The following is a 288,358-nucleotide window of genomic DNA, read 5'->3' as shown; positions in this document are numbered from 1 at the left end:
TTAAAAAATTTACATAGTTTCTAATGAAATTAGAAACTATGTAAATTAAAAAAAACTTTAGACTTTAGACTTTTTTAGACTTCTTTAGACTTCTTTTTCTTTTCATACAAACGGGTATTTGCACAGTTACAATTTTCAGCGATATCATGTGATCCTTGATGTTGTATATCAATTTATCCACACAGCACTTCTGTGTTTCAAGAGACTGAAAACAGTCCAGTGTTCTAAGTGTCACAGCTAACTGGCTAACTGTTTAGTTTTATAAGCTCTCCAGTTAATGCTAATGCTGGCAAAAGATTGAGAATCTTTTTTGCTTATGTTGTTGTTCCAGAGACCAAACTTTGAAAAACACTATCCCAGAGAAACAATACCTGGAATACAGTAAGTTATTAATAAATGCTTATTGAATAGTTGAAAAAAATGGGTGGTGTTAATGAATGAAATTTGCTCATGCTGCTGTTTAGAATTGCTAGTGATTTTGTCGTAGTCTCTCCAAATAAGAGTTTTTCAAAGATGATGGGAAGATGGGTCATTTTATTGAATCTTATGTAATGTCACAGTTAAAAATGTTTTATACATCCTAAATGTTAAACAACTCCAAAATGGTACTAGAAGATACTCCTGCATCCTGTTGTCCTGTAGTGATGATTCTCAATGTGTGATCCCCAAAGGAACAGCAGCAGCAGTGCCTGTCTACCTATTAGGAATTCACATGGTAGCCAAGTGTGGTGGTGCACACCTGAAATCTCAGTGTGGCTCAGGAGGCTAAGGCAGGAGGATTGTGAATTCAAAGTCAGCCTCAGCAACTTAGAGAGGCCCTAAGCAACTTATTAAGACCCTTTTTCAAAATAAAAAAAAATATAAAGTAAAAGGGGCTGGGCTGTGGCTCACTAGTTAAGCACCCTTGGGTTCAATCCCTGGTGGAGAGAGAGAGAGAGAGAGAGAGAGAGAGAGAGAGAGAGAGAGAGAGAGAGAGAGAGAGAGAGAGAATGAATATGAAATAAATAAATAAAGTAATTCACATGGTATACTCACCTAAGCTCACTTAATCAGAAAGTTTACAGACATTCGTGGGATTCTGAAGCACACAAAAGTATAATAAACTTTGTTCTAATTGAAGGCTTAATAAACTGTCAATTAATCATAAGAAAATTAGTTAAAGGTGATATATCACTGTCCATCAAGTTTCAAGAGACTGGAAATTTCTGACTTTTCAAAGTGATATGAGCAAAGTTCAAAGGGAACGCTTTAAACTAGTTCGACAAATCTTGGAACACCAAGACTTCCTATGACAGTACCCTAATACATGAATTTTGTGATTAATGTTCACAGTATAACTATTACCGATGAGATAATGATCATTCTGGATGAGTGGCTTTGTGGTTAGCTTGCAATAAACCTGAATTACAAAAATTGGTTAGTAAAAAAACTATATAGGTCTTTCTCTTAGACCAGAGATGAGTCATGTGGGAGAATAACATCCAACCTTAGGTCATTTGGAGTCTAGTTTAGTTGTATCATGAAAATATTTTAGAAGCAAGAATTTCAGATCCTAGCAACAAAAATTAAGTTCCAATGCTGGATGGATATGTAGGAATTGCTGAAGTCAGGGCAAGCCACTCCCCACAACAGGATACCAGAAGAGCCCAGGAAAGAAATTTCAGAGTCTCTGACAATATCCAAAGAAAATAGATCAGTTTCTAATGGTTGCCAAACTCAGAGAATAGAAAACCGTCTTTTGGAATTACCCTTAAAATAAAAGGTTACAGGGATGAGATGTGGCTTGGTGGTAGATTCCTTGTCTAGCATGTACCAAAGCCCTGGCTTTCATCCCCAGCACTGCAAAAATAAATAAGATCACATTTTTCTCTTCCACTCCATCCTCACTTTTGTTTAACTTTGAAATCAGAAAGTACCTGGCAAGGTAGGATGGGAAAAGTGAATGCACATAGTAATGAAACAGAAGTCTACCATGCTCCTCTTTTCCACCACAGGCTTTCAAGAAAGGTGGCTTCTACAGGCTGGGGAGATGAGAGCATTTTAACCCTAAATCACAGCCAGCCTAGGCACTAATGTCTTGAACTGGACATTTCTCACTTCTGAATGGGGACTTCTTTGTTACTTAAAGTGATTCGGGGTATCTTATTACCAAAGGAAGGAGGAAAGATGTCAGGGACCTGAAGTTTTTCCTTTAGGGCAGAAAAACATTATCAGAACTGAACACATTTGAAAAAGATGGTGAGAGACAAAAATAAACTTGTGTTTTGATTATGTCAGAAGTCGTGCTTGCTCAACATAATGCTTACACACATATTGAGCCTCCAACAACTTGGTTCAAGTCCAAAAATTCTATAAACCAGAGCTGAGCCAGATTTGTGCATGTGAAGCCCATCATACTGTAAGTCCACAGTTGGACACACACCCAGATGCCCAGAGAAACATGGAGGGTGAATTCTATATTTAAAATAATTTGTAAAGGCATGGAAAAATTTTGCAGAGGCAAAGATCTGTAATAAATATAAAAGTTTTCATTTTTTTTGTTTGTGTTCCTTTTTGAAGATTTCATTTTGTCACCCACTGGAACGTGATCTAGAGTAAGACATATTCCTAAGGCTTCTGTTTCCTTCTGTGTCATGAAGGACTGGGCTCGTAATTTCAAATGTTAGTAGTTATGATTCTGTAACATCACTATAAAAGTATATTCATCTTTGGGATCTTTATTTCATTCAGATTCTTTCCCTTAAGTTGAAGTGTGATATTTAGCAAGTTTCCTAATTTTCTATGTTATAGGTGCCTGATCCATAATGCCTGCCTGGTATTCCTGCAGGGTGGCTACAGAGCTCAAAGTTTTAATGATAGTCAGAATGATGGTTCCCAAACTTGTCCATGTCCTAATTCCTAGAAATTGTGAACATATTCTCTTTCATGGGAAAGAAGACCTTGTTTGTGCACGTAATTGAGGACCTAGAGAGGAGCAGATAGTCCTGTATATCCAGGTGACCCTACAATGACCGTTTCTTAAAATAAAGCAACTATTCCTAGGGTAGGGAGAGGGAACCTATAGAACAATTGTCAGAAAGAAGAAAAGTTTCAGTTATAGGAGAAAAGGAGCCACAATCAGTGAATGGGGATGCCTTCCAGGGCTAAAAATGGCCAGGGAAACAATGTTTCCTAGCGCACAGAGAGGGGAGCACAGTTCTGCTGTTGTGAAGTAACAATTTTTGAAGCTTCAGTTTTTGAAACCTACCATTTCTGAAGCATGGTTAAGACCTAATCAGACTTTGACCTCCACATAATAAATCTGCACTGCTTAAATCACAAAATGTGTGGTAATTTATTATGTTAGCCACAGGAAATGAATAACAGTATTCACATTATAGAAAGTTCAAAACCCTGCACAAATGAAGGCACTTTTGGTGGTAAAGGTAGATATTCTAAAATGATATGAAAAGAACATTGATTCTTAAGAAACATGCCAGAATGCAACCAAGAATGGAAAAATACTAAAGACTGCACAGAGCCAGCTCCTTCCTCCAAGGCTCACTCTTCTTATCCAGATGGTATATTCTTCTCTTAAATATCCATGCACAGAAATACAGCAAATACTCTTAGTCACTGATTTCAGAATACCACAATTTTTATTACAGAAAAATTCATTACATTTTAATTAAGACAGATTTTTAAAAAGTGCATAATTACTTTATTCTTAGTAGTGTTACCATGAAGAAAAATGTTCTCTACTCATGGCGAGCAACTATTCCCACATTAAATACTTTCAAGCTTGGAGTCCCAAAGAATATTCCTTTATCTTTGTTTTTAGGTGACACCAACAAATCTTTTTGGATATTCGGATTATTTAGATTACTTAATTTGTGAAGAGGATCTAGGCATTGCCTCTCTTTTCAGAAACCACTCTTCTCATTCAATTATGGTTAGAAGTAAGAAGTTCTTACTAAGCTATAGTTTGATAGGAGTAAGACTTCTGGTGCACCATTGCACGGTAGGGTAATGATAGGTAACAGCAGCATACTGTACATTTAAAAAAAAAAAAGTTGGAAGAAAATACTTTGAATATTCTCACCATACAAAAATAAAAAAATGTTGAAGACACATATGTTAAAATAGGTTGAAGCATCATACAACATATCCATGTATTGGAAGATCACATGAGGCCCCATCAATAGGTATAATTTTTTGTGTTTTTACATACCAGTTAAAATAAACTGAATTTAAATTTAAGAGGAGTCAAAAACCAAACTAAACAAAAACACCCTTCTGTACTCTGCTCTGTAGTTGCTGAGTTTGAAGCTGTGCAAATTTCATTTTTCTTTTGCAGGTCAGCTTGCTGGTGGTTTCAATCAACAAAGATGGCGGGACGTGAGAATGACAACAAGCCTGCTGTTTACCGTGTGCAGCAGCATGGTGTCTGTTCTTCCTCCCGCCCATGTGGCTATCTTCTGCACCAGTGGGAAATTCCAGTCTGCTGTTTTGAATTCTATAGAACTAATCCCTCGGTGCCCCTCAGAGATATCATCCAATCTTCCTTAGTGGTTTGAGCTCCACCTTGCTGGGTGGCTCCTCTAAGACAGAGGCACCAACCCACTGGCAGCCCACCTCAGAGGGTTGTTTCTACTCTGAGGGACCCTTTTCTTCATTCTTTTGTTCTCCTAGTACTTGGGTTGCAGCTGCCTGCTGAGGTTACTGTCTGGCTGATTCCACTTTTGTTCACTCATCTCGTAATAATATCAGTCTAACAGCTGGAAAAACATGCTACATTAAATTTGCTTTGTTAAAATTTTGATAACTTGTTCTGTGTCTTGACTGGAACCTGGATGATATAGGAATTGGAAACAAGAATTCTTCCAGGAAACAAACCCTCAATGATAGGCATTTGGGAATTGGTTTCTCTATGTCTTTGGGCTCACAGTGTTGTGCTTCTTGGTATAGGAATGAAATGCTAAATCCATAGTAGTTACTGACATGATAATTAATTAAACTATATCCCATGTTTGTGATTAAGTGACCTCTGAGGCAAGGCCTTTGGGATATGAAATGCTTGTTTCATTCAACTCTGATGGCAGGAAAGTTGATAACACAAGGACTTTGCTGTGAAATAACTGCTTCTGAGTGTTGTAAAGTGCTTAAAGAAATAAATCACCAACTGAGATCACAGTTAAGGAAGCAAAGGACATCAATGGTGGCCCTAAAAAAGAATGTCTTATAGCTACAGAGTTAGACATGAATTGTGAAAATTTCAGAATTGCAATTTACATTTGAGTCACAGTTTTGCAAATATCCCAGGTGAAAGTTAAGACATTTATGGAGAGCCACAAACGCCCGTTAGTTTGGATCTCCTTCCCCAGAGAAAACAATCTAACTCCCTGGTGTCTGAGAAGTCTAGATATCCCTTACTTGGAAAACTTTATATTAAAAAAAGAGATCTTATAATAACTGCATTTGGAAGGTTGTCTTACACACTGACACATGTTCTTATTATGTTCCCTGTTTTTTACCTGTCCTTACTGAAAGGACGAACAAGCCTTGTTATTGGAGTAAATGCCTGTTTATTGAGGAACAGCTCTGCATATTTATAGAGCCAGGGGTGGTTTGACAGTTGGCATGTGGTTCTTTTTGATTAGAGGGTAAGGATCAGGTGAGCCATCAGGACTGGTCTGATTGGTAGGTAGGATCAGGTGAGCCATCAGGACTAGTCTGATTGGTGGGTAAGGATCATGTGAGTCAGCAGGGCTCTGATTGGTGGGCAAGGATCATGTGAGTCAGCAGGGCTCTGATTGGTGGGCAAGGATCATGTGAGCCAGCAGGGCTCTGATTGGTGGGTAAGGATCACGTGAGCCAGCAGGGCTCACCACTGGATGGCTCTTCTTGGGGGATGGGGAAGTTAGTCTTTGGAGCCCAGGCGACTCCCAACATTCCCCCCTCTTTGTTATTAAATGAGAATGGGCATCATAAACTCATTCTGGCTGCTTCCTGCTGAAATGGGTTGGTGTGGGAGAAAGAGGAGGAAGTAAGGAGCCTCCACAGGAGGGCAGAGAAGACTGATGTCAACGAAGGTTCCTTGCCACCACAGATCCATGATGACGTCAGTCCATTCAGCATAGGTCTCCACTGGAGGTATCATCATTAGCCAGGGGTTGGTAATTCCTGAGGAGAAGCTGGTTAAAAACTTGATTAGAAATTTTACCCACCTGAGTCTGAATGAACTTTATGATAGGGGGAAGGAACAGGCACAGGGAGTTTTTATAGCCCAAATCTAATGGGGTCTCTGGGTCTGCAAGCTGCCTTGTTGGCCCAATGGGGGTTAAGTGTTCAACCCTGAGCAGGGGGTTGAGTGTTCAGCCTTTAGCGGGGGCTTGGGCATTTGGGCTTGAAGCAAACAGGTGATATAGAACCAGACAGAGGGTTTGAGAGGTCAGGTCATTCTGCAGCTAACTTTCTTTGGCATACCCTGCAGGCCCTACAGACTAGCCTGTCCTGCACTTAACACCCTCAATTCCATTCTTCATTCCTAGTTCAATCTAGCTCCCTCCCCTCTCTATTAAGGCTACTCTTCAAATTTTCTCCTACCTGGGTGTACCAGCTACCATATTTCCCTTTGAGAGAAATCAGATCTCTCCAGGTTTTATGTGAAACACCTCAACTTTAAATACTGATACTTGGAATTCTTATGAAACTGGGAGGCCCTCTGGAGCCCTGTGTAAACTTGAAGGTGGACGCACTAAGTGCATGCTATCACACTTGGCATAGATGCTCCAGCTAACCACTGGTCTGAGCATCAAGTCTCAGTGGTACTTACGTACACTCCAGCTGCCGTCAGAAGATGGTGACTTCTTCCCCTGGGAACTTAAAACTGAACTCTGACATGCATACACATACACATAGGAAAAGCAGAAACTCTATCAAAGCCTGTAACTAGCTCATGACACCAAAGCTTCTCGCTTTTCTATTGGCAAACGGGCAGGACCCAAAGAAGCACCTTGGTTTTTCAGAAGCAGGGAATGTGGATCACCCTATAACAGGGCAACCTCCACACAGGATGGAGAAATTGAGGAAAGGAAGGATTTAGAGAGCACTTCAGACAGGGGAAACCAGAGTGACGATAGAGCAGGTGGGCTGGACCAGAGTACACCCAACGCCTCACCCAAGGAAAGCTCAGGTTGCCTCCCAGGACAGTCATGGACTCACTGAAGGTAACTGGGTAGGGGTAGATGTAAGCAACAGGAAGAAACAACTTCATCAGGAACCCAGGCATGGGTACGCTGTTGGAGGGTGGTGATGGGAACACCAGCGTGTGCACATGCCCAAACTGTGCACGCCAACTATGTGAAGGGTCCTGCACACCAGTTACACTTACAGCCATAGGATCATAACTTATAATCCCAGGGGTACAACTTAGAATCCTCGGGGATAAAAAGTACAAATTCTGACCCAGAAGAAAATAGCTAATGGTCTAAATAATTTTTAAGATTTAGCTAGCTGACACCAGCAGAAATCTAGGGAATATATATGAAAATGAGTTTTAATAGCTTTACTGGTAGCCCCTTAAAGATAAAGCACAGTAGCGTACACTGTGGACTGAATATTTGTGCTCCTTCCTTTCATATGCTGAAATTCTAATCCTATGTGATAGTATTTGGAGATGGGCATTTGGGAGGTAATTAGGTCATGTCAGTGGGGACCCCATGATTGATCAGTGCCTTAATAGGAAGAGATAGAGAAAGCTGGCTTTCTCTCCCTCTCTAGATCATGAGAAGATACACTGAAAAGGAGGAAGCAGGGCTTCACCAAATATCTGATCTTGGACTTAAGAGAGAAATGGCTATCTTTTTGAGCAAATCAGCCTATGGCATTTTTGTTCCAGTAATCCAAGCTGACTAATGGAGAATATAATCTTTTGTTAGGCTAAATATTCTGATGTGGGTACATATTCAGAAATTCTGGATTTCACCTTCACTATTCTAGAAGAGTTCATAGCAGTTTTGTTGGTTGACTGTAACTTGAATATAATATTTCCTTCATTAAAGTCAGAGATATGGAACTTCCCTGGAATAATGTAAAGGAAAAAAAAACATCCAAAGTTTCTAGGAGATGGAAATATGGGTTGAAGCTAGTATTCAATACTTTGTGTTCATCTCTCCCCCATTTCATCCCCTAGGAGTGCTCAAAAGACAATCATCTCACTAAGGTGCTGAGATCTACATTGGTATTGTCACCACTAGCATCCTTGGTGAGCTGGTGGTAGGTTTTATTTCTGGGCTGGTTGTGAAGATGGAAGATAATTCCCTGATGTGAGAAGGAATGACAGGATCCCAGAGGAACAAAAGTCTATTGCAAGCACATAGCTGACCTAGACAAGGAGAGGACATTTACCATAATTATAAGCAAGTGTATACTGGAATTTATACCATTTCTAGGGGAACTTCTGAGGTTGCTTATTGATTATGATGCTCCTAGGAATAAACAAGATGGCTTGTTTAATAAATGCTACTTGATTAACATAAAACAAACAAATACTGTTAGTTCTGGTTTAATTTTTATCATAGAGAATCCCAGAGAAAATAGCTTTCATATTATAGTCAATTCACAGGCTTATAGACACTTATTTAAGGGCAAGTCTCTCCCTCTCCCTCTCTCTCTCTCTCTCTCTCTCTCTCTCTCTCTCTCTCTCTCTCTCTCTCTCTCTCTCCTCCCTCCCTCCCTCCCTCCCTCCCTCTCTCTCTCTCTCTCTCTCTCTCTCTCTCTCTCTCTCTCTCTCTCTCTCTCTTTCTCTCCCTTTTTCTCTCTCTCCAGGTGGGCCCTGCCACATTGCCACAAGTATGTATGAAAACATTTACCCAAGCCTTTCCCAAAGAGCATAGAGTACTTTTATAATGAGGGAAAATCAAAATACTTGGCCTTTATCAAGGTCAATATCAGATTATATTTGATCTGACAATAATTTCTGGGGATCCATAATGTGGCACTGTTCTGTAAATTAACTATACCCCAATGAAGTTTTTTAAAAATAATTTTTTGTTTCACATGGACGCAGTATCTTTATTTTGTTTATTTACTTTTATGTGGTGCTGAGGATTGAACCTACTACCTCACACATGGGAGGCAAGCACTCTACTGCTGAGCCATGCCCCAGTGGCCCCCAATGGAATTTAAATAATAAAAATGGGATACTAGCTGAAGTTTGAATGACAGTATGCCCAGTAGTTTTATCAATACACTCTGCATATTTCCCTAGTTTCCAAGGGAGTAATTGTAGTAGACAAATTTGAAAACCACCACAACCCACATGTGGTCTCTTGAATCCATAGATTGGACACTTTATTTTCAAAGGACAGGTCAGATGGAAGTCATTAGAACTTTCCTTCACTTAGCAGAATAATAAAACAACTATGCATCATTCCTATGAAAATTGCAAAAGTTAGTGTGAACTAACTTGAAATATTTGTTAGTACTGATACATATCATACCCTAATAATACTAAATATTCTCCTATTTAGCCTCTGAAAAAAGGACACGGACCTTCAAGAACAATTGTGATTACCCAAAAACATAATTACATGGTGGCTATAATTGTAGTTGCTGTTCCAGATATGATAAGGTAAGTTTAGAAGTAAATCAACTTATCTCTAGGCACTTAGAATCTGGTTCTTTAGTCAGAAAACATTGTTTGTTACCCTATTCAAGTTTGCAAGATCCAGCTATTGATGGCACTTTGATATCACCCTTCAACTCTTCTTCACAAACTTGCCTCATGGCAACAATACATCTTTTGCCATCGCTCACAATATAGTCTGCAGAAATCATGACTATCTTAATAATGTCCACTCTGTGCTGCTCACATTGTGCCTTTTGGACCATAAGATAGGATTAGAAAATGTCAATTATATCAGTTGCTTTAGATAGATCCTTGCATGCTAGATGGTATGAACTTGATAAAAATACAGTGGTGTACCATCATTGTGAAAACTTTCAGGATTTAGTGGTCTGAAGTACGTTGCGCTGTCCTTTCTAAAGGGAAGAACGAGTTGCTTTATCATGCATTATTACTATTAAACGGGAGGCATAGTGCTTAGTGAGCCTTTTTGGTATATTATTGGCAGTGTATACTTATTTAAGTGTGTTACTCTGACCCTTTTACTGAGAAACCCAGGAGGCTAGGGTAACATGAGCTGTGCACTATGTTCTCCTTTGTACTTGAATTTCAGCTCCTTAGTACTTGAACTTCCTTGCTCCTTAGCTACCACTATTGTAGCCCAGCAAATTCTCATCTGTGGTCCCAGGCTTGGCTCTTCAAGAGTTCCTCTGAGTTTCTGAGCCAGGAGACAGGTCCTTCTCAAAGACCTGAGTTTCACCTCTCTGTAGCTACTTCTCCCAACCAGTGCTTTCAGGAATCCCAGCTCCTTCTTCGTGTTCAATCCATTCCTAGGGAGAGTAATCACAAATGCAATTGTCTACTCTGTTATTTTCTTTGTGACACTTCAAATTCATCATTTTATTTTTGTTTTCCATTCTCTAATACCTGGATAACAATGCATTCTATTAAATTCTCTTCATTAAAATGATGTTGTTCTGTCTTCTGGTTGGAACCTGACTGGCACTTAAATGGAAATATGTTTGCAAAGGATTTTACGGCCTTTCCCTACTTTACAGACTGGAATAGAGAAATATTTCCAAAGATCAGGATGGGATGATTTGCTAGTTACATTGTTAAAAGAAACAAATACCTACTAATGATATTACATTTATCAAATTCTCTAACATCTTAGGTTATGTATATATAATCATCTCTAAATAAAAGTGGCTTAGCTAATTCATTTACATTGTATATGATGTTATGTTTTACTATAAAATCTCCTGCATTTCTAAATTTTGAAAATCTGAAGTATTCTCCAAAATATTGACACAGCAGTGTCTCCTTTGTCCCCTTGAAATCTGTGACTTCAAAAACTTTTAGCCACAAAACCAATATTTTTATCAACAAGGTACTCCTGTAACTTCTAGGCTAGAAAACTAAAATGTGGCAGCAAATGCTTTTATTTTTATGCCTTAGATTTTCTCTTGGAAGGTCTTTGATTAAGTCAATCTCAGGATTTTCTGATCTCAGGGATTGATGATGGTGACTGGAAGTTGTTAATTTTTTAAAGAATATAATTAGTTCTGAAGGCCTTTGGATATTTCTATGATATCATGTTAGAATTACATTTGTTCAGTGCTCTCAATACTTTGACTTATAAAATATGTGAATATTCCTGTTTTCTTACTATTTCTTTCTTTCAGAAAGATCTATTTTGGCTCATGGTCTGGGAGGCTTCAGTCCATGGGTGGCCAGCTCCACTGCTTTGGGCGCAGGGTGAGTCAGAACATCCCAGTGGAAGAGCCTAGCAGAGGAATGCTGCTCAGCCCCTGGCAGTCAGAAAGCAGAGCGTGAGAGCCAGGGAAAGACAGCGGCTGAGACAAGAAATACCTTCCCAGGGCATGCCCCCAGCAACCCACTTCCTTCATCCAGTTTCTACCTTCTACATGTTCCATGGCTTCCTGGTGAAAGGAGGATTAATCCACTGAGAGCTGATCAGTAATCCACTTAACCATCAATTGATTTATCCACTGATGAGGCTAGATGCCTGATGATTCAATCCCTTCCTATAAGCTCCACCTCTTAATATTGTTGCCCTGGGGACCAAGCCTTCAGAACATGAGTCTCTGGGGATCATTTCTTGTCCAAATGATAACACCTGGTTCTCAAGATAAGAAGATGCTGCTGACCACCTCAGAGTGTAAAATTGACAGAAAGGTAACGTTTCTCAAGATTTTTTTGCAGACTTGAGCCTCTGTCTGTACTAAGAAGTCAGTTGTGCTCACTTTTCTTTTTCTCTAGCACTGGAAGTATTTGGGAGTTATTCCTGGGACAGCTACCAGAGTACTCAGGGAGTGTGGATTAGCACACTGGGGACCACTGCTTCATGGAGTCACTGTTTAAAGGAGGAGGATATATAATGATATATATAATATACAACAGTTTCCTAAAAACAAGATCAAATTCTCAGAAATGCTTTCCCTTCCTACCAGTATTGCCTTACAGGACAATGTGTATAATAAAGCATATGAACATTATTTTTTATGGGAGAATTACAGAGGAATGTAGGCAGAGACAAATAATAAGTAGTCTAGAAGAATCATTTTATGTACTGTTCACACAATTTATGTTTTCATTTGGTTTCTTGAAAGCCTGTCAATGACTGTGAAATTCTTACTATTTTTACACAGTAAAGAAGGGGAAAAGGAATTTGAAGTTGAGTTGGAGTTATTTAATTAAGGGACTGTGCACCTTCTTTGACAGAAGGCACAGTACACAGAGTGAGCAATGGTAGGAAATGTTCTTCATGTCACACGATTTAGGAAAACACAGTCTGGTGGTTCAGAGATCGACTTTTGAGTCACAGAGATTAAAATCAGAATTTCAGCACAAATTATTAATAAGTTGTCCCTGTTTACCATTTTTTTCTAAGCCATATTTTTTTCTGATGATTTTTAAGGCCTTGCTAACAAGATACTAGAGCAATCCCAAACTAGTAAATTCCTCTTACATAAAAACTTGCATTTATTCCAAGACCAATAACACTAATATGTTTTGCACTGACAAAAATGACCAACTCCACCTTTTGCTTTTGAGATAAAAAAAAACCTCTCTTATAATTCTGTTTTATTTAACTGACAAGTGGAGATTACAGTAGTACTTATAAGATTTATGTGAGAATTAGCAGAATCATTCCTTCTAGTTCATGATGAACAAGGTTCATCATGCCTAACTCATAGTAACAGCTCAGTAGACATCAACTATCACTATTACCACTTTTAGGGAAAAATAGGCCCCCTTTGGGGGCCTTGCTGCCTGGGGAAAGACCACTCCTCTCTGGTCTAGCTAATTTCTGGAGTCAGTAAATTACTGGTCAGTGAGCTCATTTTTCATATGCAAACCCAACAGTAAGGAGTCCTCCTCCCAATCACTTCTTTTGTCTATCTCACATAGGAAGTCAATTATTTCCCCTTCCCTAACTCAAACTCATGACCAGGTTTCAGATAACTAGGGACAGACCCTATGTCCTAAGACCTACTGGAGTTATTCAAACTAACCAACTCTTATTGTTTAGATACAAGATTCTCCAAAAACCTCATTTATGAGACCATGCAAGAAAGTAATAAAGCTCAAAGGTGAGATGATTAGTTTATGTTTGCCTTAAAATAATTAGGACATTAATCTACTTGAATGGATTAGCTGGCTGGTAACTGTAGGCAGGTAGGGTGCAACTAGAGGAGGTAGGTCACTGGCAGTGTGCCTTTGGGACTTATATTTTATCCTTTTTGAGAGGAGTTCTCTATTTCCCGGTGCCATGTCCTTAGCTGTTTGTCTGTACCATTCTCTTCTGCCATAATGTTCTGCCTCACCTCAATCCTAGAGCAATGGAGCCAGCTGTCTATGGACTGAGACCTCTAGAACCATGAACCCCAGAAAAAACTTTTCTTCTTCTAAAATTGTTTTTGTCAGGTCTTTAATCACAACAGTGAAAAAACTGACTAAAACACCAACCCTAAAACATTGACCCTTCTCTGCCTTGTCTTTCCCAAAGAAATTCCAATTAAGGCTGAGCCTACTCCTCCCCTCACTCTTTTCTGCCTCTCGAATGACACTGGTGGTTCTCCCTGTGGCCTGAGAGGCATTTGGAGCTTTTCGTTTCTGGAGGAATGATGAGTAACAGTGAATTTCTTTGAATTATACTGACCTTTCTAGGTCATCACTCAGTCACCTCTTAAACCACAATCCAGTGGGTATATTTTGAGACACCCACCTATGTCATTGAGAATTTCTAGAGTCTATTTACTCAGGGTTGGATATATAGCCTACTTTGGGCATGGGGCCATCAGCAAGCAAGGTTTGACAAGGACACATTGTGCTTTTCCTGTTATGTTGCTCTAGACCAGCATGATAAATGGAAGCTGGTCTATTCTACTGGACAATGAGAGGCTTTGTGGAACAGAACCGAGGCATCCTTGCCACCAGGGAACACAGTGATGGATGGGGGAATGAGGTCATTTTAGACCTCATAATCTTTCAAGTGCTACCTGACTTCATTGCATATGTGAGCCCCATGGAGATCCTCAGAAATACTGCCCAGTCAAACCACAAGAATGGGAAACAACAATAAATAATTAAAGAAGTAAATCATTGCTATTTTAGATAACTCAATTATCAGATGGTTTATTATGCACTGAAGAGTAACTGAAGTCAGGCAGAAAGTGAAAGGGTACTGGAGGGAATAGACCTTTGGGTGCCAGGGGGAAGGGAACTGCGCTGGATCATAGTTGTGTTTACATATTGACACCCTTTATATTGTGGGACATGATTTAGGAGACATAAAATTGAAGTTTAAAATACAACCATAGTGACTTGGAGAACCAGAGACTGGAGGAAACTCAAGGGGATAGTATGGCACGCTCATTAATGCCCCTACCATGAGGTCTATACCTAATCCCTGGAACCTGTAAATGTGACGTAAATGACAAAGAAGGGACTTTAAACTATTTAGGATCTTGAGTCATAGAGATTATTCTGTATTATCAGGGTGAACCTTAAATGCAAGTAAAGGTATCTGTATAAGACAAAAATAGAAAGATATTTGATGTCGACATAGAGGAAAAGGTGAAATGAAGATAGTACAGAAAGAGACTTGAAGATGGTGAACTTGAAGTCTAGGCTGATGCAGCCATAAGCCCAGGATTTCTGGCTGTCAGCAAAAATTGGAAGAGGCAAGAAATGCATTCAGTAACATCACTCTGCCAATCGCTTGCCCTTATCACCATGAAACTGATTTTGGATTTATAAGTTCTAGAATTGTGGGGAAAATAAATTTCTGTTGTTTAAAGACACTGTGACATGGTAGGGTGTCACAGCACACAGAAGAAACAAATACAGATTTCATTTAGCACAAATGAAATTAAAAATCTAGCAAAGAGCCACACATTTGCTGGTAAATGGATGGAGCTGGAGAATATCATGCCAAAGGAAATGAGCCCCTCCCCCAAACCCAAAGGCTGAATGTTTTCTCTGATATGTGGATGCTAATTCACAATGGTTGTTGGGGGCATGCTAGGGAAGAACAGAGGTATTTTGGATTTGGCAGAGAAGGGGGATGGATGGGAAGGGTATGGGGGTAGGAAGGATAGTTGAATACTCTATGTGCATATATGACCACATGACAAGTGTGATTCTACACCAAGTACAACCAGAAGAATGAGAAATTATGCTCCATTTATGTATGATTTGTCAAAATGCAATTTACTGTCATGTATAAATAATTATAAAAACAAACAAACAAATAAACAAACTAAACTAAAAAAAAAAAAAAACCCAAGGCAGGCATTGGGGTGCATGCCTGTAATAAGGCAGATCTGGATGCTGAGGCAGGAGGATCGAGTTCAAAACCAGCCTCAGCAAAAGCAAGGCAGTCCTGTCTCTAAATAAAATACAAAATAGAGTTGGGGATGTGGATCAGTGTCTGAGTGCCCTGAGTTCAATCCTCAGTACCCAAAACAAAAAACAACAACTAAACAAACAAAATATATCATACCTGAAAAATACATGAGGTTATACAGATGTTAATGACCGAATTTAGCCACTTTACAATTTATACATATTTTAAAACATCATGTATGTCATAAATCTGTACAATTTAATTGTGGCATTTGCCAATAAATAGCTGGAGTTGGAGAATATCATGCTAAGCGAAATAAGCCAATCCCACAAAACCAAAGACCAAATGTTTTCTCTAATATGTGGATGCTAATTCACAATGAGGCAGGAGCACTAGGGAAAAATAGCATTACCTTAGATGAGGTAGAGGGAAGGGAAGGGGATGTGGGGATAGGAAAGATAGTAGAAGGAAACAGACATTATTACTGTATGTATATATGTGACTACATGACTACTATGATTCTGCAACATGTACACTCAGAAAAATGAGAAATTATATCCCATCTATGTATGAAATATCAAAGTGCCTAAATGCATTCTACTGTCCTGTATAACTAATTAAATTAAAAAAAATCACTTCAATATAAAAAGAAGAAAGCCACAAATGGGTAAACCTTGGATACATATAAAGTTTTCTCAAGTTCTTAGCTAATCTCTGAGTTAATCAGGAGAACAACTTCAACTTCACGGAATATAGCAAAAAGTGTCAGTTTGAAATTACTAAACAGGGAAAAATTTGCTACCCTCTAGAGGCTAGGTAGAAAAACAATATTCACAGGAAACTAATAGACCCACATTTTTAAATAATTCATTAGGAATGCAAAGAAACAGGATAACTGTACAAATAGTCAAGAGAGAAATAGTTAATAGAAAACAATCCCAAGATCATTAATATCTTGTCAATAGCAGAAAGAATCTCAAGAAAGCAACAAACATAAATATATTTATAGAAAAATATGATAATGATAAATAAATACATGGAGATTAGCATCAGATGAATGAAAACAATTAATAACCAAATGGAAACTGGGTTGAAGTGGCACATGATTTTAATTGTAATATCACCTCCTTAGGGAAGGAAGATTGCAAGTTCAAGATCAGCTTAGACAACTTAGTGATACCCTGACTCAAAAAAAAAAAAAATGTCTGGGGATGAAGCATAGTGGTAGAGTGTCCTTGGGTTTAATCCTCATTTAAAAAACAATCAAAGACAGCTCATTTGTTATCCAAAAGAATAAGGCCATAAAATTATGGAATGAAACTAATGGAATGATTTTAAGTGAGAAAAAAACTCCAAATCCCTGCAATTTATAGTCATCAAAATTTCCTGCAAAAATTAACATCGGAATAAGATTCTTTGCATAAAATACTTGAAGCATAATCACATGAGAGAAAAGGAATCATGCACTGGACATCATTATAGAGTCTATTAAGAAAACAATTAGATGATTCAGACCCTGAAAAATTAAGCAAATTACTTATATTGATAATATTTTAAAAATGTCTACAGATCAACAATAAGAAGGCAAACAACCCAAATAAAACATGTAGAAAATTTTAATAATGTTTCACAAAAGTAGATGTCCATATTAGTCAACTTTGTCTTCCATAACAAAGTACCACAGAATGGGTGGCCCACACGCAGTGGCCACAGACCTGCAGGCTCCCAGTTGGCCTCCCATCCAGGCCAGCTCTCTAGACGATGGTCTATTGCTTGATCAGCCATTTCAGACCAGCTTCAGCTTGGCTAAATCATGACCTTGCCTGCTCCTTGGGGAGCTGAGACACACCTTTCCTAGGAGCTCTGAACTCCTCCCAAGTTGTGCTTCCTTGGGTACCACATGATATTTCCAAGTATCTTATAGCTGTACTTTCATTCTAGTTAATAATTCTTTATATTAAACCTCTTCTGCTTAATCTCCAGATATTTTGTGTCTCAAGTGAGAACAAATGTGTTCTGGAGAAAGATGTGAGGATAAACACATGCACATAGAGCAAGGAGCACATGTGACAATGTGTTAAAAATTGAAGCATTCGCTTTTATCATATATGTATGTAATAAATAAAAGTTAAATAAGAATAAAACAGTGAGCCTAGGTCTGTTGGCAGTGATGACAGCATATATGGGCTCCCCTACTCACCCTGGACAGTCTCCTCTGCCCTCAGCCTTTACATGGTCATCTCTTAACTAGCCACAAAACTCGGCCCTGCTCCTGCCTTTCCTGAACCCCTATATCTTGCTTGCTTTCTCTCCCTGCTATAAAATTCTCTTTCCCTCTGATGGTCTAATCCTTATTTTCAAAACCACATTCAAGTCCATATTATTGATACCTGTCAAGGGGCCTCCCCATTCCATAGGTCATGCTGATTTCCCACCCCTAATTTTTTTTTTTACATTCTCTCTTTCATGCCTTGAAATGATAATTCTAAAATATATCACAAGTAATTTTGTCTCCTTTATTCTGGAAGATCTGATACTTTGCAATGTCATGTAGCAGAATCCTCAGGTATGTGAGATTTCATGGCTCACTTCACAATTAATTGTCTTTATGGCCATCTGGGAGTTGCCTGGCCTACCTGTACCTTGGTTTGTTCTACAAAAATGGGAACAATAATTGACTTGGACTCGAAGTGATATTAGAATATTAAAAAGTTTGAGTTTCCGGGCGATGTACATAAAGGGCTTAGAAATGACCCTTTACATAGTAAGTGCTGTGGAAATAATTGCATTTTTAAAACTGATCACAGGGCTTGGTACAGGAAAGAGTTGTCCATTATATCCTTGTTAATGGATGGATTAATTTAAGATTAATCCACGTTTATTACATCCTTGTTGATTGGTTGATGAAAACAATTTTTATTTTCCTCCATACGGTAAAATGTGAAAGTCCACATTACAACCCTTATATTAGCTCTTTGTAACAACTATATTACAAGGGAGTTAAAGATTTCCTTAAGAAAATAATGAAATACACTAACCAATAAAAAATCAACTAAAGCAAGCACTCCTTCTTTCCTAATGGGGCTCTCTCGAAAACACTGACAGCTGGAAAAGAAAGAAGAGATGAAAAAAGAAATCCCTCATACACCGTAACTGATACATTGTATTTTTGTCTATTTTCATACATTTTAACATGTGGAATTGATATCCTTTCAGCTAAAATCTTCCCTCCGTGAAGAGGCTTGAGTTCAGGTTTATAATCGGCTTGGTGGCAAAGAGACCAAGAAGTATGTTATCTCAGAGTCAAGGCCATGTGGGAGGATCTTGCCTCAAATTTAAGGATCTTGTGAGATTTGTCAACTCCATTGTAGTAGGCATGTAGGACAGGCTGCACTAAGTACATTGTGGAGCCAAAATCTTTGCCTTTGTGTAACTTCACACCTAATATGTGTGGGTGAAGGTCACAGAGGACAATGCGTGGCATGATTCATAAGAAAGAAACAGAAGGATGTGAGGATTCAGAGGAGACAGCCCTCACAACCACCTGACAAGCAACATTCAGCAAAGACTCAACAAATGTGGTACTGAGGGAAGCTGACCTTGAAGGTTGGGTAGAATTTTTAACTGAAGGAAAGGGTGAGGAAAAAACTAATGAGCTATTTGGATTTATGAATATGTTAGAGCTGGCAAACAATGAGACCCCATTCTCAGGAGACAGTGTGTTCAGTTTAATTAGGAAGACAGAAATTAAGAGTAATAGGCTCAAATATTTAATTAGAAAGCCGTGGGTACATAGAGAGTACTCATAACTAAATAATAATCCAAACATCCATCTCATAAACTCTGAGAAGGTAATTAAAAATCACAAGTAGGTAAGAGTCTTATTTATCAATGATATAATAGATAGTTCTGTCTCATGAACTAGACGTTTAGAGCTGCATTGAGGATCTTTGGCAGTATTGCCCCAGATAGGGAGCAAATGGGCAATTCTTCCTTTGCAAAAGTAATGCTATTGTATTCTGTTCAACAAATCACATGCTCAGAGATTCTGTAGAGTTGGTAGCTTTCGGCCAGCTGTCCTCTGATGACAATGACCCACATTCAATAATGGTCATCATAGTAGGAGTCTGGAGCACAGAAACAATGTAAAGCTAGTCTAGCCCATGAGGCCACCAAGCTGCCTACCAGATGGCCTCTGAGCTCCAAGTCCCCAGCTGTAGCTCAATGAAACAAGTAATGACCACTGATGTGAGCAGCATCTTTTCAAAAGACTAGCAACAATGATGACTTTTTCTTCATTATTTTTTTTCTTTGTTATTTTTTTCTGAAGATCAAAAGGCCAGTACAAGAGGTTGATCCGGCAAGAATAAATGTGGGATAAACTTGAAATGAACTCTTCTTTTAGGATTAGATATGACAGTTTATCATGATGGTTGGCACACAGAGAAAAATAAAGAAGCCAGGTGCAGTGGCACACACCTGTAACCAGTGGCTAGAGAGGCTAAGGCAGGAGGATCATGAGTTCAAAGCTAGCCTCTGCAAAAGCAAGGTGCTAGGCAACTCAATGATACCTGTCTCTAAACAAAATACAAAATAGGGCTGGGGATATAGCTCCGTGATTGAGTGCTTCTGAGTTCAATCCCTGGTACCTCCCCCCCCCCAAAAAAGAGACTGTATTCATATTAATATCCTTTATTAATATTTTCTTTGGGGCTGGGGTTGTGGCTCAGTGGTAGAACACTTGCCTAGCATGTCTAAGGCACTGGGTTCAATCCTCAGCACCACATAAAAATAAATAAAAATAAAACAAAGTTATTGTATATTTCTACAACTATAAAAACAAAAAATTAAAAAAAATATTTCCTTCTTCTGACTATGCAATTATGCAATGTATGTGTGTGTGTGTATATATATTATATATATGTGTAGTATTCCATTATATTATATATTATTATATTATAATAGATAATATATATATATAATATATATTACATATATAATTAATTAGGAAGAAAAAGGAGGAAATCCTATCATTTGTGAACATGAATGGAACTAGAATATATTATGTTAAGTGAAATGAGCCAGACATAGAAAGACAAATATTTTCTCACTCGTTTTTGAAACAAACAAAGTTGACCCCATGAAAGCAGAGAGTAGAAGAGAAGTCACTAGAGGCTAGTAAGGGAAAGGAAGAGAGAGAGAGCAGTGAGAAGATGAACGATGGTTCCACAACATGGTTGGGAACCAACCGTATAGCACAATGAGACTACTGTAGTCTTCAACAATTAATTATAGATTTCAAAATAACTAGAGGAAAAAATTTGAAGGTTCTCATAACATAGAAATGATACTATTTCTCTAATAAAAATTGAAAAAAGGAAATGACAGTATTTGAGGAAATAAAAATGTGAATTACCTTTTTTTTGGTTTTCACACGTTTTATAATGCATATAAATGCCATATTGTGTGTGTGTGTGTGTGTGTGTGTGTGTGTGTATCAAAAAAAGACAAAGGAGGAGGAGAAGGAGGAAGGAAAGAGGAAACAAGAAAACTACTTCCACATTGGCTTCGACATCTGAGACATTCATTTTGAAATCTAAACGAACCATGTCACCCCACTGCTTTTCTTGTATGACTCATTTTGACTCATTTTTTTACCTTTTCTGGTATGATTTTCATGTGTTTGTGCTTATTTTCATAATTTTCTGTCTTCCCAGAGACTATATAGTAATCATGTAACTAGAACTACTTTTGATAAAGCAAAACAGTAGTAAAGAGTCATTTATACCTATGGGAAAATCATATTAAGAAAAATAATTTTTATATTTCTTCAAGATAATTAAATATATAATATAACTGCATCTAGTAAAGGACAGCTGATCACCTAGTCTGTATAGAAATGATACAATCAAAAGACCAAATGTTCTGAAAGAAATTTTTATAGGCGAGGATTATTTATGTCATTTTAGAAGAGTCCGGAAAGCAGCATGTTTTAGAATGAAAAAATAAAATTTTTCAAACAAAAAACTAACTTTTAAGGAAAGGTTTGTTTTCCCTAGCATGCTTAAAAGCATCAATTTGAGTGTTTGTATCCATAATTTACTGAACTGTGGAACAAATATGCTATATGACATCTGCCTGAGGCATTGGCTGATAAATATTTCACAGCTTCATAAATGTACCATGATTAAGTATATTTTAGTAGCCAACTGAATAAGGTTTTACTGCATCAAAATGAAAACGGTTTCTTTCTTTGGCTTTATCTGGGCACTTTAAAAATGCATCTTAACTTCATTTTATTTCTTATATATCAGATCCAAAACAAAAGTTATTTTAGTGATACAAAAGAGACAGGGAAAACTATCTCAAATCCCAATACACAACTTTCTCCTTTTCACAAAGAAAAATTATGATCTTTTTCTATGTAAAAGATATGAATACATATCCTCATCTAGGGCACAGCATTTTATTTTCTGATATTCAACACATACAGAATAACAGCCCACAAGGAGACTTACATCCCAATCCCTAGACCCGTGAAAGTATGTTACTTACATAGGGGAGAGTTTGCACATATGATTCAATTAAGGATTTTGTAACGGGATGTGAAGATGGAAACCTGGATCAAAATCAGAGAGAGTTTGGAAGATAATATGCTGCTGGCTTGAAATGGAAGAAGAATAGGGGGTCCGTGGATCATAGCTCCATGGTATACCCTTGCCTATCCTCTGCAAGGCCCTGAGTTCCATGACTACCTCCCACTCCTCTTCCACCTCTACCACCCCTCACCCCAGAAAAAAAATAAATAAGTAAATAGAGCAAAAACAGAGGAAGACACCACATGCTAATCAATGCCAGTAATTTTCACAAGCTGGGAAAGGCAATGAATGAATGAATGGGATTCTCTGGAGACTCCAGGAGATCCATCGCCCTGATAATACCTTGATTTTAGTTGAGTGAAACCCATTTCATACAGTGAAATAGACCATAGACCTCCAGAACTATACATAAGTTTTCTTTTTTTTAAGCCACTAATTTTATGACAATTAGTGGCAGCATTAATAATAAACTAATAAGAGTATCTAATGACATATAGTTGGTACTCTGTTAATTAAACACATTAATAAGGAGTGAAAGAATTTTAATGCAAAAGCAACCTCAAACATCAATCAACCAAATATAAAACTCAACAAATGTTTCCAAGCACTTATTATAATCTTACTGTGTTTTCAGTAGTTAAACACACACACACATTTAATCAGCATGTCACTTGGGATTCTGGGAACTTGGAAATATAGATGTTTGTCTTGTACCTCTAACACCTATGTCCCATGGAAGTCTTCCAAGTTCTAGGAAGAAATACAGCATTTAATAAGCATTAAAGCAAGTTCAGGAATTATTGTAAGACAGAAGAGAAATAATAAGGCCACAGAAGTTTAGAGTGGGAGAAGGAGAGAGAAATATCCCGTCTAGTTGGTATAAACCAGGAATTGGTTGTTAGAAAGAAAGCAATTTTAGACATGTAAAGGTGGACAAAGGAAATAGTCTGAGTAAATAAATATACGATATTAGGAATCCATGAGATCATGAGGCTGGATGGGATCTACAAAACCCAGGATGACCTAAAAACACCAGTGTTGGAGATGGCAATGCCTTCAACTCAGCTGTGTTCAAGAAGGACCTGGAAATGTGTGTTTGGTGGACATTCAGCAGGCCATGGCACAGGAAATAAGATATTAGTAACCATTTCCAACCCCCATGGCTGCAGCTTCCTTGTGTAGCAGTGGACAAAAGGAGGCCTTGGCTTAAATAATCTCTTAGTGCGAGTCCTGAAACAGATACTTTCATATTTCTGCAACTATCTGCATAAAGGCTCATGATTAGATTGTGGAACCTAGAATGTTCATTATTCTATGGTCAGTTACACACCATTGACCTAGGCTAGCTTCAGTTTATTCCATTTTAAAATGGGAAAATAATAATCAACTTTTCATTTTTCCCACACTGTGAATGGTCAACCGGTATGGTCAGGTTTTGCCACAAGTATTAAGGATTGCTGATAGAAACCTATAAGTTTTGGGAGGGTTTTAGAAATTATTTTTTTTAGTGTTATTATTTTACACATCAGAAAAAAACAGAACCAAAAAGTCTCTGAAGCCCACGGACTTGAGTGAGTTGTCCAAGGTCACCTGAATCTTAGAAATTGGGTCAGATCCTCCAGACCTCTTGATTTTGGACCTGGATATTTTCAATTAATTTCCCCCAAGCCCATATTCTGAGTGTTAATGTAAACCTTTGCTCTTTCTCCTCTTACTAGGAAACAACTAACAGCAAAAACTGTACCTTGGAGTTATTCACTGAGTCACTCAGTTCAGATTTACCTCAAAGGCTGGCTGCTTTATGACTTCTGCATTCCATTCTCCAGGCACTGAAGGGAAGCCAGTCCTTCTCAGCCCCAGTGGTTCAAATCGCTGAAAGCACTCTTATTTGTATTCCTGTCAATGTCACTTTGAACGCATTGTAGCCTACATTTAGGATAATAACCAGTCTGAAGTTTATGAAACAAAAGATTGATATCAGCTTCATAAAACTCTGGAGAAAGCAATATCTTTTCTATATCTTGCTATGCCTTTAATTCTAGGAAACCTCATACTCAATGGCTATTGGAAAATCTAATTAGTAATAGTCAGGGCAAAAACACAAATAACAACTGGAAATATCCTCCAAGAGCCATATTTTCTATTAATGTTCTTAGCTTCTCTACTGATTTAATGGCAATGAAGGATCACTTAAACTTTTTCTAGGTCACAAGGATATTTTCTCTTTTTTAAAGAGAGGAAACACTTCCAAGTATATGGCTTACATGTTAGCACGTTGTTTAAAAGTCACCTGGCTTGTTCATGCATCGGACCCTTGGAGAGCTAAAATGGACAGCCACACCTAACTCATTCCTCAAAACCAGGGGTTATGAGAAAAATGTAATTTTTATGAAATATGATCTTCTGGAAAGTAAGTCAGTCCCCAAACTTACTAAGATTCTGCCCTACTTCATCTATTTATTTTTGCTCAGGAAGCATGGAGATTTGGTATTTAAAGACAAACCACCTTCCCTGTGACTTAGTACCACAATCAAATTGGGCTGCTTCTCTCAATTCTCTATTTAATAAACACAATATGTTAATCAAGATGAACAGGTCCTCAATTTTCACACTCACTTCCTATTTAAGAAAAAAAAATATTGAGAACCTATTGTATGTGAAGTCCAAGTTTAGGCTTTTGAATTGGGAAAAGATACCATTTCATTTATCTTGGTTAAATTATGGTCCAGATCAACAAAAAGGTAATTGATGGCCTAGTGTCACCCAGATGATCCAGGCCATGCAACAATGAAGGAGTATATAATTCCTGGCCTGTGCCCTTGCAGTACTCACATATAGCTGGTTAAGGATTTGACAAGGTCAATGTTGTGATGGCCACATGCAGAGATGGGTTATAAGGTAGACTAACAAGAGATGGTTTTATGGAGGAAATAGTCATTAACTGACTCTTTAAAAAGGTAGGATTGAAATATCTATAAAAGACACACATACACATGTGGAGAGAGATAGAGAGAATGAACAGAGATGGAAACTTGAACATCATGGAGGGGTGGAGAAGAGAGTTTGGTGGTGCCTGATGGAGGGCAAAACTTCACTCACAGACCAACTCTTCTCTCAAGTGTCTTCCAGCCTTCAATCCTGATTTCCCCATATGCTATTCCTTACCCTCTAATGTTTATTAAAATACTTGATTAAAATATTACCTACTCCAAGAAACATTTTCTGATGTTCAAAGTAAAAACTTAGTAATCTTTCTGTTGTGAATTAAATGTCTCTAACTAGACTGGAGTGACTTTGAATTGTACCCACATCAATGTCTAATGCTTCTACTATATTTAATAATTTGCACACATCCATCAAGCCTTTCAATATCAATTTTTATTTTATTCCTTCAAACTCAAGTACCATTTCACTAGGTTTGGGTTAGCCTCACAAACTTTTCTCCAAATTTATTAGGTTGCCAAAATATCTATTTAATTCCTATCCTTATCACTGACCACTTTCAGTTTAAACAATATTTTTCCTTTAATCACATTCTAATTCTTATTATTTTGTATCCAGCAAACCTAGACCTGACAAATAGCTTTAAAAGCATCTAGATCATTAATTCTCAGCCTTAGTCATGTGTTTAAGTATGAAATGAGCCACTGAAATGCAGTGTGAAAACAGTAGTCTATATAAATAAGTGCTGTTTTGATTAGATCCTCATGTTAGAAAAGGAAGGAACTTTGACCCTTTCCTCATACCATGTATCAAACTTTGACAGATGATAAGACCCAAATATGAAAGATAAATTTTCAAACATCTGGAAGAAATCATAGAGAAATAAAAATCATAGTGAAGTAGGCAAAATTTCTTAACTACAACACAAAAAGCACCAACCATAAAAGAGAAATGATTTTACACATTGGACTGGACATAAAAATGTGACACTTGGAGAACCCTTTCAAGAAAGGACTTTTTACCTCAGCTGCTGAGAGGGCTGCAACAAATCAGTCATCCTCTGGATTTAGGGATAGCCTTGGATGCAGAGTCGCTTTGCCCAAGGCCTTACTCTTCCAGGGACTGCTGCAACCATTACCTAGTAACATGCTGCCATTTTGGTCCAGTGTAGAGCAACTGTGAGAGGATATATATGCTCTAGAGCTTGCCAGAGTTATTGAGATGAGGCCTGCATCGCTGCCTGACTTTTCTTTTAGTTCTCTTTCTTTCCATGGCTTTGAACCAAAGAGTAATCTCTGAAAACATCAGGTATGATAGCCCCTCACAGAGTCTGCTGTCTGCAGAACCCAAACTGTGATAGAAGCCATTCAAATTAAAAAGTTGTTCATGGGGGCTGAGTTTGTGACTCAGTGGTAGAGCACTTGCCTCGCACTGAGTTCAATCCTCAGCACCACATAAAAATAAATAAACAAAATAAAGGTATTATGTCATCTACAACTAAAATTTAAAAAAACCAAACTTGTTAATTAATAGATTAAGATTGTGAAAGAGCAAATTACTGCTTCAGAGAAGCTATTTGTAACATATATACCTGGAAACTGTCTTACATCTAGAATAGATGAAGAAAATCTACAAATCTGCAAGAAGATGACACTTGTATTTAAAAGGGAGAGAGAACTTTCAGTAATTCAGAGGCAGGATAGTCATGTGCACATAGGCAGGATAAAGGTGCTGAATCCTCCACTTATCAACAAGATTCCCAAATAAGTAAATAACAGAAAAACCAATGTAATACCATTCTCCATTTGCTAGAAGGTCTAAAAAATCATGGTTGGCAATAATAAATGTTGATAAAGATAGTGAGCAACTGGATAATTCACACACTGCTGGTAGGAGAGGAATTCATTCAACTACTTGGAAATATGTTTTGGTACTATCTACTAAGGTGAATATACAGTTTATCCTATGCTTGACAATATTACTATTAGGTATATGCCCAACAGAAGACTGTCTTTTATCTTCCAAATGACCTGTGCAAGAATATTTACAGTAGTACTGTTTCAATTTTGGGGACAAACACAATTCATATCTACCATAAAAGGAATTTTTAAACATGGTATCTTCAGGTAAGGGAATAACGTGCATCAATTATAATTGAATGACCCACATAAAATATTATTAGTGCTGGGGATGTGGCTCAAGCGGTAGTGCGCTCGCTTGGCATGCGTGCGGCCAGGGTTCGATCCTCAGCACCACATACAAACAAAATTGTGTCCGCCGAAAACTAAAAAATAAATATTAAAATTCTCTCTCTCTCTCCCTCTCTCTCACTCTCTAAAAAGAAATATTATGATTAAATTGTACATGCAATTACTTAATATGGAGTGAAACAAATCAGATATTTATACACACACGAGTGATATAAAAAGATAGATGTTTATACACACACATATATGAGATATATAAGCAATGCATGCATAAATATATTTTCTCATACTCCACCCTGTAGAGAGTGATTTCACTGATCTGCTTTGATCCCTGATGCCACCTTACTTTGGAAAGTATCCATAGTGATTCCTGTGTTAAGAAACACACTGGAAACTGAGTGTAGTGGCCCATACCTATAATCTCAGTTACTCATGAGGCTGAGGCAGGAGGATTCCAAGTTTGAAATCAGTGTCAGAAACAGAAGCCATGTTTCAAAAGAAGAACGAAGAACGAAAAAAGGTTGGGGATGTAGCTTGGCAATAGAAGCAGTAGAGTGACCCTGGGTAGTTCAATCCTCAGTGCTGTGGGGCGGCAGGGAACTACAGATAGTGCTTTTTTGTTGTGGTGGTTTGGTTGGTTGGTTTTCACATTATCGAGAAAGTCAGCCCTGAGAGTAGAATTACTTACCCAAGGGGCAACAACAAATGTGATGAGTGCTTAGGCTGGTTCTGTAATCACGCCTCATGGTTTGTCCTGCACTTTGAACCATGACTTTCTTATACTGCCTCTTTCCTCCTGTCACCAAGACATCATCATTCATTGATTTCTGGACCCTTCTCTAATCCCCACTTCACATGAGAGCAAAGTATATCTTCCTGAGTCCCCTGCCTTGGTTTCCACCAAGTTCATCCTGATGTGTTTAGGTTTGTTAAGGGACAGAGTTTGTTTTTAAGCAGAATTAAACCACATTTTACAACAGAAATGCTTTCACTTGTCTGGATTCGATAATCAGCTGGCTGTGATCCCAGAAACATCCACACTGGAAAATCTCCTCACAAGGACAGATCCCTGTTGGATTGTCTCCCTGTTGGGGCTTTGTGAGGAAGGAAGAAAGTCAAACATAAAGCTTTTTAACACAGTGTGTGTTCAATGAATAGTAAGAATCGTGATAAGGACAATTATAATTCAAATGTGATTTTAACATGACCACAATACAGTTATCAGTTTCAGTAAATTTAATGTGCCATATTTTTTATCCCATACTGTTTGTATTCCAATTTTGTCATTTAAACCAAAGAGTCTGCTGTAGGTCATTTCCCCCCTGCAAACAGTCATGTATTGCATTTAGTTGTCAGCACTTTTTAGCATCTTCTCCTCTGGAACATTCCACAGCCAGTGTTAGTGGTTGTTTATAACATTAAGGCTTTGAAGAAATAGAGTTGACCTCTCCCCTTGTTAATCAATTGTTACTCATTTTGTGTTTTTCTAATGCAGGCTCATCATTCAATTAGGATATGCATTCTGTGCCAGAATACTGTGTAGGCAGAGTTATGCTTCTCTCAAGGGATCCCATCTAAGGGCTTATGATGTCTATATTACTTTTACTGATAATACAACTTTTTATTATTGAGTTTCAAAACTATCTTATGTTTGTACTGTATAATTAATTATTTCCCGTCCATCACAAGTAATAAATACTTGGTAGAGGTCCCTTTAAGATGATGCAAATATCCTAGTTCTCAGTCAAAATTCCATCCTGGGTTTAGTATCCACTGATAATTCTTGCCTAATCTAAACTTTACTATAAGGGTTGCAAAATGAAGGCTTCCAAACTCAAATACTACTTCTACAATTAGTCCTTGGCATTTGGCATTAATAAGCAAGAGCTTTCCTTTCTCCGCCCTCTATTAATCTAATTTTTACCTGTACTAATACACAAGCTCCTATTCTACCAGTGGTTTATAATCCATGTATTTATTTTAGTGATCACACTTCAAACTGTCACCTTGGTCATTCTCATACCCTCAAATATTTTTTTCTTAGTGCTTTCTTATAGTACTATCTTTTCCCAGCCCAAGAGTCAAGTATTTCTTTGAGGAGCTATTTGACCTTTTAGAGGACACCATTTAGAAGTATCATTGATCTTGTGAAGTCAATAACCACAAGAGGCAGGAATCATGGTCATCCACAAAAATAAATATTTCTGTAGCACTTGCCAGATGTGTCCAAGGCTCACAGCATGACCCCTCTGTGTGAATCACGTTGTTCCCTTGGCATTTCACATGTATTAAGTCTGATCTTGTTCTCTGGATAGATCATGCTGTTCTAACCACCTGTGATACCCTCTTCAGAGAGGAAGAAATCATAGCTAAGTATTCCTTGCTCCTTTATGCCATAAGTCCTAACAAAGTTCTCTCTTCCCTTGTGAAACCATATCTGAGTGTTGCAGAAGGCTGTGGAGACGTCTGACTGCTTATTCTGAACCACAGCATTTAGCACTATGTTTTCTCTGTACTTTTTTGGGGTAAAAATTTCAGATACTTAGACTAGCTTAGCAAACGAGGGTGACTACTAGATATCTCCAAGCATATAAGGACTGATCTTTCATCTGGACCTAAGGAACAATATCAGCTGGAATTTTGAAGCCTCAAGAACCTGATCTACTATTCTGTCTTCTTTCTCCGCTTCTCCATTTTCCTATGCACACTTCCTTTGTTTCATATTTATGGACAGGTCTTTTGAGCATGTATCACATTCAGGACCCTCTTATTTCTTACATGTTCTTCCCATTCAAGGGCTTAAGGAAAACTTTTGGAAATCAGTTTTGAGAGAGATTTTTATTGGCTCAGTTTCATTCAGCTATCTATTTTTTACCCAAAGTGACCCAAATGTGATATCGGACCACAATTACCTCAATGTGATATTCGTGGGTGGTATTGCAGATATTTTAGGCCTTGGGGGTGGGGTGGAGTGGGTAGCATGGGCTGTGTCCTCAATCCTTAAACTAGCCTATTTTAGAATTGGATAGAATGCTGCTTGAATCAGTTTCAAATTTTGTCAAGTATAGTAAGTAATGTTGATTGACCATGAAATTCTAAACTCTACCATGACAGAAACGTTCTCTTTTATTCCTATTATTCCTCTCACAATAGTCAAATTCCTAAGGTTGATCAATTTTTGGACAGATTAGCTGCAGGATCAGGGAAAATGTCAATATGAGACATGCGTACGTCTTAGTAAATGAAAGTGTATGTGGCCAGGTCTGCAAACTTTTCCTATGTCACCAATAAAGGGAAAATCTTTGCATGAAGAGAGTGACCCTGTTTAACCAGAACAGCATGGGACCCAGTGAGCAGGAGGTAGACTAAACTGTTAACCTTGACTAAGTGGAGAAACTTCAGTGGAGGTCCTGCAGTCAGGAGTAAAGTATAATAAAGTTTTCAAAAAGCTATTCAGGTCAGATTCAGCTAGCAATGTGCACATCAGCACCTCCACAAGGCTTTTTTCATAGGAGATTGAATTGGTGGGTGAGACCTTCATCAGAAGATTTTCTTTCTAGGGAACTTCTACTTTCCCAGTGAAGCCTTAGTGCTTCTCAGAGGAGAATATTACCACTGGCATATTAAACACACCCTGGGAAAATAGTTCTGCATGTTAGTATTTATGAGGGCCACCAGAATGCTGGATCCAAATGTATTTTTGTCTCTTAAAATTTGTTTGTATATTAGAAACCCTTATTTCACTTAGATCTGAAATTCATTTAATAAACCCTTTTCTTCTACAGCTGAAAAACTACTTGTGCAAGGTCAGGCACAAGGCTTCATTTTAAGATAATTCTAGGTGGAGTCAAATCTTCAGTCTCTACAAGCTGTAATTTCAAAGAAAACCCTTATAAGGAAGGGATCTGATGTTGAAATGTATGACAGAGACCTAAGGGTAAATGCAATTGAAAATCTTGTATGGTTGAATTTCACTGAATGCAATCATTCTGCATAATGGACCAATTCCTTTGTCTTGGTCAATTTTGTTGCAAAACTGGATACTACAGACCAGCCAATCTACATATATTAAAGGTTTATTTAACTTAAGGTTCTGGAGGCTCAAGATCAAGGGACCACATCTAGTTAGGGACTTCTTACTGGTTGGAAATCTAATCAAAGTCCTGAAATAACACAAGACATCACATGGAGAAAGTGGCACAGGGAAGGGACAGAGCAAACTCACCTTTTACAATAGACCCACTCTTAAGATAACCCATTGACCCATGAAGGGCTTAATCCACCCATGAATTCAGACCTCTTCTGACCTAATCATCTCTTAAAGATGCCACCTCATTCTACATCTTAACATCTCACAATGGAGATTAAACTTCCACAAGCATTTTGGTGGGGACAAACCATAGCATCCCTCTTGGTAGAAGATAGTGTGGCCTCATCAGTTTTTAGAAAGATACTATGAAAAGCTGGGCTTGTTTCCCTCAATATCTGTTCCTAATTCTCCTCTAGACCAGGCTACTTCATCAAGGCTGATTAGCACGCTGCTTACGGAAAGCCAGATGGTCAGCTTCCAAAGTAAACCCTGAGCACTGGATGCGAGACTCTCTCTCAAGGATATCAAATAACTACTTGAAGTCTGGCTCCTTATGTGTGTCCTCTTCCACCTTAGAAAGAGCATCTGTTTATTCTAAACAGGATTCACATATTCTTGGTTGTAGTGTCTTGAGGTATCAGGCAAATGTTCATGCACTGTTTGAATCAACAACATTATTATGTACTGGATAGCATCACTTCATAAAGCGGTCACTTTATGGCATGCAAAGTCTATCTGTAGGCACTGACCATGGGGTCCATTGCTTCTACTATACACTGCAACATGCCTTATTTCCCTATGTATTTCCTGAGGATGTTGCAACAGTGCACACTTTATTTTGTTTATACAGGAAATAAACAGCATTTTCATTTTGTTTCACCTTCATAAATTGTAACTGCAACTCGATATCAAATTTATGGCATACTTTCTTCCAGTATTTTTCTTTAAAAAAGCAAATAATGTACCGGTTGTAATACTGTCTTTCTTCATCCCATTATAATCTGCATTAGAAGTGTGTCTACATCTTAGCTGTAAAAGTGTGTCATACTGATTTTTTAAAACTTGAAAACTAATTTAATTATATCCTGACAAAAATAAGAATTTCAATTTAATTACCAATTATGATTCACATAGGTGTCTTTGTAATTTATGCTATCTGCATAAAATATTCAAATAAGAACATTGAAATGCATTTATCAGTGCATAGAAAAAAAAATCCGTCCAGTTAAATTAGTCTGTTGATATTGCCTAGATTGGTAATGTTCATGTGTAATACTAGAAAACACACATACTCACCTTCAATGAGCACTGAAGCACAGAAAAAATAAGTAAAATAAAAACTCTTTCAATATTAAAGTGAAATGCAACCGGCCCCAAACAATGGGATTGTGTTTAACTACAACAAAAATAAGTAAAATTGTTTTTTTCTACTTTTGAAATTTAATTTTTAATTTAACTCTAAATAGAAATTCTGCCTTTTGGTCACACTTATCCCATTTCAAGTGCTCAGAAGCCACATGTGGCTAGGGGCTACCATATTGGACAGTACAAGAGAGGTCCGAATCCGTGACTAAGGGGTACGTAACACCAGGAGACACATTATGTGTTTCATCTTATTTAGAAGCCTATCTTGCTAAAATATCCTCTTGAAATTTTCTCTCAGAATTTGTACTCAATCATAGTCTTGAAAATGTATCATAGGATACAGACAATCTGATGTGAAAAGTGAGTGGATTTTAGCAAAGCTAGTGGTAATATCCATCTGTACTGGTGGTTCTTTCTCCTGCTCCCTCAGTGCCAGGCTATCTGAGTCCCTGAACTCAAATTGAGTGTTTTGCTTCACAGTGACTCACCTATGGCCTTCTCCAGAGGATGGACATTGAACTACTGGGGTCTCTTCACCTGAAGGCTCAGAGCTAGAAAGCATTTATGTAACTAGGAGTCCTTAGCCACTGGCAGGTGTATGAAATTGTTTTTGAAATTGTAAATTTATATTGCAGTATATCCATGGATCAAGATGATGTTATGATTCTCGCTGTTTTTTTTTTAATTTCAAATAATTGCAAATTTTTCCCAGCTTTCAACTCTTCCCTGTCTTGGTATTATTCACTTTCTCTTATGCTGATTTCTCTTGAGATTATATTCTTGATAAATCATATGCACCCAAATCTTTACTTCAGGGACTATTTCAGGAACTCAGTATAAGACACAAATACAGATGCACAATCTCTATTTTCAATTTTTTATTTACCTCTTTAATCAATACTACCAGTATGATGTGTATGTCATATGTTTTAAAAACCCAATTTAGTTTAACCAAAATCCTAAAGACGGTTCATCCTTTGGAGTTGTCTTTTCAGTACTCATTTTAAATAGACCACAAGTAGGGAACTAGTACAGATAAAAAGATTGGGATTAATTTATTTCTTTCCAAAGAAATGTCGAGTCAAAATCATGTGTTTATATGTGTGCATGTGAATGTATGTGTGTATGCATACAGAAAGAAAAGGGGGCAAAAAAGGGAGAGAGAGAATGTGAGCACATCAATCAGAAAGGGACATGCTTACTACATTTGTTATTTTGATGCCTTTTGACACATATTTGTTGACCCTCAACATGTGTGTGGGGAAATGATAAATGAGTCACTCAATACATTCTGAAAGGTTATGATCTAAAGGAGAACACATAGAAAACATGTGCTAATTCTAATCCAGAGTACTATGTCAAAAGTGCTCCAATCAAGGAGAAAGTTCCATTGCGCCTGCAACAAGGGAGAAATAGTGGTCAGTGAGTACTCTCTAGGAATCGCTGGGAATATGGAATTTAATATGGACCTTGAATCTCAAGGCATGCTTATTTTTTTTAAACCAGAACAGCTGCAAAAGTCCTCAAAAGCTATGGTTTTACACTTATCACATGTCACATAAAAATTTTTATTGGATTCTGATATTTAGTACTTGGTGCAGAGTTATATTAAGTTTTTTGAGTCATTTCCCAAGTTTGTAATGTGACTATAAAATGACATTGACTTATTTAAAAATATAGGCCATGATTTCTGTAAAAATTGGATATTTCCTGTGCATAAAAATTCTTAATCCCTGGTATTGTTCAAGCCTCCTCTGAAAATGGGGGCTATAATACCTGTCTTACAAATATTAGAGCTTTGCTTTACTTGAAGTCCCTAGCTCAGTCTCTGCATTAAAAAGGCACTCAGTAAATTTTTATTGTGGTTTCATTATTATGTGCACTATTTCCAAGGTTAATGAACATTTAGTTATATTTTAAGAAATTATTATCTACCAAAAACAGTTCTACATCAGGATTGTGTCAAGCCACATTAGAGCCTGAAGCAGAAGGCAATTACAGTGATATTGATCCTGTCTTTGTTTAAAATTTTGATATATTGTTCACCATAGATTGTTTTTGCACTAATGCTGATTTTTAAAATGGATTCAGTCATTATTTTTCTCCTGAGATGAATGCCTCCCTCACCTCATGTCAGTCCCAGTGTTGAACATTTGTGACTTCTTCCCATATTGGATGTTGGCCTGGGTGTCTTAGCCCTCCTGGTTAAGTCTATAGCATCCATTCTCTCAGAGGCTGAGAGATGACAGCAGTTTGTTCCTGAGTTCTCCTCCAGAGATCACCCTTGACTAACAATATCTGTGGTGTCTACATCATATTGCCCTTTCCAGCTATACCCACAATTGCAATGACTGGTAGATGTGGGGTAAAAAGTTCTAGTCCACTTGCTCTAATTTGAAAAGATTCTTAAGGGTCATCAGAGTCCCCTGGATCATTGTCCAAAGCCTTCATTGTGTCTGATTCACAGCCCAACTTCTCTCTCTTCCCAGGTTTACCTCCTTCACTCTCTCTTAGGAGCTGATTCCAAGAAAATTTCCCAATCCACTTCCTGGACCTAATTTCCATTAAAGATTCTGACTTCCAGAGGAAAAAAGCTATGACTATTGTGTTCATGAGTGGTTTGAGTGCCAAATTTAAGACGTGGTTTTGGAGCTGAAGCTTACAGACAATGAGGACTCCACCACTGGTGTTATATGAAGCATGGAGATAACATTATAGCTTTAACATTTTTATTGGTGTTGAATTCAGATGGTATACCTCTAAAAGAAAGTGCACTAGCAGGTACAACATATGAGGCATTTGAGAAATCCTGGGAAATATTAGGAATTGAAAGAACATCACTTCTGGACACAATAGATGCTTTGAAGATGATAATTTAAAGTTAGGGTCCTTTTATTAATCTTCAATTAAAATCTGAGAGTGAAAGCCAAAGGACCTGCTTGTCAACATTTAAAGAAATTCAATTCTCTTGAAGGTAGAGAATAAGAAAAGATGACAACTCACAAGTCTTATCACGAGACTAAGAATTTTAAAGAGTGTAATATTCTCAGACTTGTTGGTCAACAAAGCCAATGTCAAGACTCTATTTGGGAAGGAATAGGATTCTCAGACTTATTTAAGCTCATGAACAACCAAAAACAAAAAAGAGTTGATTCCCTTAAATTCTCTGTGCCTAAGAAGCATACACCTTCACATTGGCACTTTATCTGCAATCTCCTACTTGAAGACTATGCAGAAACATAAACAGCATCTCCATATTTTCACTAGATCAGTAGTTGGGATTCACAGCATGACTTACCCTGGAAATTATTAGATAACATTCTGAACTTGTTGGGGCCGAAAGAAAATGTGTTCTAAATGAAATGAAAAACCTAGCAAACATGAGAGTTGAAAGAGTATATATAGAAGTAGATTAACAGGGTGCTGGATAAAGGGCAAAAGAATATAGAGTTGAGTTTGGGACAGTTTACTGATACAGGTATATTCTTCCTGGAATTAGAGAAAGCAATGAGTCCTGATTTAGTGAATAAGAATGCCCGAATTTATGTAGAAGAATGTATATGAATAAATGAAGATCCAGAGAAGTGGGTGTATTAGAGTTTTATACCATATAAATTTTGAAAATCCATCAGTGAGTATTTTTCTATGGGAAGACTTGAAAGACCATCCATCAATCAAAGTGATAAGAAGCAAGATGGTAAGCAGGAAACTTTCCTCACAGAGAATTCAGAGGTCACTACCCTGTTCTTCCCTGTGTAATTATATAGTCTGAACAGACCCAGACTTTTGGACATCGCACAGAATATTGTAGTCATGAATTTGTTGATGACATCATGGCAATAAAGCCAGATAAGAAAGAAGTGACAAGTTCACTAGAGGCCTTTGTAAAAGAAATACACTTCAGAGTCTGGGAGATAAAATCCATGAATATTCAGAAACTTTCTACATCAGTGAATTATTTAGAGATCCAATGAGGCGTGCCAGGGCATCAACTCCAATGTAAAGGACACTATTGCCTCTCACCATGTCTATCATGAAGAAGGAAGCACACTGCCCATTGAGACCTCTTTGGCATATACTACCCTTGGGAATACTGCACTGACATGCATATTGGTCTCATGAAAAGTATTATTAAAGGGAGCTGAAGCCAAACCAAGTGAGAATGTAAACAGTTCTGTATATTAGGGGTGATTTTAGTAAGAAAATATTCAGGAGGAATTTCTTGTAAGCCAAAGAATGAGATTCACAGCATGGCAATGTAAGGAGATGGAGAAAATCTATGCAATCTGCAGTAATGTATTAACATTTAAAAATAATCTTAGAGAGACTACTGGACACCCAGAGATGGGGGGCGTCTAATGATGGGACATTAAAGTCATGCAGGCTGGAGTGTTTCTCATGAACTGGGTTCAGCTAGATGTTCCAAGTCATAAAAGCAGTAAGGCCTAGTAATCATGCATTCTAAGATGGACATAGTCTACACAGGATTGGGCATAAGCAGGATTAAAGTGTGAAAGTAAGCTGTAAAACAGGTGATGGAGACTCTTGTATGATCTGCTCTTTCACCAGTGTCTCTTACCAGTCCCCACCTGAGGCTTCATGATGTTCCACCATGATTAGCAGATAACAGAAGCTTGAAATTCAAGCTTCTTATGTTGGCATGTTGTGTGGTTGCAAACTGAAAATCGATTGTAGTTTCATTACAACTTAATGAAAGAGGCTACCCGAATCCTTCTGGCATGTTTAGGAAGCAAATAAATCTGAACGATTCATGGGGAAAACTCTTGGATGCTGTACGGCCCCTCTGATCATCCCACTGTAGGACCAACACCCTTACTGCTCTAGTGCTGATGGTTTTGGAAACAACGAGTTTGTTGCTGAGTATCCTCCAGATCTTGCCATTGTCTGAATAGAAACATCTTGCCCCAAATGACACCCTCTTTCCTGGGTGACATGTGGAGATATAAAGGGTCCAGTGCACTGTCATCTCAATTTAGAACAATTCTGTAAGTTCCTTCCAGACTCAGAGCTCCCTATAAGGTTAGCTGAGTCCTTGGTTGTGAGTGCATCTGAACCTAGTTTTTCCCTGATATTTCTGCATCCTTCACTTCTTCCATAGATATTACTCCTTAGTTTCCTCCTTCAAAAATGTACTGAGTCTACTTCCTGCATGCCCTCCTGAGTTGAGCTATTATTTTTGACAGCTCTCCTCTCTGAACTACACAATCATCATCTTTAAATCCATTCTACTGCTATCCTCCTACTTGTGTACAGATTGACTTACCTGAAATTCCTGGTTTTATCATTACCTCTTCACTATGTGGAGGCTAGTTTTCTACCTGTGGTGCCGGTCCTGCTTTCTCAGTTCAGTATACTTGCCCCCTGCAATTAATTCCAAGGTTGCAGTTCCTGTGTCCAAGTGAAAACATGGTATGTATTATTTGCCTATTCCAATAATGTCAGCCCTCTTGTACCTGATGAGTATGACCGATTCTAAATTGAGAAGCATCTGAGTGAAGAAGACCTGAGCCTGGTAAATGTATTGTTACTGCTGAGCCATCATGTCCAAAGACTGAGGATACACAGACGGCATACTGACTGAGAGAGATGAACATGAAGAGGCATTTGGAATTGTGTTTTAAGCACTGATATGTAAATAAGCCCAGTTCAGCCTACATGGGGGAGATCCAGGAAAAAGAGGCAAAATATAGACTCAAGTCCTCCCTGAGAAAATTCTATGTAAAATTTTGAAAATATTAAAAAATGAGTGTTAATGCTCTGCAGCATAGTCTATTACTGTCATCTAGAACAGGACTACCAGTCATTGTGGCTGACATCTTTTCTCTTATACTATTTAGCAAAATTAAACTGTCAGTCTTCATTTCTCCTGATGACTTTAGAACAGTACCCTTTTCTAAGAGATTGTTTTTTTTCTCTTTCATTAATTTTAAAGAAGGGCTTGCGGATTCAAAGTCCTATTTTCAGATTGACATCTTGAGATGAGACCCAGGATATTTGGAGGCAGAGACATCAGGACAAATGAAGCCTGGCAGCTTTAAAGGAAGAAGAGAGCATTTTTCCTCTTTACTGATTTGAAATTCTCTAAGCAGAAATCTTGGGAGTGTTCCAAGGTCCAGAGATGGCCTTGCTGTTTTGTAGTGGTGTGTGGATACTTGAAGGGGACAGACTTGTGAACTGTGACCCACAATAGTTTCAAATACACTAGGGATGCGGAGAGCTCTTCCTACCAGAGAAGCAGGGCTGATGGTAAGATGAATACTCACTCACTCAGGTGGTTGTCTCCAACCTTCTCTACCAGGTTTGGATTCACCCACCCTGCTCATTTTTATTGCCTGAGCTAGATTAGCATGTACTTCACAAATTCAGATCCTGACACAGCCCTCTAATCATCTGGACTTTCCAAATACAACAAGAAAGTAGAAATTTCTCAAACTGCCCATGCACTCATTTTCTCACTCCAAATTACCCATCTAGTTCTATTAAATCACCTAATGGGTAATTTCCTCCAAATTTGCTATGGAGGACTTTCTGATCCATTTCTTGGTCTTCTCTTACCCTCGATTTTATCATTTACACAAACTTGCAGAATACTCATCCTGCCTTCCACAAACCTAGCCAAGACCCACAATCTGTTCTACTAATATTGTGATTCTTAATCATTTTCCTTCAATTCCCTAACAGCCAAACTTATATTCCCTAAGTATGTTCAGAAAGTGCGGTATCTATCAGTCAGATACACCTCAACAGAAATCAGTTTATTTAGCTATAAGTTAGAGAAAAATCATACAAAGAGATTCAGCTGGAGGAAGCAATGAACTTTCATCACTTATGGAATGTTAACTTTTTAAAGAAAGTACCTACTAACCCAAGATCAAGCTCCCCAAAGACATACCTGTGTGTCTGATTTGTAGTTGTGCATCCCTTGGAATTTACCACAGGGACTTGAGTAAGTGGGGGGGGGGGGTAAAAACATGTTGGATTAGCTCCAATCGAATGAAATTAAAGTTATTGAACAGGTCTCTGTGGGACATACTTCATCTAGCTGCTTAGCTTTGTAGTTTAAATCATAAACTTTTGGGTCAAAAAGACTCAGTCTCTGGTTTTGGCCATTACATAATTTCAGGAGTGTGTGTTTTGGCAAGTTGTATAACATTGTTTAAACTTCAATTTCCTTGTTAAGTCGACGTAATAAAAATACCTATCTTGTAGACAATGTAGAGCCCCTTACATGTATCTTACGTAATTCCCCTAATAATCCTTTGTGTTAAGAATAAGAATAGCACTAAAATAAATAATCCTTTTCTATCTCCTATGACATTGGATTTAGGGTACTTTAGTGTATTAGTTCTCAAATATATATTTGATTCCTTTGACCTGCAAGAACAATAGAATTTCTAATATTTAAACTCCCCTTATTGTTATATTTCTATCAATAATGTAAAGATTTGAGATCATTGTGCCTGAAGGTTATTAGAATAGAGCAAGAGTTGGAAAACTTTTTTTATAGAGGACTATATAGTACATGTTTTGGGTTTTGATGACAGCAGATGACCTATGTCATAACCATTAACTCTGTCACTGAGTAATAATTGAATGGCTATGACTTAATTCCAATAAATGTTTGTTTAAAAACAGGAAGTGAATCAAAGGAATCAAAACTCGAGGAAAGCACCAAGTTGGTGAAAGTAACCACTGAGTTCATTTGTATGCCTTTCAAATATTTATGTTCTATCTAGCATCCATGATATGCCACCCTATCCTTATAATAAACCATACACATATGATTAGTAGACAAATAGTACATGCACCCACACACACAGAGGTGGCTGGAAAAATTTGTTCCTTGGGCTATTTTGCATAGAGAGAATGGTCACCATGAAACAAGTGAATTAACATAGGTTCACTATTTCCATGAAGAATTGACCTACTAAGCTCTAGAGAAGCCCATGCCTGCCCCAGTCAGTGGTGACTTAGTTATATCAAGAAATATATGCTTAGTACACAGGTTAGCTAGTAAGTTATAAATTGATAAAGCATCCTAGGACATGTAGCCAAGGCAAATGAATTCAATAACTAACTTCAGCTCCTCAATCTAGTTTCAGATTGTTTCTTTGTCAAGAACACGGTTGGTTAGAAAATCAGTTACTGGGGCAGTTTTCCAGTTTCAGTCCATTGGATCTTAAATGGAAATGAGAGAAAAGACTTGTTCTTTTCTCTATGCATATAAACGAATGAGAAGTCAGGGAGAGAAATGTTAAGTCTTCATTTTCTGCCATGAGCTTTGGTGCATCCAGAGTGTCTTCCCTCCTTGGGTTATTTTACAGCATGTGTCCACCACTGACTTCCTTATGACACTCTGCCAGCCATCGGGAGGGTCTCACTCCATTCACAATGAAAGAGTAGAAAACCTGGGCTCCACTCAACGCCGGTACTGCAACCAGAATGGAACCATAAACAATGCACACAATTCTCTAATCTTTGATCAGCCTCAGAAAAGTGACAAAGGATCAAGATGTTAAACAAATTGCTTCTCAAGGGTTATTTATACATAAATTTACATTAGTTCATTGAATCTGATGCTGCTAATAGATTGAATATAATTATCGACTGCCTTTTATTGCCCTAGCTGTAGCTTGTATATAACCGGATGAGAGGATGTGGATTGATTCTATTTTTAAAATTTGAGGTTGTGGTTGGGAACACAAATTGCCGGGCAAAGCCAAATTGCAGACGCTAGTCTATCACAGCTTTCAGAAAAATCATATAGGACATTAAACTTGAATGAACATTACAAGAGCTAAAATCCAGTATGAATTGATGCACTTTCATTTCAATTGTATTTGATTATTCTTGTTATGTCATTACTGTATTCATAACAGTTGCAATTTGTTAGTGCAGGCTGATTTCTCCCTAAAACTAACATGGCTAAAAAAATCAAGAATTCCAACAATGGTTTGCTCTGAGCACTCATTTTAGAAGCAATTCATCAGATAATATTTCATTCAGGAAACTCAAAGCAGTTAACTTTGAACATTGCTAGGACTTTGCACATAGTCTCCCCTCTGTTGAAAATGCCTTCCTTGCCTCCAAGGTCTTCCTGGTGTATTCTTCCTCTTCCTCTAAGCTTTGCCTTTAATTTACCTCCTCTCTGATTCTCCCATGTAATGTCATTTGTAAAAAAGCTTACAAATAATAACAATAATTTATAAGATTTACTATTCCCATGCAAGTAAAATTGTTTGGTGCTATTAGGGTTCCTATAATATGAAGGATTTTAATTTTATGTTTATGGACCTACCTTCTGTAAAAAAAAACTATAAAAATTTTAAGGGGGGAAATGTTCTTGCTCAACTTTGTATTTGCACTATTTGGAACAGTGACAACACAGAACAGAAACAATAAATATTAATTAAGTTTCTGCCTCTATAGAATGAGGATAATGGTATCTGTGCTTTGGAACAATTAGAAAGCACAAGTGTTGTCGGGATCAAGTGAAATACTGTCTTTGAAAAATTAAAATGTACTCTTCACATATTAAAAATTATGATGATCTCCCAAATAGAGAAGTGTAATCTATATGGGAAATTATGAAGGTGCCAATTAATACAATTTAGATAAGGTGTGTTAAGGATTCAGGATCCAGGCTCGCTCTTTCTAAGCTGCTCATCTAGAACAGAAAGTCTAACTTAGGCTACATTAAAAGAAGGAAGAAGCGTGCATACGTGGTTTTTAATAAGATATAGGTTATTAAATAAGATCAATAAATGAAGATGTGAGTGAATAAATGCACTTAAAATGATCCAGGCAAAGAGGAAAAGACATGACATTTTAAAAATATTTTTAAATGGACGCTAGTAATATACATATTTATATGGTACAGTGTGATAATTCAATTCATGTATACAATGCATAATAATCAGATTAGGGTAACTAGCATTCCATCTCCCTATTTCTTTATATTTGGAATCTCTATCTCCTCTCTTGTGCTTACTCATAAAATATGCAAAAGGCTATTGTAAAATAAGGTCACTGACTGCTGTAGAAAGCCAGGACTAGTTCCTCCTATCTAACTGTAGTTGGTACCCATTATCTTGACTCTTTTCAGATGGAGAGTGTTGCAATAGGGTTGAGACAGGATAGAAGACATTAGGACTGGCTTGTAAAGGACTACTCAGCACCATTCACTCAGGAGCTGCTTTCAACCAGAAAGAACATCAGGAGAAACTTTCTTTAATTTAATTTGTTCTAATTAGTTATACATGATAGCAGAATGCATTTCAATTCATTGTACACAAATGGAGCACACTTTTCATTTCTCTGGTTGTGCACAACGTAGAGTCACACCATTCATAAAATCATACATGTACTTAGGGTAATTATGTCTGTCTTATTCCACCATCTTTCCTATCCCCAAGCTTTTCCCCTTTCCTCCCTCCCCTTTGCCCAATCCAAAGTTCCTCCATTCTTCCCATGCCCTACTCCCATTATGGATCAGCATCTACCTATCAGAGACAGTATTTTGTTTTATGGGATTGGCTTACTTCACTTAACATGATATTCTCTAGCTCTATCTGTTTACCTGCAAATGCCATAATTTTATTCTCTTTTAATACTGAGTAATATTCCCTTGTGTATTATACCACAGTTTCTTTATTCATTCATATATTGCAGGGCATCTAGTTTGGTTCCATAGTTTAGCTATTGTGAATTGATCATATATAAACATTGATGTAGCTGTGTTGTTACAGTATGCTGATTTTAAGTCCTTTAGATATAGACCTAGCAGTGAGATAGCTGGTGGCTCTATTCCAATTTTTCTAAGGAATCTCCATACTGCATTCCATAGGAGTTGCACCAATTTGCAGTCCCATCAGCAATAATATTCCCCACTTTGTTGACAACACTTACTGTTGCTTGTGTTCTTTGTAACTGCAATTCTGACTGGAGTGAGATAAAGTCTTAGAGTAACTTTGATTTGCATTTCTCTAATTACTGGAGATGTTAAACATGTTTTCATATATTTGTTTATCAATTGTATATCTTCTAAGAAGTATCTGTTCAGTTCCTTAGCACATTTATTGATTGGCTTATTTATGAAACTCATTTAGAAAATTAAGAGACCTAGAATAGCCAAAACAATCCTTAGCAAGAAGAGAGAAGCAGGAGGCATCACAATACTAGACTAGTAATCTCATACTAGACAAAGGCACCAAAAACAAACATTAGAAAAAATATAGCCTCTGGGAAAACTGGGAATCCATATGCAGCAAAATGAAATTAAATCCCTTCCTCTAACCATGCACAAAACTCAAAGTGGACCAAGGACCTAAGAATTAGACCAGAGACCCCATGCCTAACAGAAGAAAAAGTAGGCCTAAATCTTCATCATGTCTGAGTAGGTCCTGACTTCCTTAACAACACTCCTAAAGCGCAAGAAATAAAATCAAGAATTAAAAAATGGGATGGATTCAAACTACAAAGCTTCTTCTCAGCAATGGAGAATCTTTCTTTACCCCAAGTTCCAGGTGAGAGCAAGTAGGATCAGGCACTCTGCTACATGGATCTGCCCAGTAACTGCTGGTACAGTCCCCTTACCTCGGAGTGAATCCATGTGTGTGTTGGTGGGGAGGGTCCTGGAGAAAGAGAAAGAAGGTCCAACTCTAATAAATTCCTTGCAATACTGACTTTCATTTTTCAAAGTGGTTCAAATTGCTCATTCATATTTATAGCACACACACACACACACACACACACGTTTTTATAATGTCCAATGTTCCCTGGAATCATCATCACATATTCTTTGGTAGTTGCTGAACTCAGCTTCTGATGATCTTCAAAGGAGATGAATTCCTCAAGTTGAAGAAGACCAATATCCCTTTCTCACCAAAACAAACACCAAAAATCAAACAGACTAGAAATTAGATCTCTTCTAATTCATGAAATTCTAGCCTGAAAATTGTTCTTTAATTAGTAATGAATGAGCTAGTCAACTTAAATAGGCTTCACCATAATATCTTTGAGTTCAATAAGTTTCCTTATTGATTAAATGCATGCCTTTACAGCTATTCTACATCCAAAAATCTGTGATCAATTCAGTAGCCATCATCTAATGAAAAGTTTCTCCAGTTTCTAAAAAATAATGCTCTGAACATTCATTAGTGTTTATGACAGTCCAATTGCTTTCTGACAATAAGCTGTTGAAAAACTTCATTTAGATTTTTTATTCGTTATTTTCATGTTTTTTCTCTCGGTAATTAGATTTATAATTGCAAGACTTGCTCCAGCAGTGGTAAACAACTGTGTTTTCCATTTAAGAAGTATGTTGTGTCTCTAAGGATTAATAGATGATGACAAGTGCCAGGATTAAGTACAAAATAATATATTGTAGTTTAAAGTTGCTGGGGATGCTTTGGCAACTTTCTTCCTCCTGCTGTCTCACACTCAGCAAAAGCCTACTAGAGGCAAAAGAAAAATTCTTCCAAGGTTACAACCCTTGGGAGAACATTTCCTAATGAGAATAAAGAAATTACAGAAAGCTTAGCTCAGGTGGCTATCTCTACCCCTGCAGACAGGAAGGGAGAAGCCTCCATTCCAAGGAGGTGAGTCTGCTCATATTAATTAGTAATAAGGACACAACCCTCAGTGTGAAGAACCATCTCAGGGGCACATCTCTCAGACATCACAGGTGACAACTGCATGCCACAGAAAGAAATTTTTCAGCTTTAGAATGACGCATCATCAGTATGTTGTCTTTGGATACAAATAATGCCACATGAGAAATGGGAATTAATCTAAAGGGGAAAAATGCATTCCTGATTTCGCAGGTGACTATATTTACAATTGACAGTATGTGCCAAAATTATACATATTGAAACAAACAGATCCCTAAAGCCAGTTTGTTTCCCATGAAGCAGTAATCCATATTCATGAATCATCGCTGACCCAGTACTTCCAATTACATGGGTCAAATCTCCATTTTTTAATTAGTATAATATACTGTTTGCTTGAGCTGAAGGAAAGTAACTAAAAATATGACAAGTATCAATTATCCCTGACTAAAACATTAGAGCGCCATATCTAAAAATGAATGGAGGGAGTCTGGTGACAACTTCTTGGCTATATTGCTTTTGCAGAGATAAATAACTTTAATTTCATTTATGAATTTGCACCAGAAGTTAATTATTTTATAATAAATAAATTTGAAGGTTATTTGTAAGATGGAAGTTGTTTGTCTCTAACTATAATCAGGATCTTATATAAATACACACGTATTATACATAATATATACATAAAATATGAATGTATGTGTACATATGAATGTGTGTGTATCTATATCTGTACTTAAATGTTACCGGTGAACAAAAAGAAGGAAAAAAATATACAATATTATCTGATAAAGTTGGTGATGGTGACTACCAAAGAGGAGTGGAAGAAAAGAGGAGAGAGGGAGAAAGCAAGAGAGATAATGAGCAAATGAAACAACAAATCACTTGTTTTTGAATCAGTAAAAGTAGTATCTCCATCATCTGCAGGTAGATGCACTCAAAAGGTGTGGATATAATACATATATATGAGAGACATGAGATAAAATGTGTATGATATAATATCATAGTATTACATACTTTCCATGACAACATGTATGATATACTGATATTTAGCATCTACACAGTTATTTAGAGTTAATATACACATATGCATGCATGCATGTATATATACATATGTATGTATGTATGTATGTATACATATATATGTATATAAAAATGCAGGAGAATTATCTGGGTGATATTGTGATTTCCCCCATTCATTTGCAGGTAGTTCATGAGAATGGTTGTAGAATGTGTTGGGAATAAGTATTCTGAGGTAAGTAGAAACTGATTAAATCAGCCTGGGCTCTGATCCTGTTCTCTCTAGAAACAGGATATTTTGGATGATTTAGCCTAGAGATCATGTGATCTGGAGTGTAAAACTCAGGGTGAGCTGATTGTCAGGGGCAAGTAGGGCACAAGCAGATGTGACTTTATCTACCCCAGTAGCTTTCCTGAGCTTTCGGGAACTGGCTTGTGACTAATCCTAGGCTTCTGTTGTTTTTGCTGCCTATCTGTAATTCATGAGCCCACTTCACATAAGTTGTGATTGTCATGGGTGTTCTGTGTCATCAGAACTGGACAAGTTTTAATCAGTGTAGAGGGAGGCTGACTATCATTCAGGAAAGTTTGTATACATCTAAAGTATACAACTTAGAACCCAGATCAAAGGCCAGATCATTACTCACACTGCATAACCTAAGCTAACCTTATTCATGTTTTGTTTTTGTTTTCACTTTCTTATATTAGAGCTTTATTGTTGTACATACTAGTTTGGTTCATCCCCGGAAGTTCAAACTTGCACAGAATTTGGTGTCAGTTCAAGATTCCACTGCTTTCCCCTGCCCCCTTTCCCTCCTATACTTCCTCCCCTCCCCCAATCTCTTTCCTCTACTCTGCTGGATTACTTTCAGTTATTTATTTATTGATATTTGATTTGTTCTCTTCATTGATAAATGTGAAACTTCCTGTGTTATATTTATGTATGCACATAACATGATTTTTTTAGGAATTCATTCCCTTTTCCATCCCTCCACCCTGCAGACAGAGAGGTCCCTTCTTCTACACTGCTGATCTTCTCTACACCTATATGATATTCTTAATATCTTATTCTTCCCTCCTCTTTTACTTTGTTTTACTCTAGCTTCCACATATGAGAGAAAACATCCAACATTTGAGTTTTTGAGTCTGGCTTATTTCACTTAGCATGATGCTCTCCATTTCCATCCACTTACCAGAAAATGCTATAATTTCAACCCTCTTTTGACAGGAAGCTGGGCTGATTCCATAACTTAGCTGTTGTGAATTGTGCTGCTATGAACATTGAGGTGGCTGTATTGCTATAGTATGCTGATTTTAGTTCTTTGGGGAAAATGCTAAGGAATGAGATACCTGAGTCATTTGGTGATTCTACCCCTAGTTTTTTTTGTTGTTGTTTGTTTGTTTATTTTTTTAGGAACCCTCCATATTGCCTTCCAGAACGTTTGCACTTATCTACAGCTTCACCAGAAATGTACAACATACCTTTTCTCCCAAATCCTCACCAGAATTTATCATCTGTCTTCTTGATCATTGCCATTCTGACTGGAGGAAAATGAAATCTTAGTGTAGTTTTGATTTGCATTTACCAGTGTTCGAGATGTTGAATACTTTTTCATATATTTATTGGTCATTTGTCTTTCCTCTTTTGAGAAATTTGTTTAGATTGTTGTTTTGTTTTTTAGTTTTTTCCCGTTTATTTGATTGGGTGATTTAAGGTTTTTTTTTGGGGGGGGGATGGGAAGTGTGTGTTTTGTATTACTTATAAATCAGAGGAGTAGTTGATACATTTTTTTTCCCATTCTGTAGGCTCTCTCTTCATACCCTTGTTTCTTTTGCTGTGCAGAAGCTTTTGAGTTTGATGGTATCCCACTTGTTGATTCTTGGTTTTATTTCTTACACTTTGGGGGTCTTGCTAAGGAAGTTGGTGCTAGAACCTATATGATAAGAGTATTGACCCTTTGTTTTCTTCTAGCAGTTGTAAAATTTCTGATCTAATTCCTAAATCTTTGATCCAATTCAATTTGACTTTAGTGCAGCGTGAGAGATAAGAATTTGATTTAATTTTTCTACATGTAGCTTTGCAGTTTTCCCAGCATCATTATTAAAAACACTCTTTTCTCCAAAATATATTTTTGGCATCTTTGTCAAGTGTCAGATGGATGCAAATATTTGGTTTTGCTTCTGTATCTTCTATTCTGTTCCATTGGTCTTCATGTCTATTTTGATGCCAATACCATGCTGTTTTTGCTACTATAGCTCTGTAGCATAATTTGAGGTTGGGTATTGTAATGCCTCCTTTATCACTTTTCTTGCTCAGAATTGCTTTGGCTATTCTGGGTCTCTTATTTTTACAAATAAATTTTAGGACTGTTTTTTGCTAGTTCTGTGAAGAAGGTATATTTTGATAAGAAGTGCATTAAATCTGTGTATTGCTTTTGGTAGTACGGCCATTTTAACTCTATTCTGCCTATCCAAGAACAAGCTTGGCTTTTGTTTTGGGGATATTTTCTTCCCATTTCTATGAGCTGAAGCTATTTTTAGGCTCAGGTAGGGTTATATCTTATGTTGGGTGAAATTCACTGTTGTTTTGCTAGGTTGTTAAGAAATTCTCAGCAGCAGGGTATCTACCGTAATCTTGAATTGCCCCAATCCAGCCCCTCTTAGAGGGAGAGGGGAGGTTTTCCCTCTCTGGATGGGCAGCAGGCAGATCTCAGATATAACCCTGGTGGCCTTTCGCAGGGCGAGCTTGGAGCGCTGCTTCCTTTCCCCTTCCTATGCACGTTTTCTGTGCTTTTCCACTTGGGGAGGCACTAATTGTGAATTTGCTTACACCAAGCTGCTTCCCCTCTTGACTGTGTCCATTAAAATCGATTACACAGGTTTCCCCAAGCCAACTTTTCTTTCTTTCTGTTTTTATCTGCTAGCGGCAGTCTCCTTGGCCTGCCTGCACGGTCCTTCCCTTCCCTGGCCCCTGCGCTCACCTTTCTAATTTATTCTTTCTTACATTCAAGTTTCTGACCTTGTGCATCTCTATATTTTGATTTTTTTTTAAACAATTCAGTATTAAGTTTCATTGCATTCCCTTTGGCTACTCCTCTCGCAGGGAGTTCATGCTCTTGCTTCGCAGAGTGCATGGAGGCGGGGCAGGCTGTGAGTGAGGTGCTTCTTTCCTCTGATGAGCCATCTTCCTCTCTCCAGGCCTGTCCAAAGTCTGCAGACCCTACTCTGCTCAGCGGGCGCACAGAGCTGGTAGGTCTCATGTTCAAATTAACAACTTTTTGTAGCTCAATGATTTTTTTTTTTTTTTTTTTGCTAACAGCCCAGTATTGTGTTATTGTGTTTTGTGAGGTTCTTGTTACCTCACTAAGGAGCATTCCTCCTGGGGTAAGAGTCTGGTGCTGATGGACTGCTGGGCTATGCTACCTTCTTCTACTCCACCATCTTGTCCCTTCTCATCCTTATTCTTTCTTTCATGAGCATAGATTAAGTTTGCCTCTTTTGGAATTTACATGGATGAATTATAGAGTAACTACTGTCTTGTAACTATCCTTTTTTCCTTCAACATTATGTTTATGGAATTCAGCCACACTAACGCATGAAGTTGTAGTTTAATTGTATATAATATCCATTTTGTAAATATACTGAAATGCATTTTTCTGTGATTGATTGGCATTTGAGTAGTTTACACACATTCATTTTAAATAGTGTCTGAATAAACTTTTATATCTATGGTGTTAAAATGCATATTATGTGAGACACACACAAAAAAACAGTATGTCAAACCATAATTTGAGGGAAAGAACTAATATGTGTCAAAGAAAAATTGCGCCAGACAGAATTAAACAGTCAAGGAAGACTTCAATTAGAATTATTGCAATAAGCAAAGGAGATGGAACTTAACTTCACTGGAGCAGTAGGCAGGTGACATTTTAAGCCTTTGAATGAGCTAGTGAAAAAGTACTAGAAGACATTGAGGGGAGGCTGGTTAATGTGATGAGGCTATCACATAATGGCTAATAGCTTTTATTGAAGTTAGGCTCTGCCTTTCCCTTGGAGTAGGGATATAGATAGAGACCTTATCTTCCTTTCTTTCTGGTTACATTACAAAGATAAATTTCTCAGCTCCTTAACAAACATCCTGACTACAAAGCTGGCAAGAGTCTAGGAGAAGATGTGCAAAAGGGAGGTGAAAGAACTTATAATTGCAAGCTTTCTAAATAAAGGAAAAAAGAAGGCAAAGACCAAAAGTCTGGAAGAAACCTGTGTAACATTTAGTCAAGCTGAAGGGAACATAGAGGTCACCTTGGTCATAGGAGACATTGAAATATAGCCTGATAACACTATTGTTGTTTGATTTTTTTCATTGTCTTTATTTTATTCTCTGGTTATATTCTGTTCTTGAAATCTTCCTATCTGCAGATGTCAGCAAATAACTTGAATGTTTTTAAAGCACTGTATAGGTCTAACAAAATTACCTGCCAACTAGTTTCAACCCACAAGCTGCCAATTTACAACCTTTAAATAACATGCATCTGCCACTTAGTGATATCTTTTTTATAACACTCTATTATGATGACATTTAAATCACACATTTTATTATGTAATCTTTTATGTGCATAAATAAAACAATATTAATTCTTTTATTGAGCATTGCTTATCAGGAAATGTGTTGAGCACTCAAATCCATAATATTTCATATAACCTTTATTCTCAGAAACTATACACGGTTATCACCAATTTTCAGACCACCAAATAGAAGCCCTAAAATAGGTAAATAAGCATGCCCAAGGTTGAAAAATTAGCAAGTGGGAGAGGTAGGATTCAAGGTGTGCTTAAGGTTGAGCTGGATCCTACACCACTAATGCTAGTATAACAACCCCTCTCTTCTATGAGTTTGAGTATGCAAAATGCATGCTCAATTAATTCTCCTTGCTTTATAAGGTTAGAATATGAACTTATTGATGACAGGCACTATGCTCCATATAGTTTTCCTAAATAACTTAAAATTTTCTTACACAAATAATATTTTAGCAAATATTTATTCAATTTTTGATGTTTGAATATGAATTCTTTTTTCTTTCTCTACAATAGGAAAGAATACATAGATCTGAGCATATTATTGGCTCTCCATAACTAAATCAACTATATTTGAAAAGTAATATATAGTGGTGGGTAATGCACTGGTTTTCCTGTCAATATCCTTGAATTTGATGTAATTTTATCCTAACAAGCTGCTATAGATTCTAGTCTTTTCATTTCTAAATTAACACATTGGATTCAAAACTCCTAATTACAGTTCTTTTATGATTAATTTATTTTGTCTGGAGATGAAGCCTGAAAATTAGCTTTTGGTCCAAGTTCTAATGGTACTTCATCACTTCACACATTTTCTATTGCAAAGATTCCAGTGTGAATCCTGGCTTGGCAGCCCAGTTCTGGTAATTTAGCACTCAACCTTGGAGTCTGGACTAGGGCATGCCCATTTCAAACTACAAGTTTAGCTCAGGTAAAAGGTGATTCTGTACATGAATTGGGGCAATTCTTTATCAGAATCTAATGTGACACACTAATTATTTTTTCTCCTCACAACATCATACATGTATTCTGTATGTATGATGGGTCTCCTTCCATCTTCCTTGCAAATCCCCTTCTCCCTCCTTTTCCCTCCCACCTCTCTTCCCTATTTAATGGTAATCTTCTTCCTATGCTCTTCTTCCCTATCCCATTTTGAGTCGCCCCCCTTATATCAGAGAAGACATTCAGCATTTGTTTTTTAGAGATTGGCTAACTTCACTTAGCATAATCTGCTCTGATGCCATCCATTTCCCTGCAAATGCCATGATCTTGTTATTTATTTTTACAAATAACTGACATGCTCTCCTGAAGAAAAATGCAACCTTAGTTTCATGATAATGCAAATTAGGATTTTTACTGCAAGCTTCAAAGGCTGGAGTCATTCTATGGCGATAAAGCATGTCGGAGCAATATAAAGTATCTATAAAATAAACAATCTGAACCTTAAAACCATAATCAGTACATGATGGCATCTTCCAGAAAATAAGGACTCTAGCCAAGGCCCATGATTAAGGGTCTCAGAAATTCTGAAATGCTCTTGGTTTTGAGGAACTACTTTGTTATTTGTTATCCGTTCAGTGCCATAGCAGGTGTTGTCTATGTGAAATAAGTAACTTCACACCTGAAAAGTTAAATGTATCTGTATCTGAAACCCCACCCAGGTTTGGACCCCTAGGCATTTTCACTTGTGGCTTCTCTGATGTTCCTATGCAAAGATCTATCCTCTTTATCATGTCCTCTAGGAAGACTTTTAGAGATCTAATAATGAATGATATATAATGTGAACTCATACCTATGTTATGGCAGACAATGCTCCAGTTCCTCATAGTAAATGATTTCACTACAGTTGTATGAGTTGAGTGGCATCCTAATTCACTTCCAAAAGTAAAAAGCCTAACACAGGGAGAAGTTAAGTAATTGGTTTTGATTTTATATGCCTACCAAGTCAGAAAGTTAGGATTGGAAATCGGGACATTTAATTATACCAAGCTTTACATGTTAACCTATCCAGAAATCTAATTTCCACATGTATAATCAGTGTATAAAGTTGAGAACTTTATGTAGAAGTGGCTTATTCATCGTAGAGTTCCTTGGACAAGCTCCAGTAGTCAATACATACTAGGTACATGTTAAAGAATGGTTGGGTGAAAAACATGGGCAGGTGGGTGGTGAGAATACTTTTGGTTGTGGAAGGATGTTTGGACCCCCTACTATTTTAACTCATACTCAAATCTGACAGCTCATGATTGATGGCTTATGGATCAACACCAGGGAATTACAAATACCCACATTCCTCTGATGACATGGGAATACCAGATAATTTCCTTTTATTTGTGCTCAGGGCAAGAGAATAATAAATAACTTTTCAAACTATATAATAGCTATTTGTTTTCTGTTTCATCTATGGACTCTTATTCGACCTCATTGCTAAATTTGTGCTTAAAAGAAAGTATATAGTTTTAGATACTTATGTTAGACAAAAAGAAGCACCTAAAAAATCAACAACTGAGGCATTCAATTGTAAAAATGGAAAGAAAGGAACAAATTAAATCTACAATAACTAACAAGAAGTTATCAGCATAATGTGAAAATCCAAGAAATAGGAAAAAGTAATAAGTAGAGTAAATTCAATGACATCAGTATCAGGATTTTTGAAATAATACTAATAATCTTGTAGCTAGAATGATGAAATGAAAAGAAAAATTACACAAATTACCAATACCACAATGAAAAGGCAGTATTGCTAAAGTCCCTATAGTCATTAATAGGGATAACAGCTGGAATTTTTCCACTTCTATAATAATTATGTGAGGAGAACTATATACCTTCTCCCCAGTGAAAGAAACAAAATATGAGAATATAATCATGAAACAACAACAATGATTAAAATTCTCTGGAAATTAATCTATGGTCATTTAACAAAAAAGAAACATTTACTCATGAAAGTCTGCTACATCTTAGTAAGAGCACTAAACATGTGACATTAGATTCATAATCTGTTCCATGCCTCTGCCTTCCCTGGTTCAGCATGGTGCACCACTCTGGATGGATTTACTAAAGAAGACGATATTGCCTTTTCCCTCACTTCTCAAAGGATATGGTGTTTTAATTCGTTTATCAGGCCTGCATAACTTTATACCATTCCTCAACTGCAAATGTCAGAACTAAGTGCCTGGAAAGTATGAGTGAGAGGTCAGGGTAACCATTCCTTCCCTTAAGTCCCAACTATAAGTTTGGGTTGTGTCTTAGGTGCAAGCCGTTGAGAATACTTGGATTTTTGTTGATTTTACATCAGCTTACTTGAAAATTAGAGGTTGATTTGGAAAGCAAGTCAAGAAGATCAAAAGCTACTAGTCTTGCACAGTTCCCGGCTCTTAAAGCAGGAGTATTATTTTGAAAGAAGCAGACCATTGTCATTATTAGGCCACAGCATTAGAAATTTGACTCAATTTTTTTTTCCCAAGGAGAGAAGCAGTAGGAAAGAATGGAGAAGTCTAAATCTCCCTCAAAGTGACTGACTTTATTTGAAAAAGTGTGGGGAAGTTGAAGCCTAATCTTCTCTTGAAGATTATAGAAATTTTGATGATAAGTACCAAAAGTTAGTCTTATGGAAGAAATCATTCCCAATCTTGAAGATAGATCAATAGAGATTATGCAAGAACATAAGAAGAACAGAAAGAAAAATGGATGAATAAAAACAGAAAGAAAAAGAAACATGGAATACCACTAAGGGTACCAACATACACATGGTGAGAATACATGAAGAGAGATAAAGAAGAAACAAATAATTATTCAAAGAAATCATTTATGAAATTTTCTGATTTTGTTAAAGAATTAATCTAATCCAATAAGCTCAATGAGCTCCAAGTAAAATGAATACAGACATCCAGACCAATATTCTTCAACATGGTAAAAATGTTGAAAGCAAAAGAGAAAGAGAAAAATCCTGAAAGCAGCAAGAACAAAAATGACTGGTCACACACAACAAATCAGTATAATATGAATAGCTGACTTCTCCCCAGAAACAATGGGAGCCAGAAGAAAGTGGGATGAACTGTTCAAAATGCATAAAGAACAATGTCAAAACCAAATCTTATCTACAACAAAATTAGCATTATAAAAAGTTAAGATAAAGCATTCCAGATAAACAATAACTGAGAGAATAAATAGCTCAGTCTTTCTTTATAAGAAATAAGAAGTTCTTCACATTGAAATGATAGTACACACTAGAAAGTAAATCAAACCTACCTGGAAAACAAACATAAATAAAAAATAAAAATGAAAAAAAGCAAAAGAACATCAGTGAGTTACCAATGTCATTACAACACAGAGTAGAAGTGCATGCTTATTCTCATATCTTAAATGATTTAAAAATCAAAATGTTTTGTTGGGCCAACAACAGGTTGAAATATAATATACTTGACAATAATAGCACAAAGGAAGTAAGAAAAATTAAAGTGTACTGAGTAAGAAAATGACATCATTTAGTAACTTAAATCAAAATATTTAAAGGAGAACAAAAACTGTAAGTAAAAAGGTTGGTATAACAAACTCTATAAACATGATTGCTCTTCTTCCTTTCATTAGTTTATTTAGTTGACATGAAATTATAACAATGTACTTTGGGGTTTGTAACATTTATAATGTAATTTGTATTACAAAAATAGCACACAAGTGAAAAAAATGGAATAGAGCTATACAGGAGTAATATTTCTGAGTATCATTGTAGTTGATTAATTATAAAGCCGAAATAGTTGTTGATAAGTTAAAATATATATGGTAAGCCCTAGAACAAATATTAAGAAAACAATTAAAAATGAGAACAAAAGGTAGCATTATCAGAATCCTAGCTGACTTCAAGAGACTTAGAAAAGCAAAAAGGATCCTGATGAAAAAGAAAAAGTATGGAGAACTCACTTGAATTTCAAATCCTACTACAAAGCTGCAGTAACCAAGATAATTTGGTTCTTACTTTAGGATTGACATGTAGATTTAGGTAATGCAATTGACAGTTCAGAAATAACGTATATATGTGATCATACTTGTGTTTAGTCATGGATTTTTTCAGGAAGAATGCTAAAACCATTCAATTGGAAAAAGAATTGTCTCTCCAATAAATGGTACCAAAATACTTGGATTTTTTAATGAAAATGGATGATCTGGATCTCTGTTATATAAAAAATTAATTCAGAATGAATCGAAGACCCAAAGTTAAGACCTAATATACAAGATGTCTTAGAAGGAAACATAAGCATATATCTTTTATGACTTGGATCAAGCAATGGTTTCTTAGTTGTGGCAACAAAAGTATAAGCAATGATGACAAACAGACAAATTTGACTTCATCAGAGTTAAAATCTTCTGTGCTTCATAGGATATCAGAAAATGTTAGCAGACGATCTACCTAATGGGATATAGTATTTGAAAATTATATACTTGTTAAGGATAGGTATATATAAGAAGTCATCATGAATCAAAAATAAAAAGACACATAATTCAAAAGAAATGAGCAAAGTATTTGAATATGCAAATCTACAAAGAAAACACATAGTCATCCAGAAAGCAAATTAAAAATTTTACAATATCATTAACTACAATGAGTTATCACTTTATACCTACTATGATGGCTAAAATGAAATTTAAGATAACAAGTATAAGATGTGGAGAAATTGGAACCCTCATACACTGCTGGTAGAAAATAAAAATTATTCAGTCACTTGGTAAAAATGTTTCCTCAAAAGATTAAATACAGAGCTAAAATATGATTCAGAAATTCCATTTCCAGGTTTATAGCCAAGAAAATTCAAAATATAAGTCAATACTAAATTGTGCTCAAGGTTGTTAATGGCATTCGTAATAGCCAAAATATATACAGCCCAAATGTCAATCAACTGAATACTGGATAAGTAAAAATCATATATTTATAGAATGGAACATAGTTCAGCAATTTTAAAAAAGAAGTTTTTGAACATGGTATAATGTAGATAAATCTTGAAAACATTATGCCAAGTAAAAGAAGAAGGTCACAAGAGACCACATATTTCATGACTTCATTATATGAAATATTCAGAGTAGAAAAATAACACAGAAAATACATTAGTGGTTGCCTAGAGTATGGGTTGGTAGGGAGACAGGAGGAATATCTCATGATGGGTATTGTTTTTAAATGGGGAGAAGCTGATGAAAGATGTCCTAAAACTTAATATGACCCTGAATGAAAAGATCCTAATATAATTTTTAAAAAGCAAATCTTGAATTATGCATTTCATAGGGATGAATTTTAACTTTAACGGCATGTGAAATGTACCTCAATAAAACTTTAATTTAAACAGAAGAATATGTGAATGTTGTTAAAAAACAAGCCAGTAGATTCCGCAAGTTAATTTAAATGTAGTGATTCATAAAGACACAAATGAGGAAAACTAGGACAAAAAGAAAACCAAACCCAAATAGCCCAAAATACAGTAAATGCAATAAATTAATAATTCATTCACTTAAAAAAAACTATAGGTGAAGTTAGCTTTACTGGTCAATCCTGTCAAAAATATAAGGGAAAAATATTCAGGAAATATAAGGGAAAAATAGTGTGGCATTCGCTACACTAACTCATTCAGAGCGCAGAGGAGAAATAAACATTCTCCACCACATTTTATGAGGTAAAATTTATCTGGAGAGTAAACTAACTATAAGGAATAAAAGTTACCAACTATTTTCCTCATGAATATAGTCAAAACTCCTTTAAGATGGTATTAGAAAATCGAATATGAAATGTGTAAAGTGTGTAATATAATGACTGATTGGGATTTATACCAAGAACCTGAGTTGGTTTCAACATTTGAGCAATAATCAATTTTATTTGCCACACCAACAAAATGAGAGAGAAAACAAATGATTATTAAAATAAATGCTGAAATAGCATTTGACAAAAGTCAACATACATTCATTATACAAACCAAATAAGGAAAATAACTTCCACAAATTGATTTTTATGCCATTTTTTAAAAACTCAGAGCTAAAATAATATTTAAAAGTGAAATAATGAATACTGTCTGCCTAAGATGGAGCTAATATAAGGTTATGTACTCTTCCTATCTACTATTGTAATAAAGGTCCTAGTCTTTTAATGATGGAAGAATAAATTGAAGGCATACAGATTAGAAAAGAAGAAAGAAAAATGCCTTAATTCACAGATGGTGTGCAAAGGAATATTAAAAACTACTGGACTAAGAAATTAATGTAGCAAGGTCACATGTTATGAATTTTGAAATATCCAACAAATTTTATATCAATCTCTGAATAATAAGAAATTACAAATAAAATTACAAAAGCAATAGCATTTATAATAACATTAAAACATAACATATATTTAGAAGTAGGGTGAATAGAGCAAGTTATTGCATTGTCTGTAGATTGAAAACTATTAACTAAAACTAAGTGTGAGACATTTAGAAAGACATAAGTAAATGGAGCTATATGCCATAGGCATGAATTGGAAGACTTAGTACTGCTAAAATGTCAGTTCTGTCAAAATGTATCTATTGATTCAACACAATCCTTGTCAAAAGTCTGAGCAGCTTAAAAAAAATCCGATACTAACATTTTATAAAAGCACAAAGGATTTAAGATATATAAAATAATTTTGAAAAGAACAAGGTGGAGGAACAGCACTACCTGATTTCCATATTCTCTAACTATACAGTAGTCAAGGTGCTATCATATTTGCATTTAAATAGATATATAAAGCAATTGAATAGAACAAAGAGGGCAGAGATCAGAGATATGTGGGTGTGTGCATATGGGATTTTTAGTAAAAGTGTCAAGGTAATTAAATGCATAAAAAATCTTTTCCCAAAACAGAGCTGAAACAACTGGACATATACATTGGGGAGAAAAATGATATTTGATACTTACACTATGTGCAAAAATTTACCCATAATGGATTGGAGAACTTATAATGTTCAGTTTGAAGAAAGAATAGGAACAAATCTTCTTTATTGTTGGGAATCACATATTTGGTGGATTAGACATAAAAAACCAAGAATCTCAAGAGAAAAAAAAACATGGATTTATGAGATTTCAGAACAGTTATGTTTTATAAAATATTTAAAAAGCAGCACAGACCATCCTTGTGGAAGGAGGTAGTAGCTACACTGCAGGGGGTTGTGACTGATTCTTTGCTCCCTGTGGCTCTACAATGCTTCAACAAAGGTGAACACATTTGGGCTCCCATTGTCCAATTATTTCCAATGCATCTATGATAATGATAAATTTAAACATTAAAAGCCCATTTATTTTCCTATATTTAGGAGGGCCAGGTGTTTAGAACTCAGTGTTTTCACAATCCTATTTATGAGGGATGATTAGTGCAGGGGAACAGAGGGACATTCAAACATTCCTCCTTATCTTTGTAAACATGGGTATTAGTTTAGTTCATATAATTACAATTCATAATTAATTAATTAATTTCAATTTGTGTAATTGCAATATGGTTGTGTTCAAACTGAAGAAGGGTATCAAGTTACACTGAAAATCTAATATTCTTAGACACTGTGAAAGAGAATTTATACATATAATTTCATGTAGTATTTATGGAAAACCTTTGAGGTAGGTAATAGTCTTTAAAGATATTGAAGCTGAAGTTTGACTAGAGCCATTTACCTGTTACATGTCTCACACTATATTTGATCCAGTGTTGCCCGTTTCAATACTTTTTTTTTTTCAATATATCATGATTGTGAAATTAGCTGACTAAATTTACTCAATTTCATTCATGAATCAATAATTAAAATCTGACTCAGTGAGCAATCACATGACAAAAGTCACACAATGAACCGGAACTATCTCATTCTCAGAAAGTTTCAAGGTTAGATAAAAGATCTTTCTCTTTGAAACTTCTTAGGCAAATTAAAATCCCAGAAATATCTTTGATCATAGAGTCATAAAATTAGTTAGCTGGAAGGGAAATTGAAAACATTTTAATTCAGTTCCTCCCTGCTAGAGATGAGGGACTCGATGTTCTGAAGTACAAAATACCTGCGGTCATTTTGGAAGACTAGAGAATTAATGTTACCAAGTTCCAAATTCTGTCCTTCTGCGGTTATCTCAACTGTCTCTAATAATAGGCTCTATACAAAGTTCAGGGGGGAGGGGAAGGCACCGTGATTCCAAGGACAGCAGGCAATCCTGGTGGCTCTCCTCATCATGGACCAAGGACAGCAGCAAAGAGGTAATGAGAATCAACAGCACGTTTGCAGGAGTCCGCAGGGAAGAGGAGGTGGGCAAACCAGAAGGCAAATGTCATTAGCATCAGATATTAGAGGGACAGCTTATTAATTTTCTTTTAACTTCAGTCACGAGGAACATTGGTAAATAGCAGATCATGTCTTGGGAGCCAAGCTGGAACTTGGCAACGTCAGGAAGAAGCAAAGCCTTGAAAGAAAGCAGACATCTCACATCCCTTGGTCTCTCATGTGTAGCTGCTCAGAGGAGAGAAGGTAACTTATTCTGGGATTCTATCAATTACTGCAAATACTGTAGCTTCCTGTCTGTAGTTGTATGGTTCTTTCTAATGGTCATAGTTGGATTTAGAGGAATGAGAAAGCTTTTTTTTTTTTCTTTTCTGAATAGGAAGGAACCTGGGGATTATGTGGCAGATGGAGATATAGGATGCTTCCAGTCCCTACCATGACATCAACCCCACAAAGCCCAGTGCCTACTGAGAGAAGCCAATTTTCTGGGTGCTCTAAGTTCAGAGGTCTTAACTTGTAGGCAGCAAGTGTGCTACTAAATTGCTAACTATTATTTTCACCCCAACATTTCAAGCATCTCAAGCCACCAGGCAAGGAAAGGTGTCATAGGCTATGATCACCTGGAAAAATATGGCTCCTGTGATAAATGGTGCAGGAGAGCATATTTTTGGCTCCTAAATGACTTACATGGGAATCTCCTGAACAAATTGGTCACAAATGAAGAAACCCAGCAACCTCATCTAGAGAAAGGCCTAATAACCAAGAAGAGGGTTTGTATCATCATCGCCACCCCCTGGAAACGCACCTGTAACATAGGAGTCCCTGGGAAGAAGGCCATGTAAATCAATGGCAGATAAAGATGATGATCACAATCAATTTAGGGTAGAAATCAACTGCAGTCCTAAGGGTTCCAAAAATAGCATAAATCTCCTTACAACAACCCTTATCCAGGGTGAAAAAAAAAAGCCCACCAGAATACTAAAGAAGCTTCTCCCAGAACTGATATAAGTAGATCCAAGTGCCCAAAGGGTAGATTGCAGGAGACCAATGGTGCACTTCCCAGATCTAACCCCTTTGGGGTTGGGATACTCTCTCAGCTGCTGGTAGTAACTGCTGCCAATAATTCAACAACCCAGAGCTTGGTTTCCCTTGTGGCATTTGCCCTGGCTGGAGAGACCCATCTGGACTTCACCCACTTCTTGGGCAGGCCTCATCCAGTGAGTGGAAGACATGAGGGTCTAAAGTCTGTTGCTACTCTCCACCAGCCTGATTTCTTCCTATGGCTGATCCTGCCTCATTGACTCCCCAAAATGTGTGGATTCTGAAAGCGCTCCCAGTGTTCTTCCTGACCACTTGCTGGGAAAGCTCACCTGACAATGTTATATTTCCCTTCCCTATGCCCTTTGTTCTCTGGTGTAGTTCCTTACTGTAGGTGGGATGATTGTTCCTCAGCCTTTAGTATATATTTTAGAAAAATATGTGGGCAATAGACTTTCCAGATTAGTGAACGCATCAATGCCTATAAATTGTTGTGAACTATGGGACATATCCTCTCTAGAACTGAATTTTTAGGATGACAGATTGCCAGCCTCCAAACCTGAGCACTTCAAATACATTATTTAATTGGCTTCTGTTTTGCCCCCTCCACACCTCTGGTCACTTATAAATGATCATTTTCTTTGGTATTTAATTGTCTGTATATGTTGTGTCTAGATGGAGTTATCTTTGCATTTTTCCTCCTTGGGGTTTTTAGATCTTATTGAATTTTGTCTGTTAAAAAAAATGGCTAGTATTTATTATATTGTTTTTCTCCTGAGATGTCTGACTCCATATTTTGTGGTATCTTTTAAACATATTTCATGTATTTCTAATATTTCTTTTTTTCTATCCAAATCTTAGTTTTAGTGATTTTTCACCTCTAAGAATATAGGGTTGCATAAATCTATATTTTCATGTATTAAGCCTTTGCTTAAAATTTCCCTCCTTTCCTCTGATTTCTTGAATATATACATTATAATTATTTTGAAGTTCTGTCTAGAAAGTCTAATTTATTTTAGTGTTTTCATCTTTCTTTTATTCATTGATATGTTTCTTCGTTATCAATTTTGTCATACTCTATTGACTGGAAGCTGAATTTTTGAATGAAAAAAAAATCAGGAATCCTGATGACGTTTCCTTCTTGCACAGATGCTTGAATTTTCTTGTCAGGCAAGTATTGTTGCAGCAAATAAGCTTTATCCTTTCAAAATTGGTTTTTGGCTCCGTTGATCTATTTCATTTTTGTGTTTAGTCCTTGGGAATGGTCCTTATTCCTAACGCCAGACCCTTCTGAGGTATCAACAGAAATCCCCAGGTGCTTTATTAAGGCCCCTCTTGGCAATATTTGAACTCCAACTACCATCTCCCCAGCACTGAGCAGCTGCTGATATCACTTGCTTGGGTTATTCACTTCCTGGCTAGATTCCACAGAGTTTTCTCAGTGCATAAAAAATTTGGTGACTATTCAATGACTTGAGAATTTGCTATGTAGATTTTTGGACTTGTTTTTCTGTGATTCTCTCTCCCCAAGAATTTTTCCCTAATTCTTTTCCTGTCCCGTGATCCTGAACTTTGATGGGTTTCTGACTATTTTTTAAGTCTACCCAAACTGGCACTTTCTGCATAGGAATCTTTTCCTTGCACTGTAAAGCCTGAAAAAATGCCCTCAAAAGCTTGGAGTGGTGGCGCATGCCTGTAATGCCAGTGGCTTGGGAGGCTGAGACAGGAGAATCTCGAATTCAAAGTCAGCCTCAGCAACTGTGAGGTGCTGAGAAACTCAGTGAGAACCTGTCTCTAAATAAGATACAAAATAAGTCTGAGGTTGTGGCTCAGTGGTTGAGTACCCTTGAATTCAATGCACAGTACCAAAAAAAAAAAAAAAAAAGCCAGGACTAATGTGTCACTCACCTTACATATTTTCCCTAGTCCATGTATTGTGTCCTCTCAGGTATTGTTTGGGTTGCTCTTAAATGCAAACATGTAAACATGTAAAATCTTATATGTATGTATGTGCATATGTGTGTATTTACAATTACTTTCTGTGAAAGTGTTAATCTAATCCACATTTGTAACTGGATCTCTGCCTCTCCTGCTAGCTCTATTCTTTTATCTTCCACTTCAATGCTGCCTACATTTCAGTGTCCTGAAATATTTATTATTCTCTAACACTGCTCTTTCTTATGCCCCTATTTTCACATATGATATTCGCTCACTTCTCATTTCTTTCCTGCCTTATCCACTTCATAAAGGTCTACTTGTCCTTCAAATTAGTACTCAGTCATCTTTACCTGTCTCTTTCCCCCACCACTTGGATAAATTGATTGATTTCCCAATATAATATCTCAAAAGTCTATCATTGACTATCTCCATTCCATTTTCATGCTCTATTATAATCAAATGTTTATTTATTTGTCTTCCTCTCTAGATTATGTTTTCTGCCTTTTTTTTAAAAAAACTTTCTTTTGTTTTTTGATTGTTTTTAGTTGCAGATGGACACAATATCTTTATTTTGTTTATTTCTTTTTTTCTTTATTTTATATTTTGTTTTTGTTGTAGTTGGACATAATACCTTTATTTTATTTTTATGCGGTGCTGAGGATTGAACCCAGCGCCCCTCACGTGCTAGACGAGTGCTCTACCGTTGAGCCACAACCCCAGCCCCTATTTCTTTTTTTAAGTGGTGCTGAGGATCAAATCCAGTGCGTCACACATGCTAGGCAAGCGCTCTACCACTGAGCCACAACCCAACCTCTGTTTTCTGCTTTCTAATTAGGAGGATCCCTGTTTTGTACAATCTAGTAACCTCAGAGACTACTTGGGGGTGCCTGACACATAGTATGAGCTAGGTCATTTCTTGATACACTTATCAATGAACGCTTTTGATCCATCACTATAGACAACATCTTCAGTGAGATTGGAAGTGAACTTTAGCCTTTTCACACACCAAGAGAAAGACTTGGTGAGATTGGAATTTTCTTTGACACTATCATTCAGCCAATTTCCCACAAGGTAGCAGGCACTAAGCCCAGGGCTTTGTTGCTTGAATTACTTGGATACACAAATTATTATTAGATTACTTGTTCCTATTACCACCGGTCTTCTTTAATTCCCATTTCTACTCCTTCCCTTGTTACTTACATCCTCATAAAAAACAACACACTCATTTCACCTTAACTAACTCCAGTTAACCTTCCATATTTCTTTCCCCAATACTTCAGCAAATTCGAGGCCCAGGCCATCCCTTTACCATATCACGAAACACTCCTAACTACTTCATGCCTCATCATATGCTCGTGTCTCAGAATATGTCATCCCATCTTCTCAGATTCACACTCTCTTGAGTTTTACCAATTTTCTTTTATGTGTTTTCTCTTTTCCTCACTACAGATATGTTTTGAGGACAGGTAGTTGGCATTTTATCTTTTTCATGTTTTGCCAAGAATAAAGAAACCAGCACGTTCATGAGCTTAAAGGGAATCGTGAGAAATATTGTTCAATTAAAAGTTTAGCGATCTGAATTTCTTGGTTGGGAATGTTGCAATTATATTACTTACTAAAGGATTTTCCTTGCTTTAAGCAATATTATCCTAAGAGCTCAATATTTTTTTTTACCTTATTCAACTTGCCATATCTTTATTACTTATTTTATTTACTTGTTGACATTGCTTTAATCCATATTAAATTCTTTCATCTCTCCATCCATCTATCCATCCAGTTATCTATCACCTATCTGTCCCTATCTACCCATCTATCATCTGTCCATCATCAATCATCTCTATCTTGTATCTGCCTATCCATGCTTAGTCTCATCCTGAACATGAAGTGGTTAAACATATAACTTAAAGCTTATTTTTCCTTGAAAAAGACTTTGTTTATGTCCATGAAAATAACAATTTTAAAGAATCTCTTTCTCTATATCACCCAAGTTTTCCTGCATGGCACCAGGGCTGCACTGTCCCTAGTAGATAGAAACAGTCTCACTTCCATTCCATTCTTAAGTCCTATAAACACTTGTTCACTCTAAGTAGACATCATTGCTGGTGCCCAGTCAGCTTGAGGAACTTATCCAGATACTTAGATTTTTTTTTCCCAACCTCGGCTCTTACTGGTTGGGCTAATTTTTATATTAGTAGCTTCAAAACCAGATTTTTATACTATTAGCTTTGAATCCAGAATCTTCCTCTTTGTCCAAAACCGTTATACTGATAACTCAGCTTTGCTATCTACCTGGCCTTTTGATTGGGCTTCTCCATTTTGTCCATGAATCTCCATCCACTTTCCAATAGCCCAGTCCTTATGCATCACCGCAGTGGTGATCAGGTGGGATGGAATCAGATATGGATAACTCAAAGAAGTCACCAGCAATGAAAGGCAGTCACGCGTCCTAACTCTTCCCAGCAGCAGTAGAAAAACACTTGATTATGAATCAGATTCAGCTCTCTGTGCATCTGTTCCTGAGATGCATAGTTAATTTCTAAAAAGTTCAATGTTCTTATCTGAAAATAAGAGAATGTTAATGTTGAATGTTGGGGTTTATAAGATGACTAAGTAAGACTATGAATTAAATGTTTTTATGACCCTTACCAATGGATACATTGCAATAAATATGTACAGTTATTTTATTTTTGCTATTTCAATGTTACTATTATACTTATTTCTATCACTGGACCACCATTCACAGTAGATCCAAGTAACTGGAGCAACTTCCAAAACTTCACTTCTTGGCAACACCGGAGAATCCAAGGACTGCTGCCTGATGCCTCCCTTCGCTTCTTGCATCTGGCCTTCAGCTCTATTGGCTGTCTGTGCAGAAAGCTTTTTCCTCTGAAGAGAAGTCTTTTTTCAGGGAACCAAAAAAAAAAAACCAAAAATTGAGAGGAGAAATTATTTTTGTTAATTTTTTGAATAAATATTTTCTAAGAATCAGAAGGCAGGACACAATGATATGGGGATTATTTAAATGGAAAAAAGATATAGATTCTGTATTTCAGACACAGATGCTATGCAGGCAGATGATGAGAATCCTTCCTTTGGGGGATAAAAGAGGATTGAATGTGGAGTAGTTCATTGTTTAAGGGTGACTGAGTAGAGGTCTGGGTAACTATTTTAATAGGTGCATTTTCCTCCTAAGCACTACTCATGATGTTCAGAATATTCATTACAGTTTTCATCCTTTAGAACAGAGTTTGAGGTTTTGCTGATTATTTCCAATTGGTAAAAGGGACCACTTAGCTGCAGGAGACAGCAAGCTCTTGCTCTGAACAGTAGGACAATAAACATTGTTAGGACTTTTTGTTAATTTTAAGTTTTTGCTATACCCAGATGCTACCTTCACAAAGCCCATGGAAAGGTCTGTAAATGCCCTGGTCTAGCTGGTGGAGGCTGAGCTGTAAAAAGGCCAGGGAACACAGAGTCCTGCATAGAGATCATAGTGATGACTAGGTTCAGGGTTTATTTCTTCATCTCAGGAGCATATATCCAAAGTAATTTCCCTGAGAGAGAGTTTTCTTGTGCATGCAAATGATCAGAAAAATAGACAAGAAGCTGTTGTGTCTGGGGTCGTAATTGAAACATGATTATATTGTGTGGCTATCTGGCCAGGTATCTTAGTCCATTCTGGGTGGCTTCTCAAGAATAGAAATGTACTACTTACAGTTCTGGGGGCTGGGAAGTCCAAAGTCAAGGTCCTTGCAGATTTATTGCCTGGAGAGGATCTACCTCCTGATTCTTAGATGTTCATTTTCTGGTAGTGTCCTTATATGGCAGAATCCTTATATGGCAGAATAGAAGCGAATTCTCTGGGGTCCCTTTTATAAGAGCGATGAATTCATTCAAGAGGGCTCTAGTCTCATGGCCTAATTATCTCCCAAAGGCCCTCTCTCCATATATCACCACATGGGGGACTGGGTTTTAACATGTGAATTGGAGGATGGATATGAATAATTATTCAGTCTGCAACCTCAGGCATATGTAGAATACTAGGGTGAGAAACACTGGGTATTTAGCAAACACACTCATTGGAATTTTGTGAAACCTGAGGTCTCAAAAAGACTTGAAAAGGCCAGATGATGTCACAGGAACAATACAAGGCTCTGAGGCCCATTTATATTGGAGTTCTAGCTCTGCTTCTTATGAGCTGAAGAACATCAACAAATTATTCACCCTTTCTGAGCTTCAAGTAAAATGGACAATCTAAAGTTCAGAAAGGGGAAATAATTTTTCAATAATAATAAAATATCAATCTCATGAAGCTTTTTGGAGGATCCAATGGAAAGACACATGAAAACATTGTTACATTAGCAAGGCTGCTGCAAACACCACAAATGTGTTGGCTTAACACATCAATGTATGGTCTACGTCATTGTCGGTAAACATCTCACTCCTGTCGGCGGGCTGAAATCCTGAAGGTAGAGTAGCCTCCTCCTTTCTGAAGCTCTAGAGCTGGGTCTCTGTTCTTGCCCTTCCCAGTTCCTGGAGGCCCTCAGCATTCCTTGGGTCCCCTCCTTCTAACTTCAAAACTGAATAATTGGTTCCATCCTTCTTCAAAATACACTGAGTCCCTCCTCTTCTTCTTCCTTCTTCCATTTTTCAAGAACCCTGTGATTACATTAGGCCTACCTCAGTCATTCAGGAGAAACTCCCACCTTCAGGTCGTTAATCATATTGGGGAGGTTCAAGAGTTAGACTGTAGGCATTTTTAGGAGGAGATTGTTCTATCCCAGGGTCTCGTGAGGCCACAGGTATGGCCATGGTCCTGTTGCATTATTGGAACACAGTGGCTTTTAACTGAAAACCCAAGAAGTGTGAGGGCTATGTGTATCTCACTTTCACTTTTGTCACAGAAAGCCACATCACTTCTCCTTGGGCCCAGAGGACAAAGTGATAGGGCAGTCGATTCATCTCCATGCCTTGACATGTTTAGTTAAAATTCTTTGGGTTAAAAAATTTTCCTATAACATGATGCAAAGTGGGTGTCAAGTTGCTGCGTGCGGGGAGAGTGACACAAACTGAGTCAGCAATCAAGTCTGGCTTCTGACTGGGATAAGCAAGAAGTGAAAGCAAATGCTGCTACTCCCCTCTTTCCCCAAATGGCAGAGTCTAGCATGAGATGAGAAACGGAGGAGCCCTGAAGGAAAGGCTTCTGCCTCTGTGTAGACCCAGGGAGTGGGAAAGAGATGGGAATGGGAGATATGTTGTTTTATTTTTAATTGACAAATAATGATTTAAATGTTTATGGTATATAATGTGATGGTTTAATGAATATATAATCATGGAGTATTCAAATAAGACTATTCAACTTTTCCATCACATTAAATACTTATATCATTGTGCTGAGAGTTATCATTTAATAATTAAATAACTATTATTATTAATGATTGTCATGATGTGCAATGAATCACCAGAAGTTTATTTCTACTATATAACTGCAACTTTGTACCCTTTACTTAACATTTCCTCTTACCTGTCCGGCCCTCATACCTACTCCACTGGTAACCTCCAGCTACTCTCCACTTTTAAAATTTCCACATATAGATAAGATCATATGATGTTTTCGCTCTGTGCCTTGCTAGTTTAAGTTAGTCAAATATCCTATAAATTCCTCCACGTTGTTGAAAATGACAGAAGTTGCTGCTTTGTGATGGTAGAATAGTATTTCATTATGTATACATCCCACATTTAAAAAACCCATTCCATCTTTCATGGGTGCTTTAGTTGATCCCATGTCTTGAATATTGTAAATAATGCTGCATTGTATATGGAGATGCAGATATCTCTTCCACACACTGATTTCAATTCCTTTAATTTCTGAATCATACTGTCATTTCATCTTTAGTTTTCTGAGGAACCTCCATACTCTTTTCCAAAAGAACTGCACTAATTTATCATGTTACCAAAGTGTAGAGGGGTTCATTTTTCTCCAAAAGAATCGGGAAAATATCAAGTCAGAGTGAAGAAAATTGCCTCAGTAAAGCCCTGGCTCAGGAGGTCTTGGCAGAAGCATCTGGGAAGTTCTTAGAGTGGAGTAGCCAGGGCCAGAGTTCCCGACTGCCTGAAGGGCACAGACTTCACCAAGTATAGCTCAGGGAGGACAGGTTTTCTTCCTGATGTTTGTCAGGCAAAGGCTTGATTTTGCCTATGGTCAGGCCTGAAGGACCATATGTATGATTTTGTCTTGGGGTGAGAGTCCTATGCTGATATGTATTTAAAAATGAATAAACAAATATATATATATATATATATATATATATATATATATATATTTAGAGTAGTTACAATACTATTTTACAGTCAGAAAATAGGTACTTTCTTGTGGGAAGAAAGAATTACTCATTTGTGGATAGACATGACCTTGGAATTACAAGAAGTGATGTATTAGGAAAGGCATTTTCATGAAATGTTACATGCTGACCTCTTCCCCTATAATTTGGTTGGAATTGCTGTAGAATCAGGAACAGGCCTGGAAATAGAACTTGTGTCCTAGAATCCAGCTACAGGTTTTTGCCTGTAAGTCCAGTCTGATTCTTGATAATTGAAAGAGAAATCCTTTTCTTCTATGATGCAGCTGATTTCAGCAGAAACCAGAGATTTCAGCCTAGAGACAAATTGAGCTGAGGACGGAAAATACGTCCTTTAGGTTTATTTTCTTCTTTCCTTTTTGGCTCAAATTGTCACATTCCTGATAGCACGTCCTCCATGGCTTTGTCCATTTGGGTTTTAAATAATTCAGATGATTGCCCTCATACTACTTCTCCTGGGATTCCATTCCACATATAGTGGAGCTGACTGTTAAGGAGTTTGGGATACCATATTAATGTGTTCAATTCTGGGGAAATTTTCCTTTACTCAGTTTTATGTCTCTTGATCAATAAGACTTGAAGACAAAGTATAGGATCTTTTTTGTTTGTTTTTTTTTGTTTTTGTTTTTGATTTTGTTTCTTTCCTAAAGCAAGAAAGAAAATGAAATTGACAGGAGAAAAGGAGTGGGATTTTATTTGTCTGTTTTTTGTTTTGCTTTGTTTCATTTGGGCTGCAGGGGAGGGCCCCAAGGAAGCAGATTGTGCCAGGAATACTAAAAGGATGAGTGAGGAAAATAAAACCAAGGCATGTCTCTCCGAAAGTACCTTAGGAGACAGTAGTAGTCAAGAATCAACAGCAAATTTTCTGTCTGATTTCTTGTACTTTCTGTGTGTAATGAACCCCAAGGTGTTGATTTTAGTAAATTCCATGGATCTGGTTAAGTTTCAGGTTGTTAACTTCAATTTGATATTTAACTATTTAAAAAATGTTAGGCATTTTGATTATAATGTATATTTGAGTAAATATGTTGTTATTTTTTTATATTTGGAGTTGTATATGTCTCCTGTTAATTTCCATTTCATTTTTCAGGTTTGAAAATTTTCCTGATATTATTACATTGAAAAGATTGTGCATTCCTTTAGTTTCTGTCTTAGAGACTTCCTCTATTCCAAATGAATCTTAAGTTTCTTGGCTTTTAATATTATCCCAGATTTCTTGAATATTCTTTTCATGATTCCTTAAGCTCTTTTCTCTGTGGTCAATGTTATTTTCAAGATTGTATACTTTGTCTTCAAGGTCTGAAAAATCTGTCCTCAAAGTGATCTAATCTAGTGGTGATACTTTTCATTTAATTTTTAATTTGATTTATTGATTCCTTCATGTTGAAGATTTCCATTAGATTCTTTTGTAGAATCTCTATCTCTTTATGATAAGATGAGATGGACATCATTACTCTAGGTACATGTATGACTGCATGTATGGTATGATGCTACATCGTGTACAATCACTGAAATGAAAAGTTGTGCTGTAATTATGTACAATGAATCAAAATGCATTCTGCTGTCATATATACCAATTAAAATAAATAAATTAATTTTAAAAAGAAAAACAAAAATAAAAAAAATAAAAAATCTACTTCTATGTAGGTTAACTTGCATGGCAAATTTGAACATTAGTGCTGGAAGGATTGGAGAACCTGGGTGAGGGAGATAATGTCGTTCCAATCTCTTCCAAAACGTCAAATTATATTTATGGCTTTTCCCACTGTTAAACACATCACTCCTCATCCCCACCCCAGCAGACATCCCCTTGTCCATCAGTTTGGGAGCTCTGAGTTCTTCAAATATTGAATATCTGCAACTGATAAGAGGCTGGCAGGTAGCACTCCAGAAGGTTCTATCACCCACAGAGATAATAAAGCACCAGATTTGTCTCTACCCAACCTGTCAGGGCAGTTGAGAGCAGTTTCCAGATTGGTACTGCACAGATAAAAACATCTGAATAATTCTTAGAGATTAAACATACACACACACACACACACACACAAACACACACACACACACACACACACATACACACAAGAAAAAAAAAGAAAAAACCTAGGAATAGGAAAGATGTTCAAAGAAAACTTTCTCTCTCTCTCTCTCTCTCTCTCTCTCTCTCTCTCTCTCTCTCTCTCTCTATCTCTCTTAATTCCTTTCTTTCTTTTCCTTCCTTCTTTCCTCCCCCTTTTCCTCCCTCCCTTCCTCTCCCTCCTTTCTTCTCTCTCTGTCCCTCTCTTTCTTTCTTTCTCTTTTTTTGTACCAGAGATTTATCCCAGGGGCACTTTATCACCGAGACTCATTCTCAACCCTTTTGTTTCTTAATTTGAGACAGGGTCTCACTAAGTTGCTCTGGGCCATGCTGAGTTGCCAGGGCAGGTCTTTAACTTATGGTCCTCCTGTCTCAGCCTCCCGAACCACTGCAATTACAGGTGTGCTCTACTGCACCTGGCAGGAATATTTTTTTAGAACAGCCAAAAGCAGGAAAGTGTAAGTGGATTCCAGACCTCCTCCATCTCAGACACATTTAATGTCATCATTTTGAGTCCTTTACAATATTAATCTCCTATGAAATCTCCCCTCCAACCCCCAGTCTAATGACTACCTTAGTACTTGAAATAAAATTCAAAATCCTGAACACCACTCACCACACCCTATCTGATCTGGCGCTGCAAATCTCCTCAGCCTCACCTTTGGCCATCTTCCCTGTGGCCTGTCCACACTGGCCATCTGAGCTACTGAGGTGTGCCACACACTTTAATGCTGCAGAGCCCTCCACATGGAATAGCTTGGCTTTTACTGCACAGGCCTACCCCAGCCTCTTTCCTAACTACACCCCATCACTTTTTGTAGTATTTCTTCAGAGTAAAGGTCTCCCATCACCTCACTCCCATACCAGACCAGCTTTCCTATCACAAGTGCTCACAGTGACCTTCACGTTCCCTCTGTAGGTATGCATGCAGGGGCATCTTGTTCCTCTTGAGGGCAGGCTACCCAAGGGCAGGACCTAGTCCTTTTCCCTCTATTGTACACTGGTCTTTATCTCAGTGTGGGTGCAGAGTATGTAGCAAGTAGCTTTTCAATGAAGAAAGAACTGTTACTAACTGTAATACAATGGAAATATTCCTGTGGAGGTGCAGACTGGATGAGAAAAGGAAGGAGACTCCCTATGAGAGATAAGCCAAGATCCTTAACTCTCTGAAGCTGAGTCTCTGAAAGAGATGAATAAATGGGAATTCGTAAATTTAAAATCCAGTGTTTGCAGGTGTCCGTGTAAAAAAGGAACAATGTAAATAATTTTGAGAAATCGATTTCAGAGTTATTGCTGGGGTGGAAGGACATGGATACTTGTAAAACTATGAAGGAATAAATAGTATTTGATGGTATTTTTTAGTAAGACTTTGAAGTTTGAAATTATGTCAACAGAGACATAAAAGTAGCCATTGTACTAAGTCTGGATTGGTAATATCCTTTCACATACAGTGGTACAGTTGGCTGAAAATACAACCTGAGAAATGAAGCCTTATGGTCACAATTGTCGGAAAACTTTGGACTTTGCATTAAGATTTTAGAAAAGCATGATACCACAACAACTGTGACTGGACAATCCAGAACAGGACCCAATGACCTAATGAAAGATGGCCAAAGAGGAAGTGCAGAGCCCAGCTTGGCTTTGCGGAGCCTGGGTGAATGGACATCACCCCACTGCCTGTGTGAAACCCTCCTTTGCCCCTGAACCCCATGACCTCTTCTCTCTACTGTACTCGTTGGCCTTCTGCTCACAAGGCACTATGGTTTTGATGTTTCTGATGGTCATTGCCATCAAACCATATCACGTTCAGCCATTCTCTGGGCTACCCTATGCATGGCAGAAAACATTGTTCTAAAGATGCCTCAAGTTTGAAAACAGCCTCTCTGTGCCTCTAAGCCATGTTTCTCCACCTGTGTGCTCCTAGCCACCAGGCACATTCTACCAACTGTCTTTTGTATTTTGGTCCTAATGCTGAACTCCTACCTGCATTAGGACTTAGCAGGCCTTGCTACTTCAAGCAGCCTGTCATGGAACCCTGGGGGCTAACTAAAGCCATGGGGTTTCTTTTCCTCTTTCTTTTTTCTTTCATGCAGTTTTTGAACAAACACCAGGTCTCCTTGATGCAGGTGGTCTGCTTTGTTCACTGCTGTGTGTTTTATTCAAGTGTGTTTCTAGGTCATACTGTTGGTTCCCTGCTGAGTGTTCCTGGATCCTAAGCTTCACGGGTGTTCTGGTAGAACCCTTATTGGACCCTGCAGTGAACTCTTCAAAGAAACCTATTGATCTGGGGAGATGTGTAAACTAAACATAGTGTAAACTAAACTCTATGCAACAGTTTAGTTTACACTATTTTCTGAAATTGTGTAAAGTAACCTACAGTTACTTGTGCTTCTGAAACTTCAGACTTAGTGTATACATACTTAATCTGGAGCTAAGAATATGTGGGAAAAATAGATCTTATTCTATTTCATTATTAATATAATTTATTTCTGTTGTGGTTGTGTCTAAAACATTCATAGGAAGTTAACCATAGAAACTTATGACTTTATTTTCAGACATTAGGTTGGAAGAGATGGAATAGTCTCATATCAGGATCACCATGACAGAGCAGATTAATCTATCACCTCATCTTCTTAGGAGTCTGTTTCTTCATCTGTACAATGAATAAGTCTAAGTTTTCTTCTGGTTCTAATAGTCTCTGAAGACATAGCACAGAAGCCAGGAATCCCTGGAGAAGGGGACAACGGCTATAGTCCAGTTAACACTTGGTCAAGACAGAAACAACTATCAAAATATATTTAAGTGTTGAGAGATAATTCCTTTATTTTCTCCTAAAAACGTCTATTGTACATAGCATATTCATGCAATTTTACTGCAACAAGGCATGATCAGAGAAAATAGCAAGAGAGATAAAAGCAAATCTTACTATTTCTCAGACAAAGGACAGAGCACTCTGTACCTTTCATCTTCTTATAATACACCAGCTATGTATGATAGGCATTATTATCTCTACCATGCACATAAGTGTTCATGAGGTTAACTGGCTTAATGTCAGGTCACTGGTTAAAAAAAATTGTGTAGACTTATTTCAACCAAAATCTTCCTGAAGTTACTAACACTGACAACTTAAAAGTGCTATCCCATATTTTTTCAAATGATTAGATTTAATATCTGGATGCATTCTGGGAAACTCCATAGTCAAACTGTGGAGACTATAGAAATCTGGAGCTGGGTGTGGGGGTGTGGTTATACCTATAACTCCAGAGACATGGGAGGCTGAGGCAGGAAGATTGTGAATCCAAAGTCAGCCTCAGTAACTTAGTGAGACCCTGTCTAACTTAGCCTAAGCAACTTAATGAGACCCTGTCTCTGAATAAAACAAAAAGAGCTAGGGATGTGGCTCAGTGGTTAAGTGCTCCTGGATTCATTCCTTGATACCAAAAAAGAAAAGAAAAGAAAGAAAGAAAGAAAGAAAGAAAGAAAGAAAGAAAGAAAGAAAGAAAGAAAGAAAGAAAGAAAGAAAGAAAGAAAGAAAGAAAGAAAGAGGAAGAAAAGAAAGAAAAGAAAAAAAATCTGGAACATGCATATTTTTGTCACCAGTGTAGCTCTGACTAAGAGCCATTGTTTGTCCCTTTGCAGGAGGTAGCTGCTGTACCATGTCTACCAGTACTAGCTCCAAGGACACGACCATCCAACTTGTCAACCAGTTAAACCATCCTATGCCCATAGATAAAAGTAATTTCACCCCAAACAGTACTGTACATACATATGGCCATTTCTATCTGCAAAGATTTCCATCTATAAAGCCAACTTGTTTAACTTTTATTTTTTCCATATATCCATTTTAAAAGGCAATAATTAAGTAGTTAAAGTGCTTTCCCTGGGGCCAGAAAGAAGACACTCAATGGATGCTTTGACAGTCCTTATACTGTTACAGGAGAGTATATACACATTGCATTGTTTGTGAAACATTGGAGTATTCTGAGTTATCTACCAATTTGGGGATGATCTCCACTGACCTTGGCAGCACTTACTAATGTGATGAACAAATAAATCTGTTTTGAAGGCCACATCTCCCAAGGAAACCTCTTCTAGAACTTCCAAGCCCCCTTCCTTAGGGACAGTCTAGCCATTTCACACTGGCTAGGACTGGGGTACATCCAGTGGTGATCTAATACAGGATTTTGATCTCAGTAACATCCTTCTGTAGTCATTGGTAAAATTTAGTTTAAATTATATGAAAAACTCTTGAGCTAAGTTTAGAATAAATATATTTAAAGGATAAGAGGATTCTAAAAGAGGCAGAAGACAGCTCATAAGTCTCAAGAAAGAACTGAGAGTTAAAAAGGGAAAGTATTAGGAATCTAGAAGACCCCCTGTGCATCTCACATTTCTGCAGTATGGGTTTATTCTGCTTTATTTTTCTCTTTCTGTAGACTAACTCTTCTCCTCTCCCTACACTCAGTTCAAGAATGATCTATTCTCTGGTTGGTATCAGGAGTAGCTGTTCAATGTTTGTTATTGGTCCTGTATGTGTTGGATGCTGGGATAGATTAAATCAATGCCTCTAATTTGTTATTTTTCTCCCTGAAGAAGAATAGTAATATTAACACTCTTGTATGGCTTTAGGGTGGGTACATACTTTTTTGGGCTTTAGCAACGGTTTGAACTGGTCAGGCATGATGGCACATGCCAATAATCCCAGCAACTTGAGAGAATCTCAAGTTTGAGACCAGCCTTAGCTACTTATCAAGACCCTAGGCAACTTATTAAGAACCTGTCTCCCCCCCCCACACACACACACACAAGCAATGGCTGGGGATTTAGTTCAGCTGTAAAGTGCCCCTGGGTTCAATCCCCAGTGAGTGCAAAACCAAAACAAAAGAAAAGTTAATAAATACATAAAAATAGAAGTTTGTTCTTTTATGTGCCAGTGATCTGCCATTAACAGATCATATCATGGGTAGCTGCTGTTCCTTTAGCTTGGACCTTGGTGTAAATATACATGAGTCATATCTGCAGCCTGGAGCTGAACCAATTTAGATAACCCAAACTTCAGCTAATATGAAAAATAAGAATAAGTCCTTCTTATAAACTGGAAATTTTGAGATATTGCATCATATGGTAGTACTCTAGAATAATTGACTGATAGAAAAATGGGTACTAAAAGGGGAGTACTACCTAAGAGGTGTCTAAAATCTGGTCAATGGGACTGAGGACAGATAGGGGAGAAGGCACTTAGAGGAAGTTAGAAAAGTGGCAACTCATAATATGTAGTGGCCAAATATTTGGTAAGTCTGGCACTTATCAGGGTTAATGTGAAAGATAGAAAATATTCTTAATAAACTTGAACATTCAGCTGGGTATTTGTAGAAATAAAGTAGAAAATGTAAGCTGATAGCTATTAGGTGAATTGTCAAGTTATTATTAGAAAAAATGAGCTCAGGAGAAAGATTTGCAAATCTATAAGGAATATATATACAGCCAGTACATTCCAAAATTTACAAAATTAAAAAATAAATATTTTTAATCATTTAAATATGTAGTCACAGGCTAGGGTTGTGGCTCAGTGGCAGAGTGCTTGCCTGGCACATGTGAGGCACTGGGTTCAGTCCTCAGCCCCACATAAAAATAAATAAAGGTACTGTGTCTATCTACAACTAAAAATTTTATAAAAAATATGTAGTCACTAAAGCAAAGTTTTTGAATGAAGCCCAAATTCTGAACATTGCCAATAAGATGTAGCTTCAGGGCAAAGGAAGTCCATGATATGCTTGTCACAGCCTTTGTTAATAACCTCTGGAAGGATTAAGGTGATGCAACTCTTTTTGTCTGGACGAAAGATCCTCAGAAGTATTAAGTGTATATTTATAGCCTTACAACCCTGAATGTACCCAGTTTCCTCTGATCTCAGAAGCTAAGTGGAGTCGGGCGTGGCTAGTACTTGGAAGAGGTATTAAGGGCATGACTCCAAGGAAACCTGATGCTCCTAATGTTTCTTTAATCGAGTCTAGATCCTAGAGGCAGAGCAAGAGGTGTCAGGAAAGGATTGTGGTGGTGGCTTCCGTACTCCCTGTACTCTGGAACTCAGTTGTGGGTGTTCACATGGTCATTGTTGATTTAAAAATTTTGCTATGGAAATAGAAAATGAGCATCTCAAAATTGCAATGGGCCAAAGGATTTCAGGTGACATCTAGTTTTCTTTCTGCCACTTTTTCCGTCAAGTTTATTCTGGGTTTTTCTAACCCAGAGACCCAGCAGATAGAGCCAGGATTTTGGGACTGGGGTATGGCTGAGTGGTTAAGTGCCCCTGGGATCAATCCCTGGTACCAAAAAAAAAAAAAATTATATTCTGCTGAAGCTGAAGGCGATTTTGATCCCTCTGCCACCAGTGGCAACACTGGGAACTGTCTGCTGTGCCCCTTCATTTCTTCTTTCTCCATTCATTACCTTTCACCATCCCTCTCAGCCACACATTTTCTTCTTTGACATTATGAATTGGCCCGATGATTATGTGTGTTCACTTCAGATTTTACTTGGTGTACTACCATCTGGCCAAGCATACCCTAAGAAGATTTTTAGTGAATACATGTTCCTCGTTGCTTTACATTAAAGTCTGCCTTCTAGGACTTTCATGAAGAAGACCCAAGGGCTGAAGACTGTGCTGAATCCATATCAAAACAAAACCTCCAGATTTCTTATCCTAATAAGTAATTCCTTTTGTATCTTTTTGTAAGTGGTACTTTTGGATTCTTTCTCTTAAAAGAAGTCACAAAATTTTGTCAGCCGAGGCTCCAAATATCCTGACGTCAACTCTGCCCTCCTGCTGTATATAGCGTTTCCCATAAGCCAACAAGAAATGTGAAAACGTGATCAGTGGGAACATCCTCTTGCTGTCTTCTCGCTGCTGCCAAACTGCCTGAATCAAAGGAAAAGGAAACTATCAAGGAGAACTATCAAGGGTGAGCATCCCGGAGTCTCACAGTTGGACTGCGTCTTTGCCCATTGGATATGAGAGATGGATAGAGGTGCAGAAGTTGGAATCGAGGCCAAGAGGGGATTATTTTTGAACTAGTAGGAAATCAAATAGAAACATTAGACCTTAAATATAAGCCAGGAGTTGGTAAAAGCACTTAATAGAGAAATATTAAAATCTATAGAAAAGAAAACCAATAATTTACTATGTATGGGTACTGTGTAGAGTCACTATGGATATTTTAAAGGGTCATTAAAGAAGAACATATTGTGCAATATGAGGTCACCAGCTCTGTCCTCAGCCAGACACCATGGAACAGGGGTGCAAGTAAAGGCCCAGACCCTCTCTTTGATGAGCTTTTCCAATCCTAGCTGGGACTGAGAGACCAACTCTGTTTACTGGGCAAGGCAAACACTGCAGGCGTCATCTGCCATATTGAATAGTTTCAGACTTCCTTGCAAACAAAATGAAGTGTATGTTCTTAGTTGGGTTACGGGGGAAAAAAAAAGCCAAATTTATTAGAAAAGCTGTCTTGCCTCAGTGTGGAATGAGGATGTTCACAAACTTCTTTCCAATTTCTTTCATGGACATATCTGTGTTCCAATGATGACACATTAGTAACTGCCCCCCCCCCGCTTTGTAGGAGTAGCCTTCTTGCCCCCAACACCAGCAACTCTTGTGCCCTAAATTCTGTTCCCAACCCTGAGCCAATTGCTGGCAAATGCCAGTCACTTATCAGAGTCCCAGATAGGGGACGAGCTGCTTGAAACTGCTTCCTTCATTACTTTTCTAAGTGTCACAAACAAAACTTTCACACATCCATCTGCTGACAGTTACGAGATACACAACTCCTACATGGACCCTGACCTTTTTGGAGAAGTTCCCTTCCTCAAGAGGGTGTATGTTTAGGCTTCCTGTTAGAATCATACAGACAGAACCTTGTTGAAAATGCAGATTCCTGGGCTCCATATAGGAACTACCGAGTGAGTAGCACGAAGGCCAGGAATCTGCATTTTTCAACAAGTAACACAAAATATCTGCCTTGCGAGGGTTTTCTTATGCAACATCCCCACTCTGCACTGGAAAGCTGTGTTGTCTGAGGAAAGTTGTTTGTTATTTATCAGCCTCAATGTCACAGAACTAAAAGAATAGAGCAATTATCACTGTCTTGAAGGGGCATGTTGATTGCTCAGATGAGGTGGGTCCTGACCCAGAGACAACACTCATTAAGTATTATTTATTCCTGTTAGTGGATGTAACGGAATTCATTTCAAGGATTTGAAGGAAATCCAGGGGGAAAAGGTGTTCTTTCACTTGTAGGAGGGGCTGGTCTTTAAAATACAATCTCAGTGCTCTTTCCCAGCCTCCCTGCTTGTCTCCATTCTTTTCAGAATCCAAACTCTGCAAACCTTTTATCCTCCTGGCATCCCCCTTAGAAGATTCAAATTCAGGGACTTCCAAAAACTCCCTCTGAATGGAGTCAAAAGAAGATGCACTGTCCCAGGGAACAATAAGCAAAGTCCTCTGTTTGCAAAGTGATCCAAAATGAGTCATTTCATTTGGGGAAAATGAATACATCTTATCTTGCCAATTTTTCACCCCAGGAAAAAGTAGCATTCATGAATGCGAATGCAGGCTTCTTCTGGGGGAAAAAAAATGAGTTCCCAGCTACAGATGGAGGCTAAGAAAGCCAACCAGAGAGATGCTAGTTCACATCATTGGAGTCTCAAGAAAAATAACCTCACTGAGCAGGGAGTAGAGCAGTGGTCCTGTGAGGGTCACATAGGATTTGTGATCTTCACATTGAGCAAAGAAGATGAGCTCTCAGTGTTTTTTAGTAACTTCCTTTGGCTGATGTTAGCTAGAAAGTTCCTGCAGAATTGCACTGCAGTCTGACTGCTAGTTTTAGTGAGGGTTTTTTTTTTTTTTTTTAAATGTATGGGTCTCCACTGAATGGCAGGAGGGAGAACTTTCCTCTTATCCTTTCAGTTTATGACCTGAGGACATTGATGAATGAGTCCTAAATCCAATGAAACACATGGTACCTGTGCTGTCCAGGGAGCCCATGTACCAAGAGGAGGATAATCCAAGAATGCTGCCTCAGAGCCTGCACAGTGCCTGGTGGATGCTGAAACCCTTGGCTATGACCCAGGACCCTCATCCTGGTCCTGGGCACCTTACTCTTTCCTGGATGACAAGTTGGGTTTTCAAGCCACTAGAATACAAAGCAGAAGGAACTGGGACATCAAAAGCATGCACAAAATGCTATCGGCATAGTCTGGCACTCTATATGGCCACAGAGAAGCCGCCACACTGGGGACTCTGAGAAAGCTGCGGACATGCAGGGTGGAGGACGGAGTTTGATTCAGGGATAAGAATCCTGCTGAGTCACAGACACTGGCCAGGAAGAGGGCTGTAATCACTGGATGCATTTGGAAGGGCATGTGTCACTGTTTGGAAAGAGCATGAGGTGCTGCAGGACAGAGGTGGAAACCCTGCTGCACAGCTGGTGGTGTCAGGAGTATCACAGGTACAGCATGGCAGGTGATAGGGAGTCCCTGATGCTCTGAGACCTTTCTCCTTTTGACATGATAAAGGAGACTGAGAATTCCCATGATCCTCCTGGAGGAGGCTCAGGGAAGCAGGTGATATCCTCGAAGTCCAACTCCAAAGGCTGGGAGAGAAAGGCAAGGCCAGAGTTATAAGCTCTGCAGGCCTCCGATCCCAGTGTGAAAATACAATGATGCCCTCCCCACCCTGCAGGTGTGAATTTAGAACTTCTATTTCCTACACGGCCTTTTGAAGTGGAATTTAGTTAAATAAACTTTTATGATCATCTATGAGTTATTGCATTGCTTATTTATAGTATCTTCATAATGATAAGAATTTTTCAGGTATTTTTGTGCTGTCTTACTAACAGATGATTATTTTAATAAAAATATATTAAATGTCAGGTACTTTGAGAGATGCAGAGCTGATTAGGACCCAGTCAATGCTGTCATAGAGGTTTTAGATAAAGGAACATCATGCAAGAAAAAAAAAGATTCATAACATATGTCAAGTTATTTATTTTGTTTGAAGCTGCTTACAGTGGCCAAGTTTGCACACACAAATCTGAGAACCCAATAATAGTAAATACAGCATCTTCACCATCTTTGTAATCTCCTTCGTCAAGAGCAGTGCGCCTCAGAATGTGATTTGGGGAACTTTAAGGGAGCTGCTTCTACATCCACGCCTGAGATGCTGGTATCAGGGTGGTGCTGGCATCATAAAATGAATTTGGAAGTCTTCCCTGAATTTCTATTATTTGGAAGATTTTGTAAAGAAAATGATACTAATTCTTCTTTAAGTGTTTGGTAGGATTCAGCTGTGAAGCCATATGGTCCTGGAAGATTTTATTTTTATTACCACTTTAATCTCTTTATTTTTATTGGTCTGTCCAGGCTTTCTATTTCTTCTTGATCCATTCTTAGAAGGTATATGCTTCTAGAAATTTATCCTTCTATGAGTTATTGCACATTCTTCCAGAATATTCAATTTTTTTTGGCATAATAGAATTATCCTTTGTGAACCTTTTTTATTTATAAGATGTTCTCTATAAGATCTCTTCTTTACTTCCTTATTTTATCACCTGAGTATTCACCTTTTTTTACTTTGTTAATCTAGTTAAGCTTTTATCAATATTATCAATATTATTTGTTTATTCAAATAACCAAATTTTAGTTTAGTTTTTTTTCCCCCCTATATGTTTTCTATTTGATTAACTTCTGTTCTTGTCTTTATTACCTGCTTCCTTCTGTTAACTTTGGGTTAGGGTTTTTTTTTTTTTCTCCCTTTCTTATTTTTCTAGTTCCTAGAGGTAAGAAGTTGGTTGTTTATTTAAGAGATCTTTATTCTTGTAATATAGATGTTTATTGCTATAAACTTTCCTTCTGTTATTGCTTTTTCCTCTTCTCATAAAAGTTTTGCATATTAATTTTTGTTTATCTCTAGTTAATTTTTTAAAAAATTCTCTTTGGTTTCCTCTTTGATCTAGAGGTTGGTCAAGAGTGTGTTGTTCAATTTTTACGTACTTAAAATTTTCCCATGATCTTGCTGATACCTCGTTTTGTTCCACTGATTAAAGACCTCAACATAAGATGTGAAACTAAAAATTCCATAAGAATGCATAACAGAAGCTTCCCTCATTCCCTTGGTAGTTATTTTTTAGATACAAACAAACAAAACCCCTCAGGCTATAAAAGTAAAAAAATGAACCTGTGAGAGTATATCAAACTAAAAAGCTTATGAACAGCAAAGAAAATAGTCAACAAAATAAAAAAGGAGCCTTTGGAATGGGAGTAAATATTTGCAAAGCCATGTAGGGTTAATATCCAAACTATGTAAGAAATTTCTAAAACTCATTGGTAAAAAAGAAAACAAAAAAAATTAAACTTATTTTTTAAAAGTGGGCAAAGAAGTTGGACATGATTTCCTAAAACAAATATACAGATGTCCACGAGGTATATGAAAAGGTAACAACATTAAACCAGGAAAATGAGAATGAAAACCACAATAAGATATTACCTTATACCTGTTAGGAGAGTGATTATGAAAAAGATAAAGAGTTGAACATTGGCCAGGATGTGGAAAAATGGGAACATTTGAGCAGCTGATATGGAAAATAGTTTGGAAGTTCTTAAAAAAAATTAAAAATAGAACACCATATGACCTGCAACTTCTCTGTTTAGTGTATATTATCATCTATGAGTCTTGGGTTTGTTATTTCCATTCAGCAAAGAATTGAAGAACAGGACACAGAGATAGCAAGCAAACAGCAGGTTTATTGCACAAGCGACCGTAACAGATTTCTCAGAAGAAAAGGGGGGAGTTGTGAGTCTGGTGGGGAAGTTTTGGCTTGTTCTTTTTATGGTCTCTGGAATCTCCTTTCTTATCTTCTCTTTCCGTGTTCTCCTCACTATTGTTCATTGGTGTCCCCTGTGTCTACTCATCTATTTTAATTTTTCTACTGGATTTCCTGCTTAGGAGCACTAGTACAGAAGTGTCTGTCTAATTGGGTCCCCCTTTTGTGTCCACAGCACTTTCCTTAATCCAGAGTTGACCTCATTGGAAGACTCTCTCCAGACTCCTTTAATCCGGACCTGCCCTGAACTTCCTCACTCACCATCTTGCCCTGGCTACCTATGCCTTTGTACACGCCCTTCACATACATCCAAAGGAAGTGAAATTAGTTTTTCTGTGGTGATATCTGTATTCCTGTTTTCATTGTAGAATTATTCTCAAGATATGAACACATCCTAAGTTTCCATCAAGGAAAGAATGGATAATTGTTTCATATACATGTATGCAATAGAATATAATTCAGCCCTGAAAAAGAAGATATTACCATTTGAAACACCCTGGATAAACCCGGAGGACTTCAACTAAGTGAGATAAGCCAGACACAAAAAAGACAAATTCTCTATTATCTTTCTCATACCTGCATTTCTTAAAAAAAGAAAAACCAAATAAAAAGAAACAGATTTGAACAGTGGTTGTTTTGGAGCAGGAAGAGGAAGGAAAGGGTGAAAAATAAATCAAAGAGTACAAATTTTCATTAAGACAGAAGGAATAAGTCTAGAGATTTAGTGTGCAGCATGAGAACAATAGTTAATAATACTGCATTGTTTACCAAAAACTTACTAAAGAAGTAGATTTTAGGTATTCTTACCATAAGTAAAAGGTTAACTGCAAAAGATTATAAATATGTTTATTTGTTTGACTATCCTTATAGTTTTACTATTTTTACATAAAACATCATGCTGTATTTCTTAATATACATAATAAAGATACATTTTGAAAAGCTGCACAAGTCAGAGTCATTTAATTCATTGGAGGTGGTGAGATGACTCATAATACAGAACAATGTAAGACTTTTAAATAAATAGGTCTTTAAAAATACTGCTGAGTAATAGCCTGGACAGTAATCTTGTCTTTTAATCTGCATGACATTACCTGGTGTTTTTATGCAAATTCTAGTCAATCATACCAAATGTGGAAGAAGCAGGCAAAGTTTAAAGAGAAAGGTAAGACTTCTATTTACACCACAGGGTTGATGGACATGAAGTGCACTCTCAATTTACAGATTTTAAAATTTATATTTTAATGATGCTGTATGCTTAGTTGCTTTTTTTAAAATAGAGCTACCTGCATTTTAACATCTTTACAGATGTGAAGGCATATAAAAATAATATGTGAGACACAGGCATTTTCCTTTACACTTGTTTTCCCTGATGCATTTGCTTTGTTGAATAAGACCGGGGAAAATACCAAAAGTTACAGTGTTCTAAGAGACATCACAAAACCAACTCTTAAAGTCTCCAGGGCTGTATTAAAAGATAGCTGATATAAAAAGCAAAGAAATGGAGTCATTATTGCCACAATATCTTCACCTGTGTATATTATGGACCTTTTGAAGCAGGATTCTAAAAACTATAAAAGATAATATGGCTTTCTAAAAAATGTGCTTTCCAGTTTCAAACTAAAGTAGCACTTTTGACATCCATACCCACTCTTCCCAGAAGCAATAAGTCATTCTTCTTATTTCTTCATTAGGGGCTGGCCTCTCCTAGGTTTACTCTCCAGCCTCACCTTCTGTATTCTCTATTCATTGCGCACCACTTGGATTCCAGCTATGGTTAAGATTCAACTGATCCTTTGCATTCTCTTGATATGTCCTATTCTCCATGCTCTTGCCCTTGGACTTAGTGTCAGTGAATGATTCAGAGCCCAAGACTGTAAGACCTAATTTACACTTCTGAGCTCTCCTGATCTTTTTTTTTTTTTTTTTTTTTTTTTGTGCACACCTTACAATACTTTGATGCCCTCTCATAGAAGCCAAAGTCTTGCCTGTGTTTTACAGTGTTCTTTCACAGATCCCTGTTGACCCTTCTTCTCTCAGTTCATGGTTTTCTCTTAATTTGGAGGTCCCTGGACACACTGATCTTCCTTCATTTTCTCATGAGCTAAGCATCAGGGCTTATGTAGGTTCCATTTTTTCAACATGGAACTAGCACAGACTGTATTCCTATTCTCCACTTCTTCATTTTTCTATTTATCCTTGGGTTGTCAGCTTTAAGTACACTTAAAAGCAGCTGATGAAAATATTCAGTAATTCATACTCTTGAAAAAAATTGACAATTTTATAACTGAACTCTTACTAGAGGTTTGACCTTAAAATACTGCCTAATCCCTAAGGCCCAACCTTCTCTTCCACAAAATGAGACTGATAATGTGAAGTAGCTAGAAGAGTGAAGAATAATCGATAACTCAAGGATTTTCTCAAAAATGGAAATAAAAGTATAATTTGAAAATCTTTCTCATGCCCTGTCTAAGCAGCAAGAAAGACATGAACAATATAATTACACCAGAAAATATTTGTATTCACACTGTTTAATATCATTAAATACATAGACCACAAAATACAGGAATGTGAGGACAAGCTTTCACCAGCCACAATACCCATGGTGCTGTGAAATCTGCAGGGTGATGCCATGGGAAATGACTAGATAGCTAATGGTCAGGATAATTGCTTAAGCAAAACAGAGGGACACCGGCTCACTGGAAACCTCAGAAAGCCAACTTAAAACTGCAGGCTGACTTTGGAAAGGACCTGCAAGCTCTAAAAGTGAGTGAATGCAGAGAGTCGGTACAAGCCCTAAAGAGAATGAAAAATTTGAGACACATAACTAGGACACCAAAGTGTTCTTTCAGAAAAATCCTCACACCAGGGCGCTGTGCATTACAGATAAAACAAGAAGAAATCCTGGAGGAAAGGGAAGGAGAGAAACAGGAGCCATCCAAAAAAAAGGAAACATATTTTGAATATCACACTGAAACAATAGAAGTGGGTATTCTAGAAATACAAAATGGAAAGAAACAACAAAAATCCCCTAATTTCTTATATAATGAATAACAGAAATATTAAGATAGAATTTTATATCTTCTTATAAGAAAAATATGTGACAGAATATACTTCTCCATCAAAGGAAACATGCCAGAAAAAAAGATGACCACAAAAAGATGAGAACTATAACATATTTCAAAGAAAGAGAAACTACATAAAGATAACAATGCTAGATATTAACTATGACAAGTCATAATTGGATATGTGTTAGATCTCAATATACCATTATAAATAAAATTCAAAAATAATTTCAGAAATTAAAATTAAGTATGAAGAAACAGAAGAGTGAATAAAACAGCCAAAAAGAGATGAAAAACATAAAAATGATTTGGGAGGAAGTTGTAAATTTAAAGATATGCAAGGAGATTTAGCATGATATAATAAGTGTCTCAAAATAAGAACAAAACTATAGAAGTATAGTGAATAGTAAATTCTAAGTATTTTTCCTGAAGAAAAGAGGTTAAAATTACATGTTTTAAAATAGTTTATTACTTAAGAAAAATTGTTCCACATGGACCAATATTTAGACATATTTAATGAAATTTGTAGACTTCAAAGAAAAAAAGACACAATCAAACATTTCAGTACAGTTACCACACTGTTCTTAAGTGAAAAAGGTCAATTAATCATCAATATTTTCTTTAGTTTTGCAGATAAAAATGTGGTGATACTTTCAATATCCCCTAGAAAAGAAAACAGAATCCAAGGATTTTATATCCATCCAGATGGACTTCTAAGTGTAAAAATGGAAAATATATTGGTATTTATAACTCATAACTAAGGGCATATTGTTCCCATGAGTTCTTCTAGAGACTTCTACTACAAACAAGCTTTAGATCATCAAAGCAAATATATAAAAATACATTAGTATAAAGACATGGATATAGAAAAATAATTTTGTTTATTTTTATAAACAATGTTCACTACTGTGTGTGTGTATGTGTGTGTGTAACTATGTTAATTCTTCAGTAGTTGGGGAGAACTTTAGGCACTTCCTTAGTGTGAGCACTTCCTTAGTGTGTGCCTTTTGTCAAAGGCAAAGGTGAATTTCGGGAGACACTGGCAGGAGCAGAGTCTGTGGGTACTAGGGATGGCACCAAGTTTGAAGGGAAAATAACAGACAAATAGAGTAATCAGAATAGCCACGAAGAACCATATTTTCAAGTGTTAGGAGAAGACAGGGGGCCATAGGGTCAATCAGAGATTTCCTGTAGGAGACCCAAAGGCCTACTTTCCCCATTTGGGTGCCCTGTCAGTCATTTGTTGAGATCCCAGGGCTTACTGGAGTAGAGAATCCAAAATATAGGCAGGAAGCCAAATGGATAGTGGAACAAAGAATATGCAGCAGAGTTTAGGAACTAGGCAAACCAGAAGAGATCTAGTAAGAGTTTCATAAGCAGGTTTGAAGGGTTCTTGATACCCCTTTCCTTTGTGTAAGTACACAAAGTGTGCAGAATACCAAACTGCTTTGCATGTTTCAGAATTAGCTCCAAAATTCTGGATTGATTGGTGTCTAAAAAGAATTGAAGGCATCTGTATTGGCACAGGGTTCTTTAGAGAATCAGAACCAATAGATTTTGTATATATGGAGGGAGGTTTATTTTAAAGAATTGGCTCGTGCATTCGTGGAGGCTGGCCAGTTCTAAATCTGCAGAGCAGGCCATGAGCCTAGAGACCCAGAGGAAAGCTGCCATCTGGGTCTGAAGGCAGTCAGCTGGCAGTGCACAGTCCTGTGAGGGAGGTCCTGTCTGTTTCCATTAGGACTTTCAAATGATTGGATGAATCCACTCCACGCTATAGAGTGTGATCTGCTTTTTTCAAAGTCCACTGATTTAAATGTTAATCTTATCCTTCCCTGTCTCCCTCCTAATTCCCTATCTCCTGCTGCCTCCTGCTGCTTTTCCCTGTTGTTCACTGTGGGTGGGTCCTTGTGTTAGCTGCAGTGTACCACACTTGTACCTGGGATAGCTTTTCTTTATATCGGGAGGATTTTCCTTCTAGACGTTAAGTTGGAACTTGGACAATAACAAACATCAATCAATCCATCATACCAACTTCAAACTTCCATCCTCAAATAACTGATCAAATGATGTCAGTAATAAACAAATGGTCAATGCCATAGGGGAGTGGCACATGGTTCTGGGAGCACCCAGTGTAGGGAGACCTGACCTAGTTTAAGGTGTCAGGGAAGATATCAGGAAGGACTTTGAATGACACCTGAGCTGAAGATGTCCAACTGAGCTGGGTCAACTATGAAAAGAGCAGCAGAAGAGTCTCAAATGGAGCATGCGCACTGATGAGGTGGTGGTGTTAGTAGTGTCCCAAGTAGTAAAGCCAAAGTCAGGGGCCTGAGTTCCGCAGAGGGCCCCATAAGAAACGGAGCACTAGCTGTTCACTGCGCTACCTGGAACCTCGGGTCCCAGGCCAGGGTCGCCTCTGCCTGGCAGAGCTGGAGCCTTCTGCGGCTGCGCACTGGCTTTGCTGGGCCTCAAAGCACCAGGAACCTCTCCCAGTCCGGCCCTGACCTCATATCAGGTGATGTTGGCCTGCCTGAGCCGGGACCCCAGGGGGTGCAGGGTAGCCAGAGCCCACCCTGTACTGCGAGGCAAGTCCCCGCCAACTACCAAGGAAAGCGCCCCTGTGTGGCAGCAGGCGCTGAGTGGCGTGGCGTGGTAAGAAGCATTGGCGGCTAAAGCCAGAGAGCCTGCGAGGGCAGCTCAGACACCAGGTGGGACAATGGAGCCCTGCAGGTGCGCAGCTCTGGGTCATAGGGTGACAGCTCCATGCCAGTTGGGTGAGACCTCACCTTGTCCTGATAACATAGAACAGAGGCCTTAAGGGGCCCACAAGGTGAGCAAAACCCTGTTGACAATGGGCGGACGGTTTGCGACCTTCGGGCCAGTGGTCTTGATGCCATGAAGGAGAGAAAAGAGTGATTCGTGCCACATTTGGCCAAATGACGATGACCGCCACCCTAGAGGAGGCACTTACTGGCCATTTATAGAAGGTCTGTGTCCTGAGCAAGCTATGCCATTAACGAAGTCCTTTGTGCCGACTTTCCACACTGTCAGAATTTCCTGAATAACAATCAGTTCACAAGCTACACCATTTCAGGAGATGCAATTCACTGAATACTGGTGGGTCACTGGGCAATCTCAAATTCTTTTATTCCATTTCAATCATAATTTCTGATATCTGTAACATTCAAATTACACATTGTACTTCACACACACATGTGTGTGTGTATGTGTGTATTTTATATATATATAAAACACATATATATATGTATTTTATATATATATATAAAATCTCTACTCAAACCATATATATATATATATATATATATATATATATATATCATAGACAGATTAAGGAAGTGTTAAGGGATCCACAGAATGCTGTACCAAAAGCACAGGCAGCTGGCAGATATGAATGCAGAGACGATGTAGGTGGTCAGATAGGGTTTTAATGAACCAGTTCTCCTGAGTTGTCAAGACAGAGGATCTGGACTGAAGGGAATTTCAGAAGATCAGCTTAAAGGGTCAGCTTGATGTGCAGGCTTGGAGTGAGTCATGAATCTTCTTTACAGGCAGGAGAAGCCTCACTGTGCTGAACCCTGCAGGGACAGAACCAAAAGATCATTGCTGACACGTTTTTTCTTTCCTTGAGCAAGACTCAGGAGGGGCAACCAGGTGACAGGGTCAGGGAGCCCTCATGTCCAGTTCTGGGGACTTCCTTCTTTCATGAGTCTCAGGTGAGTGGGTTGTATCCAGTGAGGTTGATAAGCTCCTGTGTTTTAGTTCCTGATGTGATTTGGGATGTCCATGTAGCCAGGTGCGCCTGATTTAGTTTGATAAATTGGCATGAATAAGTTGTTCATCAGTTTGTACCTTGTGATTTGCAGGGCAGATGGTGGTTGTTTACTTGAACAAACAAGGTGTGGAGTTATCCTTCTTTGGCACTTGGATTCAAAGTGGAGTAACTCAGGGCAAAATACTGAGTTTACAAAAATGGAATAAAGCAGGGTTAGGCACAGCCTGAAAACTCCTGTTCTATACATCCTGGAGTAACTCAGAGCTCTGCTCTCCATAGCCAATGTATATAACATGTAAAAGCTGTTTTTAACTTCACTTCCCACCTTTTAAGAGAAAACTTCCTATCTGGACATTGCAGATGTAAAGAGTTTGCCTATGTATGATAGAAGTGACACTAGCAGTGTTACTGGTCCATATTGGTTGACTGGATCAGAGGACATGGGTTAGAAGCCCCAGAAAAGAATGAAAAAACTGTCCTGTGCCAAACTGGCCATATGTAAAAGATGTTTTTCATATTAAAATCATTGTTTGTATGGGTGTGTGTGTATGTGTGCATTTTATTCCTCATTACTGAATTTATAGTTGACAATGCTAAGTACTCTTTTGGAAATATCAAGCCTTCCTAGATACTCTGAAGTGCCTGATCTTCATGTTGAAAGTAGAAGTTGTAAATATATAACACATTTTATAAATTTCCTTTTGTTAAAATCCATTTAAAATGTTGTTTCAAGGGTGCATACACATTGTGCACTGGTTCTTTGAAGAAGAGGAAATGCAGAGTGCTATGCCAGTGTGCTTATGAGAAAAGAGTAACCGTTGTTCCTGATGTCTGTGCATTTTGTTTTATTTTGCTTTGTATATAATGTACACAAGGGACAAATGAGTACTAATCTATGCTATGTACTTTCTCTAGATGTTAATGAGATTGCCAGTGTATGGCAAGTGATAGTTAACTAGTAAAGTTTTACATTTTGTATTAAAATTCCTAGAAAAGATTGTTTTCTGAAAATGTGAGTATGAAAGCCCACTGGGTTGGTGAAGGGTGGGAATGTTCATAGGTAGACCCTTTAAAATTAAAAGTATTATTACATGTGTACAGTTTATTCAAGATTGTTGTGTGCACATTGGACCAATTTGAGTTCTTGCTTGAAATACCTGGTCTTTCTAGATGTTTAGAAGTGCCTGATGTACGTTAAACTTGAAGGTAGTAAAATGTCACCTTTAAAATATATTTTTTTCTAAAAATTATATGAAATATTATCTTTTTTGGAATGGAATTATTAAACCACTGTTGTGAGCAGTATTGTACCATCTGTACTTGTTTAGTATTTTGAAGAAGGTTGGAGGAAAGCCATTGCAAAAGGTTTTATGCTAGTGTGTTCATTTTCAGACACCATTTTTTCTGTATGTTTTACACATTTTGTTTTGTTGTGATATAATGGAGAAATGAGTCCCAAATTTGCAACAAGTAGTTTACATATTTAAGAGGTTGCTAGTATTTGACAAAGTAGTAAAATTAGAACTTTTTTTTTTTACATTTCTTGTTGAAATTCACAAGAAAGCTTGTCCTTGTAGACCACTTTTAGATATGAATTTGTTCAGCCACCTCTAAGCATCACATATGTCCACTAGACTGGAGGTGGAGAGAAGGAAGTAAGGAGGGAATGATTCAAGGTCAAAATGTTCAGATTAGAAGATAACTCGTATTGCAACCATTAATATGCGTGCTGTATGCATAGCAGACAAGTTCTTATTTGAAGTATCAAGTCCTTCTAGATATTTAGAAGTGCTTGATATATTTAAAAGTAGAAGCAGTATAAGAAAATTTTTTGTAAATAGCTTTAAAAACTGGAGTCACTAAATCCACTACGTAAAAGAGTATACTATCTATGCTTGTTCTTTAGGGGCCACTTCTCACTTTAGTCTCCACAGAGTGCTTGCAAGAGAGAAGAAAGGCAAAATGTCTCCCAATTGCTCCTATTTTCCAAAAGTCTCCCAATTGCTCCTATTTCCCAGTCTTTCTCCAGTCTGAAGGGCAAAGAACTCACCGGTCAGACCTGCAGGTCAGGAGGCAGCATATAATCACCTCAGACCTGCCTTGATGTGGTCAGGAGAAAAAGCAGAGTTTCAGGCCAGTGTGTCAGGGAATGTCTGCAGAGGCCTGCTGTTCACAAACTACTGGATATAGAAAACAGCTGTTGCTTACAGTTCCACAATATGTGAAAATAAAAATGATAGTAGATTTGACTCAAATTAACCAGACTACAATATTATTTTATGATTCTAGATTTAACTTCCTCTAACTCTTGGGTTCTGTTTTAGTCAGCTCTTTTGCTGCTGCAACTAAAAGACCCAACAAGAACAATTGCAGAGGAGGTAAAGGTTGGGGATTCACAATTTCAGAGGCCTCAAGGCAGGGACAGTAGGCTCCATCCCTCTAGGCTCAAGGTGAGGCCGAACATCATGGCAGAAGGTTGTCGCAGAGGGAGGCAGCTCACATGATGATCAGAAAGCAAAGAGAGACTCTGCTTGCCATATACAAATATGTACCCTAAAGCCAGGCCCCAGTGACCCACCTCCTTCAGCCACACTGCACCTGCTTCCAGTTCCCACCTAATTAATCCCATCAAGTGGATTAATTGTATTAGAATTCTGATTGGATTAGAATTCTCACAGCCTGATTGTTTCTCCTCTGAATCCTTTTGCATTTTCTTACATGTGAGCTTTTAGGGGATACCTCACATCTAAACCATGACAAGTTCCTTGGTTGGAAGTACAACATTTTAATTTTTTTCTTCAATTCCTCCTGTCCTCCTTCTTACCCTTCTGTTTCCTCCAGTCTGCCTTCTGACTTTTTCCCATATTCTGAAAAGAAAATGGATAGGTACTTGATGCTCACTGTGCATTTTACCGTCCCTGAATTGACCATCGACATCATGTTTCCAAATCCTTTTTATTAAAGTCATTCTTCTTTATTCTTTGTAAATTAATTTTGTTTATTTTTATAAGGTGCTATAGATCAAATACAGTGCCTCACATGTGTTAGGGAAGGACTGTACCACGGAGCCATAACCCCAGCCCACGTTTCCAAATTTTATAGACTATCATTATCCACACCTATAAGGGTCACTTATGTGCTCAGGAATGGCTAGAAGATTCTTTACTCCAGTTATTCCTAGGAAATATAAACCTCCTTTTACTTCATTTAATCACATCAGACACTTTTCCAAAACCGTGCTCCTTTGGGCTTTAGGATCATTGGTGCAATGACAAAACTTATAATTGTGCTCTGAAAGCCAATGGCAGAGAGAAACCATCCCACGCCCTTGGTACAGACCCTCTCGTTCAACTGGATGGGCTGGAAGGAGGCCAAGGGCTCACTTTAATGGGTAGGATGTATCTTCTGGTGATTGATCACCTCCTCTGTAAATTAAGAAGATGACCAATGACTTATTGAAAAGTTTTTCAAGCAGTAAATCCTCTCATTCACCATTCTCTTGGGCAATAATGGTATTTCTTAAGTCACAGAGAAATACAGCTGAGGTTACACATTCCTAAGAAGCAAAACTTGACCTGCAAAAGGCACAACTGGTAGGATTTGGGGCAATGTCAGCAATGCTGATCAGCAGCCATGCCTTCCTCAGTTCTCATTTAGCAGGGCATCCTGGGGGACCTGGAATGGAATCCAGAGTAAGCCTGTTTGGAAAGCTAAGCTACGGAGAAAGGACTCCTTAAGACACCCTGTTATAGTAATTGAAATGTGCAAGGTTGGTCTTGTTAGGTTTTAATTTGTGTAGAAGAATATTTGGTTGTTGATCTATATAGGAGGGATGGAGAAAAAAAAAGGAGGGGCAGACAGAAATGAGGTTTGCATACCCGGTTCAGTTCTCCAGAAGACCAAGATTATGGGAGACCTAAATCTTTTAGGTCTAATTTAATAGAGACTTTGTGAGTCTGGGGCTTAAGGAGTGCCATTTATAGTCCAGAAGACAAATGGCTCTGTGGAACCAGGAAAAGACTATTTTCCCAGTGCTTCAGGAAACTTCCAGTCCCCTGGGTGAACTTTGGGACCATTGGTATTCTCTCAAGAACTAATTGGACAGGAGAGGAGAGAGAGAGAGAGAGAGAGAGAGAGAGAGAGAGAGAGAGAGAGAGAGAGAGAGAGAGAGAAGCAGTATGAAAAAAAGATTAGACTGGACATATGGCTAATAATGGGGCCGTCCCACAGACTCCTATAGATGCTTGTGAGGGCTCTGTTGATTTATTTTATCTACTTTATTCTCCTATAACTCAGCCTTGAAGCCTTGGGTGATATTAACCAAAGTTTAGGGCCCTTGAATAGAAAGAGCATAGGCCAAGAGACCAAAGTTCTGATTTCAGGTCCGGCTTGTACTATTAACAAGATGTGAATTTTTTGAATAAATATTTCTCTCTGTAGATTGAATTATTTTTCTTTATCCAAAAATAAAAAGGGGGGGATTAAAGATTTATTAGCCCTTTTTAGCACCAGGTGTAAATATTTTTGCCTTCTCAGCCAAAGGACTTTGTGAAAATATTAAGAGCATTCAGGTCAAGTTGTACCCATGCTTAAAACTGTTTGCTCACTTTCTGTTGCCTATGGATGGAACCCATGCCTTGCTCATGGTCTTCAGGTTGTCCTGACCTGGTCTTTGCCTCCTTTGATTTCCACTCCTACCATTTGTCCCGAGGGTCTCCATGCTCCATCTACACTGCCCTTCCTCTGCTCATTCGGTTTTGAAGTTCATTCTCACCCCAAAGCCTTTGACCTTGCACTCCGCTCTGTCTAGAAGACTCTTTCCACAAAGTGTCACAGAGCTGGGTTCTTCTCATCATTTAAAATAGTTCAGATTTTTATCAGAGGGATTCAGAAATAAAATGGTCACCCCCACCCAACATTGTAGCTCACATTTTCCTGTTTCATTTTATTCCCAGCATTCTTGATATCCTGTAATTATCTTGCTTGTTCTCTTGTTTATTCTGACTCTTCATTAGAATTTAAATCCTTTGAGAACAGGAAGCTTGGTTGCTTTACTCAGCACTTAGAATAGTGGTTAACCCATAATAAGTATCAAAAATCCTTTACTTCATGCATCAAATAAATGAATAATAAATAACTCAGCGTCCTGCTTATTGACTGGGCACCAGAGCTAGAGTCTATGAAGGCTTGAAAGGGTACCTTTTTGACACCAGCTCAGACTGGGGGATATTGTTTCCTTTTTCTATGTTTAGAGACTGATGTGTAAAAGAAGTGATTTATTCACCAGATTTTAGCCAGAGTGAAGTTTGAAATCACACAAATAAAATTACCATTTATAGATGGCTATTCTGAGCCTAGTTCTGCATAAAGCACATCATTAATGTCATCTCCTTTAATTACCACAACGAACTTATCATATAGTTATTTTCATCTCCACTTTTGAGGTGAGGAAACTGGAACTCAGAAGCAGGAGGTCACCTGTCCAAGCCTCATGAATATTAATTAGCAGGCTAGGAAACCCACTCTGTGCCTCTCTACCAGATGGCCTCCCACATGCTTTATAATATTACTGCTACCCCTGAAACAAATTAGTCTTGTGACATTTTAAGTCCATGTAATTGCTGAACCTAAATCTTGAGGAGCCTGATTTGCCTTCTACTTCTGGCAGGCAAGTAGGAGAAAGGAGGTGTTGTCATTTAGAGGACATATAAAATCAAGGACTTTGCCACTAATAGTCAATAAAATCTTCACGATGCGTTTTCCATAGCTGTTCTGGATAAATTCCAGTTGGAACAATTAGCTTTAAGGCCCTTAAATGTCCCCAACACTTTAAGTTGCTTCATGTACTTCAAGTGTCCACCTAATTTGTAGGACATTAGTGACCATGGACTGTGAATGTCAACTTTCCCCAAACTTGAGACCCAGGAGGAAAAACTAATGTAATCAATATACTGATTAAGCAGGAAGGACAGAAACTCATGAGTAGGGTGAAGGTAGAAGGAAAGAAGGAGGAGAAAAAGGAAGATACAACACAATGGTAGAAGAACTAAAGAAAGTATAAAATACAACCATTGAAATTGTAACCACAATCATAGTAACACACATTTATCGAATTTCTAATGCTTGTTATGTTCTAGGTCCTATTCTATGAACTTTCAAATATTATTTCTTTCATTTTTCAAGGCAGTCCTATCATATTAATGATAATATTTGCATTTTGCAGAGTGAAACTGAAGCATAGAAAATATAAGTAACTTGCCCAGAGTCACAGGCCTATTAGATATGTAAACAAGAATCAGAAGTCACATGCACTGGATTTAGAATCTACATTTTTAAGCAAAATGACATATAACATGATCACAGGAACAAAATTAGTAGGTACCATTGTATAGAGACACTGGGAGGTGGTTGTTTGTTGTGTCTATGATGCATTAAACAAGTCCCCTAGACTCAAATATATTTCATACTGGGCAATGATGAATTAAATCTTAAGAGATATATTTCATTTTGATAAATAAGGTATAACATACTATTTCAATGCAATCATTGTATAGATTTCTGACCTCATTGAGTAGTTGTGAGTATCTCTTGGGTTAAAAAAAATCAATGAGAAATAGGGAGAGGCATTATTAGTAGCTCGGAAATGTAGAACCTGGCTTAGACCAGAAGACTAAAGAAGGCTTTTATTTTTGAGATGAGGTCTCGGACTGGCCTCAAACTCCTGGATTCAAACCATTCTTCTGCCTTAAGCTTCCTGAGTTATGGGACCATATGCATGAGCCACTATGCCTGGTTTTTCTGAGAAAAGCTTTTTCTTTCTTTTCCTACTGAAATATACAGCACTCTGAGCTAATGGCAAGATGAGAATATGGGAGATGGTGGGTGAACTTGCTGAAACAGATCTATCCTGGTGCACTCGCTGAATGGGAGACACAGCCAAAGAAGATTCCCAAGTCTTGCTTCTCCAGTATAGGCAATAAATGAAAGGCCAGAAAACCCGGCTTACCAAGTCACATCAGGCATTCCTCTTATAGAAAGAGTGAATAGTAGAGATGAGAGCAATGAATGAACATAGAACTAAAAGAAGAATGTTGACATTAGTGAGGAGGAACTAGAGATATTCTGTACATGGAATAGGACTGGTCTGAACATAGATCATGGATCCCTCTTTTTTTTTTTTAACTTATTTACTTTTATGTGGTGCTGAGGATTGAACCCAGTGCCTCACACATGATAGGCAAGTGCTCTGCCACAGAGCTACAACTGCAATCCTCAGAGATTTTTCTTTTAGGAATTTATATACCTTTATTATTTTGAAATTATTCATTTAATTAAGGCCACTTGTGCCTTTTTCATATTGAAATTATCATACATTTCCTTAAAAAATCAATATGTACACCTTGATGAACTCCTTTGACAGTAAATATAATTCCAGATAACAATAAATGAATGGGCTGCTGTGGTCACTCCATAAACTTATGGTAATGTATTATGGTAAGTATAAGCTCACAAATGTTAACAGATACCTGTTGGCTTTTCTTTGTGTTTTCCTTGCTTTATGTGAACAACATGAATTAATCTATACTTGAGTATGTGTGTTCCAGGTGATGGATTAAATGGAAAAGATGGAATGGAACGTTTTTGTTTACTCAATATGTAACTTCTAAATGTTCATGTCATAAAAAAGCAATGGTATGATTAAAATCATTTTATTTTACACATTTTTTTTCATTGTGAAATTTGACTCTTTTTTTTTTTGCTCATGTATGACTTTTGACACAGAGAAATTAGACAGTTGGTAATTTAGGAAATTTTGAGATAGCTGTTTTTCATGCTGCAAAACACTCTAAGTGTCCCACCATTGTACAGTAAGTTAGAGGCAGAGTAGAAGCTAGGACTCATTTCCCTGAATTCCAAGGTATTCCCATTACATTGTCTTTTTGGATTTATTTACCAAACTTAAAATAGGTGAACATGCCTCATTTATATGACTAATTCTGTAATGTGATAGGAACTGCACTAAGACACTGGGATACAGTTGTGAACATGGTAGACACATCCCTGACCTTGCAGAAAGAGGTAAGACATTGAAATTCTTATAATAAATGCAATAGGATCTGAAGCAAAATTGGACAAGTCAGAATTATATATTAATAGACTTCTGCTACCTTCAGTGTTCGTAATTGAATGGATTGACAAAAAGTGTAGTTATAGAGGGTAGGAAAAAATTAATCAGAGTTTTGCTTTTTTTTGTATAAAGCTTGAAACCAGTGGTGTTTTACCACTGAGTTACATCCCCAACTCCACCTTGTTAAAAACAAAAACAAAAACCAATTTAGGACTATGAAATCCTAAACTAATATGTAGTTGGGAATGGGGAATGAATAAAGAGAGAAGTCAAAGGTAGCTTCTCACTTTTCTGAATTGGGCAGCTTTGTTAATGTTGATAATATGCATTGTTGAGAAAATTATGTATCCAATATTGGTGACATACTTGGAGAGGCATTGCGTTAGTGGGATGTTAAAATTTTTGTCATAGAAGGTAGATTTATTGGATTGTGGTGGTTAATGGAGTCCAAATAGTGGGAATACTCCCATTGAGTAGAGTGTGGGATGCAGAGCAAAGGAGCAAAACACTACTCTCAGAGCACAAACAAGGGATGTGAAAAGGAAGAAAAAAGGGAGAAAATACCACAAGGAGACTGGGTACAGGTTAGGGACTAAGAGGGAAAATCTACAGGAGTAGTTCATGAAAGAGGTAATAGTCAACATTGTGAAATAATACAGAGGATAAGAAAGATAAAGCCTGAAAGGAGTCCACTCAGATTTAGCAGAAAATATTACTTTTGACCAAGGAGTAAGAAGTTTCTGTGACATTATGGGAGAAAAGAGCTAGATTACAGAAAGTTTGGTGCATAAACTAATACTTTAGAACTTCTTTTTTGAAGGATAATGGAGAAATAGGAGTTCAGAGGGGCTTAGATTAAAATTCCAGGAAGGCATTATACATATTTAGAGGAGAAGGTGAAGATGAAGAGTGGAGAGATAAACAAGAAAATTAAGGTCTAGAAAGGGCAGGTGGAGAAGATTTTAAAAACATATGTGGAATAATTAGTTTTGGAGAAAGAATGAACACATTTCTTTCTTTCTTTTTCTTTTTTTAATATTGTTTAGTTGTCAATGGACCTTTATTTTATTTATTTATATAAGGTGCTGAGAATCCAGTCCAGTGTCTCACACATGCTAGGCAAGTACTCTACCACTGAGCTGTAGCTCCAGCCCCTTACTGAAACAAGGAACAGAAGATGTATACTTTTGGGGAATGTAGTGTGGCAGTATGTTTATGCTTTACTAAGGACTTCTATTTTCTTTTGGGTTCTAGGCTAGCAGGAGCTTTGAGAATGGGACCTATATTTACAGGGAAATTCTTGTGAAAGGAAATTACATTTGTAACATATCTCAGTTCTATGTGTATGTAGTTTCTCACATCAAGCAAAACCAATTTTGTCAAAACCAACCTGGAAGAGAGATGTCACAACCAACAATAAATGCTACACCTACCGTTAAGGAAACTTTCTTTGATAATGTAGTCATTAGAAATCTTTATAAAGATATCTGTGTGTGTGTGTGTATACATGATTTTATCCTCCTTGATATAGTTTTATGCTTGAGATGATGCTGAAGGTGGGCCATCTACTTAGTAACTTTTTGTGCTCTTCACTTAAATTTTCTGATTCAGAGTTCTTACCAACAAAATGAAACTAATACATGCAGTACAGAGATATTATGATCATCAAATTAGAAATGGAAAATTTTAGTTGGCATATTTCAGTTGTAAGAAAATAAACCTGAGATCAGTCTTAAATAAGAAAGGGAAATTGTAACTAGGGAGTGAGGCTGTCTCATGGAATTCAAGGACAGGAAATCTGCTAGGTTTTAGGAACAGCTGGAACTAGGAACTTCAGCACCACCAGAATTCCCTCCATGTTCTTTGAGCCTAATTGCCTTTCCATGGGCACTGCATTCATTTCCCCCCTTTTATGCAAAAATGTTCCTTCTATTTCTCTGGTACATGTACAGAAAACATGATAATTAATGTATACAGATTTTTATTATATCTCCCTTGGATATTGGAGCCCTAAGGATTTTTTTTTTTCAGTCTAAAAAGTAGGAGCAAAGGAATCTGGTTTGATTTTTGTGCAAACCTCTATCAACCAACTATGAGCAGGGATCAGACCAATGCTGCAAACTTGTGCTTTTCCTATGGTTGCTATGAGGCTGACTGATGGGGGGAATAAGGAGGACGAGGATTATTTCTCAACAAAGCACAGATTTGTGCAGATGAAACAAAATATGACTAGATAGACAAAGATGGACCATATCAATGGACGATATTGATGTGATCATAATGAAAATGATTGCTTATTGTAACAGTGGACAATATAATCTTTATCTTCTAGGCCCTGAACTTTCCTGGATTGTTTTCTTTTTCATCTCAAAGTAAATGAATCTCCCCAAAGCTTTCTCTGTTTCTATTTTATGTTTCATTGTGGAGTTTCAAAACTGACATTCCCTGCTATTGAACTGACTGCTCCCACAATTCCTCTGTCTCTCTCACACACACACACATTCCCCCAAAACACACATGTGTACCCTCATGCCAATGTCTCGGCTTGGCACTGAATCACGAGTCACCACACACCTTGTAGATACAAACAGCAATCCTTTATTCTCGAACTCACACCGGCCTCTACACAAACATGTTCTGGGGAAATCCAAGTTCTGCCGCCAATTCACCTACTCCATGAGGCTTTTTCCCAATCCCATTTGAATCTCACGAGAACTCAACGGGAACAAGCGGCAGGAACACCCTAATCCCAGCAGCAATAATCTTCAACCTCCAACTCCCCTAAAACCCCTATTGTCTTAAACCAGGAATGCCCTAAACTTGTCTTAAACCGGGACGCCTTAAACTCAAGGAGCGGGAAATTTCCTCAAACCTGATCAACTCTAAACCTGGATCCGCCCTGGTCTTTGAGCAAGGTCGCCTTTCTCAAACACACATGCAAGGTCACAGCGGATTTCCAAGGCAAGTCCATTTAACATGGGGTACGCTGGCAAGGATTTCAATGCATCATTCCTACTTGGCAATGGCCCTCAGCACCCCCAGACACTTTTCTGTATTCTCTTCTGATGAAAAGGCTCCTTTTCAAAAATGTCGACCACTGGCTAGGGATGCCCTTGGAGCTCCTTGCTAAGAAATGCCAAATTATCCATAAGTGTAATAAGATTATGCTGCCTCACTGGCCAGCAGGGGATCCCAAGAATTTTGCTGCTTGCTTTCTTAATTAAAAATTTAAATAAATTGTAGATATTAAGTGTAATTCTGAAGAAATAAGAATAAATTCAAGGGATTTTTTTCATAGAAGGTCTTAATTAAACCTATCATTTCTTAAGTATACAAAGCTCATTCCCTCCTGTAAGCCCTTGGAATCTGTGTGGATTTCAACTGGCATACTCTCCCCTGAAGTTGAGCACAGCTCCCTCCCTCAGGCTTTCAGGTGTTTGCTCCACTCTTACTCCTCAGAGACAGTTCTTGGTTAGGGAGCACTTCTTGCCCATCCTGTTGGTTTTTCTTTATGGGACTCCCCCCATAGAATATAAATTCGAGGGCTGGGGATGTGGCTCAAGCGGTAGCGCGCTCGCCTGGCATGCGTGTGGCCCGGGTTCGATCCTCAGCACCACATACCAACAAAGATGTTGTGTCCGCCGAGAACTAAAATAAATAAATAAATAAATATTTAAAATCTCTCTCTCTCTCTCTCTCTCTCTCTCTCTCTCTCTCTCTCTCTCTCTCTCCTCTCTCACTCTCTCTTTAAAAAAAAAAAAAGAATATAAATTCGATCGGGGCCATGTTGTCAATGTATCCCCAGCACTTAGGACAAGTCTAGACACATAGGAGCATTCAAAACATTTTATTAATGTAAAAATAAATGAATAAATAAATTTGAGTTTTTCAGAAACAATGTAAAAAATCCTGATGATATAGACAAATGACTTGATCTCAAACAGGTTTTGCAATAGGTGTCAAGCCATATTTAAGGACTGAAAGAGAACAAACACTGATAATGCACCATTTTCCTTTGACACAGCATGTGCAATAAAAGCTAGCTTAATGAAGCCTCACTGGGACTCTCTAGTAAGTGTGCATAGGAATTGGACTGGTATGTGGACCTTTGACTCACAGAAATCTGTGTCCCAAGCGGAGGCCCCATCAAGAGCAGGACCATGACCAGTTACCTAACTTATCTATTGATTTCCTGAAATGGGAGTTGATTTCCTGATATAATATCTATATCAGAGATGAGTTTCAAGGCCTAAGTAAACTGGAAGATGTAAAGTGGTTAACCCAGAAAATGGTCTAAGGAAGAAGGACTTACTGTTACTCCAATCCCAGGGATGGACGAGAGACCCAAGACTGCTTGCTTTCTCAATGAGTTCTAAGATGGATCTGATAGGCCTCAGAAAAAAGTAGAGGCCAAGTCACTCATATCTTTTGCTTGGCAAGAAAATAGGAGAGGAGATAAAAAGTTCCTTCTAACCTAGTCATGACCAGGAAAGTACAATGGGATAAAACATTTATCATGTTATCTCAAAGGCCAAGATGAACATGTCTCCTATTTTGGATTGTTTACAGTTTGCCTATACAGGGACTTTGTGCAAATTAGAAAAGGTTAGCTTCTCTAGGAAAGTAATTAGAAAAATCTTATCCTACAGTGGGACCACTTTAAGGAACAGGGAGCAAAGCCTCATAGCTTGACAAGCAGAATCTAAATTTTAGCCCAGGGATGCCTTGTGTGATGTGCTAATTCTGGAGCCTTGCTAAGAGCTGGCATTGACTGCCCCGTGGGCCCAGCCTATAAGATACAGTGCCATATTCCAGAAAGCCATCTACTTCGGTGCTTCTGAAAGGTTAGGGTATGACAGGGAAATATAGAAACAAAAATTGTGAGGTTATTCCTCTGCCGATAGTGTCTTCAACAGTTTCCTCTTCGATGGAGGCTCCAGAATTTGTTATGGAGAGAAGCTGCACTTTGTTTCAACAGATAGCTTTTTTTCCCCAAACCTGCAGAGAACAAAGCCTTTCTTTCCTCTCAGATTATGCAGACCTATATTTATTCTGCATTATTTCTTCTTCCATACAAGATGGGAGGCCTTGGTTGGGATATGGTGTTTACCTTCTGGATGCTTTTTGATTTTCTTGTAATCATTTCTACCTTCCCTAGGTCTGCACCTGTAGGTTAAGGGAGTGATTTAGGAGCACAGAAATTTGAGTTCCACTTTAGCTATTCAGCCAGGAAATTGTAACTAAATTGGGATAAGAAGAGCTTCTGCTTCTGCATATCTACTACCACTTTTTGATGTCTTTGGGGAATCTGGCAAAGATCTTGTCTAATTTTCTGCAACTTAGGTTTGTCATGATGTGTGATGTTTCTGCTTCTGCTCAGCAAACTTTATGCATGCAGTTGTCAACTATACCCAGCGTTCACTATCTGGCTGAAGGTCTAGGTTCTCCTTTGTTTGTTTTTCCTACCCAGTCCACCACTTTTTTCTCTCTTCTTCAGGTAACTCTTTCTAGGCAGTCTAGTCTATTCATTGCCAAATTCTTTGGCATATTATTTATTTTCTTCTTTTTTTGTAAAAAAATACAAAAAAAAATAAACAAATATTAGATGTGGGCAAGATCTAAAAGATTAGAGAACCTGTGTGGTTGAGACAGGCTGATTGCTAACCAAACTGTTTTTATCTTCATAGCTCACTTCCTTGCATCTAATTCACTCTACATGAAGCATCTTACAGGCAGTGGTATTGAGGAGTGGGTGTTTCCTCCATTTCTTTTTTCTTCTCCCATCTTCCTGCTATAGGATGAAAAAGTTGTTTCCAAATCATGTGGGGAACATGGTGGAATCACAACTGTGGTTTGCCTTGATTGCTAGAGTCTCCAGCTGGTTGAGAAGAGCTTCTCAAGAGAGCTAAACCATCATGGTCAACAACATTAGACATTCCATGTAGGATGTAGGAAAAATTAATTTTTTTTTCGTAAGACTCTGAGACTTGGGAACAATGGCTACAAAAATAGCCTATTTTACATATTGCAAGTAATTTCAAGGTTAAGAAGGTGAAGCCATGCTGTATCTTAGGCTTTTATCTTTAATTTATGGAGAAAAATGTAATCCTGACCCATAGAATTGATGAAAAATATCAGTAAAAAGTGATTAATATAGAATAATGCAGGTGCTCTCAAACTCATCTGAGCACTAGTATTTCATAGGTAACTTCAAAAAATAAGGACACCTATATCCCTCCACAGATCCATTAAATTAGATTTATAGGTTAAGATTTGTCATATAGACCTATGTGTAAGCATTAAAAAATAAATGAATTCCTAAATGAGTCTACTGTGCATCTGGGATTGACCACTGCATTTGATGGTCTTCAAAATCAATGCACAGATGCCTCTGGAGTGAAGCAGGTGTACAGAGGGACTTTGCCTCTTACCTCTTACCTACCACACCCACACCAGTACTCCTGTGTCAACAACATTCCATGGAGTCTCACTAATGCTCCTTATTGGGAGAAAAACATGCTTAATATAAGTTTCACCCTTTATTTTTGGCTTAAGAGAATTACAACCTGGTGACAAAGATAACAAACCATCAGTGTCTGACAAAGGTTGAGACTTCAGGGTGACACACTGAAATGTGAAACTGATGTAATTTCCGAGGGCACCTGTTGTCAAGGTAACACATGTGTGGAGAAGGAAGAAAGAAAAAAAGAAAGAAAGTAATCATGAAAGTAAGAACAATCAGACCTAAAAGAAAAACATATCCTCATGGACAGAAGGAAATTCTTCACAACTTCTCCGTTTCTTATTACTCCCTAAAAATACTTAATTTCCTGGTGACTCAGGTGGCTAAAGTGAGAGGATCACAAGTTTAAGGCCCACAACTTAAAATGAAAAATAAAAAGAGCTCAGGATGTTACTTATCAGTAAAGTGTCCCTGTGTTCAATTCCCAGAATAAAAAAATAATAATAATGACTTAATAAAACAAGAATTGAAAAACAAGAAAAAAAGACAGAGAAGGATATAGAAACAACCTTATAAACATTGCAGATCTGGGTGGTAAGTTCAATACAAGACCAAAAATAACAAGTGAGTGTAAACAATAAGGGCCCGAATCTATGCACTGAATGAATAACAAAAAGCAAAGATTTAAGCTCATCAGAAAATAAGTATGTAAAAGAGAAAAAAATGGATTGATAAATAGACTCCAATGTAGGGATAATTGGAGCATTTGAATAAGTACAAAATATTTTTTTCAAATATAGAATAAAACATCCTAAAATTTTAAAAAAACTTCATACAAATTTTGAAAAATTATTAAATCCTCCATGAAATTTTGAGATCCAACATTAAAACAAACTATCCATACTCCTGAAGGGATAGAATTCCTCCAAATTCTGTGAAATCAGTGTCACCTGATACCAAAATCAGATAAGGACACATAAAGAAAACTATACAATATCCCTGATGAACTTTGATGTAGAAATACTTAATAAAATATTAGCAAATCATATTATGCAACATAAAATAAATAAAATAAATATTCAACAACACAAATAAAATGTTAGCAACATCATAGTAAGAAGATTGTACACCATGACCAAGTTGTTTTATTCCAGAGATGCAAGGATGGTTGAGTATATGGGAAACAATTAATGTAATTCATCACATAAGTAGATTTAAGGACAAAAATCATTTAGTCATCTCAATACATGCAGAGAAGGCCTTTGACAAAATTCAGCACCCATGATAAAAATACTGACGAAACTAAGGATGGAAGAAATCTACCTCAACATTGTGTAGGCTATATATGAAAAATGCAAAACCAACTTCATAGTAAATTGGAAACTGAAAGCATTTCCTTTAAAAGCCGGGACAAGACAAGGATGTCTACTCTCACTATTCCTGTTTACTATTGTGCTAGAAATTCTAGCCAGAGCCATTAGGCAAGAGAATAAGGGATTTAAACAGGAAAGGAAGAAATCAAATTATCACTGTTTGCAGATGATATGATCCTATACCTGCAATATCCAATGAAATCCACCAAAAGACTGTTAGGACAAATAAACAAATTTGGCAAAGTCACAGGTTACCAAATCAGCGTACACAAAATCAATATCTTTCCTATATACCAAAAATGAACCTTCTGAGAAATAAATCAGGAAAACAATTCCATTCACAACAACCTCAAGAAAAAAAAAATAAAACAACAACAAAAAAAAAACCTAGGAATAAATCTAACCAAGAAAGTGAAAGATCTTTAATGAAAACTACAGAAAATTAAAGAAAGAAATTGAAGAAAACCTCAGAAGATGGCAAGACTTGCCATGTTCATGGATAGGTAGAATTAATATTGTTAAAATGGCCATACTACCAGCAGCAACATACAGATTCAATGCTATCTTTAACAACTACCAAAGATGTTCTTCACAAAACTAGAAAAAATAGTCCTAACATCCATTTGGAAGACTAAAAGACTCAGAATGGTCAAAGCAATTCTAAGCCAAAAAAGCAACGTAGGAGGTATTGCAATTCCTAAATTCAAATTTTACTACAGAGCTATAGTAACAAAAACTGTATGGCACTGACATAAAAACAGATACATAGACCAATGGTAAAGAATAGAAGATAGAGACAAATCCATATATGTACAGTCATCTGATCCTTGACAAAAGTGCCAAAAACATATTTTGGAGAAAAGACATTAATAAATGTTGCTGGGAAAACTAGATATCCATATGTAGAAGAATTAAACTAGCCTCTTACCTCTCACCCTGCACAAAAATATTAACTAAAAATGCAGCAGGGGACCTAGAAATTAGACTAGAAACTATATAACTCCTATGAGAAAATATAGGATCAACATTTCAGCTTTTATTTTGTTATTTTATTTTTTAACCATTTCCGCTTTTGGATACAGGTTAACTGCTTTCTCAATAGGGCCCTCAATTTTAGGAAATAATACCAAGAGTTAATAAATGCATGGCATCAAATTTAAAAGCTTCTGTACAGCAAAGGAAACATTAGGAACATGAAGAGGGAACCTACAGAATGAGAGAAAAATCTTTACAAGCTATTCTTCGGACAGGATTCATATTTAGAATATATAAAGAACTCAAACAAACTTTACACCAAACAATCAAATAACCAAATTAATAAATGGACAAATAAATTAAATATACCTCTTAAAGGAAGAAATACAATGGCCAACAAATATATGAAGAAGTATTCAACATCATTAGCAATTAGGGAAATGCAAATTAAAATTATAACAAAATTTCATCTCACACCAGTCAGAATGACAGTCATCAAGAATACAAATCATAATAAATTCTGGAGAGGCTATGGAGAAAAAGGAATGCTTTTACACTGTTGACGGAACTGTAAACTAGTACAGACACTCTGACAATCAGTATGGAGGTTGCTCAAAAGGTTAAGCTTGGAACCACCATGTGACCTAGCTATACCACTCCTCAGTATTCATCCTGAAGAATCAAAGTCATCATAGTCATTATACTACAGTGATACATGCATACCCATGTTTACAGCAGCACAATTCACATTAGACAAACTCTGGAAGCAGCCTAGATGTCTATCAGTGGATCAAGTAAATGTGGTGTATATACCCAATGGAGTTTTATTCAGCCATAAAAAAAAAAATGAAATCATGTCATTTTCAGGAAAATGAATAAAACCAGAGATAATGATGTTCAGTGAAATAGGTCCAACTCAGAAGGTTAAGGATCATATGTTTTCTCTCATATGTGGAAGCTAGAGAGGAAAAAGGAAAAGGGAGACGAGAGATCTCATGAAAATCAAAGGGAGCACAGAAAAGGAAAGGGATGAGAGGTGGGAGGGAGGGGGCAGAGCTGGGAACAGATATTGGCCAAATTATGTTTTTATATTGTGTATTGTGTGCATGTACAAATATTTACCAGCAAATCTCATCAGTATGTACAACTATAATGCACCAATAAAAAATGTGGAGGGAAAAAAAAAAACTATCCATTTGGTCACTTAGCATCAAGAACAAAGAAAATATTTCAATCATCCAAAAAATAAAATAAAAAAATTTAAAAGTCATTACAAGGTGAAAAAAAATCAGATGGCTCTCAGATTTTTTAATAGCAACTCTGTTCTAGAGAAAAAAAAATATGTGTGATTCAAGGAGATTATAACCACTGAAGCCTTAATCCAAAATTAAAGGTAATAGGTAGGCAGTGGAAAACATAACTATCACAGGAAAGAATGTATCCATGAGTCCTTGTGATTAATGAAATCTTGTGATTTAAGTTACTAAGAAAAACACTAAGAATTGAATCCCTCAGGAACTGATAAACTATGCAGAAATGGAGTATGTAATGAGCTTTCATATATAACTACATTAACATTTGGTTACGGTACAGACTATTTTTTTTTTAAAGTTGATGTTGTTAAATAACCATTCAACTTAAAGCCTCATAAGGTGAGGTGTACAGAGGGGGAACAAAACCTTGCTCCCAGTGACCACCTCCTCCAGCTACACTCCACATGCCTATAGTAATCACCTACTTAATCTGTTCAAGTGGATTAATGCACTGATTATATTAAAGCTGTCATAATCATTTCACCTCTAAACTTTCTTGTATTTTCTCTCACATGAGCTTTTGGGAGATACCTCATATATAAACTATAACAGTCATTTTTATAAATAATACATTAAAAGCAAAACAAAGTAATTGATGATGGTTGATGAATTATCTGTATGTATGCTTATTATTTTCTTCCTGTTTCTATATATTTAATTCTCTTTCTCTCCTTCTCTCTCCTCACCCCAAATTTCCTTTGATGACATTTAAAATCTTATTCCCCTTCCAGAGGCATCTGTTATCACCAGTTTGTCATATTTTCTCCAAGACTCTTTTTCTATGAATGTTCTAACATACCTACGAAGAGATTTTCATTTTCACTTGTGTTTATGTAATATTTTCATACTGCATATTTTGTTCCGTTTTCTGTTTTAAATTGCTAAGTTATAAATATCTTTACATGGAAACTAAAAATCTTTCAACTCTAAACTACTTCATAATATAGATGTGTCAAAATTTATTTAGCTATTCATCCATTCCTTTTATTTAGTTTACTTCCAAATCTTTGCAATTTGAATAAATGTGAGACTAAGCATCACTGTGAATGTTGTCAAAAGAGTATCTCTCTCAGGTAGATACTGAATAGTAAAAATGATAGATATTAGGAACATAGTTTTTCTTTCCTTTTTTGTCATCTTCAATTGGTTATACAAAGTTTCTTTACAAATTTACATTTCCTTCAGAAAGAGTGTATACTTCTAAGTAAGTGTTTCTCGTCTTCAGTGCTAGCCCATATACTTCAACTTGTGTCTAAAATATATGATATTAAGAGTGAAATGATGATCCAGTAAATTAATATTAAGAGTTAACTTCTCTCTTTCTTCCCATCTCTCCCCACTCCACTTCTTTGTCTATGTGTCTCCTGGTGTCATGGGGGATAGAGAAATATTAATAAATAATTGAGCCATTATGTGATGAATGTTTTATGGATAAGCAGAGAGGAAAAAATGTAGGGAACAATCAACTCGAATTTTAGAGTGTGTCAAAAGGATGTTTGAGTCATCGTAAAAGGCAAGAAATTGTTCTCTGAGTGCAGTACAAAGATGGGCCTTCCTGGAAAATATACCAAAAAATATTTTAAAACCAGTGTTTATGATCTCAAACTCTTCTTAGAGACCAGGCAGGTAATATAAGCAGGATAAGTTCTTCAAGGGTAAGAAAAATAGCATAAGAGAGAAGAGAGTGTTCTGGCCTCACTAGGTAGATAATAGGGAAAGTGGAGTGGTGGCAATCCAGGGGGCTCAGGCCCTATCCACAAAGGTCAATGTCTATGATTCAATACTCACAGCTCTGAAGCTTTGAAGAGCCATTGTTGCTAGGTATGAAGTTTTTTTTTTTTCAAGAGAAATTTAAATCCTGAATAACTGCATTATTTCTTAATTTTTAAATGTGGCATTTTGATTCAAAAATATATTTTTTAAAAAAATACCGTGTAATTTAAAGAAAAATTCAAGAGTGAAAAACTCCTGATGATTTGCCTGGGACTACCTCCGTTTTAAAATGAAAAGTCCTGTCTCCTTGGAAAACTGAAAGTATAGGTCACCATCACTAACAAAATCCTTCTGTGGCCCACATCTGGCCCAGGGGCTGCCATTTGGTAACTCCAGAAAAATAAAGCTCTTTGTTTTAAGGAAGGGTAAGAGATCCCATCTCCATTATGAAGTGTTAGGAGAAAGAATTGCAGACTGGGGTTGGAGACACTGATAGGACCATCTGTACTTTGTCACATAAAGAAAGTAGAACAACGCTTATGAAGAATTAGCCAGCCTAAAATTTTACTGCAGCTTTAAACCTTCCTGGTATCTTCGAGAAGTCAAATTCCACCGCCTAGCTAATTGGTTCATTGCTGAAATAAGGTCAAGAGGTGCATTCTCTGGAGTCCCAGTCAATTACTAGCGTTTTGTATGGTTTTATTTTCCAGTTATTAAGGGCTGCTACCTTGGAATCCTCTATCCTTCTAGTCCCCCTATTGCGGAGGATTCCAGCACATGTCAGATTCTCAAGTACCCTCAACAGCCAGCACTTACGTTTCTCCATAACCCACAAGTTGCAGCAGGAACAATGAGTATTATCTTTGACAAGAACAAAATTCAGCACTCCTATCTAAGGATTTGAGTGGTGCTGATCACCATAGTAACCAGATGAAAATATAATTTATATAATACATTTAAAAATGATGTGGTGCAAAGGCCATGCCTGTGAAGAATAAGGGAAAGAGGGAGGAAGCGGAAAAAACATAAAATTTCAGTATTTTTATGGAATAATGCAAATAATTACACTCTAGCATACCAGTGTTGAATTCCTGAGTTTGTTCTGGGGCAGAAGAACATGAGATACAGAGAGGTTATGTCACTTTTTCATTGTCACTCAGTAGCTATAGCTGGGGATTTAGACCCTGTCTCTTTAATTCTATACTTTAAAAAATAAGTGTGTGGAGGCTGAGGCAGGAGGATTACAAGTTTAAGTTTGAAGCCAGCCTCAGCAATTTGCGAGGTCTGAAGCAACTTAGCAAGATGCAGACCCTGTCTCAAAATAAGAAAACAGCCGGACAGGGTGGTGCACGCCTGTTATCTCAATGGCTCAGGAGGCTGAGACAGGAGGACCGTGAGTTCAAAGCCAGCCTCAGCAAAATGCGAGGTGTTAAGCAACTCAGTGGGGTCCTGTCTCTAAATAAAATAAAAAATAGGGCTGAGGTTGTGGCTCAGTGGTTGAGTGCCCCTGAGGTCCATCCCAGGTACTCCCCCAAAATAAAAAGGGCTGGAGATGTAGCTCAGGGGTAAAGCCTCGTGGGGTTCAATCCCCAGGATCCAAAAGAAAAAAAAATAAAATGTTTGCTGTATAAGATAAGAGAATTTAATTTAATAACATATAGCCTTTTCTCATTCTCAAAAATATAAAGACCAGTGTAGTGTATTGTACTCTGTTTAGTACTCTGCATATTCTATGCTCTGTGTATTTCCTCCCCTAACCAGCTTTTTCACAGCAATTTTATTTGGAGGTGACCCTAAGACATGCTGGCAATGAAGTGGTGAAAAGTATAGGTGAGCATGCATTGTCAAGCAATGTCACACTGAATGCACATGGCTCAACCCTTTCAGAGAACTTTAAGCACTTTGTTTTTAATTGGTGCATTATAATTATACACAGTAGTGGGATTCATTCTGCCCAACCCTCTAGAGAGCTCTTGAAGTCAGCATCACACAGGTATGCCTGAGTTATTTCATGTGAGAAATATGGAACGTGTATTTGCATGCTCCTACTCATTATTCCTTGGTTGAAAGTTGCTCCCAGGTGGTACTAACCCTTTCGGAGGATGCCCAGCATACTTCACATGTAAGCAGAGGAAGCATAGATGACCAGAGAACACGTTAGGCAAAGAGAGGCATGCACAAATAGTTGGAAGACTTTACCATGCTTCTCAGCACTGAGTTAAATTTACCTCATCTTATCATTGACGGGCAGAGGGCAAGAAGAGCTGCTGTAGCTGTTGCTGAGACATGGACTGCCCTGTAAGATCTCCCTCCTCTATAAACCCTGGCAAAACCCTTTCCAATTTTACAATGCTTTGGCCAGTCCAAACTGATAATCCCAAGGCATAAGCCAGGCCTATGTCTACTTACTACCTCCTCATCAGGCTCAGGCTGTTGTAATGACACATTCCTGGTTATTACTGAGAAATACAAAAGCATATTCCAATGATACCCTAACTACAGTCATACCTCTTCTTTCCCATTTTGTAGCGGCCATCATGATAATTGGGTAGATCACCACTCTCAGAATAGCAACTACTTTCTTTTTCTGCCTTTATAATGACATAAGAGATGAACAATCAATGTTGTCTATTTTTTAGGTTTTTTTATTTTGAATTTTTGGAATTTTTTTTTTTTGTCTCACCTTGGAAAATTGGACTTCTAATACAGCAGAGAGCTGCTGTGTTAGTCTCCAATGCATCATTGCCAGTGATAGGTGGGTTGATTCCCAATTCTACTTTCTGTTCTCCGCACCTACATGTTTTACCGAGTAGGGAAATTATATAATGGCTTTTTTTCTGAAGGTATGAACCAAATTTTAAATAAAACCACCTTAACCATTCAGAGAGTCATCAAGATCTGGTGCCTTAGATGTGTTTTTATGAGATAATTTCAACAATGTACTAACTGATAACATCTAAGAAATATGGTATACTGTAGGATGGGTGGATTCCATGGTCATTTACATTTCTCATATCTCCTTCCTGGGAGATGAATGTCCTGATACTCAGCACATAATGGGCAGATCCATTCGTGAATTCACTTGATAAGCTGTGGTTAGGTATTTAATATATACAAGATTAGGTAGCATAGAAGAAGCTGTTTCATTTACTCAATCCATTAATTTGTATATTCCTACTTCCTTTATTCATTCATCTGATTAAGTGTAATTTGCACCACAAACTACTCCTATGTAGATAGCTTCGTATGTGCTCACCTGGGTAAACCACAAAACATTAAGATACAGACTGCTTCCAGAACTCCAGAAAGTCTCCCATGTTCATTTAAAGTCCATATGTCCATAGAGGTAATATTCTTGAGATAAACATACCTTATTTTAACCTGCCTTCTTGAGAATCATGTAGGCAAAAATGATGTATGGGATTCTATACATCAGAAATTCTATACATCAAATTGATGTATAGGATTCTATACTATTGGATTATTTCTGGTTTCTTTGGATAAATATAAAATTTTGTGAATTTTGTTCATGTTAGATGCATATCACTAATTTGTTATTTTTATGAATATATTATAATTATCCTCCTAATGTGGATGAGCTTTTGTAATATTTTTTGATTTGTGGCCACTACGCATAAAGGTAAATTTTATTTTATTTATTTCCTCATTTCTCTTGGGTATGTTCTCAGGAGTGAAAATGCTGGGTTATGGCATAGGTCTATATTTACCTTTAATGAATTCTCCACAATAGTTTGCACAATGAGTGAAGTAATTGACACTCCCAGCAGTGCTTGAAGGTTCTAGTTTCTCCCATTTCTGCCAGCAATGGCATTCAAGTCTCTGTTTTATTCACCTGCCATAGGCCATTATGCTAACATAGGGCATTTCTAGGATAAGTAGTGATGTTGAGCAATTTTGAAATGCTCATTAGCTATTTGGTTACCTTCCTTTATGAAAAAAAGTTGTCAAAATGCTTCCCAAGTTTTAATTAGATTGGGAGGTTTTATTACTAGCATTTGAATTATTTATGTATTCTGAATATAGGTGTTACCAAGATATGTTGTGTGATCAAACATGTTCTGTAAATCTGTAGTATGCCTCTTCACTTTCTTAAAGATGTACTTTGATAAATGTTCTTTTGTTTTATAAAATGTCTATATTTATTTATTTATTTATTTTTAAGTGGTGCTGAGGATTGAACCCAGGGCCTCACACATGCAAAGCAAGCGCTCCACCACTGAGCCATGGCTCCAGCCTTTGATAAATGTTCTTAATAGATTCTATTAAATTTAAGAATGATTATTTATCAAAATACATTCTTAAGACTGAAAAAGCAAACCATAGACACTGTAGACTATTTGAATGTTTTATTTCCCCATTTCTCTGCTACATTTCAATGAATTATATTCTCCCAGCCCTTTCTCCTCTCTTTTCCTCCTTCCCTAGTTCTTCTTTTAAAGATTTTATAGGGTTGCATTATTGCCTTTGTCCTTTCAAAAAATGAACTTGATTTTGTTGATTTATCTAAGGAATCTTTTTTTTAAAGGTAGGGGATAGTGCATTCCATTGTGCCTTTAATTTGTAGCTTTCTAATGACTAATATTGTTGACCACATTGTAATGTGCTTATTGGCTATTTTATATCTTATTTTGTGAAGTTGTTTGGTTATTTTTCCCCATAATAATTATTTTATAGATTGATTTTAATGTAAAATTGGGTTGCTCTTATTTTAAGAATATTCTAAGAGTATACACATCTTGGATATGTATCCTTTGTCATATTTTCTATGCAAATATTTTTGCCAAGTATGAGTTTGCTATATACATTTTCTTCAGAGTGTATTTTCATGAAAAAAATATTTTAACTGCATATTGCTTGTAATTTTACTTTTATGATTATTTCTTTTTCCTGTCTTTTATAGTTTGGATGTGAGGTGTCCTTCAAAAGTTAATGTGTGAGGGAGTGCAAAAAGTTTCAGAGAAGTGATTGGGTTGTGAGAATCTCAACCTAATCAATGAATTGATCCCCTGATGGGATTAACTGAGCAGTGACTGAAGGCTGATGGGGTGTGGCTGGAGGAGGTGGGGTGTGGCTGGAGGAGGTGGGGCATTAGGGCATGGCCTTGGGGTATATATTTGTATCTAGCAGTGGAGTCTCTCTCTGCTTCCTGATCATGGCTGCTTCCCTCTGCCACACTCACCCATGAGGTTCAGCCCCATCTCCAGCCCCTAGGAATGGAGCCTGCTGTTTGTGGATTAAGACAGCTCTTAAACTGTGATTTAAGACAGGATGAAGCGCTCTGAAACTGTGAGCTCCCAAGTAAACTTTTCCTCCTCTGCAGTTGTTCTGGTAGGGTCCTTTAGCCACAGTGGTGGGAAAGCTTTGATTAAAACACTGTTTAAAAATACCTAAGGTAAACCCCAAACCATAAATATGTCCTTTGGTTGTTGATAATGTTTAAAATGCTCTATGGTGTTACACAGTTACATCTATTGATTTCTTAAAGTCTGATACAAAACATGGTTTGAGTTTTTATGTTTTTCCCAGGTAAACATAATGCACCATTTCTGAAAAGGCTCTCCCTTCTACTTCCACTTAGCATATTTGTAAAATATCAAGATACTCTGTTAAGTGTACGATCATTTCTAAACAACATTCTGTTCTGTTTATTTACTATCAGTTTCTACTTCAGTGTCGGCATATATCACTTATAATAGCTCTTTATTCAGTACTGAAACCTTTTAACTTTGACATTTCCTCAGGATTGCTCTACATATTCTGGGCCCTATGTATTTCCTTCTACATTTTTTAGTAAATTGTCCAAATTCTGCAAAATTTTCTGCTGAGATTTTGATTTTGATTTTGTTTATAGATCAGTTTAGGGACAATTAGATACTAAAATAATGAGTATTGGGCTGGGGTAGAGCACTTATCTTGTACTTATGTGTGCAAGACCCTAGGTTTTATTGTTAAGATCACAAAAAAAAAAATGAGTCTTTGAATTTATGAGCCCAGTCTACATCTCCACTTATTTAGGCTTTTTAAATTTTAAATTTTCAATCAGTAGCATTTTATAGTTTTTATTTCTAGAAGTCTAGTCAAATTTGGTAAATTTATTCTTTAGCAGAGCACAATAGTAAACACCTATAATCCCAAGGTGTTCAGGAGGCTTTTGAAAGAGGATTGCAAGTCTGAGTCCAGCCTATACCACTTAGCAAGACCCTGCCTTGAAGTTAAAAACAACAACAACAACAAAAACCACATATATAACTATATGAATAAAATATTTATATATATATACACATATATGTGTGTGTGTGTGCATGTATATATATATATATATATATATATATATATATATATATATATATATATATATGTTTTTCCCATTTCTTGCCTTATTCTAGGACAATACTGAATAGAAGTGATGGGAGAGGTCACCCTTGCCATATTCATGATATTATCAAGGAAATATTCAGTCTGTATTATAAAGTAGCAAGTAAGCTCTAGGTTTTTGTTAACATTTTTATAACTTTATGTAAATGTAATTATAAATCATGTACTCTTTTTTGTCTGCTTTTCCCCCAGAGTATCATACATTGAGATTTATCTATGCTGTTGTGTGTTTAGTTAGTTCATTTCTTTATATTTTCAATGTATTTAATTTATTGCTCATTTTGTTTTATGGCTTTGTATATATGTATATATATATATATATATGTGTGTGTGTGTGTGTGTGTATGTATGTGTTGATTTATTATATACAACTTGATGTTTTGATGTACACATGCATTGCAGAATAGTTACATCCAGCTAATTAGGAAATGCATTGTTATCTCATATAGTTATCATGTCTCAAGAACAGTTAATATTCATTCCTTTTTCATTTTCAAGAATATGATATGTTGTCATTAACTATATCCATGCTAGCTCATAGATCACTTGAACTTATTCCCTCTACCTAATTATCTATGCTTTGACCAGCATCTCCCCAGAATTCTCTTCCTCCTAACCACTCTAGCCTCTGGTAGCCACAATTCTATTCTTAACTTCTATAGGATCAACTATTTAAAATCCCATATGTAAGTGAGATCATGTGATTTTTGTCTTTATATGCCTGGCTTGTTTCACTTGGCATAATGTCCTCCAGTTTCACCCATATTGTCAAAAAAGCCTGGATTTTCATCTTTTTTGTGGATGAACAATATGCATGTGTCTATTTTTTTGGTCCATTCATCAGTTGATAGGCATTTAGGTTGATTCTAGATATTGGATATTGACAAAAATGCTACAGTAAACATGGGAGTGTAGTATGACAGTATGTCTCTTTGACATACTCATTTTATTTTCTTTAGCTGTCATAAGTGTTAGAATTATGATTTTAACTTGCAACTCATTAATGGCTATTGAAGGTTTGGATTGTTTTCTTGTGCTTATTTGCTGTTTATATAGCATATTTGGTGAGGGATCTTTTCAATTTTTATGCTTTTCATTTGTTTCTCTTATTGAGTTCTTATGTTCCAATTACAAGTCATTTATTTTATATAAAAGTGTGTATATGTGTTCACACACTTTTCAAATATTTTCTCACAGCCTGTGGGTATATGTTTTCTTAATAGAATTTTTGGTGGAGTTTACATTTTTATTAAGTCATCTATATATATGCATGCATATTATTATGTGCATTTGAATTTATAATCACAATATTGTCTTGTAAAATGATCTTTTTCCTCATGAATGTTCCTTTTCTTTGTATTTTCCTATACATTCTAAAAACATATAATTTGCCTAATATTAATATAATCAGACCATATTTCTTTTAAGGTTCTTTATTGGCATATAAATTTTCCTATCCTTTTAAACTTTAATCTGCTCTTTTAAGATTTAAATGCTCACTTATGCAATGATAGATGTATGGTCTGGTCTGATAACCTTGTTTTTCATTTGTAAACCTTATTTAGTTTACATTTAAGGTAAATAATGACATATTTGGTATTATTATGGTCATCTTTAAATTTTAAAAAATTATTTATTTTTTCATTTATTACTTTCTTTTGCTTGATCACCTATTTAAAATTTTTATTTAAGTACTGGTCTCATTGCATGTTACCTGAAAATATTTATTAAAATCCATCTTTCACTTTTATAGTCTATCTTTGGTTAGTACTTTTACCATGTCTCAAGCAATTTGAAAATTATACGAAGTTAGAAATACATTTTACTCTCTTGTACCTTTTTTTGTAATTATATTATACATTTTAGTTTGTTATACGACTCTCAAGATTTTGCAATTTTCAAGGCTGCAGATATTCAATACTTTTATATTTACATTTTTATTTCCTATTATGTTTATTCTTTATTGCTTTACCATTCTTTCAGAATGAAAAGAAGGGAACATTACTACAAATTGCACAGGAATAAAAGAAAAAAACTTTTGTCATGAAAAAGTATGCCAATGTACCTAACATGTTGATTGAGGCAAAGTGAATAATCAAAAACATAAAACTGTGTAAATCTTACAGCAAATAAAAAGAACATAGAAGATTCTTGCATTTGTTAATGAAATTAAAGGTGCTATTTAAAAAAATACACTTTCACAAAAGAAACCCCAAACCCACATGAATTTGCTGGTGAAATTTTCTAACAAATATTTAAGAAAAGAATATCACTAATCTTAAATAAACATTTCCATAGCATTAAAAAAGAAAGACAAATTCCTAACTTTTCTCTGAGGCCAGCCTAATTATGATTCCAAAATTTGACAAGGACATTGCAGAAAAGGAAATTGCAAAGCTGGACTGGACATTCTGATGCAAGTCCTAAGACAAACAAATGAAGGAGAAGGCATATCATTGGTATAGAGGAAATAAAACTGTCATTATTATCAAATGATTTGAGTTTCATGCCAAGAAAATCTAAAAACAAATCTTAAAAAATATTAAATGTAATAAGAGAATTAAATGAGATCCCTGGATTCAATGTCACTGTAAAAGCATACAACTTATTCAACAGCAAAAATAAGAAAAAGAATAAAAAGGCTCAAATTCATTTTTAAGTAAAATTTTATTTTATAAGTTTTAGAATTACAAAAATAGTAAAAAATATTCCTCTATACAACTTCCCTCTGTTATTATTAATATTGGTGTGATATATTTTGTTACAATTAATTAGACAACATTACAACAGTTAGATTCATTAAAGTCTACCTCTTACTCAGATTTCCTTACTTGTTGATGGACCTTTATGTTATTAATTCTTATGTGGTGCTGAGGTTCGAACATAGTGCCTCACACGTGCCAGACAAGCCCTCTACCACTGAACTATGGCCCCAACAGATTTCCTTGCTTTTTAAAACTACTTTATTTTTTTTGGTTTTGTTTTAGATTCCTATCCAGTGTAACATATTACCTTTACATATATTTGTCATTTCTCCTTAGGCTTCTTTGGGCAGCAAACATTTTCTGGACTTTCTTTGTATAAAGTCTATTGATTTGGAGATGTTTGATGCTTTTATCATGATTAGACTGAGGTTATGAGTTTTGAGGAAGGCAAAACACATAGATATAAAGTGATAGTCTCATCATGCTATATGTAAGAGGAATATTATTGACATGACTTTGATGTTGATGTATGATCATCTGGCTGAGGTAGTGCTGGTCAGGTTTACAATTGTAAAGTTGCTCACATTTTTCTCCTCCCCTCTTCCCATACTATACTCTTTGGAAGAAGGTCACTATGTGTGGATCACATTTGAAGAGTGGGGAGTTCTGTTCAACCTCTTTGAAGACAGTGAATATGTATAAATTATTTGGACTTTTTTCTGCAGACTAGGTTTCTCTCTTCTCTCCCATTTATTTATTCATTCATTTTTGTACCTCACTATGGAACCATGGCTATTTATTTTATCCTTTAGGTTATTCTTCAATAGTATTTTATTTTATTGCTCATATTGTTATAGCTTTGATCATTGGACCTCTTTTCAATTGGCTTCTGTTTTCTGTTTTCACATTCATTACCATTGCTATGTTTGGGTTATTTTTTTCTTGTAGTTTAGAATACTAAAAGGTGCTCTAGGTTCATCTTTATATTTCTATTTCCTGATTCATCTTATAATGAGCCACTTCTCTTTGGACATGGTATGAGAAACCAAGTTCTGCCTAATTGCCAGGCTTTTTATTCTGGAATGCTGTTGATTGATCCTGTAAGCTGATAAAGCAAAGAAATAGTGTGTGCACACCTATTATCTGGAAACAGTTCAATATGCAAACATCTGTAATGATATTAAGCTAAACATGAGTTCATACCGATATCTCTAGCTCCACTGGATTACCACTTAAGTAATTCTAGCTTCCTCAATTTTTGGTTATCTGGAAATTCCCACTTCAACAGTAAGAAATATGATTCCTACTTTTCTTTGTCTAATTATAGTAAATACCTGTAGCTTTGAGTGTAATTGACCTACATCTAGGTGTGGTGTGTACCTGTAATCCCAGCAGTGGGGGACTAAGGCAGAATTGCAAGTTGAAGGCCAACTTCACCAAATTTGTAAAAGCCTTTGTCGAAATAAAATAAATAAATGAATAAATAAAAGGAGCTGTGGATGTAGCTTACTGGTACAGTACCCCTGGGTTCAATTCCCAGTACTGAAAAAAAAAAGTTACCCAACACCTCCATGGGGAACAACTGCGTGTGTTAGAATGTGGTACCTAAGTATGGTTTCTTTCGCCTTCACTATCACACACAATCTCAATTCAAAAGCTACTTAGATTATCATCTTTCCCCCACTCTTTTCAATGAAATCATTTCACACATTTATAATAGAGTTAACTTGTTTTATTACTTATTTCATTCCGTCTTGGGATCCCCAACCTCATAAATGATTTTTAAAACTCCTATGAAAACATCAAGATTTACTGATTGTGTGGCAAAATTGTATGAGTTTCACAAAATACATAGTATCATATATCCAGTTTTACAAGGTTATAAAGAATAGTTTCATGCTCGCCAAAGTCCTCCTTGACCGACCTTTTAACCCTTCCTTAGGCTTCCCTTCTCCCAATACAGATGCTTATCTTTATCGTAACAATTATTTTGAATTTCATAAAACTTTATATGGTAGTTGTTACATTATTAGATTTTTATGGTTAACTTTTTTTTCTCCTAGCAATATACATTTAATATTCTTCTTCATCTGTGTGTGGCTGGCTAATTTCATTGTGTGAGCATCATGGAGGAAATGATAGTGCATCATTTCTTGTAATCACTGAACATTATTCCATCATAGGTGTGCACCCCAGCTTGCTTATCTTCCTGTTGAAGGCTTTTGGGTTTCTTCACAGTCTGAACTTCATTTTTGTAATAAAAATCAAATAACTTAAGAACAACTCTACTGATACATGCACAAGATCTCAATCTGTGCTATAAACTATGAACCTCAGTGAGAGAAATTAAAGATTTAAATAAAATGAGGGATAGGTCCTGTTTATAGATTGACAGGATCTATCCTGTAAAAAAATGCTAATTCTCCAAAAATTAATTCATAAATACAAAGCAATTCAAATTCAAATCCCAGTAGTCTTCCCAGAAATTGATCAGTTCCTTAGAAAACTTTCATTGAAATGTAAAGGGTGAAGTATAATCAAGATAACCTTGAAGAAAAACAAAGTTAATGGGTTTACATTTCAAATATGAAGATTTTATAAATCTAGAGTAAATAATACAGCATAGTTTTGGCACAAAGATATAAAAAAACAAACAATGGAACACAGTTTCTGGAAATAGATCCACAGTTACTTTGTAACCTGATTTATAACAAAGTGGGAAAAGGTGGTCTTTTACATAATGAGAGTTATGCAAATTAGATTTCCATGCTGGAGAAAAATGAATTTCTGGAGTCCTACCTCAAACCATATATAAAAACAACTGCCAGGGTTTTTTTTGCAACACTAAATTAAGAAAGACAAATGAAATCTCTAAAGAAAAATATAGGAGGAAATGTTTATTACCTTGGAGTTGACTAGATTTTCCTCAACAATGACAAAGCATTAATCAAACAAGAAGGCAGCAATAAATTCTGATTTTGAGAACTTTGATCAATTAGAAGATGCAAATTTCAAATGGAAATGCAGGGAGTAAGAAGATATTTGTGGTCTATGGAGCAAAGGAATTCAGTAAGAAAAATCACAGTCATGGTTTAGAAAAATGAACAGAAAGAGGATTAGACACTTCACAAAGAAGGATGTACTAGTGGTCAACAAAACTATGGAAAGTGCTTAATTTCATTTATCAATAATAAGATTCACATTAAATCTATGATAAATATCAGTATAAAACCATTGGAATCACTAAGATATTAAAATGAGAAATACCAAATTTTTGTCAGATCAAATTTCTCATCACTCTCACAGTGGGAGGGTCATTTGGAACAATGGCTTTGAAAACTGGTGGATCTATTCCAGTTGGATATATTTGCCGTGTTTTTTACTGACAGTTACATTCTTAGTTCTATACCTAAGCAAAATGTGTTCAAAAGTTACAGAAAAAGACATGAGCTGGCAGGTTCATTGTAGTACTATTTTTAATAGACAAAACTAATCAGTAGCTGAATGGATAAAAATACTGGTTTCTCCTCTTAAAATGGCACATGCTATAGCAATGAGAATGAATTATCTGGGAATGATGCTACTATGATAGGGACAGATTGCATCTTATGAACGTGAATGGAAGGAGCCAGACACAGAAACTTAGCTTTGGGAAGACAGACTGAGCAGAGTTTCTGGGTATTGTGGTGCTCATTGCCTATTCTGGTTCGGTTTTGTTTGTAAAATCTTCACTAGTCTATAAGCTTATGTATTATACTACATGCCAAAAGTATGTAGTATAATACAAAAAAACTCCCATGGTTTTTCTTCTGTCCTGATTTCACACTTGTGCACTCCACTTCTCCGAGATCTTTGGGTTCCTGCCATATCAGGTATCCATCAACTGTTGCCTCTTTAGTGCCACCAGTTGTCCTCTGTGGTGCTGGTGACTCCCTTTTCTGCACTACTGGCTTTCAGAGTTTCTTTCTTGCCTCTCATGTACCTCATCTCTTTCTTAGTTTGCAAACCTTGAAAGAAATGCACTCTTTGTAGTCCCTCTTATTTTGTTTCCTATCCACACATCACCCAGAGCTCATCTTCTTGGTGCTATTCTCTCTACGGGAGCGACAGGATTTTGCACATTAGATAACCCAGCATGCTCTAAATAAAACCACGATCGATGTTCACAATGAAGTCCAGAGCCATGAAAATTGCCATAGAGACAGAGAACTAATAGATACCCCATTGGATTGTTGGGACAGGACTCCCTCCAAGGACCAGGAGGGAAGTAGATGTTGGCAACACCTGGTTTTCTAACACTTGTAGTCTTGTGGAGGAATCCTTCCTTTTGAAGTCAGAGTCTATTTGAATTTGGGAGTGGGTGTGATTCCAGCTCACCATCTCCAGGCCTTCTGATACTTATCCCCTAAGATCCATGTGGTGACAGATGAAGGATGTCCCACTTGCTCCCCCAGGAAGCCATTTCTTCAGACTATGAAATATACATCTGACTCATATTGCCTCTGCTAACACAATTCATCTTACCCACACTATTTATTAACAATACAATGTGTAATTCTCAAATGCTTCAGATGACACTGTTCTGACTGAAAGTTATTTAAAAGTGTTCTTCAGAAAAAAAAATTCCTCTTGGTTATTTTAATTTTCTTTTATTGCGACTTGGCAATGCACACAAACATTCATTGAAAAAATGAGACATTATACAGCAGAGATTAATTACTACAATATTAAGAGATCCTGTGGCAGTGCTTTTGGAGCTAACAATGTCAGACTCAGGCAAATTTTGAAAAGACTATCACCCTGCTTTTTATTTTCCTAAACAAAACAGAAATTATAAACATGTTGCAAAGATTTTTATTTCTTTTCTTTATCATGCATTTTCTTTAGTTCTTTTAAAGAGAACAAGTCTTCTGTTAGACAATAGAAAAGATAGGAACTGATGACCTCCTACTGTTGGATCATGTTATTCTAGAACAGAGAAGCTGTTCAAAGGGTCACTACACCAAGTGTCACATGCATATGTGATTTATTTTTTGGTGATGCTCTTTTATTCTTTGGCAGCAAAAGAGAAGCACTGAATGTTTTTTTTAGTGCATCTTTGACCTTTTTTTTAAAAAAAAAATCTGCATAGTTCTTCTTCAAATGTCATCTTTACTTGTCCTGCATTCTCTTTTGAAGTTTGTGAACCTCTATGTGGCCAGAGGTAGAAACAGAGTGAAATGTAACTGCACAGTGGTTAGTTACTTGCACTCTGGAATCAAATTTATTTTAAATTCCAATTTTTTCTGTATTCTAACTGCATGACTTCGGATGTGAGCTTGTCCCTTTTAACTTTAATTTCCTAATTTTTAAGAGTAGGTATTTTAAATGGTTACTATTGGTGATACATGTACATATAAGTCTATATGTGTATATATACAACATATGCATGATATATGTAAACATAAATATAATATTCATCCATGTAAGTATATATGTAAATGGCACATAAATATGTATACAGACATATATTCAAAATATATTAGTGATAATTATCCCTTTTTTTGGGGGGTGGTACCAGGGATTGAACTCAGGTACACTTGACCACTAAACCACATCCCCAGCCCTATTTTGTATTTTATTTAGAGACAGGGTCTCACTGAGTTGCTTAATGCATTGCCTGTTGCTGAGGCTGGCTTTGAACTCGCGATTCTCCTGCCTTAGCCTCCAAAGCTGCTGGGGTCACAGGCATGTGCCACTGTGCCTGGCAGTGATAATTATCTTATGGTACTGCAAATTTGGTCTTCCTCAATTTAGAAAGAAGTCTCCATTTGCATGTATGTTTGCCTCCACATCCCTAAGGAAACCATTCTTGGTGAGTGATGGAAAAGACCCTGCATTGATCATGGTTCTCCAGAGATACAGAACCAACAGGAGAGGCAGAGGTAGAGACAGAGGTAGCTATAGAGAGATATATGGGACAGAATTTATTAGATGAATTGTCTTACATGACCTGGAGGCTGAGAAGCTTTACAATAGGCCATCTGGAAGCTGCAGACAGTGGCCTCGCTTAATCCATGTCTGAAGGCCTGAAAACCAGAGCTACTGACAGTTGAAGGCCAAAGACCTGAGAAACTGTGGGGCTTCTGGTTCAAGTCCCAGAGTGTGGAGATTGGAAAATCTGGATTTCTGATGTCCAAGGGCAAGAAAAGAGGGTGTCCCAACTTTCAGAGAGAGGTGGGGGTGAGGGCATTCAATTTTCCTCTTTATTCTGAGTCCTTAACCCATTAGATAGTGTTTGCCCCAACAGTGGATGAGGGCTGATCTTCCTTACCCAGTCCACTGATTCAAACGCTAATCTACCCTGGAACAGTCTCTGAAGCATAATCCAGAAACAGTGCTTTATCAGAGACCTGAACATCCCTTCATCCAGGTAGCACCTGCCGCTAAGCCTCACGGCTGTCCTCAAAGCCGTTTTGATGTTAGTGTGTAAACTCACTTATGTCACCGATTGCTTTCTTGTTTACTGTTTTTATCCAGATGCCCACTGAGGGGTCTCATTGTCACTATGTATCCAGGTCAAGCTAATTTAAGTTACTTTAAAAACTACCTGCCCCTCCACTGATCAGATATATGAGATATTCTCCAAGATTTCAACGAAATGCTATGGAATTTCTGACTTGCCATTACATTTGTTTCTGCATTATGAATCAGTACATTTTTTGCTTTGCTTTTTTAAAAAGTATATTGTTAAATAGGTAATACATTTATTTTGCTTGTTTAAAATTAAATTTACTTTTTAACTGATACATACCAAAAAATTGTATATGTTAAGAGGGTATCACAATGTTTCAATACATGTATGTATTCTGTAATGTTTAAGGTTATCTGTCTCAAACATTACACAATTAATTCTTTATGGTGAAAACACTAACATATATATATATATATATATATATATATATATATATATATATCTCAAATAGTTGTTACCTATAGTCCCAATGCCACACTAGAGCTTTACTGCTTTTCTGTGTGCACCCTTTCCCTAGCAACAGCTAACTTGTATGAAACTCAGGGCTTTTATTTGGACTCTGGTTGAACTTTCATGGAGGATTTTTGGAGTTCCAGTAGATGGAGACCCAACAGGGATGACATTGTAGCTAGCATGACTTTCTACATCTTTCTGATTCTTCCTTCCTCTACTTACCAATTATATTTCTTGCCACTTCTTTATGGATTATTCCCAAGAGTTCAAAATCTGCTCTATGATGCAGTTGATCCTTGATCTGATATCATGATACTTTGATGCCTACTCTTCCCTTCAATCCACCACCATTATTTCAGTGTTTCCTTACAAGTGAAATACAGTTCTTGCCCTGAAAAGATTTCAAGCATCAGCCAATATGGTAATTTCACTTTTCCTTTTCCAAACCTATACCATGTTTCCTATGAAACCTGTCACTCATGGATAGAAATATAACCTGGAAAAATGAAGATTCTGGTTTTGGTTTTCTTAGCACTTTCAATATTTTCAAAAGTTTAGTTCTCACTAAATAATTTTTAACTTTTGTGTGATTCTAAAGGGAATATCAACAAGGATTTTATGAAGTGAGGGAGTTGATTTTAAGGTCTCTATATAAAGCATGTAATCCCAGCAGCTTTGGTGGCTGATGCAGGAGGATTGTAAGTTCAAAGCCTGGCTCAGCAAAATCGAAGCACTAAGCAACTCAGTGAGACTCTGTCTTTAAAAAATACAAAAATGGCTGGGGATGTGGCTCAGTGATTGAGTTCAATCCCCAGTAGCTCCCCCCAACAAAAAAGTCTCTATGTTAAAATAAACAAATAAAAATAGTTAGAATAGTACCCCAAAGGAAGAGCTAAGAAACAGTATTAGCTCTCTTAGATATTAAAACGTATTTTAAAGCTTCTCCATTAACACACCATAATTCTCAAAAGTGAATAGGCAGAATAATGAAATAAAATGAAAGAGAAAAGAAAAACTACCTAAGAATTCTCTGATATAATTAATGTGGTAACTCAAATTAATGAATCAAAAAGGACTTCAATGGAAATAATGGTGTAAATATTTCAAAGTATACAATATTAGATGTACTCCTCTCATCATATGCAAACAAATAAATTATACAATTCTCAAGGAAACTCCTTCCATTTATGGAACATCTTTCCAAATAAATCAAAATATAGATTTGATTCAAAATTGGTAAAGTTAACTATACAAAAAGAAAAGCAAGTTTTTCATGGCAAAATCCATATAAGCAAAAATTAGAGATAATTGAAAACCTAGGAAAAAAACATTTTAATATGTCAAAGACAGAGGCTAATATCATTAATATAAAAAAGAACTTTCAAATTTGAAAAAATTACCAAAACTTTCATCAAAAGCTAGGCAATAATTGCAAAAAGTAGACAATCAATGCAAACAGAAAATTTACCATGAAGATATTAAAATGGACTTTAAATTTGTAAGGTGTTCAGTATAAATTCAAACTAAATTTAGATGTAATTTCTCACCCACCACATTGGCAAGAATTTGGAAGTTAGTGTAGCATGGGGAATGAAATTTGGCAATGTCAAACAATACTACATTGAAGTTTTACTCTTTCAGAAATGACTCTTCCAGGAAATCATTCTGAATTTACTCTCCCAACAATACAGAACTCTGATACAGACATTCCAACGTTGTTTCTAATTGTCATATACTGGATTTCTAAATATGCAAACAAAAGAAGGAAGAAAAGCAGAATAAATTATGTGATATTCAATAAGGATATAATGAAGAATAAAGAAAATTATAAACTAAATAATGTGATTTCCAGTATGAAGAAATCCATATACTGAAAAGTATTATGTCTAGTGCTTAGAAAACTAATAGAGATAAGAGCATTATGTAGATATCTATATCTGTATTGTATGTGTGCATATCTGAATAAAAGAAATGAAGGGCAGCTAAAACAGAAAACAGGCTAGGTTTTACAAAGTGTTCAGAAGATGGATGGTAGAATGAAGGAAAAGATTATTATCATATAATAAAAAAATGAAAATATTTATACAAAAGGATACCATAAATATTTTTTAACTTAAGGGAGTATATTAATATTACATATTGTTATTAATATATAATATTAATATATATTATAAAATAACAACAGCAACACACAAACACACACGTGTGTGCTTGTATACACACAAATTCCATAAAGAAGAGATAAACAAATCTGAAATAATAGCCCAAACAGGATACTTATGAACACCACTTTGTCTGATGTGATAGATTATAATCTGATACATGGAGATCATTATTGATCCTGTCTCAAATAAAATATAGAAAAGGATTGAGGATGTGGCTCAGTGGTTAAGTGCTCCTGGGTTCAATCCCGGTTCCAAAACAAAGCTCTCTTATGCCTTCCTTCTGATGTCTCCTCTCTGTGCTGCCTTTCTCCGCCACAATCATGCTCTTAGTGTCATGAACAGTGAAAGAAACAACCACTGCTGCTGGGCCACTAAAGTCTCATACTGCTTGTCACTGCAGTTGTAAAATTTTGCCAGTAATTATTCCTGAACAGCTTCAACAGAATCCATGAAATTATATTAATTTCCTATAAATTCATAAAAGCAAAATCATTAAATTTTCTTTTTAAAAATTATTGTGGAGATGTGTTGTTTAACTCTACAATTCTATGATTTAGAACCTTAGAACATTTTTCCTATTAAATTAAAAAAGTGAAGAAAAAAAAACAGTTAAAAAAAATCTTGGGCCTGGGGTTGTGGCTCAGCGGTAGAGAGCTGGTCAAGTATGCATGAGGAGCTGGGTTCGATCCTCAGCACCACATAAAAATAAATAAAATAAAGGCATTGTGTCCAACTGTAATTAAAACAATATTTAAGCAAAAACTTTAGGCCTTTTTCAGTCTGTAAACTTGGGATACCTTTTAAAATTTATTTAAGTATGTTTTGTAGTTTTTATTGTACAAGACTTTCACCTCCTTAATTTTTCACCTCCTTAATTCCTCAGTGCTATGTTCTTGTTGGTATTACTGTAAATGGATTTATTTTTGTAATTTCTTTTTCATATGATTCATTTAAAGTTTATAGAAATATAAATTATTTTTGCATTGACTTTGTGTTCTGCTGCTTTACTGAATCCGTATATTAGTTCCAACAGTTTTGTTGGTGGATCTTTAGGATTTTCTGTATAAAAGATCAAATCACTTATGAACAGAAATAATTTTACTTCTTATTTATCGATTCCGATGTCTTATTTCTTTTTCTTGCCCAATTCTCTGTCTAGAACTTTCAGTTCAGTGTTGAACAAAAGTGGTGAAAATGGGTCTCCTTGTCCTCTTCCTGGTCTTAGAGGAAAAGTTTTCAGTTTTTCACCATCAAATATAATATTTGCTGTGGTTTATCAAATATATGACTTTCATTATTTGAGATAGTTTTCATCTATTCATAAATTGCGGGGGCTTTTGTCATGACTAGAGTAGAATTTTGTCAAGTGTTTTTCTGCATCAATTGAGATGATCTCATGGATCTTTTCACTTCTCTCTGTTAATTTCAACCAAGTACAAAGGCAATGCACAAAATGAAAGAAATTATTTTCAAATCAAATATTGATGTAGAATTAATAGAGAATTCGATAAATACCAAGCTCCTAAAAGTTATAAAGAACAACAATAAAAAGAAAACAGATTGAAAAATGGGTAGGATTTTTTTTTTTAAGAGAGAGTGAAAGAGAGAGAGAATTTTTTAATATTTATTTTTTAGTTCTCGGCGGACACAACATCTTTGTTCGTATGTGGTGCTGAGGATCGAACCCGGGCCTCACGCATGGCAGGCGAGCGCGCTACCGCTTGAGCCACAATCCCAGCCCAGGTAAGATTTAATTGCTATTTTTCCACAGAAGGCACAGAAATGTCTAATAAGCACACTTTACAAATACACACACACACACACACACACACACACAAACAAGTGCTGGTCAGTGTGGGGAGTAACGGGAATTCCTGTACACTGTAAAACTGTACGCTTGCTATGGAAAACAGTGTGGCAGTTCCATTTAAAAAAACAGATACAATTCTACCTCTGGTGATGCATTACTAAAATTGAAAATGGGGTTTCAAAATCATATCTGTATACCTGTGTATTCATAGCAGTATTATTGGTAAGACCTAAAATGTGGAAGAAGCCCTAGGCTCATTGACCAAAAAATGGCTAAATAAGACATGGCATATACACACAATGATTATTATTTAGTCTGAAAAAGGAAGCAAATTTTCGCCAGTGCAAATAAAAATGATGAATCTTGAGGATATTCTCTTTATTTTATCCCTCCTTATAGTTTTTCCCCAAAATATTTAATAGCTTGACCTGGACACCGCTTAAATATTTGAAATGTATTTTCTCAATAATTTTGTTCATATCTTCTTATTTAGTCCATAAAACTTTACAATTAGGTATTATTAAGTCACATGTACAGTGGTAAGAAGAGGTTTATAATGTGCCACATTGTCAACCCTAAGTTTCAGCATCATGGAAGTCCCTGCTCCATTTTAGTGCAGGTAAACCATAAAACCAAATCTGCATCTGATAATGGATTACATTATGTCAGAGGGTGGGGGGAAGCAGTTCAGAGGGAGGAAGGAAGGGCAGGAGAGAGATTCACTCAGTTTACCAAGCCATACTGGTTGGAATTTTGGCTGTTGCAATTATTATATAGTCTGAGGTTACCTCCTTTTCTCTCTCTCCCTCTCTTTCTTTCTTTTCTATTTATTTATTTATTTATTTTTGTGGAGCTCTAAGAAGACTGGGGAGAGAAAAAAAAAGTATGAATTGATTTAAAGTATGTGAGTATTTCTGTTTCATGATAGCTTATTTTCAATTTAATCAGTAAATATTGAGTTGAAAGAGAAACCAATTCTTATTACAGGGATTCCTGAGCCCTAAGTTTTATTTACTCAACTCCTTCCCCAATGTTCTCAAAACTGTTTGTGTTTGGTACTTTCTATCCTGTTCACCTGATCCTAGTCTCTGATTTCCTAATATAATTTACTTCTCACTTTCTGTTTCCAAAATGAACAGTTATATCTCCAGTGCCATCTTAGTTTTCCATCAAACCACATTATATGTTTAGAATTAGACACTAATTATACAACACACAACTCTGTTTTCATATATAGGGAGAGGAGGAGCAGGTGACATGGATCTGTAAATTTATAAAAGGCAGCCTTATCAAGTTGGGCAAAGGTGAAAATACTGATGCTTTGTTTGTTTGTTTGATTCATGACAATGAATCTGTAGAAGACAGATACAATCTCTTATGAATGCCACTACATAGAGAAAATTAACCTTTCAATTAATCCAATAGTATATAATATACATATGGTCCCCAACTTCTGATGATTTCAATTAATTTTTTTTTTTTTACTATATGATGGTGCCAAAGTACTCCAAAGTACTATATACCATTTTGTATTTTACCTTCACTCTGGTACATAGTAAATCACATGCAATATTCAAAACTATTATAAAACAGTCTTTGCCTTGAACAATTTTTGCCCAACTGTAGGCAGAAGTGTTCTGAGCGTGTTCACAGCAGGCTAAGGTAAGCTGAGATGTTTGGTCGGGTAGGCATATTAAATGCATTTTGATACATGATATTTTCAATGTATGATGGTCATTTTAGGAGGTAAACCTACTGTAGGTGAAGCAGCATTTGAAATGAGGCTTTAGGATATCTTTTGGAAGAATTTCCAAGTGATGCAGAAATTTTATTTTATAATCATAGCAGATACTTTAAGGGATACTTTCAAGTTATGTACTTAACTACTAGAAACATCTTCAAACTTTCTGGATTTCTTTAAATGTATAAATTATCAGATTGATATTGAGAGGTTTTAAGTATAAGAGACCCAGTTATCTTTTCTTAGGATAATGTGTATTTTAACATCCCATCTTCAATAATATGATGTATCAAAAAACTCATGATAATCCTGTGAGAGAATTAGCCAATTAAAGGTTAAAAGTTCTTATAATCAATCAAACTTCCTTCCTAGGAAAACTCAATGCTTTCTTTCCATATCAAAGATCACTGCTAAGTAAGTCTGAACACCACCCCATAAAATAACACTTTTTACATCAAAACATTGCCCCCAAAATGTTTTCACATTTTATCAGGGAGTATTTTCTAGAAACTCTCATATCAGATTGATCCTTATTATTGAACTGGGTCATATAGGCTCCAATAGCTTCAACAAAGGATGATAGAATATGTTATTTTTTCAGTCTCTGTAAACAACTAGCTCAGAAGTAAAATTTATAGAGTATGACATCAAATTTAAAAATTATCAGGTATGGAAAGAGGCAATAAAAAGATCCATAATAAGAAGTAAAATTAGTATAAATATACACAGAAATGAAAAAAATTGTATACTTGAAACACAATGACATTGCAACAGTTATTAATAATATTACTTCTATTTAAAGTACACTTTATACTTTCAAGAACTAGGGCAAAGTTTGCATGTATCAACTAGAGGCATGGAAGACACTTAAAAAAAGATACAAATGATATTTCTAGAGATGGAAAATTATGCTGGAGGTTTGTTTTTTCTTTAATGTTATTGTATTTTTTGTACTTTACTTATTTATTTGCATGTGGTGCTGAGGATTGAACTAGTGCCTCACATGTGCGAGGCAAGCATTTCACTAGCTATAACCATGGCCCCTGGGTTATTAATGGTATACTATGACTGGTAAATTGAAAGTCATAGAAATAAAAACTCTCTGAAATAAAACACATCAAAAAAAACCATCTGGTCACTTTGTGCTATAAGACAATCTTAAGCAATCTAATATACATGTAATTGATGTCGCTAAAAAAGAGAAGTGGGACAAACAAAATAACAGATGAAATTTCCAAACAAAATTACACGTGAATTTTTTTTTTCAGATTTGGTAAAAACTATAGCTGTGCATCCCCACTAACCTCAGTAGAACAAAATGCATAAATACGAAGAAAACTACACAAAATTACCACATAATTACTCAAAACCAACAATCAAGAGAAAACCTTAAGACAGAGAAACACAAAGACAGACAGACAGACAGACAGACACACACACACACACACACACACCATACATACACATATAATGCATATATATTGATTATATTAAAGTTTGTGTTTTATATATGTGTATACTTTTATACATATATATGTGAATGTATAAAAATACGCACACATACACACACACACCCCTGTGTACACACACATATACACACACACTCACACACACAGGAACTAATGTCAAAGTAGGAGACTTCTTTTTGGAAACCATGCATGCCAGAAAATAGTGAGCAACATTTTAAAACCCTGAAAAAAAAAAGTCAGTCCAAATTGATTTCTCTACAATAAAAATATTTCAATAAATAAGGGGAAATTTTTTTGTAGGTCCAAAGTTGAGAGAATTGCCAACTAGTTAAACACAAATGTATTATAGGAAATCCATCAGGCAGAAGAATATTCTATCAGATGGAAATATGGATTAATAAAAAATACACAAAGTAGCAAAGCTTAATTCAATGACACACTCATCATTTGATTAGCCTGATACCTATTAAAACTTAATATTTAGTTTAAAAATTTTCCCAAAAGGAAATTCCAGGAACATAGGCTTCACTGGTGAATACTATCAAATATTTAGGGAAGAATAATGTCAATTTATTGAAAAAGAAATGGAATCTAGATAAAAAGAAAAAAGAAAGTACTTTATATTCCCCAAATCATTAAATGAGGCAAGCATTCAGCATTATTCTGATACTGAAACTACATAATATTAGAAAATAAAACTACAATTTTTCTCATGGGCACAAATGAAAAATTTCTTAGCAAGATATTAACAAATGTAATTCAACAACAATTTTAAAATAAGCTCACATCATGACCACGTATAGTCATAATTATCCAAGATTGCATTAAGATTAAAATAATACAGATAATTTATTATTTTAATTTTAAAAATCACATCAGTGGAGAAAAAAAAGTTTGAATCTAATCCTGATAAAATCTCTGATTCAAGTGGTGATAGAAAGAAAGTTCCTCAACCTGGTGGTGAGCATCTTTGACCAACCATTGAGCTCTTATTATATTTAGTGGTGAAACTTAATGATCTCTTTACTTTTATTACTAGAGGTTTGAACTAGTATTATAAAGCAACGAAATGAAAGAGAGAAATCTGGGTTGGAAACTTAAGAATTAAAACTGACTTTATTAAGAGAACATATGAATTCCTATGTTGAAACATTTATTAAATCTAAAAAAGGGCTACTGATCTAAAAGATGAGCTTAGTAAGACTTCTTAATAATAAATCAATATACAAAAATATCTAATTGTGTTTTATATAATAGAATGGAAAATTAAAGTTTGACATTCAAAATTCTATTCAGAATGACTATAAGTACGAAATGCTTAAATCTGATAAAAGATGTGCAAAATCTATACAATGCAAACAATAAAATATAGGTGATTGAAATTATACTAAATAATAAATGAAGAGATATACCACATAAATGAATTGGTATAGTTGATGATGATGTTGTCAAGTCTCTGCAAATTTATCTGTTCAACACAATTCCAGTAAAAATCCAAGAAAGCAAGGGTTGCTAGAAATTTAAAAGTTTTTTTTTTTCTGAAATTCAGGAAAAAATGCAAAGGGTCTAGAATAGCTTTTACAATTTGAAAAGGGGAGACTTTTTTTGTTTGTTTTTTGGTGACTTTACATCACCTGGCATGAAGACATTTTAAACATAGTTAAATAATCAATGTGTTAGCTTTTTGTCTCTGACAAAATACTTGAGAACAACAATTAGAAGGGAGAAATATTCATTTTGGATCATAGTTGTAGAAATTTTTCATCTGCATTTCACAGGCTCCATGCTATGGGCCTGTGGGGAGGCAGAACACTATGGTAGAGAGGGTATGGTGGTGGTCAGCTGCCTACCTCATGGCTACCAGAAAAGAGAGAACATAGAAAGAAAGAGAAATAGGAATAAGACATAGTCTCCAAGTTCACACTCCCAAAGACCCACACCCTCCAACTAGGTTCTACCACCTGCAGTTCCCACTACTTTCCAATAGTCCATTAAGCTATGAATTTCTCAATGGATTAATCAGTTAGTAGAGTCAGAGTATTCATAATCCAATCATTTCTCCCAAATACACTGAATATTGCTGCACCAAAAGTGTAAAAATTGAGCTTTTGGGGGACATTCTCCATACAAACCATAACAATCAAGATAGTTTTTTGTTAGCCTAAAGTTAAAAAGATAAATAAAGCAAAATAGAAAAAAAAAAGTAGAGTTTTGAAATTGATTCATACTTATTTGTCAATTGATTTTTAGTAAATATACAAAGTCAATGAGAGAATAGTATGTCAACAAATGGTTACAGGGTTATGTTCGTGTTTAAAAAGAGAATGTTTAGCCCATACCTCATACCATATAAAAATTAACTCTAGATGGAAAATAGATATATATATATGGGACATTTAAAAATTATACAAATACTAGATGAAAACATAGAGATAAATGTATGTCAGGCAAAGATTCTTACATAAAACATTAATAGTAAGATCAATGATAAATAAATAACAGAATCATAGAAGGAGAAAAGAGAGGGTAGGGATAAATGTTTGAAGATCTAATATTTTAAAAGTTATTAAAACTGATAAAAGGGTGGATCCAAGATGGTGGGCTAGAGAGAGGCTGCATTCTGTGTTGCTCTGGGACATGGGAATACTGTTTCTCTGTGAGTTATTAGAGGACCCCTGACAGCTGCTTCCATGTAGGAATCATGGCCACCATGCCCCACAAGTCTCCAGGTCTCAGAGTCAGTGCAGGATACCCGACCATTCACCCATGCATGTCCTCCAGGTGGCTGAGCAGGACCACAGGCATCAGTTCCCGCATAGGACTCCTGGCTGTCCACCCACACAGGAACCCCCGCAACCTCTCCTAAACAGACACCTGACAGTTGTCTACACACAAAAACTCCAGCCTCCACACCTGTGTGGACCCTCATCTACCAACATGGGGCTCCCCTGGTTGCCTCCATCTTGGGACACGGCAGTAGCCTGCACCTGGGGACATGGCACAGGTTCTGGAGACAGCTGCCAACCATAGCACTGCACACCACAGAGCTGCATGTCTGAAGATGAGGCCCACTGCCACTTCCCCTGGACCTGACCCAACACCCCATTGCTAAAAGCAGCCACCTCCATCTTGGGACACATTTGCTGCCATCTTTAGTTGGAGCAAGCCCCAGCTTGGAACACCAGCTGGGGCTTAGAAGAAATATCAAGGAGAAGTATTGGGACCCTGCAGGGACACTATAGGCCTATAGGGTAAAAACTGTAATGCCTCAAATCCTTAGTGCTAGAAGGGAAGACACATGAACAACATGGAAAAACAAGGGAAGAAAGTGTCTCAATAAACTAAAATCCTACATTATTAGAATCCGTGGTCAGCAAAACAGAAGAAATGACAGAAAAGGAGTTCAGGATGTATATAGTTAAAAACTTCTGTGAAGGGTGACAGAGCAAATATAGGCAGCAAAAGACTACTTTGATAAAGAGCTACATAAGGAAATACAGGAAGCAAAAGAACATTTTAATAAGGAGCTAGAGGTTCTTAAAACAAAACAAAAAAACAGAAATCCTAGAAATGAAAGAAACAAAAAAACCAAATTAAGTATTCAATAGAAAGCACCACCAACAGATTAGATCACTTAGAAGACAGGACTTCAGACAATGAAGACAAAATATATAATCTTAAAAAGAATGTTGACCACACAATGAAGATGGTAAGAAAACATGAGCAGAACATTCAAGAATTATGGGATAACATAAAAGACCAAATTTGAGAATTATTAGGATAGAGGAAGACAGAGTTTCAAACCAAAGGAATGAACAATCTATTCAATAAAAAAAATCAGAAAATTTTCCAAACATGAAGAAGGAATTGGAAAATCAAATGCAAGAGGCTTACAGGATACCAAATGTACAAAATCACAACATTACAATGCACATTATTATGAAAATGCCTAGCATACAGAATAAGGAGAAAATTTTAAAAGCCACAAGAGAAAAGAATCAGATTACATATGGGGGTAACCTGTTAGGATATCTGCAGATCTTTCAACCCAGACCCTGAAAGCTACATGATCCTAGGAAAACACATACCAAACTCTGAAAGAAAATGGATGCCACCCAAGAATCTTATATCCAGCAAAATTAAACTTTAGATTAGGTGACAAAATAAAAACCCCGTCCATGATAAACAAAAGTTAAAATTATTTACAACTAGAAAGCCTGCACTATAGAACATCCTTGGCAAAATATTCCATGAGGAGGAAATGAAAAACAGTTAAAATCAGCAAAGGGAGGTATTACACTGAAGGAAAAAAACAATCAAAGGAGAAATCAAGTCAAGTTAAATACCAAAAATACACAAAAGTGACCAGGAAAACAAATCATGTCCAAATAATAACACTAAATGTTAATGTTATAAACATACCAAACAAATGACATAGACCAGCAGATTGGATTTTTAAAAAGGACCCAACAATATGCTGCTTTCAAGAGACTCATCTCATAGGAAAATACATCCACCGACTGAAGTTGAAAGGTTGAGAAAAATCATACCACTCATTCAGACTGCAGAAACAAGCAGGAGTTTCCATCCTCATATCAAATAAAGTGGACATCAAGCAAAATTTAATCAAAAGAGATAAAGAAGGACATTTCATACTGCTCAAGGGAACCATACATTAACAAGACATAACAATTATAAATATATATGCTCCAAACAAGGAAGCATCTAAGTTCATCAAAGAAACTCTTCCCAAGTTCAAGGGTCAAATATACCACAACAAAATAATTCTGGGTGCTTTTAACAGACCTCTTTCACCACTGGATAGATCTTTCAAACAAAAGCTAAACAAAGAAACTATAGAACTTAATAATAAAATCAATAACTTAGATTTAACAGACATATATAGAATATTTCATCTATCAACAAGTGAATACATTTTCTTCTCAGTAGCACATGGATTCTTCTCTAAAATAGACCATATATTATGCACTCATATATTATACAAAGCAACTCTTAGAAAATACAAAATAGCAGAGATATTACCCTGCATTCTATCGGATCATAATGGAATGAAATTAGAAATCAATGATAAAATAAAAAAATACAAGCTACTCCAACACCTGGAGACTAAATAATATGCTATTGAATGAACAATGGTGCTTAGAGCCATTGCCAAGTAGGAATGACACATGGCATGACCCAAGTCATTTGCAGTGACATTGCTTGAAAGGTGACCTTGCTCAAGGACCAGGGCAGATCCCGGTTTAGGGCGGATCAGGGTTTAGGGCAGATCAGGGTTTAGGGCTCTCCTTGTGTTTAGGGCGGTTCCAGGTTTAAGGTGTATCCTGCTGGGAATAGGGCGTATCCTGCTGCCTCAGGCGCCCTGCCTGCTCCTTGAATTCCCGTTGAGTTCTCGCGGGATTCAGAGAGTATTTTGGGATACAGAGCCCAGTGGAGGTGTGAATTTGCCCAGAACGTGTGTGTAAAGTGCCAGTGACAGTTTGAGTATAAAGAATTGCTGTTTGAATCTACAAGGCTGTGAGTGACTCGTGATTTTGTGCCCAGCCAGACTGCAGCACAATGGGTTGCAAAAGACATCAAAAAAGAGATTAAAAAGTTCTTAGAGGTAAATGAGAACATTGATACAGCACATAAATATCTCTGGGACACTACAAAGGCAATACTAGGAGGAAAGTTCATTGCATCTAACTTCATTCCTTAAAAGAAAAAGTTAACACATAAATGACTTAACATTACATCTCAAAGCCCTAGATAAAAAAGAATAAATCAATACTAAAAGCAGTAAAAGACAGGAAATAATTAAAATCAGAGCTGAAATCAATGAAAGTGAAACAAAAGAAAAAATTGACAAAACAAAAAGTTGGTTCCTTGAAAAAATAAATAAAATTGACAAACCCTTAGCCATGCTAACAAAGAGAACGAGAGAGAAAACTCAAATTACTAACATATGTGATAAAAAAGGGAATATCACAACAGACACTACATAAATACAGAGGACAATTATAGGGTTGGGGCTCTGGCTCAGTGGTAGAGGCCTCACCTTGCACGTGTGAAGCCCTGGGTTCAATCCTCAGCACCACATGAAAATAAATAAATTAAATAAAGGTATAGTGTCCATCTACAACAACAACAAAAAATACATTTAAGAAAAGATAATTTTATTTTGAAGATGTGTACTCCAGTAAAATAAAAAATATTGAAGGCATCAACAAATTTCTAGCGCCATATGATTTGCTGAAACTGAATCAGGAGGATATGCACAGTTAAAGAGATCAATTTCAAGCCATGAAATAGAAGACACCATCAGAAGCCTACCAACCAAGAAAAGGCCAGGACCAGTAGGTACACAGCTGAGGTCTACAAGGTCTTTAAAGAACTAACACCAATACTCCTCAACCTTGCTGGGTTCCCCTGCATGGAGTGGGCTGGCTGAGAAACATGGTGAAAAATCACATGTCACAGAAAACAGTTTTAAAGAGCAAGGAGCAGCACAGCTCTTCAACTTTAAGGGTTGAGCTCCCACACTGGAAAGAGAGTGAGAGCCCCATTTGCTTTATTTATGTGGGGTAAATTCAAAGGCTTTCTACAGAATGTTCTTAGCAAATTAAGGTAGGAAGTGAACTGTCCAGTCATGCCCAACCCCAGAGCTAGGAGATCAGTCTTCCTATCTAAGTGAAGAGAGAGGTCACATGCATTGCGCAATCCATTAAGTGGGAGGAGCCACAAAATAGCTTGCAATGCCAAACCAAAATCTCCTTGACTCCAAGGCCAAGTGAAGATGCTCAAATAGCTCAGGGGTGGCTTCCCACAACCTCAAATTATTTCATAAAATAGAAGAAGAGGGAACACTTTTAAAATCATTCTATGAAGCCAATATCACCCTGATTCCAAAACCAGACACATCAAGAAATAAAACTTCAGACCAGTGTCTCTAATGAACTTAGATGCAAAAATTCTCAATACAATTCTGGTAAGTAGAATACAAAAACATATCAAAAGATGGAGCACCAAGATCAAATAGGGTTTATCCCAGGGATGCAAGGTTGATTCAACATACAGAAATCAATAAATGTAATTCGTCACATTAATAGACTTAAAGATAAGAATCGTATGATCATTAAAATAGATTCAGAAGAGCATTTGACAAAATACAGCACTCCTTTATGTTCAAAACTCTAGAAAAACTAGGGATAATAGGAACATATCTCAACTTTGTAAAAAACCAAAGCCATTTCACACCTTTGTATTTATTCAAAATGACTAAAATCATCATACTGCAGTGATATAAGTACATTGATGCTTATAGCAGCACAATTCACAAGAGCAAAGTTGTGAAACCCATCTAGGGGGCACATCAACAGATAAATGATTAAAGAGAATGTGACACAATGGAGTTTTAATTAGCTATAAAGAATGAAATTATGGCATTTGCTGGTACATGGGTGGAACTGGAGAATATCATGAAATAAGCCAGGCTCAGCAAGTCAAGGATCAAATGTTTTCCATCATATGCAAAAAGAAAGGGAACACAAAGCAAAATAAGGGAAAACAATATGTGGGGAGCCCTTGAAAATCGCAGGAAAATGAGTGAAATAGGGGAAAGCAATTAAGGGGGATGAGAGAGTGCCGCAACCCGGCTGGGCACAGAAACACAAGCCGCTCGAGCAGAAACAAAGTTTTATTTTAAAAAGGCTGCCAGTGACCCGTGTGCGTCCCGCTAGCCAGCCGCTCCACACCCACGTGTGCGTCTACCGGAACCGCCCCCCCCCACCTCCCCCGGAAATACCCTCCTACTATCCTTCCCCAACCAATGGGAACTCTCCGGGAGTCCCATAATATGAGTCCCGTAACAGGCCGAGGTGAACAGCAGGAGTCCAATTTCCATATGAATGTAAATCTTAACATAATCATATCATCTCAATGGCTAGCTGGCAGTCACCTAAAACAAAGGTGCTATGTATCATAATACTTTTGCTGTGGCTCCTAGCAAGAGAGAGACTTGAAAAGTGAGAAATTACAGAATGAAATTGACCAAATTATGCTACAAATATCTGTGAATAATGATATATAATAATAATGAATATGCCACAGTGAATCTCACCTTTATGTACATCTATAAAGTACCAATTATAAAAAGTAAATAAATAAGGATGGCCCTTAGAGTACAGGAAGGGGAATAAGAGGATGGAAGAAGAGAGAGAAAGAGGAAGTACTGGGGATTGAAGTGGAGCAAATTTTATTCCATGAACGTATGATTCTGTCAAAATGAACCCCAATATGATATAGAACTATAAGGTACTAGTAAAACATTTAAAAATAATTATTAATGTTCGGGGAGACAAATGTTTAATGTGATTTAAATATTACACCATGTATACATGTATTGAAACATTACATGGTACCCCATTAATATGTAAAACTTTTATGTTTGGCTCTAATTAGTAAATTCTATAAAATTTAAAAAAATGAAATAGTCAGACTCATGGAAACAGATAGTAGAGTAGTGTTTGCTGAGAACTGGGGATAGGGAGAAATGAGGAACTGCTGTATGAAGTTACAGTTGTACAAGAAAAGTAGGTTCTTTTGATCTGCACCCCAAAATCATTGCCATTGCTCAGCAATACTTTTGTACACTTAAAAGTTTGCTAGGAAGATGAGTCTCATATTAATATTCTGACCACAATAAACAGAAAAATGGGAGTTTCAAACCTACTATCTTTAATAGCATTAATTGTAACTGGGCAAAGTATTCCAAGTGTAAATTTAAGATATTTAGAATACATACAAGCAAAATTCAAGGGTAAAATGCTTTAAAATACAAACTTAAAATCGTATTGCAACAGGTTAGAGATGAAAAAAAATGCCCACTTCACTGCATGTAGGCTAATCAATATAGCATTCAGTCAAGGCAAAGCAGAATAAAGCAAAATGTACAATACAAGTTGAATATGCTTTTGTTTCTCTAAAGCAATAGCTGCCATATTAAGCTTTGATTAATTTTCTTTCAATACTCATTCATTTTCTTCTTCAGTATTTATTTATTTCGATATTTATTTCTGTGCTCCTTTTAAGCATTTCAACCATCTCATCTCATAGGAAAACCTATGAGATATGTCAAGTAGGCAGATAGGTCAAGTAGGCAGAACCTTTCCCTCACTTATTTCCCAAGTTTTTTAATATGTCCTTCATAAATATGATTTGTTTTTTGTTCTATTATAAAAATAATTAGAGAAATAACTTGAATTTCATACTGAACTTATATGAGTAGCTCAGATATCGTATGGAACTCAGAAACACAGGTGTCCTATCCAGGAGGCCAATCACAGAGTAGCTTTCAAGAAAAAACCTGGCCATTATCCTCTACCACCATCCCCAGATCAGACTTGTTTGTATGATAGAGGACTTAGCAGGAGGAATCAAATCTTATCACATACATAGGAGAGGCCTGACTCTTCTTAAGCTTATCCATGCAACTGGTTGCAAATGAAAATATTTTTTAAAAAAGTCTCTGAAATCCTAATTTTAGCAATATGGAAAGAGTTTGATGCTTTTTGAAACATGTTTTTCTTACTAATGCTCTAACATGTATTAAAATTATGCTGACAAAAAATATTGCAATAGCTTTTAAACTAATGATAAAATCCCATGGATAATTTCCTCTAAATAGCTCAGAGATGTGAATGAACGAATCATATATCATTGTAGGAGCAATTTCCCTCTATGAGTTCTACCTGCTGGAATCTCAATTCATTACAGATTGAGTAAAAGCTTTTATTTGAAATAAGACTCTCAAACTGGCTATGGAACAAAACCTACACCCTGTGCTGGCTGGGGATATATTTAGAAATCTCCAATTTCTAGGAGCTCTTGTGATCCAAATGTTTCTCTTTTGTACACTGAAACTTGGTGAAATATTCCAATGACATAAGGAATTTCCAACAAATCTGCTTAGGTTTCATTCTCCTTAATGTGATTGGCTTTTTCCTGATGGGTTGCCAGGTGCAAATGTCTTACCAATATTCCCCTCTCATTTTATATCTGTCTGCTCTTCAATACGGCCCAGGTGTACCTGTGCATGTCAGTTAAACAAGAGCTCTTAACAAACCAAACATCAGACTTTGGGGACTTGCAAAGAGACATTAAATACCACCTGTTACAGTTTGGATGTAAAGTCCCCCAAAAGCTCATGTGTGAGACAGTGCAAGAAGGTTTAGAGGACAAATGATTTGTTTAGGAAAGCCTTAACTTAATCTGGGATTAATCCTCTTGTTGGGATGATGAGATTAACTGGGTGGTAACTGAAGGCTGGTAGGGAGTGGCTGGAGGAGGTGGATCATTGGTAATTTGCCTTCGGGTACATATTTTTTATCTGGATATAGCTGCTCTCTGATCATCATGTGAAACTTCCCTTTGCTACAATCTTCCACCATGATATTCAGCCTCACCTCAAGCCTGGAGGAATGGAGACAGGTGTCTGTGGACTGAGACCTCTGAAACTGTGAGCCCCCAAATAAACTTTTCCTTCTTAAAATTGTTCTTGTCAGGTCTTTTAGTAACAGCAATGAAAGAGTATTTACTAAAACACTAAAGATTATTGACTAAAACACAACCCAATTCCAGATAGCTTTTCAAATCTTTGAATTTTTTAAAAAAAATAATTTTAACAAAATTATTTGGAGAAATTGGCATTCAAAAGAATCATGTTAACCTCTCTCCTAAAGTTAAAACAAAACTTAAATGGGTAATACTGTTTATCTTTGTTGACTGACTGCTCCGTCTGCTTGATTTAGCTTTCAGCCTGAGGAGTGAATGAAATATCTCCTATGAAGAACTTATGATTCAAGGAGAACAAAAGATTAATGCAAAGTTACAACCTAGAGCCTATGGACTCAAGATCCCAAAACAGGCCTTCTAATGTTCCTTCTTTACACAAGATTCAAACTTGCAATCACCTTTATGTCGTGAGCGTTGATTTTGAATTTCCACATAGGACATATATTAGTTTCCAGGACTGCCATAACAAAGTACCACGAATGTAATAGATATTTATCATCTGACAATTCTTGAGGCTAACAGTCTGAAATCAGGGTTTTGGCAGAGCTATAATTCCTCTGAATTCTGAGATTAAGACTCTCTCTGCATCTCTTCTGGTGGAGGCCATCAATTCTAGTTTGCCTTAGCTTGCAGAAGCATCTGTTGTTATGTCTTCACATGGAATTCTCCAATTGTCTTTCTTTACACATCTATAATAATGAGAACCCCACTCAGACTGGATTAAGGCCCACCCTGAAGAGTATTGACTAAAACACAACCCAATTCCAGATAGCTTTTCAAATATTTGGATTTTTTTAAAAAATAATTTTTTAATAAAATTATATGGAATTATATCTTAATTTGATTACTTTGCAAAGACCCTATCTCTGATTAAAGTCACAGTCACAGGTATTTGAATTTAGGTCTTCAATACCTCTTTTTGAGGACATAACCCAACTCATAATGGATATAAGCCCTCTATAGAGGAAGATAGTGCTCTTGTCCTCTTGGGAGTCACTTGTGTCTTCTGGCATATTGTTGATCACATGAATTCTCAAAGCTTGTGATAGAATATTGACTTTGTTGAAAATTGACATGACAGGTGAAAATATCATAGATTAGGAAGCTTCTTTGGACAGGTGAATAACAAGTTTGAGAAATGCTCAAGTATATAATAAGACTTACTAACTGATTAGAAAATCAGCATCTTGCACAATCTGGGCTTTGGTCCCATCTGTGGAAATTAACTAATTCAAAGAGCTTTTAACAATGTTTCCTCCTTATTAGAGATAATGTCTATTCTGCCTACCTGACTTGTTTACTGTGAATAGCACAGATACAATGAATGTGAAAAATTGTTTGATGGCATGAAAATTACTAGACATCAGAATTAGTCTGAAGGTCTGGTGCTCTCTAGAGTCTTGGGAAATCTATGGAGGAAGAGTAGATGGTTGGTGCTGCTGCAGTCCGGCTGCAGCATAATAACCGGGGGGTGACGAATAACTTCTGTAGATTGATACAGCAGGAATGGAAGCCGTTTATTATAGGACAACAGAGCTATTTATACATTTTGCACAGCTTATCTTAATTAGCATAAACTAGATACATCAGTCAACCAATAAGGAATCTCCACACTTAATGGCTTGCTTTTGTTACTTCTCAAACCACTCCCTCTGACATTTTGCCAGGCACCATCCAGACTTGTTTACGAACTCTAACATTTCTCTGGCAAAATACCAGGTGTTATTTTGACTTGTCTACAGACCTTAACATGGTGCTCCTCCCATATTCACTTGGATTCCCTTTCCTTGTCTTCCCCAGCCATATTTCAGCTTCTATGATGGTTATTCTTAATGGCTTCCATCCATGATTTTCTTCAGAGTATTCCCTTTGGTACTGGATGCACTTTGCTTTTATGAAGATCCTGAAATTATTTTGGGTCATACCACTCACTCTGTTCTAAGGCAGTTCATCATGGATAAATTCTAGGTAAGGAAATACAAAAATCCTAGTTTTCTTTTATCAAGATGGGGTAAGCTCTCAGGAGCTTAGACCCTGGAAATTTCCATGTGATTAGATTGAGGAAAGAGCTTCAGGGAAAAGTGGGTTCTAGTTTGTTTGTTTGTTTTCTTCCTTTGCTCTATGCTCCTCACTTAATAGTTTCACCAGAGACCATGAACCACTTATGTCCTGTAACTCTGGAGGGTCCTTTAGAAAATGTGACCCAAGACACTCTAAGGGTCAGACTCTGAAGTTGGATCACTCACAGCTGGTGAAGATGGCACTGCAGAGGAGACTGAGTGCTGATAGTCACTGGCAGGCTATAGCCTTTGTATTGTGGAGGTTATTTATGTTGAAGTGGGGTGAGATAATGATGGAAGAGGTTGTACAGTTTCTCTGGAATGTATGAGGTGCAAAGAAAATAGCAATTATAAGGGCACTGGAGTAAAGTGATTATTATTGCTAAAGCACTAAAGAGGGAAAATGGCAATGTGATCAGTTTTCGATTTAAAGCAATCTATCAAATCCTGGTGGTTTACATGGAAGCATTTAAAGTGTTCTCCATCAGCAACCAGAGAGCAAAACATAGTGACTACCAGGACAGGACTTGCTTGTAGAAGTAGCAGCATATGAGAGAAGGCTGAATTTGCAGACTTGATCAGTCCTTCAAACCAATGTCAGGGCCATGATAAGGAATAAGTGGAATATTTAGAATTGGGATGGGGATATTTGGTTAAATTTCCTTGTGAACATTCATCTTTTTCAATTATTCTGAAGCCTATGGGCCTGGAGAAGCATTGTGCTTCTGTTAATCTATTCTTTATCTCTTTTATTATATATGTGGTACATATGGAATTTCTTGTCAGCAACATAGCTGCCTAGATTGAGCCCAAGAATAACTACATGCTCTATCAGCCACACTAATAACGATCACAACACCTTGCCTAGATTCTAGATCTAAACCAATTCTCAGATATGGAACACACCATTTGAAAGAGAGGCAAAGCCAACATAAGAAAAACAATAAAAGATAAAAAGCAAATGGTGCAGCAAATGTAACAGAAGTTATTCTCTCAAAAAAGAGATATCCTTTCAATTACCCAGTTGTTGTTCAAGAATACTAGACACAATGGTTGGCTTCACAAATACCTATGGAAATAAAATGGCATAAGGCTCAGTGGTGGTCAATGTTATGTGTCAACTTTGCTGGGACACAGTATCCAAATATGTTAGCATTATTCTGGATGTTTCTATGAGGGTGTTTTGGGTGAGATTAATACTTAAATTAGTAAACTTAATAAAGCAGATTGCCCTCCATAATGTGCATAGGCTTCATCCAGACAGGTTAAAACCTAAATAGAACAAATGAATTACCTCCCTGGAGCAAGAAGGAATTTTCCAGTGATAGCTTTTAGACTTGAATGGCAACATCATCTCTTTCTGGGTCTGAGTCTGTTGGCTCACCCTGCAGATTTTGGATATCCTATTGATTCTGTGTTTTTAGAGAGCCTGTCTAATAAGGCTCCTTTTAATCTAGCAAAGCAAATGAGGTTTATGTAATAAATAGAATTCAGGCCTCAACTCCATCTTAGCCATTTCACTGTTTTACAAATATTGACTTTCAATGCTGGGAAACTGATGCTATATGACAGTATTTTAGGTTGTTACACAAACTCAGATGTTGGGAAAACCATAGTACCATTAGGGATCCCTGATAAAGAGCACATAGAAGTCAAAAAATTAATGGTTTTTGGCTCAGAAAGTAACACAATACCTAATTGCAATGGACATAATTAAAAATTGGCAGAAACCTCACATTGGTTCATTGACATGTTGAAATAAGAGCTATTGTTATAGGAAAGGTGATCTCTATCATGGTCCAGTAGCCCTCAGGAGCTGGTATTTGATTTAATGTAGCTAAATATGTGAAAATATGTTTTAGCTACATTAAATCAAATGACAGAGATTAATGTCATTTTCTAAATAACCTAAAAGGTACAGGAATGGTGGTCCCCATTATTTCTCTTTTTAAATTCATCTGTATAACTGCCCCCCAAACCAGGAAATAGTTAGTACTAATAGACAACCGCAAACTTAATTAATTAACAGCTTCAAATGTAGCTGCTGCACTACATATGATTTTTTTTAATGAGAACTGATCAGCTCTACCTTTGATATTTAAAATGTGTCTACTGATTAATGTATTATATATAACACTCATCCTAACAGGGTATTATCAGAAGAGGATCACACTCATCTGGGATATAAAATGATAAACATTCGCTCTATGAGCTAGTTTATACCTCTTCTCTGTTACAGTGTAGCTCAAAAAGGCCTGAATGACTTGGCTTTTCCAAAGACCTTATGGTGATCAACTATATTAAAAATCTTAGACCTACTGAACCTTAAGTATCAAGTTCTCTAGAGGCCCTAGTAAGACACATGTACTCCTCATTTAGGGCCTTCCATATTATGTAAGGTTTTAGGACTCAAGTCATTTGGGACATGAAGACCACCTCTCCAAAGTAAGCAACAAGTTATTGCACTTGGCTTCTCATCACTAAAAAAGGAACACAGAACTTGTTATAACAATTGAAGTTGCAAATTCTGCATTTAGAAATACTGCTGTTTTATTTACAAGGTGAGACTGATAGCTTCTATTTTGCTGAAGGCTAGAGAAAGAAAGCTCTGCATTAGGTCCAGACTGTAATAGAATCAGCCTTATCTCTTGAATAATATGACCTAAAATATACCATAGTAGTTGATCTACATTGGGTAGATAAAGACAGTGTGCAGGAATGGAGACCCAAAAAGGAAGTCATACCCTTAGGTTCCTGGGGAAAAGTCATGTCTTCCTTCAGAAAATCAGTCATCATTTAATACCAGCTCCTGAGGGCTACTAGACCATGATAGCAATGAATTTACTGACCATGGTAGATGAAGTGAATATGCAACCAGTGCTCTTCATCATGGCTGAGAGCTTTCATACCCCAGATCTTAAAATCAGGCAGGGCCAGTATCAACCTACTATAGAATTTAAGTGGTATATTGAAAATTGGCCCTGAGCAAAACAAAATGGTATAAGGAAGCTACATGAATAGAGGTCTGGTCACCCATGTGACCCACCATCCTCACTATGGTTTTCCCTCACAGCCACAGCTCCTGGGAGAATCTGTATAGTAAATGATTCAACAGTGGAGGAAATGGTCTGTCTAGGTAAGTTGTTCTCAGGCAGCAGTAGATTAATAGTGCCCAGCATCCTACCCATGAATAGCCTTGACATAAGAGAAGAAGTTCCCTCAGTGGGTCAAGTCTAGGCAATGCAGTTTGTCAGGGGAAAGAGGGTAGCCCAAGGAATACAGGAGAGTGACAAATGACTCACTTGTTTGCTAAGAGAAATTAAAGGACGATGATTAAATATTCAATAATAAAAAGGTTCTGGAAAAGAAGTATATGGGTGGGTATACAGGGAGGACACAAAGAATAAAATTCTGCATTCTCCATCTGAATTTCCACCAGAAGAAATGTGTTTTGGAAGAGGGAGCCAGGAATGTGGGTGGATTTATCATTGTGTATTCACTGCAAAGGTTGAGAAGACAGGTCCTTCACTTAGCAGTTGGTAAACCTATTAGTAGACAGAGTACATTCAGCCTTAACATACTGTATGTTCCCAGGGCAGGTATGACCATGGAAAATTCCTTCCATTTTAATGGACTTTCTCATTATACTGGCATTGATGGTGACCTGAAGTGGCAGAAGCAGGGTAGCAGCAAGTAAGTGCCTCAGACAAAGTAAACGCACTACTGCTAAAGGAAAGGTGCAACAAGTACCACTAATCAGGATGATTTGGGGCTTCAAAGATCTATGGCTGTGGCTGTTTGATCACAATTTTCCTGGGAATTATGTAGATGGAACCCTGCTGGAAAATATATTTTAAAATCCACACAGCGGAAACATTTCTTGTTGATTGGCCAAAACTCTGACTTAAATTGCCACAATAGAGCCATGACCTCTGTCCTCATTCCCAGATTTAGCCACTCTCACTTATTTAGGAGGCTTTGTTAGTATTGCTACAACGATGTACTTTATATTTCAAAATGTATTACTGATATTATTTTTGATTGACAAATTATAATTGTATATATTTATAAAATATAGTGTGATGTTTTGACACATGTAAACAGTGTGGAGTGGCTAAATCAAGTAATTAACGTATCTGTCATCTCACTTGCCAATCATTTGTTAGGGTGAGACATTTCAAATTTACTTTTAGTTATTTTGAAATTTACAACATGTTATTGTTGACTGTAATCTCCCTGCTGTGTAACAGATCTCAGAGCCTACACCTCCTGTGGTATTGTTGGATCATATAGTAGTTCTATGTTTGGTTTTTAAGGAGGTGCCATACTGTTTTCCCTGATGATCCTACTAATTTGCATTCCCTAAAACACTGTGTGGGAGCTCCTTGCCAGCATCCTTGCCAACATTGGTTATTTTTTTTCTTTTTTATTTGATAATAGAAATTCTGTGAGGTGAGTTGATATTATTTTGATTTGTGTTTCTCTAGTGATGTTAAGCATTTTTTCAAGTATCTGTTGGCCATATGAGTGTCTTCTTTTGAAAAAAGAAGATAGGTCTTTAGCTAACTATTTAATTGGGATGATGATGATGATGATGATGATGATGATGGTGATGATTGCTATTGAGTTGTTTGTATTCCTTACAAATTCTGACTACTAACTAACCTCTTGTCAGATGTATAGTTTGCAATTATCTTCTCTCATTCTGTAGATTGTCTCTTGGCTATGTTGATTGTTTCCTTTGCTTACAGAACCATTTTAGTGTGATGCATTCCTATTTGTCAATTTTTGGTTTTGTTGCCTGTGCTTTTTGGTCATACACAAAACATCTTTGCCCAGGTCAATGTCCTGAAGCATTTTCCTTATGCTGTCTTCTAGTAATTTCCTGATTTGCCATCATACACTTTAGTTAATTTTCAGTTGATAGTTGTAACTGATGAAAGACAGGGATCTGGTTTCATTTTTCTGCAGATGGCTATTTGATTTTTTCTAGCACTATTTATTGAAGACACTGTCTTTTCTTCATTGTCTATTCTTGATTATAAATGCATGGTGCTATTTCTGGGTTACTTTGTTTCATTGATCTGTGTGTCTGTTTTTATTACAATACCATGCTGTTTTAATTACTACTGCTTTGTAGTATATTTTTAAGTTAGGTGTTGTCTCTAGTTTAGTTCTTTTTGCTCAAGTTTATTTTGGGATGTTGGGGTTCTTTGTGGTTCTGTCCAAATATAAAGATCTTTTTTTTTCTATTTTTGTCCAAAAATTACATTGGGATTTTTATTAGAGATTGCATTCAATTCCTAGATTTCTTTGGGTTGTGTGAATGTCACAGTATTAACTTTTTCCATCCATAGATACAGATACCATTCTATTTTCTTTCATCAGTGTTTTTGTTTTCAATATATAGGTCTTTTAGCTCCTAGCTTAAATTGACACACAAGTATTGAAATATAATTGTAAATGAGAATGCTTTTCTTAATTCTCTTGTTGCATAATTCTTTATTATTATTTAGAAATACTACTGATTTTGCATGTTGATTTTATATCTTACACTTTGCTGAATTTAATCTTCTGGTTCTAATGGAATTTTTGGTAGAGACTTTAGGGTTTTCTATAGATAAAATCAGGTCATCTGCAAACAGGGACACTTTCTTACAGTATACACTTCAGATCTTGCTTTAAATCTTTCTCAAAGGGTCCCGTGACACTTTATTCTGGTGACTGTATACTTCACAAAGGGGAAAACCCAGTTATTTTGGAAAGCTCTAAATCTACATTAATTTCTCATGACTCAAAATTAGAACTGTGGTTATCTTTGTTCATATGCCATTAATGGTGTGCCAAATTGGATTATAGACCAACACTGACTATTTTTCTAATTCCTGAATATATGATTGAAGTAGGCGTACTTGACAACTGATGGAATTCCCATATGGACCCTATAACCCATGGGATGAGAGCCATTATAAGAGGAAGTGCCAACCAGGAGCACTTCATTACAATATAGTAAACAAAAGTTTCCCTTTCATTATAATATAGTGAACAAGAAACCATGATGTATCCCTTGGGCAATTAGGGATAAAGATTTGAGAGATACAGGGTTAGTGATATTTATCACTCTTCCTTTAGCTTGCTTTTTTCCCAGTGAATAAATCATATGCATCTTGGGTAATGACTACAGACTATATTGGCTCTAATTAGGTGTAAACTCCAGATTTAAATTTACTTTAGTCAATCAGCACAGATCATTGCACTTGGTAAAAAGTTATTGATCTGGCTAATGCTTCCTACATCATACATATTTGCAAGAAACAACAATAACCAGTCTCATTTTATTTTGTTAGATGGGTTGAATTTACACATTCAAATGTGCTATATCCTGCTTTCAAAAATCTACAAAGTCTTACCAAGTACAGTGCTTCTGCTATCCTGGTATGATGTGAGGTTCAGCTCATGTTTTCACCTCTGGGATACTTTGGACAGCACTGAATCTATCTGTCACCATGTCTGATCATTGGCAGCTTACTAAATATTCATAATCAAATATTTTGCCAGGAGACACTATGGGTAAGCAGGGCAATCAGTCTAGAGGAACAGCTGGAATTAATGGAGAGGAAACCTAGAGTAAGCTGGGTATTTCCAAATCTATTCATCACCTTGTTTAATTGTCAAAAAATCCCTAGAGAAATGTTGGCTTCTTCATTCCTACCTTTCACACTGTATGCTAGTTTCTCCATTGGTCATTTATAAGTCAGAAAAATGCAGAAAAGGTAACTCTGAGTGAGGTAGATCTCAACCTTGGCCAAGTTGTCATAGTATAATGCAGTACAGGGATTTTCTTTCTCTTGGTCTGTTCAATTAGCTAGGGAGAGAGGTTTGTTACAGTTGCACAGTACAATTATGGAATTTTTTTATTCTTCCTTTTAGTTCTGTCAATTTTGCTTAATTTATGCCAAAACTCTGTCATTGAGTGGATTAAAATTTTATATCTTTATGTTGGATTCTGCACTTAGCATGATAAAATTGCCCTCTTATTTTAGTAATCATTCTTTTAAAAATTTTTGGTACTGATGATTGAACTCAGTGGTGCCCTACCAGTGAGCTATATATATCCCCAGCCCTCTTTATTTGCTTAGTTTGAGAAAGTGTGTAAGTTGCCCAGGCTGGTCTCAAACTTACAATCCTACTGTCAACCCCTAGAAAAGCTGGGATAATAGGCAGGTACCACCATACCCAGCTAATAAATCATTTTTTAAAAATTATTCTTTATCAGAAGTTATTTTGTTTACTTTTAAAAAAAGTGGCCTCAGTCCTTCACCAGATGGTTGGAAGTGGATCCACACAGGTGTCAGCTGCTTTTACTGATATAGAACTCCCCATAGACCTATTCATGAACTCTGTTTGTGGTTCCACATCAGTGGGTGGAAATACTTGGCTTTTAAAGCATTTCCAGGTAAATTAAACTTTACCACCTTCTTCACTACTTCAGACAGACTGATGGGTGATTATTTCTGTGATGTTTTGAAATTCCCTTTTAGACACTCAGTTTTCCAGCTTCTCCCACCTTATTCCTTTAAACCCATAATATGAGTCTATTACCATGACCAAATCTCAACTAATAAAATCAGTATAGATGTTGAGTTTGTAAAAGCATTAAGCTTGACCTAATTTGTACATACATGTATATGTATGTGTGTGTGATAATGTAGTATACTCAGCCCTACACTACCATGACACACTTCATATGATATGATCATCTTAACAGATGGAGCTGAAATTTTTGGCCAAACGTAGCAGTGTTAATCATAAAACTCTTAGCAAACTAGGAATAGAAGATAGTTTCCTTATATGTAAGACATATCTATAAAAAGATCGGCATCAAACATCATGCATAGTAATAAAATAATTAAAAATTTGTTCTTATGATTGAGAACAAAGAAAAGGATAGTCAGTGTTGATGCTTTTATTCAATATTTCACTGAAGATCCATCAAGTGCAAAAAGACAAGGAAGGCAAAAGAAGAAGAATGGACAAAAGAAAAATAAAGTAATTGTTCCATGTAAGATAAGTAATTGTGTAATTACTATATTCAAATAAATTGATAGACAAATTTAATATTAATAAATAATTTTACCAAAATGTTATAATATAAGACTAAAACACCAAAAATTTGTAATTTTATGATTTTTCAACAAAAAGAGCAAATAAAAAGTATATGTTTGTAATATCACAAAACATAATAATAGAATAAATCTGATAAAAGAAAAAAGTCATGTGCAAAATTTCTATCCTAAAAATTGCAAATCTTCACTGAAAATAATGAATATGTATTTAGATAATTAGAGAGGTATATTCAGTTTGTGGACTTAAAGACTCAATATCAAAAATGTCAGTTCTCCTAATTCAATTTAATTCCACAAGATATAAGCATTATTTTTTTCACACCATACTGATTATAGAATTTATAGGGAAATACAGATGGCCAAAGTTAACCAGTATAACTAAGAGAACCAGAGAATATATACTCCCAAATAGAAACGCTATTACTGACACAAGGACAGACAGCTGGATAGGGAACAGGAATCAACCCGTAAATAATTCTGCACAAAATAGTGAAATGATTTGTGACAGAAGTAAAACTACAGTGATCAAAGAATTTTATTTTTAAAACTAACACATGTACAATTTCAATGAACATGCACCTGGAAAAATATATCTCACCTATCTTATCATGTACGTATAGATCATTAGGTGAGCACTAGAATGTTCATACCAGCATTACTGGTGATAGCCAAGAACTGGAAACTACCTAAGTGGTAATCAACAGTGAACACACAACGTTGAAATACATGGGAGCAAGGAGGATGAGCAATCTGTAATTATGCAGAATAATATTGATGACTTGCATGCACAAAATGTTGAACAACAGAATCCAAGCACTAAAGAGCACATACTGTACACACTCTTGCAAACAGATCCAGAGGTAGGAAGAGTGTTACCAGCAGTGAGGGTATCATTAGAGCCTGATGACTGCAAGAGAATGCAAGCAGATGACATGAGTGTGTAGTGATGGTCTGTTTCTTGATTTTTAAGTGCTAATTACCCAGGCACATTCAGTTGGTGAAAATCCATAGACTTTGCACATATCTGAACCCACAGTTTCTATTTCTGCCTCATATGTCAAATTTATATGCCATACAGTACATACACTTGGACAAAAAAAGTCAACAAGCTTGCTAAGCTTCAAAGGTAGAATTAATCTTCTGTGAGACAAATCCAATGTGTGTTGCATCTTCTCACCTGGTGTTTCCTGAACGTAAAACTGCAGTGTGACAGGGCAGTTATTGTGAAGCTGATGGAGTGAATGTGGTTCTTCCTCTTATGGTGTGAGCCTTCATGATGACATCAAGTCTGCCTAGAGATGAATGTTCAAGTGGCCGAGCAGCAGTACTCTTCGATCTTTCTTTCCCCTTTAGTAAAATATCAGAATAACAAAATGCACCTCAGTGTTTTCCTCCACTGTATATTATGAGGAGGAGCTAAATCTGCCATCTGCAGTTCTTTTGTTGCAAGCTAGATCATCTTCATATTTCTTCTGATTACTGCTCTTATTCATGCTTTCCATCACAGACAACATTTATGGATGAGAAAGGAAAGGCTATTATTCCCCTAGAAAAGGGGGGTGAGCAAGAACTATATGGAAATATTTCTTGAACAGGGATTTGTGTCTGAGGAATCCTGGATGCAATAAGCAGCTACACTTTACCTCTTATTACTGAAAGCTTGGTCCTTGTCCCTGATGACAATCTAATAACAAGGACGCAGTTTTGAGAAAAAGGAAAAAAGAAGTTTTATTGCTTTGCTAGCTAGGAGAAGCGCAGGGGACTCCTGTCCTAAGGCTGTGGTTCTCCCATCAGGGGGAACAAGGGGCTTTTAAAGAGGTGATTCAAAGGCTACATCCCACATGTTCTCCGCTGGAGTTGTAATGCACTTATTACTTTTGGAGACAGTCATTTCTGAAATCTATTGGTGCCATCCCCAAAGTACTTCGTTCCTGTGGTGGGTGCGCACTCAAGGACAGATAACTCTGCCTAGGATGGGGAAGAAAGGTGATCTTGTTTCTCCTGAGATTGGGGAGGGGGAGAGATTAGGAAGGAGGAGAGAGAGAGAGAGGGAGAGAAAGAAACATGTCCTTTAAAAAAAAAGTCTCAGTGGCAGAGTAGCAAGGGCTATATTCAAAGCATAAAGTAGACTACTGTTACACTCTCACCCTAACCAGAGGGGAAAACCATAGTTCTCATTTTCTGGCTCAACTGAATAGGGACGCTAGTTGCCAGGAAAAAATCATCTTATTTTAGAATCCTTCTCTTTCATGGAAAACCAAATACAATTTTAAATTGGAATGGAATGTGGCACCCTATGTATGAGCTGCCTCCAGTAACTTGGCATTGTTAGGCACACTCAGACAAGATGGGAAACACAGCTGAGGATAGATATATGGAGACCTGGGGTCTCAACTCCACCCAGTTGTTTAACCTTGTTATGTACCCAAATTTGATCTCAGTTTTCAATCTCTGAAAAATGACTCTGATGTCTACAATTTAGATCAAGAGATAGATCTCTATGCTCATCCTCTTGACAAACTTGAGTAAGGAAGCTGTTCTTTTACAGCCACATGGTTGTTATTAAATAATTTACATGTGAGAGGATAATCGTGCTAGTGATATTAAGCTACTCCTCTGTGTTCCAGATGTCTAATAGGTATTTAAGGCAGGAGTAATATCCCCACTGCCATAATCTCTTTCAGGATTTTCTGTTGTCATTTGATTATGGTGCACATATTTAAAAATATGAAAAAGTTATATGTGTTGCATATCATTTCTTATTTAATTCTAGGAAAATTTCCTTTGATTCTGATTAGCATTACACAGACTGTAAAACGTGGCTGCTTATTTTTTCAGGCATATATTGGGCAAATGTTATTCAGGGATCACTTCTCATCCTCTTTTTCTGAGCTAACCAGTATGATGACCTTGGATAAATCACTCCTATTCTCTGTGGTTTAGTTTCCTGTTTTACATATTAATAGATCTGGCTTAGATCTATGTTTTGCAAAATGTGTTTGGCAAGATACAATTCCCAAAAGAGTTCTGTGATCAGACAAATCTGGGAAAAAAGTGTTTTCAATATCCCCTATATCTGCACTTAGTGTGTAATCATTAATATGCTAAAATCCCTGAGAAGTCCTACGATACAGAAATCGGCTTCCCTTTATTTCACTGAGCTTAACCCAGGCCCATTTGTTGAGGTAATCCTTTATCCTTGGCTGTCAACCATTAATAAGGGCCCTCAGATGAAATGATTTAATTTACTTTCTTTGGGATATCCTATTTGATAATTTCCGAGATCTCTCCAGGTTCGTATTTCATTGCAACACTAAATGGCAATCTCTAAGTACATTAAAAATCTGGTAAATTGGGCTTAAAGTCAGGTTTCCTCTTTCTAAATTCAGTCTTTCAATGGCCATTGTATGGCCTGAGGCAAAATTAGAATTTCTCTCAGCTTTACTTTTTTTTCATAGAAGTAACTTTATATGTGTGCTATAAAATATGATGAAAATGCAGAAATCTATGCAAGATACAATTCAAAACCAATAGGTTCTCATGCTGTAAAAATGAAAGCAGAATGAAGAGCTGGACTGGAAGCCATAATAGGTATGAGGACCTCAGACTCATTCAGTGATTTTTTTGAAATATTAGTTAGTTGAAGTTCTTTTGACTCTTAAATAAGATAATTTCAGGACAGAGAATAAGTATGTTCTCCCCTCTGCTGCACATGAATGGGGAGTCTTTTTTGGAAATTGTTAACTTTCAAGATTTTCCAATGCAGTACCTCTGTGAACAACAAGACATCTCTGATAGATCCTGGGGATTAAAGATACCCATGAAAGAGGAAGTCATAGCATTTCTCAAAGGCAGCTCATGATCTTTAAGATGTAGCGGAAGCTAAGGGATAACCAAAGCTAATAGGGACTCACTGGTGTGCGAGCTATTCCCTTAAGTGGGAAGTAAATTCTGTTTCCACAATCCCTCAAAGATGGTTGTCAAGGATGTGGAACACACCTACAATAAATCACTTGATTCTCCTGTGGGGAGGAAAATATGATCTTCTCTGACCCCATATGTTCTTATAGAAAAAGTTCTTTGGGTAAAAAATATAGCTACAAATAGTAGCTAACACAAGACATCATAATGACTGATTAATGTAGCTCCTATCACTAGCACATCTCAAGAGGAGATCATGATGCTTAGACCAAGCACACACTACTGAGGGGAAATCATCCCTGGTGCAGGATTTCAGGTCACTGCAAGAAATGTTTGAAATAATAGAGGCTCAAATGAGGGCACCTGTCAAGTTAATGGAAAGAAAAGTATCCTGGAAAGAAAAGTAAAGAATTCAATAAAGTTTATATTTTTTCTGTGCTCCCACATCCCACTCATGATCTTTCTCATCTTTAGTTGGGTTCCCGAGCTACATATGCACTACAAATTAATTTCCTTTTGTGCCTCATAGCCTTAACTAGACTAAATCCCTTTTAAAGGAAGAGCTATTTATTGAATTTCTCTTTTTTCCCCCCCTGTTCGTATTTAGAAGGAAGCTTATCTCAAAGTTTGAACTCAGTTAAAAAAAAAATTGTATCTATAGAATGAATGAACGGATTAATAATAAATGAATATATGGAGATATTCTGATTTTATTTTTTTCAGATTAGTGTTTAAGCTTTTTCTTGTGAAATATATTAAACTGTATTAGTCAGAATTTTCCAAAGAAGCAGAAACAAAATTATATATATAGAGAGAAACTGGCTTGCATGATTATGGAGGCTGAGAAGTCCCATCGTCTTCCATCTATAAGTCAGAAAGCAGATAGGACAGTGGAAACCAAGAACCAGGGCAGAATGTGGATACCCCAGCTCAAACAGAGATGGAAAGGCAAAAGACAAGTTTAAATTTTTTATTCTACTCAGGCTCTCAACAGAGTGGACAGTACCTACCACATTGGTTAAGAGTGATCTATATCTAAGCTACCAATTCAAAAACTAATATCTTTCAGAAAGATTCTTGCAGACTCACCCAGGAATAATGTTTAATCAGCTATCTGGACATCTCTTAGCCCAGGAAAGTTGACACATAAAATCCATCATCACATAAACACACAAACATTTATAAGTAATGGTAGGAGTTACTAAATATACAACCTGGACACCTAGAGAGAGTGTCTGAATCTTCCTCCTTGTCTATTCTGATACTTATTATACTGATATTGCTGTTTCAATTCCTCTGTATATTTTTGTTTATTACTTGTTTATGAATGCCTAACAAGGCAGATTGTTGTTTTATTCATATTTTAAATGTTATGCATTTATTATATTGCACTTTTGTGTACCCTTACATGACTTACTCTGTGCAGTCAACATTATGTTAGGGAATAAAATCATATATAGTACCAATGCCTGCTCTGGGTGCTGTGGTATGCTGTCCAGAAATCTCAGAACTTAGCTACTCATGCCTTTTGCAACTGGGTAGCAATTTCTTTATCCAGGGATTCCTTAACCAAAGCACTCTGCCCTGCCCCAAGTGATACCTTCCGAAGGACAACTATCCAGGGAGGGGAACATGAAGGGACAGAAGTACAGCTCACTTGCTTTGTTTTTTAGGTGACTTAGGAAACCTGTCCTCATTTCATAGCTCTACATAGGACTAGCTGAGATCTTTTTTTCTGATATCACAGTAAAACATCTCTTTCTATCCATCATGTTTCAATTATTCATATGCACTTGTTGCCCCAGGAATCAGACTCTGTTTTCTCAGAACCCAACCTTTGACAATACTCTTCTACTTATTTTGTTTTCACTGCTAAATAATGTTCCATTGCACAACCATACTATAATTGATTTATCCATTCTATGATTGATGTGAATCTAGATTGCTTTAACTACTTTTTTTATATTGAATATTCCTATAGACTTAAAGGCCCCTTAAGAACCCCCTTGTATCTGTATGAGGAGAAGGGCTCTGCTCTTCCTTGATTCAATGGGATTCTATTCCTCCATTGCAGCGCATGACTTAAAGCCACTACAGTCGCTCTGTGTGCAAGGTGTAAGAATTTGCTTCTCTTAACCTGAAACTGTTCAAAGCCATTTCATGTTATTCATAGGTTGTAGTAAAATTGAATTTTGCCTTTAAGACCAAATAAATGATTGTGTTTATTTAAATACTATCTATGTTAACCGGACTTTGGGAGATCCAGTTCATAAACTCCTGTTCTTCCCGTGTTCTGACGTCCTTAATATCCTGTTATGTCATATTGTGGGATTCTTGTATCCTAAGCAATAAATTGCTGTTAAGCTTCTCCTGTCTGTGTAACAAACTGGGTTTCAACTTAGTGCCCTTTATCTTTAATTCATTAATATTCTATTGTTCAGAATACAGTTTATTGAAACAATTTAAACACTGTAATATTCAGGAGATACTTCCAAAAGACACATGTTAATTGATCATTTACATATTTGCTACCTGAAATAGCCCTGTCTCAGGCTGATATTTTTTTGAATTTTTTTTCTTTACTAAAAGTTCATTTTTATCTCCATATGTCCTATACAAATCCGTAATCCCTACAAAGAAAAATTAGTGGGAGATAATGGAGTGTTTAAGTAATTTTTCCTTTATGTTATATTGATATGCATTTTCTAGAAGTTTTCAAATAAGGATTTAAGTTTTGCTAGCAATTATCTAAAATTTAAATAGGTATAAATGTGAATTAAACAAACTTTTCTTTTCATATGTGACTCCGTGAGACTGAGGGCATGGAAACCTCCCTCCACGTGCCACTCAGCAGCAGCAGAAGATGTGGGCTAGGTCTGTCCATTTCTGGTAACTTGTCTGTGACTAGTTTGTAGTGTCTTACAGCCACTCTTGTGAACTTTTCTTCCACTGAAATATAAGGATAAGTGCTGTGATGTGGAGTTACATTGTTTCCCTTCTATACTATGGGGGCCCACCCTAAGACTATCCTGTGTCCACTCACGTTGGACTCTGTCCTTGCTTGGAACCTCTCTGCGCCATAGGCTCTGTATCCCCTCTCAGGAGACAGAAACGCTTGGATGCAGCTACACCTCTTATTACTTTATGGATATAAAAATTAAAACATGAAAAAACCCTATTCACAATTTTCATTAACTCATGATGGGAAAACCTTATCTCACATTTTGCTACATATGCCTTTTTCTAAGGAAAAAAATCAGACATATCAATTGTGCAACAACAACAACAACAAAATGCCTTCAACAGTGTATGACCAGAAGCACATCACTAAAGTACACCCAGTTTCCCTGACTTCAAGGAAAGCCCGACTGTGGCCCCCACCTCTGAATAGTCATTGGTTGAACTTTAAATGTAGAGGATTGTAGTAGGTAGACTTAAAATTTGGGATGAGATATACCAGAATCTAATTTCACCATGTAGGAGCTGAAAAGCAGGAAAACATAACATTTACTTAAAAGTTTGAAAGTGCATGGGTTTAGGATTAATGATAATATCTAAAAATAATTTTGCCCGAACTCTGGCTCATAAAAATGCATTGATTAAAAAAAAATGTATATGAAACTAACCTTGTGAATATAATTATTTTTTGGAGTCTCTGAATATCCTAATTCTGTCCTTGAAACTCAAGTCGGAGCCAATGTTTTCTATTCTTCGCACCGAGCTCATGCGTGGCAGTACTAGTGGCAAAGATCATTTCTCATCTTCAGAAAATGGATTCAGCTGACAGAAAGAGAGATACAGTCCATGTAAACAAGAAGCACCGGATGTGCAGAGCCTCTGGGAACACTGAGGAAAGCTCCAGCCTGGAATTGTCAACCGAGGCTTGAAGAAAGAGAACCCAGGGCAGGACCCAGCTTCCTCCCTGGGTGGCCCCACAGAAAGGTGTGACCTCCCCAGGTGCCTCCCTTCCTAGGAGTCCTCCTCGTCACTGAACCAGTCACGGGTGGCAGCCAGAGGCTTTGTACCTGGCCCTCTCTCTGCTTACCTCCACCTTTTCTTTTGACTCCATCCCCTCCACTTACCTTTCCCTGCCTCCACAGTTACATTCTGGGATTTGCATGCTACTCAGAGACCCAGCAGGAAATCAGGAAAACCCAAAGTGGCCATGAGTTCAGTAAACAAGCAAACAAACAAGAAACACGTTTAGGACTGACTGGAGTGACAGGCAGCAGTTGCTCATATTTGCAGATGAAATATTCATTTCCCACCCTTCCCATCCTTTTTTTTTATTGGTTGCTCAAAACATTACAAAGGTCTTGACATATCATATTTCATACATTTGATTCAAGTGGGTTATGAACTCCCATTTTTACCCCGTATACAGATTGCAGAATCACATCGGTTACACATCCATATTTTTACATATTGCCATACTAGTGACTGCTGTATTCTGCTATCTTTCCTATCCTCTACTATCCCCCCCTCTCCTCCCCTCCCATCTTCTATCTCTACCCCTTCTACTGTAATTCATTTCTCTCCCTTGATTTTTTCCCCTTTCCCCTCTCATCCTCTTATATGTAATTTTGTGTAACAATGAGGGTCACCTTCCATTTCCATGCAATTTCCCTTCTCTCTCCCTTTCCCTCTCACCTCTCGTTCCTGTTTAATGTTCATCTTTTTCTCATGCTCTTCCTCCCTGCTCTGTTTTTAGTTGCTCTCCTTATATCAAAGAAGACATTTGGCATTTGTTTTTTAGGGATTGGCTAGCTTCACTTAGCATAATCTGCTCAATGCCATCCATTTCCCTGCAAATTCCATGATTTTGTCATTTTTTAGTGCAGAGTAATACTCCATTGTGTATAAATGCCACATTTTTTAATCCATTCATCTATTGAAGGGCATCTAAGTTGGTTCCACAGTCTAGCTATTGTGAATTGTGCTGCTATGATCATTGATGTGGCAGTATCCCTATACTACGATCTTTTAAGGACTTCAGGGAATAGTCCAAGAAGGGCAATAGCTGGGTCAAATGGTGGTTCCATTCCCAGCTTTCCAAGGAATCTCCATACTGCTTTCCAAATTGGCCGCACCAATTTGCAGTCTCACCAGCAATGTATAAGTGTACCCTTTTCCCCACATCCTCACCAGCACTTGTTGTTGTTTGACTTCATAATGGCTGCCAATCTTACTGGAGTGAGATGGTATCTTAGGGTGGTTTTGATTTGCATTTCTCTGACTGTTAGAGATGGTGAGCATTTTTTCATGTACTTGTTGATTGATTGTATATCCTCCTCTGAGAAGTGTCTGTTCAAGTCCTTGGCCCATTTGTTGATTGGGTTATTTGTTTTCTTATTGCTTAATTTTTTGAGTTCTTTGTATACTCTGGATATTAGGGCTCTATCTGAAGTGTGAGGAGTAAAGATTTGTTCCCAGGCTGTCAGCTCCCTATTTACCTCTCTTATTGTTTCTCTTGCTGAGAAAAAACTTTTCAGTTTCAGTAAGTCCCATTTGTTGATTCTTGTTTTTAACTCTTGTGCTATGGGTGTCCTATTAAGGAATTTGGAGCACGACCCCACAATATGTAGATCGGAGCAAACTTTTTCTTCTATCATACGCAGAGTCTCTGATTTGATATCAAGCTCCTTGATCCATTTTGAGTTAACTTTTGTGCATGGCGAGAGAAAGGGATTCAGTTTCATTTTGTTGCATATGGATTTCCAGCTTTCCCAGCACCATTTGTTGAAGATGCTATCCTTCCTCCATTGCATGCTTTTAGCCCCTTTATTGAATATAAGATAGTTGTAATTTTGTGGATTGCTCTCTGTGTCCTGTATTCTGTACCATTGGTCCACCCGCCTCTTCTGGTACCAGTACCATGCTGTTTTTGTTACTATTGCTCTGTAGTACAGTTTGAAATCTGGTATCGCTATGCCTCCTGATTCACACTTCCTGCTTAGAATTGCTTTTGCTATTCTAGGTCTTTTGTTTTTCCATATGAATGTCATGATTGCTTTATCTATTTCTACAAGAAATGCCATTGGGATTTTATTGTGAGACACAGTTTGAAGGCCACGGAAGAGAGATATGATTTTGAGAGTGCAGAAAAACCCACAGTAACTCTCCTCCTCAGGATCCTTGACTGCCTCTTGGAGCTCACTTCAGAGTAGACTGTGAGCCTTGGATATTTCTGGGTCTTTTCTACATGGGGTCTTCACCTTCTACCCAATGCTGCTGTCTCCTACCCTTCAGAAGAGAGAGGGCTGCAGTGTGGCTCATGGTAGAGCTCATGTCTGGTGAGCCTGGGTTCAGTCCCCAACACCAAAGGAGAACTGCCTTTGGGCACAATTGCCTTCTTTTCTGAAAACTGTGCCCTCTAACATACTGCTGCCTTAATCTTTCCTTAATGGGCACTGGTGTGGGAGTTGGAGGGTCTGGGAGGCATCTCTTCCTCTTCCCTGATGTATGACCTTGGGAAGTTACTCAGGTTCTCGGAGTCTCAGTACTTGTATTTCTGAAACAGGGAAAGCTCCTACCCGTAAGGTTGTTCTGGGAGGTATGAATTATGTATATATGATACATCTGCCATATTGGAGGTATGTCATAAAATTTAGCCAGAGTTAATATCATGCCACTCCTCTGCTCCAGAGCCTGTAGTGGATCTGTGTTAATTACAGTTCCTTCACCATCTGTCTTCGTACATGAGAGTCTGCAACCCAAATTGTAACATCGGTTCTGGAATCTCAGGTTTCCATAACAGCATATTACCGTCCATGGACTGATGACCTTTTTCTGTGTTACAGAGATAATATGCTCCCTTTCTCCTCATGACCTGGATGGATCTTTTACCTACAGGGCTTAACATCTCCTGAGTTTATGGACAAAGATTTTTTCAAAGATGCAGGATCTGATTAATTCCAGAAGTGGATGACATTTCCCTAATTGAATCATTAACTTTGCATTTATTCATCTACTTCTCCAAAAAAATCATTCTCAGAACAGCATGCCAGATGCATTGTTTGGAATTGAAATGTTAGTAAGGAGGACATAGTCCTTGCTTTCAGGTAGCATATAATCTAGGGAAGGAAATCAGAAAACAGTTGAAGGTAGAGAAATTACTTATCTTGGCAGCAGGCCCCAGCCTCCCTCTTGTGGTAAACTGATTTGTTGGATCATCGTCTAAGTGTAGAGGGTATGACTCCTAATGTCTGATGCTGACTGAAGGAAATTCTGAGCTTTCTTGGCCTGTAGTCATCATCAGTGCCAACACGTGTCTGTCCTCGCCATTGAAGCCCACTTATTACTCCAGTGGCTGACACTAGGGAAGGAACTCAAGAGTCATGGAAAAACAAAACTCATGTTGGTCCGCTGATTGGCTTCCTGTGTGAATGGGCACAGTGTGATCTTGTTCTTTATCCTCTACAGAGAATAAAGGGAAATCCACAATGACAGTTCAGTATAGCCCAGCATCTCTTAGTAACCAAGCCTCCTTCTAATCATCCATTTAACTTATCTTTCCAACGACATGTATAACAAATACCTGTACTCTCTGGGTGTGGGCAGTGCCCCACCTCACTAAGTATTGAAAGAAAGCAGAATTCACTTCCCTGTAAGAGGGGGAAATGCCAGAAACTCACCTTTTCAACTTCTCCTTTAGGGTTGAAGGGATGTGATATAGACTCCACCAGGTGTCCACACTTGATTTTGATTCTAAAGCTAGTGAGGGGAAAAAAAAAAAAAAAGAATGTGGAAGCTGTTTTAGTGAAGGCAGTAGCAGGAAGAGCCACATAAAAGTACAGAAGCAGAACCAGTGGCAGTGGTGATAATTCAACTCAATCTTAAATACCTGGGTACTTAAGTATTGTCACCAGACATGTGGCATGACTTTTTTTTTAAACCTGATTGTGTGGTGTGAAAGCATTGTTTTTTAACTCCTCTAAGAAATGTGATGCATTATACATCATTCAATATATATTTTAGCGAATTTATTTTCTGCTCAAATTAGGCAGGAATAGGGTCTATAAATTGCAACAGAAAGTCCAACTCAATGACTTCCTATAGATTAGTCTGAGAAGAAAGACATGTAGATTAATAAGCAATTTCCATGTAATGTTACTTTAGAATTCATTAAAAACCTTTAGAAATGGTCCACATTTCCTGCCTCTTCCAGGTCCTAACACACATTAGATTCACAATTTACTTGCCAGCAATATTAACAGGATGTAGTAGTTCCTTGGAAAAAAAAAAACAAAACCCGAAAGCATTGTTAACCCAAAATAAGATTTCCTTTTATTTGAAAAATCTTGTCTCCAAAGGAATCAGCTTTTTACCCCCCACCCAGAGATGGGAATTCAGTGGAAAAGCATATCTAGTCTTATTTGTCAATATTGTTTGTATTCTATCAAGTACTTTAAAAATCACCCAATCTAAACCGAATCCCTGAATTGCCTTACTCTTCTATAGAGTGCAGATAGCCATTGTACTTTGGCTTTGATATCTCTAGTGACAAGAAACTTGCAAAACTTATGAATAAAACCCTTCTGTTGTTGCACAGCCCTGAATTTGGAGAATTGCCGCTCATATTAACCCAAAATATGTTTGTATCCATTCTGTTCATAGAGAATAAATCTATTCCCTTCCCTCAGTATGCAGTTTATGTCATTTGTTATCTCATCTTCCTACGTACTCTTTTGCAGTTTATGTTGAAATGATAGCACAATGCTGAGCTTAAGGAATAACAGCCCTTTTGGCTTTGCAGTTAGGCTGCAGAAAATTCTAGAAAGCCATTGCGCCTTCTTTAACAGTAAAAAAGCCTGGATAAACTAAAATGAAATAACGTCTTTTCATAGGACCCTTGAAGAACTTCAGAAGCAGAGACTCAAGCAAACCAAATTTAATAAAGGATTGAGCCTTTCCTAGGTGAACAAGGACCAACTGCTGCATCTTGTGCTTGGAACCAATTGCCTCATGGTTATGGAGAAGTGGAGGAGCAAGCCTATAACTGAACTTTGCTGAGACAAAGTTAAATCAGATGACTTTTAATGACAAATGTTGGCAAGGATTACATTAGTAAAGATTCTCAAACATAAAATTATCCCTCTTTCTAGTCTTGTGAGATTAGATCTCAAAACTTTGCTGAAGAGAAGAATGGAGTTCACCCTAAAAACTTTCAAAACCAAAGTCAAACTTAAGTCAAGTAAGGCTTCAAGTATCCCTATTTAGATCAATACTCTTCCCTGGGCTCACTTACAGAGGGAAGGGTGTGAAGTCTCTGGGAAAACAATATCATCTTCAGTCTCTCATGTTTTATAGCATTGTTTCATGTCTGCTGTAGAAGAAAAGGTAATATATAGTATAAGCAATGGAGTACAAATAGAAACCACAATTAAGATAACTTTTTTATTAAAGAGAAAAAGTCAAAACAAATAGGCTCACAAATGACCTGCATATTAAAGCAAGCAAGCCAAGATTTTGCACATATTATTAGGTGTTAAAGAACTTGGAGCAAAAAGCAGACCTGAGTATGCCTATAGGGAACAGAAACAAACAAACAAACAAACAAACAAACAAAAAACCCCAGAAACAAACACATAGGCATTTTTCAATTGGAGAAAAAACAATATCTGACATTAAAAAATCAGTAAGTGTAGCAACAAAATGAGTCAGAAGTTGAATGATAGTTGAAATGCAGTTTAGGCCAATCAAAATTATCTAAACTAAAGATCTGAGAAAAACTGAAAGAAAATAAAAATATATAGTTAGATACCTGTCAGATGAAATCAAATGATTGCGCTCCATGTATTGGAGTGGCACGTGGAGATATTTTGAAGATATAAGGGAAAAGCATCATTTATTATCCCAAAATAAATGATGGTGTCAGCCCAAAGATCTTAGCAGCTCAGCAAGATAAGCACAAAGGTTGTAGCAAGGTAAATCAAAAGTAAAGAAAAAAGTCACAAAGGTGGCCACAGGAAAAACAGACATATTACCTTTTAGGGAACAAAAATAAGAAGACATTTGACATTTTCTTAGGAATGAGAACAGAAAGAATTGAGATTGCTTCTTTATGGTGAATTGGAAAACCTCACAATCTGGAATTCTGTATTTTGTGGTGAAAAAAGGAAGCTGAAATAAAGATAAAATAATAGCCTAAAGAGTTAGATACCAGTAGACCTATATTGTAAGAAATGCAAAATGAAATTCTCTAGGTTACCTGAAAATAACTCATTTACGGAAGCCAAATATCACGAATAACGAAGGGGACTTGAGTGGAAAAATATGTGGTAAAATAGTTTTTACAAAATTTATGCTTAAAGAAATGTGTGACTATTCAAAGCCAAATGAAATTACAAAGGCATTAACAGAGTTCATAACACATAAAAAAGGACGTTGAAGGCTTTCAGTTTCTCCATCTCCAACACTTGTATTTTTGTGTGTAGTTTTAACAATAGCCATCCTAACAGATGTGAAGAGTGCTCGCATTGTGGCTTTGATTTGCATTTCCCTGATGTTCCTGTGCTGTTGGTGAGAATGCAGAATTGTGCGGCCTCTGTGGGAAACAGTATGGCACTTCCTCAAAACGGTGAAAATAGAACCACCATATGATCTGCTGATCCCACTTCTGTGTGTTTATCCAAAAGAATTGAAATCAAGGAACTGAACAGTCACGGGTGTTTTAGTGGGCTAATTGATACACAAAGACCCGCACATATTTAATGTGTACGATTTGATAGATTTGGACATAATGCAAAATGTGATAATATCACCAAATCAAGGTAATAGACGCGTCTAGCATCAAGGAGTTTATGCTGTTCCGATGAACACATTTGGAGCCCTGTCTATCTCCAGTCTAGATGACTTCATCTGCGTCCTTTCACGTATCAGTAGTATGACTGTTACTTCCAGATTATAGAATTCAATTATTCATTGTTTCATTGATTATTTACTTATATTCACAAGTTACTGGAAACTCACTACTTTCCAAGAACTTCACTGGGCACTAGTGATAGAGAACAAAAAACCAAACACTGCATCTCATGTGTTCAAGGAACCAAAAATCTGCCCAGAAAACAAGCAAAAATACACTGGGCATCAAGGTGGAAGGTGAAGGGCCTGGACGCTGGCACTAACAAGCCATGGGTTAACCATCACACCTGGGGCTGTGCCACCTGACCAGGTCACCTGTGCTCTCCTCCGTCACCAGCTTGCTCCTCGTAAACCCCTATACTTCACTGCATGTGACATGAGGTCTTCAGCATTATTACTAGGGGAAGGGCTAGAAGTGTATTCTAAGGATGATGAAAATACAGGTGGCAAGCCAGGGAGTCAATAAACACCTCAGCTGAGTGGTCCTGCTGGGAAACATTCTCTGCATTATTGTCTTAGTTTCCTTTCTTACACAAATTTTCTGTTCCAGTTAAGTTGCTCAGCATACACCTTGTACATACTAGATGATTGCTGTAATTTGATTTTCTTGTTGGAAGGTGAGGATGGTAATAAAAATACCTCTCTTAAAAGTTATCATGAGGATAATATGAAAGTATTTAAAAGCTAAAAATTGAAATCCACTGTAACACTATTATTTCTTCCACTGTGCTACTTTTGCTCATGTGATTTTGGTACTAGGTGTTGAACTTACGCGCACCTAACCACTGAGCCATATCTCCAGCCTTTTTTGTATTTTATTTAGAGATAGGGTCTTGTTGAGTTTCTTAGGGCCTGGATGAATTGCTGAGGCTGGCTTTGAACTTGCCATCCTCCTACCCGAGTCTCCCAAGCCTCTGGGATTATAGGCATGTGGCGTGGCACCTGGCTTCATGCCTATTTTTGACTGTTAAAATTCTTCCCCTGCCTCTCTCTCACAACACACACACACACACACACACACACATACACACATTAATAAAGCAAAACAGCTTTATTTTATCTTACATGGTCCAACTCAAGTCCTTCCAAGGTGAAAACACCATCTCCTTTTTATGAAGTACATATTTTTAACCATTTCCTTACAATGACAGCATATCATCATAACACGTGTACATATGTGTGTATCATATCCCTTCTATCTATGGGTAACAAAGTGCTGTGATTAAAGTCACGGGCTCTGGTGCATGACTGATTGGGTTCAAACCCAGCTCATTTTCTTGAAAGCCCTCGAATTTGGGGGTGTGTGATAATAGTGAGTATTCTTCAGGCCTAATATAAGAATTAAAAGAGGTCAAACAGGTGCATTGTGTAGAAGAGTATCTGGCACATAGTAAACCCTCAATGAATAACAAGACACCAACATTCTTACTGAGGACAAGGGCTAAATTTTTCTTTTAAAAGGATAGCCATTGATCAGTCTCAGAAAATTTTCATTTGACATATGACCTAGTGTTGATTCTTGGAGCCCAAACAACCCTCTGCCATCTCTGGACTTATCCCCTGAGATTCCATCAATGGTTTCTTCAGTTCTGGGGACTTTATAGTGGTTCCTTAGATGATTTCCCAGCTTCTTCTTTTCTAATATGTATCACCTGAACTAAATTAGTAGCAGGTTTTGGAGGAAGAAAAACCTAAATAAATATTAATAATAAAAAACTCAGGGGTTTTGATTAGGTCTCATACTCAGGGATAAAATTATGTATCTTCCACTGTTACACAAATATATCTAGCAGCCAACTGAATAAAATAACACAATTTTGTGGTACTTTAAAATAGCTACCATGATATTGTCTTCCTGTTGTGAAGAAAACCTCCAAAATCTTTTAAAACTCACACACACACACACACACACACACACACACACACACTCATATATGCACATTTTATTTTCTGTTTTATAGTGCTAGGGATTAAATTCCTCAGGACTGGGTGCATGTTGGGCAAATGGTCTACCACTGAGCTATACCCCTCAATACAATTATCTACAGAAATTCCTTGAAATATTTCATATTCATTAAGCCTTATTCCTTCTTAATTTTGAACTGCTGAATAGCTTACTTGGCTCCTGAAAACCAGTATATTATAACAGCAAGTAATTCCTAACTTAAAAATGAAATGATGGTAGAGGAGGAGGAAGAGGAGAAGGAAGATAAAACAGATAACATGTGATCCTTCTTAGTTTTCTGGACATAATTAAATGAGTCATGTCTTGATGACCCTAATGGAAATACTCCTTATGGTATTTTCCCCTCTGTCTACATATTAATTTGTGCATTTAAAAAATTTATTCAACCAAAATATTTTAAGTACTGTCTCTGACCCAAACCTTGTTCAAGGCCCTGGTAAATGGTATTAAATAGTTTACCAAATATCACTCTTTCATGGAGTTTACAGTCTAGTGATAGATATAAATAACTGACAAATAAAATGATTGCTTGTTATAGTATTAAAAAGGAAGAAATTAAGACACTGTGATGAAGAATAATGGGAAGCCTGGGCAGGCATATAGCAAATTCCATCTAGTGTGACCATTGTCTCATAATCCCTAATTGTACAACTCTGAAAGAAACCACCCCATTAGTGGAATAAGGAAAGAAATGGTAGAGCATGTGTATAGGTGGTAACTTAGTAGAATAGGGTGCAGGAAGGGAATACCAAAGAGAGATGGTCTGTATAGAAGGTAGTTTGTAATATGACTTATCATACTGATTCTATGAGGCTTGCAAAATAAAATTTTAAATTACATGTGTATTTGTCTTTTGAACCAAATCTGACTTCTATTGCATGAGGAATTTTCTATTCTATTCTACCCTTAACTAAAGAAGACAGGTAAAGTGAACGTTTACCTTATACCTTGCTTAGTAAAGTCCATTTGGAGTGAGTTATACTGTAACTCTTGGATGAAAATTGCTGCTTCTGTTCCTGAGTAATTTTAATGACCTGTCAAAATTACACATTCCCAAGTCTGTTTTGAGTTCAGATTGTGCAGTTTAGTTCTGTAGCATCCTGGCTTCTTGTCTAAGAATGTGCCCATAGTTTTTAGTACTTTCTTAAAATTCATTAATACTGAAACTTCAATTTAATCCAATTATCTAGCATGCCTTTCCCATTCGTAGTTTTATTTCTAAATAGTGTGAAAAGACACTCTTAATTTTTTTTTGAGTGCCTAATATATACCAACAATTGTGATTTTTCATGGGAGGTCAGAGATAAACTTGAACAGTATCTATTTTCAAGAAATCCAAATATTAGTGGGAATAAAGATTCTCAAATGCACTCTTTTTTAAAAATGTTTTTTTTTTTTTAGTTTTAGGTGGACACAATATCTTTACTTATTTTTTTTTTTTAATTTTTATGTGGTGCTGAGGATCGAACCCAGTGCCTCAAGCATGCCAGGCAAGCACACTATAATTTGCGCCACATTCCGAGCCCTTAAATGTACTCTTAATTTGTGTTATAGATATACATTTTTTCTACTTGAATGTGAATTCTGTGGGTCTAAGTTTTGTTACTTACCCAGGAACCTTGTGCTCCATGAGTACACTTCACAGGAATATTGAAAATAAACCTTTTTGGGCTGGGGATGTGGCTCAAGTGGTAGCGCGCTCGCCTGGCATGCCTGCAGCCCGGGTTCGATCCTCAGCACCACATACAAAGAATGTTGTGTGCGCCGAAAACTAAAATAAATAAATAAATATTAAAATTCTCTCTCTCTTTAAAAAAATAAAAATAAAAAAATAAAGATGTTGTGTCCGCCGAAAACTAAAAAAATAAATATTAAAAATCTCTCCTTTTAAAAAAATAGAAAATAAAATAAACCTTTGAGATGCCAAAAGTTATCATTCTTTACCAAATAATTGGTCGAGAGTATTGACTGTGCGCCTGACACTTCACATTATTTTTGCTTCACAGTTATCACCCACTTACTCGTCAGATGCATCTTCAGTCTCCATTCTTACACATCGCACACTCCAGGGACTGTTTACCAATGTGAATAAGGGCATCTTACGGATCCCTTCTAACTTTACTGTTAAATTCTCTGATCCCCTGTTCTGTCACTGTGCAATGATTCACCAGAATACTCCTCAAAGAAAAGTACAAAAAAAAATCCTTTTAATTTTTATGCTTATTTTTTTCTTGTGTGAACATGAATCTCTGTGAATTGTCCTTTGAAGCTTTGTTCCATGTTCTAAAAGGAAATAAAACTTTTCTAAACTTTCTAATTATTTGTATCCTGTTTTAGTTAGTTTTTTGTTGTTGTTTTTCTACTATGACCAAAAGACCTGACAAAAACAAGTAGAGGACGAAAAGTTTATTTTGGGGTTCATGGTTTCAGAGGTCTCTGTTCGTAGACGGCTGGCTCCATTCCTCAGGGTGCAAGATAAGGCAGAACATCATAGTGGAAGTGTGTTGCAAGGAAAGCATATAGGGATATGCCCCAGGAAGGAGAGTGTGTGTGTGTGTGTGTGTGTGTGTGTGTGAGAGAGAGAGAGAGAGAGAGAGAGAGAGAGAGAGAGAGAGAGAGAGAGCTTTCCTCACTGAGACAAAATATAAACCCAAAGGCCTGTTCCCAATGGCCTACTTCCTTCCCTACTTCCTCCAGCCACACCCCACCAGTCTATAGTTACTACTTAGTGAATCACTTTCAGGGGATTCATTCACTGATGGGATTAAGGGTCTCATAACCAAATCACTTCACATCTGAACCTTCTTGCATTGTCTCACACATAAGCTTTTGGGGGACACCTCATATCTAAACCATAGCATATGCTTTATTATTTTATAACAACTCTATCTGTATCATGGGAACATAGGAACTATTAAATTTTTTTAAAGTTGAATAATGATATGTATGTATACATGGCTATGAGGCTCCTAAGGAACTATCCTCAAAATTGTTCATTTATGGAGAAAACAGCAGCCTGAGACTCAAAGAGATTTAATGCCCTGACTCTCGCGGCCCTTGGATGAGATCTGAGGTTTCCTATAGTGATGATCCTGCTGCGTATATCAACATGAAGCATGGTTGAGATTGACATTTCCTCTGTGCCATTTAGCAGTTCCTTGTAGAAGAACTGGGGATTAGCAGATCTGATATTCAGCCCTGATGCTGTTGTTAATCAACTGTTTGACCATTGAGAGGTGATTCATCATCCTTGGATTCTTAACTTTTAAACCAAGGAAGCTGGACCAGATCATCTGTGAGGAGCTTTCTGTAGCCCTAAGACACCTGGATAAAATAGAAACCGTCCTAACAATAGCAACAATAAATATTGTTTATCAGGCCCTTGTTCTATAAAGCCAATCTTAGAACTGAGTATGGCTCCTATATTGTATCTTATGTTTTTTTCACAAAGCTGTATGTGGTAGGATTCCAAGAAGAAAGCAAGGCTGACAGAAAATTTCCCAAGAACTACTTACCAAGCAAGTGTCATGACCTTGAACAAGTTCATTGGCAATGGTTGCTTAATGAGGTGGCGCTCATAGGAAGAGAGGAAGCAGAGCATGTTTTGGCTCTTCATGAGTAGGGAAACTTGATCTCTTCCCGAGATTCTGATGTGTCTCAGTAAGAAGGCAGTGGAGGGGCAAGGAGAAGGGAAATGCTCCATGTGTTTCCTTCCTGGAGAAAGAAAGAAGAAACCAACTCGGTTCCTGCACTCTAGAAACTCACATTCAAACCTGAGTGACAGCAAGTGGCATCAACACAAATGCCAGTTATTGTGGCAGACACGAGCGCAGGGTGCAATGAAAACATACAGGAGAGAAGAATGAGTTCCGCCTGGAGAAGGTGGGTTGTAGGGAGAACTTGATGGAGAGGTTGCTGTCAGACAGAGGTTCCATGTATTTCTTTCTTTCTTTCTTTTTTTTTTTCTTTTCCACATTTTTAATTGCTTAGGCCTGGTATCCAGACGATCATTGAGATAGGCTAGAATAGGCAGAAATCAATGCAAAGAAGGGTTTTGTAAGAATATTGGTGGTTGCACCCTCATACCCAAAGTGCCTTTTGCCTGGAGATCATTTGTTTCCCACTTGTTCTCGGGAGAACAGGATGATCTAAGCAAGTTTTGTCAGCAGAAACACCTCCCTTTCTCACGCTGCTTTCCAGGAATCAGCCTCAGTAAGGCCAAGCACTCTTTAAGCCTGCATGATGTTAACTCCAGATACTAGTACTGTTGTTATAATTATTTTATCACTATTCACGTTCTAATGACTAGAAGAGAAAATGCTGAGGGAAAAAAATGATACAGTCCAACACTGACTTTCTATTTGCTAATAGACATGAATAAAAGGGCCCCTCATGAATCATTCTTCATGCTCTATGATGAATGCAAGAAAAAAACAGTAACACCACAAATAAAGTTAACTTCAAATAACTGCATTCCTGTTACTGAGACACATCAGAATCACAGGAAGATATCAAGTTTCCCTACTCATGAAGAGCCAAAACATGCTCTCCTTCCTCTCTTCCTATGAGCGCCACCTCATTAAGTAACCATTGCCAATGAACTTGTTCAAGGTCATGACACTTGCTTGGTAAGTAGTTCTTGGAAAACTTTCTCTCAGCCTTGGTTTCTTCTTGGATTCCTACCATATACAGCTTTGTGAAAAACATAAGATACAATATATGAGCCATACTTAGCTCTAAGATGGTTTGGTCAGGCGCCAGATTCTCCACCTCTGGTTGGGTAGTGCTTTATATGTCTGTCACTCTTTTCCTGGGAAAAGACATGGGAACACTGATAAATGATTATAAATCATTCTTTATGCTCTATGATGAATGCAAGAACAAGAACAGTAACACCACAATTAAAGTTAACGTCAAGGAACTGTGCTAGATCCATTAAATATGTTCCCTTAATTGCAATCGTAAGTATTTTACCTGAATGAATAAGAGTAACTAGATACTTATCCTTGCCTAGTTTACCCTTCATAGACCCTAAGGAAAGGACTTTAAGCAAGGACTTGGTTTAGAAATGATCCCAGTGAAGTGGGAAAGTGAAACAAGGAAGGGACATATTCAGGAGTAGTTACTAAGGAAATTACCATAACCCTACTAGATCTATCTTAGTATTATGTATGTATAGATACAGTCACATATAATCAACTATCACATATAATCATCTATATTTATCTCTCTATGTATCTATAAGTGTAGTTATATATCTTATATCTATGTAATTAAATATAATATGTAGAGATAATACATAATCACACATACCAAACATATTTTAGAATATGCATTATCACCATCGTCATCATCATCATCATCATCATCATCATCATCATTAAAAAACGTTTTAGAAAACTTACAAGGAGAGAGAAAGTTGTTTGGAAAAGTTCAAATCTATAATTAAAAACAGAATGTAAATAATCTAAACCTGGAAGGTTGCATAGCTTTCAATTCATCAATTTTCTCATTTTGAAAGTTGAAGTTACACCTCACACTCATTAAGGGGGCTACTCAAAAAAAAAAAAAAAAAACAGGAAATACCAAGTGAGGATGTTAGTGAGGATGTGGTGCAGAGGGAACCTGGGTACACTACTACCAGAAGTGAAAAATGATGCAGGCACTGTGAAAATTACAAACTGTACGGGTTTAGATATGGAAGGTCCTCCAAAGGCCCCGAGTCCCCAGCTCAGTGTGATTAAGCAGTAATAAAAACCTATAAAAGGCCAGGACTGGTAGGAGGTATTAGGTCATTGGAAGCCTGCATTTGAAGGGGATAGTGGGACCCTAGTCCCTTTTTCTTTTTCTCACTCACCTCTCTGTCATCATGAGGTGAGCATCCTGCTCCATCATCCAGTCTTGCTAGGGTGTGTTGCCTTGCCACGGACCCAAAAAGCAACTCGGCCAACTAACTATAGACAAAGCCTCCCAAATTGGGAGCCAAAATAAATCTTTTCCCTTTTTATGTTGATTACCTCAAATATTTTGCTATTATAATGGGAAGCTGACTAATATAAATGGTTCCTTAAGTAACTAAAAATGGAACTAGCAGTTAAACATAACAACCCCACTTCTGGGTATAGCCACCACCTAAAAAAAAATAAATAAATAAAAGCAGGATCTCAAACAAATATTTGCATACTCATGTTCATAGCAACAATACACACAACAGTCAAAAGATGGAAGGATCCCAGATGTTCATCGAGAGATGAATGGATAAATGACATATGCATGCAATGCAACATCATTCAGCTTTAGTAAGGGAATTGTTATATGCTACAATGTATATAAACCGTGAAGACATATGCCAGTTAAAGTCAGTCACAAAAAGACAAACACCATGTTATCCCATGTAAGTTACTTGAAGTAGTTCAATTCATTGAAAACTAAAGTAGAATAGCGGTTGCAAGGTCTGGGAGGAAAGGGAAATGAGTAGTCATTTAACTAGAATCGAGTTTCAGTTTTTCAGGATGAGAAAGTTCAGAGATTTGTTGGGCAACAAAATGACTATGCTACCTAATGCTACTAAACTGTACACTTAAAAATTAAGATAATAAATGTGGGCAGCATTTAAAATGCAATGGATATGTATAGTGTACCGTCTGTTGCTTATACCTCAAAGCTGCTAAGGGAAAGCTTGCCTAGGCTCTCGCTGGTTTCTTAGAGTTGGAGGAAGTGCTGCTTTGCCTCTAAGCAAATTCCATAGTCATGCTCTGCTAATGCATATGGGAAGGACAATGGGAAAGATAACTCGGTGTTTTTTTTGATGAAAATTTACTGAGAAATTAATAATCCAAAGGACTAGTGGAATGTGCAAGGATGCAATGTTGTTGAAATGTCAGACCGTAGAGTTTTTTGGGTTGTTGCCTAGTTTTTCTTTTCACAGATTTGTTTTCATTGTGAAATGTTGTTATTACCAGCATGCCTTGACTTTGACCTTAAGAACTTAAATTTGTTTTGCATGCCTCCATAAAATTGATATACTATCTATGTCCTGAGAATAATAAGGGTTAATTAAAATACATAAAGTACTTCAAGACCTTTTTCTTAAAGATGTGAACTGAGTACATTATTATTACCATAAATACAATTGAAAAATACAGTCACATTCTCCCCTTAGACATCTCTGTTGGAGACTGTTGCTTCCAATTCTACAGGGCTCATGATAAGGTGATAACATAAGCAATCTAGCATCAAAATTTATTTTTAATCTTCATTCTGGAGAAAAGATTTAACCTCTTGAGGAACAACCCAAAGTTAAAATGAATATAAATATTTTTGCTACACGTCAACTCTATGTAGTTCAATTCAGGAGAGCAGATTTTTTTTCATCCCTTCAATTTCCCACAGGCAGAGATAAATCAAGATAGAGACAAAGTCTCTTTTGGATCAAATATATGTTATTATCTAATCTTAAAGGCTGGAAGATGATTTGTACCAATGCCCAACAAGTTATTCCAACTTCAGAAGGCTCCATGTATGCGGATATGAATTGAACATGCAATGCCACAGGAGCAAATAACTTAAAAAAATGAAATCCAGAAACTGATCAAAGCTAAGTACCCTTTTAGGTACTGAGACTGTTTTCATGATTTGGTTAAAAAATAAGGTAATATTGTCAGAGTGACTTATGGCAAATTGCATTATCTCTGTAATTCTCATTTTCTTCAACCTATCTTTCATATGATAGTGGATATTATGCTGGGCTCTAGAGTCAGACTGCCCAGATGCAAATGTAGGCTATGACATTTACAAATTATGTGGTTACTTAGTATTCTTTGAAAAGAACATTTCAAAAATTATTTTTCTATTCTGTTCTCTAAAGAGGAGTTGTCGTGATATCGCCTAACTTACAGGATGAGGAAATTAAATGAGGTGGTGGGTGTATTGACAGTAACGCAGAATTTGCACAGTGTCAGAGGTCATTGGTATCCTTGCCATCAGAGCATGATGAATGCGTGCTTTGCTCAGGACAAATAGGCTGAAACTATGGCATTCTATACAATGAAATAGTGCTCATCAAAAATAAAAAAAAAATCTATTACACAACAATGTGGAAATCCAAACTGCAGAGATAGAAAACTGATGAGTGGGTTGCCAGCGGAGAGGGGTTGAAAGAGAGGCCGGCCACAGTGGGGCAGCACATGTTCTGGTGGGGTGACGGCATTATTTGGTATTTTGATTGCTATGGTGTTCACAAGATTGAGTTTGTGAGTCAAAATTCACCAAAATGATCAGGTTTCACTTTTATGTTTTTGTAAATACACTTTAAAAAGTCAACTGAAGTGAGTGAACTATGCATTTTCCATTGCTCGTGTACTTCAGTTCAAAGAGAAGAGTCTTTATAAGACAAGGCTTTAGATTTAAGTTAAAAATAGCATTTAAGAACACACACATCTGTTGCTCCAGAGGAAAATGCATATAAAAATAGCTGCAGCACTCTCCCAATCGTTTGAATTGTCTTGTCAGCTACTTGGCCTCTGAACACCAGACAGCAGCTCCTAACTTCAGCCTTCCTTATTCCCCCAGGCTTACAATGAGAATGAAGCATTAATATTTAGAAATAAGGAGTATAATTTTCACCTGGATAGTGATGATGGTGTGTCAACATATATCCAAATTTACCCAATTTTATACATTATGGGGATTTTTATTTGTATGTCAATTATATATCAACAAAATGGGGGTTGGGGAGTCTTACAGAAGGGGAGGACTCAAAACTTGGAGCTTCTCATGCACTTAGTGAATTAGCCGTTTTTAATATTGAAGTTCCTAAATTATTAATGTTTCCCAAAAGTGATATTCGATGGCAAAAGTAATATCTTCGTGAAGTGTTAAGTGATTTTTATGAAAAAGTCGAATAAGCTGACAGAGCTTAATAATTACACTGTCAGAATACCAGATTCCATTTTCTCAAAGCCATCTACGTTGCCTGGCTTTGGTTGCATGGGCTGTCATCAAGATGGTAAGATTGGCTTCTCCTCTAATTGCACCATGGCAGCCAGTTCTATGCAAAAGGTTGCTGTGATGCCCACCTTTCAGAAGGGTGCCTAACCTATGACACGGCTTCTGCAGGTGATTATGAACACATCTAAGAGAATGGCTTGCATGCCAATTCGACTAGAGGATGGAGCCTTTGTGGAGCCCTGGGGTGCTGTTCAGAGGCTTTAAAATATAAAACAACTGGTGATTTATTTATTAGCAGGAAGATGAAAAGCATTTTCTTTCCACAATAGTTTGTTGTAGACTCAAAGCTCAAAGGAACTGCCCACCAGAGATGTGTGTTTGACCTCTTTTGTGCAATTTCTGTGGTTTGCTTCCTCATACATTAAGTATGGAGTATACATTATTAACTCATTATGGAGGTATCAAGGTCTGCGTGTGGCCTAGTCTTATAACCTTGGAGATTTTGCACGGAAGTCATTGGAGAAGTACTGTGAAGGAGAGTTTAGAACTAGGGAACACAGGCCATGATCAAATAGTTTTTTTGATCTGCTGTTTGTTTCACTGGAGGACAACCTGGCTGGTCTGCCAGGCTTTAGTACCCTCAATGCCTATTTCTGCTCAATATCATTTATTGAATGGATTTTACACTGGGTACCCCCATTTGGGCTAAAAACTTGGGGCAACACATAGAAGCATATGACATGTCTCAATCCTGATGATACTTTAGAATAGCATGAGAGAATTACCATTTATTGTTATGAAAAAATAGAGGACAAAACAAAACTCCAAACTGTTGTGAAATGCGGAATTGAATATAATTAGATGTGTCAGTGGGTGGCACAGTAGAGCTTGGTTGTTGAGAGTGCAGCTCCCAGCACCTGCTTTCCTGGGTCTGAATCAGAGTTTTACTGATAACTAGTTGCATGTGTGTGAGTCAGTTAGTAAAGCTACTTATTCTTTTTTTTTTTTTTTTTTGCTTTTTTTTCACTTTTTAAATTTGTTTTAATTAGTTACACATGACAGTATACAATGACCTTGACTTATCATATATTTGAATCAGCTACTTATTCTTGATCTGTAAAATTAAGACTATATGACCTATCTCATCAGCTGTTGTGTACATTAAATGTGATCCTCCATGTGCAACAATTGACAGGGTCCAGCCCTGCTCTAAGGAAGGCTATGGATGATGTCCAAAGGGGAACTCCTGCCACTTATGGGGCTTCCTCATGCAACCCCCCCTTCACATCCTATAATGCTAAAAGTGGTCCTTTCTTCTTTAATCAAATTCAGTGAGTTCTCCTTCCCATCATTCTGACCATGATTTTAAAATGTGTTTCTAATTTCTTCTTTCATTGTAAATGCTGGTTTTTTGTTTTTGTTTTTTTTTTAAGAGCCCATTCTAGATTCTCTTCTGGTTAAACCTATTGCAGGTTTTCATTTATAATGACTCACCTTGTGGTATTTGCTCCTGTGTGGTTCGGAGACCCTGGTCTTCGGCCCAGAACTGTCTCCCTGGAATCCAGCGTACCTGCCTGCCTGCTGGGCACCTCCACTGAGGAGCCTTCTAGTTCCCTTCACCATGACAAGGTTGGAGCATCCCGTTCTGATCATACACCAAACTGTGCTGACTTTCTGGATGATCTCATTTGGCAGGTGCCATTTCTGTCAACGCAGTGGTGCCAGCCATTGATAAGGAACTTGGACTTCAAGTACCTCCACACCCAGGCAGACCTACAGCAGCCCTAACACTGTGTCCTGATAGACACCCGCCTTCCTCTTGCATCTCTCATCACAGCTGCCTGCATGTCATGGCTACCCCTCCAGCCATGCTCTCTCATTCTCCACAGTAATTTAGTAGAATTATTAATTGTTTCTATCTAGGTTATTGCATAAACTTATAGCTGAGTGTCTGTTTCCTAACATCACCTCTCTGTTTCCTTTTGCAGAGAAGGGAGCTGTTTTGAAAGGTCCTTCTAACGTTTCTACAATTCTTCCTGTAGACTTTAAATGGAAGAAAAAGATATTCCTTTATATTATGGGCTCTACATGCTCATAAACTCCCTTTCTAGGTGAGCAATTCTGTCTCCTTATATTTGTGGTAACAGTGTAAAGCACAAATGAATCTAAAATTAACATATTTTTTATTTTTAGTGATTGTCAACCCCTTCAATTCCTTCCTTATTCCTCAAAATTCCACAATAGGCAGCCTTTAACCCCACTATAGAAAATTACTTGCAAATCTTATATTTTGGGGTTGGAGTTGTAGCTCAGTGGTAGAATGCTTGCCTGGCATGTGTGAGGCACTGGGTTTGATTTTCAGCACTACATATAAATAAATAAAAAATAAAGTTTCATCAAAATCTTAAAGACCTATTTTAAGGAAATCTCTTACATTTTTGCTATTTTATCCATCCATGTCTTTACATACGCTACTTTAAAATTTTATAGTCATACTATATACTGGTGACTAAGGAGGGAGCAAGATAACTCACAGCTCTTGTCCTTAGAAAGATTATAGTTCAACAGGAGAAAATTAAACAGGCACTTTAAATATGAGTGGAAACATTATTATAAGTTTTCTGTAGAAAATGATAATACTGTAAATGTCCATAATTGAAGAATTTATTGGCTTATTGTACATTTATTCTAGGAACTATGAGCCCAACAAAAATAAAGTAGATCTTTAGTGGCTGTCATAGAAAGATGTCTATGAGATATTATTTGGTGAAAAGACTAGGCTACCAAACATGGTTCCCTACCATTAATCCACCTTACTTACCTACTCATTTTTTAAGCTTTAAGCTTAACTGTCATTGTTTCCTGAAAATATGTCCAAACTTCCTCAGTCATCCTCTGAACTTCATGTTATACTAATATAGAAAATGTGTCAGACATTTAAAAACAAACTTAATTTTTGAATAGTTTTATATTATAGAAGAATTGAAAGCATGGTACAAGGAATATCCTGTGTATTCCTTCACCAGTGATCATCCTAAATTATTATTACACATTCATCCCGCAGAGTAATAGACATTGTTGTAAATAAAAAGTGGAGCCTGGTCACTTTTCTGTGTAGTACAGTCATATCACCCCCAGCCCCATTGCAAAGCCTGGGCCAGGTTGAGAGTTCCAAATGGTTCCCACCACTTGGATCAGGTTAATAAGGAATACATATATTTTCTTGGCCTGAATTAAACATGTTTTCATGACAGGTGTTTCTGTGAGTAAGCACAGCTGTTAGCTGCCAGGTCTCTGCTTCTCTCTACCACAACTTACAACAGAGAAGGCCAGATTCTGTGCAGCAACTGGGCCTCATCAGAAGAGGATTGCAGAGCGTAGCTCCATCCGTCCTGCCTCCACCAAGGACTGGACATTGTCTCCTTTCGTCCAGCTCTCTAAGTACAGTATTGATCGCCAGCCATACCCTTTCAGACTTCCCTTAAAAGTAACAAAAACAAGTAAATTAATGTCATTTGAGGACATTTGGAAGGTCGGTGGCTACTCAAGACCTTGCGACAGTAAGCAACACTCTCAAGCAGTTTATACCATCAGTTCTTTTATGTACAATTTTATTTGCACATGAAAGCTCGAAGCAACTTGCTAACTCCTATTTCTGACATTGACGTGGGTTGCTCCTTGTGGCTTGCACACAGTGGACCTTTGAATCAGGGCATACAAAGTGCCTGGCCTGAGGTGGGCACTTGGAAAGCACTTAGAAGTAGGTATCACCATTTCGTGGAATTGAGCTAATATGTGGTCATGCGGTAATTTGAATCCGTACCTGGCTGGTCTGAATCAGATTCTTCCTCTTAACTTCCAAGGCCTTCTGTGAAAGGGTTCAGAGGCAATTCTCACTAGTGTCACCGTCCAATCTATCGTTCCTCAAGGAAGTTAAAAGATGCTAGACTTCGCAAAGCTAAATAGACATAACGTGATCTGTTTTTTTATGAAAAAGAATGAGATTCAGCTAAATGAAGAGTCATCAGCGCTCCGTGGGAGATTGCACTGGGTCTGCAGTGACACCATGGCTATCACAGCCTTCGGATCTTAAGTGCTTGCCACCTTCAAGGGAGTTCCTTGAGGGCGAGGCCAGTGTCTCCTTTGATGTCCTTGTTTTCACAGGGTTTGGCGCTGGGCTGGAGGTATATCAGTCACCACCAGCAGTCTATTTAATTCTGTGAATTAAACTGGATGTAGAATTTGTTCCTGAAAGAAATGCAGACTTTCGGGTTAAAGAGCAGAAGGCTAATCCTGCCTGGCCCTTCGTGGCATGCCCCTTGACAGGAAGGTAATGGAGCAGCTTTATTCTTCTCGTTTGACAAATCAGGATTATTCTGCAGAGAGAAGGGTTGTAAAAGCAGAATAGGACCCACAATGTAGCCGTGTCTGTGTGGCTCTCCAGTTCTGAGTAGGCGTGAATAATCAACCTTGTTTTTCCCCAGGAACCCCAGTCAAACCAGGGATCTTCTCTCCACAGAGCTTTGAACCACATCTATCAACTCACTGAAGTTGGCAGGTAGCTTAGATCTTTGTACTGTGCATTGTGCAAGAGAAGAAACTGGCAAACATATAACATCAACACTGAGAAGAAAGCAAAGGAAGGACAGAAGAGAGAACTTAATCCGTAGCAAGACAAGGAGAAAGAAGTCAGGAATAGCTTTCCGAGAAGTTAACAAAGATCCTGGCAGATTTAGTGGAAATGGCAATGATTCTACATGAACACAGGGGGAAAGACCCTGAAGAGAAATACAGATGACAGCTGTACAGTCAACCCCAGGTCAGATAACAAACCTTCTTAGTTAACTAGGAATGAATGAAATTCTATCGGATGAATGAGTTGTTGATCAATTAGCTGCTTGTAAACAAAATTGGAATCTTTTCAATGTAAACACTGGGTTCACACTTTGCTCTAACATCCAAGAATATCCCTAGATCCAAATTTGGCTTGACTCAGTACCATAAAAAGTTTTGAAATTATATGCTACTGAAAAATGATAATTCTGCCATCAATATGTTCCAGAACTTGCCGGAGTTCCCCCAGTAACCAGCAGTGACTCTGCAGACAGCTGCTGTACCGCTCATGGTCTGGAACTTGCTGTTACTATTCTGAGGTCTATATTTGGAAAGAGAATCCAATTATATTGAAGTGATTTTGAAATAATAAATTAGAGGATTTTCTTCCAATCTAGCCTTTCTTCCTCAAAAACCTTTCAATGGCCATCTTCTCCTAAATGGTCCCAGTCCTGGAGAACACCCCACATATAGATCTTTTTCGAATCATGATACTGTGACCAATGACTTCTATTTATAGCTGGGATTTTCTCCTTGGCTGTACCTCATTTGCTCCCCTGCTGCTGTGGCATGAGGGTTTGAAGGTGTGCACGAAGCCTTGGCTGATAGAAACAGGATTTGGATGGCAAGAGCAACCTTGGCAGCTACTTGGGTGCCACAGATGGCTATTGTTTGGTCTACGCAACGTCTGCCAGCATAATATTTAATATTCTTTCCCAATTAGTTATGAACATTTCAATTCAAGATACCCAAATCTGGATTTCTGTTTCCACCATCACAGAGCTCCCACACCTTCCCTGAAACTATCACCCAAAGTGAGTCAGGCTTTAGTTTCAACACACACCCTGCAGTTGGTCAGTTTCTCGATTTCTCCCCCTTCCTTCTTAACCCTGAGTTCCACTGAGAACTCAGTCTTTTTGTCTCCTTGGAATTGTGCTTATGTTTTCCACTAAAAATAAAGGAAAAATGAAGTGTTCTTTGGATGCACATGTTTAGTAGAAGTGGGTAAATGAAGGAAGTACAGGAGAGCAGAGCACTTCAGGAAGAAGAGCAAAAGAGGAAGAACCCACAAAATTGTGGAAACAGGTTGCATGTTCACAGTACAACAAAGCATAAACGTGTTTGAGAAACTAAGCTGCATAAGAAAAACAACTGTGTGAAGTAAATAAAAAGTACAGATGTGTCAGAGAAACCAAGATGTATAAGAAATAGTAAGTCTGCCTAATGTATATATCTGCACTAGAGAGGAGTAAGTGAGGAGAGGGGACCTATAGCAAACAGTTGAGCAGAGTGCATTTAGCACAAACACCATAAACTGGATGTGGAAGAAGTAAAAAAAGATACACAGAGGGATACTAAGATAAAAGGAGATAGCAACATCAAGAAGCAGCCGCCACCTTTGGGCTGGGAGACAAACAGGGAAAGTGTTGTACTGGTTAAAATCTGAAGTCCTGGAAAGGGCTGAAATCAACCTCTGACAGAGGACCCCGAGGCTGTAACCTAGACCTTTGCACAAAAAAGCACAGGACAGGGCCGTGTGGAGGTACTCCATGGGGCTGGGTGAGCCTGGACCAACTGCAAAATCAGTTGCTAGTTCTGGAATGTTACGGGGAAGGAGAAATGTTGCTACACCAACACTGATGGGAACAGATGGGAAACTGGGACCAAAGTAAAACTGGAGCGGGAAGCAAAGAGAAGCAAACTCCCTCCTCCCGGAGCTTCCAGCCTCCCTGCAGTGCCCTCGTGGGCAGAGCTACTGTGGACCTTGGCTGAGGAAATGTGATTGGCAGAGTTCAGGTGCCTGCATCACGAAGTAGTGACAATGAAAGCCTAAGAGCGGGTCCCACCCGCTGGTCCTCCACAGACTGGAGCTTGTGACGTCTTCCTTAAGGACAAAATCAAAGTGATATTTAAGAAACTCTTAGGTTCATGTCTTTTGCTGTGGTCTAGAACACCGTTTCATGGGTATTTTCAGTCAATTTAGTGCATTTTAAGCTCCACACTTATGGAAGGTGGTCATGGTGGATAGGGTCACCTCAGTTTCCCACGAGAGAAGATTTGGTGTAGCTGGAAGGCCACGGATAGGCCAACGTCACCAGTGTCACAAAGTCGGAATGACAGCTGTAACGCTGTCCACCAGCCAGTGTCTAGGCCCTGCAGCGGCTCCTTCTGTGAGTTCATAGGTAACTGGATGCCTGACAAGAGTGAAGTCCACCAGTCCCACTACCTTAGGGAAAGGCCTCTGGGGCCCAGCGTGGCTCCTGGCCCCGGGTCAGGGATGACACCTATGTGTCTGTCTGCTCACGGGTTTTATTAGGTTCTGAAGAAAGAAAAATAATGTGTCTCCAGTTGAAGGTATTGGGCTCTCCAAGGGCCATTGAATTTAATGTTTTCTGGAACACCAATTTCATGTCTGTAAAAAAAAAAAAAAAAAAAAAACCCTGAAGTAATACAGCTCAGCTTGTTAGCTTAAAAGAACGAGGTCTTGGTTTGAAGAATTGCTCCAAGTGCCAGTGAAGGGCATGGCTTCTGTGGTGCATGGTGATGTCCTCCTACTATCTGTTAAGGGTGAACCTGGCTGAATCAGGAAAAGAAAATCCCTTCTTTAAGAAAAGGTAGCAAAATACAACAGTCATTAATATGGTATTATGTAAAAATGTGGATGTGTAACCTATGTGATTCTGCAACTTGTATTTGGGGTAAAAAATGGGAGTTCATAACCCACTGGAATCAAATGTATGGAAGATGATATGTCATGAGCTTTGTAATGTTTTGTTTTGTTTTTTTTTTTTGGTTTTTTTTTTTTTTAAGAGAGAGTGAGAGAGGAGAGAGAGAGAGAGAGAGAGAATTTTTTTTTTAATATTTATTTTTCAGTTCTCGGCAGACACAACATCTTTGTTGGTACGTGGTGCTGAGGATCGAACCCGGGTCGCACGCATACCAGGCGAGCGCGCTACCGCTTGAGCCACATCCCCAGCCCAGGGTTTTTTTTTTTTTTTTTTAATTATTTTTTTTATTGGTTGTTCACAACATTACAAAGCTCTTGACATATCATATTTCATACATTAGATTGAAGTGGGTTATGAACTCCCAATTTTACCCCAAATGCAGGTTGCAGAATCACGTCGGTTATACATCCACAATTTTACATAATGCCCAATTAGTAATTGTTGTATTCTGCTAATGTTTTGAACAACCAATAAAAAAACAAAACAACAAAAAAAAAACTAACCGTCATCTGCCAGGAAGATGGAGTAACAAGCAAACACGTCTACGGAAACAGCAAGATGAAAGGCAGCCTCCACTTGTTCACTGTTCAACGTGAACAACTGTCACTGGACGTGACCTAAGGGATCCTTCTGAACATAGTCTGTATTTACTCAGTCACTGGCCCCATAGACTATTCAGAAGTTTCATGTGAGGAAATGGATGATTGATGTTAAACTAGTCTGTGCTTTGTTTTCATTGTTATATTACCACATTGGTTAAGACCTGTCCTCTCAATGCCAAAGTGCTCTGACACATACACACACACACTCTAAATCTGGTTTCTCAGAGCCAGCACTTACCCTGTTTTGCCAATTTTCCCCGCTCTTTTCCCCTTCTGAAAAGTGAATGCCATTTGGTAAGAGAGACTGGGGGGATCTGGCTTGGACAGGACTGTCAATCAGGAGGGCTCAGGCACTCCACCTAGGTACAAGGCCAGGGCCCATGTGTCTGGCTTGTTCTCTGCCCCACTGTCTCCTCCAGTCACTCGCGATGACAAGGGGCCTTTTCTCCCCTGGAAATGGCCTTGACTTTCTAGTCAACTTGCTGTCTCCCTCATTCCTGGAGGGACTGCGGGCCTAACCAGGTGTTGACCTAGAGGACGTTGAAAATTGTGTTCAATGTGAAGAGTGTTTCTGTAGGTGACTTCCACCGAATCTTCAGCCCTCACATTTTAAACAAATATTTCATAAGAGCTGGGATGGATGAGCACTGGAGATGGTGAGTTTGGGGTCACAGAGGCTTGTGTTTGAGTTCCAATTCTGCTACATACGTTTTTTTGTCTCCTTCTAAAAGTTACTTAATTTTGATGAGTCTTAATACCTCACCTTTGAAATGGGAATAATCAGAGTATTATTATGGAGAAGTATTTAAGAATTAAATGTAAAATTTTAAAATAAGAATTAAATGTAAAAATGTCGTATAGCGTGGGGCCTACCACTCATTGAGTAAGGACTATTATCATTATCACTTTTAATGGATGTAATTGAAAGCAGAAAGGACATGAAACAATTTTTTTCTAGCAGAAAACTAACAAAACAATGTAGCAGGTGTTTTGGGGAGAACAAAGAGATACAGATCCTTCCTTGGGTTGTAATCACAGAGATTTGGGAGCAGACTGTCATCTCACCCACGTGAATCTGTCCCTCTTCCTCATTCTCAAGAGGGGGAATGTTCCTTTCTTAGTGCGACTTTGCAACACCTTTAAAGAAGTAGAGTCTTTCCTCCTCAGTGCAGACCTGCCCGTGACCCTCGATGTGGCCAGTGCAATATGAGAGAAAAGTTCCCTAGTCCCACGTGGAGGCCTGAGGACTGCTTCTCTGTGGGCCTTGCTATCCCTTCATCTTCTGATGAAGACGGATATGTTTGAATTTCTAGGTGTCCCCCAAAAGCTCATGGGCGAGACAATGCAAGAAGGTTTAGAGGGGAAATGGTCCTGTTAGGAGAGCCTTAACCCAATCAGTGAATTAATCCCCCCCCCAGCAGGATGAACAGGTGGCACACATAAAAGGGGATGCCCACACCCTCTCCAAGCCTGGAGGTGTAGGCCACACCTGTGGAGGAGTCCAGTGGCTGTGAAAGATGTCCAGTGGCAGGGTCGGAAGCGAACAGTAGCCATCAGGATATGCTCACAGGAGAAGGATGTTTATTTCTCAGGGCAGGATGCACTGACTTGGAAGTGACTTAAGGGATCCTCCTGAACATAGTCAGTCTTTATTTTGGTGTAATATGTAAAAATTCATCCAGCTGACAAAGGATGTATGAATCTGCGTGTCCATAGGCATGTGCCCATACGTGTAACATGTAAGTTACAAGGAAAATTGTGGGATTGTAGTGGCCATGGATCCAAGAGATAGCAATGGCTGAAAGACTTATCCCATGAAAATGGCGTGTTTGTACTGGATGGAGCAGCATCGAGGTTGTTAATGTCCTTGGTGAGAGCAGTTTTCTTGGGAATAGTTGGGGATAAATCTCAATCTGGAGGAGGACCAAGAGTGCATGGGTGATTTGAAGCGGTATCCTGTGTGAACAACCTGCATGAAGACTTTGTTGGGAAGAACAGAGAAATGGACAGATGATGAGCTAATCCAGGTCAGTGCGTTTGAAGTCGAGGGACACCAATGTGTGCTGGCGTATTTGTAAGAAAGATCTAGGAGGTAAGGCAGGTTCGAGAGCACAAAGGGTGGGAGGACAACAGAACAAGGGGAAGTACCAGTGACCTGCCCCATGAGTTGGGATTCAACACATCAGATTTTGCCATTTTATGGGTCCTGACCTACCCCTTAGAGTCTGGGGTCCTCCTTGTCCCAGCCAACTCCCTTTACCCTATTACAGAGAGGCGTGGCATTGAGCTCTCCTAATACTAGTTACAGACGCTAGTATCTTGTTTCGTCTTGGTGACTTCTGTTTTGAAACAGACAGCCACAGTTTTCTCATAACTGCCATAAAAGATTATGGACACAAAATAGGATAAAAAGCTCCCTCTGGAAATCTAAGATTTATCAGTACGGTTCTCTTAAAGTACACCTCACTTACAAATTCCCCCAAAGGCACGGGTGGCTCTTCAAGTTTTAATCTCTGTCTTTTATTCCCACAAAACAAGTACATTTCCTTCCTCTGTAAAACCGCCTTGTTGCTGGTGCCATGCCTGTGGAGAGGAAGCCAGGCCAAAGCAGTCTTTGCCTCTCTTGATCTTGCAGCTCGCTCCAGGCAAGGCACCTCTAGTCTGAAGATGCAGGGCAGAGGTGGGCTTCGCTCTCTGGATCCCAGGGAGAGTCAGGGAGGGAGCGGGAAGAGCTTGGCCAACATGCCTGTGTCTTTTCACCTACTCCTGCTTTCTCCAACCTGGAGTTTTAGAGGTGAACCATCTCCAGGGTGTCAGCAACCTACCTCTCCTTCTTTTACACATGAAACAAGAGAGTGATAAGGTGATTTGCCCCCAGTCACTGTGTTTTGATACCAGGGTCTTCCAGCCCCTCTCCCATGCCCTGCTGGGTTGTGTGTGGGAAAATTTGCTTCGGGTAGGCTATCCTGAGTTGCATGTGGCTTCTTCCGTTAGTGTTCCCAGCCATCTAACAAAGCTACAGATTGCCTAGTCCTGTCACTGTGGCATCTGAATATGTGCTATGACCCTGTCCCCAAATCTGTAATTAGATGGAGAAGAGTTAATGTGGGAAACTGGATCTGCTTGCATGACTGGCCCCTGACTGGCATCTGGGCACATGGATTTTTTTTTTTATTCCAAGTGATAAGAACATTTGTTTCTCTGGAGCCATGATGACCTGATTTCCTTCAAGGCATCCAGAGGCTTGATAGTTATGGCTGATCATTTGTGCCCGTGTAACCATCCCCTGATAAAAATCCTAGACTGATTCCAATGGGCTTCCCTGGGCAGAAAACCACATGCAGGTGCCTGCACTCAAGGCACGGGAGGCCCCTGTGGGGAGGGAGAGCGTGGGAAGCCCACATGTGGAGTTAAAAACCCAACCCCACTTGAGCTGTTCTGCTGGCGCTAATCTCTCTGGCTGTGATTCTTGCCCTGTCAGTGCACTACATCTTGGCCCATGAGTAGAATTATTTGTGGAATCCCTGGAGTGCTTCTGAGGAAGCACGGAACTTGTGCCTGGTCATAGGGCAGCAACGACAGACTGTGTCTAAAGTGGCGTGGTGGAAGTGTTGCCACAGAACTATAAAAATGTCTTCTGCTGAGTCTTAGCAGCAGCCAGGTTTGGAAACTCCTGGGCAAGACCACAAGGTCTGAGAGTCATGGGGAGACATACTTTGTCCCAGTTGTTTCTTTGTTATATAATAATATTTGCTAGGGGACTATTGAATTCTGAGCAACTAAGCATCTCCACCTAGATATATGATTGGTATATTAAACTTTAGGGTTTCAAAATTGAAATTTTGATTATTCATCCTAAATCACCTTTGCTGGTTGTCTTTCTCAGCGAATGGCAGTTTTGGCACACCATTCTTTGTTTGCTCAAGCTAAAATCTTTAAAATGCCTCTTAATTCTCTCCCATTTTCATACCACATGTAAACCCATACCTATCGCAGAGACTAACCTCAAAACACAATCACTCCATTATATCTCTGCCTTTGTTCTTCTGGGTTAAAGCATCCTCTCTTGCCCGGGCACTGTGCGGCCACCTTATTGACCTGCCACTCACCCATTGACCTACCACTCACCCATCACCAGTGTTTGCCTCCCAGAATCCCATTTGATCATCATGACATCACATCATCAGCTGTTAATGGAATTCCAAACCCTCATGGTGACTTGCAGGCCTCAAGTCAGTTGCTAAGACTGATCTCCTGTCTCTCTCCACCATGCCTTCCCCACTAGTTACATTACCTCTGTACATTCTCATTCTCACCAGTCATATTCTTGTCTTAATGACTTTGTAATTGTTGTCATCTGCCCAGAACACTTTTCTCCTGAATATTGGCCTGGCTCTTTGTAAGATTTATGTTTTCTATCTAAGTTGACCCTGTAATGCAACACAGGCATGATTACTATAACTTATTTCAGATGTATAATGGATCTATCTGCCTTAGGGAACCAAGTGATCAGAATAGACCCCTCTTCATTAGGGAATCATATGACCAGAGTGGCGACATTTAAAATTTCTTAACAAGTATTCAGTCACAACTGTAGCCATTTTCCATGTCTGCCCCAAATTTTAAATTAGCTAATGGCCTAGATTGTACCCCCAAGTTCCTCCTATCAGGATGGAGGGGTGCTTGCTTGCTGGACTGTCTTTGGGAGAGCACCCTACAATTGTGCCTCGACAACTCACTTCCGAGCACGTGTTTGATTTCTTGTGACACTTTGTTACTTCTAACACTCATGTCCCCACTTTCTTCAGATCTCAGCTCTGAAATCACCCTATCAAGGAAGCCATTACTGAGCAACCTAAATATAGATTTTCCTCTCTTGCCCTCCCACTGGCTTTTGCCTTACCTTACTTCGTTTTTCTTCAAAGCACTTTGGAAAACATCAAGTAGTATGTCTGCATGTGCTTATTTGCATCTGGACTTCTTCCTTCCAGGGTATAACACAAGCTCCCTGCAGTGGCACTTGGTTCTGTTCCCTGCTCTGTCCAGTGTCTGGACAATGATTGACAGAAGACATGGTGACTGTTCTGTTATACCGAAGGAGGAGAAGTAAATGTATTGCAGGAAAAGGAGATGGGGAATGGAGTACTGCTAACATCACTAAGAAAGAGGACCAAGTGAAGGAGACTTGAGGCTGGATGTTTCAGAGACAAGAGTGCAGATGAGGTACTGGCAATTCTGCAGGCTCTCTTTGGTCCTTCTTTCCTTTCACAGAGTTATTTCTTGATGTCAGAAAGATCTCAGTTCTCCATTTCAAAGCTGGAGCTGACACAGTGGGCCAACATTGGGGACATGGGCATGGCTCTTTTCAGCATGTCCTTGCTATGGGGGCTTTGGGAAGCCCCTCTTTGCCAGGGATGCACCTCCAACAGAGCTAAACCCTGAGGCTATGCCCCATAGGGCCTGCAGAGCTACCTTAAATGGCACAAGAGATAGTCTTTGACTTTGAAGAGAAATGCATACAAATAAAGAATAGATCTCTGGCCAGGCACAGTGGTAGAGCACTTGCCTAGCATGCATGAGGCACTGGGTTCAATCCCCAGCACCGTGTTAAAAAAAGAAAATACACAAATAAAATAAAGGTATTATGTCCATCTACAACTAGGAAAAAAAGAATATGTCTCTTTCTTTCTTTCTTTCTTTCTTTCTTTCTTTCTTTCTTTCTTTCTTTCTTTCTTTCTTTTCCTTTCTTGATTAAAGGGAAAAAATTGGACTTTTTGGGTTCCAAATAAGCTAAGAATAGAAACGTGTAAGTGATCAAAAAGAAATCTTATACCCAAGACCCCCAAAGTCCTTAAAGTTTGAATATTTATTTGGAAAGAGACAAGTGCTGTTTGAGTCAGCTTTTCTGCCGCTGTGACTAAATGACCCAACCAGAACAATCATAGAGGAGGAAAAGTTTATTTGAGGGCTCGCAGTTTCAGAGGTTTTGGTTCACAGAAGGCTGGCTCCCCTGTGGGAGGAGGCCTCAAGGTGAGGCAGAACATCTTGGTGGAAGACTGTGGTGGGGGAAACAGCTCACATGGTGATCAGGAAGCACCTACTTGCCAAATACAAATATATACCCAAAGCCACACTCCAATTCCGTCTCCTCCAGCACACCCTACCTGCTTTCAGTTCCCACTCAGTTAATCCCCATCAGGGAATTGATTCACTGTTGGAATAAGACTCTTACAATCCAATCATTTCTCCTCTGAACCTTCTTGCATTGTCTCATATGTGAGCTTCTGGGGGCCACCTCACATCCAAACCATAACAAGTGCCATGATTTGAAAAGCGAAATCAATCTCTCTCTCTCTCTCTCTCTCTCTCTCTCTCTCTGTCTCTCTCTCTCTCTGCCCCCTTCCATCCCCCCTTTTTTTCTCTTTCTCTGGCTCTCTCCTCTCCTCCTCAGCTGCTTAATGGGATAATAGGACAAGTGGTATTTCTATTAGAGATAAAAATATATATTTTAAGCATGCTGGGGAGAAATTTGCCAGCTGCCTATTATGGCTAGAAGAGAGCGTCCATGGAAAATGAAATTCCCCTCAGGTTATTTGGGTATTTGCATGTTTTGCAAGAAAGATATATGTATAATTATGGAAAGGGGATTTGGGGCTGAACTAGTGGGAACGGGTATAAAAATAGATGTATTTGATATCACTCTTCCTTTCACTGTAGACATGACAGAATCTAAACTGTGTTAGAAATCCTCTATTTAAATACAGTTATATTCCAAGAATCTGAGGTGAGAATTGCATTCTCCCCCACGGCAACTTGCCAGTCAACACTGGGACCAAAAAGTAAAACTCACTCAGTGAGGAACTACTGTGCATAAAGGGATCACAGGGTCAGTTGAGTACTGAAGAGCAGTACAGAGCAGAAGTTAACCTAGTGACTCTGAAGTCAGACCACCTGAGATCAAGTTCAATCTAACATTTCCCCGCCCCCCCCCCCATCCTTATTATTGTACAATTTACTTAATCTTTCTTCCTCTGTTTTCCCCAAGTTGAGTTATTGCACTTAGAAGATCAGGGAACCCTTGCAGATCAGGTAGAACAATGGCTGTCAAATAATGGAGGCCCAGTAAATGAACACTGTCCTTATTAACTGTGTGGAACAATAACTGTGCTAAGTCAATCACAGTGCAAAGAAAAAGCTTTCTCCTTTTTAACTTAAATGCATTATTCAACAAATACTTGTCCAATTCTTTATATCTGCCAGTCTCTATAAAGTAGATGACAAAAAATAAAAGTGACCCTCTCTTGCCTTAAGGAGGAGGCAACATGGTAGGGCAGTGAGACATGAATCTACCTTTATGGCACCCAAATACTCCCTGCTGATGATCAGTTATCAACCACACTGTCTAAACAATAGGTACTTAGAATCCAAAGGGGAGAGAGATCACTGAGCAATGGAAGGGTCAAATGTGACAGAAAAGCCTGTTAGACAGTATCAGGTGAATATGTCTTGTTGGGTACAAAGGAAGGACAGGGCATCGCAAATCTATGAATACACTGATCAGGTTATGACATTGACAAAGTTAGGTTATTCACCTGGCAGTGCGTAGGTCCTCTTTGCTGGAGCAATTGCCTCTCGTTTAGATGGATAGAGGAGAGAACAAGCTTAACCTTTAGCATTTAATGGTGAAATTTGAGCCTGGAGCCAAGTTTGAGCAAACTCAGAGATCATTTTCCATCAAAGGAAAGGTCTACCTAAGATTGCAGGGATCCCAGACACCAGAATAATCATAGGGAAGTCTTGAATTGGATGGAACATGAGTAGGTGTCTTCCGATGTTTTTCACAAGCTCAGATTCTGTGGCTGAGCTGCCGCAGGCCTGCCCATATGGTGAGAAGGGGCTTCACAAGCTGGTGTCTGGGTCTTCTCCTGCAGTTCATCACCACATAATCGTGGGCACATCCCTCTCCCCATTTGGCAGGGCATGTGCTGAGCCTACAACATGGATAGGACAGAAAGGCTGCAGGTTCTCACCCGAAAGATTGACAATCCAATGAACCAGTCTCTTTGAAAATGCTCTGCAAAATGTCATGGATGGTGTCAACGTAAGATTGAGGAGGGCAGAATAAATCTGATGTTTTCATCTCATGATAAGTTGTGGAAAGAAGGCAGTCGGCAAACCTAGATGTCAACCTGCACTGCCCCTCTTTGTCACAGCAGCCCCAAGCACACCACAGTCTCCAATAATACCTGAGGCCTCCCTTGAATTTCTCTTTTTAGTGGGAAATACTACATAAGTAGAATGCATATATTATAGGTATATTTGCTCTCCATCATTCACCTCCTTCATGGAGTCGATATTATTTTCTGTTTCCCAGATGAAGAAAGTAAAAGGCCCCAGGTCTTTAATGAGCAAAGACAGGCCTTGAACCTGGAACACCTCTGTTAGATGCCAAAGCTGTCTCTGAAGCTTTGCTATAGAACTTGCATGGCATGCTATCCAGGGCTTGCAGAGGCCTCGGAGATCCACTGCCTCCTGCTCTCAGAGTTCCCAGGGCTCCCCACTCCAGTTCTCCCCCTGTCGGGTTGCCTTTGTGCCTCCTAAATGCTCTTTCTTCTCTCTTCTTGGTCAATCATATGTTTCTTTGAAAACTCATATAACCGTAACCTTTGTTATTGGCACAGAAGACAAAGCTCTGACATGGAACTTCCTGGAATGAATAGCCACATGGTGATGTCCTGAGAGAGCAATGCCTTTGGTGCTCAGTCTGTTCTATGGTAGAAGGGAACACAGCCTTCCCTACTTGAAGTCTCTGAGCTTCAGTTTCCTAATCTGAAAAACGGGCACATAGAGTTTCTCCCGTGACTTCTGTGAACATTAACTAGTGTTAATGTTCTTAGAATGTAATTGTTTATTAATCATTCTAATGTCTACCATAATTGATTCCTGGCAGGAAATAACACACATCAAAGCACTTATAAAATGCAAACAAATCTACGCAGGGGTTGGAGATTAGCGATTTGTTGAAAGACCTTCATGCTGGTGGGGTGCTTACAGAGGCGGCGGCTGAACAAGCCCGAGCACAACTTGGGTAGTCTGACCTTTGTGGACATACTCCACAGTCCGTGTTGGCTTCAAGTCAACATCCTGAGATGAGACCTTTCTTCTAGTGATGAGGGGTCCAGAATGATAATGATATTGTCTTGACAGGAGCATGAACTAGGCAAGTCCCTACCCTTGCAGATGTCAAGAGGAGGAAGAATTGCTGGGGCTGTCATCAGCATCCTCAGCCCCTTTACCCTTGGGAGGCAGCTGCAGCAGCATCTTGTTGTGAGCAACGATCTGGGCAGGCCAAGCGGTTGGCTCAAGGTCAGGGATTTCCTTAACTCCAGTGAAACCTCCTTTCTTAACTAGTCTGCACCGGAGGTTTTGTCAGAGACTATGGCTTGGAAACCTGGTGGCCTGCAAAGAGATAGACTTGTTCTTGAAATTCTGGTTCCAGGCATAATGATGGTAAGAACTACATCCTTCTAAAGGAGCAGCAGCATGAAAAGGTAAACAGGTTGTTCTTGTGCTTAAGATTGACTTTGGAACTGGGTATACATGGGTACACAATTCAGCTTTGCTCTTCGTGTCTTTTTATTTCTAGGCAAATGACATATTCTTTTAGCATCTCAGTTTTATCATCTGTCTAGAGGAATTCAATAAAACCAGCATTTCTGAATGGTCATGATTAAATATTATTAAATGAGATAATGTATCTCATAAAGCAGCTGTTGTGATGAACACCTCCTAAGTGTTCAAATTTTTAAATTTCTGTTTGAAAGTTTTACTCTTCTTTAGAAACATGCACATAAACATAAAATATATATTATGGCTTTGCCCGCTGGTGTCAAAGCTAAGGCCTTTATTTAGTGCTGATTTTGGGAAAGACAGTGGACTAGAAGCTGTGGGGAATGCAAAGAAGTTTTTCTCATATCCCTTGTCTTTACATAGCTTCCAAACCAGTGAAATATAGCAAGAAAAAGTGAATTGCAAAAGACATTATACACATGGAGCCAGTTAAGATGAATAGTGCTATAGGAATTGAGATAAGGCAGTAGAATTATCTGGGAAAACATTTCACAATTTTTTTTTTTGCAGCCCATACATCTCTTAGTTATTGTGTCAATTATTAGTATTAGTCAATATTGTTCCAGGATCTATGCTAAAGATCATGTTTGACTTGCACTTTAAAGGGTAGAAAATTGAGGGTAGAAAAAAAAGAGGGTAGAAAATTGAGATTCATTTTTTCCCATGTATTTCAATGGGTACAAAAAAAGACCCTTATTCAATTTGTCTCTAGCAATGGTAATTCCCATAGGTCTGTCCTCACCCTTCACTCCTCTTACTGGCTCTGGGAAAGTAGTTCTCTCTAGATAATATAACAATATTGAAATGCAACATGTTCCTATAGATATCCAGTATGTTATATATCTTTCAACAAATACTTCTTCTACCTTGCCTATCATTGTCTATATCCATTGAGAGAGGCTGTGAGTCATGGCCCTGAGTGCCTCTGCCCACTCTTGCTGGGTGTGCAAGAACACCTGAGTCTCCTCTAACCCAGAGCCATGTCTTCTGTTGCAGCATGTAGGTAGGCCAAGATGGCTGCAGTATGACTGCTATTCCCCACAGGTAGAGAGGTCCTATTAGTGCTTGCTGTAAACTGTACCCAGGCCTTGGCTCAAGGCTCTTCAGCTGCAGTGCAACCCCCTGTGTAGCTGCCACCTAAACCTGTCCCGTTCCTCTTTGGGCCTTTGGGAGGCAGCTGTGGTCACCACTAGACAGCAGAGTGGGGGTGATTGAAAGTCTGTCTTTTTCTGATCAATTGAGTCTCATCATCTCCTTTTTTCACCCATGGAGTTGTTGCCAACCAACCTGCTGCTGACTAGTCACATTCTGTCTTCAAGGAGTACAATTAGAGTATTGTTACTCCTTGCTCTGTCTTCAAGGAGTAACAATTCGAGTATTGTTACTCCTTGCTCTGTAAGTATGGGATTCTTTTCTGACAACATCCAAATGATATCCTAAACTCTAGATCTTAAAATTACTTGCTCTTTTCTCTTCCTGGATCTTAGAACTGCATTGCCATAAGATCAGAAAATGAAAACTCTATTGCTCCAAAGATAACTTTTTTTTCCCCTTTCACATGTTTCCTAAGGTTACTCCCCTTTACTGAGGACTTATTTGACTCAATGAAATATAATAATTTAGTGACTCCCTGTCCAGTCTTAAAGTAAATGATCCTGGGTCTGTGTCCTAGCAACACTCCTTGAAATCTTTATGATCTTGCATAGTGTCTTGATCTCTTAGTGCCTTGTTTTCCCCTGATAAAACTATACTAACTTATGGGGTTGTAAGGAGATTATTTGAGCTAAAACATGGAAAGTATCAGAAACAGTGCTTAGAAAATATTAGGGGTCCAGTAGATGCTGACCATCCTTCTTCCTTTGAATCCCATTCTATGGCATCCTAGGTCTTACAGTCTCCAGAACCACGTCCTTGACGTACCTGAGGCCTCCCTAACTGGCTTCACTATAGACACAAAGACAGAATCCTCTGCCTCTCAAGATATGGACTCCTTCTACTTACTTACTTTAAATACTCTACCTTCATTCAACCTAAGTCATAACGAGCATGGCTTTCTTCTTCAACAACGATCCATTTCTTTGTCCTCATTTTTCTATTTTTCCTCCCTCAGTTTTCTATTTCTATCTCTTTTTTATCCTTAAATTCTTATGACTAATTTGTATCTTATTAGAGACTCAATAAATGTTTTCGTGATGAATTGAAGAAAGGACATAAAGAAGGATGGAATTTGCTAGTTTTAAGATTTTGTGCATTGGCAAATAATTATTTCCAAAACATGATCCCATGACTGAAGATGTTCTTTCGGCCATTGGTCTCATGAAAATTGAATGTTCTACCAATGTTCACAAGTTACTTTTTTTTATCTTAGAAAGAATAAAAGAAAATATCACTGAGAATACTTATTTTTTTAAACACACTTTTACTTCCTTCTATTTTTGGTTGTTTTCTACAGAGTGGAATTAAGAATTGGGCATGCTTTCTGGGATTTGAATACATAGGCTTATATATGAATTTTTCAAAAATCCTTGTTTATATTTAGGAGAATATATATTCCCAGATTTGCCCAGGAAAGTCCCAGTTGATGCCGGTTACTCTGGCTTAATTATTAAAATTTCTCCCTTCACTCTGAAAAGACTCTCAGTTGAGATGATAAATAGTTTTGTTATACTACATATAAGAAAGTTTTGTGATTGAGGTTGTGTAAGAAGTCAGAGGTGTAGCCAGCTGTTATTTACATGATATGGGACACGTAGGTGATTCATCAGAAGCAGTCCCCAAGTGTCCTCTGTGTCCTAGGCTCAGAATCACATGTTCTTGGGAAAGGTTTCCTGATGGAAGACACCCTGCATGGGTATCTCCTCCTCCATTTTTACCCTCATCTGGGGATACTTTGCCCAACCTGAAGACAAAGGTCATGGGATCTCAAGTAAAAACGATCAAAGCAATCCTTGGGTTGACTGTTATCTCCCAATTTCGCCATTCTCAACAATTTGGGTTGGTCTATTTTCAGGAATCCAGCTTTTCTTTTCTTAAGGGAAAAGGAAAATATTGAATAAAAAGTCCAGTGCCACCTCATTTCAGGTGTAGTTGGGTTTGAGTGTCCAAAAACTCACCAGGAAGTAGTCCCCTCTTCTCAGTTTTGCTTTCCACTCTGTTGGCTTCATTCTCAATGACACTTTCTCCCTATGGAGACCTGAGATCTGGCTCATGCTCTCGTTGCTAAGCACCATTAGGAAGACTTATCTCATTACCTCCTAGTAAATTACGAGATTCATTTTGGTTGGGCCATCTTTTTGGTTATGAATCTATATATAGTCAGGTGGGAAGCTGAATAACACTTGATCTAAGCCTAGGTCATAGGTCCCCTCGGGTTATGAAGTTGAAATAGACCAACCCAAATCGTAGAGAATGGCAAAATTGGGAGATCACAGTCAACTCATGCTCATCTTTTCCAAAAAAACTGCAGACTTGATTGATGCCCATTGTTTATTTATTTATTTATTTTTTCATAAAATGAATGTTCATTCCTTAAAATGTAGCTGACTTGGCTTCCTTGTTACTGGTGATTGGTCCAGTGTCTGTGTATATGTTTCAGGATATCATTTCTTCTTTTTTATTTTTTCTTAACTATTCACCTTCAAGGGATGATTCAAGGGATCATGCTTCCTCTGTCTTGTCCATCTCAGAGTTTTCTCCAATCTGGCAAATATTGAGGGGTGGTGTGCAGGACTGGAATATGCATGGATGACTTCTACAGAACCAGACAGGGTGTGCATGCATGACTTCTGCCTGCATTTCATTGGTCAGATCTTAGGGATACTTGAATGTAACTGCAAGAAGAACTAAGAAAGAGCTTGAACCTAATTCACCAAATCTATTTTTCTTTTTATTGTTAGAAGAAAAGAAACACTATGCTTCAGTTCATGAAATGGGCCTCAGTGCCTTGTTGTCTGTGTCTGAGTTGAGGTATCTGTTATCGTTCTAGAACAGCAAGACAGAAAACTCTGATGAATGTAAAAGTACCCTTTAACCACTTCTCTCACAGTGATCTGTTCTCCACCCCCTGTGTAATAAACTGTTAACCTGGGCTCCCAACCAATTCTTGTCCTACCCTGGAGATCATGTCTTCAGGACAGGAATGGTCTATTCTGACAATCCTAATTTACACAACTTCATCTCCAAACTGACCACAGTAATTCTTGCAGTATTGCTTACTGTTTACCAACTTTTGTTTTGTTTTTTTTTTAAACTGCAAGAGCCATTAAGCATTTACTTTCTTGTGTTGAGCAAATTTTTATAGCAATATTTCCAGCCCTGTGTTAGTTAACAGGCTGTCAACCCCTTGATAACAATCCTAATTTATCACTCAGCTGTGAACATTGTCTCCAGGCAAAGCTTGGCTACATGGTCTGAGCCCTGGAGCAATTTTATTTTTACTCATTCTAAATAAAACTTGAATTACTATAAGTGTGTGAGTGGGTGATCAGGAGAAGAGGAGGGCAAAACAGAAGAGGGAGGGAGGGAAGAGAAAACTACCTACAAAGACTTAGATATCTTTCAAAGAACTAATGGGACAAAAAGTATGTGGCCACTTAAGAGATGATTTAAGAAGGTGGGAAAATGAAATAGAGAGAAGAAAAAGATATCCAAGAATGAAGGAGAGAGCAGGTTATAACTGAGAAAGTATGTAGAGAAAAGATTAGGGGGAGGAACAGAAGAGAAGCCAGAGGAGAAGCCCACTTGAGTATGTGTCTGTCTTTCCAATTTTAAATTTTTAAAATTTTAATTGTAGTTGGACACAATACCTTTATTTATTTATTTTTATGTAGTGCCCAGGATCAAACCCAGTGTCTCACACGTGCTAGGCAGGTGCTCTACCACCAAGCCACAACCCCAGCCCCTGTCTTCCCATTTTTAACTTTTCACCAGCCATCAGCATATTCCTCAGCAAGCATCCAGTGGTCATCTGGTTTTCGCTGGGCACATGTGTTCCACAGCTCTCCACAGATGCGCACTTTGAGGTGCACATACCCTCTGAGCAGTGGTGAGAAGGAGGCAAGGGGCAAGGCAGATTCTCAGAGGTGGAGCTTCGAGGGGAGATGGAGAGGTCCATATCAACTGGAAAACGGAGGCAAGGATTCATGGGAGTTCAGCTGATTTTCGAAGTTTGGATGTGACCCAAGAAACAAAAATGGGGGCTGAGAGCATGCTCAGCACGAAGAGAAGCAGAAAGACCATGAACTCCGCATATCTGTAATACGTAAACTGGACGACAACAGAGAGGAGAAAGCAGAGGGAATCAGAGGAGACAAAGAGAAAAGAAGGGAAAGAAGAAAATAAGATAATCATAGGAATGGTTCCCTTGAATTATTCCTTGAAGGGGTTTTGTTACCAAATATCAAAAAGAAGAAAGGATATGCAGAAACATGTACACAGACACTGGGCCAATCACCAGTGACAAGGAAGCCGAGTCAGTTGTAGCTCAAGGAATAAACATTCATTTTATGAACCAAGAGAAAGAGGAGATAAAGGATTGAATTCAAGAGAGAGAAACAAAGATTCAAAAGAATGAGGAGATAAAGAACTAAAGAAAAAAGGCTCAGAGAAGGAAAAAGGAAAACATGTTTTCTGACGCTTTCAGATTTTCTGGACCTGGCACCACCTTTTTTTGGTCTCACTGGATATTGCCAATAAAAGGGAACCTTGTCCTGACACCAAGCTTCTACATCGGTCTACTTGGTGAGTCATAGTCAGATGTCCCGTATCCCAGGCCTGTTGGCAATGGAGCCAAGTTATAAACCTGCACATCACCAACAGAGGCATGGATACCCAGACAATGGTAGGCAAGCAAGTTTTCAATCATTTGATTTCTCTTGGAAAATTTCTCTAGAGAATTTTTAAAATGTGGTACCTCTGAAACTGCAATAGAAAAATAGGATGCATTTATTATTGTATTTAATCTAAATACACTTAAAATTAAATTTGGGCGTGGTTCATTTCCCAATGATTTCTAGTACAATTCATAGATCAGTTACTTTATTAGAATTAATTTGATCTGTATGTTGTCAAATTTTGTTTGGAACCCAAGTGGTATTCATCAAATTCTCCATCATAATGTTCAAGCACCCGAATACCTTTTATAAACCCAGGATTTCCCCAACTGGACACAAGTGTGACTGTTCTTGCCCCGTGATCACTCCCTCATGGTCATGACTTGGGCCAGGTGCACTCTCCAGTGTTCTCCATGATTTTCTACACATGCTTGGCTTGGAGTCAGGATGACTTCTCTTTGGGAGTGTTCGCCTCTTACACCTGTTCCAACCTCCTACCACCTGATTCATTTGCTAGACTAAGTTTATTTAACCTTTCTACTGAAGTTTTTTTTAAAGCATATTATTATTTTTCATGTAAAAATGGATTTCTTTCTCATAACATTTCAAATGTAGCATTCTAGGGCTGCAATGTAAACTCTCACTATGTCAGGAACCAGGCATGATTTTTGTTCTGTCTCCTCCAACAGTAAAGTTTTATCCTCACCTACATCCACATTTTATTTATTGCCAAGAAGGAAAGAAGGGGAGGAAGTGTCTCATACTGAAAATTTGGTGTTGTCAGTATTTTGAATTCAAGCCATTCTGGCCAATGTATATCTTGTTTCAATTTGTATTTCCCTGATAATCCATAATAACATAGCTTCTTTTTCCTGAGCTTATTTACCATCCATAAATCTCCTTTGGTGAGAAATTTATCAAAATTTTAGCACATTTATTATTGTTGATTTTTAAGAGTTATTTGCATTGTTGTTTGAGCATATTTTCTTCCTAGCCTGTCTTATTTTTTCATTCTGTTGATATTATTTTTCACAAAGCAGAATTTCTTAATTTTAGTGAAGTCCATGTTATCCATTATTTCTTCTGTGGATTATGCCTTTGGTTTAATATCTAATAAGTCATTATCATATTCAAGGTCATTTAGAATTTTTCATGTTATCTACTAAGAGTTTTATCATTTTGCATTTTTCATTTAGATCTGCAATACATTTTGAGTAAATTTTTGTGACAGCTTTAAGGTGTACGTCTAGATTCTTTTTTTTTTAATGTGGTTTTATAGTTGTTTTACATCAGTTGTTACAAAGTCTATCTTTGTTTCATTGAATTATGTATGAGTCATCTTTCCATTACTGTGGAAAAAAGTATCTGAGAACTTCTACTGAGAGGCAGAAAGCTATATTTTTGCTCATAGTTTCAGATGTTTTGGTCCATTGTCATTTGGGTTCATTGATTCTGGGTCTGTGGTAAGCAAGAAAGTCTTAGCAGGGAACATGTGCTGGAGCAAGGTATCTTACCTCATGGTTAGAGAGAAAGGTGGGGAGGGGTCAATGCAAAATATGCCTTTTAAGGACACACCCCCAGTGATATGCTTCCTCCAACATGGCTCCATTTCTAAAGTGTCCATCTCTTCCCAATATCAAGCTTTTAACACAAGAGACTGGAGCACAGTCCACATCCTAACTATAACATTTTGTAATTGTTCCTTTGTCAAAGATCGGTTAACTCTGTTTACGTGGGTCTGTTTTTGGACACTTTTATGTGCAGTTAATATACTTTTGTTACTCTTCTATTTCTCATCTTTTTCCAATACCTCACTTTCTGGATTGCTGTAGTTTTGTAGCGAATCTTGGAGTAGGATAGTCTCAGTCCCTCACTTTGCTCTTCCCCTTCAATGTTATGTTGGCTATTCTGGGTGTTTTGCCTCTCCATGTAAGAGGATGTAAAAATGGATTTCTCTCTCATAACATTTCAAAATTTAGATTTAGCTTCACAATATTTACAGAATAATTTTTCTGGGATTTTGGTTTGGGATTACATAACATCTATATGTCAGGGCTGGAAGGAACTGATAATTTTGACAATATTGAGTCTTCCTATCCATGAGCATGACATCTCTCTCCATTTACTTAGTTGTTCTTGATTTTCATTCATCAGAGGATTGTAGTTTTTCCCACACTGATCTTGCAGACAAGTATTTTGTTAGATTTATGCCTAAATATTTCATTTCTGGGTGGGGGTTACTATGGTCAGTGGTCTTGTGGTCATTTTTCAGATTTCACTTGTACTTTTCTTGTATATAGGAAAATAACTGACTTTTGTACCAGGTTTTCAATTTACACCATAGAATCATCATTTGTATAATGAGAAGACCATTTAATGTGGGACGGTTGATTGTTCTTCTATTGTGTTTGAGTGTCGTATTTATCAATCTTTGTGCCAGTACCACACACTCTGTGTAGACATAAATTATTGACAATATTCTTATTTGATAGGATAGGTTCTCCTACTTTATTCTGCTTCATTTGCCATAGATATTTTTTTCTCCTTTTAATTTTTATATATAATCAGCTTATGAGTTTCAAAATACTCTAATGGCATAGATAATGTGATCATATTGGTTTTATAGAATGTTTGAGAAAAATAAAGTATTTTCACATACTGATTAACTGGTATAGATTTTTAAAATTTCTTATTATATTTCTTTGTTGTTGATTGGTAGAAGTAAATTTTACTTTCACATATAGACTTTACTGTCTTTATAAATTCCCTGATTAATTTTTCCTATAATTTTTATACACTTTTTGGTTTTTATATTTATTTTCTTTTAGCTACACATGACAATAGAGTCTATTTTGACATAATAAACAAATATGGACTATATCTTATTCTAATTAGTATCCCAGTCTTGTGGATGTACACAATAGTTAGGGTCACTGTAGTGTAATCATCTATGTACATAGGAAAGTTATGTCAGATTCATTCCACTATCTTTCCTATTCCTGTCCCGCTTTCCCTTCATTTCCCTTTGTTTAATCCTTTGAGCTTCTATTCTTCCCCTCCCACCCCCTTATTGTGGGTTAGCATTCACATTGGATCTTTGGTTTTGGGAATATTTCTTGGATGTTTCCAAGGGCATATTTAATCACTTGAGTAAACTGAGAGATTTTAAAAAATTTTCCAGATGTATGTTTTTTTATGTATTTTTTTTCATCCTCATCAACATGGTTAATCTCCACAAAATGATGATAGTTAAAGTAAAAACAGAGAAATAAAATTCTGTGTTGATAAATCTTGGCGGGGTTGTTATTTTATTATTTTTGTCAAGAACAAACTTCTTCAGTCACTTAGTCAAGTGAAGGTAAACTTTTTTGTTTCATGGTAGCTTCATGAGTTCCTTCTTCCTTCCCTCAAGTGTGCCTTTCTGTTCTTTGGTTGGGTACAGCAAAGGCTTAACCAAGGCCATGACCTTGCACCTGGTTTCTACCACACCAGTGTCTGATTTCCTTCATTCATGAGGAGTGACAATTCTGGATCTCTGCTGGGATTTCCTAAGCAGAGGTCCTGCCTTGCTGCTCTAGATGGTATGGCTGAAATTTCAGTTTCAGTGTGTACTCACAGTTCCCAGGTGTGGGTCTAGGTTCAGAGCCACCACACCCTGCTGGCTTCTCAAGCTGAATTCACACCCTCTGACAGGCTCACTGTGATCATCCAATAGGACGGCAGAGTAGGAGTTCCTCTAAAGTCTTTTAAGTATACACATGACCCTACCTTCCAGGTCCTCTCCAGAAGGGGAGCTCCTCTATGAGTGTGTGTGCGCGCACATGCACACACACACACACACACACACACAAACACACACACACTCAGTTGACTTAGAACAGGGCTGTGCTGATTGCTGTAAATACATAGTGAATAAATTGATGTCTAGCACAGAGGAGGTGCCCCAAATGAGAAGAATGAAAAGTGAATGTGGAAGGGGATCGAAAGATATGAAAATGTCTGGCAATGCTGAGATTTATTCATTTATTCAACAAATACATAATGAGTTAATAGTGCTAGTCCTTCAGCTTCACACACAGAAGTGAAAAAAGATAAATCAGGCATAAATATGCCCAAGATACAGATTTTCTTTTATTGATTTACTGTTCAATAAAAAGAAAAGAACTTGAAGACAATACACCGCAACATCTGAACATGGTCCTATGAGTGGTATAAAACATGCACCAAGGCAATTAACTCATTAATGTATGAAATCTTGCATTTAATCCATTTGTATTGAATTCCCAATTGATGTTGAAAAATGCTTAGAGAAAAGAGGCAAAGTACAGAGATAGCAATGATACAATCTTTGGTCTCAAAAGGCTTAGCCTCAAATGAAGAAGAAAATGTGTGTTCCAAATAAACACTAAGGTATTTTAAAATGTGCTTTCCGGACACCTTCTGAGCTGCAGGTTGGAACATAGCCACTGCTTCACAAATGCAACCAGCATCCGCTGGGTTCCACCTACACTGGGCGCATGCCACAGCAGTCAGACAAGCCACTTCTCTGACAAGAAAGGACACCTGCCTACGTGTGGAAACACAAGCATCAAGCAGTGATTCTGGGCGGCAATGCTTGGTAGCCAGAATCAACATGAGCAATATGGAAAGGGAGACATTTGGAGCAGAATAAATAGCATGAGCAAAAGTTCAGGGGTGGGAGAGATAAATGCCCTAATATGCATATTGCCTAATTTGAATGTAGGGGATGATAAAATAGAAAGGAAGAAAGGAACATCGGAGGTGAAGAGAAATTTTCTTAAGGTCCTCGCCTTTTCACTGTTATGAAATGATTCATTTTAAGGTTAATCTGTGGGATCCTACATGGCATTTAACACAGATGAGTTCAATTCACAAAACACAATAAAGTTCAATACAAATTGATAAAATGTGCGACTTTATAATTAAGGAATTAACTTGCTGCATTTAACGGTGCATGTTCTGTACCATACATTTGGCCTTTAGTATCCAGCATTCTCCAGATTGGTCTGAGGGAGCTCAGTTATGACTCTCAGCAGGACTTCACTCACAGTCACACACCCTGAAATGGGTATTCACAGGGCTTGAGGGCCAGTCTCCATTCCAGGGACAAAGTTCTCCTTGGGCGGTTGGTTGCAAGAATGTTGTATTTCTTCCTTGTGACTAGGTCATATTTGATGGTGGAGTAGACTTAAAGGAGAATACTTTTTGTAACCAGAACCTCAGAGATGGAGCCCGTAAGCGTTTGCTGTGTCAGGAAAGACTTTGAACAGGCACAGAACGACCCATGATGAGAATGAAAATGACAGTCCATCCAAAGGGGGTCACTGTCTGTTTTCAATTTTTTACAGACCATGGATAATATGTGGGGCCCAGCAGGGAAGCACACACATAAAAAATCAAGTTATGAATTATTCAGAAGATCACATTTTAATTCTAAAAGGTAGACACATTAGCTTGACTAATTGGTTCTCTGTTGGGGAAAAAAAAACGAATTATGAGATCCTAGGTTTCATATTTATTAGCCAATTCTAAGCAGTAATTCTAGCAAAATTTGACTCAGAAAAATATTTTAGACATTCAGAATTTTGTATTAATATGTAGTTTATGGCTTTAAATTATTTCATTTTGTAATTATCAGGTATATGGGAGATATTAAAAATTCAAGATAAACATGAAAAAGAAAATAAAAATTATTCATAAACCCACCTTCTAAAATAAGCTCTATGATATTCATACATAAAACTCAACATGCATTTCTCTATATAATTTTTTTCTTTCATAATGGACTGATACAATATCAATTAAAATTGGTAAAACACCAATTTTAAAGCTAACTACATATTAATGTATAATAAATGCATTTGTATAAATTATTATAATAGCTTTAACATATTCCATTGTGTAGCTTATTTTATAATTTATTTAGTCAATTATTTACTATTGGACCTTTAGGATAGTTGAAAATGTTCCCATATTTATAGACAATGATATGATTAATATTCCTATGTTTGGACCTTTGAATAATCTTCTAATTATATCCTTAGAATAAATTCCTAGGGTGGAACTACCAGATCCAAAGGCAAAAAACATACATTTTACTAAAATTTTAATTAATTAATTACTTTCATTTTCATCCTTTACCATATGCTGTCTGCAGCTTTAACTGATGTCATGAATTCATAAATAGATATTTAAAAACATAGTGCAACTAAAAATTAGTAAATTCAAAACTAAACTCTACTTAAATTTCTTTTTATCAGATTGTGAATAGCCTTGGCTTATTTATTTCTAGTATGTATCCTCTGCCTTTGCTGAACTGATGAAAATGATTTCTATCTTAATAGTTGATGAAATGACCAGTACTTGTAATAGTATCTAAATAAAAGGATCTTTCAAGAAAGAAGCAGAAAATTCTTACTGCTGCCTGAACCACATTATGATTTGTGATTCAAAATTTCATGAGCTGCACATCAGTTTGAAATTTCCATTTGAGATATAAACACAAGACTCATCCAGAACCAAGAAATCCCACACTAATGGCAGAAAAAAATGTAAAACTTCTCAGCAGAAACACTTGAATTCATGGATCAACCACAGAGGAGAAGAAAAGAATCCCATGAATGACAAGATTTAAGTTAGTATAAACTAAAATTGGGGGACCATAACCAACTACTCATCTTAATCATCAGAATAAAAGCAAAATAGCTTGAAAAGTAATACCTGGTTACTATTTAAAATTGTCCAATGCATAAAAGAAGAAAAACACAGCAAAGAAGCAATTGAAAAAAACTAATATTTGAAAAAAATCTGTAGCAAAATTTTTACATAGCATTTAATTTTTTTTTGTAGTTGTAGATGGACAGAATGCCTTTAGTTTATTTGTTTCTCTTTATGTGGTGCCAAGGATTAAAGCCAGTGCCTCACACGTGCCAGGCAAGCACTCTGCCACTGAGCTACAGCCCCAGCCCTTACAGGGCATTTTTACAAGGCAAGAAAAAGAGAAGACAATAAAGACTACAGAACGCAGCAAGAAGAGAAGATGGGGGAAAGGCAGAATGATTAAGCAAAAAAAAAAAAAAATAGAAATGTAAACGCAAGAGTCAAGTATGTAAGAGTTAATGCATATTGATTGTACTAACGTGTTAGAAAATGAATCTAAAAATTGAAAATAATTTTTGCATACTACCAGACTTTGCCCCTTCAATGTCCCCCCAAATACGCATGTGTTTAAGATTTGGTCTCCAGCGCTGCAGTGTTCAGAGGTGAGACCATCAGGAAAGTGATTAGATCACAAGAGCCTTAAACTCATCAGTGGATTAATTTATTGATCAATTCATAATCTGGTGGCATTACTGGGAGGTGATAGAAACTGTAAGAAGAAAGGCCCAGTTGGAGGAGGCAGGTCACTGGGAGTGTGCCCTGAAGGGTATCTTGTCCCCAGCACCTTCTCCACCCACTCCTGTCTCTTTTTGCTTCCTGGATGCCATGAGGTGAGCAGTACTGCTCTACCATGCCTTCTCTGCATGATGCTCTGCCTCACCACAAGTGCACAGCATTGGAGAGTGAGTTGATCATAGACTGAAACCTCTGAATCCATGAGCCCAAATAAATCTTTCCTCCTCTAGGCTGATTTTCTCAGGTATTTTGTCACAGCAACTAAAAGTTGACTAATAATATTAATAAAAAAAGGAATGACTGAAAAAAGAAAAGAATGCTTATAATAAAAGTTGAGGGAGGACAAAATAAACCAAATGAATAGTAGGCAACAGTTCAATATACAAACATGAATATCAGAAAAATTCTATTTGAATATCTAAGATATGTGTTGCATTTATTAACTTGCATTTTTCGTGCTCAAATAATTTTTTAGTCACAGAATCCTTATCGTAAAATAATGTATGGACACACTTGTACTTATGAATACTCTCATAACAGCATTTTACTGATAAAACACAAGTGTATTCTCTCATGGGAACATATATTGTATACTATAGGGAGCCTATTTATTGGGAAATCAAACTGAAAAATAAAAATCAAGACATTAGTTGCATCAAATATGTTAAGTGCTATGGTTTGGGACGTGAGGTGTCTCCCCCAAAGCTCATAGAGGAGACAATGCAAGAAGATTCAAAGAAGAAATGACTGAGCTAAGAGAGCCTTAACTTATTAGTGAATTAATCACCTGATGGGATTAATTAAGTGGGAATTAAAGGCAGGTAGGGTGTGGCTGGAGGAGGTGGGACATTGGAGGTGTGGCTTTGGGGTATATATTTGGATCTGGTGAGTGGAATCTCTCTCTGCTTCCTGATCACCAGGTGAGATGCTTCCCTCTGCCTCACTCTTCCTCCATGATGTTCAGCCTCACCTCAAGCCCCAAGGCGGAGCCGGCTGCCTATGGACTGAGACTTCTGAAACTGTGAGTGAGCCCTTAAATAAAGTTTTCCTCCTCCGCAATTGTGCTGGTTGGGTCCTTTAGTCACAGCATTGAAAAAGCTAATGAAAACATTAAGGAAAGACTCTTTTGATGACAGCTGAGCATCATACTTACCTTGGGTGTTCTCAGTCCAGGGACGTGAGAGAGACTGCTTACTGTGAGCCTCACATGTCACAACATTCCACAGCATCCAAAACAGTACTGTACACACAGGCCTTGACCATTCCTTCACTCATCTTTTTGGTCTTCCTTGTACCCTGGCTTTAAGTTCTGAAAGGCTATTTCGGTTTGGTTTTCCCTAGTGGCAGCAGTAGGGACTTAAGAAGCAGCCTCTCTGAAGAAGTTTCTAACAATAAGAGAAAAATCGTTAACTCTGAATAGAATCAGATCATTTCTCTAGTTCAATCTCCTTATTTTGGATACAAGGAACTCTTGTATCCAAAATGATTTGGCTTCTCTCTTGAGGTGGTACTAAATGTGGAAGGACCCTGGTTACTACGTGAATGATGGATGCCATGTTTAAGAGGTTGATCCATGGACCGAAGTTTAAAAAAATCTATCGCCACACTGTGAAGTTGGCTTTTTAACTTATTTTCATTTAGAGTTTAGATTCGTAAGCTGAAGTTTGTAAAAATTAAAATGCTTGCACAAATCATAAGGTGTTGTGAAATGAGTTTCACTTCCAAAGCCCTCTGAGCAGTGTTTGGCAGGAAGGCTGATAACACTGGATAAGTGTTTTGTTCACAGTTTTAGCAGGGTGTGCTCCTTTCTCTCTGCTCTAACATTTTCCGGCAGCCTGATGTCCACATTCCCTTTTGGTTCCTTCTCACATTCACAGTGCAGAGTGCTTTCTCAGCCCAATTTCCACGTCTGAGTCACAATCAGTCCCTTTTAAGTCAACCCCATTTGTGCCTTGAACATCAGCTCCTGAGCTACTGCACTTATCCATGACCTAGCAGTTTTTCTCCTTAGATGCTAAATTATTGCTAACCAGAAAGTGACAAATTTCAGTTTGCAACCTTTTTACCACCATAAAACTCACTCAATAAAAACAGAAGGAGCCATAGAGAAGCAGGGCTTGGGAGACCATAAAAAATATAGATGTTTCAGGCAGTTTGTGTCTATCCAAGTGGTAGCATTAAGTGAGTTAAGGACAAGTAAGTAGACGGCTTCAGTTAATGAGACAGATTACTTAGGGAAACAGAAATGTCACAGTCACTGGCCACATAAAGTAGTGGGTTTGTTACTTTTGAATGCTGACTGTATTCGCAAGAACATTATTTATTAATATTGAGATGTTCTCCAGCCCTGCACTTTGGTTAATAAAGAACCTTACATTGATCATTTAATGATCATGAAATGTCACCTTCACAGCTTGGGAACCTTCCAGCAGCAACCTAGGCACTTCCTCCCTGAGATGATGGGTTTAGAGAACCTAGATGGGTTCTCTTAACTTAGTCCTGTGACAGCTTGATATTTGCAACTGTCTGGTTTGCTGAAGCACAGAATCTAAAGGAGGAGAAGAAGGAGAAGAAGAAGATTTAGAATCTCAAACCCAGAACAAACTTCCATGTTTTCTTTGAAAAGTTTTCCAACTTCTAGAATCCCTCTTTCTTCTTTGTAGCCAAACCTGCTCAGAAGGCCTCCTCACCGCCTCACCTCTCCTTCACTGCCTGACCCACTCCCTTTTGACTCCAATGCTGGCCACCTTTTCCTAGAGATTTCACTGAAGTTAAGAAAGGGCTCCATGTCATTAAATCAAACTAACAGTTTTAGTCTTCTCCTCTCATCCATTATAACTACAGAACACTATTTTTTAAAAATCTATAGCCAATTTCCATGACTCACACTATTCTGATTTTCTCCTTCTCTCACTTGCCAAGTTGACTTCTCTCGACCTAGTTATTAAACTCTGGTATCCCTCATGCCTAGGATGAACTGCTCTTTCCTCCTACTCTCCACTCTCTTTCCATCTCACTTCCACCTACATCTCTGAATGCCATCCCTTTTCAGGTGACTCACACTCAGACCTGTCTTTCTGACTCAGACCTCTCCTATAACTCCCGGTCTCACTTGATAAACCATGCTTTCTATTTCTCCCAGAAAACAGCCCCAAAATCTCACAAGTTCTTGAAATGTTCAGTCCAAATACCTGAATGTCTACCCCAAACATGGGCTCCCTCCAAAATCACCATACATTGTTTTCTCTGCAAGCCACAAACTTGAGTGCTATCCTTAAAACAGATCCTTTACATTCCATGCCCAAAAGATCTACACGTATCAGCTATTTTCCTCTTGAATATTGCTCATGTCTATCCAAATCTTTTCATCTCCATCCCCTAATGCAGGGAACTCAATAATTAAATTCTCAATATTTAAAGATTCTCTATCATCCACACTTTTATAGTAAAAGACCATCCTACTGCAAGAGCTTCTGAATTGGCCTACTCAATGCACATTTGTCTTGCTTTAACAATTCTCCAATTTCCTGCTAAACTGTATCCTTTAAAAAACTAAGTATGGTTGTCTTTCCCTTTTTCCTAGATTGATAATTTAAATTTTTGATCTGGGAGCGCCACCTCCATTAGCCAAGTTGTTCCTCTAAGGGGCACCACTCACTCCTCCCACTCTGTCTTTCACTCAGTGTGACCACCTGCACATCTCCTCAGGCCCCTCATGCTCACCATTCCCTTTCAGAAACAGTGTCTTCTTTCTGGACCATTCTTTGCCTCCACCTCAAATGGCTCCTAAGTAGTGTCTACTTGGCCTTTAATTTCAGATCATTTCAGCTCCTTTCCTTAGATATACTTACAATAACCTCTCTGACAAGGCTAAGCATCTCAAATAAGCTCTAAAAGTGCAAAAAGTTAAAATATAACTCATTAAAATTTTTATTAATATATACAGTTTAAAATACATTTTCCAAATCATAATTTCATTAGGGTAGGAAAGTCTTGTTATTGCCACAATTGCATACCCAGGAATGACACACATATAATATATATAATAAGTAGATATCACTTAGTATAATTTGTAACATCTATGTGACTATTTATATATACATATATATGTCTTGAATATATAGTTTGACATGGGACAGTTGAGACTCTGCTGCTCAGTTTTCTCATCTATTTAATGTCAGCAAATCATAATAGCTAAGTTCTTTTTCTATGTCTAGATGTGACAAAATAAAATATTAAGAAGTTTGACATAAAACTAGCATGATGGGTTGGCAACTTAAAACCTTTTTCTGTACGTTTTTGCATTACAATTCTTAATTCATATATATACCACAATTTTTCATATCTCTATTTGTATATAAGGTATGCTGACACCAACTCCAAATCTTCTTACATATATTTTGTATAATGATGAAAAATACGTGTATAATGGCATAATATGGTGTGAACAAACTTTATATTCAGAGTTATGAAAAGTTATGCTGTAAATGGGTAATAATGAATGTAATACATTCCATTATTGTCATGGATGTAAAAAATAAAGAAAAAGCCCATTATATATTAACAGAAATGAAGAAAATATATGATGAATATTATTTTCAAAAGAAAAAAAAACATTTTCTGTGTATTCTAGATCTAGGCAAATAAGCAAATATAGTGTGGATAATAAGAGCTATGTTTTCCATTGTCAGAGAAGGAAGCTAAAATATGGAGAGGTGAAAGGACTCTATGAACCCTCTAGTATTTGACTGGAATTTGGAGTAAAACTTAAGATTGTCAGATAGATCAATAGCTATGATGGATATTTCTGGTTCTCATGCATGTTCATATGCATGTGTGTATTTAATTTATTGTATGTATACAGATATATGTGTATAAGTGCATCTATGAATATAGATCTATTGAGAAATGCATATAAATATAAATGTAGGAGTGTGAGCGTATGTACTATAACCAGGGTTTCTAACTCTGGCCACTGAGAGAACCTATCAATGAACACAACCAGTAATCAGATTTTGTTTTCTAACCATAATTTTCACTTAAAAGGAATGAAAATATTTTGAAGAAGTGGCAGAATTTGGAGAGAGATAGGACAGAAAAGATATATGCCCAAAATATTATTCTGTGCCATAAAGCAAAGAAGTACTTAAAGAATTCCAAGTCCACAAGGAACCACTTACTAAATCTGGAATCATTTGAGCACATCTAAATAAATAATGATAGTAAAGGATTTTAATCCACTTAATGAAATAATAATTCATGAGACCACATGTATATAAATCCTTAAATAAGAAGAGAAATCTCCTTCTTGCAGTTCAAATCAAAGTCATAAATGTAGAAGACTAATGGAATTAGAAAATTACCAACTGGCAGTTGCCATAATCATTGTTGCAGGAAAGAATTGTCAATAGGTGCTGCGATTCGTGGGTGAAATATTGGCATGTAGGAGGAGGATAATTGTCTAGTTTCAAAACATCTATTTGCAAGTTACTAATTAAAAAGGAACAAATTTTTAACTGTAATTGGAGAAACCAAGTAATTATGGTTAACAGCAGGAATGCAACAAATCTACATCATGTGCCTACGATTGTCATGCACACAATCCAGAGCAGAAAAGAATTTATGTAGGATTCCAGTCAACAATGATGTCAATCAAGGCATTAAAAATATAAGACAGAGCTAGGCTATGGCTCTAGGTCTATGGGAGAGACCTTGCCTAGCACAAGTGAGGCCCTGCACCACATAGAATAAACAAATAAAATAAAGGCATGCGGTCCATCTACAAGTACAAAAAAAAATTAAAAAAAAATATAAGACATCCCCAACTTAGATGGATAGAGCCTGCAAAATACCTAACTTTTGCTCTTCAAAAATGACAAAGTCAGGAAGTAAAAAATTAAAAAGTCTCATAAATTACAGGCAATTAAAGATAAATGACAGCTGAGTGCAACAAATCCTTTCCCTTGACATGACTGGAGCATTGGTAAATCTAAGGAATAGTGTATTAATGTTAATTTCCTATTGTTTTTAACTCTTCTGTGTTCATGTAACAGAGTATCCTTGCTTTTAGGAAATAATACTTTGAAGAGACAATGGAGCATGACATCTGCAACTTATTTTTTTTAATATTTACTTATTTTTTAGTTATAGGTGGACACAATATTTTTATTTTTATGTGGTGCTGAAATTGGAACCCAGTGCTTCACACACACTAAGCAAGTGCTGTACCTCTGAGCCACAACCCCAGCCCCTGTAACTTATTCCTAAGTGTTTAAAAATATGTGTGTATGTGTGTGTGTGTGTGTGTGCATACAGAGATGTATAGATGGACACATAGGATACAGAAAGAAGGCTGGGCGGAGAGAAACAGGAAGTGGGAGTGAGAGAACCCATTTAGGCATGTTCATAGGACAGAGAAACTTGTTAACATTTAGGGAATCTGGGTGAGTGCATGGGAAAATTATTTGTACAAATCATACACCTTTTTAAAGTCTGAAATTATGACCAATTTTTTAAACTAAAGTCTAAAAAAACATGAAGAGATCTCATGTTTCTATCCATTTGTATTTCTAGTCTTTTAGAATCGGTCAAAGCCCAAATGGTAACATGATTTGACAATGTGTCAGAGCTGGATGTAGAATTCTATGGTACTCTTCTTACTAAGCAGTAATCCCCAATGCAAGATGTCAACTTTTCTATTCCTGTACTCTTATGCACAAGGCAGATGTTCATGATCAATCAACTGAGGCAGGAGAGTCTCAGACCCACCTGCCTACATTGCCCTAAGAAGCGTTGACTCACACTGAATCTTATTTTCTACTCTAAATGTCATACATTGCCTTCTCTAATTCATAATGATATGGAGATTCCTTATACTACAATCTGTATCGATGTTAACTGTATATGAGATGACAGAAAAGAAGTGCAAAATAAAAGTTTCTACTTGAGAGAAAAATTTGCACTCTGAATTTACTTCAAAACTAAGGACTGGTCTCTTTTTCACAAGTAGCATTCTTTTGTCTCGCTACATGCAAACAACTCCTTATCTTGTCCCATTTGAGTCAGGCATGCTGACTTATGCCCTCACTCTCCCCAGGTAGAGACAGGAACATGTAGCTGTCTCCTTCAAATGTGGCCTAAATGCTATAGTCAGAGACATTAGCAACTGGTCATTGCATCATCCTCACTACCCTTTCCTCTCCATCACAACCCCGCTTTAAGCCTAGATGCTGTTTCTGACTCTCTCTTAATGAATTGCCTCAGACCCTTGCTACCTGAGTTGACACCATAATGACAATCTTATTTTTTCACAATGATTTCACCTAGGTCACTGAAGGTTACTGTAAAAGATAAATGGCTTATGCCAAATTCTTTCCTGGGATATTCTTTTGATTAGTGGTGGGAGTGGGGTCAGTGATAGGAAAGTGTTATAGTGGGAAGAGGAAATAGCTGATGGAAATAGTTGTATAATCTATAGAAGGAACATTACTGGTAATGAAGGAGAACAAATCTGGGAGATGTGCCTCTGAGTCGCAAAGACAGCACCAGCTGATTTTATGATATGCCATGCTATCTGTAGTAGGAAGCTGCATTTGCATCTTAAGGTTGGGTTCAGAAATAGCCATCCTGGACTAGGGTGCACCTTTGCAGCACATTCTACCTTAGGCAATGAGCAGGGACAGATACATTAAAGTAGCTAAACTTTAGAGAATGAGATAGGTTTCTGTGCTTTACCAAGTGCCATCTTTTGTCAGTCTTGATGGGACAAGACTATGATTTGTTTTCATGAAGCCAGGCCTACCAAATGCTATTTACATGGAAAAGTCTGGTCTTTAAATTTATTTATAATTGCACAAGCCTTTCAGAGGAACCAATATGCTTATCATTTACATATTAATCCTTTAAGTGGTGGTCTTAGTCTCTAGAAGCTTGGAAAATAGGAATTGGCAGCATTTAGCTACTTCAATCTAATTTCCCAGTCTCATTTCCCAGTCTCATTTCCCAAATTCCCTCTATTGTCAGCTGCAAATGCTCAAGGGTGCATATTTCAGGTAATTGAGCTTTTGGGTTGAAGCTGAGATGGTCAGCTGCTTGAATCTCATTGAAAATGCAGAGAGAACAGAAAGTGAAAGCCCGATTCACACTTTGGGATGCTCAGAGCTTTCCATGATTACTCTGTGGCTTGAGACAGCTGGAAAGAGAGAGAAAAAAAAGTCTGAAGGTAGGAGACCATACCCACAGGGAAGAGAGTAACTCTCTAGGTAGGACCCACGGAATATATGAATTATTATTAGCAAAGGCTGCCCTATATACACAACAATTTCCTATGACTTATTCCATTTCTTTATCTTTAACATGAGGCTATAATTGGTTCAGTCTTTGTGGCCATTTTCAGCTTTGGAAAATCAGAATTAGAGGAATAAGTTGTTTTTTTTTTTTCTATATCATCCCTCTACTAAGTTTGAATTTCAGATTTTTTGACTCTAAAATCAATGAATTATATGATCATACTTCTAATAATTTTATTTTTCCTAATTGCAAGACTAGGCAAACCGCCCCCTGCCAGCTTCTTCACACACACATACACATACACACACCCTCCCGCTCCCTGCACACAGAGGTCTGACTGAAGTGTGCACTGGTGGTCTTGCACTACAGAGTAAGGACAATGAATGCAAACCTGGGGATAAATATCTGATAGAAAATAGACATAAGCACATATTGTCTCTTCTAATTCAAACTGTGTGTGTAGGGGGGTGGGGGTGGGTACTGTGGGTTGAAAGCAGGGGTGCTTTACCACTGAGCTACATCCTAAGCCCTTTTTATTTCATTTTGAGACAGGGCCTCTCTAAGTTGCTGAGGCTGATATGATCCTGCCTCAGCCTTCCCAATAGCGGAGATTACAGGCATGTGGACGCTACAGCGAGCTCTGATCAAACCTTAATCAGAGTTAAATTAACTTTGATTCTAGGGCAGGGATGGTCTACTTACAGTTGGTAGTGTGGATCTGGGTCCACAGATTGATCTGTAACTGTGATAAAGACAGAGTTTCCTGGAACACCAAGGGTCCTTATGTTCTGTATTCTTCACAGTACCAGCACTTGGCAGCCCAAAATAAACACGGAATGGAAGTAAGTGGAGGTATTGCCAATAAGACATTAAAGCCAAGATTTGCTATTTAAAAACCCAGTATTAACTGAAGCCAAACTTTCCTTGTGAACACACACACAAAGATCTGTTCATTCTTATAGGTATAAAAAATGATGGACTTTCAGTTGCATAGGCTTCACACTCTGTAATTTAAGTGTGACACTTAACTTGTAAGAGATCCTCCCTTATCTCCTCACTCTGGCTCCCCAGCATAGCCACACGGTCTTTCTTAAAGGTTAATAGTCTGATTATAAAACTCTGCAAAGTTGATGAGAAAGAACTACCTCTTTGTTACAGCAACTATATATTTATATATTATTTTTTTTTAATCACAAGGCACTCAGATGACAAAGTCCTGTTGGTGGTGGGGCCACTGGACCTCAGGGCCATCCTTGATTGTATTTTCTGTGTTCTCTAATTTCACCTGTGTCAAAAGCCATTAAGGGAAGATCAGCAGACTTGAAGGCTGAGTTCCAGGGAGGTAATTGTAAGAAACCTTTTTGGGGCTACGCATTAGCCTCACATCAAAGTCCTGTGGGGAAAAATAAGGCTGACAGGTTTATGGAATTTCTCTTAGGAGAGAGACCCACTGGACCACAGGTGGCAATATAATCCACTCAATTCTCACACTGCAGGGCCTTGCCTTACTCTAGAGTAATAGGTTTTATAAACTTAATTTCATTATATCTATCAGCGTAATTCACTAGGGCAATTCAATATTCAAGGGAAACCTGCAGTGAATATTCTGAAAATTTAAAGACTCCCTTTTGTTTTCTTTATTTTTTGAACAGCTTTATTAAGGCATAATTCACACATAGTACAATTCACTCTTTCAAAGTGAATAACTCAACAGCTTTTCGTATATTCACACAATGGAGCATCCATCACAATTAGATTTTAATTGTGAAGTTAAATGCAGAAAATGCTGCATTCCGTGGCCATTGACCAAATCTTTCCATTTCCCCCAGTACTTCCCAGTAATATATTTCTGTGTCTATAGATTTATCTCTTCTAGACATTTCATATAAATGCAATGATAGAATGTGTGGCCATTTATGACAGTCCTCTTTGACTTACCATAATGTTTTTGAGGTCTGTCCAAATTGTAGCATGTATCAGCATGTCCTAAGGGCTTATTTATTTATTTGCCAAATAATATTCTATTGTATGGATATGCTACATTTTCTTTATCCACTCATACAGATGAATAATGCTATTGTAAACATTCATATACAAGTTTTTGTGTGGATATTATATTTCCTTGAAAATATATACTTAGGAGAACAAATGCTAGATCATATAGTATTCTGTATTTTACTATTTGAGGAACTTCTAAATTATTTCCCAAAGGGGGCTCGCTATTTTACATTTTCACAGTAGCATACAATTTTGCTAATTTCTCCATTCACTCATCAATACTTGTTTATTTTCTGTGTTATTAATCATTTTGTCCTCTGAAGAGCAATGACTTTAAAAACATTTAGATCTGGTTGTTCAAGTTTAGATTTCCGTAGCAGAGTGAGGATGCCTAAGGGTGTTTGCCAAATAAGTGTGCCCACTGACGAGGGTGGAGTAAAAGGGAAGTGTTCCGATTCATGGTCACATGTTTATTTGTTGAAAGGCACTCCTTTAAGATTGGTGTCTGGGATGTTTCCATTCCTTTTTGGACCCAAAGGGGAAAGTGGATTCCCTTTTGGGAATAAGCAGAACCCAAGAAGAAGAAGTGGACTGGGTGGAGAGACCAGGTCTATTTTGTTTATCTTTGTGAATTCTGTCAGTGAGACATTAGGACTGTGAAGGAGGATGTGGGGATTGAGCAGTAGCATTTGGGAGCCCAACAGAGAGATGGTGACATGAGAGTAGAGCGTCCACTCCGTGTCCTTACTCAAGATGGCTGACCAGACTTACAGGGTGGGGTCCAAAAGAGCTTGCCTCAGATGGGAGCCCCTGCTGTGCAGGTAGAAAGCTGTGAATCCTGGGCTGCCTAGTGCCTGAGAATAGCACAGGTCCTACAGAATGTCAGTGATACTTAAAGTCCAGTTCAGTTCAAATACATAATGGATGGCTGGTAGAAAGACTTAAGTCTGAAAATCTTTTACTGAAGCATTTCTTCTATCCAATGAGCCAGATGTGTCCAAATGGATATAAAACAAAGTACATGAAAGCTCTTCAGGGGCTACACCCATCACCTTGCTTCCGTGGGCTCCGGGACAGGAAAGCCCAGTGTGTTGAACCTAACATCTTTTATGATGATCCCTTAAAAAATAGGGGTGTTGAAGGGGCTGTAGACTGAGCATGCAGAATAGGATCGTTATGGCTATTGTGATGAGAGTTTATTTAGCATATTTGTTCTTTAAAAAGTAAGATGATACTCACTAGAATGAAGAAAAATATCCTGAGCTTTCAAAACAAATGAAGCAGACTAAAAAATCATGGTGAAGAAATAGAGAACAAAAGGGTCTCTTCTTGTGAACTATGATGATTGGCGTGTATGGAATGGGGTAAGCCTGGGACCTGCCTCTTCAAAGGGTCTGCATGGTTATCACCCTTGTTAAGGGATGCGAGATACATATTCCAGAGGAAAGCTCCCTTTTGAACAGTGGTATTTTTGTTCTATCTGAATATAACTACAAAAATATAGGACTATATTATAAACATCTATATGAATGATGACACATGAAGAACAAACTCTCATATTATTGAACATCTATTTAACGTTTCTGAAATAATTTTAGATAGTTTATTCTTATTTTTTTCCTCTGAAATTCTAAAGCAAATTTCAAAGACAAATGAAAAATTTAAAGGCTTTTGTGTTTGTTTTTTGTAAAATAGGTGTGTCTTAACATATTCTGGGTCACCTCTCAGCTGAATCCAAGACCCACATATTCCTGTGCATATAATCACATAGATAACCTAAAAACCCCTCATTCCACATTAACAAATAATTTAACTTGGTATTTCTTCCACAAACTGTCCTGATTCTTTATATTCCATACAAAGATACATGCATCAAATATACTGTCATCTAATGGGGATACTGCGGAAGCATTTGAAACTCCTATTTCATACTTGCATTGCACAATTGTTCAACAAGTCCTACAAGTCTATGGCTGAATGGCTTTGAACTCTTGATTCACCTCTGCATTCTACTGCCATTTCCTTACTTGAGGCTCATTTCGACTTTGAACTCTATTCCTTGTCTCATCTGTCTCTAACACACTTATTCACAATTCCACTAGACTAAGTTCACTAAAATGCAAACCTGACTATGGCATACCTCTGGTTCACTGTCACTCAGTGATCTTCATTTGTTTTCCACTTGAGAACTCAGACGTTTTACTGTGGCATTTGAATTGTCTTCTAATATGACCCCTTCCTGCCTCGCCAGTGTATTCTCATTTTCCTACTCAGCTAAGAATGCTTAGCTCTCGATTTGTGCACAGGTGCTTCCATTTGCCTCTAGTGCTCTTCCCTCCTTTGTCAGGAGGAGGCAGGGGCCATGCACTCAAGTGCACGTATGTTAGAATTTAATAAATGTTCCTGGATATTGAGTTCCCACTTGATCGTGCTGACCTGCTCTTTTCTTATTGGTAAACTGAAAATAATAATGACAACCTCATAGGGTTGAATATAACAATGCATGCAAGAATCCTGGCATAGTTACTCACACAAATGAGCACTCTAAAAGGTGAAGCATTGATATTAATATTGGCATTACTTCATTTTTCTACTTCTAAGGCCTTGTCCATATTTCAAGACTTATGCGTCCTTGAGGAACCATTTTGAAAGGGAATTCTGCTATCTCAGTCTCACTCCTCCAGCGAGTTCCCATTAAACCCTGGATGTGCTTTTGTTACAGCATCTATTACATAATATGGAACTTTAACCCCCTCCCCCCATTATATAAGCCTCTTTGCACCCATGAAACTTCCCTAAGGAAGGGAACTCAATTGAGCATTGAGTTCCTTTATCTCTCTCTGGACCACTGCAGAGGTACAGTGAATGTGAGCTTTCATTATGAATTTACAGAATACCAGGACCCAGAGTTTGCAAAAATTCATATGTGTAGCCTTAGATGAGGAGGTTACTAGGGAATCGAAATTTCTTGGCCCAGTGGATATTATTTACTCAATCAGCTTCCACATCATATCCCGACAGCTAGGAAGCTACCAACATAGGAGCTGGTAACTCAGGCATAATTCACATTTTGGATAAAAAAACTTTGGGATTAAAACAAGCCAAGCATTGGCTCAAGAGAAGATCAACTGTTTTTGATTGTAAATGTATTTCAAACCCAGTCTCTGTCAAGGAATCCTGTATAGGTTTATTCGTCATGAAAACCATCAGCAACATGGAGAGGGCTACATTTTGGGAAGTTACCATCACCAACAGCTGATGGAAAGGGGATGGTCCCATTTAATTTCTAAATTTCAAAGAGCAACAAACATGGGAGTGAGACCCTTGTCCACCGTAACCATGTGGATTTCAAATCAGTTCTTCATTAACTTGACCACCTTGCTCCCCTGGACAGATCACCATTCTAAGCATTAAAAATAAACTCTTCAACCTCAAGATAGGACCTGCAATTTGTAGAGAAGATTGTTCCTCCCTGTCTTTTATTTCTTATTTGAATCCTCTGATCTTGTTCATCAATTGAGGAATGCAATAAAGACCTGAATTTTAACAAGACAGCCATGTTCCAACCTGACTAGCAGGATTTTTCAGCACATGTCTCATTTTCGTAAATCTTTGCTTTTGATTCCAAATTATTTCTGTGGCTCTTCCCCCTGATTGCTCTGGGTTATCTGGCAATTAGTGATGCAATTATTTGTAGACACAGAGGCTTGAGAGAACTCCACAATTCCTGTCTGCCAATTTCCAGATTGTCTCTCAAAATCTAGCCCTTTGATTGCCTTCCCATGTCTCTCTCTTAAAACCTTTTTCAGTTAAATCCATTTCCCCATTTGCCTTTATTCCAGAGAACATGGTTTATATATAAGATTTAATGATTTCACAATACACTTTTGATTCCTTTCATTTCCTGTGAAGGGCATACTATTTTCCCATCTCTGGGATATTTTTGTGTACTATCCAGAGAGAACAGTGAGATATAACATGAACTTTACAAATGGCCCTACCCTTTTATTACTGCACAGGCAAATGGCTTCCTGCACCTTGGTGCCCATAAACTATTTTATTATGAAAGATAAACCATTTAGAAAAGGAAGACCTCTTACAAATTAATTTCAATAAGCTCTCATTACCTCATATTTAATGTGCCGTATTTTTTATTTCTTTTTATGTGATGATTTGTTGCATTGCTTTGGCTTATACTTAATAAGGTGATTTAATTACAAAACAACTGGTAGGAGTTAATTTGGGGCAAATGTGTGCCCACCTTTCACTCCTGGTTTAAGCACAAATACTGTGAGAGGGGTGCAAATGAGGAAGCACATATATAGTGCTCCTGGCCTCCTCCACACACCCATACACACCTGGTTTCCCCTAACTGGGATCAGAGAGGACTCAGACCATAGTGACACGTATATTATGTCCATCTATACTAAATATAAATACATACTCTATTGTTATTCTCACACTTCTTCTACAAATAACTATACCCCATTGATTCCTTCCTTCTTTTCCTTGAGCTTGAATTTATATATTCTTCCTAAATTGTATACAAAATATGGCCAAATATGACAGTAAGCCTACTTTCAAGGCCATGCATACTGGGAATTGGTATGCTTTGCTATCTGTTAATCACCTACCTTTATTTACTCTGTTATGTTGTTGGGGCTGAATAAGGAAATATTTTTTTCTTCTGTCAGGTGGTTTCCTTTCACATTCCACCAATAGAAGGCAGGCTCTAGAGGCACCAGGGGACACTTTTGGTATCTGCTACCTTTTTCAGCCTCACCCTCCAAAAGGAAATCTGCACCAGATACACAGGACAGGACCCTTCTTGGGATCCCCTGAGGATGACCAGTTGAGAAACACTTATTCCAGAGAGATCTTGAACCTGGTACTGAGCTGTCCCTTCTCCAAGCTCTGGTATTTGTGTGTGTGTGTGTATGTGTGTGTGTGTGTGTGTGTATGTGTGTGTGTGTGTGTGTGTGTGTGTGTGTGTGTGTGTGCGAGCGCACGCGCACAAGCATGTGCATGTGTGTGATGCTGGGGATCTCACCTAGGGCTTCAAGTATGATAGGCAAACACACTGCCACCGAGCTATATTCCTAACCCTCCAATTTCTTTTTTTGTGGAGGGGTGCAGGGGAGTACCAGGGATTGAACTCAGGGACACTCAACCACTGAGTCACATACCCAGCCTTATTTTGTATTTATTTAGAGACAGAGTCTCACTGAGTTGCTTAGTGCCTCACTGTTGCTGAGGCTGACATGGAACTCACAGTCCTCCTGTCTCAGCCTCCTGAGCTGCTGGGATTGTAGGCTTGTGCCACCGCACCTGGCCAAGCTCTTTTAATACCAGCTGCAACCAGAGGCTGATGCCACCTCATTGGTCTCAGTTCCATCTCTATAGGATGACTCCTAAAAAAGTGCAGATTGTGATTAGTTAATTATATCCTCATCTTTTTGTTCCACCAGCTTTATTTTGATAGTTGCTTTCTGCAGTTATTACTCTTATGTTGCCATTACTTAATATTCTGTTTCTTCTCTTTCATCATTTTGTACCTTGCTTAACAATACTATGCACAAGTGTTCACCCATGAATTACCTAATCTTATTTCCCTGTATCATGTTGAACCCTGATGTATACTGTACTGATTCCAGACTTGGCTCTAGAGAACCAATATTCAGATTGAGGGATTTTGGAATTGGTATGATTATAACCTTGTCCTTGAACACAGACATTTTGTTCTTTACTAATGTAAGAGTGAATACTAGTAATTCATAGCATTCAGTTTTGTAACAATAAATTGAATTATCAAATATGTATCCCTCAAGTAAAAAGTTACTTGACAGCCGGGCACAGTGGCACATGCCTGTAATCCCAACAGCTCAGGAGGCTGAGGCAGACGGATCATGAGTTCAAAGCCAGCCTCAGCAACATAGTGAGGCCCTAAGCAACTGAGTGAGACCCTGTCTCTAAATAAAATATAAAAAAAAAGGCTAGGGATGTGGCTTAGTAATTAAGCACCTCTGGGTTTAATCCAGGTACCAAAAAAAAAAAAATGACATGCTTAGTGATAGAATACATATTTCTTTTTTCTTTTTTTCTCCTTCCTTCCTTCCTTCCTTCCTTCCTTCCATCAGTACTGGGGATTGAAGCCAGGGACACTGTACCACTCTACCACATCCTTTTTGATTCTTTATTTTTAGGTAGGGTCTCACTAAGTTGCCCATGCTGACCTCAAATTTGAGATCCTCCTGTCTCAGCCTCCCAAATTGTTGGAATTACAGGAGTATACCACCAGGCCTGGATCATCATGTTTATTCCTAGAGAAAGCAAACAAATAAACAAAACCCAGACAGTGAAATTTTATCAGCTTTCTTTAGTTCATCAGAGATCTGATGTTAGGATTTTGACATTAAAATCTACTAAGAAGTCCAGTATAGTATATCTGGGCACTGTGGCACATGCCTGTAATCCCAGCTGCTCAGGAGACTGAAACAGGAAGATCGCAAGTTCAAATCTAGCCTCAGCAACAGCAAAGTGCTAAGCAACTCAGTGAGACCCTGTCTCTAAATGAAATACAAAATGGAATGGGGAATGTAGCTCAATGATTGAGTGTCCCTGAATTCAATCCCCAGTACCCCCCTCCAAAATAAGTCTAGTATAAAAAACAAATCCATATTGCCTAAAAATGTAATTTTTAAATTTTTTAGCTGTCAATGGATCTTTTCTTTATTTATATGCAGTGCTGAGGATCGAGCCCAAGGCCTCACACATGCCAGGCAAGTGCTCCACCACTGAGTCATGACTCCAGCTCCCTGTAAATTTGTTTTTAATCTAATACTAATAGCATACAATTTAAAATTTTCTTATTTCTTTTATATATTTTTTTCTTATAGCAATAATAGCCATTTACAAACCAACTTGTCAAATCAAACTACCGCCTTCTACCTATGTCCTAAACTATACCTCCTCTTCTGTTTGTACCAATACCATTCCAATCATGTAGCATGTCCTACCGGTGAGCATTTGATAAGGGTTCAATGAGACAGTATTCCAGGTTGTGAGCTTGAAGGTCATCTGGTTTCAGTCCTTGCCATCTTAGCAGGAAAGCAGCCATTAGCCAAATGCAAACCAAGAGGATAGGCTGTATTTCAACAAAACTTTATTTACAAAAGCAGGTAGCGCACCCCTGATGAAGATTCTATACCCAGTAATTATTTTAACTTAATTTTCAGTTATTCTCTTCTGATAGCTTACAGATACCTTTTGGTACACAGAATATATACCAGCCCATTTCATAGGTAGAGAGAGAATGACTCTACTGTATGTATCTCAGAGGGCATCTGACTGACCGTAGTATTTTTGCAGAAGAACATAAAACACCTGAGTGGGCAGAAAATGTTATACAATATAAGGGCCCCATTATTATTTCTGGAAAGTTCCTTACCTCTGGGATGAATAGTATTATTTTAAAATCAAGAAATACACTGACAGTGCTATTTCATATGCTCTGCGTATCTAGATCTTTATCAACATCTCTGTGTGTGCTCACGTACAAACATATGGTAATAACTGGCTCTCGTCCTAGCTGTTTCTGATTCTGGTAATGTAATGCATGCCTCACTGGCCTTGCTGATAGTATCTGCAGGCCTCCCTTTGATTAAAATAAAACTGGAAGTAACAGAGGCCCATGATTTGTTAATGAAGAAAGAAAACTCCAGACTTGACTGACCTTTGCTTACACAGAGATCATTTTAATTTAGAAAAATGTGGTCTTCTTTGCATGGGAAAACATTGACTCTGTTATTTCTATTGTCCTATCCTGGAGGGGAAAATAAACTAAAAAGTTGAATAGAGTTGCAAGATCATTACAGAGTGCCCACACTGCCTTTCTGTGGCTGAGGGGGAATCAGGAATTGAATTTTTCAACACCACAGGCTTTGCCTTTTCTCTGGAACCAGTTACACTGATTGTATGTTTGCATTATTGGGTTTGCTTTACAGAGTCGCTACATTCTCTTGCTTCAACAGTTCCTTTTGAGAAAGTTCTGTGTGGCTCTAAATGCAGTTATTCATTAAATATGAGTAGGAAGTCAATACATTAATCAGACAAATATCATTCCATCTGAAAAGTGTTTTCCCCTCAAGCTTTTCCCTTTTACTTTATCTTCCCCGTTATCTCCATCTCTTGAATTATTTTTATCCATATATAATAAATAAAAGGCATTTTAGTACCCAGTGGTTTGTTGGGAAATGTAATTAATTGCTATTTGTAGTAGAAGATTTTACTTGATCAAAGGATCACAAAACTAGCTCAGTTATTGCCACATTCCTGGGGACACCTCCTTTCTGCTTTCCTATACCTCCTGATTCCAGGAACAACTCTCCATAAGCACAAAGAAACACAGACTGAGCACTGTAGATAGTGGTGTATTGACTTCATTGTGATACAACCTCACAAAGCATCATTTTTCTCTTTTATATGAGAATCAGCCCTGTGGAAGAGAGAAGCATTAAAAAAGGTAAAGAACAAAATGCAAACAGCACAGCTGGTCACACAATATGCATGGTCAAAACCAGGTGACTGCTTTAATAGCCATTTTAGAGAATCCTAAACGTGAAAGGGGTACTCTGCAGAACTTAGTCCAGTGGTTTCACTGGCAGATGGCTGCAACAGAATAACTGGGAATTACTTGCCCCAAACAGAAATTCTCTGGCTCCCCCTAGACCAAGTGAATCAGACTCTTTTCATGTTTTCATGTTTAAAAATCTTCCCAGGTGGTTCTGATGAGCAGTAAGACTTGTGGACCCGCACACCATCCACCTCACCTTCTAGTGCTCAGATCCCCTCTCCAAAGCCCTACTATTCTTTCTCTTTCTTCTCCTCTAGTATCTTCTGTGAGAGAAACTGTCTCTTGGAACTGACCTGTCCACGTGCGACAGATGGGAGAATCACTTGCTTCTACACACCCGAAAGCTATCCTCAGAATCTTCTATTTATTAAAGCTAATTCTACCCCTTGGGGCAATAAGGAACAAATGTAACCCATTTTCCCATTTGAAAAACCTACAGTATCTGAAAAGACTTATCGTCTTACATCTTTTCTCTCAGATGACTGATGCATTCTGACAAAGCCTTGGTCCCAATGTCCCAGCTTTGTGTTTACTAAATTTAGCCAAATGCTTTCCCAATGCTGGAGTTCAGGCTGCCTGATCCTCATAGTTCTCTGACAATGGCCCCATTTTAACGGTTTAAAGGCTTTTCTTTCATTGAAAAAAATAATAATGTCTTATTCCAATTACTCCTTCCTCTAATGGGCAATATGTTCATGTCTGTGAGCTTTTGAAAAAGAATCTCAGGTCTTTTTTGTATCTATGTGGTTTTCATGTCCTTAATCATACTATAAATTGCTCAACAACAAGACTTTGATTTTTCATTTTAGTTGAGATGTATTATCATTTATTTCACTAGATGAAAGACTTATAAGAGTCATCTGTTTCATTTTCTTCTTATCCTTAACATCTAGCTCAAGAATAGCTCAATAAGTAGTTTTTGAATTTTTTTTAAAAAAGAACAAATAAAAATACTATGATATTTCATATGAGAATCCAGAGATTTAGAACTTGGTAGGATTGAATGAATTAAAAAATCATATGGTGTATCTTAGATCCATTTTAGGGGTAAGATATCAGAGACCCTGGAGGACTAAGTGGTCTCTTCTTATCTATTAATACAGAGGCTACCTATTTAAATAAAACTACATTATATAAAGCATAGAACTCAAGCTAGCAGCAAGCAAACTTGTTTTTCTATTTATTATATACATTTTTTGCACTGATACTTAGGAGTGAAAGATTTCACATACTACTCTGGGGAGGGGGAAACATTGAATGATCTTACAATTTTATATCTTCATTCCCAAAGAATAACAAGACTGGAGCTACATGTTGCCTACCCACATGGACACCAAATTATGTTCCAAATTTCCTATCTAGATATTGAATGCATTTAATTTTATCTTGCCTCTCTTGTGTGCATTTTTTAAAAAAATATTTTTTAGTTGTAGATGAACACGATACCTTTATTTATTTTTCATGTGGTTCTAAAGCTCAAACCCAGTGCCTCACGTGTGCTGGCAAGTGCTCTGCCACTGTGCTACAACCCCAGCCCATCTGGCATGCATTTTTTAAAACTTGGAATTAGTCCTATGCAATACTCAGTATTGGCATGTACTTACAAATAAATAATTGCTGATAACCAATAATTTGACTTAATTTCACCTTTATGATGGTTACAAAAGCAGTATGCATTTAGTAGAAACTATAGTTCAAATTTTTAATTTTGATTTTTCTCAGGCCACCAAGCGTGTGTGTGTGTGTGTGTGTGTACCTATATAAATTGAATCCTTATGAATGGATCCCTGCGGGGGGGAATTATATATATATATATATATATATATATATATATATATATATATATATATATCTATCCCAGGCCCACCCCCCAACAATCTAGACAACATTGAAATACATTTAAGTTGGAGAATTAAGAATTAAGAAATCAGTGTCTGGAAAAAATGTGATAGTCTATGGAGTTGTTGTAAAGTCAAGGAGAGAATTAAGTTCATTATAGCAACAAATAGCACTGTAACCTTAAGTATACAAGGAATGCACAGTAGTGGGCCCAGATGTAAGGAGTATGTAGATTGCTTTGGATACTATATTGGTTAGTAATAATAATGGGAAATAGATAAGAAAACAAAAACTTCCATGAATATTATTAAAATGGCTTATGCTAATAAAAATAAATAAATAAATAAATAAAATGGCTTATAGTGTCACAGTTGTGGACCAAGTAAGCAGAGATGGGACAAGTTTGGTATATGATATGATATCAAGAAGCTTTTAAAATGTAGGTCCATTTAGATGGGTAGATAAAAACGAAAAGAGATATTTTGGTGGTAAAGGGGAAAATTAAAAATAAATATAGGATGGTAATAAATGCAGGGTTTAGGGTAACAAGTCAAAAGGGTAGATTGAAGATAAAGACCATACAAATTCAGGGCTGGGGATGTAGCTCAGTAGTAGCATGGCTGCCTAGCAGGCACTGGGTTCAATCCCCAGCACTGAAATAAGTAAATAAGAAAGTAAATAAATAAAAAGACAATTCAAATTCATATGTGGGCTTCCTTCTTAATAACAAGGTCTGAAATAGAACCTTTCAAACTGCTTTGGTACGCTCACTGGAAAGATGATCTCTTAATCTGACATACAGAACTAACCAGTCTTTCTGTAACAGTGAAATTTCTCCAGGCATAGGACCAAAGGAGTCCCTTCTTGGTCTGGAAATATGTGAACCAGCTATGTCTTGGGCAAAAGAAGATGAAAAGCACATCCAAGACAGAATGAGGCATGTGTGATGGCAATGTAACCCTGTTCAAAGAGCAGGCAAAAGTGAAGATGAGGAAAATAAGTTGAAAGCCAGAGATTTACCTGTCTCTGCTTGTCTCTTTAGCTGTATCTCAAAGGGATGCTCCCCGGCTCTGGAAAGCTGAGCTGTACCTCTCCAGTAATCCATGTGTGCAGCAGGATCAACCTACAAAGCATAGCTTTATAAAATATAGTTGCTGAAATGAGAACTGGCAGCCTCGTTCGTTTTAAATAAGACGAAAACATAAAATCACATTCTTTCTCAAAGTTTCAGATTGCATTTAATATTTCTCATGCTAAACCTCAGATCGCTTGAAAACCCACAGAAGATTAAACTCCTGTTCTGTTTTTTTTTTCTTTTTATGCTCTTTGTAACATTAAAAAAATAATAATAATGTTTTACCCTTTCCTTTATTTTTCTTTTAACCAGGTCATTGTCATTTGTTCATGCTACTCTGGAACTGTGTGTTAGGTGGCACAGAGAGTGTCTAAGATGCCAGGTGGACAAGATTTGGCACTAAAGAATTTAGTTGAGAACCTAGCCAAATAATTTAGTGGCAAAAAAAAAATGTTCATTTTGTGAAAGAGGCAATCTGAGGGTCTAGAAGACCTACATGTAGTATCAGGGTCAAAAGTCCCCAGAATCTTGGAAAACCATTATCAGCACAAGTCCGTATGTTGGTGGGTAAGCAGTGGTACTACTATTTCATGCTATAGTTTGGCCTGAATATTCATGGGCATGCTGAGTTGATGAGCATCTGGTATTATGGTAGCCATGCAACTCGGAATCCCCTCCATTATTAAAATTAACCCTGTTTCCCTCTGAGGAAAGGTTGAAGAGCTCTCTACTATCAAATTGTGTTTTGGATGGAGCTGATGTTACCTCCAAACTCCAGAGGAAATGTTGTGACTTGGCCACAGAATCAGATGCATAGGAAATAGACTAATTTTTAGATTGTGATTGGGAAGATCAAGAGTGGGCATGCCTTTCACCCTGCAAATTCTTTCATCTCAAGGGGAAAACCTGTCTGAGAATTGGGCTAATGCAGAGAAAAAAATTGGAGCCCAGATTTAGAGAGAAAATGAATTGATGCTATCACATTCTCTAGGTTCATGATGCATATGAATATAAAATTTTCTCTTGATTCATATTTTTAATCATGTGTATTCATTAAGAAATGAAAACTTATGTTAAGTCATCAAATTAGGGTTCTGTGGTAGCTTGGTAAATATCAATGGAATGCTGGCAAATGTTTACTAATTGGCTCTCTGGTATGTGTGTGGGGAGTTGGGATGGTAAAACTCTGATTTAACATGTTGGCCAAACTCTAGTTTAAATACTCTTTCATGTAAACTTCAAACGACACTAAAAATGAACCTGGATGGAGATGTGTGCAATTGATCTTTCAAGAAGGTAAGAATTGACTCCAGATGTCACTAGTCAGGTTGCATGCTAATTTCCAGTAAGTCAGTAAAAGGTGTTCCCATCAGCATTTATTAACCACTTGAAAAATATTACATGTTTTGTTTGTTTCAATCTGCAAAATGTTGCTATGCCATGATAGCTCCTGGAATACTTTCTCCTTTGTTTGTAAATAAAGGATGAGGATTAGCATCCCTGTGGAAACAGAGTTGTAGTAGATTCAGAATACCTGGAAAAGGTCATAGAGCTCTCACTTAACAAGGAAAGATAAAGTGGATTTGGAGATCTTACGCAGGCATCAGGAACACTGAGGGTGTCACTGTGGTTATTTAGGAAAACCATATTCTTAGGTTTCTCCTACTGTGGTTACTTAGGAAAGCCAATTCTGTGAGTCACTTTTTTACGTATCTATAAAGTTGTATTCACTAATGCCTACATCATGGAGTTGAGAAAATGTAACAATCTATATGTAAAAGCTTATAATGCCTAGAACATGGGGAGTGTCCTGTCAATATTAGCAACAATCATCAGAGCTACAAATAAATAATCCACTTCTTTTATTAATTCCCTTATTAGAAAACCTGTTATCCACATGCTTAAACATTGCCTATTGTGTCTCAGGTTACTAAGGTCTAATTCATCCTTTTTTTCCCTTTTTTTTTCAAATTGGATAATTTCCATTACTCTATTTTTCATTATTCTTGACTCCATTATCTTTCCCTTCTCCAGCTGGCTATTAAGACCATCTGTATATTTTCCAATTCACATTTTTTATTTGAAATCCTATATATCATTTTCATTATTAATAATTAACCTATGGTTTGTCACCTTGAAATCACTCCTTTTCTATCAATTTAACACCTATGAAACACTAACACTTTTTCTGTTGTGTGCTTTTATCCCTTAATCTTAGCTTAATTTGTCTTATTTCTTTAGGTACTTGGTAAATTTTGATTATATACTAAGCATTTTAAATATACTACATTGAAGACTGGTTTCAGGTGCCTTTCTCCAAATAACATTTATTCTAATAAGTAGTTAAATTATTGGCTAATCACATAGAAATTGTTCCCTGTTTGGGGTATGCTTTGTTAGATTTTGTGTCCTTTAGATTTGCCCTTTGTTTCATGAAGATCCTTAACCACTGCTCTTCACCTTTCCTTTGATGGATTAGCTCTTCTGGGGTTTCATGGGAAGCCCAAGGTGACTACCCTACTTGTTTAGCCTGGTAGGATTCAAACTCCAAACTCTCTTTATTTCCCCCTGTGATGAAGAATAGAAGAAATTTCGACTTAGATTTTCAGTTATGCAGTTGTTGCTCTCTTTTGGGTTCTCTGGAGGCATGTGAAATTCAAGTATCTGCAACGAGTGTGAGGGGATTTCAGAGGCAAAGCTTGGGGACACAACACTGTGCCTTCCCACTTTTCATGATCATTCTCTCATTTCCAGCTACTTTGTCAGCTTCAGTCACTGTCCCTCTAAATGCATAAAACCAACAAGCATCCTATTTTCTATGTGAGTTTTAGCCACTGTACACTGTAGAATGGAAAGGAACCCAAGGATAAAACCTATAAAACACACAATGTCATTTTCTTTCTACAAAGGTCAAAGAGTCTACATTTTTGCTAAATTTTGTTCTTCATTAGTGCCTGCAAAGACTATTTTTTCAACTTTTTCAAGTTTCAAATTTTTCTTGAAGGGGAGCTAATATAAAACAAGGATTCTGGCATAGCCGGATCTGTAATCCATTGTTTCTCTTCCAATTTCTACCATTTTAAGATGCCCTATGTTTACTTCCTCAAGTTTCTCTTTCTGGTAGTCAAGAAATGCTGTGCTTTTAGAGAGCTAAAATAACATCTTAGTATTCTGACTACTTATAATGGGGTGAACTATGGCTTATGCTTAGTTCTACGGATTGAATAAAACTTTCTAAAGGTAGTTATTAAATGGCATTTTTTTTTTGCTAAGCATTTGCCCCTCATTTAAGTACATTCTTGTAGTGCATATGCATCAGTTTTTCTTACCTCTAGAAGAAATTTTGCCATATTTTTGTTATGATCTGGGATTCCTTATAACCAGTTTCTACAGGATGGGTTTCTTAAGAGTTTTGAGTGAACACTAATTTCACTTATAGCGAGTGTAGGGTGTGTCAGTGACTGGCATGATCATGCATCAATGACTTATTCTTCCAGATGCAATGTCAATGGAACCTGCACATTGACAACCAAAAAAAAAAAAAAAGAAAGAAAGAAAGAAGCAAGTTTGAGCTCATAGAAAACAGTCACGTCTTTGGTAGCTCTAAGCCTGCTCCTTTAGTGCAGAATAGAGCTTGGCTTGTGTTCTAAACTTTCCCATTACCATCCACAAACCTGAGCTGTCCCCAGCTACCACCCCACTTGCCAAATGTGAATCAGCTCAGGCTTCTTAGGAAAAATCAAAGCCACTAAGGAAAAGAGCTAAGAAGCTCTTCAAAACTCTCCACCCCACTGACTTCAAGACAGCTTCTGAAATAAGAAATTACAGTCTTCCTCTCCTTCCTTGTTACTTTAAAAAAATGCATCAAATCAACACTAACTAAAAGTTAATTATTCTGACTCAAAGGGAACTTCTTATCTCAGCTGTAATCTTAATGGAGATTGATTTGAAATGTAGCTAAGCGTTTTTTCCCTGATAAGAGATACCACTGTGTGAGACAGGTCCAAAGGAGGGTGGCAAGACCCAGTGTCCTTTTTCACATCATTAGGTCATCTTTAACAAGGGAAAACGACACCAGTGTTACCTTTTTATGTTTTGTTGAGGGTCTATATTCACTGTGGTGCCAAAAGATGGACTAACCATCTTTTCTCATCCAGTTCTTTTCAGACAGAAATCCAAATTGTTATTCTTCTAAATCCTATCTGGTAGATATGATTTGAATTCTCATGCTGTGAGCCCAGAAAACCCATAATCAGATGCCACTGGAGATATTCTGTGTGTTTTCTAAATAAAAGAAATTAAGCAATGTTTTGGAGATAATAGAAAATAAATTTATGATCACAAACACTGACGTAAACAATCTACAGTATTTTGGGGCATCCTGATCAGATATTAATGTTTTTGATATTGTTAGTTTGGGGATGCAGCTGATTCAGGTACAGCAATTTGCAGTGGGACTTTCTGCTATTAATTCATTCATGTTTAATAAATGAGAAATGAAGGGCACATGAGGTAATGTGGGCAAGCCAAATTCTTTTTGGAAGAGAGGGTTGGTTGTGATTGTAGGAAATGTTCATGATACCAGACAGTTTCTCAAATCAAACATTTTATTCCTGTTAGTCTCTTACTTTGGCCAGTTTTGTCATTAAAGTTTATATCTTTTGATTAGGTCATGACTCCTTACAAAGAACATTTTAGAAATTATTTGTGGAGAGTAGGAGGCCAGAGGAAGACTGGAACAAGGAAGTGCCAATTTCATTTTATTGCATGCTGATTCTGAGTTATCCATAGCTATCAGATGGAGATGATATTAGATGATGTGTTGGTCAGTATTGGGGGGACAGATTGGAGTTACATTTAGAAGGTTCTGCATCTACGAGATAACAGAAGCCATGAGTATTGATAAAATTGGCTAGGGAGCGGTTTAAAAGTGAAATGAGATGCTTGCAATAAGCTCAGGAACCTAATAATATTATTGCAATTTCAATAGAAGCAAATTGGTCCCAAGGAGTGCACTTAATTTTTATATGATCAGTAACTTCTGAAGCCAGAAATAGAACCAAATTCTTCCTCCTTTAATCAAAAGTATTTTTATTAAACTACAGTTTCTCTCTTGCCAACAAATATCTGCCAAGGCCTGCCATGTGCCCGGGAAGTGGAAGATACTATATGTTACAGATATGAAGCCTTCTGGGAAACTGAGGCAGTACAAAGACCTGCCCTTCAAACCCCAATTCTTGTGATCAAGTCAGAAAGATTTCATAGATGTCACTCAGAGAAACAGTCATTCGTTTGTTGAAGGGATAGGAAAGGGGGAGGGGATACTCTCTATGGAGAGTAGTTCCTTTCAGAGAGGAGAAGGATAGTGTGCCTGTCCTGAACTTCAGTTTTATTGGGTATCCAAGAGACGTTTCCAGAGAGTCTTGTCCAGGTCTACCTCTTCAGTCTTGACTGACAGCTGGATGATATCAGACTTTCAGGTCTTTACTGCAGTGACAACTCTAGTCAATTGGTTCATGCTGATGGGTTCTATCTGGATTCTTAACCACACATTCTTACAGATTTTATGATTAAGAGGAATGGTCTTTATCTCCCTGAGTTTTGGGATCTGATCTATGACCAGGGTCGCAAAAGGGTCTCAGGGTAACTTGCGTTTCTCTTACTGATATTATTTCAGACCTCTGTTTCTTCTGTGGACAATAGGTAGTTTGTTGAGGAATGTGACATATCCTGTTCACTTAATTCAGGAAGGTCTGCAGGTAAATTGTTTCTTGGAAAAGAAAGTGTGTGTGTGTGGGGGGGGTCAGTTCAGTAGGTCCATTTTATAAATTATTCCTTTAACTTCGTGTATCCGTCACTTGCATCTCTCTGTCCCCATCACACGGAGATGGAAGGGGTAGGGAAAGAAAATAAGAGTAGGCAGGAGCACGTGATCTGCCAGCAGTCAAACTGGAACTATCTGAGTTCAAAATCAGTCTCTTTATCTTCATTTCTACCCTTTCCCTCTTTTAGAATTTTTATTGGGCCATGGATCTCCTTTTTCCAAGTTGTGATCGATGCGACTCTACCAGAATCATCTTTTAAGATGCTAAGAGTTTACTTCTGTCAAAAAGAAAAAAAAAACTGAATTTTTCCACCAAAAATTCTAGGTCCCCTGAGACCCACCTCATTCTACTGTCTAATTCGACTTCACTCGTGTCCTTATGTGGTCATGATGAAATCTTTTCTCCAGCCAAACCAACCTACTGCTTTTCCCTTGTTTTAATGATCTATTTACATGTAATAATATATCCCAAATCTAGGGGCATGAGCAACAATGATAATTTCTTATTATTGCTCAGGGCTATTGTGGATATCTGAACCAAGCTAGGCGTTCCTTGCTTGAGTTTCTCATGTATTTGAGGACAGGTGACAACCGAAACCATCTTGAAAGCTTTTTTATTCATATGAGCTGAGAAAACTCAAAGATCTGGGACATGAGACCTTTGGAATTCTCAGTTATCTCTATCCTCATAGGGTCTCTCCAGGTGGTCTCCCGTACATGACAGATTCAGCATCGCCAGACCTCTTACCTAGTGGATCAAGGTTCTGAGAACACATGCCCCATAAGAGAGCTAGGCAAAAGCTCTAACATCTTTATGAGTTAACCTTGGAAGTCATGCAGAATCATGTGCCACATTCTGTGTTATCAGCAAGTCACTAAGGCCAGATCATGGTCAGAGGGTGTGGAATTCGACTCTTAATTGGAGAAACGTAGAATCACTTTGTGGACATGTGTTAAAACCACTCAACAAATCTGTGCTTTCAGAATTCTGCATAAAGGGAGACACGGTTTCCTAGGACTACCTCATTTCTCCACCGAGTCCTGTTTATTTCAGCTTCACAGTTAACGACTCTAGGAAGCCACTGATAAAGCTGGAAGTGTTTTCCTTAGTACTACACTGCCTGAAATACTGGGTATCATTTTGCATGCCTCCCAGCTAGAAAATACAGTGAGATTTTAAAAGATGAGAATACCTTTAATGGTGAATTTATTAATTCAGGATATTAGAGGATTATTTATTTTATCACTATTAGAAACATAAATTACTCCGTAACTGAAGAAAATCATAGAAATTTCTCAGTTGCCAGGCTGAGTAGAGTTATAGGTAGATTCAAGTTTGGGGAATGGAAGTTTCAACTTCCATTTAGAAACTCCTAGACTGACCCATTCTGAGCCTCAGCTTTAGCCTTAAAATGCAAAAGAGAGCCCCCAAGGGCACAGAACTAGAGAAGGGCCTATTAATCATCACCCCACACACTGCAGGGTAACTTTATATAATGTTCCTTTTGAATTCAGCAAATCTTGGAGGCTGTTACAAAGTTTAGATTTCTCACCCTTTGAGTGTGTGTGTGTGTGTGTGTGTGTGTGTGTGTGTGTGTGTGATAGTGATAACCAGGAGGCAGTAGCTTAGAGAAACCTCTAATCTTGGCAAATACTCATTAAAATAAAAGGTCTCTCCAAGGCCCTGGAGGAAACCTTTATCAGGAAACCAATTAGTTAAGGTCCAACCCTTGACTCTTTCTGTTTAGAACTTTAAAATGACTACCTTATTTCTTGTTATATTTTCTTAACCTGTAATTAATTACAGCCCATTATGAATTCCCAGGCCCCAGGAAACATTTATCTTCAACATTAGGCCACTTGAAAGATAGATTAAAGCTGTGATGAGAGGATACAGAACATATCAACTCCACAGGCAGCTCCCCAACTTGGGGAATACCCCAAGATGCGCTATCATCCCTCCAGGCATGTCTGTGTGACGCAGCACAGAAAGGAAGGTGCTCCTGAAATAAGTGTCACTACCAAGCCTGCATTCTTGGGAGCAGGGAGGATGAGTGTTCTTGACCTTGATTGTGAAAGGAGAACAATCCTCACATCAACAGGGAGCCAAATCACACCTGGCTTTAGTCAGATCACACTGATCTTGGCAAAACAGTGAATTTTATTTAGTGATTTTAGAAATCTTAGCATCTTAGAACCTTAAAGATTTCAGAATCTTTGCTACTTCTCCTCTATTTTACACATAGGCCAACTGCTGGTGTACACTTTTTCATTTAATGCCCACCATGACCCAAATACCACTAAGAGGGGAAAATTGAAATTCAAGGAAGTTAAGTAGTTTATGCAGATCACAGTTTAGCAGAGATAAAGGTCTAAGTAGAACCAAGGTTCTGCTGTTTCTAAAACATGTATTTTTCTACTGCATCCTGTGTTTACAAATAGATACATATATATATTCATTCAACTATATATTGCTAAGCACATTAATATATACTATGCATATACACGTTATTCAAAAGAATAATGCTGATAGAATAAGTGCATGGGAGAACTTATTCAGACTAGTTGTATTCTTATTTAAACTTGTATTTCTGGTGGCCAATATGGTAGCTGGCCAAAAGGGAGAACTTTAGAGATATTTGTTGAATAATGAATATTCCTGTGAGATAGTTTTTGAGAAAAGTTTTTGAGAAAAGAAAGAAAAGAAAGTTAGCCACTTCTGAAAAAATGGGAAAAGTATGAACACATTTCTAAGAGGAATTGAGTCTCAGAGAAAGGATTGTTTTACAGATGGGCCACCATGAGCAAAGGCATTAAGGTGGGAAATCTGAGTTTTTCTGAATGGTGAAGAATTAAGTCTGGGAAATCAAAGAGTAAACAAAAGTTTCAGTGAGAAAATGAAGCCATCAAAAGTAGAACATCAGACATTAATCTACTTCTTAAAAGGTAGAGAAATGTTTTTTTTTTATTTAAGTAAAATTGTATTCCAACTAAAATCACTCCAAAACATGGGACTGTAGATAAGACTCAACTTGGATTTACTGAAGAATAGGATCATGCCATCTAAAATGACTTGGTGTAAGGCTTTGCTTGAAAGTCTTTTTTTACAATGCAAGTGGATTTCTCATCTTTTCCAACCTGAGTTCATGTTTAATTTAAAATGTTTGTTCCTAGGAAGACGGACTGTGATCACCTTCAAGGGTGGTGTCACAGGGGTTAACCATCCAACAGACTACCTGGGGAATTGCATGATGTTCGTATTTTCAACTTCACAAGAATTTTAATGCAGTTTAGAAATAAAGAAGTAACAGAAATCAAATTGTATGATAAAAATAACAAAATTAGAAAATCTTTCTCTCTTTTTCTTTGGTTGAAATGAGTTCAGTGGAGTTGAATCCATGATGCAAAAGAAACACTTGTTCTTCCGAGTAGAGGGCAGACTGGAATAGGAGGGAATCCTCTCCCAGACAGAGAGAACCCTGTCCATGTTTGCTAGAGGAAGCTAGTCAAAGACATGAGCTGGGTACATTCACATCACCTTCCAGTCAGTCATTTCTTTCCGTTCTGTTTCCTCTTTCCTTGTTTTTTTCAATGTACTCCCTGTTTTAGGTTCCTGATGACTTTGTAGAATGCCCAAGGGGTCAGGCTGCTCTCACACTGAAGGACAGAAGAAAGTCAGCTGAAGAAAAAGAATAAGGACTGATAAACCTGAAGTCATGTTTCAGCCCACACCTACTGCCTGTGATTAGTATACCTGATATCTATATACCTAAATGTGCTTTCTCCTATGTTATGCGTTAACTGAAGGAGAAACTAAATAAGTGTGGTATTTTTGCATCCCCTCCCAAGCACATTAGTTAAGCACCTGCTTTGTGCTGTGATTATGGAGAATAAGGTCCTCTCCTATCCCAAACAATTGTGCAATAAGAAAAGGTGATACACAGGACTGTGACTCCGGGCTCAGCACATAAGGAAAACAACTTGGAGGGATGTTTGAAAGAAGGATTGATCACAGTGTGCCCACAGGGTCCTAAAAAAGCTCTCAGCTTAATAATCCTGGTGTTTTATTCCCATTTTATAGATGCAATGAGAAAGGCACAGAGAAATTAAATATCTTTTCCTCCTAATATCCAATCCTAGTAGCTGATAAAGTAGGACTAAAAACTCATGACATGCCTTCTATTTTGTTGCTACAAACTTTACCTAAAATACAAAAATACAAAAACAAAACAAAAAAAACTCACCAGAAACAGAGAAATTCTAGTGTTCAAATAGCATAAGCACATAACACCACCTCACATATGGTTAAAATATTCTGCAGTGATCAAGTTTGATTTATGAATTTCAATTCAGATAAATCTATTAATACTGCAAAAATTTAAAACTTTAGCATTAAAGATTCATTTCAATGAAGGCAAAACTCCTTTCCTCTTTCTAGTCTTAATATTATTCTGCATTGCAGAAGAGACAGTTAACCATCCTGTGATAATAATTCACTTTGCTCACATCATGGGGATATAGGGATATGTGCCTCCTGCCTTGCACATTGGCAATAACCTCCACCTTAGTGAGCTTCCTGAGCTCCACACGAGGGACACTGCATACTCAGCAAATCATAACATTTAGGACCCTAAATTATTATTATTTAGGACCCTGTTATTGTTGTTGTTATTTAAGACCCTAAATTATTATTATTATGTTTATAGCAGACACCATGAGGAATCATGTAACTGCATAGTCTACCTTTCCCAGGCCTCTATTGCAAATGGAAATCATCCCTTCCCTTTTTTGTAAGACATCAAATGGACCTAAGTTACTGTTCTGTATTAATGTTCTCTGTATTTCATCTCATGGCTCCAGAGACACATGCATGCACGCACACACATACAGACAGCAAGAGAAACAATAAATAAGTCCTGCTCTCTGGAAATACTACACGGGTAAAGAATCATGTGTGAGCTCCTAGAAGACAAAGACCAACACCTTTTCTTTCTACGATCCTGTGCTCAGTAATTGCATATTGAATAAATAAGCAAGAAATTAATGCACATTTAATATTCATTTATCATCCAATAAATATTTACTGAATATTATTTGGTAATAGTAACAGCAAAATCATGAAGGCAGAAGACAGGTATATGTTATGGACTGGGCTTACATCAAAAAAATTTATCAGAATATTTTGGAAAAGGTAGAAATAAAAAAAAAAAACAGGCTTCATGAGGGGAAATACAGAAAGAGATGCTTTCAGGGGAAAAAAAATCTTCAGTTCACGAGAAGCCAGTTTGAGCAGCATCATATGAAGCGATATATGCCTTTTGGCACCTGGTAGGAATTTTGGGCCCTCCTGCTGGTAGTGAACACTGTTCTCATTTGTTTCTCCACTAAGAGTTCGTTCCACTTTATTTCTGTGAACAGCTTTATCATCTAGATAACTCATTGTTCCTTCCTCAGAAATAGCTCTTATTACCTGTACTCATCATTTGGAGCTTTTCCACCATTTACTTCTCTCGTTTACAGATGGTAAGTTAAGAAGAAAAAAAAATATGAAATTATGAACACAGAAAACTTGCCCCATTACCATTGCAGCTCCAGGTTTTAATTTCTTCCACTGCTGAAACCCGCATCTTCTTATCCCACTAGAGTATCGCAATGATACTTCTTTTCCAGGGTACCCATCACCTGCATTCCTGGCTAACCCTGACCAGCTCTGTTCTCCAATCCCAGTTTAGGTAGGTGTCCCTTAGCCCTTAGCAACCTGGGCCAATGTGAACAAAAGCTGCACATTTCAGTCACAGCTGGAAGGGGTCTCAAATCATGCCACCAAGGTTTGTATTTTTCCTCTCTGTGTCTTGTGTTAGACTCATTTTGGACAAACATTTTTCAAAGTTGGGCCCTGACCCACCATCTCTAAAGGGGAAAAAAAAAAGATTCATTTTAAACTCTATTTAACAAAGAAACAACAGTTAACACTTTCCTTGGCAGTGGCTGGAGTCATGTGCTTACCTCTAGAACCAGGATGAGAAATTTACTCAATTAAATTACATTGCCAGAGAGTAGAAGAGGGATAATTTCTCAAATTTAATTGTGGGAGGGACGCAGAGTATAATATCCCAGAGGAAAGGATAAATGAAATGATTAGAGGGAGCTAGATGACTTGAAGGCAGGGTGACTCTGAAATAGTTAGACAACTCTATTTAACATGCACACAGTGGGGGAATATTAGTCCTCACACATTAGTAATCAATGAAAACAAGGCCATCTTTCCCTCGTGGAGCTGTTCACAGAATCTTTGCTGAAATGATGGCTTAGAGACCCAAATAATGTCTTAGTTTCTGTTGGGAGGTGCTGGAAAGAAGCAGTCAGGTGCCTGACTTTTGCTAACGATTACTTTGATACAGATGTTTGGCCAGAATGCTAAGGACATCATCTCATTTCATCAGCACAGCAATCTGGATCATTGTCTCTGTTTCACAGACGAAGACATAGTTTTTGCAATGTTGAACGACCTGCCTAAAGCCTCACGGTGAGTAAATGGTGGGAAGTAGACTTGATCCTAGGTCTGCTCCTAGGAGCCCTCACCTCCTCCACAGCACCGCCTGGCTGTTTTCCTTGTCTCCGCTTGTTTTGCAGGGACACCTGCAGCTTTCCATTTGGCAAGCTGACCCATCCCTTTTTCTCTCATTGTTTATGCATAAGCCTCTCCAACTGCAGAAAATTGGTACAGAAAATGAGCACCTTTTCTGCCAACAGAAGCTTCCTCCCCAGGTGCTTTCTGAGTACCTGGTGAAGCACCCGTGGCAATCGTAGGTTGAACTCACACACACACAGCATCAGAAAGCCTGGCTGTGTCTTTTCCCAACAGGACTGAGGTGGAGGGGCCCACAGATGGCCTGCTCTTACACAGCTTTGGCTTTATCACTAGATATGCTGGAGACACTGGGATGGCTTCTTTACATTGCCATTTGCCTCCTTGTGTGAAGTATTGGCTTTCCATGTATGAATCACCCAGGCAATGGATTGAGAATGAACAGAGTGAGATCTGTATTGATCATAAGAAGAAAATTTATGTTTCCAAATGGCAATTTGATGAAAACAAACCTGAAATAGAGTCTCTAGGTACAAATTGTTTGGGGATGTGTGTGGCCAATGGGAGGTTTCACTAATCCTGTAATTTTTATGTATTTGTTGTACTTTAAAATAAAGCAAAAAATAACTGACAGAAGGGAAATGAGATTCACAATGAATCATAAACACAAATGAGTTCATAATACGATGTTTACCTGTGGTGAAGTGCATTTGAAACCATTTGATGACAGATATACACAAACATAAAACTCTACTGCAAACAAAATTATTTTTAATTTGTCCTTTTTAATATTTTTATTGTAATATGCCATTGTTGGGATTTAATAGGGACTTGAAAATTTCTTTGCTTCAAGTTTCTATTGCTTTCATCGCCAAATGCCAATATTTTAACTATGGAGTGAGATACTGAGATCGCTGCTGATATTTATGGTTATAATCATTATGATTTGGACTACTTTCAAGCAATTCTAAAGGTACAAATTTAAGAATAATTATAGCTATCTATCTATATGGTTTCTGTGGAAGTAAAATACAGTGAAGGATGTATGTGAATGAAGCCGGCTGTGAGACAGGGTGAAGGAGTTCATTATGGCACCAACACGGGGTCCCTACTTGACACCCTGCACCCTGAACCCTCATATAGTACACCACAGCTGAAGGATTAAGACCCCTGGACTTAGCAGGCCTAGATTCCGTGTTCTGTTCCACCATGCCCTAGCCATGTGGCTGGGCATATTACTTCTTAGATTCTGATCATCTATGAGGGTGGATAATAGACTCTATTCATAGGGTAATTATGAGAGAGAGAGAGAGAGAGAGAGAGAGAGAGAGATTGTGTCTGGCATATGAAAGGTGTTTAATAAATGTTGAACATGGGTTCACATGTTTAGTGTCACCATATGATTTTATGTTAATAAGGAGAAAATAACATCTCCTTCAAGCTTCCTTCAATACAGCCAGAGGTGCCTAATGGCATACATGTTAGCATTATTCTTTTCTACTGTACGAGAACAATAATATTAATATTATTGGTTAATATTCAATAATATTAACCTCTGCATTCTTTCTAAATTCAGTCAGTACAAAACCTCAGATTCCTTCTCAACACATGATGGACAGTTACTATTAATCCAATCCAGTGCCCGAGAGACCAATTTGCATACTAACATAACTCTTAATTGCAGCTCATCTGGGGAGTTAAAGTGGAGGAAAGGCGGAGAGGTTGGCTAAGGTGGCTAAAGAGGACAATTGACTGATATTCTCTATAATTCCAAGTAAGTTTATCCCCTGTGGGGAACATTTATTTTTCCTTTACCCAGCATGCTGCTCTACAGGACCTTAAACTAGCTCATTTTGTAAATTTGTCAATGCAAAAATTTAAAAGAATATGTCTCAGATTCATACAGGTTGGTTCTTTAAAATGAGTTTATCTGTGCAAGTTGGGGAGGGAATAGGCAGAGAATGTCAGCTGGCAATTTTCCTTAATGAGGTAGGAAATACCATGAAATTTATTCTTTACTTAGGAGGTGGTTGATTAACTCTCAATGCAGATAATTACTGGATTAATTCTGGCTTCACATTCAAGGAATGGGATTTGGTGCACAGCCTCCAGCTACACTCCTTGATTTGAACAGGATGTGGTGGGAAAACTCTTTTCTGGTTCTCCAAGAAAATTCTTAACTCAAAGTAAAAATAAAATGTTTTCTGACTGGAATTGAAATCTGGGAAGAATGATAGAAAAGTCTGTCATCCTCTCTTTCAGAAAGGCAGTGAATTTGACTATATGTTTTTTTCTTTCTGACTTTGAGCATTTCTTGTCTTCATTATATCCACCCCCATCAACTGATTGCAACAAAGTCAACAAGTGAAAAAACCTGCCAGATGCCAAGTTTGCTCCGTAAAGTGGAAAACCAAGGGCCACATTTAGCTTTTTTTTTTCCCTTTAAGCAACTCTTTTCTTATTGCCATTTTGTAGTCTGTGCTTGTTCCCAACACTCTCTCTGACCACAGGATGACACTGACCCTCTGGCTTTGTCTAACTGAACCAATATTTGCACCTGTTGTAGATGAGCCCCTGCTGGCTTTTATCTGCTTGGTGTTTTGAATGAAGACTTAGAGGATGGGCACAGTAACTGCTCACGGGAGGAACTGCAATATGTGTATTACAGAATTGTAGGGACCCATCTTCTGCAGGGATAAAGATTGTGTAACAGAGAAAAGAATAAGAGAGGGAGGGAGGAAGGGAGGGAGGGAGGGAGGGAGAGAGAGAGAGAGAGAGAGAGAGAGAGAGGAGAGAGAGAAGAAATGAAAATGTCCTGGTTTCTTGAAAGTTTTCATTTTTCAAGATCTAGAAAGTTCTGGAGTCTGGCTGCATGTTTAGTCAGGATAAGTCAGATTGACTCTGACAGAGGCAAACACTACTGATTAAAGCAATTATTTAGTTCTTTCTTTTTTTTAAGCTTGCTTTTCCTTTTATAAAAAATTATCACATTAATGGATGTTGGCTCTCAACACTGACCAGTTGATGCTGTTTTCCACCATTTTCACCCTTTAGACATTAATCTCACTTTTAAAGAGTTTTTTCTAAACTTCAATTAGCAAGTCACAGCAATTTCTGCAGCTCCTGATCAGGGATTGGTTTTCTTTATGTGCACCACACATTTTTACTCCAATTTTTCTAACCTAAGTCAAGATGACACACAAGATGGACTCATTATCTCTTCATACTTTCCTTCTATAGTTCTTTTCTTGATTAAGCTGCTCATTCTGAGCATTAGGAACAATTCTCATGGGTGCCCCAGGGTGGATTTTATTAATTCCACTTTCAAATGAACACACAGAGATTCAGGAAGTCTAATGCAAAGAGCTGGCACATTGAAGACTTGAATTTTAGCTGAAGATTTTCTGTCATTCAAACCAAAGCTCTTTCTAGGACCCTATCCTGCATCTTGCTCTCCCTTAGTGTAAGGTATTAAAACTTGAATTCATTATTCCTTTAGGATTTTTTATAAACATTGCCAAGAATCATGTTAGACACTTTTGTGTTTCACTCTCTTTTATGATTCTAGAAGGAATACATTTATTCACATTTTTAAAGATGAGGAAACTTCACTGTATTAGTCATTTCCATTGCTCTAACAAAATAACTGTGGCTGAGTACTTTATAAAGAAAACAAGATTTATTTAACTCACAGTTTTTGGAGGCTCAAGAAATTTTCCTGGTTTCTGCTCAGCTCCAGTTAAGGCCTCCTGGCAGGTGGCAACACAGCATTGTGAGCACACGGGAGAAGGTGAGTTTGCAGGGCAAGACAGGAAGCCAGAGTGGGCAGGAGCCAGTCTTGCTCTTTGGTAACAACCTTTTCATGACAGCTAACCACGGCCCATTAGAACTACATCAAATGCCCCCAGTGACCCAATTACTTCCCACTAGGCCATACTTCTTGAAGGTTCTGTCACCTTCCACATAGCCACATGGGATCAAGCATCTAACTCATGATATTTGAGGAACACACTCAAACCACATCCAAACCATAGCACAAATCCTGAAACTTGTCAGGGTCATAGAATTTATACATGCAAGGTAGGGTAGCACAACCTGGATCTGTCAGACTATCCTCCCAATCCACAGAAGTTGCTCCAGAACTCATCCCAGTCAAACTCAGCATGTGTCAAACTGGGACATGTGGCCTAACTTTATGATGCTTTCAAGGCCATGTGATTTGATGCACTAATTTAGAAAAACAGAATGGAAAATGAAGGGTGAGAGAGAATGAAAAAGATGCCACTAATAACAGATTATAAAAGGACCTCACAATTCTTGTAATAAACAAGAAAACTTCAGATCAAAGTCATCCCCCAATCCTAAGAAAATCTAAATAGGATGGTCAGCTTGGCAGTTCCCCTTTCTCTCCTGATCATGCTAAACTCCATCTCCCAGACTGAAATTACTGAAATAAGAGCCTGGCTTCTGCTCCTACTCCCTCAACACAGTTCATTTCAACCTGATTACACCTGACTGCAAGTCAGATAGCTGCAGGACTGATTCAAAGGTCCCAAGATTTCCTCCTGTCCTCCCTGCTCCTCCCTTCTTGACAAGCTCCTTCCTTCCTTCCTTCCTTCCTTCAATTTATTCATTCTCTCCACCACCAATCTCATTCCCTCCTCCCTACTCTCCTTTTTCCTTATGGAAAGACATTTATATGTCTTAAATGAGAGACAGAAAGAGGGGATAATAACCCATTCCTTCTTAAGCCTTCTCATGCATTCCTTAACATCCTATTTCTGTAATAGGAAGTGACCTTGCCAGGACATTGAAGGACATTGTGAAACTTCTAATTGCAAGGGAGAATCTCTCTTTGTTCAGACCCAAAGAGATCAAAGAGATGCAGTTTCAGTTGCTATTGTTTTTTTCTTTTTTTTTTTTTGGGGGGGGGTCTCCATTCTAAAACCCCGCCCATCTCCCTGGTCAGAAGCTCTTTCTATTCTGTGAATCACTTTCTTCCAGGTACCTGGCTTGCTCATTCCCTGTGCTTCAATGGCAGCATTTATATCCAGGATAGTGGCGGAACACTTTCTTCTACATAAGAGCCTTTCACATTTAATTGGAAGCTTTTCTCAGTCTCTCTGCCCCTCTGTAATAGTGATGAGAGCACCTCCAGGATTCACTGTGCTCTGAGAACACTTGAGAACAGAGTTGGCCCTCAGCGGGGACCTCCAGTTTCCCACTCACACAATCTCTGAAACATCTTCTTGACAAGAAATCCTCTGTCCCTGTTCTGAGTTCTGTCCCCACTGAGCTTCAATAAAGATCTCTTCCCAGGAAGCTTATTTATGTCCTTACAAGTCCTGAGACCCTCCTTTAATTACTGCCTACACAGAGCCCAAGATCTGTTGGGAATGATAAAGTATCATTCTCATTATAAACTCAGATTCCCTCTCTTCCCCCCATTACATCAACTTTTATTAGTCTAAGTTATGACCATGGGGGAAAAAAAAGAATTGATGAATAAAGGCTACTTTCATTTAAGATGTGAAAGCAGGAAAATCACTGCCTTTTGTTTTGGTGTGGGATGAGTAATAGAAATTGTCATCCAGCAGTCACAAAAAATAATTCAAACCCTCTAAGAAGATAATTTTCTAGATCACCTATCACTTACCCCAGTTCAGCGTTAGAAGATTCTCTTTGTGAGATGGAAAATAATGAGGAAGTGAAGGGGGTGGGCAATAATCAGGCAGTGTGAGTGATTGATTGGTGAAGGTAGGTATGGAAGGGATGAGAGGAAGAAAGAAAGCAGAGGTAGCCGCTCTCTTGAAAGCAGCAGTATGTGAAATTACCCTGATAAAAGAAACAATAAACCAGTAGTGCATGTTAAATAAATGATGTTTTGCTATTGAAAAATGCATCTCTTGCTAGCTTCTAAGGCACTTTAATGTTTCTAAACAAGACAAAGTAGAAGAACACCGATTTTGGATGTTTTGTAATAAATATTGGTGTTCTTCTGATTTACCGTTTATTTAGAACTCCCAAAGTCTTTTGCTCAGTGTAATCGAAACTACAAAATTCCTCTTTCTGGGGAAAAAAAAAAAAAGAAGTTAAAATTATGCATCTGGAAAGTGCCGTATCCACTGCTTCCATGAATTCATCAGAATCATGTCTACTTCTGATTCTGGGTGCCTGGATTTTTCCTCAGCCTGATTCTGTCCCCTGGTGGTAGCACCCTGATTTCTACCAGCTGAAGTCCTAAATGGTCTTTCATATTCATTACCACCTACAATATGACCTGCTACAAAAAATATGTTTAAGATCATTCTACATTTTCTGAAATACATCAAAAAAGATCCATAGCAAATTGCACACAGGTTCTAAATTCCAGAGACAGCCAGAATTAAACCTGGAAAACCGAAATCCCAACATCTTTATTTATGGGAGCTACAAATGACTACTAAGGACTCAGTCACCAATATGCATGCATGACTCTAGACTATCAGTCTCATGAATTACCTCCCATTGAAAAATCTCCACTGGTGTCCATCTTCATCCCCAACCTTGTAAGAAGTCTATTTAACAAGGTTGACCCAGAAGGAGACAGTACAGACAGAAACCGAAGGGAAAAGGTGGACACTCTCAGAAAAAGTGGCCAAGTCAGCATGCTCTGCACTCTGAGCAGAGTGATGAACACTGAGTGACACAGGCTGGCCGTGAGCATAGGGAACACCCCAGGTTTTAGAAGTTCACGCTCAGTTAATATGTGACTGATGATATATATTTCATGGAGTACTAAGTGTTTTCTAACCATCAGTTAGAAGAAAGCTTCAGAATATTCCTTTTATAAAATCCATCTTTTCAGGTTATAGAGAAGTCCAGGTTTGCTATGGATCAGGGAAGTTTTTAAAATAATTTTAAATTATAGTTGTGCAAGGAGAATCACTGTGATAAACTTAGTGCCAAAATGCCCCAATTTCCTGACTCACCATGCAATCATAATGTTTGCAAAGCGATTTGCAACTTGCCTGTCTCTACCATGACTGGTGGAATTTATTGCCCACCTTTTGTCCTTATTATGCTTCTATCTCTAATTGGTTAATAGAATACAGCAGAAGTAACAGCATGCCAGTTCCAAGCCTTGTTCTCAGGAGGCCTTTCCTGTTCTCACTTTAACTCTCTGACCCTTGAATTTGGCACGTCTGAGTTGGTCTATTGGAGAGTGAGCGACTTGGAGCAGAACAAAATTATCTCAGCCAAAATCATCCTAGTCCTGTTACCCCAGACCAAGGCAGCCTTAACATTTCCTTCAGGGTGCCTAAATTTTAGACAGGTTTCTTTCTGGTTTTAGGTTCCTGACTATCCTTCTTTTAGCACATTCTTCAGAAAATATATAATTAAATTATTTTTCTCTGATTTTGATATATGAACCTTTTAAAACAAAGGTCTCTTGACAATTTTACAACCCAAGAATATCATTCTCAAGGTAATAGGAACCAAACTTTTGAAAAGTAATTGTCAGGAACACTGAACTCCTAGCTCCCAATCTTTGTAGTAGGAGCCTAACTTTCTTGTCACCTACTCAAAAAGTACCTGGAGTCATAAAGATTAAGCAGTTTATTTCTCCTTTGGATAAAGCCAATTAGCAAACACAGTTGACGTGTGACTTCCCCTGACCATCCTCCAGTATTTTCCATTAACTCACCACAGAGCTTAAAATTCCTCCCACACTTTAGTAAAGTTGAGTTTAGAATGAACTCTTCCTTTTCTCCTCTGTTGCAGTAACCTTGAACAAATTCCATTTGCCCTTTGAGCATTTTTGACACCCCCCAAATGACATACCACCTGACTATAGATCACAGATAGGTGAAGACCAGATTAGATCAATTGAACCTGACATAATTTAGCAAGACCTCCTAACCAAGTAGTATTCATAAGTAATAAGAAACTATTTTTTTTAATATTTTTTTATTATTTAGTTTTCGGCGGACACAACATCTTTGTTTGTATGTGGTGTTGAGGATCGAACCTGGGCCGCACGCATGCCAGGCGAGCGCGCTACTGCTTGAGCCACATCCCCAGCCCCAACTATTTTTGTTTTGAAACTAGAATCTGAGGAGGTTTGTTATGCAGCAATAGTTAACTGAGACAGAAAATGGTAGTGTTATGTGAGATCCTTCCATGAATAAATGAAACACCTCATAATGTTCTTTGAGTCCAAGCTACAAATATGGGCTGGGAATATGACGAGAAAATTGCTATACGTGGTGGGAAATATGTCATCTTATGTTGCACAGTAGTGAAACTATTGGCAAATCAATCATCTGCAATAACTTAGCAGACAGAAAATTTATTTAATAATCTTATGGACATGAGTCATAAAAAATTCAGGAAATGATATGAAATATATAAAAAATATGAAAATATGAAAAATATGAATTATAAAAGAAAGAGATGAGCTAATAAAGGAATTATTGAATTTGTAAGTGGAATTTAGAGGGAGCATAAAGGAGGTAAAAATGCTTTTGAAAACAAACAAAAAAAACTATATGCCCTCTTTCAATATTGTACTTGGGAAAAATTCTCCAAGTCAAATGAAGACTGGGAATCAAAGACTAAATCAAAGATATGACTGAAGGGTTGTTTGTTACAACTTATTAAATAATTAACATGTATCTAAAAAACACCTGAAATGTTGATTTTATGTCAACTTGGGTGGGCCAAGGTATCCAGATAAGTAGTAAACATTATTTTGAATGTTTTTATGGGGGAACTTTTTGATGAGATTAACCTTTAAATCAGGCATCTTTGAGTAAAGCAGATTGCTCTCCTTACTGTGTGCAAGCCTCACCCAAATACTTGAAGGCTGACAGAACAAAACACTGACCTACCCAAGCAAGTGGCAGTGGCAGATGGCATTTGAACTTGAGTGAATCAACAGCTCTTTACTGAATCTCCAGCCTGCTGGCCCGCCCAGCAGGTTTGGGCATTTCTGGCCTCAATTATCATATGAATCATGATTCTAAAATAAATTCTTTCTCTGCATATGTATTTATCAGTGTTCTATTGGTTATGTATGTTTCTCTAGAAAGCCTGGATTCATACAATACTTTGAGGAAAAAAAATCCTTTATAAGAATATTAAGGGAATTTTTCTATAGCAGCTTGTCACATCCAAGGTATTTACAATATGTTGGAAGTAGGTTTAAAACATTGCCCAAAGTATATATTATATTATAAAATACCACCTTCCTAAGTGACCAGAGAGGATGAATAAGGAAATTAATCTCAGAAGGCACAGCCCAAAACAACGAGTATCAATGGGATGTGTACCAAAACACTGAGTATCAATGGGATACATACCACTTGCAGGGAGAATTGGGCCTGATCAAACAACACTCTTAGTCCCAAGAGTCAAGGTATCTAGTAACATCTGTATGATTTTGGAATTGCTGTGAATTATGAACTTCTCATCCTCCATTTTTGTTCTTTCTCAGTGGTATCATCTGTTGTACACACCCTGCCCCAGCTCACCACTGAGTTTATACTGGGCAAGGAGTAGAGGAACCTGTGTTTTGGATTTATAGCTCTTCACTAAGAGATACCATATTCAGATGTGAATTTGATCAAAAAGTGATGGATTTTGAGTGTGATCCATGAGTGTATTAGTCTTTAGGGTTCTTTGATAGTGGGTAAGGATATATTTATGTGAGAGGATGTGAATAACATGATTGATAATTTGATTTATTGCTAAAATAGTTCAAGTTCTCCACTCATCTCTGTATATCCATGTCCTTTGGAGTATGATTTTGCAGGGGTCCCATTAAGCAGTGGGTTCAATTTCCCCACCCTAAGTCTATGCTGGTCTTGTGAATTTTGCTGGCCTCTAGAATATGACAGACATGACAATGTGCACCTTCTGGAGGCTGTGCATGCTTCTGTCCTTTTCCTTGGATAGCCAAGAGGAGAAAGGTGAGCTAACTAGACTGCTGGAGGATGAAAGATGACTCAGATCACAGCCAAGTTATCTTAGCAGGTGCCATCCAAGATTTCCCAGGCATTAACCATCTTGCCAGCTGACTGAGACTCATGAGTAAGCCCAGTTGATATTTGCCAACCCTAGTTTAGACTGGCATAGCTGCTCAGCTTAGGAGATTCATGAGAAATAATAAATTGCTGCTGTGTTCAGCCACTAGTTCTCAGAAAGCCTCTCATATAGTAGTGGCTAACTGATTTAATTATGTATCATATTTTTACCGTGAGAATATAAGACCAGGCATCCTTAACTCACTGTCATGTCAGGGACTATGCTCACCACCTCCTCCAGCCCTACTGGCTGCCTGGCTTTTGTATAGCACACTGGGCATGTTCTTGCTCCTGGCCTTTACTATCTCCCAGATTGGTTTCTCCTTTACTTTTTTTTTTTTTTTTTTTTAGCAATTTGTTCAAATATGTCCAAGTGAAAACATTCTTGGACACATTATTTAAAATCTTTCTCTCTCTGTTTTCTCTGTTTTGCTTTCCTCCATGATCCTAATCATTATTGAACATACACCATGAGACACAGAGTCACATGATGCCAAAATGGCTGTATCATGAGGCCAGAGATTGTGTCCTGTCTACAGGGATGTACACAAAGTAAACTACACACACATAATAAGTAAACTTCGTTAAATTAGTGGAAAATAACTTGAGACAACAAAGATGAAAAAATGAAAAGGAGGAAAGAGAAAAGACAAACAAGTCATCATCAACTATCAACATGTAACTCTAAGATATAACTTATTTATTCATGCATTGTAAGTATCCATTTCTGCAATTCATTTCTATGATTTGTGGTGGAAAATTGAGGTTTGATAGTCATAATAATAATAATAAACTTAAAAGGGTACTTTTCTTGAGAGGCACAGAGGAGGGAGGGGCTGAGATTTGGAAAGGCTTCCCAGAAAGGTAACACCAGCCAGGGAAGGTCATTTCAGACTAAATTTAAAACACTTACAAAATCATAATATATCAACAAACAGGTTATATTTGGGAAATAGAATAGAATTGTAACTCTTGGTGGTTATGTCAGGTCAAAACAAAATCATAAAAGTTTTCATATAGGTTGCCAGAATTTGGAATGTAATCTACAGGCAATATTTAGCCAAGAAATATTTAATCATGGGGGGATACTTTTAATCCTATTTAAATCTAATGTCAATTTGCAACGTAATCCAGTTTGGGGAGAATAAGTGTTTCTAAATAAACAGATTATTTTGAATTTGATAAAAAGGGGGCATAATTCTTCTGATAAAGCCATCTAATTAAGTCCTACATAGAGCAAGAGAAGCAATCAAAATGTACTCTTTCAGTTGTTTTGGGAATCCAGGTTCTTACCGTAGCTGAGAGAGGGCTGGGGTTCTGGTCAAGCCTCCAATGCACCTTGTCTATCTGACCATGCATGAATCATGCTCTAATTTCTAGTTGTTTTTACTTTAGAAATGACATTCTTGAACTCACCATAAATAAATCAGAAAGCTTAAGTCCCCTTTCCAGTAGGATAAGTCCTTAGCGCTAACCTAAATATGCTTTCTCCATTTATTCACAGAGTGACAAAGTGATGACACTTTATGAAGTGATGGGAAAAAATTTAAGTTGCAGTTCAAGACCAGGGAGGAAATTAATTAGGCCACCTAGGCATAGAACCCTTTGTTCCACACTGCCTCGGACATCAACCATAGGCCACTCAATAGTGTGTCTGAAGCAGTGTTCTTCCGTTCCTTTGGCTGTAAATAGGTAGAAAAGTACGTGATCCACACAGGAACGTCTAAATTTTCCCTACTGCATAGGTTGCAAGCAGCAGAGTGGACAGAGACTGCTCCTCTCCTTGAGATTTAAGATAGAAATGTTTCACGAGATCCTGAAAAACTAATCCATTTTCAAGTCTCAGCCTTGTGCATTAAATATCAAAAACTAAAAGTTCTGCTACACGTTTTTTAGCAATGCATCCTTTTTCTCTTCCCTGCATCTTTCTTTGATCACTCCATGGATATGTTCTATTAGTTCCATGATGAATTGAGCCGCCACCTTGCCTCAGCCTGCCTCTCTGTTTATTATGGAGCCTCCCTGGTAGTTGACAAGAGGCATTCATGAGGTTCCGATGACCTCAGGAGGCCTCCCTTGCTGCTTGAATGCCCACATGTGAAAAAAAGCAGCGTTAAGGGACATTGATGAATGAGTGATTTTTCCTCTGTGAGGGTCCTGTGAAGAAACGGAGCACCTCATAGAGAGCACTGGAGACTGTCGCAGCACTCAGGGAAGCTCCCAGCACTTGGTGAACAGAGGTAGATGTAGGGGCTAATGGTGGGTTTGTAAAGGGGTAGGAGAACTAGGGGTTCCTGGCAGAAGGGCAGTGTGTCCTGTTTCAGGTGGCAACTCGGGGCAGGGAGCACACAAGCGCACGAGTTTTACTTATGAAAATGGACTGGGGCATAAAACTGAGAGGCCTGAATCATGGAGTGGAGCTTTGTTTCTGCCTGTCCAACATCCATTCCTATTCATGGCAATTGCTTCTTCTTCTTCTTCTTCTTCTTCTTCTTCTTCTTCTTCTTCTTCTTCTTCTTCTTCTTCTTCTTCTTCTTCTTCTTCAATGAACCACCCCTACACTCAATCCACATTGCTGAGATGAGGGTCTGGTGTCTCCCACGCAGCTCCAGGGTTAGAAATGTAACTAAGATTGATCATAAAAAGGTGTGGATTTTTATTTGGGGGGGAATACAACCCAACCTATCTAAGACAAGGAGACAAAGAGATCTAAGTCCACATCTTTTGTTAAAATTGCTGAGAAAGAGAATATCTTTTTTTTTCTGCTGAACTTGAGACTGTTTTGCTATAAGTAGGCCATCGTGCACAGGAATAATCTTCATGGTTAAGCCACCAAGGAAAAGAAGCAGAGCAGAAAGAGGAGACAGAGCCTATGACTAATACAATGATCTAAGCCCCTGGATCCACACTTACCTGGATTTATCAGCTAATTTGGCTAATGAGTCACTTTGTGTGTTTAAACCAGTTTGGGTTAGATTTCTGTAGCTTGCAGCAATCACTGTGACTTTCACAAAGCATCAGGATGTTGGTTTTAGGCTAACCAGCTCCCAAACGTCACACCTACATGCCCAAAACAAGGTTGATGCACTGGAAGTCTATTCGGAAAATCAGTGAAAAGTGAAAGAGGGAAGAAGGACAGACAAATCTAACAGTGGGTCATGGAGTTTATCACCACTGTCAAAGCGGGCTGGATCCCATGAGGAATTTTATGAGAAGTCACATAGAATGAGCTTCATATTATATCACAAGGAATAGAAAAGGAGGATATTTACCCACTGGCTCCTGCTCTGATGAGTCATGCATTGGTCCACACTCAGACATGTGCAGACACCAGAAATGGCTGAGTGTATCCCTGCATGGGTTCTACTAAGCAGGGAATAGGAAATACCTGGTATAGTCCTTTTGCTTGGGCTGCATAGGTCCATGTGTGCACCCATCATGCTTAATTCATAAAAGACTCTTAACCCCCAATCTCTTCAAAAGATCTAACACACCAGGGTTAGAGAACAAGCTACACAGTACCATTGTCTCTGAAAGTCACCACTGAGGAGCCAGCTAGAGTTGACATTCTCTCAGTGTAGGGCAAATTTTTAAACCAACACTCATTATATAGCCTTGTGATGCCAAGAGCTAGATCCCAATATATGAGTTTAGGATCTACAGGATGAAGACAGGTGATTCCCAACATACCTAGCAAACACCTTCTTCCTAAGGAGGAAATACCTTTATAAAGAATAATGTGATAAATTTGTCCTAGGACTGTCTAGGACCTAAAATCAAGAATCCAGTCTCCCAGAATTCCCTTCATTTCTGGGCAAGCTTGGGTGAGTGTTCCTCTTATCCAGGAGATACAACACGAATTTCACTCACCTTAAAAATTGCAGCTGCACTTGGTCACTTTTGTTTCCTCATGGCAGCAGATCAGCAGGAAAAGTAAAAAGAAATTGTCATATAAGCAATTGTAATTGACACTGATCACCAAAAAGTACAGTGTGCTTCCTTGTCAGGACAGGGAAGACTCTTTGACACTTGATACACTGGGATGTCTACTGGCACTTTCATGTCCAATTTTAACAGTACATTACCGTATCCTAATGAGTGCATGTAACCAGGGGCCCAGACCACTCAGGAATAAGTGCCTGAGTTTCTCATAGGTGTACATTTTCTGCAGAAACATAAATCAAAATTGCTTATGTGTACAATGTAACAAACTGACCTAATTATCTGATGAATTAAGGAAACGTGTATGTGTGATGACTCACATAGCTTTATGAGTAATTGGCTTGTTTTCATATTTTCTTTGTTCTCTGATGGCTTCCTTCACAAACAGGTTCACCTGTATGATGACTCTTTCCTATTACAGGTATTCAGCAGATAGGTCAAGCTCAGAAGCAAGCAATACAACTTTTCTCCCCATGATTTTATTAGAAAATTTAGAAAAGAGTCTTGGTTTATATAGTTCATTGAGGCATTGTTTAAGCTAGATTCCTCTCTGAAAGCATAATCTGAAATGAGGGCATGTATATAGATGGTTTCTTTGGAAAGTAATCCCACAGAACAGGAATGAGGACTGGCTCTGTCTCTATAGGCTGAGACACAAATGGTAGGTCTCTGCCAGGTACTATATCCCAATTATGTACTCAGATCTGGGATGTGTCATTAAACCAATGATCCTTTTACAAGATTAATTTATGCCAGTACTCCATTTATGATTGATCATAAACCCACATTCTAGGTTCCACGATACCTCTACTAGAGCACTGGTATCAATATTGATTCAGAGGCCTTACCAACAACAATTGCTAATGGTGGATATACATCTCTCTCTAGAGTACACATTTTTTGGTAAGCACCCAAAGGTCTAGTAAGGACCTTTCTGGTAAGATACTTATGGAAAAGTGATGGGATGTTATATATTAAGTGTGTAAGCAGTGGTACTGTGGAGTCCTTCCTAAAGGGGACCCTGCTTTGCTTTCAATAAATGAGACCTCAACTACATGAGAAAACTCAGTGAGAAAGCATGGTTTTTCACTGTGGCACCTGCTACCAACCTTCTGTTCACTTTTGTCCATTTCTTGCGCAGCCTTACATTCAGCCTCACTGATCAAATACCCTCAGACTCATTCTAACATAGTATACTCTGCTTTCTCCCAGTAAATAATCAGATAGCTCAAAATATGGGGGAGGGATGTGTACACTATTTTCTTCTATAATGTGCATTGTGTTTCTTTTCTTGGACTGTGTTGACCATAGTTAACATCATGGATGCAGTGAGGAAGGTTTTCGCCAACATTTAGAAGATCAGATATCCCAATTTACATATATAAATTGGGAAATATTGACCATATCTCAAGGCCACTACTTACAAGAAAGCTACCACTTCTTCTGGCTGTAGGGGTTTAGGAGAAGATTAGAGCATTCAATTTACTCATGCTGATGAATTCAAATTGAGGATATCACTTGGTTCCTCCTAATACTGAAGGTATTACACAGATTTTTTTGAGGGTTTGCATTTACTCAACATTGTAGCTTAAGTAGTTTGGGCTCAGCCCTGAGTTTGATATTCAGCACAAACACCCTGTGGATATTGGAATTAGGTGTCTTTTTAAATATGTGCAGAGAGTCATTCTAACTCTTGTGTTATGCCTTGAGTTGACAGTTGCCTAACTCTGAGCATGTCATATTCATTTCTCAAGGCCTCTACAGCTACCATTCAACTTAATATCATTTATAATTTAATTGCCCAGATATGGTTTAAATATCGCTATCCTGTATAAGCTAATGATTCAACTTCCTACTTCATCTTATTCCATTCTACTATGTGACAATTCCATAGTGCTTTTTTAAGCCAAGCACTGTCTACCATCACTCCATTTACCACCAGCATTACAAGATTTGTAGTGGTTCAGTATTAGGACTCTGTACCAAAGCACTATTTTCTAGGGCACTTACCATTCAAAATTCAAACTATTTTAGATTTGTTCCCCATTAAAACTAGAGCTAAAATGAAGTGTGTGTGTGTGTGTGTGTGTGTGTGTGTGTGTGTGTGTGTGTGTGTTTCCAGGAGGAAACAAGGAATGAGTGGCCCCAACAATTTGGCGATAGGAATTTCTAAGAGTGAAAAAATGGAAAGAAAGCTAATTGAAGGATAAATTACTAAGTTTATCTCAACTGTGGATTAACCCCTCTATAGATCCTTTGAAGTGTCATGTAAAACAAAGGTGAGAATTCTTGACCCAAGGTGCACAGAGGGACTGTTATCCATTGCATCTCTTTCCCACCAATTGCAGTTTCTCATTGGAGAGTTAAATCCCTTCCAAACAGGTTGCAAGAAATGAATATGGCATGCATCAACTGGTTGAGTGTGTGTCTATAGGTATCCAATTGAGAGTCTGTAGAACAGTTTTGGGATAGAAACCTCAAAGATGGTGTTGTCAACTCAGACCTTCATGCATTGGTAACAGGAGCAATGCCTAGAATATAAAAGCAAGTGGTGAATTGGAGTAAAAGCGATATCCCATGGAGCATATCTCCATTCTTGTGTAAAGTACTGGGATAGAAGCTTTTCCCTTGAGGTTCTTCATAAATGAAATCCCCATTGGCTCCTCAAGGAGTTCACAAATGCCTGCATGGTTTGAGACCAAGAATCACTCTCTTGTCTACAGCCTGAAATTTTTCGTTTTTATTTTTCTTAGAATATCCACTCCTTTATAACTATTGGCTTTTTCTGTAACCACTGTCCATTTATCCATAATACTTTGTTCAAAAGTTATTCACAATGAATGTTTCCTGTGCATCAATGTTGAAGTGATTCAGTGATCAGCTAGAGACATACCTTACGTTCACATTGCATTTGAAAGAAAATAGTATCAGCACTTCCATAATTGTCATAGTTTCCTCATTATTAATTCTAGAAACAAGTTTTGCACCCTTGATTTATAGAATACTTCTTTGGAGTTTCAGGGATTAAATCAGAAAATAAAGGAGTCAAGAATGAAATGGGGCAAATTTATTCCATGCATGTATGATTATGTCAAAACAGAATCTGTTATTATATGTAACTATAATGCACAACTGAAAATATTTTAAAATACAGAAATCAAGGCATGCTTTAGCATCTCAGCGGTCTAATTTAGTCTAATATATACTAGAATCTTGTTAATAAGTCGGAGAAAATTTTCCAGGTATTGAAGATAAACAAAATCTGAATTCAAAAAATCTAAGTCCTTTGTGAGAGTATCAATGTAGAGGAAGATCTTATTTTAGATCAGGAACAAACAGTCTTGAATAATTTTCCTTTTAATGATAGATACATGTGATTTTCAGAGATTACATTAGAACTTTCATCTCTTATCAATGGATTTAAAAGTCTAATAGTGATTTGTATGTTTTGAGACAGAAATTTGGTTGCCCAATATTAATGGCTGCTCATGAGACAGAAAACCGAGCTAAAAAAGTATTCTAGTCTATTGGGAAATGCCCAATGAAACAAGAAAAAGCACTGCATGGAGGATGTTAGAGGCCTTAGTTTTTCTTGAACTTACAAAAGGCAGTTGATCCCAAGAAGGGAGATGAAGACCTTTTTTGACCCTGGGTGACCTCTGGAGCAGAGATCAGAGACCTAAGGCAAGAAAGTCTAATACGTGCCAAATGAAAACAGGTGATTAATCTACCTTGACCTCGTACCGAAAGGGTCTGTGATTCCCTGATTGAGTGCATAATATTCCCATGAGTAATTAGTGGTGGGTAAGAGAAGAGAGAACTTCAGGACAGGTGACTAAAAATTAACATCTCTGAAGACAGGCAAGGGAATATTTCCTTAGTATGGGTTTCCTTAGTGCTAAGTATGTGGGGGGGGGCGGGACTCATGAGGAGGTGGTTTATTTGTGAATGCAATCTCAGCAAGTATGAAGGAACGGAGAAATAAGGACAGAAGTGAGGACAACACAAAGACAAGTTATTGATCTGGTCACTGTTCAGGGTGAATGATTTCTGAGGATCTTATAAAATGGGTTTTGCAATTTCTTGCTCAGGGTATTAAAGGGAAAGCATGATTCCTAAGTTTGTGACCCACTGATCAAGGGTAGCCTCATGAACATCAGTTCACTGAACTTCTCAGTTGTGTGTTGACAAGTGCTAAATTTCTGTCAGTGTCTCAGGCCATAACTTTACATTAAAGAAAGAGTCGGCAGCTCAGGTCAGAGATTGGACTTCAAAAGAGGGGGCTGAAGTTTGGTTTGAACTTGGGACCATAACTGTGACTGAGATTAGATGAAGGACTGAGATAATCTGTAGTGCATAGGAAATGCCTAATACAAATATTATGATATCACTCTTAATATTCTTATTTTCTGTAAAAAATTATGCTGTTTCTATGAACAAAATCTGACCAAATTTTACAAATATACATGCAAACTGTGACCTTCTCATGTATGAAATCATTTGGATTTGTCCAAGTCCAGATTTAATCTTTGAGCAGTAAATCATTCCATCGAAGCTTATAACACAGCTGTTACAAAGGCAACGGTGTCAATGAAATAAAATTAACAGTGCAGCATGCTAATAAAATGGGGAAAATCCCAGTATTCTCTGTTTTAAAAAGGTGTCAGCCTGACCCACGTTTATTATTCTTTTCTGCAAAAATTAGATTTCCCAGAAGATTTTGAGAAGCACACCAACAGTAATGAAGCGGAAAAATGATGGATGTTAAGAAATTAAGGTGCTCCAGAATGGGTGGTAAACTCATACCTCTTTGTTGCTCATGCACTTTTGATGAGCTTGCAAAGTTTTAGACCTCTTTAATTTAAGATGGAGCCGTTTTATTTCTTTCAGCTACAGTGGAAATAATTTCCTTATCTATCATTAGAATGGTTTAATACTTTCATTAATCCACACATCATAAAGCAGAAAGCGATTTTTATACCTACTCCAATCAGTCATTGTGCTTGCTTCCGAATGGAAAACGGTTGTTTTCTGCTGATTCCAAGATAGACTTAAGGCCAGTATCTTCATGAACTATCATAATTATAGGGGCAAAATGGAGACTTAGAAATGCTGTTGTCACCACCTCTCCCTTGATGTAATTCGGTTTATTGCTATGAGCAGCAGAATGTTAGCAAATGTATCAGAAACCCTTGACTCTGTGACAGGACACAGAAGTGCCTCTGGTGTGGGAGATGTTTTGCTCACCAAGAAGGTGGTCCAGGTTTGAAAACAGATGACTGTGTCATAACGAACAAAGTTACAGCCACTGTTCCCAGACAAACACTTGCCTATGTTCTTCTTCTTTTTTTTTTTTAAATGGCAATGATTGACTTGCTTTGTTCTTATTTCACTAATCCTCTGAGTATTTATTGGGAATACTCTTCCTCCTCCTACCCAGAATCCTAGGTTTTCCATTTACAATGTTCTAGCAAGACAGAAGAAGCATTTATGGTGTATGTTAGTAAGCTTTTCAGTCCTCAGTGACATGGACCCCAATTGAGTGGTATTGCCTTGGGAGAATATTTATTGTGGTGCAATTTAAAAGAGGGAGTGTGCCCTGGAGGAAGGGCATTGCAGAGCTGGCAGACTGGTAGGAATTCAACACTTAGACACAGAATGTACCCATGAAATTCTGAATAGGATTCCCTGCCTTATCACATTTGATTGTTAATTTTAGATGTCGACTTGACTGGGGTTAAAGGATACTAGAGATCTGGTAAAGAAGCATGATTTCTGGGTCTGTGAGAATATTCCAAAATAAATCGAAGCTGTTTCCTGAATAAGAAAGATCCACCATCAATCATTGTGGGTGGGCATCACCCAATCAATTAAGGTCCTGAACAAAAAGTCAGAATAAAGGCAGTTTCTCTCTTTCTTTCATATATATATATCTGAAACCATGTGCCAAATTGACCCTTCCTCCTCCATGTTGTTCTTGTCAGATTTTTTTTTTTTGGTCACAGGGATTAAAAACTGACTAAACCACACCACAACACTGTACATTGTAGTTTTCCTGCTCTGGCGATCCTTTGACTCTCTCTCTCTCTCTCTCTCTCTCTCTCTCTCTATATATATATATATATATATATATATATATACACACACACACACACACACACACACACACACACATGCACACAGACTAATAAACGCCACAATTATAAATTTTGTATTCTAGGTATCCTGAGTAATAGCAGGAGTCCTAACAGTTGAGAACAAGAATGGAGAACTTGGAAAAGAAGAAATGGAATAAAATGCCACAGGAAAGAAATTTCACAATAGAGCTGGAAGATGCACAGCCTCCCTCCCCATCCTACATGGAGTAAAATACATGGACTCTCACTCCCACACCATGAATATGATGAACCCCAATCTTTGAGAAATAAAAGTATCTACAAAGGGTCATTGCATAAGCTGCCAAGACTATTTTCTTTTCTCCATTCATAGAAAACTTCTGGCTTAAAATACCATCTATTACTTTAATAATGCATGCTACTTTGCTAGCATTTTCAAGCCCTAAAAATGTCTTAGAAATGAATATTTTTGAAAATTTTCAAAGTATTTTTGCATAAATTTCTTGTTTGGTTCTCACAGCCTCCCTGTGAGGTAAGGTGGATATTATTCCCACTCAAAGATGAAAAATAAGTGAGGCTCAGAGAAGTCAGGTGACCTTTCAATTTTGCCTATTTTAGAAACTGGAGGAGCAAAACTCAAAGCATTTGGTTTACTGATACAGATGTTTCCACCTTAGGATAGAATTCGTCCTGATAAACCCATTGTAATTTGAAAATATTGTAATTAAAAAATGCACTCAGTGCACCCAAAGCAGGAGAGACAGATGGCTGCTTCATAGATATGATGGGATATGAGAATACAACACACAATATCCAAAAGACACTAAGTTGTGGTTTAGATACGAGGTGTCCCCCCAAAGCTCACATATGAAGCAAGAACATTCAGAAGTGAAATGATTAGGAGAGTTGTAACCTAACCAGTGGGTTAGTCCACTCATATGAATTGACTGAGTAAAAGCTGTATGCAGGTAGGTGTGAATGGGTGACAGGTCACTGGGGGTGTGCCTTTGGGGTTTATATTTCACCTCTGGTGAGTGGAGCTTACTTCCTGTTTCCTGTTGCCATGCCCTAAATTGCTTTCCTCTTCTGTGGGGTCCTTATGCCATGATGTTCTACCTCATTTCAGTACATGTGCCAAATTGACCCTTCCTCCTCCATGTAGTTCTTGTCAGATTTTTTTTTTTCTTTTTTTTGGTCACAGGGATGAAAAACTGACTGAAACACACCACAACACTGTACATTGTAGTTTTCCTGCTCTGGGCGATCGTTTGACTAATTATGAGCTGCAGTTCACTGTTGTGTAGAATAGTACAAGAAAAAAATCAAAATTTAAATTCAAAGTACTAGTTCCACAGGATTTCATATAGCCCTTGCATCACTATGAAGTAAAAAAAAATTCTAAGTCAAACCAACATCAGGAACCATCTGTATTATCTTAGAGTGTTTGCCCAAGATTGAAAGAGGGGAAAAAAATAAATCAATAACTCCAAGGAAGTTAGAAATCATAAAACTAAACATTTTCAAAGGTTCTTTCTAGAGAGAAACTAGAGAGAATAGGATGTACTGCCCAGGATTCCTGAAGCCTTTGGTGTGACCTATTTGGATTTAAAAGTAGCAGTAGAGGGCTGGGGATGTGGCTCAAGCGGTAGCGCGCTCGCCTGGCATGCGTGCGGCCCGGGTTCGATCCTCAGCACCACATACAAACAAAGATGTGTCCGCCGAAAACTAAAAAATAAATATTAAATCTCTCTCTCTCTCTCTAAATAAAAAAAAAAGGAGAGTAACATGGATCGCTAGGGTTGTAGCTCAGTGGTAGAGCGCTTGCCTCGCATGTGTGAGGCCCTGGGTTCAATCCTCAGTACCACATAAACATAAACAAATAAAAATATATGTGTCTATCTACAACAACAAAAATATTTATAAAAAAAGTAGCAGTAGATAACGTAATAATTTTGTTCCCAGTCTTAATAATATGTTTGACAATTCCGTAATAATGCACCATGGGTCAAGGAATACTTTTGATCCTACAAGGCTATACTTTTATTCACTGAAACTTGCTTACCCATTTAGCTTGCTTACATGGAATAGCTACAAAAGCTGTTATGCACCAGGATATTAACTGGCCTTGTTAAAATTATGCAACAATTTCCACATAACCATGACCTGCAGGTACAAGCATTGGAGCACTGAAATGCACCAATCCATTTGTGGGTGCACTGTGGACTTCCAGTCTCAAGAAGGAACTAGAGTCAGTGAATTACTCTAGTGCTCAGATTGAAAAATCACTCCTTGAATTTAGGTTCAAATTTCTTGGTAAAATAAAAAGACATTACATATGTTGCTTAAGGGAGGAAAATAATTTTTAGAAGAAAAATTAATTAAACCGTGTGTGTGTGTGTGTGTGTGTGTGTGTGTGTGCATGCGCGAGTATTGGGGGGGGAGGGTACATCATTCAAAGAAGACTTCCTCTGATGAAGAACTTAAGATTCCCTAAACTCATCCCAGAGGGAATGCTGTTATGCTGACTCCTTTGACCAGCCTGTCTTGCATCATTAGCATCTATTTATTGAGCATCTGTTGAATGTTTGCTCTGGTAGGTGCTCCATTTACCTTTACCTCCTTCATAAGAATGACCCTCAGTGCAGGGACACTGGGTGGCCCAGGTGACTCCTTCCACAAGACAGCTATTTGAGACATTATAATATTTTGGGTTGTTTATCGTATAGTGGGAATGAAGATCACTTTGTCTACATATTACTCCATAAATTTGGAACCTGAATCATATTATGGAAGGGATCCTAGGCTCAGAATAGGGAGACTGGGATAAGAGGCATTAAGAAGGCAGGACTGAGAGAAGGACAAAAAAATTAGCTAGGAGGAGAAAGAAAAAGGAATCCAAAGAACTTATCACACAGAGTTTAAAATAGGGAGCTGGCGCATTAATTCCCCGGCTATAACTTTCTCTAAAATTACACATTGACAGTCTTTTTTTTTTTTTTTTTCCAACCAGCATTGAATACTAGTGAGAGGAGGCCAGGCTCTGTGCCTGAGTATGTGTGGTTTGTGTGTATGTGCCTCCCCAACACACAACTTTCTTTTCCCTCTCTCAAGGAGCTGCAGAATTTGTTGTAACTTGACATGCAGAGCCACTCACCCTCAACCTCATTACTTCCTGTTTCTTCCATTTTTCTCTCTATTTTAGCCCAGAGAGAAACTTCACTGTCCAGGACACTAATCTATAAAGAGCATGAAAATAATGTTCAGTTGTTAAAATGAGAAAAATATTTCACTAACCACCTCTCATTTCAGAGTAATTTTATGTATGAGTTACAAGTAATATTTTGCTGGGCTGCTTTAGGTCTGTGGTGAGCCTTTCAAACTGCAGGCCTGAGTCTTACCCTCAGGTCAATGTAATTCCCTCAGAGGTGAGTGTAACTAAGGAATGAAGGTGGTCTAGAGGTGAAGTTAGATAGAGGTATTCTATTACTATAATACACAATGGAGTACTATGCAGCAATAAAAAATGACAAAATCATAGAATTTGCAGGGAAATGGATGGCACTAGAGCAGATTATGCTTAGTGAAGCTAGCCAATCCCTAAAAAACAAATACCAAATGTCTTCTTTGATATAATGAGAGCAACTATGAACAGAGCAAGGAGGAAGAGCAGGAAGAAAAGACTAACATTTAACAGAGTCATGAGATGGGAGGGAAAGGGAGAGAAAAGGGAAATTGCATGGAAATGAAGGGAGACCCTCATTGCTATACAAAATTACATATAAGAGGTTGTGAGGGGAATGGGAAAATAAACAAGGAGAGTAATGAATTACAGTAGATGGGGTAGAGAGAGAAGAAGGGAGGGGAGGGGAGGGGGGATAGTAGGGGATAGGAAAGGTAGCAGAATACATCAATTACTAATTGGGCATTATGTAAAATTGTGGATGTATAACCGACGTGATTCTGCAATCTGCATTTGGGGTAAAATTGGGAGTTCATAACCCACTTCAATCTAATGTATGAAATATGATATGTCAAGAGCTTTGTAATGTTGTGAACAACCAATAAAAAAAATAAAAAATTAAAAAAAAAATAGAAACCAGGCAATGCCCTGATAGCGTTCTTCCTTGGCCTTTATTTTAATTGAAAGTAAGTGGCACTTTTAAATAAATAAGTGTGTGTTTCTATGTGTATGTATGTACATTGATATTGATTCAGGTCTTATGGGCTAAAGGGACCCCTAGCTACTAGGCTGTTTATATCCCATCCTGCTTCAATTACATACACTGAATGCACTCCTCTTGCCCCATTCCTTCAATACGATGAGCACTTCTTGTTTTTTCCTATTTCTTTCTCTAACACTAGGACACATTTGAAATCCTGTCTGTTCCCACCTGGCTCAGAGCCACTGATATCAGTTTTATTTTCGATTCCACTTAAAACACATCAGCTTTTCCTGTTGGCTCCATGCCCTTATTACTTCTTCCTCTGCAATCACATCACACTTGGTTCAAATCTCAGTTTTATCACTTATCATGCTGATTGCAAAACCTCTTTTCTAGAATAGGCTTGAACTTCCTTGTACACAAAGAGAGCATCTTATTAGTCTTTGCCACTCCAGTGACTATCCCAGAACCTGGCCCTGGAGAGGTGGTCAACAAATGCTTATTAAATTTTTTCTTGAATTGTATGACTTGGGTTCTAGTCCTGTTTGAGTCACTAAACAGGTGTTTAACCTTGGAGAAGCATCTTTATTTCTAAGGCTTCGGAAAAAAAATTAAAAATATCACTGTCACAACTTTGTTTTATTTTTCTTCTTTTATTTTTCTTAAATAAAAAGAATCATGCTTAGTAAAAAAAAAAAATGCAACCTGTGTACTGAAACTGACATGGAGTAAAGTGGAATGATTGATCAGTATTTGATCAAGGTCCAGGTTGGTACAGAACACATTACTGTAAACATTCAAGTTTGAATTACAGGCCTGTCTCATGACTAAATAAAATATAAAATCCATAAACACAACAATTTAGTATCTCGGGTTTTCTAAGGAAAACTGCAAATGGTGGCATTCATTGTAAGCAAATTTGTAATGTTCAAAGGGCACCTGGAGAGCTCTGTGCTTGAGCGTTCCTCCAGCTACTGTGGAAAGTGAAAGAAAATCCTGGACATTGTGTTTAGAAATTAAGGCTCAGTATGAAAAAATCGGCCAGGAGGTATAAAAAGAAAAATGGAAGCAAAAGGAAGATCTTTGTATATCCTCTTTTGGACTGGAATATAAGGTGAAATTTCATTCAAAAGATATTGGTTTCAGCCAGAATTTCTAAGTTTATTTATTATTGCATCCTCTCTCTACCTTGACTAAAAAAATAAGAAACGAATTAAAAAAAAAACCTGTACTTTTATTTTTTACTCTAATTACTTTATTTATTGTCCAATGGTGGTAGATATTTATAGTTTTGTTAACCTAAAGTACGTTACTAGTTTCTTTCTCAGCTCAAATTGTGATGTAACAAATTACCCCAAAATGCTGGTGTCCCAATGAGTCTTTTGTGCATGTGTGCTTGTGGATTCTACAAGTTGAAAATCTGATTATTACTCAGGGAGGCACAATATCTCATGTGCCTCATGACATATGTGTCTCACAGGTGGGGAATAACATGATGGTTGAAGGGTAGAAAACAAAGGATCTCACATATCTGGCACCTGGGTGAAATAACTCAAAGGTTAGTTCTGCTGCCTTCAAGTTCAGATGTGACTCAACTTCCATGTGGTTTGAATTTCAAAGTGTGTATCCTGCAGGGTAGTAAGTTCAACTTCTTCCATGGCAATTTATAGCTCCAAAGCCAAGCATTCCAGCAAATCAGTGAGTAATCGTCCTGGACCTGGGAATCATGCACTGTCACCTTTCTGCATTGTACTGACTGCATGCAAGTCATATCTAGGTGCACCCTAGAGTCAAAAGTGAGTGGGCATCTTGATGCAAAGAGTGTTAAAACTCCAAAGTCACTTTTAAACTACAAACACCCACCTTGTAAACACAAAATATTGACCTGTCTTCTACATAAGCAAAGTACTCTGACCTTCCATGCACTTCATCCAAAATTTCATCCATTTTAGTACCAGGGTGTCATGTCTACAGTCCACTTGTGCCAGGGCAGTGGGGTAGTTGGCACAAAGGTTAAAAAAAGCTCCCAGAGACAGTGTATAAGACACATAATTTATTGAGGATTTATTATTCCCCCAACTTGTCTAGATTTTGAGGAACAGAAAGGAAGCAATGTGAGATCTAGTGTTTACTGTCCCCCTTTTCTTTAAGGATTATACACAGGGTCAGGTTCAACGTTCAGAATATCATAAATTTTTTCCCATGTGGAGGAGAGTATGTGTGCTCCTCTACAGTTTTTCCCCCAGATGTAAGTAAACATACTCTAAAGAAATGAGTTATTTGCCTTTTATATAATAATATACAACAACAAAACAGATCCAGGACATCTACTATAAAAGATTCTTTGCAAAAACAGGACAAATGAGAGCACCCAGTAGTCCCTAGTATATAACAATTCTGAAATCCAGTGGAATGTATGCTGGCAGATTTTGATTAGGGCTCACTCTTGTGTTTTATTCTCCAAGATTTCAGTCTACACTCAGAGTCATCTTTCCTTTTCCATAAGAAAGACTATAGTTGTATTAGGGTATTCATATCCTGATTGTTGCCAATGCAAGTTGAGAACTCAAAAGCCTACCTTCATTTTGTATAGTGTGCCTGTTCATCAAAACTGATACAATTTATTTAAAACCATTATGGGCTTCTTGTGTATCAATTTATAATGCACACAATTAGGCAAATCTCAAACCCATAACTCTCTTTGAAATGATGCTTTCTTTGTCTTGGGCCTGCTGGGACGGCAAGGCATCGACTTAGTTCTGAAGTCGTAAAACAGCACCTTATACTCTAACACTCTATTTGATCTGTGCCCTGAAACTCTTTCTTTGAGAATCTTCCACTGGTTGAAAAGTCTTTTTTATGGCCACTTAACATGTCCAACTGTTTCCATGAGACAGTTGATTAGTTAATTCTCTAGTTCTTATCTCTCCTCCTCTGACTTTATTATAGGCAGCTTAAATGAGGCCGGCTCACCCTCAGTGCTCTCTTTGGGGAGGTCATTGTGTCCATTCAGTGTATTTTCTATTTTACTGCAGGTGACAAGTTTGCTAATTTTTCTTTTTTTGCCATTACATATCAAGGGTCTCTTTTCTTCCAACTTCAGTATAGTTTACTCCTTATCCTGCCATCTTTAACGAAAGTCACCTCAGTTTCCTTCTAGCTTCTACCTGCCGTCTGGTCCTGATGCTAGTGTCACATTTTAAATTTTTATTTTTTTTTTTAATGTGGTCACAATGTGGCCCAATCCCCTTGCATGTGATTCAAACTGAGAAAATGTGAAACCTTAGCCAGGCCAAGACTATTTCTTAAAAATTTGAAAATTAGAAACTCTTTTCTAAGACCTAAAATACATAGAAAAATTTAGGTACAGTCTTCCGGAAGACCATTTTGCCACCTTCTTTACTCTGCTTGAGAATTAAATTAATATGGAGAAAAGCAGGGTGAAGGATAATGAGCAAGGTATTATTGAAGAATTTTAAAGTCAGAAAAACTTCTGGGTTTTCAGTGGCCTGGGCCAATATCTATCTTGGTTAAGTCCAGTTTTACTTAGGTTTTTGAATACTCCATCCTGGAAAACACCATACTCTGTCTTCCATCCACTGTGTTCATAATGCCCCTTCTTCATGGAACAAAACTTCCTTCCTCTCTGCATAGGTCAGTATTATTTGTTACTGTCCTCGAGCAAAGTTCACATTCTCTGCTAAATCACCCCTCTTAGTCCAGCAGATAACCATTGCTGTCTTTCCTCTGACCAGCAATCAGCTGCATTAACTCCTGTCACACGGTAATCCAAGCTGTCCTTTGGTAGTATCCTTTTGTTGATCTGAGATAAGAGCAAACTTGGGTCAAACTCCCAATTACACTGCCTTGGAAAGCCCACAACCCCTACAAGGATCTCTCCAAGTTAGAAGACCTACTTTTGGGGGGCCCCTTGGCTTTTGTTGTTGAGTCTACACAAGATTTTTATATTCAATCTGCCTGCTGGGTGTGGTGGCACACCCCTGTGGCCTGGGAGGCCAAGGCAGGAGGATTGCAAGTTCAAAGCCAGCCTCAGTAAATTAGTGAGGCCCTAAGCAATTTAGCAAGTCCTTGCCTCAAAATAAAGCATAAAAAGGGCTGGAATTGTGGCTCAGCTGTAGAGCACTCACCTAGCATGTGTAAGGTGCTGGATTCAATCCCCAACACATAAAAATAAATAAAGATATTGCATCCAACTACACATAAAAAGATTTTTTTTAAAAAAGATTTGAGGATGGGGCTCAGTTGTTAAGGATCCCTGCATCCAATCCCTGGTCCCTCCTTTAATATGTCTGGTACCAGTGATTGAATCCAGGGATGCTTAACCACTGAACCACATCCCCAGCCCTTTTTTGTATTTTTAAAATAGAGACAGTTTCTCCTGAGTTGTTTAGGGCCTTGCTAAATTGCTGAGGCTGCATTTGAACTTAGGATCCTCCTGCCTCAGCCTCCTGAGTCCCTGGAATTATAGGCCTATGCCATTGCTCCCGGCCCCAAAAAAGATTTTTATGTTCAATCCCACTTTAGATTCAGATGTGATATTTGAAAGCCTCGTTTTCCCTGAAGGCTCACCTTGGTGGCACAACTACTCCCTCTCAGCACACTGTCTTAGGGAATGAATCAGTTTTATCCTGGGATGATGTGTGTCCAGAAATCTGGTGCTTTGTTTTTATCACTTGTATTCCAAAAATAACCCCTCCCTCTTCCCTGGCAGATTCCCCAGTCCTTCAAAATGAAAGGCAATGAAAGTGAGGATTTGCCATGAATCTGAAAGTTAGGAAGCTGGCATTTTATCTAAGCAGATCATGTATTCTCCGATGTAGTGTTGGTAAATTAGAGTTTCTCCCATTCTCTCTGTCACAACTCTTGGACTTGTATTTTTTTAAATCTATCTTTATCCCACTGAACTTTCAGAAGCTTGAATTTTTCAGCCCTTCATCAAGAGTCTTCTTCTGTTTTTGGTAAAATCTCTGTCATTTTGTGGATGTTTCTAATATGTGCCTGGAATTGGGAGATGGACAATCTGCAGTCATATCATATGTTCCACTACAAATAAATAAAAATAAAATAAAAACTGCATGTAATCACAATGCAGTTGTATACATTTAAAAATAACACAAGTAGAATATTAAAAGACTTCAGCTAAGAAGATTTTGGATGAATTTTTAAAAGATGCCATTACTTTAGAAATCAATGCACTTTGGTTAGTTTGTGAAGAGATGTATTCTCTTAGCTATGATTAAGAATACATTTAAATTACAGTGTGCTCATAAGGTAGACAGAGAAACTTACAAAGCCTCATCCAACATAAAACGTCCAATTGAAGTAATTTCTTCTGCCTACTTAGACATGGTTTATGAAATCTATATCATGCTGGAGGGACAATAACAAGGTTTGCAACTCAATGAGAGAACCAAAATTGATTTAAGTGCCTTTTCATAGGAGCATACCTTTATTTCAATCACCATGAGATAGGAAAGCCTTAATTTTCTAAATTTAATTTTTTCATAACTTTCAAAAAGTTTTTGATTTGTCCTCCAAGAAAACTTCCTAGTAATTTGCAATGGAGCAACATTTTCCCTTGCAAAATTTAGAAAGAACTAGTGTAGCTTATCCTGGAGATGTAATAGTGGATGATTTCAGGTATAAGTGTTTAAAAACAAAAAAATTCTCTATAAATTTCTAATATGTTATGACCATTATCCTTATCACTGTCATGGTTAATTATTAAGGCTACTTAAAACAGCTAAAGTCTTTTGAGAACTAAGTGAAAAGGTAGAGGGAGATTAAAAAGAGAGAGTGAAAAAACATAGTTGCATAGAACAGATTAGAAAAACCCAGTAACTATGCAGTTCCTCATGTCTCTGGCCATCTATATAATTTGGTATTAAAGAGAAGAGTATTGACAATAGCACCCAGCACATAATAGAGACATATTAATTGAAATTCTAAGAAGCCATCATAGAACAAAGAGGCTTTGAGCACAGCTCTGATGGCTAATAGGATTTGAAAGGGCGTAAAGTTGAGAAGAAAGAAGTCAAGGATGGGAAAAACATCAACTTTGGACTAGGTGTCAGGCGTGGTGGGAAGGAGGGAGGATTCAGTTTAGAAACCATCATGACTCTACCAAATAACGTTTTCAGAGCCTCAAAGAGCAAGACAGGTGTAAAAAATTAGAAATTTGTTCTTCATGTACACAATGGGAATCAACACTTTTACCACACTTTTGAAATATTCTGAAAAATAAATGACACTAAATTCCATACTGAAAGTTATCTATCGCTCAGCACAATGAATGAAAATAGATCCAAAGCTGGGAAAATATTTTTTTGGAATTTCATAATGCAAGGGATAGAGAAGACCCTAAAGGTTTCCACAGTGACTAAAAAACTATGGAGATCAGTGTACTTCTTATGCTAGAAGACAACTACATTTAGATACCCTAAATGATTGGCTTGACCAAGAACTCAAATATGAGTTTCCCTTGTGATGTGATCTTCAAGTGTTGGTGGAATCTTAAGAAAATAAATGTTTTATATTCTCTTCCTTGTTGCAATTCTTATGACATCTAATATTCTAACTTTAGAGTCACCCAGTTAGTAGGCAGAGATACACTGAAGTATGCTGGGAGCATGTCTATGGGCCAGCTATGTGAGGGATAGATCAAGACATTAGGGTTGCTTCACTTGAAGAGGAAGTTTTGGTGGAAAGTGGGAGGGTCTGGGTTTAAATATGTGAGAGTACTTCCCTTTGAAAGAATGAGACCTATTTTTGTTGTTGTTGTTTATTTGTTTTATTTTATGAGAGAATAAAAAATGGGATAAATTGATGGAGGTTTCTCATAAGGAAGAGATATCCTCTGATTATATATGTCTAAATAGGATCATGAGATATGATGATATGTGGTATATATATGTGGTAGCTCAAGCAGAACCAATGGTTTCTGAGACCAAGAAATCAATGTTTCATATTTGATGATAGGACTACTCAGGATGTCTTCTCTCTTACAGAGTGCTTGCCAACCCAGAACTCTCCAGACACATGTAGTAAGACAAATAGCAGAACATGAAGCATCATGTTGGACATCAGATGTCAGGAGACCTGCCCCGAGTGAAGTCAAAAACAGCACTGGATTTCTCAAAATATCACTTCTTTTTTTTTAATGTCCTTCCACAGGAAGTACAAATAATGAGTTGTGTTTGGGAGTCCATAGTGGGAGAGGGGAACATTGTGATCAGGTAAAGGCTCTGCAATCCATGAGTGGATGTCATGGGTCACTAACAGCGTGGGGGCTCTGAGACCATCTGTGAATCCAAAACTGTTAGAAAGACAAGCAAAAGAGCCCAACAGGAGTGACCTGCCACCATCAGAACACCATGGATTGTGACTGAAACTTGATGAATTTTATGTGAAACGATGTTAATGCATTGCTGGGACAACAACTGATGCTGTAATATAGTCATTATAAAGTGATTATAATTAAATCCCTACCAAGAACTTTGTAGGCAAAAAGGAGATGAAGAAAATAAGATGCAAAATACAGCAATGAAAATACTGCTTGTGAAACAATTCATCAGAAACACCCAAATCATGAGCTCCTAAGAAAACCTCTCCACCACCACCTCTTCCCTGCAGGAAGGAAGATCAGCTTCCAGCATGCAGCTCTAAAGCAAGTGCTCCCACCCTCAGGGCAGAGCGTTCTTTATGGAAAACAATTAGCACAATTATAGTCACACCTGTTCTCCTCCCAGCATTATATGATGCTCCAGAATCCTGAGCTTCCTGTTGGCGTAGTTGGGTTGTTTTTAATAATTGCTCTAATTTATTGAACATTACTCTGCATCCTTGGTACACATTATCTTGTCCCATTCAATCCTCACAAGAACTCTGCAGGGTAGGTGTTATTTCACTCAGTTTGGAGACGAGGAAAGTGAGACTCACACAGGTTGAATAATTGTCCAAAATCTTACAGCAGAATCTAGTAGATGCAGGATTTGAAACTCAGTCACCTGATGCCAAACTCCTTGCTCTTTCCACCACCTTCTATTACCATTCATGTGCCTACCTGCCTATCTTTTATTCACCAATGCTTCTCAGCTTTTAGATTCTGCCTTAGAGGTCACTAAGCATGTTCTCTTTGCGTACATGGTCTCTTTGCACTGGAGCTTTAGACGACGGCAGATTATAACAGTGAGGTCAGAGTGAGGGGCAGCAAGGCTAAGAATGATAGAATCTGCAGAGTCTGTTGATTGTCTGTACGTTGCTGATCTGGACTCATCTCTTTTATCATCCATGGGCTTACATTGCACAAAGCTGTGCAGCTGACCATCTCTGCCCCAGAACTTAAATTCTGATCCTGTCCTTTAAAAAAGTGCCAGGTTCATCACATTTGGATTTGCTCATCATTTAAGTTACTTAAATGAACTTTGAATAATTTATTACTTGGGCTCTTATAATGTTTTTTCACATTGTTGCCAGTGGTTTTAAAGACTAAACAGCAGCGCTCTTCCTTTTTTTCTTTGACATGTGAAAAAGTCTAAAATTCAGAGTGCAAAGCCAAAGGAAGAAACCCTGCTGCTGCTACCATCTCAGCATCCTCAGAGGCCTACTGATCATTCAGACAGGAGGGAGCAGGAGGAATCCACTTTTAATCCAAGCCCACACATGTCAGCATATAGGAAAAAGAAAGCTAGAGGTGGGGAAAGATACCATATTGGGAAGTGTCCAGGAATGGAGTTACCCTTCAAATTGTACCAGTGGAGGGCTGGCGTGGCAAGGAAAAAAAAATGCCGTATCTTTAGGGCTGAGATAGAGCCACATCAGGAAAAATCAGTAAATAAGGGAAAACCCCTTTCTCTGAGTTTTGCAGAACCTAGTGTGGCCTCTGGTGATGGATGTTTCTCTGCCCAGAGCAGGAAACTTAGGGTTAACAAATCCAAATTAGAGAGGAAAACAGTCATCAGTCTCTCAGAGAAATGTAAAAACTCAAGACAGTTCAAAGCATTAACTGTAATGACATTTACCAAATTGACTGACTCAACCTTTAGATCCAGAAAAATGAAGTAAACAAATTTGAAAGCAAACATAAATAGAACATAACCAAGGTCTTTCATATTTCCCTACTTGGCAGATGTCATAATTGGTGAGTATTTGCAGATGTTTTGACAACAGGATATGATTCTTCAAAGATTTAGATTTCTCAATTCAAAAATCTCCCATTTGGATGAAAGTAAATGCATTAGATATTAAGGGAAAGAAATCTCTCATTTCTGCAGAAGTTTCCAGAACTTTTAGTGGTAACTCTCATAAACAAAATGTTGAGTGTAGTCATACATTCCCACCCCTGCCAGGCACTTTACATTGGTGACGCTCTCTCTGTTTCTCACTCATTTCTTCCTTACTGGTCCCTATTGTAGAGTCTGTGAAAGGTAGAATATCCAACTCCTAGGTGCTCTTGTTCTAAGAAATAAACCACAAGACACAATGTTGACCAGAAGCACATGCACAGAAAGTCACTACTACCACATTGTTATCACTGTCTCCTTTACTGACAAAATGAAGATGTGGGGACTGTATCACAGAAGCCTTCAACAGACCATGAGGTGAGAGTAATGCAGAGAAATGTCCCAAGGAAAGAAGAACAAAAGAGAGAGAGAGATGGAACCAGAGTCCCATGTATCATGTCCTAGAAGTGGTACCATGTCTTTATTCCTTATATCTGGACTCTTTCAATACAGAGATACATGGGCATGTGTGCTAACATGGATATGTAATGCCATGAAGCGTGTGCTGACACAGGTGATGGTCTGACATGGGGCATATGCTAGCCTGGGACATGCACTTATATAGGGAGTGTGTTAATATGAGATAGTGTTAATAAGGTTCGTGTGCTCACTTGGGATGTGGGCTAGCACAGGGCAGGCTTTAACATGGTATGTATGCTAACATGGTTAGTGTGCTTCTATTGCATGTGTGCCAAAATGGGGCATACACTAACATGGTACGTGGGCAAACATGAGATGTGAATTAACTAACATAGGAGTTGAGCAAAAATAGGATTTGTACTAACAAGGATATACTTAGACACAGATCATGCTCTAGTTTAGGACATGCACTAATCGGGGATGTGCACTATTGTGTGACATATGTAAATATGGGAGAAAAAAATCTAAGAAAAATTATCTAGACTCTCGATTACTGAGGGAGGGTCCACACTACCAAAATATGTAAATATTCAGGGACAAGGGACATAATGATTTTCCTGATGTAATAAGAATGTGGGTGAGAGAATTCTAATGGGTTTCTGAGAAGGGTTTTGATTCTGCCAGTGGACAATCCTCAGTTTTGTGCAGCAGACATCAGAGAGCTCTTCTGCTGCTGGACTCCGTAAATGGATGCATCTTGTGTCTCACTCTTCCTTTGGTCGGTCAGGGGCCCTGGAATGTGGAGTTGTCACACAGCTCCAATTCCTAACCCACAGGGCCTCTGGTATGATCAGTCGTCAGTCAAACATCTATTATCAACATCAGTGCAAATGGCATAGATTTCTATTACGACTCATCTAGAAAAACATTTAAGCACAGTGCAACAAAAATTAACTAAATATTTGTTATATACTGTATGCCAAAAATATTAGTCAGGAGAAACTTCTCTCTAATTTGTACCATTTTAAGCTTAATACAAATATAATGTATCTGAAGAAAGGGTAATTTCATTCTTCAACCAGGCTGTTGATTGGACAAGTTAGATTTCAACATTTCCACCCCTTTTTCTGCGATAAACAGTAACAGTTTTGTAAAGGGGACCTTGATTAATAATAGAACAAGGATGAGCTGTGTATTTTCATCAGTTATTTTGCCAGGTAAGCAACCATATTGTCTTATTTTAAAATCAATCTTAACTATATTTTCTATTATGTATTGCCTGTTGTTCCAAATAAGACTAATATATTCTGTGCAAGTCACTGAACAGATATTACTAAAGTAAAATTGATTCTTATCTCTCCCAAGTAATCCCCTTGTTTTTTTTTTCTCTAGTTTCCCCCCCACCCCAAACCAATGTTGATAAAAACACAGAACCTTGCAGCTTTCAATTTTAGGTTATTTTTCACCTGAAGAAGGCTAGGCAAAAAAAAAAAAATCATTTATTTCTGGAACATAAGTAAGAGAGATGATTGTATTTTGTAAAATAATTTTATAAAATAAGCACTCTAACAAGCAATTTGGAAAAAATTGAAGTATTTCTCTGTTTTCCTGTGTGCCCTGTTTAAGGAACAGGCTATAATTATTTTTTTTGAAAGATTTTTCTGGTGATTATTTGTTCAAATTCATAATCTAAAGTGAAATATGTTATTGGAAATATTTTTATATTTTTATGAAATTAATATTTTAATATGTAATTCAAATACAGATTTTTTTCTCTATTTCTCTGTTTTCTTCAGAATGAAAGGTTATTTTAGATTTTATATCTTAATAAAATCTCAAGATAGAGGTATTGGTATCATATCAATGCCCAATGAAATTTCACACCATAGTTAATATTCGCACACTAAAAGCCATTTTTTATACTTGCCACCATTATTTATTTAATCATTGAACAAATATTTAATTAGCACCTACAATGTGTTAAGCACTATACTAGGTGTTATTTAGTTTTATTATTATTTTTAATTCTACATTTTCCTTTTTAAACTTAGTAAAAATTATCTTGCTCCCAAACCAGCTTTATGATATCCTTGATAAGTACTTAATAGTAAAAACACTTAATGGTATATTGCATTAATTTTTTAATTTTTAAAAAACTTAGGTTGGTCCTAAAGATTTTATGTTTTACTAATATTTGTTCTAAAACTAAAATGTAAAATAAAACCTATATATAAAAGAAAGTGTGTATTTGAGATAACTTTTATTTATTAAGTAAATAACTGTTCTTAAGAAAATACTAATAGGATTATGGTCTGGTCCTTCCTGTACTGGATTTCTTCAGTTAGTCTTTAGAGTATCCATCTGGGCAAATCAAGTGCATCATAACTTTGCTTTTATGCTTTCACTTTGGAGCCTAAGATCATGTCTCATAATTGTTCTTTGTGACAGTCACCAAAACTTTCAAGGATTTGGTAGAAGAAGGTTATTAGACCCACGGGCTTTAGTTCCCATTAACTTCTCCAATGTGCTGTTTAGGGTTTGGGGTGGGCATTAGTGACAGAGGGTCTGCCTAGCAGGCCTCAAGGCCTAGGTTTGATTCCCAGCACCACAAAGAAAAAGAAAAAGAGAAAAAGAAGAATGCACCACTTCTTCATTCTGTGGAAGCAGCTAGTATTACAACAGAGTTAGGCAGTTGGGATTTTTCTCTTATGAATTCAAGGAATGAAATCCACAGACACAGGGTGAGAGCAAAGTAACAGGATTTATTAGAGTAAATTGAGAAAAAGAAAGCAGAGTTTCTAAAGGGGATGGGCCCCTAGAGAGCGATGCCGACAGGTGTCCGATGTCCATAGGTTTTAAAATCTTTATTTATTTACTTATTCATTTATTTATAGCACCAGGGATTGAACCCAGGGGTGCTTAATCTCTATGTCACATCCCCAGCCATTTTTTTTTAATTTATTCATTTTTATTTTTGAGACAGGGTCTTGCTAAGTTGCTTAGGGCCTAAGTTGCTGAGGCTGGCTTTGAATTTGCAATCCTCCTGCCTCAGCCTTCTGAACCATGGGATTACAGGAGTGCACCACCACATGTGGCACTGTCTAGGGATTTTTAAATGCATATTTGATGGCCTGGTGCAGGTTCTTTGTGGGTTGAGAGACGTCAACACGGACCCATCGAGCTCTTTAAACTCCAATTTTAATAAACTGATCAGAAGTGCATAATTTAAATCCCTTATTTACATAATTAGGAGGATGGGTCCAACCTTATGATTTGACATGTCTATTAAAAGAGAAAGCATTTGGGGTAGGGGTCTTCTTGTGGTCAGCCATTACTAGGGGTAAGGGCAAGGGTAACTAAGGAAGGACTGCTGTGGTTGCAGATATGAAGAACAAAAACTGGTACTGAAACTCAAAAGAAGTCCTTGTAGTCAACAATGGCAGGGAGTGGCGAGTCATATGATGTGTCTCAGACCTGCTATCTCCTTTCATGTTGATATGATATCCCCCTCCCCTCCTGTCCTTCTCCCAGACCCTTATCCTGGATTCCTATGGGAAAACTATTTACCAGCATCAGTGTTAGCACTATAGCAATCTCCCTTGTGCTTTTTTGTTGTGGGGCTGGGTTTCAGATGTACACAGGGTTAAGAGCTAAGCTACAGAATAATGAAATGAACTCCTACCTGAATCCTGGTCCAGTCCTTTCTGACCATGACTCCTAAATTTGTTAGCCCTCATTTTTCAAGGCTGTAAAATGGGAGTAGTTGTCAGTCTTTACTGGTTTGTTTTGAGTATTGAAGACTTCAGATATTGCACCCAAGGGCTCTTAATGAGCAATAAATATTTTTATTCTTATGCATGAAACTGCAACCTTGATTTTGCATTAAATTGACTGGAAGCAGGAAGGGTGGTTTCTATAAGTACAATGAAGATCTAATCATTATTGTTGAATTGAATGCCTTCATCCAATACCCTGTGTAAAGAACTCTCAGCATACCCAGTATCAGAAGTTCACTGATCACCCAAGTACTGATGACTGTGTGAGATAGGCTTCCACCCAACACTGACACCTGGTCTTCCAGGATTCTTCTTGGGAGAAGACATTCACACCATTGAATCATTGCCAAATGATTTCAGCCTCTAGACCTAATTTTCCATAGTTCATTAATGATCAAATAAGGATTACATCTGTTCAAAAACGTTCATACTTATAACAGCTCCTTCCATAAAGTTGTGGAAATCATTGGGACATCTTATTTTTAAAAAATGTGCAGGGACATGTACTTTCACTCCATGCCTTTCTAAGTTTGTTTTTAACATTTTAAGAAAAAGTATTGTCAAATCCTTGACTTGGCCTTAGGATTAAATTAGTCTGTCATAATTAATTTAAAAAGAATTCATTTTGAAATATGCTGTTTGTTTTTCAACCTCAGTCTGACGTGCTGATGAAAGCAATGAAGCAATGAGGTCTGTCACCAAGAAAGCAGCCCACCCCAGGGACACAGTGCATCTGTGAATAATAATTCATTAACTGTATTCCCCTCGCTGCCATTTAAGTAGGCCATGGTCTCAGAAATGAAATATACTTACAAATGTTATTCCAACCATGAATCAATCTTTCCCTGTCTCTCTCTCTCTCTCTCTCTCCCTCTCTCTCTCTCTCTCTCTCTCTCTCTCTCTCTCTCTCTCTCTCTTTCTCTTAACTAATGGTAAGCTACAGCGAAGGAGGGATGATATGAGGATTCCCTGAGGTCAGCCAGTGTGAGACAAGCACTACCTCCAAAATTTTTTTTTAAATTTAACAATTTTCTCTAGTTAACAAAATATTAAAAACAAACAGGCCATTTTTAATTGCTCCAATTCCCAAATAGTCTTGGAGCTCTATGAGCTTATTCTAAGGAAGATGCTTTTTTAAAATCTCAGGTAACTAGGCAAAGTATTGTTTTCCCACGACTTACAATGCTGTTGACTAATTAGTGTACAATTTGGGACCAAACAGATAACTAAAGAAAGCAGAGGCCACAATGTAGATATGTGGCTGTTACTGTTTTCAATGTTATTCTCTGAACTTTCGAGTGCTTCTGATGTGCCTCCTGGGGAGAAAAGCAGGTTTTCCTTGTCTAACCTTTCTCAGCACTCAAAATTTCCTTTATTTTATGTCTACTTAACCAAAACTGTATGTTTTCCATACAGTTTCAGAATAAGCAAGTTCTGACTCATCTTTCAAAATGTAAATATTTATCCCATGTAACCTTCACAATTCAATTTTTTTATTATATCAAAAATTTCCTCCAACTTTTAAAAATTAAGGAGAAACTATCACCTACCCTCTAGTTTTGTTGTGAAATAAAATAGGACCAAGAGCAGAGGGGTTAAAAAAAAAATAACCTCACCAACCATACCTTGGATTTGAAAAAGAAAGATGTTGGGTGAAATTAGTGAAATCCCTCCACCAAAAATGGCTTAGAATCAGTGCAATTCTCTCATCAATACGGAAGATGTGGAGAGCTCCAGAGTTTACCACTCATTACCCACCATAATGGTATGGATGTCTTAAGTGTTCCCATCTCTCTGAGTCGCCATGCTCAGCTTGCTGGTCTCCAACCTCAGGTCTGTCCTCTCCAGATCACAAACTGTCACTGCCACAGACTACATGCTCCCACCTGCTGGTGCTCAAAGGTAGGAAGCAGGTTACTTTCCCTTAATCTCTTCTGTGAAGTCCCTGCCTGCCTCTCCCAGCTTACTGTCCTCCACACATTTTTCCTCCTGGTGTATTTTCTGTCACCTCTCTTGCAGTCCCATGGGTTCGTGTATATTTCAGCTAATCTCAAAGTAAGCTGGAAAATCAAGTGTGTTATCTCAAAACTTCAGCCTTCATAGCCATCCACAGGAGCCCAGTGAGAGGGAAGAGGCAAGAAAACACTTCCGAACAAGAGGTAGAGTCTTTGAGCCTGAGCCATGCAAACTTCAGCAGCATATGCAGAGGATCCCGTGCCGAAGTGAAGGACGTGAGAAGTGGACAGAGAAATGAAGAATGGGAAAGACTCAGAGGTACCTTTGAGACAGGCTTTTTCCATATCACCATTTTGCCAACCATGGTGAGGGCCAGAGCAAAGGAAGCAACAGATCAAGCCTAGGTCTGATTTCTTGAGAAATCATCCAGGAAGTTGAAAGATGCTTCAGAAAACAATTCAAAAGCTGCTTGTCTGCTTAGCAGGCAACTAGTTTTAAAAGCTGCAATGCTTTTCATTGTGGGTGTCATGAGTGGAGCATCCAAAAAAAAAAAAAAAGGTCTTGAGCCTTGGCATTTCAATGGCCATAGTTTGGGAAGAAAATTGTAGCCTTTAGAAATATAAATGATTTCTGAAAAAGTGCCACTTTTTTTTCTTTCTTTCAAAGTCAGAAGTTCCATTTCCAAAATTTTATAGTTTCATTCTGATTATTGTGGGCTTAGTTTTAAGCATTCTTTGCTTGTAAGATTTGGGAGGCCCCTTAAGAGTTTGAGAGTTATTCTCTTTTGGAGAATAGTCATAGGTAGTTTACATAAGCATTCACAGAATCATAGAATGTCATCCAGGAAAGATAACCATGTTTAAATCCAGCCCTTTCGTTCCCAGAAAAGGAAACTGAAGCTCAGAGAAATTCAGTGACTTGAGGAATGATACTCAAAGATAGAATAGAAAGCTGGGGCATCCCATCTCAGTAGCTCTGCAGTTACCTTCATGTCAAGCAGAAGAAGGAGATGGGGAGACATAGCGCCTGCTCTCAGGATGCGTTCATTCCACCTCAAAATGATGGACTCACACATGAGCCACATGGTCTCTAATGATGAGCCACAAAAGGCTTTTACCATGATGATCTGCAGAAGGATATTTGGTATAAGAAGTGGGGTATCTGCTTTTTCAAGGTCTTCCTGGGAGAGAACACAATTATAATGGTGTCATGTTGGAAAATCACAGGTATGAAGAAGATTCATTTTGTCTGCCGTAATTTTTAAAAATTTATTATTGTGTTTCACAAGAAATTTAGTGGATTTACAAATGCGTGTCTCCCAGTTAAACATATGTAACATTACCAACAGGCTTTAAAACAGCTATAAACTCAATATTTCCTGGGATTATTTTCAATATATAGTTCTGAACATTTTATAACCTTGGAACTAACAAAGTCAATGTCATCAAAGGCAGGGTTTTCAATTGCTCCTCATATTAATGGCCAATCACTAATGAACCTGTGTTGTGTTATAGCACAGGCACTACATATGAGCAAGGTTCTACATTTTGGTTCTACTCTAACATTCAAGTGTAGCAATGATTTCTTACATCAATACAAGGAAATATTGTGTACACTTATCAGAAAGCTCTTGCTCTCTGGCCCCAGATAAGGAAATTACTGCTTAGAAGTGTTCACCTCTGAGTAAGTCAGATAGTTAAGTAAGAGGGACAAGTAATAATGGGATTGACATTTAGACTCAGTCCTTCTTGTTCTAAGTCCAGAGATATTTTTCTACGCATCACCATTTATTTAATAGATATTTTTAAAGTTTATGTGGTCATGCTAGACTGGTTTCTAATATCAATCTTACTGCACATGTGTTCTTAGAAACCCATATAATATTTTATATGCTTGAATGAAAGATACACACAACAATTTATCTTTGTTTTACAGTTGCTCTAAATATTAAATGAAATGATGATTATAAAGTGGCTAGCCCAATGCACGATACTAGCTGATGCTCAATATGTGAGTATACCTAATATTGCCTTTCCTCTTGAAGAAGATTGTTTGAAAATCTAAAAGTAAACAGTGTCCACATCTGAAATGTCTTCCTAAGTGGAAGAGTTTGTTTGCACATCTCGTGAATGTCAGGTGAGAGTGATCATCTTTTGAGTGCCAGTACTGTGGGACCTGGGCTGGCATCATTGTAACTATATTTGGCCTGATCTTTCTTATTATACATATTATGTAACTACATATTATATATTATATGGTTATGTGCATTTATATTCATATGCATATATATTAATCTATTTTTATATGTCTATGCATATATGCTTCCCACGTAAGGGTGAAACTTGGCCCTTGCTTATTCTTGATTCAGTTGAGCATTTAGCCAGGATGATTCAGGATCATGACAGATGGCATATTTGTGTTCTCAAAGCAAAAATGCTCCCAATGGCAAGCTTGCAAATTCTGTTTATAAATCAAATCTTAAAGAGCATTTTAGTTGATGTTTTGGAGGTGAAGCCTTTCATTCCTAGGCCTGCTGAAGAGATTATTATCCCCAGGTAATGAGTCACTTGCAAAGAGCTTCTGGAAGAACCATCTCAAGAGGCAGACACTGTGGTTGTATGTGGTCTTCCCTGAAGGCAGGTCTGAGAAGCGAGCTTATGTAAAGCCCTCGCTCATTCACCATCTGGGTGACCAGTAAAAGTTAAGTCTGAACCAACTTAGTAGCATTTTTGCATGAAGCTTTAAAATTCAGACACTGAAACTGTCCACTTTCACAAAGGCCACAAGATTCTCTTTCAGCCAAGCACAAATATTGAAGTGCATCCGAGGAGAAACAGTGTAAAGTATTATTTTTATATGGGAAGCAAAGATTTCACCTTCCCCAAGATACTTTGGGAAATTTAATCTGTTTCATGTTTTGCTTTTCTATGGGATTTATAAATTTCCTTCAGGACAGATGATGCTTACTGATGATGTGGGTTGGGATGACAGACCATGGCCAGGCTTGTGTTTCCTCACAAAAAAAACAAAACAACAACAACAACAACAAAACAGGAAAAGCGAGGCCAAGCTTGTTCACCCTGTTATTGGAAGACTTACTTCCACACATGCTTGAAGACTTAAGTTCCAACTCTCCTGCAAAAACCCTGGTTACTTCTCTTCTTATAATTCCAACCACATCTCTTAAGGCATCTTAGAAGTTTTTTGAAGTCTGATATAAATGAAGACTTAATGCTATTCTCTGTAGTAGTAGTAGGAACCATTCCTTTTTAAGAATTTAAGGTTGCCTTATATGTTCGATTGACTATTGAATGCTTGTCCACTCCTTAGGGTGACATTTTAAGAAAGGCAGGAACCCCATATGTTTTACTTTTGAATGTAGCTAAAAGGTCTAGCATGGTATCTAGGTTAGA

General features: G+C 37.6%; 1 long non-coding RNA gene across 2 annotated transcripts; it reads left to right on the top strand.

The window, feature by feature from the left end:
* The first annotated feature begins 59,829 nt into the window (after positions 1 to 59,829).
* LOC144366193 (uncharacterized) lies at positions 59,830 to 265,823 on the top strand. 2 transcript variants are annotated; one of them, XR_013425138.1, is made up of 7 exons: positions 59,830 to 60,133; positions 60,258 to 60,401; positions 130,132 to 130,239; positions 211,938 to 212,038; positions 245,076 to 245,200; positions 246,948 to 247,037; positions 265,493 to 265,823. It is a non-coding gene; the product is annotated as an uncharacterized LOC144366193 (long non-coding RNA). The 2 variants fall into 2 exon arrangements; XR_013425137.1 differs by having other exon boundaries at positions 59,830 to 60,401.
* The last annotated feature ends 22,535 nt before the right edge of the window (positions 265,824 to 288,358 follow it).

Source organism: Ictidomys tridecemlineatus, chromosome 1, assembly GCF_052094955.1.
Source record: "Ictidomys tridecemlineatus isolate mIctTri1 chromosome 1, mIctTri1.hap1, whole genome shotgun sequence".
Lineage (NCBI taxonomy): Eukaryota > Metazoa > Chordata > Mammalia > Rodentia > Sciuridae > Ictidomys > Ictidomys tridecemlineatus.
The sequence above is the reverse complement of the archived record's forward strand: the minus strand, read 5'-3'. Positions and strand labels throughout refer to the sequence as shown.